We start from the raw sequence: 288,358 nt of genomic DNA on the forward strand, positions 1-288,358 counted from the left end.
GAAATACATGAGGAGCATGAAACGGACTGAAAATTACGAGGAGCATGAAGCTGTGTTCGAAAACATGAAGAGCCTGAAAAGGTGTGAAAAATATGAAGAGCTTCAAAATGTGTCAAATATATGAGGAGCATGAAACGGTCTGAAAAATAGGAGGAGTATGAAGCAGTGTTCAAAAACATGAAGAGCCTGAAAAGGTGTGAAAAATATGAAGAGATTCAAAAGGTGTCAAATATATGAGGAGCATGAAACGGTCTTCTAAATAGCAGCAGCATGAAGCGGTGTTGAAAAACATGAAGAGCCTGAAAAGGTGTGAAAAATATGAAGAGCTTGAAAAGGTGTCAAAAATATGAGGAGCATGAAACGGTCTGAAAAATAGGAGGAGAATGAAATGGTATTCAAAAACATGAAGAGCCTGAAAAGGTGTGAAAATTATGAAGAGCCTCAAAACATGTCAAACATATGAGGAGCATGAAACGGTCTGAAAAATAGGAGGAGCATGAAGCAGTGTTCAAAAACATGAAGAATATGAAAAGGTGTGAAAAATGTGAAGAGCATCTAAAGACGTCAAAAATATGAGGAGCATGAAATGGTCTGAAAAATAGGAGGAGCAGGAAGCGGTGTTGAAAAACATGAAGAGCTTGAAATGGTGTCAAAAATATGAAGAGCTTCAAAAGGTGTCAAAAATATGAGGAGCTTGAAACAGTCTGAAAAATAGGAGGAGCATGAAGCGATGTTGAAAAGCATGAAGAGCGTGAAAACGTGTGATAAATATGCAGAGCTTCAAAAGGTGTGAAAAATAGGAGGAGAATGAAGCATTGTTCAAAAACATGAAGAGCCTGAAAATGTTTGAAAAATATGAAGAGCTTCAGAATGTGTCAAAAATATGAGGAGCATGAAAAGTTCTGAAAAATATGAGGAGCATGAAATGGTATTCAAAACCATAAAGATCCTGAAAAGGTCTGAAAAATATGAAGAGCCTCAAAACGTGTCAAAAATATGAGGAGCATGAAACGGTCTGAAAAATAGGAGGAGAATGAAGAGGTGTGGAAAAACATGAAGAGCCTGAAAACGTGTGAAAAATATGAAGAGCTTCAAAAGGTGTGAAATACATGAGATGCATGAAACGGTCTGAAAAATAGGAGGAGAATGAAGCTGTGTTCAAAAACATGAGAGCCTGAAAATGTGTGAAAAATATGAAGAGCTTCAAAAGGTGTGAAATACATGAGGTGCATGAAAAGATCTGAAAAATAGGAGAAGCATGAATCGGTGTTCAAAAACATGAAGAGCCTGAAAAGGTGTGAAAAATATGAAGACCTTCAAAATGTGTGAAAAATATGATGCATGAAACGGTCAGAAAAATAGGAGGAGCATGAAGCAGTGTTCAAAAACCTGAAGAGCCTGAAAAGGTGTGACATATATGAAATGCGTCAAATTTTTCAAAAATATGAGGAGCATGAAACGGTTTGAAAAACAGGAGGAGTATGAAACGGTGTTTAAAAACATGAAGAGCCTGTAAAGGTGTGAAAAATATGAAGAGCTTCAAAAGGAGTGAAATACATGAGGAGCATGAAATGGTCTAAAAAATAGGAGGAGCATGAAAAGGTCTTCAAAATCATGAAGAGCCTGAAAAGGTGTGAAAAAATATGAAGAGCTTCAAAAGGTGCGAAAAATATGAGGAGCATGAAACGGTCTGAAAAATAGGAGGAGCATGAATCAGTGTTAAAAACATGAAGAGCCTGAAAAGGTGTGAAAAATATGAAGAGCTTCAAAAGGTTTCAAATATATGAGGAGAATGAAACGATCTGAAAAATAGGAGGAGAATGAAGCGGTGTTCAAAAACATGAAGAGCGTGAAAGGGTGTGAAAAAATGAAGAGCTTCAAATGGTGTCACAAATATGAGGAGCATGAAACGGTCTGAACAATAGGAGGAGCATGAAACGGTGTTGAAAAACATGAAGAGCCTGAAAAGATGTGAAAACTATGAAGAGATTCAAAAGGTGTCAAATATATGAGGAGCATGAAATGGTCTGCTAAATAGGAGCAGCATGAAGCGGTGTTCAAAAACATGAGGAGCCTGAAAAGGTGTGAAAAATATGAAGAGCTTGAAAAGATGTCAAAAATATGAGGAGCATGAAACAGTCTGAAAAATATGAGGAGCATGAAGCAATGTTGAAAAACATGAAGAGCGTTAAAACGTGTGATAAATATGCAGAGCTTCAAAAGGTGTGAAATATAGGAAGAGCATGAAGCATTCTTCAAAAACATGAAGAGCCTGAAAATGTGTGAAAAATATGAAGAGCTTCAAAATGTGTCAAAAATATGAGGAGCATGAAACGGTCTCAAAAAAAGGAGGAGCATGAAGCAGTGTTGAAAAACATGAAGAGCCTGAAAAGGTGTGAAAAATATGAAGAGCTTCAAAAGATGTCAAAAATATGAGGAGCATGAAACAGTCTGAAAAATAGGAGGAGCATGAAGCGGTGTTCAAAAACATGAAGAGCCTGAAAAGTTGTGAAAAATATGAAGAGGTTCAAAAGGTGTGAAATACATAAGCAGCATGAAACGGTCTGAAAAATAGGAGGAGCATGATTTGGTGTTCAAAAACAGGAAGAGCCTGACATGGTGTGAAAAATATGAAGAGCTTCAAACGGTGTCAAAAATGAGAGGAGCATGAAATGGTGTGAAAAATAGGAGGAGCATGAAATGATGTTGAAAAACATGAAGAGCCTGAAAAGGTGTGAAAAATATGAAGAGATTCAAAAGTTGTGAAAAATATGAGGAGCATGAAACGGTCTGAAAATTAGGAGGAGCACGAAGCGGTGTTGAATATATGAAGAGCCTGAAAAGGTATGAAGATTATGAAGATCTTCAAAAGATGTGACAAATATGAGAATCATGAAACGGTCCGAAAAATAGGAGGAGCATGAAGCGATGTTCAAAAATATGAAGAGCCTGAAAAGGTGTGAAAAACAGGAAGAGATTCAAAAGGTGTGAAATATATGAGGAGCATGAAACGGTCTGAAAAATAGGAGGAGGATGAAGCTGTGTTCAAAAGCATGAGAGCGTGAAAATGTGTGAAAAATATGAAGAGCTTCAAAAGGTGTGAAAAATATGAGGAGGATGAAAAGGTCTGAAAAGTAGGAGGAGCATGAAGCAGTGTTCAAAAACATGAAGAGCCTGAAAAGGTGTGAAATATATGAAAAGCTTCAAAAGTTTTCAAAAATACGAGGAGCATGAAACGGTCTAAAAATTGGAGGAGTATGAAACGGTGTTTAAAAATATGAAGAGCCTGGAAAGGTGTGAAAAATATGAAGACCTTCAAAAGGAGTGAAATACATGAGGAGCATGAAACGGCCTAAAAACTAGGAGGACCATGAAAAGGTCTTCAAAAACATGAAGAGCCTGAAAAGATGTGAAAACTATGACGAGATTCAAAAGTTCTCAAATATATGAGGAGCATGAAACAGTCTGAAAAATAGGAGGAGCATGAAGCGATGTTGAAAAACAAGAAGAGCGTGAAAACGTGTGATAAATATGAAGAGCTTCAAAAGGTGTCTAAAAGAGATGAGCATGAAACGGTCTGAAAAATAGGAGGAGCATGAAGCTGTGTTCAAAATCATGAGAACCAGAAGAGGTGTGAAAAATATGAAGAGCTTCAAAAGGTGTGAAATATATGCAGAGAATAAAACGGTCTGAAAAATAGGAGGATCATGAAGCGGTGTTCAAAACATGAAGAGACTGAAAAGGTGTGAAAAATATGAAGAGCTTCAAAAGGTGTCAAAAATATTAGGAGCAGGAAACGGTCTGAAAAATAGGAGGAGCATGAAACGGTGTTCAAAAACATGAAGAGCCTGGAAAGATGTGAAAATTATGAAGAGCTTCAAAAGGTGTGTAATATATGAGGAACATGAAACGGTCTAAAAAATAGGAGGAGCATGAAGCGGTGTTGAAAAACATGAAGAGCCTGTAAAGGAGTGAAATAAATGAAGAGCTTCAAAAGGTGTCAAAAATATGAGGAGCAAGAAACGGTCTGAAAAATAGGAAGAGCATGAAGCGGTGTTGAAAAACATGAAGAGCCTGAAAAGGTGTGAAATATATGAAGAGCTTCAAAAGGTGTCAAAAATATGAGGAGCATGAAACGGTCTGAAAAATATGAGGAGCATGAAGCGGTGGTGAAAATCATGAAGAGCTTCAAAAGGTGTCAAAAATATGAAGAGCTTCGAATGGTGTCAAAAATATTATGAGCATGAAACGGTCTGAAAAATAGGAGGAGCATGAAGCGGTGTTGAAAAACATGATGAGCTTGAAAAGGTGTCAAAAATAGGAAGAGCTTGAAAACGTGTCAAAAATATGAGGATCATGAAACGGTCTCAAAAATAGGAGGAGCATGAAGTGGTGTTGAAAATCATGAAGAGCTTCAAAAGGTGTCAAAAATATGAAGAGCTTCGAATGGTGTCAAAAATATTATGAGCATGAAACGGTCTGAAAAATAGGAGGAGGATGAAGCAGTGTTCAAAAACATGAAGAGTTTGAAAAAGTGTGAAAAATATGAAGAGCTTCAAAAGGTGTCAAAAATAGGAGGAGAATGCAACTGTCTGAAAAAAAGAAGGAGCATGAAGCGGTGTTGAAAAACATGAAGAGCCTGAAAAGGTGTGAAAAATATGAAGAGCTTCAAAAGGTGTCAAAAATATGCGGAGCATGAAACGTTCTGAAATATAGGAGGAGCATGAAGCCATGTTCAAAAATATGAACAGCATGAAAAGGTGTGAAAAATATGAAGAGCTTCAAAATGTGTTAAAAAAAGAGGAGCATGAAACGGCCTGAAAAATAGAAGGAGCATGAAACGGTCTGAAAAATAGGAGGAGCAAGAATCGGTGTTGAAAACATGAAGAGCATGAAATGGTGTGAAAAAAATGAAGAACTTCAATAGGTAAAAAAATATGAGGAGCATGAAACGTTCTGAAAAATAGGAGGAGCATAAAGCCGTTTTGAAAAACATGAAGAGCCTGAAAATGTGTGAAATATATGAAGAGATTCAAAACTTGTCAAATATGAGTAGCATGAAACGGTCTGAAAATTAGGAGGAGCATGAAGCGGTGTTGAAAAACATGAAGTGCCTGAAAAGGTTTGAAATATATGAAGAGCTTCAAAACGTGTCAAATATGAGGAGCATGAAACGGTCTGAAAAATAGGAGGAGCATGAAGCCGTGTTCAAAAACATGAAGAGCCTGAAAAGGTGTGAAAAATATGAAGAGCTTCAAAAGCTGTCAAAAATATGAGGAGAATGAAAGGGTCTGAAACCTAGGAGGAGCATGAAGCGGTGTTGAAAAACATGAAGATCCTGAAAACGTGTGAAAAATATGAAAAGCTACAAAAGGTGTCAAAAATATGAGGAGCACGAAACGGTCTAAAAAATAGGAGGAGCATGATGTGCTGTTGAAAAATATGAAGAGCCTGAAAAGGTGAGAAAACAATGAAGATATTCAAAAGGTGTCAAAAATATGAGGAGCATGAAACGGTCTGAAAAATAGGAGGAGCATGCAATGGTGTTCAAAAACATGAAGAGCCTGAAAAGGTGTGAAAAATATGAAGAGCTTCAAAAGGTGTCAAAAATATGAGGAGCATGAAACGGTCTGAAAAATAGGAGGAGCATGAGCCATGTTCAAAAACATGAAGAGCCTGAAAAGGTGTGAAAAATATGAAGAGCTTCAAAAGGTGTCAAAACTATGAGGAGCATGAAACGGTCTGAAAAATAGGAGGAGCATGATGTGCTGTTGAAAAACAGGAAGAGCCTGAAAAGGTCTGAAAAATAGGAAGAGCTTCAAAAGCTGTGAAATATATGAGGAGCATGAAACGGTCTGAAAAATAGGAGAAGCATGAAGCTGTGTTCAAAAACATGAGAACCAGAAAAGGTGTGAAAAATATGAAGAGCTTCAAATGGTGTGAAATATATGAGGAGCATGAAACGGTCTGAAAAATAGGAGGATCATGAAGCGGTGTTCAAAACATGAAGAGACTGAAAAGGTGCGAAAAATATGAAGAGCTTCAAAAGGTGTCAAAATTATGAGGAGCATTAAACGTTCTAAACATAGGAGGAGCATAAAGTGGTGTTGAAAAATATGAAGAGCCAGAAAAAGTGTGAAAAATATGAAGAGCTGCAAAAGGTGTCAAAATTATTAAGAGCATTAAACGTTCTAAACATAGGAGGAGCATTAAGTGGTGTTTAAAAATATGAAGAGCCAGAAAAGGTGTGAAAAATATGAAGAGCTGCAAAAGGTGTCAAAATATGAGGAGCATGAAACGGTCTGAAAAATATGAAGAGTTTCAATAGTTGTCAAAATATGAGGAGCATGAAATGGTATTCAAAAACATGAAGAGCCTGAAAAGGTGTTAAAAATATGAAGAGCTTAAAAAGGTGTCAAAAATATGAGGAGAATGAAACGGTCTGAAAAATAGGAGGAGCATGTAGTGGTGTTCAAAAACATGAAGAGCCTTAAAAGGTTTGAAAAATATGAAGAGCTTTAAAGTTGTGAAAATTATGAGGAGCATGAAACCGTCTGAAAAATAGCAGGAGTATGACACGGTGTTGAAAATATGAAGAGCCTTAAAATGTGTGAAAAATATGAAGAGATTTAAAGGTGTGAAAAATATGAGGAGCATGAAACCGTCTGAAAAATAGGACGAGCATGACACGGTGTAGAAAAACATGAAGATCATGAAAAGATGTGAAAAATATGAAGAGATTCAAAAGCTGTCAAAAATATGAGGTGCCTGAAATGGTCTGAGAAATAGGAGGAGCATGAAGTTGTGTTCAAAAACATGAGAACCAGAAAAGGTGTGAAAAATATGAAGAGCTTCAAAAGGTGTGAAATATATGCGGAGCATGAAACGGTCTGAAAAATAGGAGGATCATGAAGCGGTGTTCAAAACATGAAGAGACTGAAAAGGTGTGAAAAATATGAAGAGCTTCAAAAGGTGTCAAGATTATGAGGAGTATTATACGTTCTAAACATAGGAGGAGCATGAAGTGGTGTTGAAAAATATGAAGAGCCAGAAAAAGTGTGAAAAATATGAAGAGGTTCAAAAGGAGTCAAAAATATGGGGAGCATGAAAAGGTCTAAAAAATGGGAGGAGCATGAAGCGGTGTTGAGAAACATGAAGAGCCTGAAAGGGTGTGAAAAATATGAAGAGTTTCAAAAGGTGTCAAAAATATGAGGAGCATGAAACGTTCTGAAATATAGGAGGAGCATGAAGCCATTTTCAAAAATATGAACAGCATGAAAAGGTGTGAAAAATATGAAGAGCTTCAAAATGTGTTAAAAAAAGAGGAGCATGAAACGGCCTGAAAAATAGAAGGAGCATGAAACGGTCTGAAAAATAGGAGGAGCAAGAATCGGTGTTGAAAACATGAAGAGCATGAAATGGTGTGAAAAAAATGAAGAACTTCAATAGGTAAAAAAATATGAGGAGCATGAAACGTTCTGAAAAATAGGAGGAGCATAAAGCCGTTTTGAAAAACATGAAGAGCCTGAAAATGTGTGAAATATATGAAGAGATTCAAAACTTGTCAAATATGAGTAGCATGAAACGGTCTGAAAATTAGGAGGAGCATGAAGCGGTGTTGAAAAACATGAAGTGCCTGAAAAGGTGTGAAATATATGAAGAGCTTCAAAACGTGTCAAATATGAGGAGCATGAAACGGTCTGAAAAATAGGAGGAGCATGAAGCCGTGTTCAAAAACATGAAGAGCCTGAAAAGGTGTGAAAAATATGAAGAGCTTCAAAAGCTGTCAAAAATATGAGGAGAAAGAAAGGGTCTGAAACCTAGGAGGAGCATGAAGCGGTGTTGAAAAACATGAAGATCCTGAAAACGTGTGAAAAATATGAAAAGCTACAAAAGGTGTCAAAAATATGAGGAGCACGAAACGGTCTAAAAAATAGGAGGAGCATGATGTGCTGTTGAAAAATATGAAGAGCCTGAAAAGGTGAGAAAACAATGAAGATATTCAAAAGGTGTCAAAAATATGAGGAGCATGAAACGGTCTGAAAAATAGGAGGAGCATGAGCCATGTTCAAAAACATGAAGAGCCTGAAAAGGTGTGAAAAATATGAAGAGCTTCAAAAGGTGTCAAAACTATGAGGAGCATGAAACGGTCTGAAAAATAGGAGGAGCATGATGTGCTGTTGAAAAACAGGAAGAGCATGAAAAGGTCTGAAAAATAGGAAGAGCTTCAAAAGCTGTGAAATATATGAGGAGCATGAAACGGTCTGAAAAATAGGAGAAGCATGAAGCTGTGTTCAAAAACATGAGAACCAGAAAAGGTGTGAAAAATATGAAGAGCTTCAAATGGTGTGAAATATATGCGGAGCATGAAACGGTCTGAAAAATAGGAGGATCATGAAGCGGTGTTCAAAACATGAAGAGACTGAAAAGGTGTGAAAAATATGAAGAGCTTCAAAAGGTGTCAAAATTATGAGGAGCATTAAACGTTCTAAACATAGGAGGAGCATAAAGTGGTGTTGAAAAATATGAAGAGCCAGAAAAAGTGTGAAAAATATGAAGAGCTGCAAAAGGTGTCAAAATTATTAAGAGCATTAAACGTTCTAAACATAGGAGGAGCATTAAGTGGTGTTTAAAAATATGAAGAGCCAGAAAAGGTGTGAAAAATATGAAGAGCTGCAAAAGGTGTCAAAATATGAGGAGCATGAAACGGTCTGAAAAATATGAAGAGTTTCAATAGTTGTCAAAATATGAGGAGCATGAAATGGTATTCAAAAACATGAAGAGCCTGAAAAGGTGTTAAAAATATGAAGAGCTTAAAAAGGTGTCAAAAATATGAGGAGAATGAAACGGTCTGAAAAATAGGAGGAGCATGTAGTGGTGTTCAAAAACATGAAGAGCCTTAAAAGGTTTGAAAAATATGAAGAGCTTTAAAGTTGTGAAAATTATGAGGAGCATGAAACCGTCTGAAAAATAGCAGGAGTATGACACGGTGTTGAAAAGTATGAAGAGCCTTAAACTGTGTGAAAAATATGAAGAGATTTAAAGGTGTGAAAAATATGAGGAGCATGAAACCGTCTGAAAAATAGGACGAGCATGACACGGTGTAGAAAAACATGAAGATCATGAAAAGATGTGAAAAATATGAAGAGATTCAAAAGCTGTCAAAAATATGAGGTGCCTGAAATGGTCTGAGAAATAGGAGGAGCATGAAGTTGTGTTCAAAAACATGAGAACCAGAAAAGGTGTGAAAAATATGAAGAGCTTCAAAAGGTGTGAAATATATGCGGAGCATGAAACGGTCTGAAAAATAGGAGGATCATGAAGCGGTGTTCAAAACATGAAGAGACTGAAAAGGTGTGAAAAATATGAAGAGCTTCAAAAGGTGTCAAGATTATGAGGAGTATTATACGTTCTAAACATAGGAGGAGCATGAAGTGGTGTTGAAAAATATGAAGAGCCAGAAAAAGTGTGAAAAATATGAAGAGGTTCAAAAGGAGTCAAAAATATGAGGAGCATGAAAAGGTCTAAAAAATGGGAGGAGCATGAAGCCGTGTTGAGAAACATGAAGAGCCTGAAAGGGTGTGAAAAATATGAAGAGCTTCAAAAGGTATCAAAAATATGAGGAACATGAAATGATCTGAAAAATAGGAGGAATATGAAAAGGTCTGAAAAATAGGAGGAGCATGAAGCGGTGTTCAAAAACTTGAAGAGTCTGAAAAGATGTGAAATATATGAAGAGCTTCAAAAGGTGTCAAAAATATGAGGAGCATGAAACGGTCTGAAATATAGGAGGAGCAACGAGCGGTGTTCAAAAACATGAAGAGCCTGAAAAGGTGTGAAATATGTGAAGAGCTTCAAATGGTGTCAAAATTATGAGGAGCTTGAAACGGTCTGAAAAATAGTAGGAGCATGAAACGTTGTTCAAAAACAGGAAGAGCCTGAAAAGGTGTGAAAAATATGAAGAGCTTCAAAAGGTGTGTAATATGAATGAGGAGCATGAAACGATCTAAAAAATAGGAGGAGGTGAAGCGGTGTTGAAAAACGTGAAGAGCCTGTAAAGGAATGAAATAAATGAAGAGCTTCAAAAGGTGTGAGAAATATGAAGAGCTTCAACAGGTGTCAAAAATGAGATGAGCATGAAATGGTCAGAAAAACAGGAGGAGCATGAAGTGGTGTTGATAAACATGAAGAGACTGAAAAGTTGTGAAATATATGAAGAGCTTGAAAAGGTGTCAAAAATATGAGTAGTATGAAATGGTCTGAAAAAGAAGGGGAGCATGAAGGGGCGTTCAAAAACATGAAGAGCCTGAAAAGGTGTGAAAAATATGAAGAGATTCAAAAGGTGTCAAAAATATGAGAAGTATGTAACCTTCTGAAAAATAGGAGGACCATGAAGCGATTTTGAAAAACATGAAGAACCTGAAAACGTGTGAAAAATATGAAGAGCTACGAAAGGTGTCAAAAATATGAGGAGCATGAAACGGTCTGAAAAATAGGAGGAGCATGAAGTGGTGTTCAAAAACATGAAGAGACTGAAAAGGTGTGAAAAATTTGAAGAGCTTCAAAATGTGTGAAATACATGAGGAGCATGAAACGGTCTGAAAAATAAGAGGAGCATGAAGCTGTGCTGAAAAACGTGAAGAGCCTAAAAGGTGTGAAAAATATGAAAAGTTTCAAAGGTGTCAAAAATATGAGGAGTATGAAACGGTCTGAAAAATAGGAGCAGCATGAAACGCTGTTCAAAAACATGAAGAGCCTGAAAATGTGTGAAAAATATGAAGAGCTTCAAACGGTGTGAAATACATGAGGAGCTTGAAACGGTCTGAAAATAGGAGGACCATGAAGCGTTGTTCAAAAACATGAAGAGCCTGAAAAGTTGTGAAAAATATGAAGAGCTTCAAAAGGTGTGAAAAAGAGGAGGAGCATGAAGTGGTGTTCAAATACATGAAGAGCCTGAAAGGGTGTGAAAAATATGAAGAGCTTCAAAAGGTGTCAAAAATATGAGAAGCATGAAACTGTCTGAAAAATATGAGGAGCATGAAACGGTTTTCAAAAACACCAAGAGCCTGAACAGTTGTGAGAAATATGAAGAGCTTCAAAACGTGTCAAAAATATGAGGAGCATGAAACGTTCTGAAAAACAGGAGGAGGATGAAGTGGTGTTGAAAAACATGAAGAACCTGAAAAGTTGTCAAAAATATGAAGAACTTCAAAAGGTGTCAAAAATATGAGGAGCATGAAACGGTCTGAAAAATAGTAGGAGCATGAAGCGGTGTTGAAAAACATGAAGAGCCTTAAAAGGTGTGAAAATATGAAGAGCTTCAAAACGTGTCAAAAATATGAGGAGCATGAATCGGTCTGAAAAATAGGAGGAGCATGAAACGGTGTTCAAAAACATGAAGAGCCTGAAAAGCTGTGAAAAATATGAAGAGCTTCATGGTTTGAAATACATGAGGGGCATGAATCGGTCTGAAAAATAGGAGGAACATGAAGCGGTGTTGAAAAACATGAAGAGCCTCAAAAGGTGTGAAAAATATGAAGAGCTTCAAAAGGTGTTAAAAATATGAAGAGCTTCAAAAAGTGCCAAAAATGAGATGAGCATGAAATGGTCTGAAAAGAAGGAGGAGCATGAAGTGGTGTTGAAAAACATGTAGAGCCTGAAAAGGTGTAAAATATATGAAGAGATTCAAAAGGTGTCAAAAATATGAGGAGCATAAAACGGTTTGGAAAATAGGACGAGCATGAAGTGATGTTGAAAAACATGAAGAGCCTGAAAAGATGTGAAAAATATGAAGAGCTTCTAAAGGTGTCAACAATATGAGGAGCATGAACCGGTCTGAGAAATAGGAGGAGCATGAAGTGGTGCTGAAAAACATGAAGAGCCTAAAAGTTGTGAAAAATATGAAAAGCTTCAAAAGATGTCACAATGATGAGGAGCATGAAACGGTCTGAAAGATTGGAGGATCATGAAGCGGTGTTGAAAAACATGAAGAGCCTGAAAAGTTGTGAAAATATGAAGAGCTTCAAAAGGTGTCAAATATATAAGGAGCATGAAACGGTCTGAAAAATCGGAGGAGTATGAAGTGGTGTTGAAAAACATGAAGAGCCTGAAAAGGTGTGAAAAATATGAAGAGCTTCAAAAGGTGTCAAAATATGAGGAGCATGAAACGGTCTGAAAAATAGGAGGAGCATGAAGCGGTGTTGAAAAATATGAAGGGCCTGAAAAGGTGTGAAAAATATGAAGAGCTTCAAAAGGTTTCAAAAATATGAGGAGCATAAAACGGTCTGAAAAATAGTAGGAGCATGAAACGGTGTTCAAAAACATGAGGAGCCTGAAAAGGTGTGAACAATATGAAGAGCTTCAAAAGGTGTGAAACACATGAAGAGCATGGAACGGTCTGAAACATAGGAGGAGCATGAAGCGTTGTTTAAAAACCTGAAAAGCATGAAAAGCTGTGAAAAATATGAAGAGCTTCAAAAGGTGTCAAATATATGGGAGCATGAAACGGTCTGAAAAATAGGAGGACCATGAAGCGGTGTTGAAAAACATGAAGAGCCTGAAAAGATGTGAAAAATATGAAGAGCTTCAATAGGTGTCAAAAATATTAGTAGCATGAAACGGTCTGAAAAATAGGAGCAGCATGAAACGGTGTTCAAAAACATGAAGAGCCTGAAAACGTGTGAAAAATTTGAAGAGCCTCAAAAGGTGTGAAAAATATGAAGAGCTTCAAAAGCGGTCAAAAATGAGATGAGCATGAAGCGGTCTGAAAAATAGGAGGAGCATGAAGTCGTGTTGAAAAACATGAAGAGCCTGAAAAGGTGATAAAAATATGAAGAGCTCCAAAAGGTGTCAAAAATATGAGGAGCATGAAACGGTCTGAACCAAAGGAGGAGCATGAAGCGGTGTTGAAGAATATGAAGAGGCTGCAAAGGTGTGAAAAATATGAAGAGCTTCAAAAGGTGTCAAAAATATGAGGAGCATGAAATGGTCTGAAATATAGGAGGAGCATGAAACGGTGTTCAAAAATATGAAGAGCCTGAAAAGGTGTGAAAAATATGAAGAGCTTCAAAATGTGTGAAATACATTAGTAGCATGAAACGGTCTGAAAAATAGGAGAATCATGAAACGGTGTTGAAATACATGAAGAGCCTGAAAAGGTGTGAAATATATGAAGAGCTTCAAAAGGTGTGAAAAATATGAGGAGCATGAAACGGTCTGAAAAATAGGAGAGGCTGAAACGTTGTGGAAATACATGAAGAGCCTAAAAATATGTGAAAAATATGAAGAGCTTCAAAAGGAGTGAAATACATGAGGAGCATGAAACGGTCTGAAAAATAGGAGGAGCATGAAGCGGTGTTGAAAAACATGAAGAGCCTTAAAAGGTGTGAAAAATATGAAGAGCTTCAAAAGGTGTGAAAAATATGAGGAGCATGAAACGGTCTGAAAAATAAGAGGAGCATGAAGCCTGGTTGAAAAACATGTAGAGCCTGAAAAGGTGTAAAAAATATGAAGAGCTTCAAAAGGTGTCAAAAATAAGAGGAGCATGAAACGGTCTGAAAAAGAGGAGGAGCAAGAAGTGGTGCTGAAAAACATGAAGAGCCTAAAAGGTGTGAAAAATATGAAAAGTTTCAAAAGGTGTCAAAAATATGAGGAGTATGAAACGGTCTGAAAAATAGGAGCAGGATGAAACGCTGTTCAAAAACATGAAGAGCCTGAAAATGTGTGAAAAATATGAAGAGCTTCAAACGGTGTGAAATACATGAGGAGCTTGAAACGGTCTGAAAATAGGAGGACCATGAAGCGTTGTTCAAAAACATGAAGAGCCTGAAAAGTTGTGAAAAATATGAAGAGCTTCAAAAGGTGTGAAAAAGAGGAGGAGCATGAAGCGGTGTTCAAAAACATGAAGAGCCTGAAAGGGTGTGAAAAATATGAAGAGCTTCAAAAGGTGTCAAAAATATGAGAAGCATGAAACTGTCTGAAAAATATGAGGAGCATGAAAGGGTTTTCAAAAACACCAAGAGCCTGAACAGTTGTGAAAAATATGAAGAGCTTCAAAACGTGTCAAAAATATGAGGAGCATGAAACGGTCTGAAAAACAGGAGGAGGATGAAGTGGTGTTGAAAAACATGAAGAACCTGAAAAGTTGTCAAAAATATGAAGAACTACAAAAGGTGTCAAATATATGAGGAGCATGAAACGGTCTGAAAAATAGTAGGAGCATGAAGCGGTGTTGAAAAACATGAAGAGCCTGAAAGGGTGTGAAAATATGAAGAGCTTCAAAACGTGTCAAAAATATGAGGAGCATGAATCGGTCTGAAAAATAGGAGGAGCACGAAACGGTGTTCAAAAACATGAAGAGCCTGAAAAGCTGTGAAAAATATGAAGAGCTTCAAGGTGTGAAATACATGAGGGGCATGAATCAGTCTGAAAAATAAGAGGAGCATGAAGCTGTGCTGAAAAACATGAAGAGCGTAAAAGGTGTGAAAAATATGAAGAGCTACAATAGGTGTCAAAAATATGAGTAGCATGAAACGGTCTGAAAAATAGGAGCAGCATGAAACGGTGTTCAAAAACATGAAGAGCCTGAAAACGTGTGAAAAATTTGAAGAGCCTCAAAAGGTGTGAAAAATATGAAGAGCTTCAAAAGCGGTCAAAAATGAGATGAGCATGAAGCGGTCTGAAAAATAGGAGGAGCATGAAGTCGTGTTGAAAAACATGAAGAGCCTGAAAAGGTGTGAAAAATATGAAGAGCTCCAAAAGGTGTCAAAAATATGAGGAGCATGAAACGGTCTGAACAAAAGGAGGAGCATGAAGCGGTGTTGAAGAATATGAAGAGCCTGCAAAGGTGTGAAAAATATGAAGAGCTTCAAAAGGTGTCAAAAATATGAGGAGCATGAAATGGTCTGAAATATAGGAGGAGCATGAAACGGTGTTCAAAAATATGAAGAGCCTGAAAAGGTGTGAAAAATATGAAGAGCTTCAAAATGTGTGAAATACATTAGTAGCATGAAACGGTCTGAAAAATAGGAGAATCATGAAACGGTGTTGAAATACATGAAGAGCCTGAAAAGGTGTGAAATATATGAAGAGCTTCAAAAGGTGTGAAAAATATGAGGAGCATGAAACGGTCTGAAAAATAGGAGAGGCTGAAACGTTGTGGAAATACATGAAGAGCCTAAAAATATGTGAAAAATATGAAGAGCTTCAAAAGGAGTGAAATACATGAGGAGCATGAAACGGTCTGAAAAATAGGAGGAGCATGAAGCGGTGTTGAAAAACATGAAGAGCCTTAAAAGGTGTGAAAAATATGAAGAGCTTCAAAAGGTGTGAAAAATATGAGGAGTATTATACGTTCTAAACATAGGAGGAGCATGAAGTGGTGTTGAAAAATATGAAGAGCCAGAAAAAGTGTGAAAAATATGAAGAGGTTCAAAAGGAGTCAAAAATATGAGGAGCATGAAAAGGTCTAAAAAATGGGAGGAGCATGAAGCCGTGTTGAGAAACATGAAGAGCCTGAAAGGGTGTGAAAAATATGAAGAGCTTCAAAAGGTATCAAAAATATGAGGAACATGAAATGATCTGAAAAATAGGAGGAATATGAAAAGGTCTGAAAAATAGGAGGAGCATGAAGCGGTGTTCAAAAACTTGAAGAGTCTGAAAAGATGTGAAATATATGAAGAGCTTCAAAAGGTGTCAAAAATATGAGGAGCATGAAACGGTCTGAAATATAGGAGGAGCAACGAGCGGTGTTCAAAAACATGAAGAGCCTGAAAAGGTGTGAAATATGTGAAGAGCTTCAAATGGTGTCAAAATTATGAGGAGCTTGAAACGGTCTGAAAAATAGTAGGAGCATGAATCGTTGTTCAAAAACAGGAAGAGCCTGAAAAGGTGTGAAAAATATGAAGAGCTTCAAAAGGTGTGTAATATGAATGAGGAGCATGAAACGATCTAAAAAATAGGAGGAGGTGAAGCGGTGTTGAAAAACGTGAAGAGCCTGTAAAGGAATGAAATAAATGAAGAGCTTCAAAAGGTGTGAGAAATATGAAGAGCTTCAACAGGTGTCAAAAATGAGATGAGCATGAAATGGTCAGAAAAACAGGAGGAGCATGAAGTGGTGTTGATAAACATGAAGAGACTGAAAAGTTGTGAAATATATGAAGAGCTTGAAAAGGTGTCAAAAATATGAGTAGTATGAAATGGTCTGAAAAAGAAGGGGAGCATGAAGGGGCGTTCAAAAACATGAAGAGCCTGAAAAGGTGTGAAAAATATGAAGAGATTCAAAAGGTGTCAAAAATATGAGAAGTATGTAACCTTCTGAAAAATAGGAGGACCATGAAGCGATTTTGAAAAACATGAAGAACCTAAAAACGTGTGAAAAATATGAAGAGCTACGAAAGGTGTCAAAAATATGAGGAGCATGAAACGGTCTGAAAAATAGGAGGAGCATGAAGTGGTGTTCAAAAACATGAAGAGACTGAAAAGGTGTGAAAAATTTGAAGAGCTTCAAAATGTGTGAAATACATGAGGAGCATGAAACGGTCTGAAAAATAAGAGGAGCATGAAGCTGTGCTGAAAAACATGAAGAGCCTAAAAGGTGTGAAAAATATGAAAAGTTTCAAAGGTGTCAAAAATATGAGGAGTATGAAACGGTCTGAAAAATAGGAGCAGCATGAAACGCTGTTCAAAAACATGAAGAGCCTGAAAATGTGTGAAAAATATGAAGAGCTTCAAACGGTGTGAAATACATGAGGAGCTTGAAACGGTCTGAAAATAGGAGGACCATGAAGCGTTGTTCAAAAACATGAAGAGCCTGAAAAGTTGTGAAAAATATGAAGAGCTTCAAAAGGTGTGAAAAAGAGGAGGAGCATGAAGCGGTGTTCAAATACATGAAGAGCCTGAAAGGGTGTGAAAAATATGAAGAGCTTCAAAAGGTGTCAAAAATATGAGAAGCATGAAACTGTCTGAAAAATATGAGGAGCATGAAACGGTTTTCAAAAACACCAAGAGCCTGAACAGTTGTGAAAAATATGAAGAGCTTCAAAACGTGTCAAAAATATGAGGAGCATGAAACGTTCTGAAAAACAGGAGGAGGATGAAGTGGTGTTGAAAAACATGAAGAACCTGAAAAGTTGTCAAAAATATGAAGAACTTCAAAAGGTGTCAAAAATATGAGGAGCATGAAACGGTCTGAAAAATAGTAGGAGCATGAAGCGGTGTTGAAAAACATGAAGAGCCTTAAAAGGTGTGAAAATATGAAGAGCTTCAAAACGTGTCAAAAATATGAGGAGCATGAATCGGTCTGAAAAATAGGAGGAGCATGAAACGGTGTTCAAAAACATGAAGAGCCTGAAAAGCTGTGAAAAATATGAAGAGCTTCATGGTTTGAAATACATGAGGGGCATGAATCGGTCTGAAAAATAGGAGGAACATGAAGCGGTGTTGAAAAACATGAAGAGCCTCAAAAGGTGTGAAAAATATGAAGAGCTTCAAAAGGTGTTAAAAATATGAAGAGCTTCAAAAAGTGCCAAAAATGAGATGAGCATGAAATGGTCTGAAAAGAAGGAGGAGCATGAAGTGGTGTTGAAAAACATGTAGAGCCTGAAAAGGTGTAAAATATATGAAGAGATTCAAAAGGTGTCAAAAATATGAGGAGCATAAAACGGTTTGGAAAATAGGACGAGCATGAAGTGATGTTGAAAAACATGAAGAGCCTGAAAAGATGTGAAAAATATGAAGAGCTTCTAAAGGTGTCAACAATATGAGGAGCATGAACCGGTCTGAGAAATAGGAGGAGCATGAAGTGGTGCTGAAAAACATGAAGAGCCTAAAAGTTGTGAAAAATATGAAAAGCTTCAAAAGATGTCACAATGATGAGGAGCATGAAACGGTCTGAAAGATTGGAGGATCATGAAGCGGTGTTGAAAAACATGAAGAGCCTGAAAAGTTGTGAAAATATGAAGAGCTTCAAAAGGTGTCAAATATATAAGGAGCATGAAACGGTCTGAAAAATCGGAGGAGTATGAAGTGGTGTTGAAAAACATGAAGAGCCTGAAAAGGTGTGAAAAATATGAAGAGCTTCAAAAGGTGTCAAAATATGAGGAGCATGAAACGGTCTGAAAAATAGGAGGAGCATGAAGCGGTGTTGAAAAATATGAAGGGCCTGAAAAGGTGTGAAAAATATGAAGAGCTTCAAAAGGTTTCAAAAATATGAGGAGCATAAAACGGTCTGAAAAATAGTAGGAGCATGAAACGGTGTTCAAAAACATGAGGAGCCTGAAAAGGTGTGAACAATATGAAGAGCTTCAAAAGGTGTGAAACACATGAAGAGCATGGAACGGTCTGAAACATAGGAGGAGCATGAAGCGTTGTTTAAAAACCTGAAAAGCATGAAAAGCTGTGAAAAATATGAAGAGCTTCAAAAGGTGTCAAATATATGGGAGCATGAAACGGTCTGAAAAATAGGAGGACCATGAAGCGGTGTTGAAAAACATGAAGAGCCTGAAAAGATGTGAAAAATATGAAGAGCTTCAATAGGTGTCAAAAATATTAGTAGCATGAAACGGTCTGAAAAATAGGAGCAGCATGAAACGGTGTTCAAAAACATGAAGAGCCTGAAAACGTGTGAAAAATTTGAAGAGCCTCAAAAGGTGTGAAAAATATGAAGAGCTTCAAAAGCGGTCAAAAATGAGATGAGCATGAAGCGGTCTGAAAAATAGGAGGAGCATGAAGTCGTGTTGAAAAACATGAAGAGCCTGAAAAGGTGATAAAAATATGAAGAGCTCCAAAAGGTGTCAAAAATATGAGGAGCATGAAACGGTCTGAACCAAAGGAGGAGCATGAAGCGGTGTTGAAGAATATGAAGAGGCTGCAAAGGTGTGAAAAATATGAAGAGCTTCAAAAGGTGTCAAAAATATGAGGAGCATGAAATGGTCTGAAATATAGGAGGAGCATGAAACGGTGTTCAAAAATATGAAGAGCCTGAAAAGGTGTGAAAAATATGAAGAGCTTCAAAATGTGTGAAATACATTAGTAGCATGAAACGGTCTGAAAAATAGGAGAATCATGAAACGGTGTTGAAATACATGAAGAGCCTGAAAAGGTGTGAAATATATGAAGAGCTTCAAAAGGTGTGAAAAATATGAGGAGCATGAAACGGTCTGAAAAATAGGAGAGGCTGAAACGTTGTGGAAATACATGAAGAGCCTAAAAATATGTGAAAAATATGAAGAGCTTCAAAAGGAGTGAAATACATGAGGAGCATGAAACGGTCTGAAAAATAGGAGGAGCATGAAGCGGTGTTGAAAAACATGAAGAGCCTTAAAAGGTGTGAAAAATATGAAGAGCTTCAAAAGGTGTGAAAAATATGAGGAGCATGAAACGGTCTGAAAAATAAGAGGAGCATGAAGCCTGGTTGAAAAACATGTAGAGCCTGAAAAGGTGTAAAAAATATGAAGAGCTTCAAAAGGTGTCAAAAATAAGAGGAGCATGAAACGGTCTGAAAAAGAGGAGGAGCAAGAAGTGGTGCTGAAAAACATGAAGAGCCTAAAAGGTGTGAAAAATATGAAAAGTTTCACAAGGTGTCAAAAATATGAGGAGTATGAAACGTTCTGAAAAATAGGAGCAGGATGAAACGCTGTTCAAAAACATGAAGAGCCTAAAAATATGTGAAAAATATGAAGAGCTTCAAAAGGAGTGAAATACATGAGGAGCTTGAAATGGTCTGAAAATAGGAGGACCATGAAGCGTTGTTCAAAAACATGAAGAGCCTGAAAAGTTGTGAAAAATATGAAGAGCTTCAAAAGGTGTGAAAAAGAGGAGGAGCATGAAGCGGTGTTCAAAAACATGAAGAGCCTGAAAGGGTGTGAAAAATATGAAGAGCTTCAAAAGGTGTCAAAAATATGAGAAGCATGAAACTGTCTGAAAAATATGAGGAGCATGAAAGGGTTTTCAAAAACACCAAGAGCCTGAACAGTTGTGAAAAATATGAAGAGCTTCAAAACGTGTCAAAAATATGAGGAGCATGAAACGGTCTGAAAAACAGGAGGAGGATGAAGTGGTGTTCAAAAACATGAAGAGCCTGAAAACGTGTGAAAAATTTGAAGAGCCTCAAAAGGTGTGAAAAATATGAAGAGCTTCAAAAGCGGTCAAAAATGAGATGAGCATGAAGCGGTCTGAAAAATAGGAGGAGCATGAAGTCGTGTTGAAAAACATGAAGAGCCTGAAAAGGTGTGAAAAATATGAAGAGCTCCAAAAGGTGTCAAAAATATGAGGAGCATGAAAAGGTCTGAACAAAAGGAGGAGCATGAAGCGGTGTTGAAGAATATGAAGAGCCTGCAAAGGTGTGAAAAATATGAAGAGCTTCAAAAGGTGTCAAAAATATGAGGAGCATGAAACGGTCTGAAATATAGGAGGAGCATGAAACGGTGTTCAAAAATATGAAGAGCCTGAAAAGGTGTGAAAAATATGAAGAGCTTCAAAATGTGTGAAATACATTAGTAGCATGAAACGGTCTGAAAAATAGGAAAATCATGAAACGGTGTTGAAATACATGAAGAGCCTGAAAAGGTGTGAAATATATGAAGAGCTTCAAAAGGTGTGAAAAATATGAGGAGCATGAAACGGTCTGAAAAATAGGAGAGGCTGAAACGTTGTGGAAATACATGAAGAGCCTAAAAATATGTGAAAAATATGAAGAGCTTCAAAAGGAGTGAAATACATGAGGAGCATGAAACGGTCTGAAAAATAGGAGGAGCATGAAGCGGTGTTGAAAAACATGAAGAGCCTTAAAAGGTGTGAAAAATATGAAGAGCTTCAAAAGGTGTGAAAAATATGAGGAGCATGAAACGGTCTGAAAAATAAGAGGAGCATGAAGCCTAGTTGAAAAACATGTAGAGCCTGAAAAGGTGTAAAAAATATGAAGAGCTTCAAAAGGTGTCAAAAATAAGAGGAGCATGAAACGGTCTGAAAAAGAGGAGGAGCAAGAAGTGGTGCTGAAAAACATGAAGAGCCTAAAAGGTGTGAAAAATATGAAAAGCTTCAAAATATGTCACAAATATGAGGAGAATGAAACGGTCTGAAAAATAGGTGGAGCATGAAACAGTGTTCAAAAACATGAAGAGCCTGAAAAGTTGTGAAAAATATGAAGAGCTTCAAAAGGAGTGAAATACATGAGGAGCATGAAACGGCCTGAAAAATAGGAGGAGCATGAAGCGGTGTTCAAAAACATGAAGAGACTGAAAAGGTGTGAAAAATTTGAAGAGCTTCAAAATGTGTGAAATACATGAGGAGCATGAAACGGTCTGAAAAATAAGAGGAGCATGAAGCTGTGCTGAAAAACATGAAGGGCCTAAAAGGTGTGAAAAATATGAAAAGTTTCAAAAGGTGTCAAAAATATGAGGAGTATGAAACGGTCTGAAAAATAGGAGCAGGATGAAACGCTGTTCAAAAACATGAAGAGCCTGAAAATGTGTGAAAAATATGAAGAGCTTCAAACGGTGTGAAATACATGAGGAGCTTGAAACGGTCTGAAAATAGGAGGACCATGAAGCGTTGTTCAAAAACATGAAGAGCCTGAAAAGTTGTGAAAAATATGAAGAGCTTCAAAAGGTGTGAAAAAGAGGAGGAGCATGAAGCAGTATTCAAAAACATGAAGAGCCTGAAAGGGTGTGAAAAATATGAAGAGCTTCAAAAGGTGTCAAAAATATGAGAAGCATGAAACTGTCTGAAAAATATGAGGAGCATGAAACGGTTTTCAAAAACACCAAGAGCCTGAACAGTTGTGAAAAATATGAAGAGCTTCAAAACGTGTCAAAAATATGAGGGGCATGAAACGGTCTGCAAAACAGGAGGAGGATGAAGTGGTGTTGAAAAACATGAAGAACCTGAAAAGTTGTCAATAATATGAAGAACTTCAAAAGGTGTCAAATATATGAGGAGCATGAAACGGTCTGAAAAATAGTAGGAGCATGAAACGGTGTTGAAAAACATGAAGAGCCTGAAAGGGTGTGAAAATATGAAGAGCTTCAAAACGTGTCAAAAATAGAAGGAGCATGAATCGGTCTGAAAAATAGGAGGAGCATGAAACGGTGTTCAAAAACATGAAGAGCCTGAAAAGGTGTGAAAAATATGAAGAGCTTCAAAAGGTGTGAAATACAATAGGAGCATGAAGGGTCTGAAAAGTAGGAGGAGCATGAAGCAGTGTTGAGAAACATGAAGAGCCTGAAAAGGTGTTAAAAATATGAAGAGCTTCAAAAGGTTTGAAAAATATGAGGAGCATGAAACGGTCTGCAGAATATTAGGAGGATTGTAGCGGTGTTCAAAAACATTAAGAGCATGAAAAGGTGTGAAAAATATGAAGAGCTTAAAAAGGTGTGAAAAACATGAGGAGCATGAAACTGTCTGAAAAATAGGAGGAGCATGAAGCAGTGTTGAAGAACATGAAAAGCATGAAAAGCTGTGAAAAATATGAAGAGCTTCAAAAGGTGTCAAATATATGGGAGCATGAAACGGTCTGAAAAATAGGAGGACCATGAAGCGGTGTTGAAAAACATGAAGAGCCTGAAAAGATGTGAAAAATATGAAGAGCTTCAATAGGTGTCAAAAATATGAGTAGCATGAAACGGTCTGAAAATTAGGAGCAGCATGAAACGGTGTTCAAAAACATGAAGACGGAAGTGCTGGCCACAGCAATCAGAGCAGAAAAAGAAGTAAAAGGAATCCAGATAGGAAAAGAAGAAGTAAAACTCTCACTGTTTGCAGATGACATGATCCTCTACATAGAAAACCCTAAAGATTCTACCAGAAAATTACTAGAGCTAATCAATGAATATAGTAAAGTTGCAGGATATAAAATTAACACACAGAAATCCCTTGCATTCCTATATACTAACAATGAAAAAACAGACAGAGAAATTAAGGAAACAATACCATTCACCATTGCAACAAAAAGAATAAAATACTTAGGAGTATATCTACCTAAAGAAACAAAGGACCTATACATAGAAAACTATAAAACACTGATGAAAGAAATCAAAGAGGACACAAACAGATGGAGAAACATACCGTGCTCATGGATTGGAAGAATTAATATTGTCAAAATGGCTATTCTACCCAAAGCAGTCTATAGATTCAATGCAATCCCTATCAAGCTACCAACGGTATTTTTCACAGAACTAGACCAAAGAATTTCACAATTTGTATGGAAATACAAAAAACCTCGAATAGCCAAAGTAATCTTGAGAAAGAAGAATGGAGCTGGAGGAATCAACCTGCCTGACTTCAGACTCTACTACAAAGCCACAGTCATCAAGACAGTATGGTACTGGCACAAAGACAGAAATATAGATCAATGGAACAGAATAGAAAGCCCAGAGATAAATCCACGAACCTATGGACACCTTATCTTCGACAAAGGAGGCAAGGATATACAATGGAAAAAAGACAACCTCTTTAACAAGTGGTGCTGGGAAAACTGGTCAACCACTTGTAAAAGAATGAAACTAGAACACTTTCTAACACCATACACAAAAATAAACTCAAAATGGATTAAAGATCTAAATGTAAGACCAGAAACTATAAAACTCCTAGAGGAGAACATAGGCAAAACACTCTCCGACATAAATCAAAGCAAGATCCTCTATGACCCACCTCCCAGAATATTGGAAATAAAAGCAAAACTAAACAAATGGGACCTAATGAAACTTAAAAGCTTTTGCACTACAAAGGAAACTATAAGTAAGGTGAAAAGACAGCCCTCAGATTGGGAGAAAATAATAGCAAATGAAGAAACAGACAAAGGATTAATCTCAAAAATATACAAGCAACTCCTGCAGCTCAATTCCAGAAAAATAAATGACCCAATCAAAAAATGGGCCAAAGAACTAAACAGACATTTCTCCAAAGAAGACATACAGATGGCTAACAAACACATGAAAAGATGCTCAACATCACTCATTATTAGAGAAATGCAAATCAAAACCACAATGAGGTACCATTACACGCCAGTCAGGATGGCCGCTATCCAAAAGTCTACAAGCAATAAATGCTGGAGAGGGTGTGGAGAAAAGGGAACCCTCTTACACTGTTGGTGGGAATGCAAACTAGTACAGCCGCTATGGAAAACAGTGTGGAGATTTCTTAAAAAACTGGACATAGAACTGCCATATGACCCAGCAATCCCACTTCTGGGCATACACACTGAGGAAACCAGATCTGAAAGAGACACGTGCACCCCAATGTTCATCGCAGCACTGTTTATAATAGCCAGGACATGGAAGCAACCTAGATGCCCATCAGCAGATGAATGGATAAGGAAGCTGTGGTACATATACACCATGGAATATTACTCAGCCATTAAAAAGAATTCATTCGAACCAGTCCTAATGAGATGGATGAAGCTGGAGCCCATTATACAGAGTGAAGTAAGCCAGAAAGATAAAGAACATTACAGCATACTGACACATGTATATGGAATTTAGAAAGGTGATAACGATAACCCTATATGCAGAACAGAAAAAGAGACACAGAAATACAGAACAGACTTTTGAACTTTGTGGGAGAATGTGAGGGTGGGATATTTCAAAAGAACAGCATGTATACTATCTATGGTGAAACAGATCACCAGCCCAGGTGGGATGCACGAGACAAGTGCTCCGGCCTGGTGTACTGGGAAGACCCAGAGGAATCGGGTGGAGAGGGAGGTGGGAGGGGGGATCGGGATTGGGAATACATGTAAATCCATGGCTGATTCATATCAATGTATGACAAAACCCACTGGAAAAAAAAATAATAATAATAATAAAAATTTTAAAAAAAAATAAATAAATAAAAAAAAAAAAAAAAAAAAAAACATGAAGAGCCTGAAAACGTGTGAAAAATTTGAAGAGCCTCAAAAGGTGTGAAAAATATGAAGAGCTTCAAAAGCGGTCAAAAATGAGATGAGCATGAAGCGGTCTGAAAAATAGGAGGAGCATGAAGTCGTGTTGAAAAACATGAAGAGCCTGAAAAGGTGATAAAAATATGAAGAGCTCCAAAAGGTGTCAAAAATATGAGGAGCATGAAACGGTCTGAACAAAAGGAGGAGCATGAAGCGGTGTTGAAGAATATGAAGAGCCTGCAAAGGTGTGAAAAATATGAAGAGCTTCAAAAGGTGTCAAAAATATGAGGAGCATGAAATGGTCTGAAATATAGGAGGAGCATGAAACGGTGTTCAAAAATATGAAGAGCCTGAAAAGGTGTGAAAAATATGAAGAGCTTCAAAATGTGTGAAATACATTAGTAGCATGAAACGGTCTGAAAAATAGGAGAATCATGAAACGGTGTTGAAATACATGAAGAGCCTGAAAAGGTGTGAAATATATGAAGAGCTTCAAAAGGTGTGAAAAATATGAGGAGCATGAAACGGTCTGAAAAATAGGAGAGGCTGAAACGTTGTGGAAATACATGAAGAGCCTAAAAATATGTGAAAAATATGAAGAGCTTCAAAAGGAGTGAAATATATGAGGAGCATGAAACGGTCTGAAAAATAGGAGGAGCATGAAGCGGTGTTGAAAAACATGAAGAGCCTTAAAAGGTGTGAAAAATATGAAGAGCTTCAAAAGGTGTGAAAAATATGAGGAGCATGAAACGGTCTGAAAAATAAGAGGAGCATGAAGCCTAGTTGAAAAACATGTAGAGCCTGAAAAGGTGTAAAAAATATGAAGAGCTTCAAAAGGTGTCAAAAATAAGAGGAGCATGAAACGGTCTGAAAAAGAGGAGGAGCAAGAAGTGGTGCTGAAAAACATGAAGAGCCTAAAAGGTGTGAAAAATATGAAAAGCTTCAAAAGATGTCACAAATATGAGGAGAATGAAACGGTCTGAAAAATAGGTGGAGCATGAAACAGTGTTCAAAAACATGAAGAGCCTGAAAAGTTGTGAAAAATATGAAGAGCTTCAAAAGGAGTGAAATACATGAGGAGCATGAAACGGCCTGAAAAATAGGAGGAGCATGAAGCGGTGTTCAAAAACATGAAGAGACTGAAAAGGTGTGAAAAATTTGAAGAGCTTCAAAATGTGTGAAATACATGAGGAGCATGAAACGGTCTGAAAAATAAGAGGAGCATGAAGCTGTGCTGAAAAACGTGAAGAGCCTAAAAGGTGTAAAAAATATGAAAAGTTTCAAAAGGTGTCAAAAATATGAGGAGTATGAAACGGTCTGAAAAATAGGAGCAGGATGAAACGCTGTTCAAAAACATGAAGAGCCTGACAATGTGTGAAAAATATGAAGAGCTTCAAACGGTGTGAAACACATGAGGAGCTTGAAACGGTCTGAAAATAGGAGGACCATGAAGCGTTGTTCAAAAACATGAAGAGCCTGAAAAGTTGTGAAAAATATGAAGAGCTTCAAAAGGTGTGAAAAAGAGGAGGAGCATGAAGCGGTGTTCAAAAACATGAAGAGCCTGAAAGGGTGTGAAAAATATGAAGAGCTTCAAAAGGTGTCAAAAATATGAGAAGCATGAAACTGTCTGAAAAATATGAGGAGCATGAAAGGGTTTTCAAAAACACCAAGAGCCTGAACAGTTGTGAAAAATATGAAGAGCTTCAAAACGTGTCAAAAATATGAGGAGCATGAAACGGTCTGAAAAACAGGAGGAGGATGAAGTGGTGTTGAAAAACATGAAGAACCTGAAAAGTTGTCAAAAATGTGAAGAACTTCAAAAGGTGTCAAATATATGAGGAGCATGAAACGGTCTGAAAAATAGTAGGAGCATGAAGCGGTGTTGAAAAACATGAAGAGCCTGAAAGGGTGTGAAAATATGAAGAGCTTCAAAACGTGTCAAAAATATGAGGAGCATGAATCGGTCTGAAAAATAGGAGGAGCACGAAACGGTGTTCAAAAACATGAAGAGCCTGAAAAGCTGTGAAAAATATGAAGAGCTTCAAGGTGTGAAATACATGAGGGGCATGAATCAGTCTGAAAAATAAGAGGAGCATGAAGCTGTGCTGAAAAACATGAAGAGCGTAAAAGGTGTGAAAAATATGAAGAGCTACAATAGGTGTCAAAAATATGAGTAGCATGAAACGGTCTGAAAAATAGGAGCAGCATGAAACGGTGTTCAAAAACATGAAGAGCCTGAAAACGTGTGAAAAATTTGAAGAGCCTCAAAAGGTGTGAAAAATATGAAGAGCTTCAAAAGCGGTCAAAAATGAGATGAGCATGAAGCGGTCTGAAAAATAGGAGGAGCATGAAGTCGTGTTGAAAAACATGAAGAGCCTGAAAAGGTGTGAAAAATATGAAGAGCTCCAAAAGGTTTCAAAAATATGAGGAGCATGAAACGGTCTCAACAAAAGGAGGAGCATGAAGCGGTGTTGAAGAATATGAAGAGCCTGCAAAGGTGTGAAAAATATGAAGAGCTTCAAAAGGTGTCAAAAATATGAGGAGCATGAAACGGTCTGAAATATAGGAGGAGCATGAAACGGTGTTCAAAAATATGAAGAGCCTGAAAAGGTGTGAAAAATATGAAGAGCTTCAAAATGTGTGAAATACATTAGTAGCATGAAACGGTCTGAAAAATAGGAGAATCATGAAACGGTGTTGAAATACATGAAGAGCCTGAAAAGGTGTGAAATATATGAAGAGCTTCAAAAGGTGTGAAAAATATGAGGAGCATGAAACGGTCTGAAAAATAGGAGAGGCTGAAACGTTGTGGAAATACATGAAGAGCCTAAAAATATGTGAAAAATATGAAGAGCTTCAAAAGGAGTGAAATACATGAGGAGCATGAAACGGTCTGAAAAATAGGAGGAGCATGAAGCGGTGTTTAAAAACATGAAGAGCCTTAAAAGGTGTGAAAAATATGAACAGCTTCAAAAGGTGTGAAAAATATGAGGAGCATGAAACGGTCTGAAAAATAAGAGGAGCATGAAGCCTAGTTGAAAAACATGTAGAGCCTGAAAAGGTGTAAAAAATATGAAGAGCTTCAAAAGGTGTCAAAAATAAGAGGAGCATGAAACGGTCTGAAAAAGAGGAGGAGCAAGAAGTGGTGCTGAAAAACATGAAGAGCCTAAAAGGTGTGAAAAATATGAAAAGCTTCAAAAGATGTCACAAATATGAGGAGTATGAAACGGTCTGAAAAATAGGAGCAGGATGAAACGCTGTTCAAAAACATGAAGAGCCTGAAAATGTGTGAAAAATATGAAGAGCTTCAAATGGTGTGAAATACATGAGGATCTTGAAATGGTCTGAAAATAGGAGGACCATGAAGCGTTGTTCAAAAACATGAAGAGCCTGAAAAGTTGTGAAAAATATGAAGAGCTTCAAAAGGTGTGAAAAAGAGGAGGAGCATGAAGCGGTGTTCAAAAACATGAAGAGCCTGAAAGGGTGTGAAAAATATGAAGAGCTTCAAAAGGTGTCAAAAATAAGAGGAGCATGAAACGGTCTGAAAAAGAGGAGGAGCAAGAAGTGGTGCTGAAAAACATGAAGAGCCTAAAATGTGTGAAAAATATGAAAAGCTTCAAAAGATGTCACAAATATGAGGAGAATGAAACGGTCTGAAAAATAGGTGGAGCATGAAACAGTGTTCAAAAACATGAAGAGCCTGAAAAGTTGTGAAAAATATGAAGAGCTTCAAAAGGAGTGAAATACATGAGGAGCATGAAACGGCCTGAAAAATAGGAGGAGCATGAAGCGGTGTTCAAAAACATGAAGAGACTGAAAAGGTGTGAAAAATTTGAAGAGCTTCAAAATGTGTGAAATACATGAGGAGCATGAAACGGTCTGAAAAATAAGAGGAGCATGAAGCTGTGCTGAAAAACATGAAGGGCCTAAAAGGTGTGAAAAATATGAAAAGTTTCAAAAGGTGTCAAAAAAATGAGGAGTATGAAACGGTCTGAAAAATAGGAGCAGGATGAAACGCTGTTCAAAAACATGAAGAGCCTGAAAATGTGTGAAAAATATGAAGAGCTTCAAACAGTGTGAAATACATGAGGAGCTTGAAACGGTCTGAAAATAGGAGGACCATGAAGCGTTGTTCAAAAACATGAAGAGCCTGAAAAGTTGTGAAAAATATGAAGAGCTTCAAAAGGTGTGAAAAAGAGGAGGAGCATGAAGCAGTATTCAAAAACATGAAGAGCCTGAAAGGGTGTGAAAAATATGAAGAGCTTCAAAAGGTGTCAAAAATATGAGAAGCATGAAACTGTCTGAAAAATATGAGGAGCATGAAACGGTTTTCAAAAACACCAAGAGCCTGAACAGTTGTGAAAAATATGAAGAGCTTCAAAACGTGTCAAAAATATGAGGGGCATGAAACGGTCTGCAAAACAGGAGGAGGATGAAGTGGTGTTGAAAAACATGAAGAACCTGAAAAGTTGTCAATAATATGAAGAACTTCAAAAGGTGTCAAATATATGAGGAGCATGAAACGGTCTGAAAAATAGTAGGAGCATGAAACGGTGTTGAAAAACATGAAGAGCCTGAAAGGGTGTGAAAATATGAAGAGCTTCAAAACGTGTCAAAAATAGAAGGAGCATGAATCGGTCTGAAAAATAGGAGGAGCATGAAACGGTGTTCAAAAACATGAAGAGCCTGAAAAGGTGTGAAAAATATGAAGAGCTTCAAAAGGTGTGAAATACAATAGGAGCATGAAGGGTCTGAAAAGTAGGAGGAGCATGAAGCAGTGTTGAGAAACATGAAGAGCCTGAAAAGGTGTTAAAAATATGAAGAGCTTCAAAAGGTTTGAAAAATATGAGGAGCATGAAACGGTCTGCAGAATATTAGGAGGATTGTAGCGGTGTTCAAAAACATTAAGAGCATGAAAAGGTGTGAAAAATATGAAGAGCTTAAAAAGGTGTGAAAAACATGAGGAGCATGAAACTGTCTGAAAAATAGGAGGAGCATGAAGCAGTGTTGAAGAACATGAAAAGCATGAAAAGCTGTGAAAAATATGAAGAGCTTCAAAAGGTGTCAAATATATGGGAGCATGAAACGGTCTGAAAAATAGGAGGACCATGAAGCGGTGTTGAAAAACATGAAGAGCCTGAAAAGATGTGAAAAATATGAAGAGCTTCAATAGGTGTCAAAAATATGAGTAGCATGAAACGGTCTGAAAATTAGGAGCAGCATGAAACGGTGTTCAAAAACATGAAGAGCCTGAAAACGTGTGAAAAATTTGAAGAGCCTCAAAAGGTGTGAAAAATATGAAGAGCTTCAAAAGGGGTCAAAAATGAGATGAGCATGAAGCGGTCTGAAAAATAGGAGGAGCATGAAGTCGTGTTGAAAAACATGAAGAGCCTGAAAAGGTGATAAAAATATGAAGAGCTCCAAAAGGTGTCAAAAATATGAGGAGCATGAAACGGTCTGAACAAAAGGAGGAGCATGAAGCGGTGTTGAAGAATATGAAGAGCCTGCAAAGGTGTGAAAAATATGAAGAGCTTCAAAAGGTGTCAAAAATATGAGGAGCATGAAATGGTCTGAAATATAGGAGGAGCATGAAACGGTGTTCAAAAATATGAAGAGCCTGAAAAGGTGTGAAAAATATGAAGAGCTTCAAAATGTGTGAAATACATTAGTAGCATGAAACGGTCTGAAAAATAGGAGAATCATGAAACGGTGTTGAAATACATGAAGAGCCTGAAAAGGTGTGAAATATATGAAGAGCTTCAAAAGGTGTGAAAAATATGAGGAGCATGAAACGGTCTGAAAAATAGGAGAGGCTGAAACGTTGTGGAAATACATGAAGAGCCTAAAAATATGTGAAAAATATGAAGAGCTTCAAAAGGAGTGAAATATATGAGGAGCATGAAACGGTCTGAAAAATAGGAGGAGCATGAAGCGGTGTTGAAAAACATGAAGAGCCTTAAAAGGTGTGAAAAATATGAAGAGCTTCAAAAGGTGTGAAAAATATGAGGAGCATGAAACGGTCTGAAAAATAAGAGGAGCATGAAGCCTAGTTGAAAAACATGTAGAGCCTGAAAAGGTGTAAAAAATATGAAGAGCTTCAAAAGGTGTCAAAAATAAGAGGAGCATGAAACGGTCTGAAAAAGAGGAGGAGCAAGAAGTGGTGCTGAAAAACATGAAGAGCCTAAAAGGTGTGAAAAATATGAAAAGCTTCAAAAGATGTCACAAATATGAGGAGAATGAAACGGTCTGAAAAATAGGTGGAGCATGAAACAGTGTTCAAAAACATGAAGAGCCTGAAAAGTTGTGAAAAATATGAAGAGCTTCAAAAGGAGTGAAATACATGAGGAGCATGAAACGGCCTGAAAAATAGGAGGAGCATGAAGCGGTGTTCAAAAACATGAAGAGACTGAAAAGGTGTGAAAAATTTGAAGAGCTTCAAAATGTGTGAAATACATGAGGAGCATGAAACGGTCTGAAAAATAAGAGGAGCATGAAGCTGTGCTGAAAAACGTGAAGAGCCTAAAAGGTGTGAAAAATATGAAAAGTTTCAAAAGGTGTCAAAAATATGAGGAGTATGAAACGGTCTGAAAAATAGGAGCAGGATGAAACGCTGTTCAAAAACATGAAGAGCCTGAAAATGTGTGAAAAATATGAAGAGCTTCAAACGGTGTGAAACACATGAGGAGCTTGAAACGGTCTGAAAATAGGAGGACCATGAAGCGTTGTTCAAAAACATGAAGAGCCTGAAAAGTTGTGAAAAATATGAAGAGCTTCAAAAGGTGTGAAAAAGAGGAGGAGCATGAAGCGGTGTTCAAAAACATGAAGAGCCTGAAAGGGTGTGAAAAATATGAAGAGCTTCAAAAGGTGTCAAAAATATGAGAAGCATGAAACTGTCTGAAAAATATGAGGAGCATGAAAGGGTTTTCAAAAACACCAAGAGCCTGAACAGTTGTGAAAAATATGAAGAGCTTCAAAACGTGTCAAAAATATGAGGAGCATGAAACGGTCTGAAAAACAGGAGGAGGATGAAGTGGTGTTGAAAAACATGAAGAACCTGAAAAGTTGTCAAAAATGTGAAGAACTTCAAAAGGTGTCAAATATATGAGGAGCATGAAACGGTCTGAAAAATAGTAGGAGCATGAAGCGGTGTTGAAAAACATGAAGAGCCTGAAAGGGTGTGAAAATATGAAGAGCTTCAAAACGTGTCAAAAATATGAGGAGCATGAATCGGTCTGAAAAATAGGAGGAGCACGAAACGGTGTTCAAAAACATGAAGAGCCTGAAAAGCTGTGAAAAATATGAAGAGCTTCAAGGTGTGAAATACATGAGGGGCATGAATCAGTCTGAAAAATAAGAGGAGCATGAAGCTGTGCTGAAAAACATGAAGAGCGTAAAAGGTGTGAAAAATATGAAGAGCTACAATAGGTGTCAAAAATATGAGTAGCATGAAACGGTCTGAAAAATAGGAGCAGCATGAAACAGTGTTCAAAAACATGAAGAGCCTGAAAACGTGTGAAAAATTTGAAGAGCCTCAAAAGGTGTGAAAAATATGAAGAGCTTCAAAAGCGGTCAAAAATGAGATGAGCATGAAGCGGTCTGAAAAATAGGAGGAGCATGAAGTCGTGTTGAAAAACATGAAGAGCCTGAAAAGGTGTGAAAAATATGAAGAGCTCCAAAAGGTTTCAAAAATATGAGGAGCATGAAACGGTCTCAACAAAAGGAGGAGCATGAAGCGGTGTTGAAGAATATGAAGAGCCTGCAAAGGTGTGAAAAATATGAAGAGCTTCAAAAGGTGTCAAAAATATGAGGAGCATGAAACGGTCTGAAATATAGGAGGAGCATGAAACGGTGTTCAAAAATATGAAGAGCCTGAAAAGGTGTGAAAAATATGAAGAGCTTCAAAATGTGTGAAATACATTAGTAGCATGAAACGGTCTGAAAAATAGGAGAATCATGAAACGGTGTTGAAATACATGAAGAGCCTGAAAAGGTGTGAAATATATGAAGAGCTTCAAAAGGTGTGAAAAATATGAGGAGCATGAAACGGTCTGAAAAATAGGAGAGGCTGAAACGTTGTGGAAATACATGAAGAGCCTAAAAATATGTGAAAAATATGAAGAGCTTCAAAAGGAGTGAAATACATGAGGAGCATGAAACGGTCTGAAAAATAGGAGGAGCATGAAGCGGTGTTTAAAAACATGAAGAGCCTTAAAAGGTGTGAAAAATATGAAGAGCTTCAAAAGGTGTGAAAAATATGAGGAGCATGAAACGGTCTGAAAAATAAGAGGAGCATGAAGCCTAGTTGAAAAACATGTAGAGCCTGAAAAGGTGTAAAAAATATGAAGAGCTTCAAAAGGTGTCAAAAATAAGAGGAGCATGAAACGGTCTGAAAAAGAGGAGGAGCAAGAAGTGGTGCTGAAAAACATGAAGAGCCTAAAAGGTGTGAAAAATATGAAAAGTTTCAAAAGGTGTCAAAAATATGAGGAGTATGAAACGGTCTGAAAAATAGGAGCAGGATGAAACGCTGTTCAAAAACATGAAGAGCCTGAAAATGTGTGAAAAATATGAAGAGCTTCAAACGGTGTGAAATACATGAGGAGCTTGAAATGGTCTGAAAATAGGAGGACCATGAAGCGTTGTTCAAAAACATGAAGAGCCTGAAAAGTTGTGAAAAATATGAAGAGCTTCAAAAGGTGTGAAAAAGAGGAGGAGCATGAAGCGGTGTTCAAAAACATGAAGAGCCTGAAAGGGTGTGAAAAATATGAAGAGCTTCAAAAGGTGTCAAAAATAAGAGGAGCATGAAACGGTCTGAAAAAGAGGAGGAGCAAGAAGTGGTGCTGAAAAACATGAAGAGCCTAAAATGTGTGAAAAATATGAAAAGCTTCAAAAGATGTCACAAATATGAGGAGAATGAAACGGTCTGAAAAATAGGTGGAGCATGAAACAGTGTTCAAAAACATGAAGAGCCTGAAAAGTTGTGAAAAATATGAAGAGCTTCAAAAGGAGTGAAATACATGAGGAGCATGAAACGGCCTGAAAAATAGGAGGAGCATGAAGCGGTGTTCAAAAACATGAAGAGACTGAAAAGGTGTGAAAAATTTGAAGAGCTTCAAAATGTGTGAAATACATGAGGAGCATGAAACGGTCTGAAAAATAAGAGGAGCATGAAGCTGTGCTGAAAAACATGAAGGGCCTAAAAGGTGTGAAAAATATGAAAAGTTTCAAAAGGTGTCAAAAATATGAGGAGTATGAAACGGTCTGAAAAATAGGAGCAGGATGAAACGCTGTTCAAAAACATGAAGAGCCTGAAAATGTGTGAAAAATATGAAGAGCTTCAAACAGTGTGAAATACATGAGGAGCTTGAAACGGTCTGAAAATAGGAGGACCATGAAGCGTTGTTCAAAAACATGAAGAGCCTGAAAAGTTGTGAAAAATATGAAGAGCTTCAAAAGGTGTGAAAAAGAGGAGGAGCATGAAGCAGTATTCAAAAACATGAAGAGCCTGAAAGGGTGTGAAAAATATGAAGAGCTTCAAAAGGTGTCAAAAATATGAGAAGCATGAAACTGTCTGAAAAATATGAGGAGCATGAAACGGTTTTCAAAAACACCAAGAGCCTGAACAGTTGTGAAAAATATGAAGAGCTTCAAAACGTGTCAAAAATATGAGGGGCATGAAACGGTCTGCAAAACAGGAGGAGGATGAAGTGGTGTTGAAAAACATGAAGAACCTGAAAAGTTGTCAATAATATGAAGAACTTCAAAAGGTGTCAAATATATGAGGAGCATGAAACGGTCTGAAAAATAGTAGGAGCATGAAACGGTGTTGAAAAACATGAAGAGCCTGAAAGGGTGTGAAAATATGAAGAGCTTCAAAACGTGTCAAAAATAGAAGGAGCATGAATCGGTCTGAAAAATAGGAGGAGCATGAAACGGTGTTCAAAAACATGAAGAGCCTGAAAAGGTGTGAAAAATATGAAGAGCTTCAAAAGGTGTGAAATACAATAGGAGCATGAAGGGTCTGAAAAGTAGGAGGAGCATGAAGCAGTGTTGAGAAACATGAAGAGCCTGAAAAGGTGTTAAAAATATGAAGAGCTTCAAAAGGTTTGAAAAATATGAGGAGCATGAAACGGTCTGCAGAATATTAGGAGGATTGTAGCGGTGTTCAAAAACATTAAGAGCATGAAAAGGTGTGAAAAATATGAAGAGCTTAAAAAGGTGTGAAAAACATGAGGAGCATGAAACTGTCTGAAAAATAGGAGGAGCATGAAGCAGTGTTGAAGAACATGAAAAGCATGAAAAGCTGTGAAAAATATGAAGAGCTTCAAAAGGTGTCAAATATATGGGAGCATGAAACGGTCTGAAAAATAGGAGGACCATGAAGCGGTGTTGAAAAACATGAAGAGCCTGAAAAGATGTGAAAAATATGAAGAGCTTCAATAGGTGTCAAAAATATGAGTAGCATGAAACGGTCTGAAAATTAGGAGCAGCATGAAACGGTGTTCAAAAACATGAAGAGCCTGAAAACGTGTGAAAAATTTGAAGAGCCTCAAAAGGTGTGAAAAATATGAAGAGCTTCAAAAGGGGTCAAAAATGAGATGAGCATGAAGCGGTCTGAAAAATAGGAGGAGCATGAAGTCGTGTTGAAAAACATGAAGAGCCTGAAAAGGTGTGAAAAATATGAAGAGCTCCAAAAGGTGTCAAAAATATGAGGAGCATGAAACGGTCTGAACAAAAGGAGGAGCATGAAGCGGTGTTGAAGAATATGAAGAGCCTGCAAAGGTGTGAAAAATATGAAGAGCTTCAAAAGGTGTCAAAAATATGAGGAGCATGAAATGGTCTGAAATATAGGAGGAGCATGAAACGGTGTTCAAAAATATGAAGAGCCTGAAAAGGTGTGAAAAATATGAAGAGCTTCAAAATGTGTGAAATACATTAGTAGCATGAAACGGTCTGAAAAATAGGAGAATCATGAAACGGTGTTGAAATACATGAAGAGCCTGAAAAGGTGTGAAATATATGAAGAGCTTCAAAAGGTGTGAAAAATATGAGGAGCATGAAACGGTCTGAAAAATAGGAGAGGCTGAAACGTTGTGGAAATACATGAAGAGCCTAAAAATATGTGAAAAATATGAAGAGCTTCAAAAGGAGTGAAATACATGAGGAGCATGAAACGGTCTGAAAAATAGGAGGAGCATGAAGCGGTGTTGAAAAACATGAAGAGCCTTAAAAGGTGTGAAAAATATGAAGAGCTTCAAAAGGTGTGAAAAATATGAGGAGCATGAAACGGTCTGAAAAATAAGAGGAGCATGAAGCCTAGTTGAAAAACATGTAGAGCCTGAAAAGGTGTAAAAAATATGAAGAGCTTCAAAAGGTGTCAAAAATAAGAGGAGCATGAAACGGTCTGAAAAAGAGGAGGAGCAAGAAGTGGTGCTGAAAAACATGAAGAGCCGAAAAGGTGTGAAAAATATGAAAAGCTTCAAAAGATGTCACAAATATGAGGAGAATGAAACGGTCTGAAAAATAGGTGGAGCATGAAACAGTGTTCAAAAACATGAAGAGCCTGAAAAGTTGTGAAAAATATGAAGAGCTTCAAAAGGAGTGAAATACATGAGGAGCATGAAACGGCCTGAAAAATAGGAGGAGCATGAAGCGGTGTTCAAAAACATGAAGAGACTGAAAAGGTGTGAAAAATTTGAAGAGCTTCAAAATGTGTGAAATACATGAGGAGCATGAAACGGTCTGAAAAATAAGAGGAGCATGAAGCTGTGCTGAAAAACGTGAAGAGCCTAAAAGGTGTAAAAAATATGAAAAGTTTCAAAAGGTGTCAAAAATATGAGGAGTATGAAACGGTCTGAAAAATAGGAGCAGGATGAAACGCTGTTCAAAAACATGAAGAGCCTGACAATGTGTGAAAAATATGAAGAGCTTCAAACGGTGTGAAACACATGAGGAGCTTGAAACGGTCTGAAAATAGGAGGACCATGAAGCGTTGTTCAAAAACATGAAGAGCCTGAAAAGTTGTGAAAAATATGAAGAGCTTCAAAAGGTGTGAAAAAGAGGAGGAGCATGAAGCGGTGTTCAAAAACATGAAGAGCCTGAAAGGGTGTGAAAAATATGAAGAGCTTCAAAAGGTGTCAAAAATATGAGAAGCATGAAACTGTCTGAAAAATATGAGGAGCATGAAAGGGTTTTCAAAAACACCAAGAGCCTGAACAGTTGTGAAAAATATGAAGAGCTTCAAAACGTGTCAAAAATATGAGGAGCATGAAACGGTCTGAAAAACAGGAGGAGGATGAAGTGGTGTTGAAAAACATGAAGAACCTGAAAAGTTGTCAAAAATGTGAAGAACTTCAAAAGGTGTCAAATATATGAGGAGCATGAAACGGTCTGAAAAATAGTAGGAGCATGAAGCGGTGTTGAAAAACATGAAGAGCCTGAAAGGGTGTGAAAATATGAAGAGCTTCAAAACGTGTCAAAAATATGAGGAGCATGAATCGGTCTGAAAAATAGGAGGAGCACGAAACGGTGTTCAAAAACATGAAGAGCCTGAAAAGCTGTGAAAAATATGAAGAGCTTCAAGGTGTGAAATACATGAGGGGCATGAATCAGTCTGAAAAATAAGAGGAGCATGAAGCTGTGCTGAAAAACATGAAGAGCGTAAAAGGTGTGAAAAATATGAAGAGCTACAATAGGTGTCAAAAATATGAGTAGCATGAAACGGTCTGAAAAATAGGAGCAGCATGAAACGGTGTTCAAAAACATGAAGAGCCTGAAAACGTGTGAAAAATTTGAAGAGCCTCAAAAGGTGTGAAAAATATGAAGAGCTTCAAAAGCGGTCAAAAATGAGATGAGCATGAAGCGGTCTGAAAAATAGGAGGAGCATGAAGTCGTGTTGAAAAACATGAAGAGCCTGAAAAGGTGTGAAAAATATGAAGAGCTCCAAAAGGTTTCAAAAATATGAGGAGCATGAAACGGTCTCAACAAAAGGAGGAGCATGAAGCGGTGTTGAAGAATATGAAGAGCCTGCAAAGGTGTGAAAAATATGAAGAGCTTCAAAAGGTGTCAAAAATATGAGGAGCATGAAACGGTCTGAAATATAGGAGGAGCATGAAACGGTGTTCAAAAATATGAAGAGCCTGAAAAGGTGTGAAAAATATGAAGAGCTTCAAAATGTGTGAAATACATTAGTAGCATGAAACGGTCTGAAAAATAGGAGAATCATGAAACGGTGTTGAAATACATGAAGAGCCTGAAAAGGTGTGAAATATATGAAGAGCTTCAAAAGGTGTGAAAAATATGAGGAGCATGAAACGGTCTGAAAAATAGGAGAGGCTGAAACGTTGTGGAAATACATGAAGAGCCTAAAAATATGTGAAAAATATGAAGAGCTTCAAAAGGAGTGAAATACATGAGGAGCATGAAACGGTCTCAACAAAAGGAGGAGCATGAAGCGGTGTTGAAGAATATGAAGAGCCTGCAAAGGTGTGAAAAATATGAAGAGCTTCAAAAGGTGTGAAAAATATGAGGAGCATGAAACGGTCTGAAAAATAAGAGGAGCATGAAGCCTAGTTGAAAAACATGTAGAGCCTGAAAAGGTGTAAAAAATATGAAGAGCTTCAAAAGGTGTCAAAAATAAGAGGAGCATGAAACGGTCTGAAAAAGAGGAGGAGCAAGAAGTGGTGCTGAAAAACATGAAGAGCCTAAAAGGTGTGAAAAATATGAAAAGCTTCAAAAGATGTCACAAATATGAGGAGAATGAAACGGTCTGAAAAATAGGTGGAGCATGAAACAGTGTTCAAAAACATGAAGAGCCTGAAAAGTTGTGAAAAATATGAAGAGCTTCAAAAGGAGTGAAATACATGAGGAGCATGAAACGGCCTGAAAAATAGGAGGAGCATGAAGCGGTGTTCAAAAACATGAAGAGACTGAAAAGGTGTGAAAAATTTGAAGAGCTTCAAAATGTGTGAAATACATGAGGAGCATGAAACGGTCTGAAAAATAAGAGGAGCATGAAGCTGTGCTGAAAAACGTGAAGAGCCTAAAAGGTGTAAAAAATATGAAAAGTTTCAAAAGGTGTCAAAAATATGAGGAGTATGAAACGGTCTGAAAAATAGGAGCAGGATGAAACGCTGTTCAAAAACATGAAGAGCCTGAAAATGTGTGAAAAATATGAAGAGCTTCAAACGGTGTGAAATACATGAGGAGCTTGAAACGGTCTGAAAATAGGAGGACCATGAAGCGTTGTTCAAAAACATGAAGAGCCTGAAAAGTTGTGAAAAATATGAAGAGCTTCAAAAGGTGTGAAAAAGAGGAGGAGCATGAAGCGGTGTTCAAAAACATGAAGAGCCTGAAAGGGTGTGAAAAATATGAAGAGCTTCAAAAGGTGTCAAAAATATGAGAAGCATGAAACTGTCTGAAAAATATGAGGAGCATGAAAGGGTTTTCAAAAACACCAAGAGCCTGAACAGTTGTGAAAAATATGAAGAGCTTCAAAACGTGTCAAAAATATGAGGAGCATGAAACGGTCTGAAAAACAGGAGGAGGATGAAGTGGTGTTGAAAAACATGAAGAACCTGAAAAGTTGTCAAAAAAATGAAGAACTACAAAAGGTGTCAAATATATGAGGAGCATGAAACGGTCTGAAAAATAGTAGGAGCATGAAGCGGTGTTGAAAAACATGAAGAGCCTGAAAGGGTGTGAAAATATGAAGAGCTTCAAAACGTGTCAAAAATATGAGGAGCATGAATCGGTCTGAAAAATAGGAGGAGCACGAAACGGTGTTCAAAAACATGAAGAGCCTGAAAAGCTGTGAAAAATATGAAGAGCTTCAAGGTGTGAAATACATGAGGGGCATGAATCAGTCTGAAAAATAAGAGGAGCATGAAGCTGTGCTGAAAAACATGAAGAGCGTAAAAGGTGTGAAAAATATGAAGAGCTACAATAGGTGTCAAAAATATGAGTAGCATGAAACGGTCTGAAAAATAGGAGCAGCATGAAACGGTGTTCAAAAACATGAAGAGCCTGAAAACGTGTGAAAAATTTGAAGAGCCTCAAAAGGTGTGAAAAATATAAAGAGCTTCAAAAGCGGTCAAAAATGAGATGAGCATGAAGCGGTCTGAAAAATAGGAGGAGCATGAAGTCGTGTTGAAAAACATGAAGAGCCTGAAAAGGTGATAAAAATATGAAGAGCTCCAAAAGGTTTCAAAAATATGAGGAGCATGAAACGGTCTGAACAAAAGGAGGAGCATGAAGCGGTGTTGAAGAATATGAAGAGCCTGCAAAGGTGTGAAAAACATGAAGAGCTTCAAAAGGTGTCAAAAATATGAGGAGCATGAAACGGTCTGAAATATAGGAGGAGCATGAAACGGTGTTCAAAAATATGAAGAGCCTGAAAAGGTGTGAAAAATATGAAGAGCTTCAAAATGTGTGAAATACATTAGTAGCATGAAACGGTCTGAAAAATAGGAGAATCATGAAACGGTGTTGAAATACATGAAGAGCCTGAAAAGGTGTGAAATATATGAAGAGCTTCAAAAGGTGTGAAAAATATGAGGAGCATGAAACGGTCTGAAAAATAGGAGAGGCTGAAACGTTGTGGAAATACATGAAGAGCCTAAAAATATGTGAAAAATATGAAGAGCTTCAAAAGGAGTGAAATACATGAGGAGCATGAAACGGTCTGAAAAATAGGAGGAGCATGAAGCGGTGTTGAAAAACATGAAGAGCCTTAAAAGGTGTGAAAAATATGAAGAGCTTCAAAAGGTGTGAAAAATATGAGGAGCATGAAACGGTCTGAAAAATAAGAGGAGCATGAAGCCTAGTTGAAAAACATGTAGAGACTGAAAAGGTGTAAAAAATATGAAGAGCTTCAAAAGGTGTCAAAAATAAGAGGAGCATGAAACGGTCTGAAAAAGAGGAGGAGCAAGAAGTGGTGCTGAAAAACATGAAGAGCCTAAAAGGTGTGAAAAATATGAAAAGCTTCAAAAGATGTCACAAATATGAGGAGAATGAAACGGTCTGAAAAATAGGTGGAGCATGAAACAGTGTTCAAAAACATGAAGAGCCTGAAAAGTTGTGAAAAATATGAAGAGCTTCAAAAGGAGTGAAATACATGAGGAGCATGAAACGGTCTGAAAAACAGGAGGAGGATGAAGTGGTGTTGAAAAACATGAAGGACCTGAAAAGTTGTCAAAAATATGAAGAACTACAAAAGGTGTCAAAAATATGAGAAGCATGAAACGGTCTGAAAAATAGTAGGAGCATGAAGCGGTGTTGAAAAACATGAAGAGCCTGAAAGGGTGTGAAAATATGAAGAGCTTCAAAACGTGTCAAAAATATGAGGAGCATGAATCGGTCTGAAAAATAGGAGGAGCACGAAACGGTGTTCAAAAACATGAAGAGCCTGAAAAGCTGTGAAAAACATGAAGAGCTTCATGGTGTGAAATACATGAGGGGCATGAATCGGTCTGAAAAATAAGAGGAGCATGAAGCTGTGCTGAAAAACATGAAGAGCCTAAAAGGTGTGAAAAATATGAAAAGTTTCTAAAGGTGTCAAAAATATGAGGAGCTTGAAACGGTCTGAAAATAGGAGGACCATGAAGCGTTGTTCAAAAACATGAAGAGCCTGAAAAGTTGTGAAAAATATGAAGAGCTTCAAAAGGTGTGAAAAAGAGGAGGAGCATGAAGCGGTGTTCAAAAACATGAAGAGCCTGAAAGGGTGTGAAAAATATGAAGAGCTTCAAAAGGTGTCAAAAATATGAGAAGCATGAAACTGTCTGAAAAATATGAGGAGCATGAAACGGTTTTCAAAAACACCAAGAGCCTGAACAGTTGTGAAAAATATGAAGAGCTTCAAAACGTGTCAAAAATATGAGGAGCATGAAATGGTCTGCAAAACAGGAGGAGGATGAAGTGGTGTTGAAAAACATGAAGAACCTGAAAAGTTGTCAAAAATATGAAGAACTTCAAAAGGTGTCAAAAATATGAGGAGCATGAAACGGTCTGAAAAGTAGTAGGAGCATGAAGCGGTGTTGAAAAACATGAAGAGCCTGAAAGGGTGTGAAAATATGAAGAGCTTCAAAACGTGTCAAAAATATGAGGAGCATGAATCGGTCTGAAAAATAGGAGGAGCATGAAACGGTGTTCAAAAACATGAAGAACCTGAAAAGGTGTGAAAAATATGAAGAGCTTCAAAAGGTGTGAAATACAATAGGAGCATGAAACGGTCTGAAAAGTAGGAGGAGCATGAAGCAGTGTTGAGAAACATGAAGAGCCTGAAAAGGTGTTAAAAATATGAAGAGCTTCAAAGGGTGTGAAAAATATGAGGAGCATGAAACGGTCTGAAGAATAGGAGGAGGATTGTAGCGGTGTTCAAAAACATTAAGAGCATGAAACGGTGTGAAAAATATGAAGAGCTTCAAAAGGTGTGAAAAACATGAGGAGCATGAAACTGTCTGAAAAATAGGAGGAGCATGAAGCAGTGTTGAAGAACATGAGGAGCATGAAAAGCTGTGAAAAATGTGAAGAGCTTCAAAAGGTGTCAAATATATGGGAGCATGAAACGGTCTGAAAAATAGGAGGACCATGAAGCGGTGTTGAAAAACATGAAGAGCCTGAAAATGTGTGAAAAATATGAAGAGCTTCAATAGGTGTCAAAAATATGAGTAGCATGAAACGGTCTGAAAAATAGGAGCAGCATGAAACGGTGTTCAAAAACATGAGGAGCCTGAAAACGTGTGAAAAATTTGAAGAGCCTCAAAAGGTGTGAAAAATATGAAGAGCTTCAAAAGCGGTCAAAAATGAGATGAGCATGAAGCGGTCTGAAAAATAGGAGGAGCATGAAGTCGTGTTAAAAAACATGAAGAGACTGAAAAGGTGTGAAAAATATGAAGAGCTCTAAAAGGTGTCAAAAATATGAGGAGCATGAAACGGTCTGAAAAAAAGGAGGAGCATGAAGTGGTGTTGAAGAATATGAAGAGCCTGCAAAGGTGTGAAAAATATGAAGAGTTTCAAAAGGTGTCAAAAATATGAGGAGCATGAAACGGTCTGAAATATAGGAGGAGCATGAAACGGTGTTCAAAAATATGAAGAGCCTGAAAAGGTGTGAAAAATATGAAGAGCTTCAAAATGTGTGAAATACATTAGTAGCATGAAACGGTCTGAAAAATAGGAGAATCATGAAACGGTCTGAAAATTAGGAGAATCATGAAACGGTGTTGAAATACATGAAGAGCCTGAAAAGGTGTGAAATATATGAAGAGCTTCAAAAGGTGTGAAAAATATGAGGAGCATGAAACGGTCTGAAAAATAGGAGAGGCTGAAACGTTGTGGAAATACATGAAGAGCCTAAAAATATGTGAAAAATATGAAGAGCTTCAAAAGGAGTGAAATACATGAGGAGCATGAAACGGTCTGAAAAATAGGAGGAGCATGAAGCGGTGTTGAAAAACATGAAGAGCCTTAAAAGGTGTGAAAAATATGAAGAGCTTCAAAAGGTGTGAAAAATATGAGGAGCATGAAACGGTCTGAAAAATAAGAGGAGCATGAAGCCTAGTTGAAAAACATGTAGAGCCTGAAAAGGTGTAAAAAATATGAAGAGCTTCAAAAGGTGTCAAAAATAAGAGGAGCATGAAACGGTCTGAAAAAGAGGAGGAGCAAGAAGTGGTGCTGAAAAACATGAAGAGCCGAAAAGGTGTGAAAAATATGAAGAGCTTCAAAAGGGTTCAAAAATATGAGGAGCATGAAACGGTCTGAAAAATACGAGGAGCATGAAATCCTGTTCAAATACATGAAGAGACTGAAAAGGTGTGAAAAATATGAAGAGCTTCACAAGGTGTGAAATACATGAGGAACATGAAAAGGCCTGAAAATAAGGAGAAGCATGAAGCGGTGTTCAAAATCATGAAGAGCCTTAAAAGGTGTGAAAAATATTAAAAGCTTCAAAAGCTGTCAAAAACATGAGGAGCATGAAACAGTCTGAAAATTAGGAGGGACATGAAACGGTGTTCAAAAACATGAAGAGCATGAAAAGGTGTGAAAAATATGAAGAGCTTCCAAAATTGTCAAAAATATGAGGAGCATGAAACGGTCTGAAAAATAGAAGGAGCATGAAGCGGTCGGAAAAATAGGAGGAGCATGAAGCAGTGTTCAAAAACATGAAGAGCCTGAAAAGCTGTGAAAAATGTGAAGAGTTTAAAAGGTGTCAAAATATGAGGAGCATGAAAAGTTCTGAAAAATAGGAGGAGCATGAAGCTGTGCTCAAAAACATGAATAGCCTGAAAAGGTGTGAAAAGTATGAAGAGCTTAAAAAGGCGTGAAAAAAGTGAGGAGCATGAAATGGTCTGAAAAATAGGAGGAGCATGAAGCGGTGTTCAAAAACTTGAAGAGCCTGAAAAGGTGTGAAAAATATGAAGAGCTTCAAAAATATGAGGAGCATGATACGGACTAAAAAATAGGAGGAGCTTGAAACGGTGTTCAAAATCATGAAGAGCCTGGAAAGGTGTCAAAAATATGAAGAGCCTCAAAACGTGTCAAATATATGAGGAGCATGAAACGGCCTGAAAAATAGGAGAAACATGAAGCGGTGTTGAAAAACATGAAGAGCCTGAAAACGTGTGAAAAATATGAAGAGCTTCAAAAGGTGTGAAAAATAGGAAGAGCTTCAAAAGGTGTAAAAAATGAAATGAGCATGAAACGGTCTGAAAAATAGGAGGAGCAAGAAGTGGTGTTGAAAAATATGAAGAGCCTGAATGGGTGTGAAAAATAGGAGGAGCTTCAAAACCTGTCAAAGTATGAGGAGCCTGAAACGGTCTGAAAAATTGGAGGAGCATGAAGTGGTGTTGAAAAACATGAAGAGCCTAAAAACGTGTGAAAAATATGAAGAGCTTCAAAAGGTGTGAAAAATATGAGGAAAATGAAACGGTCTGAAAAATAGGAGGAGCATGAAACTGTCTGAAAAATAGGAGGAGCATGAAATGGTGCCCAAAAACATGAAGAGCCTGAAAGGTTTGAAAAATATGAAGTTCTTCAAAGGCTGTCAAGTATATGAGGAGCATGAAACGGTCTGAAAAATAGGAGGAGCATGAAACAGTCTGAAAAATAGGAGGAGCATGAAACGGAGTTGAAAAACATGTAGAGCCTTAAAAGGTGTGAAATACACAAGGAGCTTCAAAAGGTGTCAAAAATATGAGGAGCATTAAACGGTCTGAAAAATAGAGGAGCATGAAGCGGTGTTCAAAAACATGAAGAGCCTGAAAAGGGGGGAAAAATATGAAGAGCTTCAAAAGGTGTGAAAAATATGAGGAGCATGAAACGTTCTGAAAAATAGGAGGAGCATGAAGCGGTGTTCAAAAACATGAAGAGCCTGAAAAGTTGTGAAAAATGTGAAGAGCTTCAAAAGGTGTCAAAATATGAGGAGCATGAAACCTTCTGAAAAATAGGAGGAGCATGAAGCTGTGCTCAAAAACATGAAGAGCCTGAAAGGTGTGGAAAATATAAAGAGCTTCAAAAAGTCTGAAAACTATGAGGAGCTTGAAACGGTCTGAAACATAGGAGCGGCATGAAACGGTGTTCAAAAACATGAAGAGCCCGAAAAGGTGTCAACAATATGAAGAGCTTCAAAAGGTATGAAATACATGAGGAGCATGAAACGGTCTGAAATATAGGAGGAGCATGAAGCGGTCTGAAAAATAGGAGGGGCATGAAGCGGTGTTGAAAACATGAAGAGCCTGAGAAGGTGTGAAATATATGAAGAGCTTCAAAAGGTGTCAAAAATATGAGGAGCATGAAACGGTCTGAAAAATAGGAGGAGCAAGAAGCGGTGTTGAAAAACATGAAGAGACTGAAAAGGTGTGAAAAATATGAAGAGCTTCAAAAGGTGTCAAAATTATGAGGAGCATGAAACGGTCTGAAAAATAAGAGGAGCATGAAGTGGTGTTGAAAAACATGAAGAGCCTGAAAAGGTGTGAAAAATATGAAGAGCTTCAAAAGGTGTCAAAAATATGAGGAGAATGAAACGGTCTGAAAAATAGGAGGACCATGAAGCGGTGTTCAAATCATGAAGAGCCTGAAAAGGTGTGAAAAATATGAAGAGTTTCAAGGTGTGAAAAATATGAGGAGCATGAGACGGTCTGAAAAATAAGAGGAGCATGAAGTGGTGTTGAAAAACTTGAAGAGCCTGAAAAGGTGTGAAAAATATGAAGAGCTTCAAAAGCTGTCAAAAATATGAGGAGCATGAAACGGTCTGAAAAATAGGAAGAGCATGAAGCGGTGTTGAAAAACATGAAGAGCCTGAAAAGGTGTGAAAAATATGAAGAACTTCAAAAGGTGTCAAAAATATGAGGAGCATGGAACGGTCTGAAAAGTTGGAGGAGCATGAAGTCGTTGTGAAAAACATGAAGAGCCTGAAAACGTGTGCAAAATATGAAGAGCTTCAAAAGGTGTGAAATTCATGAGGAGATGAAACGGTCTGAAAAATAGGAGGGGCATGAAGCGGTGTTGAAACACATGCAGAGACTGAAAAGGTGCCAAAAATATGAAGAGCTTCAAAAGGTGTCAAAAATATGAAGAGCTTCAAAAGGTGTCAAAAATGAGATGAGAATGAAACGGTCTGAAAAATAGGAGGAGCATGAAGTGGTGTTGAAAAAAATGAAGATCCTGAGAAGTTGTGAAAAATATGAAGAGTTTCAAAAGACGTGAAATATATGAAGAGCTTCAAAGGATATAAAAAATGAGATGAGCATGAAATGGTCTGAAAAATAAGAGGAGCATGAAGCGGTGTTGAAAAACATGAAGAGTCTGAAAAGGTGTGAGAAATATGAAGAGCTTCAAAAGGTGTCAAAATTATTAGGAGCATGAAAGGGTCTGCAAAAAAGGAGAAGCATGAAGTGGTGTTGAAAAACATGAAGAGCCTGAAAAGGTGTGAAAAATATGAAGAGCTTTAAAAGGTGTCAAAATATGAGGAGCATGAAACGTTCTGAAAAATAGGAGGATCAAGAAACGGTGTTCAAAAATATGAAGAGGCTGAAATGGTGTGAAAAATATGAAGAGCCTCAAAAAATGTCATACATATAAAGAGTATGAAATGGTCTCAAAAATAGGAGGAGCATGAAACGGTCTTGAAAACCGTGAAGAGCCTGAAACCGTGAGAAAAATAAGAAGAGCTTCAAAAATGTGAAAAATATGAAGAGCTTCAAAAGGTATGAAAAATATGAAGAGCTTCAAAAGTTGTCAAAAAATTGATGAGCATGAAACAGTCTGAAAAATAGGAGGTACATGAAGCGGTGTTGAAAATCATGAAGAGCCTGAAAAGGTGTGAAAAATATGAAGAGCTTCAAAATCTGTGAAAAATATGAAGAGCTTCAATAGGTGTCAAAAATATGAGGAACATGTAATGGACGGAAAAATAGAAGGAGCATGAAACGGTGTTCAAAAACATGAAGAGTCTGAAAAGGTGTGAAAAATATGAAGAGCTTCAAAAGGTTTGAAAAATAGGAGGAGTATGAAGCGTTGTTGAGAAACATGAAGAGATTGAAAATGTGTGAAAAATATGAAGAGCTTCAAAAAGTGTCAAAAATATGAGGAGCATGAATCGGTCTGAAAAATTGGAGGAGCATGAAGTGGAGTTGAAAAACATGAAGAGCCTGAAAACATGTGAAAAATATGAAGAGCTTCAAAAGGTGTGAAAAATATGAACAGCTTCTATAGGTGTAAAAAATGAGATGAGCATGAAGCGGTCTGAAAAATAGGAGGAGCATGAAGTCGTGTTGAAGAACATGACGTGCCTGAAAATGTGTGAAATATATAATGAGCTTCAAAAGGTGTGAAAAATATGAGGAGCATGAAACGGTCTGAAGAATAGGAGGAGCATGAAGCAGTGTTCAAAAACATGAAGAGCCTGGAAAAGTGTGAAAAATATGAAAAGCTTCAAAATGTGTGAAAAATATTTACAGCTTCTAAAGGTGTGAAATACATGAGGAGCATGAAACGGTCTAAAAAATAGGAGGATAATGAAGCGATGTTCAAAAACATGAAGAGCCTGAAAAGGTGTGAAAAATATGAAGACCTTCAAAAAGTGTGAAAAATATGAGGAGCATGAAAAGGTCTGAAAAATAGGAGGAGCATGAAGCGGTGTTCAAATACATGAAGAGCCTGAAAAGATGTGAAAAATATGAACAGCTTCAAAAGGTGTCAAAAACATGAGGAGCATGAAACGGTCTGAAAAATAGGAGGAGCATGAAGTGGTGTTCAAAAACATGAAGAGCCTGAAAAGATGTGAATAATATGAAGAGCTTCAAAAGATGTCAAAAATATGAGGAGCAGGAAACTGTCTGAAAAATAGGAGGAGCATGAAGCGCTGTTCAAAAACACGTAGAGCCTGTAAAGGTGTTAACAATATGAAGAGCTTCAAAAGGTGTCAAAAATAGGAGGAGCATGAAACGGTCTCAAAAATAGGAGGAACATAAAGCGGTGTTGAAATACATGAAGAGCCTTAAAAGTTGTGAAAAATATGAAGAGCTTCAAAACGTGTCAAAAATATGAGGAGCATGAAACGGTCTAAACAATAGGAGGAGCATGAAGCGGTGTTGAAAAACATGAAGAGCATGAAAAGGTGTGAAAAATATGAAGTGCTTCAAAAGGTGTGAAAAATAGGAGGGTCATGAAATGGAGTTGAATAACATGAACAGCCTGAAAAGATGTGAAAAATATGAAGTGCTTCAAATGTATCAAAAATATGAGGAGCATGAAACGGTCTGAAAATAGTAGGAGCATGAAGCGATGTTCAAAAACATGAAGAGCGTGAAAAAGTGTGAAAAATATGAAGAGCTTCAAAAGTTGTCAAAATTATGAGGAGCATGAAACGATCTGAAAAATATGAGGAGCATGAAGCGGTGTTCAAAAACATGAGGAGACTGAAAAGGTGTGAAAAATATGAAGAGCTTCAAAAGGTGTGAAAAATAGGAGGAGCATGAAGCATTGTTCAAAAACATGAAGAGCCTGAAAAGGTGTGAAAAAAATGAAGAGCTTCAAAAGGTGTCAAAAATATGAGGAGCATGAAAAGGTCTGAAAAATAGGAGGAGCATGAAGCTGTGTGCAAATACATGAGGAGCCTGGAAAGGTGTGAAAAATATGAAGAGCTTCAAAAGGTGTGAAATATATGAGGAGCATGAAACGGTCTGAAAAACAGGAGGAGTATGAAGCGGTGTTCAAAAACAAGAAGAGCCTTAAAAGGTGTGAAAAATATGAAGAGCTTTAAAAGGGGTCAAAAATATGAGGAGCATTAAACTGTCTGAAAAATAGGAGGATAATGAAGCGGTGTTTAAAAACATGAAGAGCCTGAAAAGGTGTGAGAAATATGAAGAGCTTCAAAACGCGGGAAATACATGAGGAGCATTAAACGATATGAAAAATTGGAAGAGCATGCAGCGGTGTTCAAAAACATGCAGAGCCTGAAAAGGTGTGAAAAATATGAAGAGCTTCAAAAGGTGTCGAAAAAGGAGGAGCATGAAGCGTTGTTCAAAAACATGAAGAGCCTGAAAAGGTGTGATAAATATGAAAAGCTTCAAAAGGTGTCAAAAATATGAGGAGCATGAAACGGTCTGAAAAATAAGAGGAGCATGATACGGTGTTCAAAAGCATGAAGAGCCTGAAATGCTGTGAAAGATATGAAGAGCTTCAAAAGTTGTGAAATACATGAGGAGCTTTATACGGTCTGAAAGATAGGAGGAGCATGAAGCGGTGTTCAAAAACATGAAGAGCCTGAAAAGGTGTGAAAGATATGAAGAGCTTCAAAAGGTGTGAAAAATAGGAGGAGCTTGAAACGATATGAAATATAAGAGGAGCATGAAACGGTTTTCAAAAACACGAAGAGCCTTAAAAGGTGTTAAAAATATGAAGAGCTTCAAAACGTGTCAAAAATATGAGGAGCATGAAACGGTCTGAAAAATAGGAAGAGCATGAAGCGGTGCTGAAAAACTTGAAGAGCCTGAAAAGGTGTGAAAAATATGAAGAACTTCAAAAGGTGTCAAAAATATGAGGAGCATGGAACGGTCTGAAAAGTTGGAGGAGCATGAAGTCGTTGTGAAAAACATGAAGAGCCTGAAAAGGTGTGCAAAATATGAAGAGCTCAAAAGGTGTGAAATTCATGAGGAGATGAAACGGTCTGAAAAATAGGAGGGGCATGAAGCGGTGTTGAAACACATGCAGAGACTGAAAAGGTGCCAAAAATATGAAGAGCTTCAGAAGGTGTCAAAAATATGAAGAGCTTCAAAAGGTGTCAAAAATGAGATGAGAATGAAACGGTCTGAAAAATAGGAGGATCATGGGTGGTGTTGAAAAAAATGAAGATCCTGAGAAGTTGTGAAAAATATGAAGAGTTTCAAAAGACGTGAAAAATATGAAGAGCTTCAAAAGATATAAAAAATGAGATGAGCATGAAACGGTCTGAAAAATAAGAGGAGCATGAAGCGGTGTTGAAAAACATGAAGAGTCTGAAAAGGTGTGAGAAATATGAAGAGCTTCAAAAGGTGTCAAAATTATTAGGAGCATGAAAGGGTCTGCAAAAAAGGAGAAGCATGAAGTGGTGTTGAAAAACATGAAGAGCCTGAAAAGGTGTGAAAAATATGAAGAGCTTTAAAAGGTGTCAAAATATGAGGAGCATGAAACGTTCTGAAAAATAGGAGGATCAAGAAACGGTGTTCAAGAATATGAAGAGGCTGAAATGGTGTGAAAAATATGAAGAGCCTCAAAAAATGTCAAACATATAAGGAGTATGAAATGGTCTCAAAAATAGGAGGAGCATGAAACGGTCTTGAAAACCGTGAAGAGCCTGAAACCGTGAGAAAAATAAGAAGAGCTTCAAAAATGTGAAAAATATGAAGAGCTTCAAAAGGTATGAAAAATATGAAGAGCTTCAAAAGTTGTCAAAAATTAGATGAGCATGAAACAGTCTGAAAAATAGGAGGTGCATGAAGCGGTGTTGAAAATCATGAAGAGCCTGAAAAGGTGTGAAAAATATGAAGAGCTTCAAAAGCTGTGAAAAATATGAAGAGCTTCAAAAGGTGTCAAAAATATGAGGAGCATGTAATAGACGGAAAAATAGAAGGAGCATGAAACGGTGTTCAAAAACATGAAGAGCCTGAAAAGGTGTGAAAAATATGAAGAGCTTCAAAAGGTTTGAAAAATAGGAGGAGCATGAAGCGTTGTTGAGAAACATGAAGAGATTGAAAATATGTGAAAAATATGAAGAGCTTCAAAAAGTGTCAAAAATATGAGGAGCATGAATCGGTCTGAAAAATTGGAGGAGCATGAAGTGGAGTTGAAAAACGTGAAGAGCCTAAAAAAGTGTTAAATATATGAAGAGCTTCAAAAGGTGTGAAATATATGAGGAGCTTCAAAAGGTGTCAAAAATAAGAGGAGCATGAAACGGTCTGAAAAATAGCAGGAGCATGAAGCGGTGTTTAAAAACATGAAGAGCCTGAAAAGGTGTGAAGTATATGAAGAGCTTCAAAATGTGTCAAAATTATGAGAAGCATACAACAGTCTAGAAAATGGGACGAGCTTAAAACGGTGTTGAAAAATATGAAGAGCCTGAAAAGGTGTGATATATATGAAGAGCTTCAAAAGGTGTCAAAAATATGAGGAGCATGAAACGGTCTGAAAAATAGGAGGAGCATGAAGCGGTGTTGAAAAACATGAAGAGCCTGAAAAGGGGTGAAAAATATGAAGAGCTTCAAAAGGTGTAAAAAATATGAGGAGTATGAAACGGTCTGAAAAATAAGAGGAGCAAGAAGCGGTGTTCAAAAACATGAAGAGCCTGAAAATGTTTGAAAAATATGAAGAGCTTGAATTGTTGTGAAAAATATGAAGAGCTTCAAAAGGTGTCAGAAATGAGAGAGCATGAAACGGTCTGAAAAATAGGAGGAGCATGAAGCAATGTTCAAAAACATGAAGAGCCTTAAAAGGTCTGCAAAAAATGAAGCGCTTCAAAAGGTGTGAAAAATATGAAAAGCTTCAAAAGCTGTCAAAAAAGAGGTGAGCATGAAACGGTCTTAGAAATTGGAGCAGCATGAAGCGGTGTTGAAAAACATGAAGAGACTGAAAAGGGTTGAAAAATATGAAGAGGTTCAAAAGATGTGAAAAATATGAAGTGCTTTAAAAGCTCACAAAAATTAAATGAGCATGAAACGGTCTGAAAAATAGGAGGAGCATGAAACGTTGTTCAAAAGATGAAGAGCCTGAAGAGGTGTGAAAAGTATGAAGAGCTTCAAAAAGTGTGAAATATATGAGGAGCATGAAACGGTCTGAAAAATAGAAGGAGTATCAAGCTGTGTTGAAAAATATGAAGAGCCTGAATAGGTGTGAAAAATATGAAGAGCTTCAAAACGTGTCAAAAATATGAGGAACATGAAAGAGTCTGAAAAATAGGAGGAGCATGAAACGGTGTTCAACATATGAAGGGCCTGAAAAGTTGTGAAATATATGAAGAGCCTCAAAACGTGTCAAAAATATGAGGAGCATGAAACTGTCTGAAAAATAGGAAGAGCAGGAAGCGGTGTTGAAAAACATGAAGAGACTGAAAACGTGTGAATAATATGAAGAGGTTCAAAAGGTTTGAAAAATATGAAGAGATTCAAAAGGTGTGAAAAATATGAAGAGCTTCAGAAGGTGTCAAAAATTAGATGAGCATGAAACGGTTTGAAAAATAGGAGGAGCATGAAACGTTCTGAAAAATAGGAGGAGCATGAATCGGTGTTGAAAAACATGAAGAGCCTTAAAAGGTGTGAAAAATATGAAGAGCTTCAAAAGGTGTCAAAAATATGAGGAGCATGAGACGGTCTGAAAAATAGGAGGAGCATGACGGGGTTCAAAAACATGAAGAGCCTGAAAAGGTGTGAAAAATATGAAGAGTTTCAAAAGATGTGAAAAATATGAAGAGCTTCAAAAGTTCTCAAAAATTAAATGAGCATGAAACGGTCTGAAAAATAGGAGGAGCATGAAACGGTGTTCAGAAACATGAAGAGCCTGAAAAGGTGTGAAAAATATGAGAGCTTCAAAACGTGTGAAATACATGAGAAGCATGAAACGGTTTGAAAAATAGAAGGAGAATGAAGCTGTGTTGAAAAACATGAAGAGACTGAAAAGGTGTAAAAAATATGAAGAGCTTCAAAAGGTTTCAAAAAAATGAGGAGAATGAAACGGTCTGAAAAACGGGAGGATCATGAAGCGGTGTTGAGAAACATGAAGAGCCTGAAAAGGTGTGAAAAATATGAAGAGCTTCAAAACATGTGAAAAATATGAAGAGCTTCAGAAGGTGTGAAATACATGAGGAGCATGAAACGGTCTGAAATATAGGAGGATCATGAAACAGTGTTCAAAAACATGAAGAGCCTGAAAAGGTGTGAAAAATATGAAGAGCCTCAAAACGTGTCAAAAATATGAGGAGCTTGAAACGGTTTGAAAAATAGGAGGAGCATGAAGCGGTTGTGAAAAACATGAAGAGAATGAAAACGTGTAAAAATATGAAGAGCTTCAAAACGTGTGAAAAATATGAAGAGCTTCAGAAGGTGTGAAATACATGAGGAGCATGAAACGGTCTGAAAAATAGGAGGAGCATGAAACCGTGTTCAAAAACATGAAGAGCCTGAAAAGGTGTGAAATATATGAAGAGATTCAAAAGGTGTCAAAAATATGAGGAGCATGAAAAGGTCTGAAAAATATGAGGATCATGAAGCGGTTGTGAAAAACATGAAGAGCCTGAAAAGGTGTGAAATATATGAAGAGCTTCAAAAGGTGTCAAAAATATGAGGAGCATGAAAGGCTCTGAAAAATACGAGGAGCACGAAGCGGTGTTGAAAAACATGAAGAGCCTGAAAAGGTGTGAAATATATGAAGAGCTTCAAAAGGTGTCAAAAATAGGAGGAGCATGAAACGGTCTGAAAAATAGGAGGAGCATGAAGCGGTGTTGAAAAGCATGAAGAGCCTGAAAAAGTGTGAAAAATATGAAGAGCTTCAAAAGGTGTGAAAAAATGAAGAGCTTCAAAATCTGTCAAAAATATGAGGAGCATGAAACGATTTGAAAAATAGGAACAGCATGAAACGGTGTTCAAAGACATGAAGAGCCTGAAAAGGTGTGAAAAATATAAAGAGCTTCAAAACGTGTCAAAAATATGAGGAGCATGAAACGGTCTGAAAATTAGGAGGGGCAAGAAGTGGTGTTGAAAAACATGAACAGTCTGAAAACGTGTGAGAAATATGAAGAGCTTCAAAAGGTGTGGAAAGTATGATGAGCTTCAAAATGTGTCAAAGGTGAGATGAGTATGAAACGGTCTGAGAAATAGGAGGAGCATGAAGTGGTGTTGAAAAACATGAAGAACCTGAAAATGTGTGAAATATATGAAGAGCTTCAAAAGGTGTCAGAAATGAGAGGAGCATGAAACGGTATTAAAAATAGGAGAAGCATGAAGTAGCTTTGAAAAACATGAAGAGCCTGAAAAGATGTGAAAAATATAAAGAGCTTCAAAAGGTGTCAAAAATATGAGGAGCATGAAAAGGTCTGAAAAATAAGAGGAGCATGAAACGGTGTTCAAAAACATGAAGATCCTGAAAAGGTGTGAAAAATATGAAGAGCTTCAAAAGGTGTCAAAAATATGAGGAGCATGAGACGGTCTGAAAAATTGGAGGAGCAAGAAGCGGTGTTGAAAAAGATTAAGAGCCTGAAAACGTTTGAAAAATATGAAGAGCTTCAAAAGGTGTGGAAAATATGAAGAGCTTCAAAATGTGTCAAAGGTGAGATGAGTATGAAACGGTCTGAAAAATAGGAGGAGCATGAAGTGGTGTTGAAAAACATGAAGAACCTGAAAATGTGTGAAATATATGAAGAGATTCAAAAGGTGTCAAATATATGAGGAGCATGAATCGGTGTTGAAAAACATGAAGAGCCTGAAAATGTGTGAAAAATATGAAGAGCCTCAAAAGGTGTCAAAAATATGAGAAGCATAAAATGGTCTGAAAAATAGGAGAAGCATGAAGCGGTGTTGAAAAACGTGAAGAGACTGAAAAGGTGTGAAAAATATGAAGAGCTTCTAAAGGTGTCAAAAATATGAGGATCTAGAAACGGTGTGAAAAACAGGAGGAGCATGAAGTGCTGTTGAGAAACATGAAGAGGCTGAAAAGGTGTGAAAAATATGAATAGCTTCAAAAGTTTTCAAATAAATGAGGAGCATGAAACTATCTTTAAAATAGGAGGAGCATGAAGCGGTGTTGAAAAACATGAAGAGCCTGAAAAGGTGTGAAATATATGAAGAGCTTCAAAAGGAGTAAAAATATGAGGAGCTTGAAACGGTCTGAAAATTAAGAGGATCTGGTTTCCTCAGTGTGTATGCCCAGAAGTGGGATTGCTGGGTCATATGGCAGTTCTATTTCCAGTTTTTTAAGAAATCTCCACACTGTTTTCCATAGGGGCTGTACTAGTGTGCATTCCCACCAACAGTGTAAGAGGGTTCCCTTTTCTCCACACCATCTCCAGCATTTATTGCTTGTAGACTTTTGGATAGCAGCCATCCTGACTGGCATGTAATGGTACCTCATTGTGTTTTGATTTGCATTTCTCTAATAATGAGTGATGTTGAGCATCTTTTCATGTGTTTGTTATCCATCTGTATGTCTTCTTTGGAGAAATGTCTGTTTAGTTCTTTGGCTCATTTTTTATTGGGTCATTTATTTTTCTGGAATTGAGCTGCAGGATTTGCTTGTATATTTTTGAGATTAATCCTTTGTCTGTTTCTTCATTTGCTATTATTTTCTCCCAATTTGAGGGCTGTCTTTTCACCTTACTTATAGTCCTTTGTAGTGCAAAAGCTTTTAAGTTTCATTAGGTCCCATTTGTTTAGTTTTGCTTTTATTTCCAATATTCTGGGAGGTGGGTCATAGAGGATCTTGCTTTGATTTATGTCGGAGAGTGTTTTGCCTATGTTCTCCTCTAGGAGTTTTATAGTTTCTGGTCTTACATTTAGATCTTTAATCCATTTTGAGTTTATTTTTGTGTATGGTGTTAGAAAGTGTTCTATTTTCATTCTTTTACAAGTGGTTGACCAGTTTTCCCAGCACCACTTGTTAAAGAGGTTGTCTTTTTTCCATTGTATATCCTTGCCTCCTTTGTCAAAGATAAGGTGTCCATAGGTTCGTCTGAAAGAGACACGTGCACCCCAATGTTCATCGCAGCACTGTTTATAATAGCCAGGACATGGAAGCAACCTAGATGCCCATCAGCAGATGAATGGATAAGAAAGCTGTGGTACATATACACCATGGAATATTACTCAGCCATTAAAAAGAATTCATTTGAATCAGTCCTAATGAGATGGATGAAGCTGGAGCCCATTATACAGAGTGAAGTAAGCCAGAAAGATAAAGAACATTAGAGCATGCTGACACATGTATATGGAATTTAGAAAGGTGATAACGATAACCCTATATGCAGAACAGAAAAAGAGACACAGAAATACAGAACAGACATTTGAACTTTGTGGGAGAATGCGAGGTTGAGTTATTTCAAAAGAACAGCATGTATGCTATCTATGGTGAAACAGATCACCAGCCCAGGTAGGATGCACGAGACAAGAGCTCCGGCTTGGTGCACTGGGAAGACCGAGAGGAATCGGGTGGAGAGGGAGGTGGGAGGGGGGATTGTGATTGGGAATACATGTAAATCCATGTCTGATTCATATCAATATATGACAAAACCGACTGGGAAAAAAAAATAAAAATAATAAAAAAAATTTTAAAAAAATAACAATAAAAAAAAAAATAAGAGGAGCATGAAATGGTGTTCAAAAACATGAAGAGCCTGAAAAGGTGTGGAAATTATGAAGAGCTTCAAAAGGTGTCAAATATATGAGGAGCATAAAACGGTCTGAAACATAGGAGGAGCATGAAGCGGTGTTGAAAAACATGAAGAGCCTGAAAAGATGTGAAAAATATGAAGTGCTTCAAAAGGTGCCAAAAATATGAAGAGCATGAAACGGTCTGAAAAATAGGAGGAGCATGAAATGGTGTTCAAAAACATGAAGACCTGAAAAGAAGTGAAAAATATGAAGAGCTTCAAATGGTGCCAAAAATATGAGGAGCATGAAACGGTCTGACAAAGTGGAGGAGCATGAAGCGGTGTTGAAAAATATGAAGAGCCTGAAAAGTTGTGAAAAATATGAAGAGCTTCAAAAGGTGTCAAAATATGCGAAGCATGAAACGGTCTGAAAAATAGGAGGAGCATGAAACGCTCTGAAAAATAGGAGGAGCATGAAGCAGTGTTGAAAAACATGAAGAGTCTGAAAAGGTGTGAAAAATATGAAGAGCTTCAAAGGTGTCAAAAATATGAGGAGCATGAAACGGTCTGAAAAATAGGAGGAGCATGAAGCGGTGTTGAAAAACATGAAGAGCCTGAAAAGGTGTGTAAAATATGAAGAGCTTCAAAATATGTGAAAAATATGAAGAGCTTCAAAAGTTTTAAAAAATGAGATGAGCATGAAATGGTCTGAAAAATAGGAGGAGCAATAAGCGGTGTTGAAAAATATGAAGAGCCTGAAAAGGTGTAAAAAATATGAAGAGCTTCTAAAGGTGTCAAAATATGAAGAGCTACAAAAGGTGTCAAAAATGAGATGAGCATTAAACGGTGTGAAAAAAATGAGGAGCATGAAGCGGTGTTGGAAATCATGAAGAGTCTGAAAAGGTATGAAATATACGAGGAGCTTCAAAAGGTGTCAAAAATATGAGTGTCATGAAACGGTCTGAAAATTAGGGGGAGCATGAAGCGGTGTTGAAAAACACGAAGAGCCTGAAAAGTTGTCAAAAATATGAAGAGCTTCTAAAGGGGTCAAAAGTAGAGGAGCTTCAAAAGGTGTCAAAAATGAGATGAGCATGAAATGGAGTGAAAATATGAGGAGCATGAAGCCGTTTTGAAAATCATGAAGAGTCTGAAAAGGTGTGAAAAATATGAAGAGCATCAAAAGGTGTCAAAAATATGAGGAGCATGAAACGGTCTGAAAAAGAGGAGGAGCATGAAGCGGTGTTGAAAAACATGAAGAGCCTGAAAAGGTGTGAAAAATATGAAGAGCTTCAAAAGGTCTCAAAAATATGAGGAGCATGAAACGGTCTGAAAATTAGGAGGGGCAAGAAGTGGTGTTGAAAAACATGAACAGTCTGAAAACGTGTGAGAAATATGAAGAGCTTCAAAAGCTGTGAAAAATATGAAGTGCTTCAAAAGGTGTCAAAAATGAGATGAGCATGAAACGGTCTGAAAAATAGGAGGAGCATGAAGTTGGGTTGAAAAACATGAAGAGCCTGAAAAGGTGTGAAAAATATGAAGAGCTTCAAAAGGTGTGAAATACATGAGGAGCATGAAACTCTCTGAAATATAGGAGGAGCATGAAGTGGTGTTGAAAAACATGAAGAGGCTGAAAACGTGTGAAAAATATGAGGAGGTTCAAAAGGTGTGAAACCTATGAGGAGCATGATACGGTCTGAAAAATAGGAGGAGCATGAAGCGGTGTTCAAAAACATGAAGAGCCTGAAAAGTTGTGAAAAATATGAAAAGCTTCAAAAGGTGACAAAAATATGAGGAGCATGGAACGGTCTGAAAAATAGGAGGAGCATGAAGCCGTGTTCAAAAACATGAAGAGCCTGAAAAGGTTTGAAAAATATGAAGAGCTTCAAAAGGTGTCAAAAATATGAGGAGCATGAAACGGTCTGAAAAAAGGGAGGAGCATGAAGCGGTGTTCAAAAACATGAAGAGCCTGAAAGGGTGTGAAAAATATGAAGAGCTTCAAAAGGTGTGAAAAATATGAAGACCTTCAGAAGGTGTCAAAAATTAGATTAGGATGAAAGGGTCTGAAAAATAGGAGGAGAATGAAGCGGTGTTCAAAAACATGAAGAGCCTGAAAAGGTGTGAAAAATATGAAGAGCTTCAAAAGGTGTCAAAAATCGATGAGCAGGAAATGGTCTGAAAAATAGGAGAAGCATGAAGTGGTGTGGAAAAATATGAAGAGCCTGAAAAGGTGTGAAATATATGAAGAGCTTCAAAAGGTGTCAAAAATATGAGGAGAATGAAACGGTCTGAAAAATAGGAGGAGCATGAAGTGGTGTTGAAAAACATGAAGATCCTGAAATGGTGTGAAATATATGAAGAGCTTCACAAAGTGTGAAAAATATGAGGAGCTTCAAAAATTTCAGAAATATGAGGAGCATGAAACGGTCTGAAAAATAGGAGGAGCATGAAATGGTGTTGAAAAACATGAGGAGCCTGAAAAGTGTGAAAAATATGAAAAGCTTCAAAAGGTGTCAAAAATATGAGGAGCATGAAACGGTCTGAAAAATAGGAGGAGCATGAAGCGGTGTTGAAAAACATGAAGAGCCTGAAAAGGTGTGAAAATATGAAGAGCTTCAAAAGCTGTCAAGAATAGGAGGAGCACGAAACGGTCTGAAAAATAGGAGGAGCATGAAGCGGTGTTAGAGAACATGAAGAGCTTGAAAAGGTGTGAAAAATATGAAGAGCTTCAAAAGGTGTCAAAAATGAGATGAGCATGAAACGGTCTGAAAAATAGGACGAGCATGAAGTGGTGTTGAAAAAAAAGAAGAGCCTGAAAAGGTGTGAAAAATATGAAGAGCTTCAAAAGGTGTCAAAAATATGAGGAGAATGAAACGGTCTGAAAAATAGGAGGAGCATGAGCGGTGCTGAAAAACATGAGGAGCCTGAAAACGTGTGAAAAATATGAAGAGCTGCAAAAATGTGAAAAATATGAAGAGCTTCAAAATGTGTGAAATATATGAAGAGCCTCCAAACGTGTCAAAAATATGAGGAGTATGAAACGGTTTAAAAAATAGCAGGAGCATGAAGCGGTGTTGAAAAACATGAAGAGCCTGAAAAAGTGTGAAAAATATGAAGAGGTTCAAAAATGTGAAAAATATGAAGAGCTTCAAAAGGTGTGAAATATATGAAGAGCTTCAAAAGGTGTCAAAAATTAGATGAGCATGAAACGGTCTGAAAAATAGGAGGAGCATGAAGCGGTGTTGAAAAACATGAAGAGCCTGAAAAGGTGTGAAATATATGAAGACCTTCAAAAGGTGTCAAAAATATGAAGAGCTTCAAAAAGTGTCAAAAACATGAAGAGCATGAAACGGTCTGAAAAATAGGGGGAGCATGAAACAGTGTTCAAAAACATGAAGAGCCTGAAAAGGTTTGAAAAATATAAAGAGCTTCAAAAGGTGTGAAATACAGGAGGAGCATGAAACGTTCTGAAAAATAGGAGGACCATGAAGCGGTGTTCAAAAACATGAAGAGCCTGAAAAGGTGTGAAAAATATGAAGAGCTTCAAAACTTGTTGAAAAAATGAAGAGCTTCAAAAGGTATCAAAAATGAGATGAGGATGAAATGGTCTGAAAAATAGGGGGAGCATGAAACAGTGTTCAAAAACATGAAGAGCCTGAAAAGGTTTGAAAAATATAAAGAGCTTCAAAAGGTGTGAAAATTATGAGGAGCATGAAACGGCCTGAAAAATAGAAGCAGCATGAAAAGGTGTGGAAAACATGAAGAGCCTGAAAAGGTGTGAAAATATGAAGAGCTTCAAAAGGCGTCAAAAATATGAAGAGCATGAAACTGTCTGAAAAATAGGAGGAGCATTGTAACATTGTTCAAAAACTTGAAGATCCTGAAAAGGTGTGAAAAATATGAAGAGCTTCAAAAGGTGTCAAAAATATGAGGAGCATGAAACTGTCTGAAAAATAGGAGGAGCATTGTAACATTGTTCAAAAACTTGAAGAGCCTGAAAAGGTGTGAAAAATATGAAGAGCTTCAAAAGGTGTCTAAAATATGAGGAGCAGGAAAATTTCTGAAAAATAGGAGCAGCATGAACCGGTGTTGTAAAACATGAAGAGCCTGAAAAGGTGTGAAAAATATGAAGAGCTTCAAAAGGTGTCAAATATATGAGGAGGATGAAACGGTCTGAAAAATAGGAGGAGCATGAAGTGGTGTTGAAAAACATGAAGAGCCTGAGAAGGTGTGAAAAATATGAAGAGCTTCAAAAGGTGTCAAAAATATGAGGTGCATGAAACGGTCTGAAAAATAGGAGGAGCATGAAGTGGTGTTTAAAAAACATGAAGAGCCGGAAAAGGTGTGAAATATATGAAGAGCTTCAAAAGATGTGAAAAATATGAAGAGCCTGGAATGGTGTGCAAAATATGAAGAGCTTCAAAAGGTGTGAAATATATGAAGAGCTTCAAAATGTGTCAAAAATGAGATGAGCATGAAACGGTCTGAAAATAGGAGGAGCATGAAACGGTGATCAAAAACATGAAGAGCCTGAAAAGGTGTGAAAAATATGAAGAGCTTCAAAAGGTGTGAAATAAATGAGGAGCATGAAACGTGCTGAAAAATAGGAGAGGCATGAAGGGGTGTGGAAAAACATGAAGAGCCTGAAAAGGTTTGAAAAATATGAAGAGCTTCAAAAGGTGTGAAATACATGAGGAGCATGAAACACTCTGAAAAATAGAAATAGCATGAGGCGGTGTTGAAAAACATGAAGAGCCTGAAAAAGTGTGAAAATATGAAGAGCTTCAAAAATATGAAACATATGAAGAGCTTCCAAAGGTGTGAAAAATTTGAAGAGCTTCAAAAGGTGTCAAAATGAGATGAGCATGAAACGGTCTGAAAAATAGGAGGAGCATGAAGCGGTGTTGAAAATCATAAAGAGCCTGAAAAGTTGTGAAAAATATGAAGAGTTTCAAAAGATGTGAAAAATTTGAAGAGCTTCAAAAGGTGTCAAAATGAGATGAGCATGAAACGGTCTGAAAAATAGGAGGAGCATGAAGTGGTGTTGAAAAAAATGAAAAGCCTGAAAAGGTGTGAAATATATGAAGAGCTTCAAAAGGTGTCAAAAATATGAGGAGAATGAAACGGAATGTAAAATAGGAGAAGCATGAAATGGTGTTCAAAAACATGAAGAGCCTGAAAAGGTGTGAAAAACATGAAGAGCCTGAAAAGGTGTGAAAATTATGAAGAGCTTCAAAAGGTGTCAAATATATGAGGAGGATGAAACGGTCTGAAAAATAGGAGGAGCATGAAGTGGTGTTGAAAAACATGAAGAGCCTGAGAAGGTGTGAAAAAAAATGAAGAGCTTCAAAAGGTGTCAGAAATATGAGGAGCATGAAACGGCCTGAAAAATAGGAGGAGCATGAAGCAGTGTTGAAAAACTTGAAGAGCCTGAAAACGTGTGAAAAATTTGAAGAGCATCAAAAGGTGAGAAAAATATGAAGAGCTTCAAAAGGTGTAAAAAATGAGATGAGCATGAAACGGTCTGAAAAATAGGAGGAGCAAGAAGTGGTGTTGAAAAAAATGAAGAGCCTGAAAATGTGTGAAACATATGAAGAGCTTCAAAAGGTGTCAAAAATATGAAGAGCATGAAATGGTCTGAAAAATAGGAGGGTCATGAAGCGGTGTTCAAAACGTGAAGAGCCTGAAAAGGTATGAAAAATATGAAGAGCTTCAAAAGGTGTGAAAGATATGAGGAGCATGAAACGGTCTGAAAAATAGAAGCGGCATGAAATGGTGTTCAAAAACATGAAGAGCCTGAAAAGGTGTGAAAATTATGAAGAGCTTCAAAAGGTGTGAAATACATGAGGAGCATGAAACGGTCTGAAAAATAGGAGAAGCATGAAGTGGTGTTGAAAAACATGAAGAGCCTGAAAAGGAGTGAAAAATATGAAGAGCTTCAAAAGGTGTCAAACATATGAAGAACATGAAACGGTCTGAAAAATAGGAGGATCATCAAGCAGTGTTCAAAAAAATGAAGAGCCTGAAAATGTGTGAAAAATATTCAGAGCTTCAAAATATGTCAAATATATGAGGAGCATGAAACGGTCTGAAAAATCGGAGGAGCATGAAACGGTGATTAAAAACATGAAGAGCCTGAAAAGGTGTGAAAAATATGAAAGGTTCAAAAGGTTGAAATATATGAGGAGCATGAAACAGGCCGAAAAATAGGAGAAGCATGAAGTGGTGTGGAAAAATATGAAGAGCCTAAAAAGTTGTGAGAAATATGAAGAGATTCAAAAGATGTGAAATACATGAGGAGCATGAAACTCTCTGAAAAATAAGAGGAGCATGAAGCAGTGTCAAAAACATGAAGAGCCTAAAAAGTTGTGAGAAATATGAAGAGCTTTAAAAGGTGTCAAAAATGAGATGAGCATGAAACGGTCTGAAAAATAGGAGGAACATGAAGCGGTGTTGAAAAACATGAAGAGCCTAAAAAGTTGTGAGAAATATGAAGAGCTTCAAAAGGGGTCAAAAATGAGATGAGCATGAAACGGTCTGAAAAATAGGAGCATGAAACGGTGATAAAAAACATGAAGAGCCTGAAAAGGTGTGAAAAATATGAAGAGCTTCAAAAGGTGTGAAATTCATGAGGAGCATGAAATGGTCTGAAAAATAGGACAAGAATGAAGTGGTGTGGAAAAACATGAAGAGCCTGAAAAGGTGTGAAAAATATGAAGAGCTTCAAGAGGTGTCAAAAATATGAAGAGCATGAAACGGTCTGAAAAATAGGACGATCATAAAGCGGTGATCAAAAACATGAAGAGCGTGAAAAGGTGTGAAAAATATGAAGAGCTTCAAAAGGTGTGAAATTCATGAGGATCATGAAACGGTCTGAAAATAGGAGAAGCATGAAGTGGTGTGGAAAAACATGAAGAGCCTGTAAAGGTGTGAAGAATATGAAGAGCTTCAAAAGGTGTCAAAAATATGAGGAGCATGAAACGGTCCGAAATATAGGAGGAGCATGAAGCAGTGTTCAAAAACATGAAGAGCCTGAAAACGTGTGAAAAATATGAAGAGCTTCAAAAGGTGTGAAATACATGAGGAGCATGAAACGGTCTGAAAAATAGGAGGAGCATGGAGCGGTGTTGAAAAACATGAAGAGCCTGAAAACGTGTGAAAATATGAAGAGCTTCAAAAATATGAAACATATGAAGAGCTTCCAAAGGTGTGAAAAATTTGAAGAGCTTCAAAAGGTGTCAAAATGAGATGAGCATGAAACGGTCTGAAAAATAGGAGGAGCATGAAGCGGTGTTGAAAATCATAAAGAGCCTGAAAAGTTGTGAAAAATATGAAGAGCTTCAAAAGATGTGAAAAATTTGAAGAGCTTCAAAAGGTGTCAAAATGAGATGAGCATGAAACGGTCTGAAAAATAGAAGGAGCATGAAGTGGTGTTGAAAAAAATGAAAAGCCTGAAAAGGTGTGAAATATATGAAGAGCTTCAAAAGGTGTCAAAAATATGAGGAGAATGAAATGGAATGTAAAATAGGAGAAGCATGAAATGGTGTTCAAAAACATGAAGAGCCTGAAAAGGTGTGAAAAACATGAAGAGCCTGAAAAGGTGTGAAAATTATGAAGAGCTTCAAAAGGTGTCAAATATATGAGGAGGATGAAACGGTCTGAAAAATAGGAGGAGCATGAAGTGGTGTTGAAAAACATGAAGAGCCTGAGAAGGTGTGAAAAATATGAAGAGCTTCAAAAGGTGTCAAAAATATGAGGAGCATGAAACGGTCTGAAAAATAGGAGGAGCATGAAGCGGTGTTGAAAAACTTGAAGAGCCTGAACACGTGTGAAAAATTTGAAGAGCATCAAAAGGTGTGAAAAATATGAAGAGCTTCAAAAGGTGTAAAAAATGAGATGAGCATGAAACGGTCTGAAAAATAGGAGGAGCAAGAAGTGGTGTTGAAAAAAATGAAGAGCCTGAAAATGTGTGAAACATATGAAGAGCTTCAAAAGGTGTCAAAAATATGAAGAGCATGAAATGGTCTGAAAAATAGGAGGGTCATGAAGCAGTGTTCAAAACGTGAAGAGCCTGAAAAGGTATGAAAAATATGAAGAGCTTCAAAAGGTGTGAAAGATATGAGGAGCATGAAACGGTCTGAAAAATAGAAGCGGCATGAAATGGTGTTCAAAAACATGAAGAGCCTGAAAAGGTGTGAAAATTATGAAGAGCTTCAAAAGGTGTGAAATACATGAGGAGCATGGAACGGTCTGAAAAATAGGAGAAGCATGAAGTGGTGTTGAAAAACATGAAGAGCATGAAAAGGAGTGAAAAATATGAAGAGCTTCAAAAGGTGTCAAACATATGAAGAACATGAAACGGTCTGAAAAATAGGAGGATCATCAAGCAGTGTTCAAAAAAATGAAGAGCCTGAAAATGTGTGAAAAATATTCAGAGCTTCAAAATATGTCAAATATATGAGGAGCATGAAACGGTCTGAAAAATCGGAGGAGCATGAAACGGTGATTAAAAACATGAAGAGCCTGAAAAGGTGTGAAAAATATGAAAGGTTCAAAAGGTGTGAAATATATGAGGAGCATGAAACAGGCCGAAAAATAGGAGAAGCATGAAGTGGTGTGGAAAAACATAAAGAGCCTAAAAAGTTGTGAGAAATATGAAGAGATTCAAAAGATGTGAAATACATGAGGAGCATGAAACTCTCTGAAAAATAAGAGGAGCATGAAGCAGTGTCAAAAACATGAAGAGCCTAAAAAGTTGTGAGAAATATGAAGAGCTTTAAAAGGTGTCAAAAATGAGATGAGCATGAAACGGTCTGAAAAATAGGAGGAACATGAAGCGGTGTTGAAAAACATGAAGAGCCTAAAAAGTTGTGAGAAATATGAAGAGCTTCAAAAGGGGTCAAAAATGAGATGAGCATGAAACGGTCTGAAAAATAGGAGCATGAAACGGTGATAAAAAACATGAAGAGCCTGAAAAGGTGTGAAAAATATGAAGAGCTTCAAAAGGTGTGAAATTCATGAGGAGCATGAAATGGTCTGAAAAATAGGACAAGAATGAAGAGGTGTGGAAAAACATGAAGAGCCTGAAAAGGTGTGAAAAATATGAAGAGCTTCAAGAGGTGTCAAAATATGAAGAGCATGAAACGGTCTGAAATATAGGAGGATCATGAAGCGGTGATCAAAAACATGAAGAGCGTGAAAAGGTGTGAAAAATATGAAGAGCTTCAAAAGGTGTGAAATTCATGAGGATCATGAAACGGTCTGAAAATAGGAGAAGCATGAAGTGGTGTGGAAAAACATGAAGAGCCTGTAAAGGTGTGAAGAATATGAAGAGCTTCAAAAGGTGTCAAAAATATGAAGAGCATGAAACGGTCCGAAATATAGGAGGAGCATGAAGCAGTGTTCAAAAACATGAAGAGCCTGAAAACGTGTGAAAAATATGAAGAGCTTCAAAGGTGTGAAATACATGAGGAGCATGAAACGGTCTGAAAAATAGGAGGAGCATGAAGCGGTGTTGAAAAACATGAAGAGCCTGAAAACGTGTGAAAAATATGAAGAGCTTCAAAAGGTGTGAAATACATGAGAATCATGAAATGGTCTGAAAAATAGGAGGAGCATGAAACGGTGTTCAAAAAGAGGAAGAGCCTGAAAATTTGTGAAAAATATGACAGCTTCAAAAGGTGTCAAAAATATGAGCAGCATGAAATGGTCTGAAAAATAGGAGGAGCATGAAGCGGTGTTCAAAAACATGAAGAGCCTGAAAAGGTGTGAAAAAAATGAAGAGCTTCAAAACTTGTGAAAAATATGAAGAGCTTCAAAAGGTATCAAAAATGAGATGAGGATGAAACGGTCTGAAAAATAGGGGGAGCATGAAACAGTGTTAAAAAACATGAAGAGCCTGAAAAGGTTTGAAAAATATAAAGAGCTTCAAAAGGTGTGAAAATTATGAGGAGCATGAAACGGCCTGAAAAATAGAAGCAGCATGAAACGGTGTGGAAAACATGAAGAGCCTGAAAAGGTGTGAAAATATGAAGAGCTTCAAAAGGCGTCAAAAATATTAAGAGCATGAAACTGTCTGAAAAATAGGAGGAGCATTGTAACATTGTTCAAAAACTTGAAGAGCCTGAAAAGGTGTGAAAAATATGAAGAGCTTCAAAAGTTGTCAAAAATATGAGGAGCATGAAACTGTCTGAAAAATATGAGGAGCATTGTAACATTGTTCAAAAACTTGAAGAGCCTGAAATGGTGTGAAAAATATGAAGAGCTTCAAAAGCTGTCTAAAATATGAGGAGCATGAAAAGTTCTGAAAAATAGGAGCAGCATGAACCGGTGTTGTAAAACATGAAGAGCCTGAAAAGGTGTGAAAAATATGAAGAGCTTCAAAAGGTGTCAAATATATGAGGAGGATGAAACGGTCTGAAAAATAGGAGGAGCATGAAGTGGTGTTGAAAAACATGAAGAGCCTGAGAAGGTGTGAAAAATATGAAGAGCTTCAAAAGGTGTCAAAAATATGAGGTGCATGAAACCGTCTGAAAAATAGGAGGAGCATGAAGAGGTGTTTAAAAAACATGAAGAGCCGGAAAAGGTGTGAAATATATGAAGAGCTTCAAAAGATGTGAAAAATATGAAGAGCCTGGAATGGTGTGCAAAATATGAAGAGCTTCAAAAGGTGTGAAATATATGAAGAGCTTCAAAATGTGTCAAAAATGAGATGAGCATGAAACGGTCTGAAAAATAGGAGGAGCATGAAACGGTGATCAAAAACATGAAGAGCCTGAAAAGGTGTGAAAAATATGAAGAGCTTCAAAAGGTGTGAAATAAATGAGGAGCATGAAACGTGCTGAAAAATAGGAGAGGCATGAAGGGGTGTGGAAAAACATGAGGAGCCTGAAAAGGTTTGAAAAATATGAAGAGCTTCAAAAGGTGTGAAATACATGAGGAGCATGAAACACTCTGAAAAATAGAAATAGCATGAGGCGGTGTTGAAAAACATGAAGAGCCTGAAAACGTGTGAAAATATGAAGAGCTTCAAAAATATGAAACATATGAAGAGCTTTCAAAGGTGTGAAAAATTTGAAAAGCTTCAAAAGGTGTCAAAATGAGATGAGCATGAAACGGTCTAAAAAATAGGAGGAGCATGAAGAGGTGTTGAAAATCATAAAGAGCCTGAAAAGTTGTGAAAAATATGAAGAGCTTCAAAAGATGTGAAAAATTTGAAGAGCTTCAAAAGGTGTCAAAAATATGGGAGCATGAAACGGTCTGAAAAATAGGAGGAAAATGAAGCGGTGTTGAAAAACATGAAGAGCCTGAACAGGTGAGAAAAATATGAAGAGCTTCAAAATGTGTCAAAAATATGAGAAACATGAAACGGTCTGAAAAATAGGAGCTTCATGAAACGGTGTTCAAAAACCTGAAGAGCCAGAAAAGGTGTGAAAAATATGAAGAGCCTCAAAAGGTTTGAAAAATATGAAGAGCTTCAAAAGCTGTCAAAAATGAGATGAGCATGAAACGGTCTGAAAAATAGGAGGGGCATGAAGTTCTGTTGAAAAACATGAAGAGCCTGAAAAGGGGTGAAAAATATGAAGACCTTCAAAAGGTGTCAAAAATATGTGGAGCATGAAACGGTCTGATATATAGGAGGAGCATGAAACGGTGTTCAAAAAAATGAAGAGCCTGAAAAGGTGTGAAAAATATGAAGAGCTTCAAAAGGTGTCAAAATATGAGGAGCATGAAACGGTCTGAAAAATAGGAGGAGCATGAAGCGGTGTTCAAAAACGTGAAGAGCCTGAAAAGGTGTGAAATATATGAAGAGCCTCAAAACGTGTCAAAAATAAGAGAAGCATGAAACGGTCTGAAAAATAGGAGGAGCATGAAGCTGTGTTGAAAAACATGAAGAGCCTGAAAAAGTGTGAAATATATGAAGAGCTTCAAAAGGTGTGAAGTACATGAGGAGAATGAAACCGACTGAAATATAGGAGGAGCATGAAGCGGTGTTCCAATACATGAAGAGCCTGAAAACGTGTGAAATATATGAAGAGATTCAAAAGGTGTCAAAAATATGAGGAGCATGAAACGGTCTGAAAAAAAGGAGGAGCAGGAAACCGTGTTCAAAAGTATGAAGAGCCTGAAAAGCTGTGAAAAATTTGAAGTGCTTCAAAGGGTGTGAAAATTAGGAGGAGCATGAAGCGGTGTTCCAAAACATGAAGAGCCTGAAAATGTGTGTAAAATATGAAGAGCTTCAAAAAGTGTCACAAATATGAGGAGCATGAAACGGTCTGAAAAATAGGAGGATCAAGAAGCGGTGTTGAAAAACATGAAGATCTGAAAACTTGTGAAAAATATGAAGAGCTTCAAAGGTTGTGAAAAATATGAAGAGCTTCAAAAGGTGTCAAAAATGAGATGAGAATGAAACGGTCTGAAAAATAGGTGGAGCATGAAGTGGTGTTGAAAAACATGAAGAGCCTGAAAAGGTGTGAAATATATGAAGAGATTCAAAAGGTATCAAAAATATGAGGAGCATGTAACGGTTTGGAAAATAGGACGAGCATGAAGTGGTGTTGAAAAACATGAAGAGCCTGAAAAGATGTGAAAAATATGAAGAGCTTCAAAAGGTGTCCACAATATGAGGAGTAAGAAACTGTCTGAGAAATAGGAGGAGCATAAAGTGGTGCTGAAAAACATGAAGAGCCTAAAAGGTGTGAAAAATAAGAAAAGCTTCAAAAGATGTCACAAATATGAGGAGCATGAAACCGTCTGAAAAATGGAGGACCATGAAGCGGTGTTGAAAAACATGAAGAGTCTGAAAAGTTGTGAAAAATATGAAGAGCTTCAAAAGGTGTCAAAAATGTGAGGAGCATGAAACGGTCTGAAAAATAGGAGGAGCATGAAACCGTGTCAAAAACATGAAGAGCCTGAAAAGGTGTGAAATATATGAAGAGATTCAAAAGGTGTGAAATACATGAGGAGCATGAAACGGTCTGAAAAATAGGAGGAGCATGAAGCGGTGTTTAAAAACATGAAGAGCCTGAAAAGGTGTGAAAAATATGAAGAGCTTCAAAACGTGTCAAAACTATGAGGAGTATGAAACGGTCTGAAAATAGGAGCAGCATGAAACAGTGTTCAAAAACATGAAGAGCCTGAAAAGGTGTGAAAAATATGAAGAGCTTCAAAAGGTGTCAAAAATTAGATTAGCATGAAACGGTCTGAAAAATAGGAGGAGCCTGAAGTGGTGTTGAAAAACATGAAGAGCCTGAAAAAGTGTAAAATATATGAAGAGCTTCAAAAGGTGTTAAAAATAGGAGGAGCATGAAGCGGTGTTCAAAAACATGAAGAGCCTGAAAATGTGTGTAAAATATGAAGAGCTTCAAAACGTGTCAAAAATATGAGGAGCATGAAACGGTCTAAAAAATAGGTGGTTCAAGAAGCGGTGTTGAAAAACATGAAGAGCGTGAAAACGTGTGAAAAATATGAAGAGGTTCAAAAGGTGTGAAAAATATGAAGAGCTTAAAATGTGTCAAAAATATGAGAAACATGAAACGGTCTGAAAAATAGGAGCTTCATGAAACGGTGTTCAAAAACCTGAAGAGCCAGAAAAGGTGTGAAAAATATGAAGAGCCTCAAAAGGTTTGAAAAATATGAAGAGCTTCAAAAGCTGTCAAAAATGAGATGAGCATGAAACGGTCTGAAAAATAGGAGGGGCATGAAGTTCTGTTGAAAAACATGAAGAGCCTGAAAAGGGGTGAAAAATATGAAGACCTTCAAAAGGTGTCAAAAATATGTGGAGCATGAAACGGTCTGAAATATAGGAGGAGCATGAAACGGTGTTCAAAAAAATGAAGAGCCTGAAAAGGTGTGAAAAATATGAAGAGCTTCAAAAGGTGTCAAAATATGAGGAGCATGAAACGGTCTGAAAAATAGGAGGAGCATGAAGCGGTGTTCAAAAACGTGAAGAGCCTGAAAAGGTGTGAAATATATGAAGAGCCTCAAAACGTGTCAAAAATAAGAGAAGCATGAAACGGTCTGAAAAATAGGAGGAGCATGAAGCTGTGTTGAAAAACATGAAGAGCCTGAAAAAGTGTGAAATATATGAAGAGCTTCAAAAGGTGTGAAGTACATGAGGAGAATGAAACCGACTGAAATATAAGAGGAGCATGAAGCGGTGTTCCAATACATGAAGAGCCTGAAAACGTGTGAAATATATGAAGAGATTCAAAAGGTGTCAAAAATATGAGGAGCATGAAACGGTCTGAAAAAAAGGAGGAGCAGGAAACCGTGTTCAAAAGTATGAACAGCCTGAAAAGCTGTGAAAAATTTGAAGTGCTTCAAAGGGTGTGAAAATTAGGAGGAGCATGAAGCGGTGTTCCAAAACATGAAGAGCCTGAAAATGTGTGTAAAATATGAAGAGCTTCAAAAAGTGTCACAAATATGAGGAGCATGAAACGGTCTGAAAAATAGGAGGATCAAGAAGCGGTGTTGAAAAACATGAAGATCTGAAAACTTGTGAAAAATATGAAGAGCTTCAAAGGTTGTGAAAAATATGAAGAGCTTCAAAAGGTGTCAAAAATGAGATGAGAATGAAACGGTCTGAAAAATAGGTGGAGCATGAAGTGGTGTTGAAAAACATGAAGAGCCTGAAAAGGTGTGAAATATATGAAGAGATTCAAAAGGTATCAAAAATATGAGGAGCATGTAACGGTTTGGAAAATAGGACGAGCATGAAGTGGTGTTGAAAAACATGAAGAGCCTGAAAAGATGTGAAAAATATGAAGAGCTTCAAAAGGTGTCCACAATATGAGGAGCAAGAAACTGTCTGAGAAATAGGAGGAGCATGAAGTGGTGCTGAAAAACATGAAGAGCCTAAAAGGTGTGAAAAATAAGAAAAGCTTCAAAAGATGTCACAAATATGAGGAGCATGAAACCGTCTGAAAAATGGAGGATCATGAAGCGGTGTTGAAAAACATGAAGAGTCTGAAAAGTTGTGAAAAATATGAAGAGCTTCAAAAGGTGTCAAAAATGTGAGGAGCATGAAACGGTCTGAAAAATAGGAGGAGCATGAAACCGTGTCAAAAACATGAAGAGCCTGAAAAGGTGTGAAATATATGAAGAGATTCAAAAGGTGTGAAATACATGAGGAGCATGAAACGGTCTGAAAAATAGGAGGAGCATGAAGCGGTGTTTAAAAACATGAAGAGCCTGAAAAGGTGTGAAAAATATGAAGAGCTTCAAAACGTGTCAAAACTATGAGGAGTATGAAACGGTCTGAAAATAGGAGCAGCATGAAACAGTGTTCAAAAACATGAAGAGCCTGAAAAGGTGTGAAAAATATGAAGAGCTTCAAAAGGTGTCAAAAATTAGATTAGCATGAAACGGTCTGAAAAATAGGAGGAGCCTGAAGTGGTGTTGAAAAACATGAAGAGCCTGAAAAATTGTAAAATATATGAAGAGCTTCAAAAGGTGTTAAAAATAGGAGGAGCATGAAGCGGTGTTCAAAAACATGAAGAGCCTGAAAATGTGTGTAAAATATGAAGAGCTTCAAAACGTGTCAAAAATATGAGGAGCATGAAACGGTCTAAAAAATAGGTGGTTCAAGAAGCGGTGTTGAAAAACATGAAGAGCGTGAAAACGTGTGAAAAATATGAAGAGGTTCAAAAGGTGTGAAAAATATGAAGAGCTTAAAATGGTGTCAAAAATGAGATGAGCATGAAACGGTCTGAAAAATAGGAGCAGCATGAAATGGTGTTCAAAAACATGAAGAGCCTGAAAAGGTGTGAAAAATATAAAGAGCTTCAAAGGCTGTGAAATACATGCAGAGCATCAAACGGTCTGAAAAATAGGAGGAGCAATAAAAGGTGTTCAAAAACATGAAAGCCTGAAAAGGTGAGAAAAATATGAAGAGCTTCAAAAGGTGTTAAATACATCAGGAGCATGAAACAGTCTGAAAATTAGGAGGAGCATGAAGCCGTGTTGAAAAACATGAAGAGCCTGAAAACGTGTGAAAAATATGAAAAGGTTCAAAATGTGTCAAAAATATGAGGAGCATGAAACGGTCTGAAAAATAGGAGGACCATGAAACGGTCTTCAAGACATAAAGAACCTGAAAAGGTGTGAAAAATATGAAGAGCTTTTAAAGGTGTCAAAAATATGAGGAGCATGAAACGGTCTGAAAAAGGGGAGGAGCATGAAGTGGGGTTGAAAATCATGAAGAGCCTGAAAAGGTTTGTAAAATATGAAGAGCTTCAAAAGGAGTGAAAGACTTGAGGAGCATGAAACCGTCTGAATTATAGGAGGAGCATGAAACGGTGTTGAAAAACATGAAGAGCCTCAAAAGGTGTGAAAAATATGAAGAGCTCAAAAGGTGTCAAAAATATGAAGAGCTTCAAAAAGTGTGACAAATGAGATGAGCATGAAATGGTCTGAAAAAGGAGGAGCATGAAGTGGTGTTGAAAAACATGAAGAGCCTGAAAAGGTGTAAAATATATGAAGAGATTCAAAAGGTGTCAAAAATATGAGGAGCTTGAAACGGTCTGAAAAATTGGAGGATCATGAAGCGTTGTTGAAAAACATGAAGAGCCTGAAAAGTTGTGAAAAATATGAAGAGCTTCAAAAGGTGTCAAAACTATGAGGAGTATGAAACGGTCTGAAAAATAGGAGCAGCATGAAACGGTGTTCAAAAACATGAAGAGCCTAAAAAGGTGTTAAAAATATGAAGAGCTTCAAAAGTTGTCAAAAATATGAGGAGCATGAAACGATCTGAAAAATAGGAGGAGCATGAAGCAGTGTTCACAAACATGACGAGCCAGAAAAGGTGTGAAAAATATGAAGAGCTTCAAAAGTTGTCAAAATATGAGGAGCATGAAACGGTCTGAAAAATAGGAAGAGCATGAAGCCGTGTTCAAAAACATGAAGAGCCTGAAATGGTGTGAAAAACATGAAGAGCCTAAAAGGTGTGAAAAATATGAAAAGCTTCAAAAGATGTCTCAAATATGAGGAGCATGAAACGGTCTGAAAAATTGGAGGATCATGAAGCGGTGTTGAAAAACATGAAGAGCATGAAAAGCTGTGAAAAATATGAAGAGCTTCAAAAGGTGTCAAAAATATGGGAGCATGAAACGGTCTGAAAAATAGGAGGAAAATGAAGCGGTGTTGAAAAACATGAAGAGCCTGAACAGGTGAGAAAAATATGAAGAGCTTCAAAATGTGTCAAAAATATGAGAAACATGAAACGGTCTGAAAAATAGGAGCTTCATGAAACGGTGTTCAAAAACCTGAAGAGCCAGAAAAGGTGTGAAAAATATGAAGAGCCTCAAAAGGTTTGAAAAATATGAAGAGCTTCAAAAGCTGTCAAAAATGAGATGAGCATGAAACGGTCTGAAAAATAGGAGGGGCATGAAGTTGTGTTGAAAAACATGAAGAGCCTGAAAAGGGGTGAAAAATATGAAGACCTTCAAAAGGTGTCAAAAATATGTGGAGCATGAAACGGTCTGAAATATAGGAGGAGCGTGAAACGGTGTTCAAAAAAATGAAGAGCCTGAAAAGGTGTGAAAAATATGAAGAGCTTCAAAATGTGTCAAAAATATGAGGAGCATGAAACGGTCTGAAAAATAGGAGGAGCATGAAGCGGTGTTCAAAAACGTGAAGAGCCTGAAAAGGTGTGAAATATATGAAAAGCCTCAAAACGTGTCAAAAATAAGAGAAGCATGAAACGGTCTGAAAAATAGGAGCATGAAGCGGTGTTGAAAAACATGAAGAGCCTGAAAAAGTGTGAAATATATGAAGAGCTTCAAAAGGTGTGAAGTACATGAGGAGAATGAAACCGACTGAAATATAGGAGGAGCATGAAGCGGTGTTCCAATACATGAAGAGGCTGAAAACGTGTGAAATATATGAAGAGATTCAAAAGGTGTCAAAAATATGAGGAGCATGAAACGGTCTGAAAAAAAGGAGGAGCAGGAAACCGTGTTCAAAAGTATGAACAGCCTGAAAAGCTGTGAAAAATTTGAAGTGCTTCAAAGGGTGTGAAAATTAGGAGGAGCATGAAGCGGTGTTCCAAAACATGAAGAGCCTGAAAATGTGTGTAAAATATGAAGAGCTTCAAAAAGTGTCACAAATATGAGGAGCATGAAACGGTCTGAAAAATAGGAGGATCAAGAAGCGGTGTTGAAAAACATGAAGATCTGAAAACTTGTGAAAAATATGAAGAGCTTCAAAGGTTGTGAAAAATATGAAGAGCTTCAAAAGGTGTCAAAAATGAGATGAGAATGAAATGGTCTAAAAAATAGGTGGAGCATGAAGTGGTGCTGAAAAACATGAAGAGCCTGAAAAGGTGTGAAAAATATGAAGAGCTTCAAAAGGTGTCCACAATATGAGGAGCAAGAAACTGTCTGAGAAATAGGAGGAGCATGAAGTGGTGCTGAAAAACATGAAGAGCCTAAAAGGTGTGAAAAATAAGAAAAGCTTCAAAAGATGTCACAAATATGAGGAGCATGAAACGGTCTGAAAAATGGAGGATCATGAAGCGGTGTTGAAAAACATGAAGAGTCTGAAAAGTTGTGAAAAATATGAAGAGCTTCAAAAGGTGTCAAAAATGTGAGGAGCATGAAACGGTCTAAAAAATAGGTGGATCAAGAAGCGGTGTTGAAAAACATGAAGAGCGTGAAAACGTGTGAAAAATATGAAGAGGTTCAAAAGGTGTGAAAAATATGAAGAGCTTAAAATGGTGTCAAAAATGAGATGAGCATGAAACGGTCTGAAAAATAGGAGCAGCATGAAATGGTGTTCAAAAACATGAAGAGCCTGAAAAGGTGTGAAAAATATAAAGAGCTTCAAAAGCTGTGAAATACATGCAGAGCATCAAACGGTCTGAAAAATAGGAGGAGCAATAAAAGGTGTTCAAAAACATGAAAGCCTGAAAAGGTGAGAAAAATATGAAGAGCTTCAAAAGGTGTTAAATACATCAGGAGCATGAAACAGTCTGAAAATTAGGAGGAGCATGAAGCCGTGTTGAAAAACATGAAGAGCCTGAAAACGTGTGAAAAATATGAAAAGGTTCAAAATGTGTCATAAATATGAGGAGCATGAAACGGTCTGAAAAATAGGAGGACCATAAAACGGTCTTCAAAACATAAAGAACCTGAAAAGGTGTGAAATATATGAAGAGCTTTTAAAGGTGTCAAAAATATGAGGAGCATGAAACGGTCTGAAAAAGAGGAGGAGCATGAAGTGGGGTTGAAAATCAGAAGAGCCTGAAAAGGTTTGTAAAATATGAAGAGCTTCAAAAGGAGTGAGAGACTTGAGGAGCATGAAACCGTCTGAATTATAGGAGGAGCATGAAACGGTGTTGAAAAACATGAAGAGCCTCAAAAGGTGTGAAAAATATGAAGAGCTCAAAAGGTGTCAAAAATATGAAGAGCTTCAAAAAGTGTGACAAATGAGATGAGCATGAAATGGTATGAAAAAGGAGGAGCATGAAGTGGTGTTGAAAAACATGAAGAGCCTGAAAAGGTGTAAAATATATGAAGAGATTCAAAAGGTGTCAAAAATATGAGGAGCTTGAAACGGTCTGAAAAATTGGAGGATCATGAAGCGGTGTTGAAAAACATGAAGAGCCTGAAAAGTTGTGAAAAATATGAAGAGCTTCAAAGGTGTCAAAAATGGGAGGAGCATGAAACGGTCTGAAAAATAGGAGGAGCATGAAATCGTGTTCAAAAACATGAAGAGCCTGAAAAGGTGTGAAAAATATGAAGAGCTTCAAAATGTGTGAAATACATGAGGAGCATGAAACGGTCTGAAAAGAAGGAGGAGCATGAAGCCGTGTTCAAAATCATGAAGAGCCTAAAAACGTGTGAAAAATATGAAGAGCTTCAAAATGTGTGAAAAATATGAAGAGGTTCCAAAGGTGTCAAAAATATGAGGAGCATGAAACGGTCTGAAAAATAGGAGAGGCATGAATTTGTGCTGAAAAACATGAAGAGCCCAAGAAGGTGTGAAAAATATGAAGAGCTTCAAAAGGTGTGAAATACATGAGGAGCATGAAACTGTCTGAAAAATAGGAGGTGCATGAAGTGGTGTTCAAAAACATGAAGAGCCTGAAAAGGTGTGAATAATATGAAGAGGTTCAAAAGGTGTGAAAAATATGAGGAGCATGATACGGTGTGAAAAATAGGAGGAGCATGAAGCGGTGTTCAAAACATGAAGAGCCTGAGAAGGTGTGAAAAATATGAAGAGCTTCAAAAGGTGTGAAATACATGAGGAGCATGAAACTGTCTGAAAAATAGGAGGAGCATAAAAAGGTGTTCAAGAACATGAAGAGCCTGAAAAGGTGTGAAAAATATAAAGAGCATCAAAAGGTGTGAAATACATGCGGAGCATTAAACGGTCTGAAAAATAGGAGGAGCATGAAGTGTTGTTGAAAAACATGAAGAGCCTGAAATCGTGTGAAAAACATGAAGAGCTTCAAAAGGTGTGAAATACATGAGGAGCATTAATCGATCTGAAAAATAGGAGTAGCATGAAGCTGTGTTGAAAAACATGAAGAGCCTGAAAAGGAGTGAAAAACATGAAGAGCTTCAAAAGGTGTGAAATATATGAAGAGCATCAACAGGTTTCAAAAATATGAGGAGCATGAAACGTTCTGAAAAATAGGAGGAGCATGAAGCGGTGTTCAAAACATGAAGAGCCTGAAAAAGTGTGAAAAATATGAAGAGCTTCAAAAGGTTTGAAAAATATGAAGAGCCTGAAAAGGTGTCAAAAATGAGATGAGCATGAAACGGTCTGAAAAATAGGAGGAGCATGAAGCGCTGTTCTAAACATGAAAAGCCTGAAAAAGTGTGAAAAATATGAAGAGCTTCACTGGTTTGAAAAATAAGAAGAGCCTGAAAAGTTGTGAAAGTTGACATGAGCATGAAACTTTCTGAAAAATAGGAAGAGCATGAAGAGGTGTTCAAAAACATGTACAGCCTGACAAGGTGTGAAAAATATGAAGAGCTTCAAAAGGTGTCAAAAATATGAGGAGCATGAAACGGTCTGAAAAATAGGAGGAGCATCAAGTGGTGTTGAAATACATGAAGAGCCTGAAAATGTGTGAAAAATATGAAGAGCTTCAAAACGTGTCAAAAATATTAGAAGCATGAAACGGTCTGAAAAATAGGAGCAGCATGAAGAGCTGTTCAAAAACATGAGGAGCCTGAAAAGGTGTGAAAAATATGAAGAGCTTCAAAAGGTGTGAAAAATAGGAGGAGCATGAGGCGGTGTTGAAAAACATGAAGAGCCTGAAAAAGTGTGAAAAATATGAAGAGCTTCAAAAGGTGTGAAAAATGGTGGAGCATGAAGTGTTGTTGAAAAACATGAAGAGCCTGAAATCGTGTGAAAAATATGAAGAGCTTCAAAAGGTGTGAAATACATGAGGAGCATTAATTGGTCTCAAAAATAGGAGTAGCATGAAGCGGTGTTGAAAAACATGAAGAGCCTGAAAAGGTGTGAAAATTATGAAGAGCTACAAAAGGTGTGAAGTACAGGAGGAGCATTAAACGGTCTGAAAAATAGGAGGAGCATGAAGCGGTGTTGAAAAACATGAAGAGCCTGAAAATGTATGAAAAATATGAAGAGCTTCAAAAGTTGTGAAAAATACGAGGAGCATGAAGAGGTGTTCAAAAACATGAAAAGCCTGAAATGTTGTAAAAAATATGAAAAGCTTCAAAAGGTGCCAAAAATATGAGGAGCAATAAACGGTCTGAAAAACCGGAGGAGCATGAAGCGGTGTTCAAAAACATGAAGAGCCTGAAAAGGTGTGAAAAATTTGAAGAGCTTCAAAAATGTGAAAAATATGAAGAGCTTCAAAAGGTGTGAAAAATATGAAGAGCTTCAAAAAGTGTCAAAAATATGAAGAGCATGAAACGGTCTGAAAAATAGGAGGAGCATGAAGTGGTGTTGAAAAACATGAAGAGCCTAAAAATGTGTGAAATATATGAAGAGCTTCAAAAGGTGTGAAAAATATGAAGAGCCTCAAAAGGTGTCAAAAATATGAAGAGCATGAGACGGTCGCAAAAATAGGAGGAACTTGAAGTCGTTTTCGAAAACATGAAGAGTCTGAAAAGGTGTGAAATAAAAGAAGAGCTTCAAAAGGTGTCAAAATTATGAGGAGCATGAAACGGTCTGAAAAATAGGAGGAGCATGATGCGGTGTTGAAAAATATGAAGAGCTTCAAAAGGTGTCAAAAATGAGATGACCATGAAACGGTCTGAGAAATAGAAGGAGCATGAAATTCTTTTGAAAAAAATGAAGAACCTGAAAAGGTGTGAAGTATATGAAGATTTCAAAAGGTGTCAAAAATATGAGGAGCATGAAACGGTCTGAAAAATAGGAGGAGCATGAAGTCATGTTGAAAAACATGAAGAGCCTGAAAATGTGTGAAAAATACGAAGAGCTTCAAAAGGTGTCACAAATATGAGGAGCATGAAACGGTCTGAAATATATGAGGAGCATGAAGCGGTGTTCAAAAACATGAATAGCCTGAAAAGGTGTGAAAAATATGAAGAGCTACAAAAGGTGTGAAAAATATGAAGAGCTTCAAAAGGTGTGAAAAATATGAAGAGATTCAAAAGGTGTGAAATACATGAGGAGCAGGAAATGGTCAGAAAAATAGGAGGAGCATGAAGCGGTGTTGAAAAACATGAAGAACCTGAAAAGGTGTTAAAAATATGAAGAGCTTCAAAAGGTGTCAAAAATATGAGGAGCATGTAACGGTCTGAAAAATAGGAGGAGCATGAAGTGGTGTTGAAAAACATGAAGAGACTGTAAATTTGTGAAAAATATGAAGAGCTTCAAATCGTTGCAAAAATATGAGAAGCATGAAACGGTCTGAAAAATAGGAGCAGGATGAAGAGGTGTTCAAAAACATGAAGAGCCTGAAAACGTGTGAAAAACATGAAGAGCTTCAAAAGCTGTGAAAAATAGGAGAAGCATGAAGCGGTGTTGAAAAACATGAAGAGCCTGAAAACGTGTGAAAAACATGAAGAGCTTCAAAAGGTGTGAAAAATATGAACAGCTTCAAAAAGTGTCAAAAATGAGATGAGCATGAAGCGGTCTCAAAAATGGTGGAGCATGAAGTGTTGTTGAAAAACATGAAGAGCCTGAAATCGTGTGAAAAATATGAAGAGCTTCAAAGGTGTGAAATACATGAGGAGCATTAATCGGTCTGAAAAATAGGAGTAGCATGAAGCGGTGTTGAAAAACAGGAAGAGCCTGAAAAGGAGTGAAAAATATGAAGAGCTTCAAAAGGTGTGAAATATATGAAGAGTTTCAACAGGTTTCAAAAATATGAGGAGCATGAAACGGTCTGAGAAATTGGAGGAGCATGAAGCGGTGTTCAAAACATGAAGAGCCTGAAAAAGTGTGAAAAATATGAAGAGCTTCAAAAGGTTTGAAAAATATGAAGATCCTGAAAAGGTGTCAAAAATGAGATGAGCATGAAACGGTCTGAAAAATAGGAGGAGCATGAAGCGGTGTTCTAAACATGAAAAGCCTGAAAAAGTGTGAAAAATATGAAGAGCTTCACTGGTTTGAAAAATAAGAAGAGCCTGAAAAGGTGTGAAAATTGACATGAGCATGAAACGGTCTGAAAAATAGGAAGAGCATGAAGAGGTGTTCAAAAACATGTACAGCCTGACAAGGTGTGAAAAATATGAAGAGCTTCAAAAGGTGTCAAAAATATGAGGAGCATGAAACGGTCTGAAAAATAGGAGGAGCATCAAGTGGTGTTGAAATACATGAAGAGCCTGAAAATGTGTGAAAAATATGAAGAGCTTCAAAACGTGTCAAAAATATGAGAAGCATGAAACGGTCTGAAAAATAGGAGCAGCATGAAGAGCTGTTCAAAAACATGAAGAGCCTGAAAAGGTGTGAAAAATATGAAGAGCTTCAAAAGGTGTGAAAAATAGGAGGAGCATGAAGCGGTGTTGAAAAACAAGAAGAGCCTGAAAACGTATGAAAAATATGAAGAGCTTCAAAAGGTGTGAAAAATATGAACACTTTCAAAAAGTGTCAAAAATGAGATGAGCATGAAGCGGTCTGAAAAATGGTGGAGCATGAAGTTTTGTTGAAAAACATGAAGAGCCTGAAATCGTGTGAAAAATATGAAGAGCTTCAAAAGGTGTGAAATACATGAGGAGCATTAATCGGTCTCAAAAATAGGAGTAGCATGAAGCGGTGTTGAAAAACATGAAGAGTCTGAAAAGGTGTGAAAAATATGAAGAGCTACAAAAGGTGTGAAGTACAGGAGGAGCATTAAACGGTCTGAAAAATAGGAGGAGCATGAAGCGGTGTTGAAAAACATGAAGAGCCTGAAAAGGTATGAAAAATATGAAGAGCTTCAAAAGGTGTGAAAAATACGAGGAGCATAAAGAGGTGTTCAAAAACATGAAAAGCCTGAAATGTTGTAAAAAATATGAAAAGCTTCAAAAGGTGTCAAAAATATGAGGAGCATGAAACGGTCTGAAAAACCGGAGGAGCATGAAGCGGTGTTGAAAAATATGAAGAGCTTCAAAAGGTGTCAACAATGAGATGACCATGAAACGGTCTGAGAAATAGAAGGAGCATGAAGTTCTTTTCAAAAAAAATGAAGAACCTGAAAAGGTGTGAAGTATATGAAGATTTCAAAAGGTGTGAAAAATATGAGGAGCATGAAACGGTCTGAAAAATAGGAGGAGCATGAAGTCATGTTGAAAAACATGAAGAGCCTGAAAATGTGTGAAAAATACGAAGAGGTTCAAAAGGTGTCACAAATATGAGGAGCATGAAACGGTCTGAAATATATGAGGAGCATGAGGCGGTGTTCAAAAATATGAAGAGCCTGAAAATTTGTGAAAACTATGAAGAGCTTCAGAAGGTGTCAAAAATTAGATGAGCATGAAACGGTCTGAAAAATAGGAGGGGCATGAAGTGGTGTTGAAAAACATTAAGAGCCTGAAAATGTGTGAAATATATGAAGAGCTTCAAAAGATTTCAGAAATGAGAGGAGCATGAAACGGTCTGAAAAATAGGAGGAGCATGAATCGGTGTTGAAAAACATGAGGAGCCTGAAAAGGTGTGAAAAATATGAAGAGCTTCAAAAGTTGTGAAAAATATGAAGAGCTTCAAATGCTGTCAAAAATGAGATTAGCATGAAACGGTCTGAGAAATAGGAGAAGCATGTAGTGGTGTTGAAAAACATGAAGAGCCTGAAAAAGTGTGAAATGTATGAAGAGCTTCGAAAGATTTCAGAAATGAGAGGAGCATGAAACGGTCTGAAAAATAGGAGGAGCATGAAGCGGTGTTGAAAAACATTAGGAGCCTGAAAATGTGTGAAAAATATGAAGAGCTTCAAAAGGTGTGAAAAATATGAAGAGCTTCAAAAGGTGTCAAAAATATGAGGAGCATGAACGGTGTGAAAAACAGGAGGAGCATGAAGCGGTGTTCAAAAACATGAATAGCCTGAAAATGTGTGACAAATATGAAGAGCTTCAAAGGTGTCATAAATATGAGGAGCATGAACGGTGTGAAAAATAGGAGGAGCATGAAGCAGTGTTAAAGAACATGAAGAGCCTGAAAAGGTGTGAAATATATGAAGAGCTTGAAAAGGTGTCAAAAATATCAGGAGCATGAAACGGTCTGAAACATAGGAGGAACATGAAAGGGTGTTAAAAAACATGAAGAGCTTCAAAAGGTGTGAAACATATAAAGAGCTTCAAAAGGTGTCAAATATATGAGGAGCAGGAAACCGTCTGAAAAATAGGAGGAGCATGAAGTGGTGTAGAAAAACATGAACCCTGAAAAGGTGTGAAAAATATGAAGAGCTTCAAAATGTGTCAAAATATGAGGAGCATGAAACTGTCTGAAATATAGGAGGAGCATGAAAAGGTGTTAAAAAACATGAAGAGCTTCAAAAGGTGTGAAACATATGAGGAGCATGAACCGGTCGGAAAAATAGGAGGAGCATGAAACGGTGTTAAAAAACATGAAGAGCTTCAAAAGGTGTGAAACATATGAAGAGCTTCAATAGGTGTCAAAAATATGAGGAGCATGAAACGGTCTGAAAAATAGGAGAAGAATAAAGCAGTGTTGAAAAACATGAAGAGCCTGAAAATGTGTGACAAATATGAAGAGCTTCAAAAGGTGTCAAAAATATGAGGGGCATGAAACGATATAAAAAATTGGAAGCGCAAGAAACGGAGTTCAAAAACATGAAGAGCCAGAAGATATGTGAAAAATATGAAGAGCTACAAAAGTTCTCAAAAATATGAGGAGCATGAACGGTCTGAAAAATAGGAGGAGCATGAAGTGGTGTTGAAAAATATGAAGAGCCTGAAAAGGTGTGAAAAATATGAAGAGCTTCAAAACGTGTCAAAAATATGAGGAGCATGAAACGGTCTGAAAAACAGTAGGAGCAAGAAATGGTGTTCAAAAACATAAAGAGCCAGAAAAGGTGTGAAAAATATGAAGAGCTTCAAAAGGTGTCAAAAATATGAGGAGCATGAAACGGTCTGAAAAATAGGAGGAGCATGAAGCGGTATTCAAAAACATGAAGAGCCTGAAAAGATTTGAAAAATATGAAGAGCTTCAAAAGGTGTCAAAAATATGACGAGCATGAAACGGTCTGAAAAATAGGAGGAGAATGAAGTGGTGTAATAAAACATGAAGACCCGGGAAATGAGTGAAAAATATGAAGAGCTTCAATAGGTTTCAAAAATATGAGGAGCATGAAACGGTTTGAAAAATAGGAAGAGCATGAAACGGTGTTAAAAAACATGAAGAGCTTCAAAAGGTGTGAAACATATGAAGAGCTTCAAAAGGTGTCAAAAATATGAGGATCATGAAACGGTCTGAAAAATAGGAGGAGCATGAAGTTGTGTTGAAGAACATGTAGAAACTTAAAAGGTGTGAAAAATATGAACAGCTTGAAAAGGTGTCAAATATATGAGGAGCATGAACGGTCTGAAAAATAGGAGGAGCATGAATTGGTGTTGAAAAACATGAAGAGCCTGAAAATGTGTGAAAAATATGAAGAGCTTCAAAAGGTGTGAAAAATATGAGGAGAATGAAACGGTCTGAAATATTGGAGGAGCAAGAAACGGAGTTCAAAAACATGAAGAGCCAGCAAAGGTGTGAAAAATATGAAGAGCTTCAAAAGATGGGAAATACATGAGGAGCATTAAACGGTGTTCAAAAACATGAAGAGCCTGAAAAGGTGTGAAAAATATGAAGAGCTTCTAAATATGTGAAATACATGAGGAGCATTAAATGGTCTGAAAAATATGAGGAGCATGAAGCGCTGTTCAAAAACATGAAGAGCCAGAAAAAGTGTGAAAAATATGAAGAGCTTCAAAAGGTGTGAAATGCATGAGGAGCATGAAACGGTCTGAAAAAAAGGAGGAGCATGAAGTGGTGTTGAAAAACATGAAGAGCCTGAAAAGGTGTGAAAAATATGAAGAGCTTCAAAAAGTGTCAGAAATTTGAGGAGCATGAAACGGTCTGAAAAATAGGAGGAGCATGAAGCGGTGTTCAAAACATGAAGAGCCTTAAAAGGTGTGAAAAATATGAAGAGCGTCAAAAGGTGTCAAATATATGGGGAGCATGAAACGGTCTGAAAAATAGGAGGAGCATGAAACGGTGTTCAAAAACATGAAGAGCCTGAAAATTTCTGAAAAGTATGAAGAGCTTCAAAAGGTGTGAAAAATATAAGGAGCACGAAACGTTCTGAAAAATAGGAGGAGCATGAAGCGCTGTTGAAAAACATGAAGAGCCTGAAAAGGTGTGAAAGATATGAAGAGTTTCAAAAGGTGTCAAAAATATGAGTAGCATGAAACAGTCTGAAAATTAGGAAGAGCATGAGGTGGTGTTCAAAAACATGAAGAGCTTGAAAAGGAGTGAAAAATATGAAGAGCTCCAAAGGTGTCAAAAATATGACGAGCATGAAACAGTCTGAAAATTAGGAAGAGCATGAAGTGGTGTTCAAAAACAGGAAGAGCCTGATAAGGGGTGAAAAATATGAAGAGCTTGAAAAGTTGTCAAAAATATGAGGAGCATGTAACGGTCTGAAAAACAGGGGGAGCATGAAGTGATGTTGAAAAACATGAAGAGACTGAAAACGTGTGAAAAATATGAAGAGCTTCAAAAATATGAAAAATATGAAAAGATTCAAAAGGTGTGAAAAATATGAAGAGCTTCAAAAGATGTCAAAAATGAGATGAGCATGAAACGGTCTGAAAAATAGGAGGAGCATGAAGCGGTGTTGAAAATCATGAAGAGCCTGAAAAGGTGTGAAAAATAGGCAGAGCTTCAAAAGGTGTCAAAAATATGAGGAGAATGAAACGGTCTGAAAAATACGAGGAGGATGAAGTGGTGTTGAAAAACATGAAGAGCCTAAAAGGTGTGAAAAATATGAAGAGCTTCAAAAGGTGTCAACAATATGAGGAGCAAGAAACAGTCTAAAAATAGGAGGAGCATGAAGCGGTGTTGAAAATCATGAAGAGCCTGAAAAGGTGTGAAATATATGAAGAGCTTCAAAAGGTGTGAAATACAAGAGGAGCATGAAACAGCCTGAAAAATAGGAGGAGCATGAAGCGGTGTTGAAAAATATGACGAAACAGAAAATGTGTGAAAAATATGAAGAGCTTCAAAGGTGTCAAAATATGTGAGCATGAAACGGTCTGAAAAATAGGAGGACCAGGAAGCGGTGTTGAAAAACATGAAGAGCCTGAAAAGGTGTGAAAAATATGAAGAGCTTCAAAAGGTGTCAAAAATATGAGGAGCATGAAACGGTCTGAAAATAGGAGGAACATGAAACCGTGTTCAAAAACATTAAGAGCCTCAAAAGGTGTGAAAAATATGAAGAGCTTCAAAAGGTGTCAAAAATATGAGGAGCATGAAACGGTCTGAAAAATAGGAGGAGCATGAAACGGTGTTCAAAAAAATGAAGAGCCTGAAATGGTGTGAAAAATATGAAGAGCTTCAAAAGGTTGGAAATATGGAGGAGCTAGAAACGGTCTGAAAAATAGGAGGAGCATGAAGCGGTGTTCAAAAACATGAAGAGCGTGAAATGGTGTGAAAAATATGAAGAGCTTCAAAAGGTGTCAAAAATATGAGGAACATGAAACGGTGTGAAAAATAGGAGGACCACAGGTGGTGTTCAAAAACATGAAGAGCCTGAAAACGTGTGAAACATATAAAGAGCTTCAAAAGGTGTCCAAAAAATGAGGAGCATGAAACGTTCTGAAAAATAGAAGGAACATGAAGCGGTGTTCAAAAGCATGAAGAGCCTGAAAATGTGTGAAATATATGAAGAGCTTCAAAAGATGTCAAAAATATGAGGAGCATGAAACGTTCTGAAAAATAGAAGGAACATGAAGCGGTGTTCAAAAGCATGAAGAGCCTGAAAAGGTGTGAAAAATATGAAGAGCTTCAAAAGATGTCAAAAATATGAGGAGCATGAAACGGTCTGAAAAATAGGAGGAGCATGAAGTGGTGTTGAAAAACATGAAGAGCCTGAAAATGTGTGAAAAATATAAAGAGCTTCAAAAGGTGTCAAAAATATGAGGTGCATGAAACGGTCTGAAAAATAGGAGGAGCATGAAGCGGATTTCACAAAAATGAAGAGCCTGAAAAGGTGGAAAAAATATAAAGAGCTTCAAAAGGCGTCAAAAATTTGAGGAGCATGAAACGGTCTGAAAAATAGGAGGAGAATGAAACGGTCTGAAAAATGGGAGGAGTATGAAGCGGTGTTGAAAAACTTGAAGAGCCTGAAAAAGTGTGAAAAACATGAAGAGCTTAAAAGTTGTGAGAAATATGAAGAGCTTCAAAAGGTGTCAAAATGAGACGAGCATGAAACGGTCTGGAAAGTAGGACGAGCATGAAGCGGTGTTGAAAAACATGAAGAGCCAGAAAAGGTGTGAAAAATATGAAGAGCTTCAAAATGTGTCAAAAATATGAGGAGCATGAAACGGTCTGAAAAATATGAGGAGCATTAAACGGTGTTCAAAAACATGAAGAGACTGAAATGGTGTGAAAAATATGAAGAGCTTCAAAAGGTGAGAAATATATGAGGACCATGAAACTGTCTAAAAATAGGAAGAGCTTGAAGCTGTGTTCAAAAACATGAAGAGCCTGAAAAGGTGTGAAATATATGAAGAGATTCAAAAGGTGTCAAAAAAATGAGGAGCATGAAACGGTCTGAAAAATAGGAGGAGCATGAAACGGTGTTCAAAACCATGAAGAGCCTGAAAAGGTGTGAAAACTATGAAGAGCTTCAAAAGGTGTCAACAATTTGAGCAGCATGAAACGGTCTGAAAAATAGGAGGAGCATGAAACGGTGTTCATAAACATGAATAGCCTGAAAAAGTGTGAAAAATATGAAGAGCTTCAAAAGCTGTCAATAATATGAGGAGAATGAAACGGTCTGAAAAACAGGACGATCATGAAGCGGTGTTGAAAAATATGAAGAGCCTGAAAAGTTGTGAAAAATATGAAGAGCTTCAAAAGGTGTGAAAAATATGAAGAGCTTCCAGAGGTGTCAAAAATGAGTTGAGCGTGAAACGGTCTGAAAAATAGGAGGAGCATGAAGTGGTGTTGAAAAACATGAAGTGCCTGAAATGGTGTGAAATATATGAAGAGCTTCAAAAGGTGTGAAATATATGAAGAGCTTCAAATGGCGAGAAATATATGAGGAACATGAAACGGTCTGAAAAATAAGAGGAGCATGAAGTGGTTGTGAAAAACATGAAGTGCCTGAAATGGTGGGAAATATATGAAGAGCTTCAAAAGGTGTGAAATATATGAAGAGCTTCAAATGGTGAGAAATATAGGAGGAGCATGAAACGGTCTGAAAAATAGGAGGATCAAGAAGCGGTGTTCAAAAACATGAAGAGCCTGAAAAGCTGTGAAAAATATGAAGAGCCTAAAGATGTGAAATAGTTGAAAAGCATGAAACGGTCTGAAAAATAGGACGAGCATGAAGCGGTGTTCAAAAAAATGAAGAGCCTGAAAAGGTGTGAAAAATATGAAGAGCTTCAAAAAGTGTCAAAAATATGAAGAGCTTCAAAAGATGTGAAACATATGAGGAGCATGAAATGCTCTGAAAAACAGGAGGAGCATGAAGCGGTGTTCAAAAACATGAAGAGCCTGAAAAGGTGTGAAAAATCTGAAGAGATTCAAAAGGTGTCAAATATATGAGGAGCATGAAACGGTCTGAAAAATAGGAGGAGCATGAAGCGGTGTTCAAAAACATGAAGAGACTGAAAAGATGTGAAAAATATGAATAGTTTTAAATGATGTGAAAAATATGAAGAACTTCAAAAGCTGTCAAAAATGAGAAGAGCATGAAACGGTCTGAAAAATAGGTGGAGCATGATGTGGTGTTGAAAAACATGAAGAGCCTGAAAAGGTGTGAAAAATTTGAGGTGCTTCAAAAGGTGTGAAAATTAGGAGGAGCCTGAAGCGGTGTTCAAAAACATGAAAAGCCTGAAAATGTGTGTAAAATATGAAGAGTTTCAAAACGTGTCAAAAATATGAGGAGCATGAAACGGTCTGAAAAATAGGAGGATCAAGAAGCAGTGTTGAAAAACATGAAGATCGGAAAACTTGTGAAAAATATGAAGAGCTTCAAAAGGTGTGAAAAATTTGAAGAGCTTCAAAAGGTGTCAAAAATGAGATGAGCATGAAACGGTCTGAAAAATAGGTGGAGCATGATGTGGTGTTGAAAAACATGAAGAGCCTGAAAAGGTGTGAAATATATGAAGAGATTCAAAAGGTGTCAAAAATATGAGGAGCATGTAACAGTTTGGAAAATAGGACGAGCATGAAGTGGTGTTGAAAAACATGAAGAGCCTGAAAAGATGTGAAAAATATGAAGAGATTCAAAAGGTGTCCACAATATGAGGAGCATGAAACTGTCTGAGAAATAGGAGGAGCATGAAGTGGTGCTTAAAAACATGAAAAGCCTAAAAGGTGTGAAAAATAAGAAAAGCTTCAAAAGATGTCACAAATATGAGGAGCATGAAACGGTCTGAAAAATTGGAGGATCATGAAGCGGTGTTGAAAAACATGAAGAGCCTGAAAAGGTGTGAAAAATATGAATAGTTTCAAAAGATGTGAAAAATATGAAGAACTTCAAAAGCTGTCAAAAATGAGATGAGCATGAAACTGTCTGAGAAATAGGAGAAGCATGAAGTGGTGTTGAACAACATGAAGAGCTTGAAAAAGTGTGAAATATATGAAGAGCTTCAAAAGGTGTGAAAAATATGAAGAGCTTCAAAAGGTGTCAAAAATATGAGGAGCATGAAACGGTCTGAAAAATAGGACGAGCATTGTAACATTGTTGAAAAAATTGAAGAGCCTGAAAAGGTGTGAAAAATATGAAGAGCTTCAAAAGGTGTCAAAAATATGAGGAGCATGAAAAGGTCTGAAAAATAGGAGGAGCTTGAAGCGGTGTTGAAAAACATGAAGAGCCTGATAACGTGTGAAAAATATGAAGAGCTTCAAAAGGTGTGAAAAATATGAGGAGCATGAACCGGTCTGAAAAATAGAAGGAGCCTTGTAACATTGTGGAAAAAATTGAAGACCTGAAAAGGTGTGAAAAATATGAAGAGCTTCAAAAGATGTCAAAAATATGAGAAGCATGAAAAGGTCTGAAAAATAGGAGGAGCATGAAGCGGTGTTGAAAAACATGAAAAGCCTGAAAAGGTGTGAAAAATATAAAGAGCTTCAAAAAGTGTCAACAATATGAGCAGCATGAAATGGTCTGAAAAATAGGAGGAGCATTAAACGGTGTTCATAAACATGAAGAGCCTGAAAAGGTGTGAAAAATATGAAGAGCTTCAAAAGCTGTCAATAATATGAGGAGCATGAAACGGTCTGAAAAACAGGACGATCATGAAGCGGTTTTGAAAAATATGAAGAGCCTGAAAAGTTGTGAAAAATATGAAGAGCTTCAAAAGGTGTGAAAAATATGAAGAGCTTCCAGAGGTGTCAAAAATGAGATGAGCATGAAACGGTCTTAAAAATAGGAGGAGCCTGAAGTGGTGATCAGAAACATGAAGTGCCTAAAATGGTGTGAAATATATGAAGAGCTTCAAAAGGTGTGAAAAATATGAAGAACTTCAAATGGTGAGAAATATATGAGGAGCATGAAACGGTCTGAAAAAAAGGAGGATCAAGAAGCTGTGTTGAAAAACATGAAGAGCCTGAAAAGGTGTGAAAAATTTGAAAAGCTTCCAAAGGTATAAAAATATGAGGAGCATGAAACGTTCTGAAAAATAGGAGGAGCATGAAACCGTGTTCAAAAATATGAAGAGTCTGAAAAGGTCTGAAAAATATGAAGAGCTTCAAAAGGTGTGAAATACATGAGGAGCTTAAAACGGTCTGAAAAATAGGAGGATCATGAAGCGGGGTTGAAAAATATGAAGAGCCTGAAAACGTGTGAAAAATATGAAGATCTGCAAAAAGTGTCAAGAATGAGATGAGCATGAAATGGTCTGAAAAATAGGAGGAGCATGAAGCGGTGTAGAAAAACATGAAGAGCCTGAAAAGGTGTGAAAAATATGAAGAGCTTCAAAAGGTGTCAAAAATATGACGAGCATGAAACGGTCTGAAAAATAGGAGGAGCATGAAGCGGTGTTCAAAAAAATGAAGAGCCTGTAAAGGTGTGAAATATATGAAGAGCTTCAAAAGGTGTTAAAAATAGGAGGAGCATGTAGCAGTGTTCAAAAACATGAAGAGCCTGAAAATGTGTGTAAATTATGAAGAGCTTCAAAACGTGTCAAAAATATGAGGAGCATGAAACGGTCTGAAAAATAGGTCGATCAAGAATCGGTCTTGAAAAACATGAAGAGCGTTAAAACGTGTGAAAAATATGAAGAGCTTCAAAAGGTGTGAAAAATATGAAAATCTTAAAATAGTGTCAAAAAATGAGATGAGCATGAAACGGTCTGAAAAATAGGTGGAGCATGATCTGGTGTTGAAAAACATGAAGAGCCTGAAAAATTGCGAAAAATATGAAGACCTTCAAAAGGTCTCAAAAATATGAGGAGCATGAAAGGATCTGAAAAGTAGGAGGAGCATGAAACGGTGTTCAAATACATGAACAGCCTGAAAAGCTGTGAAAAATATGAAGAGCCTCAAGGTGTGAAATACTTGAGGAGCATGAATCGGTCTGAAAAATAGGAGGAGCATGAAGCGGTGTTGAAAAACCTGAAGAGCCTGAAAATGTGTGAAAAATATGAAGAGCTTCAAAAGGTGTCAAAACTATGAGGAGTATGAAACGGTCTGAAAAATAGGAGCAGCATGAAACGGTGTTCACAAACATGAAGAGCCAGAAAAGGTGTGAAAAATATGAAGAGCTTCAATAGGTGTCAAAAATATGAGGAGCATGAAACGGTCTGAAAAATAGGAGGAGCATGAAGCCGTGTTCAAAAACATGAAGAGCCTGAAATGGCGTGAAAAACATGAAGAGCCTAAAAGGTGTGAAAAATATGAAAAGCTTGAAAAGATGTCACAAAAATGAGGAGCATGAAACGGTCTGAAAAATTGAAGGATCAAGAAGCGGGGTTCAAAAACATGAAGAGCCTGAAAACGTTTGAAAAATATGAAGAGCTTCAAAGGTGTGAAAAACATGAAGAGCTTCAAAAGCTGTCAAAAATGAGATGAGCATGAAACGGTCTGAAAAATAGGAGGAGATTGAAATGGTGATCAAAAACATGAAGCGCCTGAAAAGGTGTGAAAAATATGAAGAGCTTCAAAAGGTGTGAAATACAATAGGAGCATGAAACGGTCTGAAAAATAGGAGGAGCATGAAGCGGTGTTGAAAAACATGAAGAGCCTGAAAAGGTATTAAATATATGAAGAGCTTCAAAAGGTGTGAAAAATATGAGGAGCATGAAACGGTCTGAAGAATAGGAGGAGGATTGTAGCGGTGTTCAAAAACATGAAGAGCATGAAAAGGTGTGAAAAATATGAAGGGCTTCAAAAGGTGTGAAACACATGAGGAGCATGAAACTGTCTGAAAAATAGGAGGATCATGAAGCGGTGTTGAAAAACATGAAGAGCATGAAAAGCTGTGAAAAATATTAAGAGCTTCAAAACGTGTCAAAAATATGAGAAGCATGAAATGGTCTGAAAAATAGGAGCAGCATGAAACGGTGTTCAAAAATATGAAGAGCCTGAAAAGGAGTGAAAAATATGAAGAGCCTCAAAAGGTGTGAAAAATATGAAGAGCTTCAAAAGCTGTCAAAAATGAGATGAGCATGAAACGGTCTGAAAAATAGGAGGGGCATGAAGTTGTGTTGAAAAACATGAAGAGCCTGAAAAGGTGTGAAAAATATGAAGAGCTTCAAAAGTTGTTAAAAATAGGAGGAGCATGAAGCGGTGTTCCAAAATATGAAGAGCATGAAAATGTGTGTAAAATATGAAGAGCTTCAAAACGTGTCAAAAATATGAGGAGGATGAAACGGTCTGAAAAATAGGTGGATCAAGAAGCGGTGTTGAAAAACATGAAGAGCGTGAAAACGTGTGAAAAATATGAAGAGCTTCAAAAGGTGTGAAAAACATGAAGAGCTTAAAATGGTGTCAAAAATGAGATGAGCATGAAAAGTTCTGAAAAATAGGTGGAGCATGATGTGGTGTTGAAAAACATGAAGAGCCTGAAAAGTTGTGAAAAATATGAAGACCTTCAAAATGTGTCAAAAATATGAGGAGCATGAAAGGGTCTGAAAAATAGGAGGAGCATGAAACGGTGTTCAAAAACATGAAGAGCCTGAAAAGCTGTGAAAAATATGAAGAGCCTCAAGGTGTGAAATACTTGAGGAGCATGAATCGCTCTGAAAAATAGGAGGAGCATGAAGCGGTGTTGAAAAACATGAAGAGCCTGAAAAGGTGTGAAAAATATGAAGAGCTTCAAAACGTGTCAAAACTATGAGGAGTATGAAACGGTCTGAAAAATAGGAGCAGCATGAAATGGTGTTCAAAAACATGAAGAGCCTGAAAAGCTGTGAAAAATATGAAGAGCCTCAAGGTGTGAAATACTTGAGGAGCATGAATCGCTCTGAAAAATAGGAGGAGCATGAAGCGGTGTTGAAAAACATGAAGAGCCTGAAAAGGTGTGAAAAATATGAAGAGCTTCAAAACGTGTCAAAACTATGAGGAGTATGAAACGGTCTGAAAAATAGGAGCAGCATGAAACGGTGTTCAAAAACATGAAGAGCCTGAAAAGGTGTTAAAAATATGAAGAGCTTCAAAAGTTGTCAAAAATATGAGGAGCATGAAACGATCTGAAAAATAGGAGGAGCATGAAGAGGTGTTCACAAACATGACGAGCCAGAAAAGGTGTGAAAAATATGAAGAGCTTCAAAAGGTGTCAAAAATATGAGGAGCATGAAACAGTCTGAAAAATAGGAAGAGCATGAAGCCGTGCTCAAAAACATGAAGAGCCTGAAATGGTGTGAAAAACATTAAGATCCTAAAAGGTGTGAAAAATATGAAAAGCTTCAAAAGATGTCTCAAATATGAGGAGCATGAAACGGTCTGAAAAATAGGAAGAAAATGAAGCGGTGTTGAAAAACATGAAGAGCCTGAAAAGGTGAGAAAAATATGAGGAGATTCAAAACGTGACAAAAATATGAGAAGCATGAAACGGTCTGAAAAATAGGAGCTTCATGAAACGGTGTTCAAAAACCTGAAGAGCCAGAAAAGGTGTGAAAAATATGGAGAGCCTCAAAAGGTTTGAAAAATATGAAGAGCTTCAAAAGCTGTGAAAAATGAGATGAGCATGAAACGGTCTGAAAAATAGGAGGGACATGAAGTTGTGTTGAAGAACATGAAGAGCCTGAAAAGGGGTGAAAAATATGAAGAGCTTCAAAAGTTGTCAAAAATATGTGGAGCATGAAACGGTCTGAAATATAGGAGGAGCATGAAACGGTGTTCAAAAAAATGAAGAGCCTGAAAAGGTGTGAAAAATATGAAGAGCTTCAAAAGGTGTCAAAATATGAGGAGCATGAAACGGTCTGAAAAATAGGAGGAGCATGAAGCGGTGTTCAAAAACATGAAGAGCCTGAAAAGGTGTGAAATATATGAAGAGCCTCAAAACGTGTCAAAAATAAGAGAAGCATGTAACGGTCTGAAAAATAGGAGGAGCATGAAGCGGTGTTGAAAAACATGAAGAGACTTGAAACGTGTGAAATATATGAAGAGCTTCAAAAGGTGTGAAAAACATGAAGAGCTTCAAAAGGTGTGAAATACATGAGGAGCATGAAACGGTCTGAAAAATAGGAGGAGCCTAAAGCGGTGTTGAAAATCATGAAGAACCTGAAAAGGTATGAAAAATTTGAAGAGCTTCAAAAGGTGTGAAAAATATCAGGAGCATGAAACGGTCTGAAAAATAGGAGGAGCATGAAGCCGTGTTGAAAAACATGAAGAGCCTGAAAGGGTGTAACAAATATGAAGAGCTTCAGAAGGTGTCAAAAATGAGATGAGCATGAAACGGTCTGAAAAATAGGAGGAGCATGAAGTGGTGTTGAAAAACATGAAGAGCCTGAAAAAGTGTGAAATATATGAAGAGCTTCAAAAGGTGTGAAGTACATGAGGAGAATGAAACCGACTGAAATATAGGAGGAGCATGAAGCGGTGTTCCAATACATGAAGAGGCTGAAAACGTGTGAAATATATGAAGAGATTCAAAAGGTGTCAAAAATATGAGGAGCATGAAACGGTCTGAAAAAAAGGAGGAGCAGGAAACCGTGTTCAAAAGTATGAACAGCCTGAAAAGCTGTGAAAAATTTGAAGTGCTTCAAAGGGTGTGAAAATTAGGAGGAGCATGAAGCGGTGTTCCAAAACATGAAGAGCCTGAAAATGTGTGTAAAATATGAAGAGCTTCAAAACGTGTCAAAAATATGAGGAGCATGAAACGGTCTGAAAAATAGGAGGATCAAGAAGCGGTGTTGAAAAACATGAAGATCTGAAAACTTGTGAAAAATATGAAGAGCTTCAAAGGGTGTGAAAAATATGAAGAGCTTCAAAAGGTGTCAAAAATGAGATGAGCATGAAACGGTCTGAAAAATAGGTGGAGCATGAAGTGGTGTTGAAAAACATGAAGAGCCTGAAAAAGTGTGAAATATATGAAGAGATTCAAAAGGTGTCAAAAATATGAGGAGCATGTAACGGTTTGGAAAATAGGACGAGCATGAAGTGGTGTTGAAAAACATGAAGAGCCTGAAAAGATGTGAAAAATATGAAGAGCTTCAAAAGGTGTCCACAATATGAGGAGCAAGAAACTGTCTGAGAAATAGGAGGAGCATGAAGTGGTGCTGAAAAACATGAAGAGCCTAAAAGGCGTGAAAAATAAGAAAAGCTTCAAAAGATGTCACAAATATGAGGAGCATGAAACGGTCTGAAAAATTGGAGGATCATGAAGCAGTGTTGAAAAACATGAAGAGTCTGAAAAGTTGTGAAAAATATGAAGAGCTTCAAAAGGTGTCAAAAATGTGAGGAGCATGAAACGGTCTGAAAAATAGGAGGAGCATGAAAGAGTTTTCAAAAACATGAAGAGCCTGAAAAGGTGTGAAAAATATGAAGAGCTTCAAAAGGTGTCAAAAATTAGATTAGCATGAAACGGTCTGATAAATAGGAGGAGCCTGAAGTGGTGTTGAAAAATATGAAGAGCCTGAAAACGTGTGAAAAATATGAAGAGCTTCAAAAATATGAAAAATATGAAGAGATTCAAAAGGTGTGAAAAATATGAAGAGCTTCAAAAGATGTCAAAAATGATATGAGCATGAAACGGTCTGAAAAATAGGAGGAGCCTGAAGTGGTGTTGAAAAATATGAAGAGCCTGAAAACGTGTGAAAAATATGAAGAGCTTCAAAAATATGAAAAATATGAAGAGATTCAAAAGGTGTGAAAAATATGAAGAGCTTCAAAAGATGTCAAAAATGAGATGAGCATGAAACGGTCTGAAAAATAGGAGGAGCCTGAAGTGGTGTTGAAAAATATGAAGAGCCTGAAAACGTGTGAAAAATATGAAGAGCTTCAAAAATATGAAAAATATGAAGAGATTCAAAAGGTGTGAAAAATATGAAGAGCTTCAAAAGATGTCAAAAATGAGATGAGCATGAAAAGGTCTGAAGAAAAGGAGGAGCATGAAGCGGAGTTCACAAAAAAGAAGAGCCTGAAAAGGTGGAAAATATATGAAGAGCTTCAAAAGGTGTCAAAAATTTGAGGAGCATGAAACAGTCTGAAAAATAGGAGGAGCATGAATTGGTTTTGAAAAACATGAAGAGCCTGAAAACATGCGAAATATATGAAGCGCTTCAAAAGATGTGAAATACATGAGGAGCATGAAACAGTTGAAAAATAGGAGGAGCATGAAGTGATGTTGAAAAACATGAAGAGCCTGAAAATGTGTGAAATATATGAAGAGCTTCAAAAGGTGTGAAAAATATGATGAGCTTCAAAAGGTGTCAAAAATATGAAGAGCATGAAACGGTCGCAAAAATAGGAGGAACTTGAAGTGGTTTTCGAAAACATGAAGAGTCTGAAAAGGTGTGAAATATAAGAAGAGCTTCAAAAGTGTCAAAATTATGAGGAGCATGAAACGGTCTGAAAAATAGGAGCATCATGAAACAGTGTTGTCAAACATGAAGAGCCTGAAAAGGTGTGAAAAATATGAAGAGCTTGAAAACGTGTCAAAAATATGAGGAGCATGAAACTGTCTGAAAAATAGGAGGAGCATGATGCGGTGTTGAAAAATATGAAGAGCTTCAAAAGGTGTCAAAAATGAGATGACCATGAAACGGTCTGAGAAATAGAAGGAGGATGAAGTTCTTTTCAAAAAAATGAAGAACCTGAAAAGGTGTGAAGTATATGAAGATTTCAAAAGGTGTGAAAAATATGAGGAGCATGAAACGGTCTGAAAAATAGGAGGACCATGAAGTCATGTTGAAAAACATGAAGAGCCTGAAAATGTGTGGAAAATACGAAGAGCTTCAAAAGGTGTCACAAATATGAGGAGCATGAAACGGTCTGAAATATATGAGGAGCATGAAGCGGTGTTCAAAAACATGAAGAGCCTGAAAACGTGTGAAAAATTTGAAGAGCTTCAAAAATGTGAAAAATATGAAGAGCTTCAAAAGGTGTGAAATATATGAAGATCTTCAAAAGGTGTCAAAAATTAGATGAGCATGAAACGGTCTGAAAAATAGGAGGAGCATGAAGTGGTGTTCAAAAATTTGAAGAGCCTGAAATGGTGTGAAATATATGAAGAGCTTCAAAAGGTGTCAAATATATGAGGAGCAAAAACGGTCTGAAAATAGGAGGAGCATGAAGTGGTGTTGAAAGTCATGACGAGCCTGAAAAGGTGCGTAAAATATGAGGAGCTTCAAAATGTGTGAAATACATGAGGAGCATGAAACGGTCTGAAAAATAGGAGGAGCATGAAGCGGTGTTCAAAAATATGAAGAGCCTGAAAATTTGTGAAAACTATGAAGAGCTTCAGAAGGTGTCAAAAATTAGATGAGCATGAAACGGTCTGAAAAATAGGAGGAGCATGAAGTGGTGTTGAAAAACATTAAGAGCCTGAAAATGTGTGAAATATATGAAGAGTTTCAAAAGATTTCAGAAATGAGAGGAGCATGAAACGTTCTGAAAAATAGGAGGAGCATGAAGCGGTGTTGAAAAACATGAGGAGCCTGAAAAGGTGTGAAAAATATGAAGAGCTTCAAAAGTTGTGAAAAATATGAAGAGCTTCAAATGCTGTCAAAAATGAGATGAGCATGAAACGGTCTGAGAAATAGGAGAAGCATGTAGTGGTGTTAAAAAACATGAAGAGCCTGAAAAAGTGTGAAATATATGAAGAGCTTCAAAAGATTTCAGCAATGAGAGGAGCATGAAACGGTCTGAAAAATAGAAGGAGCATGAAGCGGTGTTGAAAAACATGAGGAGCCTGAAAAGGTGTGAAAAATATGAAGAGCTTCAAAAGTTGTGAAAAAAATGAAGAGCTTCAAATGCTGTCAAAAATGAGATGAGCATGAAACGGTCTGAGAACTAGGAGAAGCATGAAGTGGTGTTGAAAAACTTGAAGAGCCTGAAAAAGTGAAATGTATGAAGAGATTCAAAAGATTTCAGAAATGAGAGGAGCATGAAACGGTCTGAAAAATAGGAGGAGCATGAAGCGGTGTTGAAAAACATGAGGAGCCTGAAAAGGTGTGAAAAATATGAAGAGCTTCAAAAGGTGTGAAAAATATGAAGAGCTTCAAAAGGTGTCAAAAATATGAGGAGCACGAAATGCTCTGAAAAATAAGAGGAGCATGAAGCGGTGTTGAAAAATATGAAGAGCCTGAAAAGGTGTACAAAATATGAAGAGCTTCAAAAGGTGTCAAAAATATGAGGAACATGAAACGGTCTGAAAAATAGGAGGAGCATGAAGTGGGGTTGAAAATCATGAAGAGCCTGAAAAGGTGTGTAAAATATGAAGAGCTTCAAAAGGAGTGAAATACATGGGGAGCATGAAACCGTCTGATTTAGGAGGAGCATGAAGCGATGTTCATAAACATGAAGAGCCTGAAAAGTTGTGAAATATATGAAGAGCTTCAAAAGGTGTGAAAAATATGAAGAGCTTCAAAAGCTGTCAAAAATGAGATGAGCATGAAACCGTCTGAAAAATAGGACTAACATGAAGTGGTGTTGAAAAACATGAAGAGCCTGAAAAAGTGTGAAATATATGAAGAGCTTCAAAAGGTGTGAAATATATTAGGAGCTTCAAAAGATGTCAAAAATATGAGGAGCATGAAACGTTCTGAAAAATAGGAGGAGCATGAAGTGGTATTGAAAAACATGTAGAGCGTGAAAACGTGTGAAAAATATGAAGAGCTTCCAGAGGTGTCAAAAATGAGTTGAGCGTGACACGGTCTGAAAAATAGGAGGAGCATGATGCGGTGTTGAAAAACATGAAGAGCCTGAAATGGTGGGTAAAATATGAAGAGCTTCAAAAGGTGTCAAAAATATGAGGAGCATGAAACGGTTTGAAAAATAGGAGGAGCATTAAACGGTGTTCAAAAACATGAAGAGCCTGAAATGGTGTGAAAAATATGAAGAGCTTCAAAAGGTGTCAAAAATAGGAGGAGCATGAAACGGTCTGAAAAATAGGAGGAGCATGAAGCGGTGTAAAAAACATGAAGACCCTGAAAAGGTGTGAAAAATATGAAGAGCTTCAAAAGGTGTAAAAATATGAGGATCATGAAACGGTCTGAAAAATAGGAGGAGCATGAAGTGGTGTTGAAAAACATGAAGAGCCTGAAAAGGTGTGAAAAATATGAACAGCTTCAAAAGGAGTAAAAGACTTGAGGAGCATGAAACCGTCTGAATTATAGGAGGAGCATGAAACGGTGTTGAAAAACATGAAGAGCCTCAAAAGGTGTGAAAAATATGAAGAGCTTCAAAAGGTGTAAAAATATGAGGATCATGAAACGGTCTGAAAAATCGGAGGAGCATGAAATGGGGTTGAAAATCATGAAGAGCCTGAAAAGGTGTGTAAAATATGAAGAGCTTCAAAAGGAGTAAAAGACTTGAGGAGCATGAAACCGTCTGAATTATAGGAGGAGCATGAAACGGTGTTGAAAAACATGAAGAGCCTCAAAAGGTGTGAAAAATATGAAGAGCTCAAAAGGTGTCAAAAATATGAAGAGCTTCAAAAAGTGTGACAAATGAGATGAGCATGAAATGGTCTGAAAAAGGAGGAGCATGAAGTGGTGTTGAAAAACATGAAGAGCCTGAAAAGGTGTAAAATATATGAAGAGATTCAAAAGATGTCAAAAATATGAGGAGCTTGAAACGGTCTGAAAAATTGGAGGATCATGAAGCGGAGTTGAAAAACATGAAGAGCCTGAAAAGTTGTGAAAAATATGAAGAGCTTCAAAGGTGTCAAAAATGGGAGGAGCATGATACGGTCTGAAAAATAGGAGGTGCATGAAGTGGTGTTCAAAAACATGAAGAGCCTGAAAAGGTGTGAATAATATGAAGAGGTTCAAAAGGTGTGAAAAATATGAGGAGCATGATACGGTGTCAAAAATAGGAGGAGCATGAAGCGGTGTTCAAAACATGAAGAGCCTGAAAAGGCGTGAAAAATATGAAGAGCTTCAAAAGGTGTGAAATACATGAGGAGCATGAAACTGTCTGAAAAATAGGAGGAGCATGAAAAGGTGTTCAAGAACATGAAGAGCCTGAAAAGGTGTGAAAAATATAAAGAGCATCAAAAGGTGTGAAATACATGCGGAGCATTAAACGGTCTGAAAAAAAGGAGGAGCATGAAGTGGTGTTGAAAAACATGAAGAGCCTGAAAAGGTGTGAAATAAATGAAGAGCTTCAAAAGGTGTGAAAAATATGAAGAGCTTCTAAAGGTGTCAAAAATATGAGGAGCATGAAACGGTCTGAAAAATAGGAGGAGCATGAAAAGGTGTTCAAGAACATGAAGAGCCTGAAAAGGTGTGAAAAATATAAAGAGCTTCAAAATCTGTGAAATACATGCGGAGCATGAAATGGTCTGAAAAATAGGAGGAGCATGAAAAGGTGTTCAAAAACATGAAGAGCCTGAAAAGGTGTTAAAAATATGAACAGCTTCAAAAGTTGTGAAAAATATAAAGAGCTTCAAAAGGTGTCAAAATTGAGATGAGCATGAAACGGTCTGAAAAATCGGAGGAGCATTAAGTGGGGTTGAAAATCATGAAGAGCCTGAAAAGGTGTGTAAAATATGAAGAGCTTCAAAAGGAGTGAAATACATGAGGAGCATGAAACCGTCTGCATTATAGGAGGAGCATGAAACGGTGTTCAAAAACATGAATAGCCTGAAAAGTTGTGAAAAATATGAAGAGCTACAAAAGGTGTGAAAAATATGAAGAGCTTCAAAAGGTGTGAAAAATATGAAGAGCTTCAAAAGGTGTGAAATACATGAGGAGCATGAAATGGTCAGAAAAATAGGAGGAGCATGAAGCGGTGTTGAAAAACATGAAGAACCTGAAAAGGTGTTAAAAATATGAAGAGCTTCAAAAGGTGTCAAAAATATGAGGAGCATGTAACGGTCTGAAAAATAGGTGGAGCATGAAGTGGTGTTGAAAAACATGAAGAGACTTTAAATTTGTGAAAAATATGAAGAGCTTCAAATCATTGCAAAAATATGAGAAGCGTGAAACGGTCTGAAAAATAGGAGCAGGATGAAGAGGTGTTCAAAAACATGAAGAGCCTGAAAACGTGTAAAAAACATGAAGAGCCTCAAAAGGTGTGAAAAATATGAACAGCTTCAAAAAGTGTCAAAAATGAGATGAGCATGAAGCGGTCTCAAAAATGGTGGAGCATGAAGTGTTGTTGAAAAACATGAAGAGCCTGAAATTGTGTGAAAAATATGAAGAGCTTCAAAAGGTGTGAAATACATGAGGAGCATTAATCGGTCTGTAAAATAGGAGTAGCATGAAGCGGTGTTGAAAAACATGAAGAGCCTGAAAAGGAGTGACAAATATGAAGAGCTTCAAAAGGTGTGAAATATATGAAGAGCTTCAACAGGTTTCAAAAGTATGAGGAGCATGAAACGGTCTGAAAAATAGGAGGAGCATGAAGCGGTGTTCAAAACATGAAGAGCCTGAAAAAGTGTGAAAAATATGAAGAGCTTCAAAAGGTTTGAAAAATATGAAGAGCCTGAAAAGCTGTCAAAAATGAGATGAGCATGAAACGGTCTGAAAAATAGGACTAACATGAAGTGGTGTTGAAAAACATGAAGAGCCTGAAAAAGTGTGAAATATATGAAGAGCTTCAAAAGGTGTGAAAAATATTAGGAGGTTCCACAGAGGTCAAAAATATGAGGAGCATGAAACGGTCTGAAAAATAGGAAGAGCAAGAAACGGGTTTGAAAATCACGAAGAGCCTGAAAAGGTGTGAAAAATATGAGGAGCTTCAAAAGGTGTGAAATACATGAGGATCATGAAACTGTCTGAAAAATAGGAGGTGCATGAAGTGTTGTTCAAAATCATGAAGAGCCTGAAAACGTGTGAAAAATATGAAGAGCTTCAAAAATGTGAAAAATATGAAGAGCTTCAAAAGGTGTGAAACATATGAGGAGCTTCAAAAGGTGTCAAAAATTAGATGAGCATGAAACGGTCTGAAAAATAGGAGGAGCATGAAGTGGTGTTGAAAAACATGAAGAGCCTGAAAAGGTGTGAAATATATGAAGAGCTTCAAAGGTGTGAAAAATATGAGGAGCTTCAAAAGGTGACAAAAAAATGAAGAGCATGAAACGGTCTGAAAAATAGGAGGAGCATGAAGCGGTGTTCAAAAACATGAAGAGCCTGAAAAGGTGTGAAATATATGAAGAGCTTCAAAAGTTGTTAAAAATATGAAGAGCTTCAAAAGGTTTCAAAAAAATGAAGTGCATGAAACGGTCTGAAAATAGGAGGAGCATGAAACGGTGTTCAAAACATGAAGAGCCTTAAAAGGTGTGAAAAATATGAAGAGCTTCAAAAGGTGTCAAATATATGAGGAGTATGAAACGGTCTGAAAAATAGGAGGAGCATGAAGTGGTGTTGAAAAACATGAAGAGCGTGAAAAGGTGTGAAAAATATGAAGAGCTTCAAAAGGTACCAAAAATATGAGGAGCATGAAACGGTCTGCAAAAAGGACGAGCATGAAGCGGTGTTCAAAAACATGAAGAGCCTGAAAAGGTGTGAAAAATATGAAGAGCTTCAAAAGGTGTAAAAAATATGAAGAGCTTCAAAATGTGTCAAAAATGAGATGAGCATGAAACGGTCTAAAAAATAGGAGGAGCATGAAGCGGTTTCAAAAAAATGCAGAGACTAAAAAATTGTGAAAAATATGAAGAGCTTCAAAAGGTGTAAAAAATAGGAGGAGCATGAAACGGGTTGAAAAATAGGAGGAGCATGAACCGGTGTTCAAAAACATAAAGAGCATGAAAAGGTGTGAAAAACATGAAGAGCTTCATAAGGTGTCAAAATTAGTTTAGAATGAAAGGGTGTGAGAAATAGGAGGAGCATGAAGTTGTGTTGAAAACATGAAGAGCCTGAAAAGGTGTGAAATATACGAAGAGCTTCAAAAGGTGTCAAAAATAGGAGGAGCATGAAACGGTCTGAAAAATAGGAGGAGCATGGAGCGGTGTAAAAAACATGAAGACCCTGAAAAGGTGTGAAAAATATGAAGAGCTTCAAAAGGTGTCAAAAATATGAGGAGCATGAACGGTCTGAAAAACAGGAGGAGCATGAAGCGGTGTTCAAAAACATGAATAGCCTGAAAATGTGTGACAAATATGAAGAGCTTCAAAGGTGTCATAAATATGAGGAGCATGATACGGTCTGAAAAATTGGAGGAGCAAGAAACGGAGTTCAAAAACATGAAGAGCCAGAAAAGGTGTGAAAAATATGAAGAGCTACAAAAGTTGTCAAAAATATGAGGAGCATGAACGGTCTGAAAAATAGGAGGAGCTTGAAGTGGTGTTGAAAAACAATAAGAGCCTGAAAAGGTGTGAAAAATATGAAGAGCTTCAAAAGGTGTCAAAAATATGAGGAGCATGAAACGGTCTGAAAAATAGGAGGAGCATGAACAGGTATTCAAAAACATGAAGAGCCTGAAAAGCTCTGAAATTATGTCAAGCTTCAAAACGTGTGAAAAATATGAGGAGCATGAAACGGTCTGAAAAATAGGAGGAGCATGAAGCGGTGTTAAAGAACATGAAGAGCCTGAAAAGGTGTGAAATATATGAAGAGCTTGAAAAGTTGTCAAAAATATGAGGAGCATGAAACGGTCTGAAACATAGGAGGAACATGAAAGGGTGTTAAAAAACATGAAGAGCTTCAAAAGGTTTGAAACATATAAAGAGCTTCAAAAGGTGTCAAATATATGAGGAGCAGGAAACGGTCTGAAAAATAGGAGGAGCATGAAGTGGTGTAGCAAAACATGAAGACCCTGAAAAGGTGTGAAAAATATGAAGAGCTTCAAAATGTGTCAAAATATGAGGAGCATGAAACTGTCTGAAATATAGGAGGAGCATGAAAAGGTGTTAAAAAACATGAAGAGCTTCAAAAGGTGTGAAACATATGAGGAGCATGAAACGGTCAGAAAAATAGGAGGAGCATGAAACAGTGTTAAAAAACATGAAGAGCTTCAAAAGGTGTGAAACATATGAAGAGCTTCAAAAGGTGTCAAAAATTTGAGGAGCATGAAACGGTCTGAAAAATAGGAGAAGAATGAAGCAGTGTTGAAAAACATGAAGAGCCTGAAAATGTGTGACAAATATGAAGAGCTTCAAAAGGTGTCAAAAATATGAGGGGCATGAAACGGTCTAAAAAATTGGAAGAGCAAGAAACGGAGTTCAAAAACATGAAGAGCCAGAAGAGATGTGAAAAATATGAAGAGCTACAAAAGTTCTCAAAAATATGAGGAGCATGAACCGTCTGAAAAATAGGAGGAGCATGAAGCGGTGTTGAAAAACATGAAGAGCCTGAAAAGGTGTGAAAAATATGAAGAGCTTCAAAACGTGTCTAAAATATTAGGAGCATGAAACGGTCTGAAAAATAGTAGGAGCAAGAAATGGTGTTCAAAAACCTAAAGAGCCAGAAAAGGAGTGAAAAATATGAAGAGCTTCAAAAGGTGTCAAAAATATGAGGAGCATGAAACGGTCTGAAAAATAGGAGGAGCATGAAGCGGTATTCAAAAACATATAGAGCCTGAAAAGATTTGAAAAATATGAAGAGCTTCAAAAGGTGTCAAAAATATGACGAGCATGAAAAGGTCTGAAAAATAGGAGGAGAATGAAGTGGTGTAATAAAACATGAAGACCCGGAAAATGAGTGAAAAATATGAAGAGCTTCAATAGGTTTCAAAAATATGAGGAGCATGAAACGGTTTGAAAAATAGGAAGAGCATGAAACGGTGTTAAAAAACATGAAGAGCTTCAAAAGGTGTGAAACATATGAAGAGCTTCAAAAGTTGTCAAAAATATGAGGATCATGAAACGGTCTGAACAATAGGTGGAGCATGAAGTTGTGTTGAAGAACATGTAGAAACGGAAAAGGTGTGAAAAATATGAACAGCTTGAAAAGGTGTCAAAAATATGAGGAGCATGAACGGTCTGAAAAATAGGAGGAGCATGAATCGGTGTTGAAAAACATGAAGAGCCTGAAAATGTGTGAAAAATATGAAGAGCTTCAAAAGGTGTGAAAAATATGAGGAGAATGAAACGGTCTGAAATATTGGAGGAGCAAGAAACGGAGTTCAAAAACATGAAGAGCCAGAAAAGGTGTGAAAAATATGAAGAGCTTCAAAAGATGGGAAATACATGAGGAGCATTAAACGGTGTTCAAAAACATGAAGAGCCTGAAAAGGTGTGAAAAATATGAAGAGCTTCTAAAGATGTGAAATACATGAGGAGCATTAAACGGTCTGAAAAATATGAGGAGCATGAAGCGCTGTTGAAAAACATGAAGAGCCAGAAAAGGTGTGAAAAATATGAAGAGCTTCAAAATGTGTGAAATGCATGAGGAGCATGAAACGGTCTGAAAAAAAGGAGGAGCATGAAGTGGTGTTGAAAAACATGAAGAGCCTGAAAAGGTGTGAAAAATATGAAGAGCTTCAAAAGGTGTCAGAAATGTGAGGAGCATGAAACGGTCTGAAAAATAGGAGGAGCATGAAGCGGTGTTCAAAACATGAAGAGCCTTAAAAGGTGTGAAAAATATGAAGAGCGTGAAAAGGTGTCAAATATATGGGGAGCATGAAACGGTCTGAAAAATAGGAGGAGCATGAAACGGTGTTCAAAAACATGAAGAGCCTGAAAAGTTCTGAAAAGTATGAAGAGCTTCAAAAGGTGTGAAAAATATAAGGAGCATGAAACGTTCTGAAAAATAGGAGGAGCATGAAGCGCTGTTGAAAAACATGAAGAGCCTGAAAAAGTGTGAAAGATATGAAGAGTTTCAAAAGGTGTCAAAAATATGAGTAGCATGAAACAGTCTGAAAATTAGTAAGAGCATGAAGTGGTGAACAAAAACATGAAGAGCCTGAAAAGGAGTGAAAAATATGAAGAGCTCCAAAGGTGTCAAAAATATGACGAGTATGAAACAGTCTGAAAATTAGGAAGAGCATGAAGTGGTGTTCAAAAACAGGAAGAGCCTGAAAAGGAGTGAAAAATATGAAGAGCTTGAAAAGTTGTCAAAAATATGAGGAGCATGTAAAGGTCTGAAAAACAGGGGGAGCATGAAGTGATGTTGAAAAACATGAAGAGCCTGAAAACGTGTGAAAAATATGAAGAGCTTCAAAAATGTGAAAAATATAAAAAGATTCAAAAGGTGTGAAAAATATGAAGAGCTTCAAAAGATGTCAAAAATGAGATGAGCATGAAACGGTCTGAAAAATAGGAGGAGTATGAAGTGGTATTGAAAATCATGAAGAGCCTGAAAAGGTGTGAAAAATAGGCAGAGCTTCAAAAGGTGTCAAAAATATGAGGAGAATGAAACGGTCTGAAAAATATGAGAAGCATGAAGTGGTGTTGAAAAACATGAAGAGCCTAAAAGGTGTGAAAAATATGAAGAGCTTCAAAAGGTGTCAACAATATGAGGAGCATGAAACGGTCTGAAAAATAGGAGGAGCATGAAGCGGTGTTGAAAATCATGAAGAGCCTGAAAAGGTGTGAAATATATGAAGAGCTTCAAAAGGTGTGAAAATTATGAAGAGCTTCAAAAGGTGTCAAAAATATGAGCAGCATGAAACGTTCTGAAAAATAGGAGGAGCATGAAGCCGTGTTGAAAAACATGAAGAGCCTGAAAAAGTGTGAAAAATATGAAGAGCTTCAAAAGGTGTAAAAAATAGGAGGAGCATGAAACGGGTTGAAAAATAGGAGGAGCATAAAGCGGTGTTAAAAAACATGAAGAGCCTGAAAAGGTGTGAAAAATATGAAGAGCTTCAAAAGGTGTAAAAAATATGAAGAGCTTCAAAAGGTGTCAAAATTGAGATGAGCATGAAACGGTTGGAAAAATAGGAGGAGCATGAAGCGGTGTTCAAAATAATGGAGAGACTGAAAAATTGTGAAAAATACGAAGAGCTTCAAAAGGTGTAAAAAATAGGAGGAGCATGAAACGGGTTGAAAAATAGGAGGAGCATGAACCGGTGTTCAAAAACATAAAGAGCATGAAAAGGTGTGAAAAACATGAAGAGCTTCATAAGGTGTCAAAATTAGTTTAGCATGAAAGGGTCTGAAAAATAGGAGGAGCATGAAGTGGTGTTGAAAACATGAAGAGCCTGAAAAGCTGTGAAAAATATGAACAGCTTCTAAAGGTGTGAAATAAATGAGGAGCATGAAACGGTCTGAAAAATAGGAGGAGCATGAAGCAGTGTTCAAAAACATGAAGAACCGGAAAAGATGTGAAAAATATGAAGAGCTTCATAAGGTGTGAAAATTATGAGGAGCATGAAACGGTTTGAAAAATAGGAGGAGCATGAAAGGGTGTTCAAAAACATGAAGAGCCTGAAAAGGTGTGAAAAATATGAAGAGCTTCAAAAGGTTGGAAATACATGAGGAGCATGAAACGGTCTGGAAAATAGGACGACCATGAAGCGGTGTTGAAAAACATGAAGAGCCTGAAAAGATGGGTAAAATATGAAGAGCTTCAAAAGGTGTCAAAAATATGAGGAGCATGAAACGGTCTGAAAAATAGGAGGAGCATTAAACGGTGTTCAAAAACATGAAGAGACTGAAATGGTGTGAAAAATATGAAGAGCTTCAAAAGGTGTCAAAAATAGGAGGAGCATGAAACCGTCTGAAAAATAGGAGGAGCATGAAACGATCTGAAAAATGGGAGGAGCATGAAGCGGTGTTGAAAAACATGAAGAGCCTGAAAACGTGTGAAAAATATGAAGAGCTTCAAAAGGTGTCAAATATATGAGGAGCATGAAACGGTCTGAAAAATAGGAGGATCATGAAACGATCTGAAAATGGGAGGAGCATGAAGCGGTGTTGAAAAACATGAAGAGCCTGAAAAGGTTTGAAAAATATGAAGAGCTTCAAAAGGTGTCAAAAATATGAGGAGCATGAAACGGTCTGAAAATTAGGAGGAGCAAGAAACGGTGATCAAAAACATGAAGAGCCTGAAAAGGTGTGAAAAATATGAAGGGCTTCAAAAGGTGTGACAATTATGAGGAGCATGAAACGTCTGAAAAATAGGAGGAGCATGAAGCGGTGTTCAAAAACATGAAGAGCCTGAAAAGGTGTCAAAAATATGAAGAGCTTCAAAAGGTTGGAAATACATGAGTAGCATGAAACGGTCTGAAAATATGGAGAAGCATGAAGCGGTATTGAAAAACATGAAGAGCCTGAAAATGTGGGTAAAATATGAAGAGCATCAAAAGGTGTCAAAAATATGAGGAGCATGAAACGGTCTGAAAAATAGGAGGAGCATTAAACGGTGTTCAAAAACATGAAGAGCCTGAAATGGTGTGAAAAATATGAAGAGCTTCAAAAGGTTGGAAATACATGAGGAGCATGAAACGGTCTGAAATATAGGAGGAGCATGAAGCTGTGTTGAAAAACATGAACAGCTGAAAAGGTGGGTAAAATATGAAGAGCTTTAAAAGGTGTCAAAAATATGAAGAGCATGAAACGGTCTGAAAAATAGGAGGAGCATTAAATGGTGTTCAAAAAAAAGAAGAGCCTGAGAAGGTGTGAAAAATATGAAGAGCTTCAAAAGGTGTCAGTAATAGGGGGAGCATGAAACGGTCTGAAATATAGGAGGAGCATGAAGCAGTGTTGAAAAACATGAAGAGCCTGAAAAGGTGTGAAAAACATGAAGAGCTTAAAAGTTGTGAGAAATATGAAGAGCTTCAAAAGGTGTCAAAAATGAGATGAGCATGAAACGGTCTGGAAAGTAGGACGAGCATGATGCGGTGTTGAAAAACATGAAGAGCCAGAAAAGGTGTGAAAAATATGAAGAGCTTCAAAAAGTGTCAAAAATATGAAGAGCATGAAACGGTCTGAAAAATAGGAGGAGCATGAAGTGGTGTGAAAAACATGAAGAGCCTAAAAAGGTGTGATAAATATGAAGAGCTTCAAAACGTGTCAAAAATATGAGGAGCATGAAACGGTCTGAAAAACAGGAGGATCATGAAGCCGTGTTGAAAAACATCGGGAGCCGGAAAACGTGTGAAAAATATGAACAGCTTCAAAAGGAGTCAAAAATATGAGGAGCATGAAACGGTATGAAAAATAGGAGGAGCATGAAGCTGTGTAGAAAAACATGAAGAGCCTGAAAAGGTGTGAAAAATATGAAGAGCTTCAAAAGGTGTGAAAAATATGAGGAGCATGAAAAGGTCTGAAAAATAGGAAGAGCATGAAGCGGTTAGAAAACCATGAAGAGCCTTAAATGGTGTGAAAAATATGAAGAGCTTCAAAAGGTGTGAAAAATATGAGGAGAATGAAACGGTCTGAAATATTGGAGGAGCAAGAAACGGAGTTCAAAAACATGAAGAGCCAGAAAAGGTGTGAAAAATATGAAGAGCTTCAAAAGATGGGAAATACATGAGGAGCATTAAACGGTGTTCAAAAACATGAAGAGCCTGAAAAGGTGTGAAAAATATGAAGAGCTTCTAAAGATGTGAAATACATGAGGAGCATTAAACGGTCTGAAAAATATGAGGAGCATGAAGCGCTGTTGAAAAACATGAAGAGCCAGAAAAGGTGTGAAAAATATGAAGAGCTTCAAAATGTGTGAAATGCATGAGGAGCATGAAACGGTCTGAAAAAAAGGAGGAGCATGAAGTGGTGTTGAAAAACATGAAGAGCCTGAAAAGGTGTGAAAAATATGAAGAGCTTCAAAAGGTGTCAGAAATGTGAGGAGCATGAAACGGTCTGAAAAATAGGAGGAGCATGAAGCGGTGTTCAAAACATGAAGAGCCTTAAAAGGTGTGAAAAATATGAAGAGCGTGAAAAGGTGTCAAATATATGGGGAGCATGAAACGGTCTGAAAAATAGGAGGAGCATGAAACGGTGTTCAAAAACATGAAGAGCCTGAAAAGTTCTGAAAAGTATGAAGAGCTTCAAAAGGTGTGAAAAATATAAGGAGCATGAAACGTTCTGAAAAATAGGAGGAGCATGAAGCGCTGTTGAAAAACATGAAGAGCCTGAAAAAGTGTGAAAGATATGAAGAGTTTCAAAAGGTGTCAAAAATATGAGTAGCATGAAACAGTCTGAAAATTAGTAAGAGCATGAAGTGGTGAACAAAAACATGAAGAGCCTGAAAAGGAGTGAAAAATATGAAGAGCTCCAAAGGTGTCAAAAATATGACGAGTATGAAACAGTCTGAAAATTAGGAAGAGCATGAAGTGGTGTTCAAAAACAGGAAGAGCCTGAAAAGGAGTGAAAAATATGAAGAGCTTGAAAAGTTGTCAAAAATATGAGGAGCATGTAAAGGTCTGAAAAACAGGGGGAGCATGAAGTGATGTTGAAAAACATGAAGAGCCTGAAAACGTGTGAAAAATATGAAGAGCTTCAAAAATATGAAAAATATAAAAAGATTCAAAAGGTGTGAAAAATATGAAGAGCTTCAAAAGATGTCAAAAATGAGATGAGCATGAAACGGTCTGAAAAATAGGAGGAGTATGAAGCGGTTTTGAAAATCATGAAGAGCCTGAAAAGGTGTGAAAAATAGGCAGAGCTTCAAAAGGTGTCAAAAATATGAGGAGAATGAAACGGTCTGAAAAATATGAGAAGCATGAAGTGGTGTTGAAAAACATGAAGAGCCTAAAAGGTGTGAAAAATATGAAGAGCTTCAAAAGGTGTCAACAATATGAGGAGCATGAAACGGTCTGAAAAATAGGAGGAGCATGAAGTGGTGTTGAAAATCATGAAGAGCCTGAAAAGGTGTGAAATATATGAAGAGCTTCAAAAGGTGTGAAAATTATGAAGAGCTTCAAAAGGTGTCAAAAATATGAGCAGCATGAAACGTTCTGAAAAATAGGACGAGCATGAAGCCGTGTTGAAAAACATGAAGAGCCTGAAAAAGTGTGAAAAATATGAAGAGCTTCAAAAGGTGTAAAAAATAGGAGGAGCATGAAACGGGTTGAAAAATAGGAGGAGCATAAAGCGGTGTTAAAAAACATGAAGAGCCTGAAAAGGTGTGAAAAATATGAAGAGCTTCAAAAGGTGTAAAAAATATGAAGAGCTTCAAAAGGTGTCAAAATTGAGATGAGCATGAAACGGTTGGAAAAATAGGAGGAGCATGAAGCGGTGTTCAAAATAATGGAGAGACTGAAAAATTGTGAAAAATACGAAGAGCTTCAAAAGGTGTAAAAAATAGGAGGAGCATGAAACGGGTTGAAAAATAGGAGGAGCATGAACCGGTGTTCAAAAACATAAAGAGCATGAAAAGGTGTGAAAAACATGAAGAGCTTCATAAGGTGTCAAAATTAGTTTAGCATGAAAGGGTCTGAAAAATAGGAGGAGCATGAAGTGGTGTTGAAAACATGAAGAGCCTGAAAAGCTGTGAAAAATATGAACAGCTTCTAAAGGTGTGAAATAAATGAGGAGCATGAAACGGTCTGAAAAATAGGAGGAGCATGAAGCAGTGTTCAAAAACATGAAGAACCGGAAAAGATGTGAAAAATATGAAGAGCTTCATAAGGTGTGAAAATTATGAGGAGCATGAAACGGTTTGAAAAATAGGAGGAGCATGAAAGGGTGTTCAAAAACATGAAGAGCCTGAAAAGGTGTGAAAAATATGAAGAGCTTCAAAAGGTTGGAAATACATGAGGAGCATGAAACGGTCTGGAAAATAGGACGACCATGAAGCGGTGTTGAAAAACATGAAGAGCCTGAAAAGATGGGTAAAATATGAAGAGCTTCAAAAGGTGTCAAAAATATGAGGAGCATGAAACGGTCTGAAAAATAGGAGGAGCATTAAACGGTGTTCAAAAACATGAAGAGACTGAAATGGTGTGAAAAATATGAAGAGCTTCAAAAGGTGTCAAAAATAGGAGGAGCATGAAACCGTCTGAAAAATAGGAGGAGCATGAAACGATCTGAAAAATGGGAGGAGCATGAAGCGGTGTTGAAAAACATGAAGAGCCTGAAAACGTGTGAAAAATATGAAGAGCTTCAAAAGGTGTCAAATATATGAGGAGCATGAAACGGTCTGAAAAATAGGAGGATCATGAAACGATCTGAAAATGGGAGGAGCATGAAGCGGTGTTGAAAAACATGAAGAGCCTGAAAAGGTGTGAAAAATATGAAGAGCTTCAAAAGGTGTCAAAAATATGAGGAGCATGAAACGGTCTGAAAATTAGGAGGAGCAAGAAACGGTGATCAAAAACATGAAGAGCCTGAAAAGGTGTGAAAAATATGAAGGGCTTCAAAAGGTGTGAAAATTATGAGGAGCATGAAACGTCTGAAAAATAGGAGGAGCATGAAGCGGTGTTCAAAAACATGAAGAGCCTGAAAAGGTGTCAAAAATATGAAGAGCTTCAAAAGGTTGGAAATACATGAGTAGCATGAAACGGTCTGAAAAAATGGAGAAGCATGAAGCGGTATTGAAAAACATGAAGAGCCTGAAAATGTGGGTAAAATATGAAGAGCATCAAAAGGTGTCAAAAATATGAGGAGCATGAAACGGTCTGAAAAATAGGAGGAGCATTAAACGGTGTTCAAAAACATGAAGAGCCTGAAATGGTGTGAAAAATATGAAGAGCTTCAAAAGGTTGGAAATACATGAGGAGCATGAAACGGTCTGAAATATAGGAGGAGCATGAAGCTGTGTTGAAAAACATGAACAGCTGAAAAGGTGGGTAAAATATGAAGAGCTTTAAAAGGTGTCAAAAATATGAAGAGCATGAAACGGTCTGAAAAATAGGAGGAGCATTAAATGGTGTTCAAAAAAAAGAAGAGCCTGAAAAGGTGTGAAAAATATGAAGAGCTTCAAAAGGTGTCAGTAATAGGAGGAGCATGAAACGGTCTGAAATATAGGAGGAGCATGAAGCGGTGTTGAAAAACATGAAGAGCCTGAAAAGGTGTGAAAAACATGAAGAGCTTAAAAGTTGTGAGAAATATGAAGAGCTTCAAAAGGTGTCAAAAATGAGATGAGCATGAAACGGTCTGGAAAGTAGGACGAGCATGATGCGGTGTTGAAAAACATGAAGAGCCAGAAAAGGTGTGAAAAATATGAAGAGCTTCAAAAAGTGTCAAAAATATGAAGAGCATGAAACGGTCTGAAAAATAGGAGGAGCATGAAGTGGTGTGAAAAACATGAAGAGCCTAAAAAGGTGTGATAAATATGAAGAGCTTCAAAACGTGTCAAAAATATGAGGAGCATGAAACGGTCTGAAAAACAGGAGGATCATGAAGCCGTGTTGAAAAACATCGGGAGCCGGAAAACGTGTGAAAAATATGAACAGCTTCAAAAGGAGTCAAAAATATGAGGAGCATGAAACGGTATGAAAAATAGGAGGAGCATGAAGCTGTGTAGAAAAACATGAAGAGCCTGAAAAGGTGTGAAAAATATGAAGAGCTTCAAAAGGTGTGAAAAATATGAGGAGCATGAAAAGGTCTGAAAAATAGGAAGAGCATGAAGCGGTTAGAAAACCATGAAGAGCCTTAAATGGTGTGAAAAATATGAAGAGCTTCAAAAGGTGTCAAAAATATGAGGAGTATGACACGCTCTGAAAAATAGGAGAAGCATGAAGCGGTGTAGAAAAACATGAAGAGCCTTAAAAGGTGTGAAAAATATGAAGAGCTTCAAAAGGTGTCAAAAATATGAGGAGCATGACACGCTCTGAAAAATAGGAGAAGCATGAAGCGGTGTTGAAAAACATGAAAACCTGAAAAGGTGTGAAAAATATGAAGAGCTTCAAAAGGTGTGAAAAATTAGAGGAGCATATACGGTGTGAAAAATAGGAGGAGCATGAAGCGGTGTTGAAAAACATGAAGAGACTGAAAATGTGTGACAAATATGAAGAGCTTCAAAAGGTGTCAAAAATATGAGGGGCATGAAACGGTCTGAAAAATTGGAGGAGCAAGAAACGGAGTTCAAAAACATGAAGAGCCAGAAATGTTGTGAAAAATATGAAGAGCTTCAAGGTTGTCAAAAATATGAGGAGCATGAATGGTCTGAAAAATAGGAGGAGCATGAAGCGGTGTTCAAAAACATGAAGAGCCTGAATAGGTGTGAAAAATATGAAGAGCTTCAAAAGGTGTCATATAGATGAGGAGCATGAAACGGTCAGAAAAATAGGAGGAGCATGAAGCGGTATTCAAAAACATGAAGAGCCAGAAAAGGTGTGAAAAAAAAAGAGGTTCAAAAGGTGTCAAAAATATAAGGAGCATGAAACGGTCTGAAAAATAGGAGGAGCATGAAGCGGTATTCAAAAACATGAAGAGCCTGAAAAGCTGTGAAATTATGTCAAGCTTCAAAAGATGTGAAAAATATGAGGAGCAGGAAACGGTCTGAAAAATAGTAGGAGCATGAAGCGTTGTTAAAGAACATGAAGAGCCTGAAAAGGTGTGAAATATATGAAGAGCTTCAAAAGGTGTCAAAAATATGAGGGGCATGAAACGATCTGAAAAATAGGAGGAGCATGAAATGGTGTTAAAAAACATGAAGAGCTTCAAAAGGTGTGAAACATATAAAGAGCTTCAAATGGTGTCAAAAGTATGAGGAGCAGGAAACGGTCTGAAAAATAGGAGGAGCATGAAGTGGTGTAGAAAAACATGAAGACCCTGAAAAGGTGTGAAAAATATGAAGAGCTTCAAAAGGTGTCAAAATATGAGGAGCATGAAACTGTCTGAAATATAGGAGGAGCATGAAAAAGTGTTAAAAAACATGAAGAGCTTCAAAAGGTGTGAAACATATGAGGAGCGGGAAACGATCAGAAAAATAGGAGGAGCATGAAACGGTGTTAAAAAACATGAAGAGCTTCAAAAGGTGTGAAACATATGAAGAGCTTCAAAAGGTGTCAAAAATATGAGGAGCAGTAAATGGTATGAAAAATAGGAGGAGCATGAAGCGGTGTTGAAAACAAGAAGAGCCTGAAAAGGTATGAAATATATGAAGAGCTTCAAAAGGTTTCAAAAATATGAGGAGCATGAAACGGTCTGAAAAATAGGAGGAGCATGAAGTTGTGTTGAGAAACATGAAGAACCTGAAAAGGTGTGAAAAATATGAAGAGGATCAAAAGGTGTCAAAAATATGAGGAGCATGATACGGTCTGAAAAATAGGAGGAGCATGAAGCGGTGTAGAAAAACATGAAGAGCCTGAAAATGTGTGAAAAATATGAATAGCTTCAGAGGTGTCAAAAATATGAGGAGCAGGAAACGGTCTGAAAAATAGGAGGAGCATGAAGTGGTGTAGAAAAACATGAAGACAATGAAAAGGTTTGAAAAATATGAAGAGCTTCAAAAGGTGTCAAAATATGAGGAGCATGAAACTGTCTGAAATATACGAGGAGCATGAAAAGGTGTTAAAAAACATGAAGAGCTTCAAAAGGTGTGAAACATATGAGAAGCGGGAAACGATCAGAAAAATAGGAGGAGCATGAAGCCGTGTTGAAAAACATGAAGAGCCTGAAAACGTGTGAAAATTCTGAAGAGCTTCAAAAGGTGTCAAAAATGAGATGAGCATGAAATGGACTGAAAGATAGGAGGAGCATGAAGCGGTGTTGAAAAACATGAAGAGCCTGAAAAGGTGTGAAAAATATGAAGAGCTTCAAATGGTGTGAAATACATGAGGAGCTTGAAACGGTCTGAAAAATAGGAGGAGCATGAAGTGGTGTGGAAAAACGTGAAGAGCCTAAAAATGTGTGAAAAATATGAAGAGTTTCAAAAGGTGTGAAAAATATGAGAAGCAAGAAACGGTCTGAAAAATAGGAGGAGCATGAACCGGTGTTCGAAAACATGAAGAGCATGAAAATTTGTGACAAATATGAAGACCTTCAAAACGTGTCAAAAATGAGATGAGCATGAAACGGTCTGAAAAAAAGGAGGTGCATGAAGTGGTGTTGAAAAACATGAAGAGCCTGAGAACGTGTGAAAAATATGAAGAGCTTCTAAAGGTGTGAAAAATATGAAGAGCTTCAAAAGGTGTCAAAAATGAGATGAGCATGAAACGGCCTGAAAAATAGGAGGAGCATGAAGTGGTGTTGAAAAACATGATGAGCCTGAAAAAGTGGGAAATATATGAAGAGCTTCAAAACGTGTCAAAAATATGAGGAGCATGAAATGGTCTGAAAAATAGGAGAAGAATGAAGTGGTGTTGAAAAACATGAATTGCCTGAAAAGGTGTGAAAAATATGAAGAGCTTCAAAAGGTGTCAAAAATATGAGGAGAATGAAACGGTGTGAAATATTGGAGGAGCAAGAAACGGAGTTCAAAAACATGAAGAGCCAGAAAAGGTCTGAAAAATATGAAGAGCTTTAAAGGTTGTCAAAAATATGAGGAGCATGAATGGTCTGAAAAATAGGAGGAGCATGAAGCGGTGTTCAAAAACATGAAGAGTCTGAAAAGGTGTGAAAAATATGAAGAGCTTCAAAAGGTGTCATATATATGAGGAGCATGAAACGGTCTGAAAAATAGGAGGAGCATGAAGCGGTATTCAAAAACATGAAGAGCCGGAAAAGGTGTGAAAAATATGAAGAGCTTCAAAAGGTGTCAAAAATATAAGGAGCATGAAACGGTCTGAAAAATAGGAGGAGCATGAAGCGGTATTCAAAAACATGAAGAGCCTGAAAAGCTGTGAAATTATGTCAAGCTTCAAAAGATGTGAAAAATATGAGGAGCAGGAAACGGTCTGAAAAATAGTAGGAGCATGAAGCGGTGTTAAAGAACATGAAGAGCCTGAAAAGGTGTGAAATATATGAAGAGCTTCAAAAGGTGTCAAAAATACGAGGGGCATGAAACGGTCTGAAAAATAGGAGGAGCATGAAATGGTGTTAAAAAACATGAAGAGCTTCAAAAGTTGTGAAACATATAAAGAGCTTCAAATGGTGTCAAAAATATGAGGAGCAGGAAACGGTCTGAAAAATAGGAGGAGCATGAAGTGGTGTAGAAAAACATGAAGACCCTGAAAAGGTGTGAAAAATATGAAGATCTTCAAAAGGTGTCAAAATATGAGGAGCATGAAACTGTCTGAATTATACGAGGAGCATGAAAAGGTGTTAAAAAACATGAAGAGCTTCAAAACGTGTGAAACATATGAGGAGCGGGAAACGATCAGAAAAATAGGAGGAGCATGAAACGGTGTTAAAAAAACATGAAGAGCTTCAAAAGGTGTGAAACATATGAAGAGCTTCAAAAGATGTCAATAATATGAGGAGCATGAAACGGTATGAAAAATAGGAGGAGCATGAAGAGGTGTTGAAAAACAAGAAGAGCCTGAAAAGGTGTGAAAAATATGAAGAGCTTCAAAAGGTGGCAAAAATATGAGGAGCATGAAACGGTCTGAAAAAAGGAGGAGCATGAAATTGTGTTGAAAAACATGAAGAGCCTGAAAAGGTGTGAAAAATATGAAGAGCTTCAAAAGGTGTCAAAAATATGAGGAGCATGAAACGGTCTGAAAAATAGGAGTAGCATGAAACGGTGTTGAAATACATGAAGAGCCTGAAGAGGTGTGAAATATATGAAGAGCTTCAAAAGGTTTCAAAAATATGAGGAGCATGAAACGGTCTGAAAATTACGAGGAGGATGAAGTTGTGTTGAAAAACATGAAGAACCTGAAAAGGTGTGAAAAATAGGAAGAGCTTCAAAAGGTGTCAAAAATATGAGGAGCATGAAACGGTCTGAAAAATAGGAGGAGCATGAAGCGGTGTGGAAAAAGATGAAGAGCCTGAAAATGTGTGAAAAATATGAAGTGCTTCAAAATGTGTCAAAAATATGAGGAGAATGAAACGGTCTGAAATAACGGAGGAGCAAGAAAAGGAGTTCAAAAACATGAAGAGCCTGAAAAGGTGTGAAAAATATGAAGAGCCTCAAAATGTGTCATATATATGAGGAGCATGAAACGGTCTGAAAAATAGGAGGAGCATGAAGCGGTATTCAAAAACATGAAGAGCCTGAAAAGCTGTGAAATTATGTCAACCTTCAAAAGGTGTGAAAAATATGAGGAGCAGGAAACGGTCTGAAAAATAGTAGGAGCATGAAGCGGTGTTAAAGAACATGAAGAGCCTGAAAAGGTGTGAAATATATGAAGAGCTTCAAAAGGTGTCAAATATATGAGGGGCATGAAACGGTCTGAAAAATAGGAGGAGCATGAAACGGTGTTAAAAAACATGAAGAGCTTCAAAAGGTGTGAAACATAAAGAGCTTCAAAAGGTGTCAAAAATATGAGGAGCAGGAAACGGTCTGAAAAATAGGAGGAGCATGAAGTGGTGTAGAAAAACAAGAAGACCGTGAAAAGGTGTGAAAAATATGAAGAGCTTCAAAAGGTGTCAAAATATGAGGAGCATGAAACTGTCTGAAATATAGGAGGAGCATGAAAAGGTGTTAAAAAACATGAAGAGCTTCAAAAGGTGTGAAACATATGAGAAGCGGGAAACGATCAGAAAAATAGGAGGAGCATGAAGCCTTGTTGAAAAACATGAAGAGCCTGAAAACGTGTGAAAATTCTGAAGAGCTTCAAAAGGTGGGAAATATATGAAGAGCTTCAAAAGGTGTCAAAAATGAGATGAGCATGAAATGGTCTGAAAGATAGTAGGAGCATGAAGCGGTGTTGAAAAACATGAAGAGCCTGAAAAGGTGTGAAAAATATGAAGAGCTTCAAATGGTGTGAAATACATGAGGAGCTTGAAACGGTCTGAAAAATAGGAGGAGCATGAAATCTTGTTGAAAAATATGAAGAGCCTGAAAACGTGTGAAAATTATGAAGAGCTTCAAAAGGTGTGAAATATATGAAGAGCTTCAAAAGGTGTCAAAAATGAGATGAGCATGAAATGGTCTGAAAGATAGGAGGGGCATGAAGCGGTGTTGAAAAACATGAAGAGCCTGAAAAGGTGTGAGAAATATGAAGATCTTCAAAATGTGTCAAAAATATGAGGAGCATGAAACGGTCTGAAAAAAAGGAGGAGCAAGAAGTGATGTTTAAAAACATGAAGAGCCTGAAAAGGTGTGAAAAATATGAAGAGCATCAAAAGATGTGAAAAATATGAGGAGCATGAACCGGTCTGAAAAATGGGAGGAGCATGAAGCGGTTTGAAAAGCATGAAGAGTCTGAAAAGGTGTGGAAAATATGAAGAGCTTCATAAGGTGTCAAAAATATTAGGAGCATGAAACGGTCTGAAAAATAGGAGAAGAATGAAGTGGTGTTGAAAAACATGAAGTGCCTGAAAAGGTGTGAAAAATATGAAGAGCTTCAAAAGGTGTCAAAACTATGAGGAGTATGAAACGGTCTGAACAAAAGGAGGAGCATGAAGCGGTATTCAAAAACATGAAGAGCCAGAAAAGGTGTGAAAAAAAAAGAGGTTCAAAAGGTGTCAAAAATATAAGGAGCATGAAACGGTCTGAAAAATAGGAGGAGCATGAAGCGGTATTCAAAAACATGAAGAGCCTGAAAAGCTGTGAAATTATGTCAAGCTTCAAAAGATGTGAAAAATATGAGGAGCAGGAAACGGTCGGAAAAATAGTAGGAGCATGAAGCGTTGTTAAAGAACATGAAGAGCCTGAAAATGTGTGAAATATATGAAGAGCTTCAAAAGGTGTCAAAAATATGAGGGGCATGAAACGATCTGAAAAATAGGAGGAGCATGAAATGGTGTTAAAAAACATGAAGAGCTTCAAAAGGTGTGAAACATATAAAGAGCTTCAAATGGTGTCAAAAATATGAGGAGCAGGAAACGGTCTGAAAAATAGGAGGAGCATGAAGTGGTGTAGAAAAACATGAAGACCCTGAAAAGGTGTGAAAAACATGAAGAGCTTCAAAAGGTGTCAAAATATGAGGAGCATGAAACTGTCTGAAATATAGGAGGAGCATGAAAAGGTGTTAAAAAACATGAAGAGCTTCAAAAGGTGTGAAACATATGAGGAGCGGGAAACGATCAGAAACATAGGAGGAGCATGAAACGGTGTTAAAAAACATGAAGAGCTTCAAAAGGTGTGAAACATATGAAGAGCTTCAAAAGGTGTCATATATATGAGGAGCATGAAACGGTATGAAAAATAGGAGGAGCATGAAGTTGTGTTGAGAAACTTGAAGAACCTGAAAAGGTGTGAAAAATATGAAGGGGATCAAAAGGTGTCAAAAATATGAGGAGCATGAAACGGTCTGAAAAATAGGAGGAGAATGAAGCGGTGTAGAAAAACATGAAGAGCCTGAAAATGTGTGAAAAATATGAAGAGCTTCAAAAGGTGTCAAAAATATGAGGAGCAGGAAACGGTCTGAAAAATAGGAGGAGCATGAAGTGGTGTAGAAAAACATGAAGACAATGAAAAGGTTTGAAAAATATGAAGAGCTTCAAAAGGTGTCAAAATATGAGGAGCATGAAACTGTCTGAAATATAGGAGGAGCATGAAAAGGTGTTAAAAAACATGAAGAGCTTCAAAAGGTGTGAAACATATGAGAAGCGGGAAACGATCAGAAAAATAGGAGGAGCATGAAGCCGTGTTGAAAAACATGAAGAGCCTGAAAACGTGTGAAAATTCTGAAGAGCTTCAAAAGGTGTGAAATATATGAAGAGCTTCAAAAGGTGTCAAAAATGAGATGAGCACGAAATGGTCTGAAAGATAAGAGGAGCATGAAGCGGTGTTGAAAAACATGAAGAGCCTGAAAAGGTGTGAAAAATATGAAGAGCTTCAAATGGTGTGAAATACATGAGGAGCTTGAAACGGTCTGAAAAAGAGGAGGAGCATGAAGTGGTGTGGAAAAACGTGAAGAGCCTAAAAATGTGTGAAAAATATGAAGAGCTTCAAAAGGTGTGAAAAATATGAGAAGCATGAAACGGTCTGAAAAATAGGAGGAGCATGAACCGGTGTTCGAAAACATGAAGAGCATGAAAATTTGTGAAAAATATGAAGACCTTCAAAACGTGTCAAAAATGAGATGAGCATGAAACGGTCTGAAAAAAAGGAGGTGCATGAAGTGGTGTTGAAAAACATGAAGAGCCTGAGAACGTGTGAAAAATATGAAGAGCTTCTAAAGGTGTGAAAAATATGAAGAGCTTCAAAAGGTGTCAAAAATGAGATGAGCATGAAACGGCCTGAAAAATAGGAGGAGCATGAAGTGGTGTTGAAAAACATGATGAGCCTGAAAAAGTGGGAAATATATGAAGAGCTTCAAAAGGTGTCAAAAATATGAGGAGCATGAAACGGTCTGAAAAATAGGAGAAGAATGAAGTGGTGTTGAAAAACATGAATTGCCTGAAAAGGTGTGAAAAATATGAAGAGCTTCAAAAGGTGTCAAAAATATGAGGAGAATGAAACGGTCTGAAATATTGGAGGAGCAAGAAACGGAGTTCAAAAACATGAAGAGCCAGAAAAGGTGTGAAAAATATGAAGAGCTTTAAAGGTTGTCAAAAATATGAGGAGCATGAATGGTCTGAAAAATAGGAGGAGCATGAAGTGGTGTTGAAAAACATGATGAGCCTGAAAAAGTGGGAAATATATGAAGAGCTTCAAAAGGTGTCAAAAATATGAGGAGCATGAAACGGTCTGAAAAATAGGAGAAGAATGAAGTGGTGTTGAAAAACATGAAGTGCCTGAAAAGGTGTGAAAAATATGAAGAGCTTCAAAAGGTGTTAAAAATATAAGGAGCATGAAACGGTCTGAAAAATAGGAGGAGCATGAAGCGGTATTCAAAACCATGAAGAGCCTGAAAAGCTGTGCAATTATGTCAAGCTTCAAAAGGTGTGAAAAATATGAGGAGCATAAAACTATCTGAAATAAGGAGGAGCATGAAGCGGTGTTAAAGAACATGAAGAGCCTGAAAAGGTGTGAAATATATGAAGAGCTTCAAAAGGTGTCAAAAATATGAGGAGCATGAAACTGTCTGAAAAATAGGAGGAGTATGAAACGGTGTTCAAAAATATGAAGAGACTGGAATGGTGTGAAAAATATGAAGAGCCCAAAACGTGTCAAAAATATGAGAAGCATGAAACGGTCTGAAAAATAGGAGGAGTATGAAATCGTGTTCAAAAATATGAAGAGCCTGGAATGGTGTGAAAAATATGAAGAGCCCAAAACGAGTCAAAAATATTAGGAGCATGAAACGGTGTGAAAAATAGGAGGAGCATGAAGCGGATTTTAAAAACATGAACAGCCTGAAAGGTATGGAAAATATGAAGAGCTTCAAAAGGTGTGAAATTCATGAGGAGCATGAAACGGTCTGAAAAATAGGAGGAGCATGAAGCGGTGTTGAAAAACATGAAGAGCCTGAAAAGGTGTGAAAAAAATGAAAAGCTTCAAAAGGTGTCAATAATAAGATGTCCATGAAACAGTCTGAAAAATAGGAGGAGCATGAAACGAACTGAAATATAGGAGGAGCATGAAGCGGTGTTCAAAACAAGAAGAGCCTGAAAAGGTTGACAAATATAAAGAGCTTCAAAACGTGTGAAAAATATGAGGAGCATGTAACGGTCTGAAAAATAGGAGGAGCATGAAACGGTGTGGAAAACATAAAGAGCATGAAAAGGTGTGAAAAATATGAAGAGCTTCAAAAGGTGTCAAAAATATGAGGAGCATGAAACGGTCTCAAAAATAGGAGGAGCATGAAGCGGTGTTGAAAAACATGAAGAGCCTGAAAAGGTGTGAAAAAAATGAAGAGCTTCAAAAGGTGTCAAAATATGAGGAGCATGAAACGGTCTGAAAAATAGTAGGAACATGAATCTGTGCTCAAATACATGAAGCGCCTGAGAAGGTGCGAAAGATATGAAGAGCTTCAAAAGGTGTGAAAAATATTAGGACCATGAAACGATCTCAAAAATAGGAGCAGCATGAAGCGGTGTTAAAAAACATGAAGAGCCTGAAAAGGTGTGTCAAATGTAAAGAGCTTCAAGATGTGTGAAAAATATGAGGAGCATGAAACGGTCTGAAAAATAGGAGGAGCATGAAACGGTGTGAAAAACATGAAGAGCATGAAAAGGTGTGAAAAATATGAAGAGCTTCAAAAGGTGTGAAAAATATGAGGAGCATGAAACGGTCTGAAAAATAGGAAGAGCATGAAGTGGTGTTTAAAAACATGAAGAGCCTGAAAAGGTGTGAAAAATATGAGGAACTTCAAAAGGTTTGAAAAATATGAAGAGCATGGAACGGTCTGAAAAATAGGAGGAAGATAAAGCGTTGTTCAAAAACATGAAGAGCCTGAAAAGGGGTGACAAATATGAAGAGCTTCAAAAGGTGTCAAAAATATGAGGAGCATGAAACGGTCTCAAAAATAGGAGGAGCATGAAGCGGTGTTTAAAAACATGAAGAGCCTGAAATGGTGTGAAAAATGTGAAGAGCCCAAAACGTGTCAAAAATATGAGGAGCATGAAACGTTCTGAAAAATAGGAGGAGCATGAAGCGGTGTTCAAAAACATGAAGAGCCTGAAGAGGTGTGAAAAATATGAAGAGCTCCGAAAGTTGTCAGAAATATGTGGAGCGTGAAACGGTCTCAAAAATAGGAGGAGGGTGAAACGGTAATGAAAAACATGAAGAGCCTGAAAACGTGTGAAAAATATGAGGAGCTTGAAAAGGTGTAAAAAATATGAGGAGCATGAAACGGTCTGAAGAATAGGAGGAGCATTAAGCGGTTTGAAAAACATGAAGAGCCTGAAAAGGAGTGAAAAATATGAAGAGCTACAAAACGTGTCAAAATATGAGGAGCATGAAACGGTCTCAAAAATAGGGGGAGCATGAAATGGTCTGAAAAATAGGAGGAGCATGAAACGGTGTTGAAAAAAATCAAGAGCCTGAAAACGTGTGAAAAATAGGAGGAGCTTCAAAAGGTGTGAAATACATGAGGAGCATGAAACGGTCTCAAATATAGTAGGAGTATGAAGCGGTGTTGAAAAACATGAAGAGCCTGAAAAGTTGTGACAAATATAAAGAGCTTCAAAAGGTGTGAAAAATATGAGGAGCAAGAAACGGTCTGAAAAATAGGAGGAGCATGAAACGGTGTGAAAAACATGAAGAGCCTGAAAAGGTGTGAAAAATATGAAGAGCTTCAAAAGGTGTAAAAAATTTAAGCAGCATGAAACGGTCTGAAAAATAGGAGGAGCATGAAGTGGAGATGAAAAACATGAAGTGCCTGAAAAGGTGTGCAAATTATGAAGAGCTTCAAAAGGTGTAAAAAATGAGATGAGCATGAAACGGTCTGAAAAATAGGAGGACCATGGATCGGTGTTCAAAAACATGAAGAGCCTGAAAAGGTGTGAAAAATATGAAGAGCTTCAAAAAGTGTCAAATATATGAGGACAAAGAAACGGTCTGAAAAAAAGGAGGAGCTTGAAGCGGTGTTCAAAAACATGAAGAGCCTGAAAAGTTGTGAAAAACATGAAGAGCTTCAAAAGCTGTAAAAATGAGATGAGCAGGAAACGGTCTGAAAAAAAGCAGGAGCATGAAGTGTTGTTGAAAATCTTGAAGAGCTTGAAAAGGTGTGAAAAATATGAAGAGCTTCAAAAGGTGTCAAAAATATGAGGATCATGAAACGGTCTGAAAAATAGGAGCAACATGAAACGGTCTTAAAAATAAGAGGAGCATGAAATGGTGTTGAAAAACAGGAAGAGCCTGAAAATGTGAGAAAAATATGAAGAGCTTCAAAAGGGTTCAAAAAAATGAGGAGCATGAAACTGTCTGAAAAAGAGGAGGAGCATGAACCGGTGTTGAAAAACATGAAGAGCCTGAAAAGGTGTGAAAAATATGAAGAGGTTTAAAAGGTGTCAAAAATATGAGGAGCATGAAACTTTCTGAAAAATAGGAGGATCATGACACCGTGTTCAAAAACATGAAGAGCCTGAAAAGGTGTGAAAAATATGAAGAGCTTCAAAAGGTGTTAAAAATTTGAGCAGCATGAAACGGTCTGAAAAATAGGAGGAGCATGTAGTGGAGCTGAAAAACATGAAGTGCCTGAAAAGGTGTGCAAAATATGAAGAGCTTCAAAAGGTGTAAAAAATGAGATGAGCATGAAACGGTCTGAAAAATAGGAGGAGCATGAACTGGTGCTGAAAAACATGAAGAGCCTGAAAAGGTGTGAAAAATATGAAGAGCTTCAAAAGGTGTGAAAAATATGAGGAGCATGAAACGTTCTGAAAAATAGGAGGAGCATGGATCAGTGTTCAAAAACATGAAGAGCCTGAAAAGGTGTGAAAAATATGAAGAGCTTCAAAAGGTGTCAAATATATGAGGAGAAAGAAACGGTCTGAAAAAAAGGAGGAGCATGAAGCGGTGTACAAAAACATGAAGAGCCTGAAAAGGTGTGAAAAATATGAAGAGCTTCAAAAGCTGTCAAAAATGAGATGAGCATGAAACGGTCTGAAAAAGAGCAGGAGCATGAAGCGTTGTTGAAAATCTTGAAGAGCTTGAAAATGTGTGAAAAATATGAAGAGCTTCAAAAGGTTTCAAAAATATGAGGATCATGAAACGGTCTGAAAAATAGGAGCAACATGAAACGGTCTTAAAAATAAGAGGAGCATGAAATGGTTTTGAAAAACATGAAGAGCCTGAAAAGGTGTGAAAAATATGAAGACGTTTAAAAGGTGTCAAAAATATGAGGAGCATGAAACTTTCTGAAAAATAGGAGGATCATGAAGCGGTGTTGAAAAACATGAAGAGCCTGAAAAGGTGTGAAAAATATGAAGAGCTTCAAAAGGTGTGAAAAATATGAAGAGCTTCAAAAGGTGTCAAAAATATGAGGAAACTGAAACGGTCTGAAAAATAGGCGGAGCATGAAACGGTGTTCAAAAACATGAAGAGCCTGAAAACGTGTGAAAAAGATGAAGAGCTTCAAAACGTGTCAAAATATGAGGAACATGAAACGGTCTGAAAAATAGGAGGAGCAAGAAGCGGTGTTGAAAAACATGAAGAGCCTGAAAATGTGTGAAAAATATGAAGAGCTTCAGAAGGTGTGAAAAATATGAAGAGCTTCAAAAGCTGTCTAATGAGATGAGCATGAAACGGTCTGAAAAATAGCAGGAGCATGAAGCGGTGTTCAAAAACATGAAGAGCCTGAAAAGGGGTGAAAAATATGAAGAGCTTCAAAAGGTTTGAAAAAGATGAAGAGCAGGGAACGGTCTGAAAAATAGGAGGAAGATAAGGCGGAGTTCAAAAACATGAAGAGCCTGAAAAGGTGTGAAAAATATGAAGAGCTTCAAAAGGTTTGAAAAAGATGAAGAGCAGGGAACGGTCTGAAAAATAGGAGGAGGATAAAGCGGTGTTCAAAAACATGAAGAGCCTGAAAAGGTGTGACAAATATGAAGAGCTTCAATAGGTGTCAAAAATATGAGGAGCATGAAACGGTCTCAAAAATAGGAGGAGCATGAAGCGGTGTTCAAAAATATGGAGAGCCTGAAAAGGTATGAAAAATATGAAGAGCTTCAAAAGGTATCAAAAATATGAGGAGGATGACCGGTCTGAAAAATAGGAGGAGTATGAAACGGTGTTCAAAAATATCAAGGGCCTGGAATGGTGTGAAAAATATGAAGAGCCCAAAACGTGTCAAAAATATGAGGAGCATGAAACGTTCTGAAAAATAGGAGGAGCATGAAACGGTGTTCAAAAATATGAAGAGCCTGGGATGGTGTGAAAAATATGAGAGCCCCAAAACGTGTCAAAAATATGAGGAGCATGAAACGGTCTGAAACATACGAGGAGCATGAAGTGGTGTTCAAAAACATAAAGAGGCTGAAAAGGTGTGAAATATATGAAGAGCTTCAAAAGGTGTAAAAAATTTGAGCAGCAAGAAACGGTCTGAAAAATAGGAGGAGCATGAAGTGGAGCTGAAAAACATGAAGTGCCTGAAAAGGTGTGCAAAATATGAAGAACTTCAAAAGGTGTAAAAAATGAGATGAGCATGAAACGGTCTGAAAAATAGGAGGAGCATGAACTGGTGCTGAAAAATATGAAGAGCCTGAAAAGGTGTGAAAAATATGAAGAGCTTCAAAAGGTGTGAAAAATATGAGGAGCATGAAACGGCCTGAAAAATAGGAGGAGCATGGATCAGTGTTCAAAAACATGAAGAGCCTGAAAAGGTGTGAAAAATATGAAGAGCTTCAAAAAGTGTCAAATATATGAGGAGAAAGTAACGGTCTGAAAAAAAAGAGGAGCATGAAGTGGTGTTGAAAAACATGAAGAGCCTGAAAAGGTGTGAAAAATATGAAGAGTTTCAAAAGGTGTGAAAAATATGAAGAGCTTCAAAAGGTGTCAAAAATATGAGGAGAATGAAACGGTCTGAAAAATAGGCGGAGCATGAAACGGTGTTCAAAAACATGAAGAGCCTGAAAAGGTGTGAAAAACATGAAGAGCTTCAAAACGGGTCAAAATATGAGGAACATGAAACGGTCTGAAAAATAGGAGGAGCAAGAAGCGGTGTTGAAAATCATGAAGAGCCTGAAAATGTGTGAAAAATATGAAGAGCTTCAAAAGGTGTGAAAAATGAGATGAGCAGGAAACGGTCTGAAAAATAGGAGGAGCATGGATCAGTGTTCAAAAACATGAAGAGCCTGAAAAGGTGTGAAAAATATGAAGAGCTTCAAAAGCTGTCAAAAATGAGATGAGCATGAAACGGTCTGAAAAAGAGCAGGAGCATGAAGCGTTGTTGAAAATCTTGAAGAGCTTGAAAATGTGTGAAAAATATGAAGAGCTTCAAAAGGTTTCAAAAATATGAGGATCATGAAACGGTCTGAAAAATAGGAGCAACATGAAACGGTCTTAAAAATAAGAGGAGCATGAAATGTTTTTGAAAAACATGAAGAGCCTGAAAAGGTGTGAAAAATATGAAGACGTTTAAAAGGTGTCAAAAATATGAGGAGCATGAAACTTTCTGAAAAATAGGAGGATCATGAAGCGGTGTTGAAAAACATGAAGAGCCTGAAAAGGTGTGAAAAATATGAAGAGCTTCAAAAAGTGTCAAATATATGAGGACAAAGAAACGGTCTGAAAAAAAGGAGGAGCTTGAAGCGGTGTTCAAAAACATGAAGAGCCTGAAAAGTTGTGAAAAACATGAAGAGCTTCAAAAGCTGTAAAAATGAGATGAGCAGGAAACGGTCTGAAAAAAAGCAGGAGCATGAAGTGTTGTTGAAAATCTTGAAGAGCTTGAAAAGGTGTGAAAAATATGAAGAGCTTCAAAAGGTGTCAAAAATATGAGGATCATGAAACGGTCTGAAAAATAGGAGCAACATGAAACGGTCTTAAAAATAAGAGGAGCATGAAATGGTGTTGAAAAACAGGAAGAGCCTGAAAATGTGAGAAAAATATGAAGAGCTTCAAAAGGGTTCAAAAAAATGAGGAGCATGAAACTGTCTGAAAAAGAGGAGGAGCATGAACCGGTGTTGAAAAACATGAAGAGCCTGAAAAGGTGTGAAAAATATGAAGAGGTTTAAAAGGTGTCAAAAATATGAGGAGCATGAAACTTTCTGAAAAATAGGAGGATCATGACACCGTGTTCAAAAACATGAAGAGCCTGAAAAGGTGTGAAAAATATGAAGAGCTTCAAAAGGTGTTAAAAATTTGAGCAGCATGAAACGGTCTGAAAAATAGGAGGAGCATGTAGTGGAGCTGAAAAACATGAAGTGCCTGAAAAGGTGTGCAAAATATGAAGAGCTTCAAAAGGTGTAAAAAATGAGATGAGCATGAAACGGTCTGAAAAATAGGAGGAGCATGAACTGGTGCTGAAAAACATGAAGAGCCTGAAAAGGTGTGAAAAATATGAAGAGCTTCAAAAGGTGTGAAAAATATGAGGAGCATGAAACGTTCTGAAAAATAGGAGGAGCATGGATCAGTGTTCAAAAACATGAAGAGCCTGAAAAGGTGTGAAAAATATGAAGAGCTTCAAAAGGTGTCAAATATATGAGGAGAAAGAAACGGTCTGAAAAAAAGGAGGAGCATGAAGCGGTGTACAAAAACATGAAGAGCCTGAAAAGGTGTGAAAAATATGAAGAGCTTCAAAAGCTGTCAAAAATGAGATGAGCATGAAACGGTCTGAAAAAGAGCAGGAGCATGAAGCGTTGTTGAAAATCTTGAAGAGCTTGAAAATGTGTGAAAAATATGAAGAGCTTCAAAAGGTTTCAAAAATATGAGGATCATGAAACGGTCTGAAAAATAGGAGCAACATGAAACGGTCTTAAAAATAAGAGGAGCATGAAATGGTTTTGAAAAACATGAAGAGCCTGAAAAGGTGTGAAAAATATGAAGACGTTTAAAAGGTGTCAAAAATATGAGGAGCATGAAACTTTCTGAAAAATAGGAGGATCATGAAGCGGTGTTGAAAAACATGAAGAGCCTGAAAAGGTGTGAAAAATATGAAGAGCTTCAAAAGGTGTGAAAAATATGAAGAGCTTCAAAAGGTGTCAAAAATATGAGGAAACTGAAACGGTCTGAAAAATAGGCGGAGCATGAAACGGTGTTCAAAAACATGAAGAGCCTGAAAACGTGTGAAAAAGATGAAGAGCTTCAAAACGTGTCAAAATATGAGGAACATGAAACGGTCTGAAAAATAGGAGGAGCAAGAAGCGGTGTTGAAAAACATGAAGAGCCTGAAAATGTGTGAAAAATATGAAGAGCTTCAGAAGGTGTGAAAAATATGAAGAGCTTCAAAAGCTGTCTAATGAGATGAGCATGAAACGGTCTGAAAAATAGCAGGAGCATGAAGCGGTGTTCAAAAACATGAAGAGCCTGAAAAGGGGTGAAAAATATGAAGAGCTTCAAAAGGTTTGAAAAAGATGAAGAGCAGGGAACGGTCTGAAAAATAGGAGGAAGATAAGGCGGAGTTCAAAAACATGAAGAGCCTGAAAAGGTGTGAAAAATATGAAGAGCTTCAAAAGGTTTGAAAAAGATGAAGAGCAGGGAACGGTCTGAAAAATAGGAGGAGGATAAAGCGGTGTTCAAAAACATGAAGAGCCTGAAAAGGTGTGACAAATATGAAGAGCTTCAATAGGTGTCAAAAATATGAGGAGCATGAAACGGTCTCAAAAATAGGAGGAGCATGAAGCGGTGTTCAAAAATATGGAGAGCCTGAAAAGGTATGAAAAATATGAAGAGCTTCAAAAGGTATCAAAAATATGAGGAGGATGACCGGTCTGAAAAATAGGAGGAGTATGAAACGGTGTTCAAAAATATCAAGGGCCTGGAATGGTGTGAAAAATATGAAGAGCCCAAAACGTGTCAAAAATATGAGGAGCATGAAACGTTCTGAAAAATAGGAGGAGCATGGATCAGTGTTCAAAAACATGAAGAGCCTGAAAAGGTGTGAAAAATATGAAGAGCTTCAAAAAGTGTCAAATATATGAGGAGAAAGTAACGGTCTGAAAAAAAAGAGGAGCATGAAGTGGTGTTGAAAAACATGAAGAGCCTGAAAAGGTGTGAAAAATATGAAGAGTTTCAAAAGGTGTGAAAAATATGAAGAGCTTCAAAAGGTGTCAAAAATATGAGGAGAATGAAACGGTCTGAAAAATAGGCGGAGCATGAAACGGTGTTCAAAAACATGAAGAGCCTGAAAAGGTGTGAAAAACATGAAGAGCTTCAAAACGGGTCAAAATATGAGGAACATGAAACGGTCTGAAAAATAGGAGGAGCAAGAAGCGGTGTTGAAAATCATGAAGAGCCTGAAAATGTGTGAAAAATATGAAGAGCTTCAAAAGGTGTGAAAAATGAGATGAGCAGGAAACGGTCTGAAAAATAGGAGGAGCATGGATCAGTGTTCAAAAACATGAAGAGCCTGAAAAGGTGTGAAAAATATGAAGAGCTTCAAAAGCTGTCAAAAATGAGATGAGCATGAAACGGTCTGAAAAAGAGCAGGAGCATGAAGCGTTGTTGAAAATCTTGAAGAGCTTGAAAATGTGTGAAAAATATGAAGAGCTTCAAAAGGTTTCAAAAATATGAGGATCATGAAACGGTCTGAAAAATAGGAGCAACATGAAACGGTCTTAAAAATAAGAGGAGCATGAAATGTTTTTGAAAAACATGAAGAGCCTGAAAAGGTGTGAAAAATATGAAGACGTTTAAAAGGTGTCAAAAATATGAGGAGCATGAAACTTTCTGAAAAATAGGAGGATCATGAAGCGGTGTTGAAAAACATGAAGAGCCTGAAAAGGTGTGAAAAATATGAAGAGCTTCAAAAGGTGTGAAAAATATGAAGAGCTTCAAAAGGTGTCAAAAATATGAGGAGACTGAAACAGTCTGAAAAATAGGCGGAGCATGAAACGGTGTTCAAAAACATGAAGAGCCTGAAAACGTGTGAAAAAGATGAAGAGCTTCAAAACGTGTCAAAATATGAGGAACATGAAACGATCTGAAAAATAGGAGGAGCAAGAAGCGGTGTTGAAAAACATGAAGAGCCTGAAAATGTGTGAAAAATATGAAGAGCTTCAAAAGGTGTGAAAAATATGAAGAGCTTCAAAAGCTGTCAAAAGAGATGAGCATGAAACGGTCTGAAAAATAGCAGGAGCATGAAGCGGTGTTCAAAAACATGAAGAGCCTGAAAAGGGGTGAAAAATATGAAGAGCTTCAAAAGGTGTCAATAATAAGACGTGCATGAAACAGTCTGAAAAATAGGAGAAGCATGAAACGGTCTGAAATATAGGAGGAGCAAGAATCTGTCCTCAAGTACATGAAGCGCCTGAGAAGGTGCGAAAAATATGAAGAGCTTCAAAAGGTGTGAAAAATATGAGGAGCATAAAACGATCTCAAAAATAGGAGGAGCATGAAGCGGTGTTAAAAAACATGAAGAGCCTGAAAAGGTGTGACAAATATAAAGAGCTTCAAGATGTGTGAAAAATATGAGGAGCATGAAACGGTCTGAAAAATAGGAGGAGCATGAAACGGTGTGAAAAAAATGAAGAGCATGAAAAGGTGTGAAAAATATGAAGAGCTTCAAAAGGTGTGAAAAATATGAGGAGCATGCAATGGTCTGAAAAATAGGAAGAGCATGAAGCGGTGTTTAAAAACATGAAGAGCCTGAAAAGGTGTGAAAAATATGAAGAGCTTCAAAAGGTTTGAAAAATATGAAGAGCATGGAACGGTCTGAAAAATAGGAGGAAGATAAGGCGGAGTTCAAAAACATGAAGAGCCTGAAAAGGTGTGACAAATATGAAGAGCTTCAAAAGGTGTCAAAAATATGAGGAGCATGAAACGGTCTCAAAAATAGGAGGAGCATGAAGCGGTGTTCAAAAATATGGAGAGCCTGAAAAGGTATGAAAAATATGAAGAGCTTCAAAAGGTGTCAAAAATATGAGGAACATGAAACGGTCTGAAAAACAGAAGGAGCATGAAGCGGTGTTTAAAAACATGAAGAGCCTGAAAAGGTGTGAAAAATATGAAGAGCTTCAAAAGTTTTGAAAAAGATGAAGAGCAGGGAACGGTCTGAAAAATAGGAGGAGGATAAAGCGGTGTTCAAAAACATGAAGAGCCTGAATAGGTGTGACAAATATGAAGAGCTTCAAAAGGTGTCAAAAATATGAGGAGCATGAAACGGTCTCAAAAATAGGAGGAGCATGAAGCGGTGTTCAAAAATATGGAGAGCCTGAAAAGGTATGAAAAATATGAAGAGCTTCAAAAGGTGTCAAAAATATGAGGAGGATGAACCGGTCTGAAAAATAGGAGGAGTATGAAACGGTGTTCAAAAATATGAAGGGCCTGGAATGGTGTGAAAAATATGAAGAGCCCAAAACGTGTCAAAAATATGAGGAGCATGAAACGTTCTGAAAAATAGGAGGAGCATGAAACGGTGTTCAAAAATATGAAGAGCCTGGAATAGTGTGAAAAATATGAGAGCCTCAAAACGTGTCAAAAATATGAGGAGCATGAAACGGTGTGAAACATACGAGGAGCATGAAGTGGTGTTCAAAAACATAAAGAGGCTGAAAAGGTGTGAAATATATGAAGAGCTTCAAAAGGTGTAAAAAATTTGAGCAGCAAGAAACGGTCTGAAAAATAGGAGGAGCATGAAGTGGAGCTGAAAAACATGAAGTGCCTGAAAAGGTGTGCAAAATATGAAGAACTTCAAAAGGTGTAAAAAATGAGATGAGCATGAAACGGTCTGAAAAATAGGAGGAGCATGAACTGGTGCTGAAAAATATGAAGAGCCTGAAAAGGTGTGAAAAATATGAAGAGCTTCAAAAGGTGTGAAAAATATGAGGAGCATGAAACGGCCTGAAAAATAGGAGGAGCATGGATCAGTGTTCAAAAACATGAAGAGCCTGAAAAGGTGTGAAAAATATGAAGAGCTTCAAAAAGTGTCAAATATATGAGGAGAAAGTAACGGTCTGAAAAAAAAGAGGAGCATGAAGTGGTGTTGAAAAACATGAAGAGCCTGAAAAGGTGTGAAAAATATGAAGAGCTTCAAAAGGTGTGAAAAATATGAAGAGCTTCAAAAGGTGTCAAAAATATGAGGAGAATGAAACGGCCTGAAAAATAGGAGGAGCATGGATCAGTGTTCAAAAATATGGAGAGCCAGAAAAGGTATGAAAAATATGAAGAGCTTCAAAAGGTGTCAAAAATGAGATGAGCATGAATCGGTCTGAAAAAAAGCAGGAGCATGAAGCGTTGTTGAAAATCTTGAAGAGCTTGAAAAGGTGTGAAAAATATGAAGAGCTTCAAAAGGTTTCAAAAATATGAGGATCATGAAACGGTCTGAAAAATAGGAGCAACATGAAACGGTCTTAAAAATAAGAGGAGCATGAAATGGTTTTGAAAAACAAGAAGAGCCTGAAAAGGTGTGAAAAATATGAAGACATTTAAAAGGTGTCAAAAATATGAGGAGCATGAAACTTTCAGAAAAATAGGAGGATCATGAAGCGGTGTTGAAAAACATGAAGAGGCTGAAAAGGTGTGAAAAATATGAAGAGCTTCAAAAGGTGTGAAAAATATGAAGAGCTTCAAAAGGTTTCAAAAATATGAGGATCATGAAACGGTCTGAAAAATAGGAGCAACATGAAACGGTCTGAAAAATAAGAGGAGCATGAAATGGTGTTGAAAAACAGGAAGAGCCTGAAAATGTGAGAAAAATATGAGGAGCTTCAAAAGGTTTCAAAAATATGAGGAGCATGAAACTTTCTGAAAAAGAGGAGGAGCATGAACCGGTGTTGAAAAACATGAAGAGCCTAAAAGGTGTGAAAAATATGAAGAGGTTTAAAAGGTATCAAAAATATGAGGAGCATGAAACTTTCTGAAAAATAGGAGGATCATGAAACCGTGTTCAAAAACATGAAGAGACTGAAAAGGTGTGAAAAATATGAAGAGCCTTAAAAAATGTCAAAAATATGAGGAGTATGAAACGGTCTGAAAAATAGCAGGAGCATGAAGCGGTGTTGAAAAACATGAAGAGCCTGAAAAGGTGTGAAAAATATGAAGAGCTTCAAAAGGTGTGAAAAATATGAAGAGCTGCAAAAGGTGTCAAAAATATGAGGAGAATGAAACAGTCTGAAAAATAGGCGGAGCATGAAATGGTGTTCAAAAACATGAAGAGCCTGAAAAGGTGTGAAAAATAGGAAGAGCTTCAAAACGTGTCAAAATATGAGGAGCATGAAACGGTCTGAAAAATAGGAGGAGCAAGAAGCGGTGTTGAAAAACATGAAGAGCCTGAAAATGTGTGAAAAATATGAAGAGCTTCAAAAGGTGTGAAAAATATGAAGAGCTTCAAAAGCTGTCAAATGAGATGAGCACGAAACGGTCTGAAAAATAGCAGGAGCATGAAGAGGTGTTCAAAAACATGAAGAGCCTGAAAAGTGGTGGAATATATGAAGAGCTTCAAAAGGTGTCAAAATTATGAGGAGCATTAAACGGTCTGAAAAATAGGAGGAGCATGAAGCTCTGTTCAACAACATGAAGAGCCTGAAAAGGTGCGAAAAATATGAAGAGCCTGAAAAGGTGTGAAAAATATGAAGAGCTTCAAAAGGTGTCAAAAATGAGATGAGCATGAAACGGTCTGAAAAATAGGAGGAGCATTAAGCGGTGTTGAAAATCATGAAGAGCCTGAAAAGTTGTGGAAAAATAGGAAGAGCTTCAAAATGTGTCAAATATATGAGGAAAATGAAACGGTCTGAAAAATAGGAGGAGCATGAAACGGTCTGAAAAATAGGAGGAGCATTAAACGGTGTGGAAAAACATGAAAAGCCTGAAAAGGTGTGGAAAAATAGGAAGAGCTTCAAAATGTGTCAAATATATGAGGAGAATGAAACGGTCTGAAAAATAGGAAGAGCATGAAACGGTCTGAAAAATAGGAGGATCATGAAGCGGTGTTGAATATCGTGAAGATCCTGAAAAGGTGTGAAAAATGTGCAGAGCTTCAACAGGTGTCAAAACTTGAGGAGAATGAAACGGTCTGAAAAATAGGAGGAGCATGAAGCTGTGTTGAAAAACATGAAGAGCCTGAAAAGGTGTGAAAAATATGAAGAGCTTCAAAAAGTGTAAGAAATGAGAGCAGCATGAAACGGTCTGAAAAATAGGAGGAGCATGAAGCGGTGTTCAAAAACATGAAGAGCCTGAAAAGGTGTGAAAAATATGAAGAGCTTCAAAAGGTGTGAAAAATATGAAGAGCTTCAAAAGCTGTCAAATGAGATGAGCACGAAACGGTCTGAAAAATAGCAGGAGCATGAAGAGGTGTTCAAAAACATGAAGAGCCTGAAAAGTGGTGGAATATATGAAGAGCTTCAAAAGGTGTCAAAATTATGAGGAGCATTAAACGGTCTGAAAAATAGGAGGAGCATGAAGCTCTGTTCAACAACATGAAGAGCCTGAAAAGGTGCGAAAAATATGAAGAGCCTGAAAAGGTGTGAAAAATATGAAGAGCTTCAAAAGGTGTCAAAAATGAGATGAGCATGAAACGGTCTGAAAAATAGGAGGAGCATTAAGCGGTGTTGAAAATCATGAAGAGCCTGAAAAGTTGTGGAAAAATAGGAAGAGCTTCAAAATGTGTCAAATATATGAGGAAAATGAAACGGTCTGAAAAATAGGAGGAGCATGAAACGGTCTGAAAAATAGGAGGAGCATTAAACGGTGTGGAAAAACATGAAGAGCCTGAAAAGGTGTGGAAAAATAGGAAGAGCTTCAAAATGTGTCAAATATATGAGGAGAATGAAACGGTCTGAAAAATAGGAAGAGCATGAAACGGTCTGAAAAATAGGAGGATCATGAAGCGGTGTTGAATATCGTGAAGATCCTGAAAAGGTGTGAAAAATGTGCAGAGCTTCAACAGGTGTCAAAACTTGAGGAGAATGAAACGGTCTGAAAAATAGGAGGAGCATGAAGCTGTGTTGAAAAACATGAAGAGCCTGAAAAGGTGTGAAAAATATGAAGAGCTTCAAAAGGTGTGAAAAGTATGAGGAGCACGAAACGGTCTGAAAAATAGGAGGAGCCTGAAGCGGTGTTCAAAAACATGAAGAGCCTGAAAAGGTGTGAAAAATATGAAGAGCTTCAAATGGTGTCAAAAATATGAGGAGCATGAAATGGTCTGAAAAAGAGGAGGAGCATGGAGCGGTGTTGAAAAACATGAAGAGCCTGAAAACGTGTGAAAAATATGAAGAACTTCAAAAGGTGTGAAAAATGTGAAGAGCTTCAAAAGGTGTCAAAAATGAGATGAGCATGAAACGGTCTGAAATATAGGAGGAGCATGAAGCGGTCGTCAAAAACATGAAGAGCGTGAAAAGGTGTGAAAAATATGACGAGCTTCAAAAGGTGTCAAAATATGAGGAGCAGGAAACGGATGAAAAATAGGAGGAGCATGAAACGGTGTTGAAAACATGAAGAGCCTGAAACGTTGTCAAAAATATGAAGAGCTTCAAAAAGTGTCAAAAATATGAGGAGCATGAAACGGTCTGAGAAATAGGAGGAGCATGAAGCGGTGCTGAAAAATATGAGGAGCCTGAAAAGGTGTGAAAAATATGAAGAGGTTACAAAGGTGTGAAAAATATGAAGAGCTTCAAAAGGTGTGAAGTACATGAGAAGCATGAAACGGTCTGAAAAATAGGAGGAGCATGAAGCGGTGTTCAAAAACATGAAGAGCCTGAAAAGGTGTAAAAAATATGTGGAGCTTCAAAAGGTGTCAAAAATATGAGGAGCATGAAATGGTGTGAAAAATAAGAGGAGCATGAAGCGGTGTTGTAAAACATGAAGAGCCTGAAAACGTGTGAAAAATATGAAGAGCTCAAAAGGTGTGAAATATATGAAGAGCTTCAAAAGGTGTCAAAAATATGAGGAGCATGAAACAGTCGGAAAAATAGGAGGATCATGAAACTGTTTTGCAAAAGATGAGGCGCATGAAAATGTTTGAAAAATATGAAGAGCTTCAAAAGGTGCCAAAAATATGAGAAGCATGAAACGGAATGAAAAATAGGAGGAACATGAAGCGGTGTTGAAAAACATGAAGAGCCTGAAAAGGTGTGAAATATATGAAGAGCTTCAAAAGGTGTCAAAATATGAGAACCAAGAAACGACTGAAAAATAGGAGGAGCATGAAGCGGTGTTGAAAAACATGAAGAGCCTGATAAGGTGTGAAAAATATGAAGAGCTTCAAAGGGTGTGAAATACATGAGGAGCATGAAACGGTCTGAAAAATAGGAGGAGCATGAAGCTGGGCTTAAAAACATGAAGAGCCTTAAAAGGTGTGAAAAATATGAAGAGCTTCAAAACGTGTCAAAAATATGAGGAGCATGAAACGGTCTGAAAAATAGGAGGAGCATGAAACGGAGTTGAAAAACATGAAGAGCCTGAAAAAGTGTGAAAAATATGAAGAGCTCAAAAGGTGTGAAATATATGAAGAGCTTCAAAAGGTGTCAAAAATATGAGGAGCATGAAACAGTCGGAAAAATAGGATGAAAATGAAACTGTTTTGCAAAAGATGAGGCGCATGAAAATGTTTGAAAAATATGAAGAGCTTCAAAAGGTGCCAAAAATTTGAGAAGCATGAAACGGAATGAAAAATAGGAGGAGCATGATGCTGGGCTTAAAAACATGAAGAGCCTGAGAAAGTGTCAAAAATGTGAAGAGCTTCAAAATGTGTGAAAAATATGAAGAGTTTCAAAGCTGTGAAAAATATGAAGAGCTTCAAAAGGTGTCAAAAATGAGATGAGCATGAAACGGTCTGAAAAATCGGAGGAGCATGAAGCAGTGTTGAAAAACATGAAGAGCCTAAAAAGGTGTGAAAAATATGAAGAGCTTATAAAGGTGTGAAAAAATGAGGAGCATTAAACGGTCTGAAAAATAGGAGGAGAATGAAACGGTGTTCAAAAATATGAAGACCCTGAAAAGCTGTGAAAAATATGAAGCGCTTCAAAAGATGTGAAATACATGAGGAGCATTAAACGGTCTGAAAATAGGAAGAGCATGAAACGGTGTTCAAAAACATGCAGAGTCTGAAAAGGTGTGAAAAATATGAAGCGCTTCAAAAGATGTGAAATACATGAAGAGCATTAAAAGGTCTGAAAAACAGGAGGAGCATGAAACGGTGTTCAAAAACATGAAGAGCCTGAAAACGTGTCAAAAATATGAAGAGCTTCAAAATGTGTGAAAAATATGAAGAGCTTCAAAATGTGTGAAAAATATGAAGAGCTTCAAAGGTGTGAAAAATATGAAGAGCTTCAAAAGGTGTCAAAAATGAGATGAGCATGAAACGGTCTGAAAAATCGGAGGAGCATGAAGCAGTGTTGAAAAACATGAAGAGACTAAAAAGGTGTGAAAAATATGAAGAGCTTATAAAGGTGTGAAAAAATGAGGAGCATTAAACGGTCTGAAAAATAGGAGGAGAATGAAACGGTGTTCAAAAACATGAAGACCCTGAAAAGCTGTGAAAAATATGAAGCGCTTCAACAGATGTGAAATACATGAGGAGCATTAAACGGTCTGAAAAATAGGAAGAGCATGAACCGGTGTTCAAAAACATGCAGAGTCTGAAAAGGTGTGAAAAATATGAAGCGCTTCAAAAGATGTGAAATACATGAAGAGCATTAAACGGTCTGAAAAATAGGAGGAGCATGAAACGGTGTTCAAAAACATGAAGAGTCTGAAAACGTGTCAAAAATATGAAGAGCTTCAAAATGTGTGAAAAATATGAAGAGCTTCAAAATGTGTGAAAAATATGAAGAGCTTCAAAAGGTGTGAAAAATATGAGGAGCATGCAACGGTCTGAAAAATAGGAGCAGCATGAACCGGTGTTCAAAAATATGAAGAGCCTGAAAAGGTGTCAAAAATATGAAGAGCTACAAACGTGTGAAAAATATGAAGAGCTTCAAAATGTGTCAAAAATGAGATGAGCATGAAACGATCTGAAAAATAGGAGTAGCATGAAACGGTGTTGAAAAACATGAAGCGCCTGAAAAGGTGTGAGAAATATGAAGAGCTTCAAATGGTGACAAAAATATGAGGAGCATGAAACGGTCTGGAATATCGGAGTAGCATGAAACGGTGATCAAAAACATGAAGAGATGAAAAGGTTGAAAAATATGAAGAGCTTCAAAAGGTGTGAAATACATGAGGAGCATGAAACTATCAGAAAAATAGGAGGAGCATGAAGTGGTGTTCAAAATCATGAAGAACCTGAAAAGATGTGAAAAATATGAAGAGCTTCAAAAGGTGTGAAAAATATGAGGAGCATGATACGGTCTGAAAAGTAGGAGGAGCATGAAGCAGTGTTCAAAAACATGAAGAGCCTGAAAAGGTGTGAAATATATGAAGAGTTTCAAAAGATGTGAAATATATGAAAAGCTTCAAAAGGTGTCTAAAATGAGATGAGCATGAAACGGTCTGAAAAATACTAGGAGCATGAACCGGTGTTCAAAAACATGAAGAGCCTGAAAAGGTGTGAGAAATATGAAGAGCTTCAAAAGGTGTCAATAATATGAGGAGCATGAAACGGTCTGAAAAATAGGAGGAGGATGAAGCGGTGTTCAAAAATATGAAGAGCCTGAAAAGGTGTGAAAAATATGAAGAGCTTTAAAAGGTGTCAAAATATGAGGAACAAGAAACGTTCTGAAAAATAGGAGGATCATGAACAGGTGCTGAAAAACAAGAAGAGCCTGAAACCGTGTGAAAATATGAAGAGCTTCAAAAATGTGAAAAATATGAAGAGCTTCAAAATGTGTGAAAAATATGAAGAGCTTCAAAAGGTGTCAAAATGAGATGAGCATGGAACGGTCTGAAAATTACTTGGAGCATGAACCGGTGTTCAAAAACATGAAGAGCCTGAAAAGGTGTGAAAAATACGAAGAGCCTGAAAAAATGTCAAAAATATAAGGAGTATAAAATGGTCTCAAAAATAGGAGGAGCATGAAGCGGTATTGAAAATCATGAAGAGCCTGAAAATGTGTGAAAAATATGAAGAGGATCAAAAGCTGTGAAATATATGAAGAGCTTCAAAAGCTGTCAAATATATGAGGAGCATGAAACGGTCTGAAAAATAGGAGGAGCATGAAACGGTGTTCAAAAACATGAAGAGACTGAAAAGGTGTGAAAAATATGAAGAGCTTCAAAAGGTGTCAAAATATGAGGAGCATGAAACGGTCTGAAAAATAGGAGGAGCATGAAACGGTGTTCAGAATCATGAAGAGCCTGAAAAGGTGTGAAAAATATGAAGACTCTAAAAAAATATCAAAAATATGAGGAGTATGAAACGGTCTGAAAAATAGGAGGAGCATGAAGCGGTGTTGAAAAACATGAAGAGCCTGAAAATGTGTGAAAAATAAGAAGAGCTTCAAAAATGTGAAAAATATGAAGAGCTTCAAAAGGTGTGAAAAATAGGAAGAGTTTCAAAAGGTGTCAAAAATGAGATTACCATGAAACGGTCTGAAAAATAGGAGGAGCATGAAGCGGTGTTGAAAATCATGAAGAGCCTGAAAAGGTGTGAAAAATATGAAGAGCTTCAAAAGGTGTGAAAATGATGAACAGCTTCAAAAGGTGTCAAAAAGAGATGAGCATGAAACGGTCTAAAAAATAGGAGGAGCATGAAGTGGTGTTGAAAAAAATTAAGAGCCTGAAAAGTGTGAAAAATACGAAGATCTTCAAAAGGTGTCAACAATATGAAGAGCATGAAACAGTCTGAAAAAAAGGAAAATTATGTAGCAGTGTTGAAAAACATGAAGAGACTGAAAAGGTGTGGAAAATATGAAGAGCTTCAAAAGGTTGCAAAAATATGAGGAGCATGAAACGGTTCGAAAAATAGGAGGAGCACGAAACGGTGTTCAAAACATGAAGAGCATGAAAAGGTGTGAAAAACATGAAGAGATTCAAAAGGTGTGAAATACAGGAGGAGCATGATACGGTCTGAAAAGTAGGAGGAGCATGAAGTGGTTGTGAAAAAATTCAAGAGCCTGAAAAGGTGTGCAAAATATGAAGAGCTTCAAAAGGTGTGAAATTCATGAGGAGATGAAACCGTCTGACAAAGAGGAGGGTCATGAAGCGGTGATCAAAAACCTGCAGAGGCTGAAAAGCTGTGAAAAATATGAAGAGCTTCAAAAGGTGTGAAAAATATGAGGAGCATGCAACGGTCTGAAATATAGGAGGAGCATAAAGCAGTGTTGAAAAACATGAAGAGCCTGAAAAGGTGTGAAAAATATGAAGAGCTTCAAAAGGTGTGAAATACATGAGGAGCATGAAACGGTCTGAAAAAGAGGAGGAGCATGAAGGGGCGTTGAAAAACATGAAGAGCCTGAAAACGTGTGAAAAATATGAAGAGCTTCAAAAATGTGAAAAATATGAAGAGCTTCAAAAGGTGTGAAAAATAGGAAGAGCTTCAAAATGTGTCAAAAATGAGATGAACATGAAACGGTCTGAAACATTGGAGGAGCATGAAACGGTGTTCAAAAACATGAAGAGCCTGAAATGCTGTGAAAAATATGAAGAGCTTCAAAAGGTGTGAAAATGATGAACAGCTTCAAAAGGTGTCAAAAAGAGATGAGCATGAAATTGTCTGAAAAATAGGAGGAGCATGAAGGTGTGTTCAAAAATATGAAGACCCTGAAAAGGTGTGAAAAATATGAAGAGCTTCAAAAGGTGTCAAAAATATGAGGAACATTAAAAGGCCTGAAAATTAAGAGAAGCATGAAGCGGTGCTCAAAATCATGAAGAGCCTGAAAAGGTGTGAAAAATATTAAAAGCTTCATAAGCTGTCAAAAACATGAGGAGCATGAAACGATCTGAAAATTAGGAGGGGTATGAAACGGTGTTCAAAAACATGAAGAGCATGAAAAGGTTTGAAAAATATGAAGAGCTTCCAAAATTGTCAAAAATATGAGGAGCATGGAATGGTCTGAAAAATAGAAGGAGCATGAAGCGGTCGGAAAAATAGGAGGAGCATGAAGCGGTGTTCAAAAACATGAAGAGCCTGAAAAGTTGTGAAAAATGTGAAGAGTTTAAAAGGTGTCAAAATATGAGGAGCATGAAACGTTCTGAAAAATAGGAGGAGCATGAAGCTGTGCTCAAAAACATGAATAGCCTGAAAAGCTGTGAAAAATGTGAAGAGCTTCAAAAGGGGTGAAAAATGTGAGGAGCATGAAATGGTCTGAAAAATAGGAGGAGCATGAAGCGGTGTTCAAAAACGTGAAGAGCCTGAAAAGGTGTGAAAAATATGAAGAGCTTCAAAAATTGTCAAAAATATGAGGAGCATGATACGGACAAAAAATAGGAGGAGCTTGACACGGTGTTCAAAAACATGAAGAGCCTGGAAAGGTGTGAAAAATATGAAGAGCCTCAAAACGTGTCAAATATATGAGGAGCATGAACCGGTCTGAAAAATAGGAGGAACATGAAGCGGTGTTGAAAAACATGAAGAGCCTGAAAAAGTGTGAAAAACATGAAGAGCCTGAAAATGTGTGAAAAATATGAAGAGCTTCAAGAGGTGTGAAAAATATGAGGAGCATGAAACGGTCTGAAAAATAGGAGGAGCATGAAGCGGTGTTCAAAAACATGAAGAGCCTGAAAAGGTGTGAATAATATGAAGAGATTCAAAAGGTGTGAAAAATATGAAGAGGTTCCAAAGATGTCAAAAATGAGATGAGAATGAAACGGTCTGAAAAATAGGAGGAGCATGAAGTGGTGTTGAAAAACATGAAGTGCCTGAAAAGGTGTGAAATATATGAAGAGCTTCAAAATGTGTGAAAAATAAGAGGAGCATCAAAAGGTGTCAAAAATATGTGGAGCCTGAAACGGTCTGAAAAAGAGGAGGAGCATGAAACGGTGTTCAAAAACATATAGAGCCTGAAGATGTGTAAAAAATATGAAGAGCTTCAAAAAGACTGAAATACATGAGGAGCATGGAACGTCTGAAAAATACGAGGAACATGAAGCGGTTATCAAAAACATGAAGAACCTGAAAAGGTGTGAAAATTATGAAGAGCTTCAAAAGGTGTCAAAAATATGAGGAGCATGAAACGGTCTGAAAAATAGGAGCAGCATGAAGCGGTGTTGAAAAATAAGAAGAGCATGAAAAGGTGTGAAAAATATGAAGAGTTTCAAAAGGTGTGAAAAATATGAGGAGCATGAAACGGTGTGAAAAACAGGAAGAGCATGAAAAGTTCTGAAAAATAGGAGGAGCATGAAGCGTTGTTCGAAATCATGAAGAGAATGAAAAAGTGTGAAAAATATGCAGAGCTTCAAAAGGTGTCAAATATATGAGGAACATGAAAAGGTCTGAAAAATAGGAGGAGCATGAAGCGGTGTTCAAAAACATGAAGAGCTTGAAAAGAAGTGAAATATATGAAGAGCGTCAAAAGGGGTCAAAAATAGGAGGAGAATGAAACTGTCTGAAAAAAAGGAGGAGCATGAAGCGGTGTTGAAAAACATGAAGAGCCTGAAAAGGTGTGAAAAATATGAAGAGCTTCAAAAGGTGTCAAAATATGAGGAGCATGAAACGGTCTGAAAAATAGGAGGAGCATGAAGCCGTGTTCAAAAACATGAAGAGTATGAAAAGGTGTGAAAAATATGAAGAGTTTCAAAAGGTGTCAAAACTATGAGGAGCATGAAACGGCCTGAAAAATAGGAGGAGCATGAAACGGTCTGAAAAATAGGAGGAGCATGAAGCGGTGTTGAAAAACCTGAAGAGAATGAAAAGTCGTGAAATATATGAAGAGCTTCAAAAGGTGTCAAAAATAGGAGGAGCATGAAACGGTCTGAAAAATAGGAGGAACATGAAACTGTGTTGAAAAACCTGAAGAGCCTGAAAAGGTGTGAAATATATGAAGAGCTTCAAAAGGTCTCAAAAATAGGAGGAGCATCAAACGGTCTGAAAATAAGAGGAGCTTGAAGCGGTGTTCAAAATGATGAAGAACTTGAAAAGGAGTGAAATATATGAAGAGCGTCAAAAGGTGTCAAAAATAGGAGGAGAATGAAACTGTATGAAAAAAAGGAGGAGCATGAAGCGGTGTTGAAAAACATGAAGAGCCTGAAAAGGTGTGAAAAATATGAACAGCTTCAAAAAGTGTCAAAAATATGAGGAGCATGAAACGGTCTGAAAAATAGGAGGAGCATGAAGCCGTGTTCAAAAACATGAAGAGCCTGAAAAGGTGTGAAAAATATGAAGAGCTTCAAAAGGTGTCAAAATATGAAGAGCATGAAACGGTCTGAAAAATAGGAGGAGCATGAATGGGTGTTGAAAAACATGAAGAGCATGAAAAGGTGTGAAAAATATGAAGAGCATCAAAAGGTGTCAAAAATATGATGAGCAAGAAACGGCCTGAAAAATAGGAGGATCATGAAGCCGTGTTCAAAAACATGCAGAGCCTGAAAAGGTGTGAAAAATATGAAGAACTTCAAAAGGTGTCAAAAATATGAGGAGCATGAAACGGTCTGAAAAATAGGAGGAACATGAAGCGGTGTTGAAAAACCTGAAGAGCCTGAAAAGGTGTGAAATATATGAAGAGCTTCAAAAGGTGTCAAAAATAGGAGGAGCATGAAACGGTGTGAAAAATAGGAGGAGCATGACGCAGTGTTGAAAAACATGAATAGCCTGAAAAGGTGTGAAATATATGAAGAGCTACAAAAGGTGTCAAAAATATGAGGAGCATGAAGCAGTCTAAAAAATAGGAGGAGCATGAAGCACTTTTCAAAAACATGAAAGGCCTGAAAAGGTGTGAAAAATATGAAGAGCTTCAAAAGGTGTCAAAAATATGAGGAGCATGAAACGGTCAGAAATATAGGAGGAGCATGAAGCCGTGTTCAAAAACATGAAGAGCCTGAAAAGTTGTGAAAAATATGAAGAGCTTAAAAAGGTGTAAAAATATGAGGAGCATGAAATTCTGAAAAATAGGAGGAGCATGAAACGGTCTGAAAAATAGGAAGAGCATGAATCGGTGTTGAAAACATGAAGAGCATGAAAAGGTGTGAAAAATATGAAGAGCTTCAAAACATGTCAAAAATATGAGGAGCATGAAATTGTCTGAAAAATAGGAGGAGCATGAAGGGGTGTTCAAAAACATGAAGAGACTGAAAAGGTGTGAAAAATATGAAGAGCTTCAAAAGGTATCAAAAATATGAGGAGCATGAAACGTTCTGAAAATTAGGAGGAGCATGAATCGGTGTTGAAAATCATGAAGTGCCTGGAAAGGTGTGAAATATATGAAGAGCTTCAAATCGTGTCAAATATGAGGAGCATGAAACGGATAGAAAAATAGGAGGAGCATGAAGCCATGTTCAAAAACATGAAGAGCCTGAAAAGGTGTGAAAAATATGAAGAGTTTCAAAAGGTGTCAAAATATGAGGAGCATTAAACGGTCTGAAAAATAGGAGGAGCATGTAACGGTCTGAAAAATAGGAGGAGCATGAATCGGTGTTGAAAAACATGAAGATCCTGAAAAGATGTGAAAAATATGAAGAGCTTCAAAAGGTGTCAAAACTATGAGCAGCATGAAACGGTTGAAAAATAGGAGGAGCATGAAGCCGTGTTCAAAAACATGAAGAGCATGAAAAGGTGTGAAAAATATGAAGAGTTTCAAAAGGTGTCAAAACTATGAGGAGCATGAAACGGCCTGAAAAATAGGAGGAGCATGAAACGGTCTGAAAAATAGGAGGAGCATGAAGCGGTGTTGAAAAACCTGAAGAGCCTGAAAAGGCGTGAAATATATGAAGAGCTTCAAAAGGTGTCAAAAATAGGAGGAGCATGAAACGGTCTGAAAAATAGGAGGAACATGAAACTGTGTTGAAAAACCTGAAGAGCCTGAAAAGGTGTGAAATATATGAAGAGCTTCAAAAGGTGTCAAAAATAGGAGGAGCATGAAGCAGTGTTGAAAAACATGAATAGCCTGAAAAGGTGTGAAATGTATGAAGAGCTACAAAAGGTGTCAAAAATATGATGAGCATGAAACGGTCTGAAAAATAGGAGGAGCATGAAGCAGTGTTGAAAAACATGAAGAGCCTGAAAAGGTGTGAAAAATATGAAGAGCTTCAAAAGGTGTCAAAATTATGAAGAGCATGAAACGGTCTGAAAAATAGGAGGAGCATGAAGCGGTGTTGAAAAATGCAGAGCATGAAAAGGTGTGAAAAATATGAAGAGCTTCAAAGGTGTCAAATATATGAGGAGCATGAAACGGTCTAAAAAATAGAGGGGAATGAAGAGCTGTTGAAAAACATGAAGAGCATTAAAAGGTGTGAAAAATATGAATAGTTTCAAAAGGTGTCAAAATATGAGGAGCATTAAACGGTCTGAAAAATAGGAGGAGCATGAAACGGTCTGAAAAATAGGAGGAGTAAGAATCGGTGTTGAAAAACATGAAGATCCTGAAAAGATGTGAAAAATATGAAGAGCTTCAAAAGGTGTCAAAACAATGAGGAGCATGAAACGGTCTGAAAAATAGGAGGAGCATGAAGCGGTGTTGAAAAACCTGAAGAGCCTGAAAAGGCTTGAAATATATGAAGAGCTTCAAAAGGTGTCAAAAATAGGAGGAGCATGAGACGGTATGAAAAATAGGAGGAGCATGAAGCGGTGTTGAAAAACATGAAGAGCATGAAAAGTTGTCAAAAATATGAAGAGATTCAAATGGTGACAAAAATATTAGGAGTATGAAATTGTTTGAAAAATAGGAGGAGCATGAAGCAGTGTTGAAAAACCTGAAGATCCTGAAAAGGAGTGAAATATATGATGAGCTTCAAAAGGTGTCAAAAATAGGAGGAGCATGAGACGGTATGAAAAATAGGAGGAGCATGAAGCGGTGTTGAAAAACCTGAAGAGCCTGAAAATGTGTGAAAAATATGAAGAGATTCAAAAGGTGTCAAAAATATGAGGTGCATTATTCGGTCTGAAAAATAGGAGGAGCAAGAAGCGGTGTTGAAAAACATGAAGAGCCTGAAAAGGTGTGAAAAAATGAAGAGCTTCAAAAGGTGTCAAATCTATGAGGAGCACGAAACGGTCTGAAAAATAGGAGGAGCATGAAGCGGTGTTGAAAAACGTGAAGAGCTTGAAAAGGTGTCAAAAATATGAAGAGCTTCAAAAGGTGTCAAAAATATGAGGAGCAAGAAACGGTCTGAAAAATAGGAGGAGCATGAAGTGCTGTTCAAAAACATGTATAGCCTGAAAAGGTGTGAAATATATGAAGAGCTTCAAAAGGTGTCAAAAATATGAGGAGCATGAAACGGTCTGAAAAATAGGAGGACCATGAAGCGGTGTTGAAAAACATGAAGAGCCTGAAAAGCTGTGAAAAATATGAAAGCTTCAAAATGTGTGAAAAGTATGAGGAGCATGAAACCGTATGAAAAATAGGAGCAGCATGATGCGATGTTGAAAAACATGTATAGCCTGAAAATGTGTGAAATATGTGAAGAGCTTCAAAGGTGTCAAAAATAAGAGGAGCATGAAACTGTCTGAAAAATAGGAGCATGAAGCCGTGATGAAAAATATGACAAGCCTGAAAAGGTGTGAATATATAGGAAGAGCTTCAAATGGTGTCAAAAATTTGAGGAGCATGAAACGGTCTGAAAAAGAGGAGGAGCATGAAGCGGTTTTGAAAAACATGAAGAGCGTGTAAAGGTGCGAAATATATGAAGGGCTTCAAAAGGTGTCAAAAATATGAGGAGCATGAAACGGTCTGAAATATTGGAGTAGAATGAAGTGGTGTTGAGAAACATGAAGAGCCTGAAAAGGTGTGAAAATATGAAGAGCTTCAAAAGGTGTCAAAAATATGAGGAGAATGAAACAGTCTGAAAAATAGGAGGAGCATGAAACGGTGTACAAAAACATGAAGGGCCTGAAAAGCTGTGAAAAATATGAAGAGCTTCAAAAGGTGTCAAAAATATGAGGAGCATGAAACGCTCTGAAAAATAGGAGGAGCATTAAGCGGTGTTGAAAAACATGAAGAACCTGAAAACCTGTGAAAAATATGAAAAGCTTCAAAAGGTGTGAAAAATATGAGCAGCAGGAAACGGTCTTAAAATAGGAGGAGCATGAGGCGGTGTTGAGAAACATGAAGAGGCTGAAAAGGTGTGAAATATATGAAGAGCTTCAAAAGGTGTCAAAAATATGTGGAGCATGAAACGGTCTGAAAAATAGGAGGAGCAAGAAGCGGTGTTGAAAAACATGAAGAGCCTGAAAAGGTGTGAAATATATGAAGAGCTTCAAAAGGAGTCAAAAATATGACGAGCATGAAACGCTCTAAAAAATAGGAGGAGCATGAAGCGGTGTTGAAAAACATGAAGAGGCAGAAAAGGTGTGAAAGACATGAAGAGCTTCAAAAGGTGTCAAAAATATGAGGAGCTTGAAACGGTCTGAAAAATAGGAGGAGCATGAATCTGTGTTAAAGAACATGAAGAGCCTGAAAAGGTGTGAAATATATGAAGAGCTTCAAAAGGTGTCAAAAATATGAGGAGCAGGAAACGATCTGAAAAATAGGAGGAGCATGAAGCGGTGTTGAAAAAAAATGAAGAGCCTGAAAAGGTGTGAAAAATATAAAGAGCTACAAAAGGTGTCAAAAATGAGGAGCATGAAACGGTCTGAAAAATAGGAGGAGCATGAAGTTGTGTTGAAAAATATGAAGAGACTGAAAAGGTGTGAAAAATATGAAGAGCTTCAAAAGGTGTCAAAATATGAGCAGCATGAAACGGTCTGAAAAAGAGGAGGAGCATGAAGCGGTGTTCAAAAACATGAAGAACCAGGAAAGGTGTGAAAAATATGAAGAGCTTCAAAATGTGTCAAACATATGAGGAGCATGAAACGGTCTGAAAAATAAGAGGATCTGGTTTCCTCAGTGTGTATGCCCAGAAGTGGAATTGTTGGGTCATATGGCAGTTCTATTTCCAGTTTTTTAAGAAATCTCTACAGCGTTTTCCATAGCGGCTGTACTAGTGTGCATTCCCACCAACAGTATAAGAGGGTTCCCTTTTCTCCACTCCCTCTCCAGCATTTATTGCTTGTAGACTTTTGGATAGCAGCCATCCTGACTGGCATGTAATGGTACCTCATTGTGGTTTTCATTTGCATTTCTCTAATAATGAGTGATGTTGAGCATCTTTTCATGTGTTTGTTATACATCTGTATGTCTTCTTTGGAGAAATGTCTGTTTAGTTCTTTGGCTCATTTTTTATTGGGTCATTTATTTTTCTGGAATTGAGCTGCAGGATTTGCTTGTATATTTTTGAGATTAATCCTTTGTCTGTTTCTTCATTTGCTATTATTTTCTCCCAATCTGAGGGCTGTCTTTTCACCTTACTTATAGTTTCCTTTGTAGTGCAAAAGCTTTTAAGTTTCATTAGGTCCCATTTGTTTAGTTTTGCTTTTATTTCCAATATTCTGGGAGGTGGGTCATAGAGGATCTTGCTTTGATTTATGTCGGAGAGTGTTTTGCCTATGTTCTCCTCTAGGAGTTTTATAGTTTCTGGTCTTACATTTAGATCTTTAATCCATTTTGAGTTTATTTTTGTGTATGGTGTTAGAAAGTGTTCTATTTTCATTCTTTTACAAGTGGTTGACCAGTTTTCCCAGCACCACTTGTTAAAGAGGTTGTCTTTTTTCCATTGTATATCCTTGCCTCCTTTGTCAAAGATAAGGTGTCCATAGGTTCGTCTGAAAGAGACACGTGCACCCCAATGTTCATCGCAGCACTGTTTATAATAGCCAGGACATGGAAGCAACCTAGATGCCCGTCAGCAGATGAATGGATAAGAAAGCTGTGGTACATATACACCATGGAATATTACTCAGCCATTAAAAAGAATTCATTTGAATCAGTCCTAATGAGATGGATGAAGCTGGAGCCCATTTTACAGAGTGAAGTAAGCCAGAAAGATAAAGAACATTACAGCATACTGACACATGTATATGGAATTTAGAAAGGTGACAACGATAACCCTATATGCAGAACAGAAAAAGAGACACAGAAATACAGAACAGACTTTTAAACTTTATGGGAGAATGTGAGGGTGGGATATTTCAAAAGAACAGCATGTATGCTATCTATGGTGAAACAGATCACGAGCCCAGGTAGGATGCACGAGACAAGTGCTCTGGCTTGGTGCACTGGGAAGACCCAGAGGAATCGGGTGGAGAGGGAGGTGGGAGGGGGAATCGGGACGGTGTCAAAAATGAGATGAGCATGAAACGGTCTGAAAAATAGGAGGATCAGGAAGCGGTATTGAAAATCATGAAGAGCCTGAAAAGGTGTGAAAAATATGAAGAGCTTCAAAAGGGGTCAAAAATATGAGAGGCATGAAACGATCTGAAAAAAAGCAGGAGCATGAAGTCGTGTTCAAAAACATGAAGATCCTGAAAAGGTGTGAAAATTATGAAGAGCTTCAAAAGGTGTGAAATACATGAGGAGCATGAAACGGTCTGAAAAATAGGAGGAGCATGAAGCGGTGTTTAAAAACATGAAGAGCCTGAAAGGTGTGAAAATTATGAAGAGCTTCAAAAGGTGTGAAATACATGAGGAGCATGTAACGTTCAGAAAAAAAGGAAGAGCATGAGGCGCTGTTGAAAAACATGAACAGCCTGAAAAGGTGTGAAAAATATGAAAAGCTTCAAAAGGTGTGAAAATTATGAGGAGCTTGAAACGGTCTGAAAAAGAGGAGGAGCATGAAGCGGGGTTGAAAAACAAGAAGAGCCTGAAAAGGTGTGAACAATATGAAGAGCTTCAAAACGTGTCAAAAATATGAGGAGCATGAAACGGTCTGAAAAATAGGAGGAGCGTGAAGCAGTGTTCAAAAACATGAAGAGCCTGAAAACGTGTTAAAAATATGAAGAGCTTCAAAAGGTTTGAAAAATATGAAGAGCTTGAAAAGGTGTGAAGAATATGAAGAGCTTCAAAAGCTGTGAAAACTATAAGGAGCATGAAACCGTCTGAAAAATAGGAGGAGTAAGAAGCATTGTTGAAATACATGAAGAGCCTGAAAACGTGTGAAGAATATGAAGAGCTCCAAAGGTGTGAAAAAAATGAAGAGTTTCAGAAGGTGTCAAAAATGAGATGAGCATGATACGGTCTCAAAAATAGGAGCATGAAGCGGTGTTCAAAAACATGAAGAGCCTGAAAAAGTGTGAAAAATATGAAGAGCTTATAATATTGTCAAAAATATGAGGAGCATGAAGAGATGTTCAAAAACATGAAGAGGCTGATAAGGTGTGAAAAACATGAAGAGCTTCAAAAGGTTTGAAAAATAGGAGGAGCATGAAGCGCTGTTCAAAAACATGAAGAGCCTGAAAAAGTGTGAAAAAAATGAAGAGCTTATAAAATTGTCAAAAATATGAGGAGCATGAAACGGTCTGAAAAATACGAGCAGCCTGAAACCGTCTGAAAAATAGGAGGAGCATGAAGCGGTGTTCAAAAACATGAAGTGCCGGAAAACGTGTGAAAAATATGAAGAGCTTCAAAAGGAGTCAAAAATATGCGGAGCCTGAAACGGTCTGAAAATAGGGGGATCATGAAGCGGTTTTGAAAAACATGAAGAGCCTGAAAAGGTGTGAAAAATGTGAAGAGCTTAAAAAGGTGTCAAAATATGAGGAGCATGAAACGGTCTGAAAAATAGGAGGAGCATGAAACGGTGATCAAAAATATGAAGAGCCTGAAAAGTTGTGAAAAATATGAAGAGCTTCAAAAGGTGTGAAAAATATGAGGAGCATGAAACGGTCTGAAAAAGCTGAGGAGCATGAAGCGGCGTTGAAAAACATGAAGAGCCTGAACAGGTGTGAAAAATATGAAGAGCTTCAAAAGGTGTCAAAAATATGAGGAACATGAATCGGTCTGAAAAATAAGAGAAGCATGAAGTGGTATTGAAAAACATGTAGAGCCTGAAAAGGTGTGAATATTATGAAGAGCTTCAAAAGGTGTGAAATACATGAGGAGCATGAAACGGTCTGAAATATAGGAGGAGCATGAAACGTTGTTCAAAAACAAGAAGAGCCTGAAAAGGTGTGAAAAATACAAAGAGCTTCAAAAGGTGTCAAAAATATGACGAGCATGAAAGAGTCTGAAAAATAGGAGCAGCATGAAACGGTGTTCAAAAACATGAAGAGCCTGAAAAGGTGTGAAAAATATGAAGAGCTTCAAAAAGTGTGAAAAATAGGAGGAGCATGAAGTGGTGTTCAAAAACATGAAAAGCCTGAAAAGGTGTGAAAAACATGAAGAGTTTCAAAAGGTGTTAAAAATGAGATGAGCATGAAACGGTCTGAAAAATAGGAGGATCATGAAGCGGTATTGAAAATCATGAAGAGCCTGAAAAGGTGTGAAAAATATGAAGAGCTTCAAAAGGGGTCAAAAAATATGAGAGGCATGAAACGATCTAAAAAAAAGCAGGAGCATGAAGCCGTGTTCAAAAACATGAAGAGCCTGAAAAGGTGTGAAAATTATGAAGAGCTTCAAAAGGTGTGAAATACATGGGGAGCATGGAACTGTCTGAAAAATAGGAGGAGCATGAAGCGGTGTTCAAAAACATGAAGAGCCTGAAAAGGTGTGAAAAATATGAAGAGCTTCAAAAGGTGTCAAAAATATGAAGAGCTTCAAAAGGTGTCAAAAATGATATGAGCATGAAACGGTCTGAAAAATAGGAGGAGCATGAAGCGGTGTTCAAAAACATGAAGAGCCTGAAAAGGTGTGAAAAATATGAAGAGCTTCTAAAGGTGTCAAAAATATGAGGACAATGAAACGGTCTGGAAAATAGGAGGAGCATGAAGTGGTGTTGAATATGATGAAGAGCCAGAAAAGGTGTGAAACATATGAGGAGCTTGAAAATGTGTCAAAAATATGAGGAGCATGAAACGAACTGAAAAATAGGAGGTGCATGAAGTGGTGTTGAAAAACATGAAGAGCCTGAAAAAGTGTGAAAAATATGAAGAGCTTCAAAAGGTGTTAAATATATGAGGAGCAAGAAACGGTCTCAAAAATAGGAGGAGCATGAAGCGGTGTTCAAAACCATGAAGAGCCTGAAAAGGTGTGAAAAATATGAAGAGGTTCAAAAATGTGAAAAATATGAAGAGCTTCAAAGGTGTCAAATATATGAAGAGCTTCAAACGGTGTCCAAATTATGAGGAGCATGAAATGGTCTGAAAAATAGGAGGAGCATGAAGCCGGTTTGAAAAACATGAAGAGCCTGAGAACGTGTGAAAAATATGAAGAGCTTCAAAGGTGTCAAATATATGAAGAGCTTCAAACCGTGTCCAAATTATGAGGAGCATGAAACGGTCTGAAAAATAGGAGGAGCATGAAGTGGGGTTGAAAAACATGAAGAGCCTGAGAACGTGTGAAAAACATGAAGAGCTACAAAAGGTGTGAAAAATATGAGGAGCTTCAAAAGGTGTCAAAAATATGAGGAGCATGAAACGGTCTGAAAAATAGGAGGAGCATGATGCAGTGTTAAAAAATATGAAGAGCCTGAAAACGTGTGAAAAATATGAAGATCTTCAAAAGGTATGAAAAATATGAAGAGCTTCAAAAGTTGTCAAAAAAGAGATCAGCATGAAACTGTCTGAAAAATAGGAGGAGCATGAAATTGTGTTCAAAAAAATGAAGAGCCTGAAAAGGTGTATAGTATATGAAGATTTCAGAAGGTGTTAAAATATGAGGAGCATGAAAAGGTCTGAAAAATAGGAGGAGCATGAAGTGATGTTGAAAAACATGAAGAGCCTGAAAAGGTGTGAAAAATACGAAGAGCTTCAAAATGTGTCAAATAATATGAGGAGCATGAAACGGTCTGAAATATATGAGGAGCATGAACCTGTGTGCTAAAACATGAAGGCCTGAAATGGTGTGAAAAATATGAAGAGCTTCAAAAGTTGTCAAAAATGAGATGAGCATGAAAAGGTCTGATAAATAGGAGGAGTATGAAGTTGTGTTGAAAAACATGAAGAGCCTGAAAAGGTGTGAAATATATGAGGAGCTTGAAAAGGTGTCAAAAATATGAGGAGCGTGAATCGATCTGAAAAATAGGAGGTGCATGAAGTGGTGTTGAAAAACATGAAGAGCCTGAAAAGCTGTGAAAAGTATGAAGAGCTTCAAAAGGTGTCAATAATATGAGGAGCATGAAACGGTCTGAAAAATAGGAGGAGCATGAAGCGGTGATGAAAAACATGAAGAGCCTGTAAAGGTGTGAAAAACATGAAGAGCTTCAAAAGGTGTGAAAAATATGAGGTGCATTAAACGGTCTGACAAATAGGAGGAACATAAAGCGGTGTTGAAAAACATGAAGAGCCTGAAAACGTGTGAAAAATATGAAGAGCTTCAAAAGGTGTGAAAAATATGAAGAGCTTCAAAAGGAGTCAAAATGAGATCTGTCTGAAAAGGTTTGAAAAATAGGAGGAGCATGAGGTGGTGTTGAAATACATGAAGAGCCTGAAAAGGTGTGAAAAATATGAAGAGTTTCTAAAGGTGTCAAAAATATGAGGAGCATAAAATGGTCTGAAAAATAGGAGGAGCATGAAGCGGTGTTCAAAAACATGAAGAGCCTGAAAAGGTTTGAAAAATATGAAGAGCTTCAAAAGATTTCAAATATATGAGGAGCATGAAACGGTCTGAAATAAGGTGGAGCATGAAACGGTGATCAACAACATGAAGAGCCTGAAAAGGTGTGAAAAATATGAAGAGCTTCAAAAAGTGTGAAATACATGAAGAGCATGAAACGGGCTGAAAAATAGGAGTAGCATGAAGTGGTGTGGAAAAACATGAAGAGCCTGAAAACGTGTGAAAAATTTGAAGAGCTTCAAAAGATATGAAATACATGAGGAGCATGAAACTCTCTGAAAAATAGAAGGAGCATTAAGTGGTGTTGAAAAACATGAAGAGCCTGAAAACGTGTGAAAAATATGAAGAGCTTCAAAAGGTGTGAAAAATATGAAGAGCTGCAAAAGGTGTCAAAAATATGAGGAGCTTGAAACTGTCTGAACAATAGGAGGATTATGAAACGGTGTTACAAAACATGAAGAGCTTGAAATGGTGTGAAAAATATGAAGAGCTTCAAAAGGTGTGAAAAATATGAAGAGCTTCAAAAAGGGTGAAATACATGAGGAGGATTAAACGGTCTGAAATATAGGAGGAGCATGAAGCGGTGTTGAAAAACATGAAGAGCCTGGAAAGGTGTGAAAAATATGAAGAGCTTCCAAAGTTGTGAAAAATATGAAGAGCTTCAAAAGTTGTCAAAAATTAGATGAGCATGAAACGGTCTGAAAAAGAGGAGGAGCATGAAGCGGTGTTGAGAAACATGAAGAACCTGAAAAGGTGTGAGAAATATGAAGAGCTTCAAATGGTGTCAAAAATATGAGGAGCATGAAACGGTCTGAAAAAGAGGAGGAGCATGAAGTGGTGTTGAAAAACATGAAGAGCCTGAAAAGGTGTGAAAAATATGAAGAGCATAAAAATATTTGAAAATATGAGGAGCATGAAACGGTTTTGAGAAACATGAATAGCCTGAAAATATGTGAAAAATATGAAGAGCATAAAAATATGTGAAAAATATGAGGAGCATGAAACGGTTTTGAGAAACATGAATAGCCTGAAAATATGTGAAAAATATGAAGAGCATAAAAATATGTGAAAAATATGAGGAGCATGAAACTGTGTTCAAAACATGAAGAGCCTGAAAAGGTGTGAAAAATATGAAGATCTTCAGAAACTGTCAAAATTGAAGGCATTTCCCCTGAAATCAGGAACAAGACAAGGATGCCCACTCTCACCACTACTATTCAACATAGTGTTGGAAGTTCTGGCCACAGCAATCAGAGCAGAAAAAGAAGTAAAAGGAATCCAGATAGGAAAAGAAGAAGTAAAACTCTCACTGTTTGCAGATGACATGATCCTCTACATAGAAAAGCCTAAAGACTCTACCAGAAAATTACTAGAACTAATCAATGAATATAGTAAAGTTGCAGGATATAAAATTAACACACAGAAATCCCTTGCATTCCTATATACTAACAATGAAAAAACAGACAGAGAAATTAAGGAAACAATACCATTCACCATTGCAACAAAAAGAATAAAATACTTAGGAGTATATCTACCTAAAGAAACAAAGGACCTATACATAGAAAACTATAAAACACTGATGAAAGAAATCAAAGAGGACACAAACAGATGGAGAAACATACCGTGTTCATGGATTGGAAGAATTAATATTGTCAAAATGGCTATTCTACCCAAAGCAGTCTATAGATTCAATGCAATCCCTATCAAGCTACCAATGGTATTTTTCACAGAACTAGACCAAAGAATTTCACAATTTGTATGGAAATACAAAAAACCTCGAATAGCCAAAGTAATCTTGAGAAAGAAGAATGGAGCTGGAGGAATCAACCTGCCTGACTTCAGACTCTACTACAAAGCCACAGTCATCAAGACAGTATGGTACTGGCACAAAGACAGAAATATAGATCAATGGAACAGAATAGAAAGCCCAGAGATAAATCCACGAACCTACGGACACCTTATCTTTGACAAAGGAGGCAGGATATACAATGGAAAAAAGACAACCTCTTTAACAAGTGGTGCTGGGAAAACTGGTCAACCACTTGTAAAAGAATGAAACTAGAACACTTTCTAACACCATACACAAAAATAAGCTCAAAATGGATTAAAGATCTAAATGTAAGACCAGAAACTATAAAACTCCTAGAGGAGAACATAGGCAAAACACTCTCTGACATAAATCAAAGCAAGATCCTCTATGACCCACCTCCCAGAATATTGGAAATATAAGCAAAACTAAACAAATGGGACCTAATGAAACTTAAAAGCTTTTGCACTACAAAGGAAACTATAAGTAAGGTGAAAAGACAGCCCTCAGATTGGGAGAAAATAATAGCAAATGAAGAAACAGACAAAGGATTAATCTCAAAAATATACAAGCAACTCCTGCAGCTCAATTCCAGAAAAATAAATGACCCAATCAAAAAATGGGCCAAAGAACTAAACAGACATTTCTCCAAAGAAGACATACAGATGGCTAACAAACACATGAAAAGATGCTCAACATCACTCATTATTAGAGAAATACAAATCAAAACCACAATGAGGTACCATTACATGCCAGTCAGGATGGCTGCTATCCAAAAGTCTACAAGCAATAAATGCTGGAGAGGGTGTGGAGAAAAGGGAACCCTCTTACACTGTTGGTGGGAATGCAAACTAGTACAGCCGCTATGGAAAACAGTGTGGAGATTTCTTAAAAAACTGGAAATAGAATTGCCATATGACCCAGCAATCCCACTTCTGGGCATACACACTGAGGAAACCAGAACTGAAAGAGACACGTGCACCCCAATGTTCATCGCAGCACTGTTTATAATAGCCAGGACATGGAAGCAACCTAGATGCCCATCAGCAGATGAATGGATAAGGAAGCTGTGGTACATATACACCATGGACTATTACTCAGCCATTAAAAAGAATTCATTTGAACCAGTCCTAATGAGATGGATGAAGCTGAAGCCCATTATACAGAGTGAAGTAAGCCAGAAAGATAAAGAACATTACAGCATACTGACACATGTATATGGAATTTAGAAAGGTGATAACGATAACCCTATATGCAGAACAGAAAAAGAGACACAGAAATACAGAACAGACTTTTGAACTTTGTGGGAGAATGTGAGGGTGGGATATTTCAAAAGAACAGCATGTATCCTATCTATGGTGAAACAGATCACCAGCCCAGGTGGGATGAACGAGACAAGTGCTCCGGCCTGGTGCACTGGGAAGACCCAGAGGAATCGGGGGGAGAGGGAGGTGGGAGGGGGGATCGGGATTGGGAATACATGTAAATCCATGGCTGATTCATATCAATGTATGACAAAACCCACTGGAAATAAAAAATATGAGGAGCATGAAACAGTCTGAAAAATAGGAGGAGCATGAAACGGTGATCAAAAACATGAAGAGCCTGAAAAGGTGTGAAAAATATGAAGATCTTCAAAAGGTGTGAAAAATATGAGGAGCATGATACGGTCTGAAAAATAGAAGGAGCATGAAGCGGTGTTGAAAAACATGAAGAGCCTGAACACTGTGAAAAATATGAAGAGCTTCAAAAGGTGTCAAAAATATGAGGAGCATGAAATGGTCTGAAAAATAGGAGGAGCATGAAGCCGTGTTCAAAAACATGAAGAGCCTGAAAAGGTGTGAAAAATATGAAGAGCTTCAAAAAGTGTGAAATACATGAGGAGGATTAAACGGTCTGAAAAATAGGAGGAGCATTAAGCGGTGTTGAAAAACATGAAGGCCTGAAAACATGTGAAAAATATGAAGAGCTTCAAAAGGTGTGAAAAATATGAGGAGCTTCAAAAGGTGTCAAAAATATGAGGAGCATGAAACAGTCTGAGAAATAGGAGGAGCATGAAGCGGTGTTCAAAAACATGAAGAGCCTGAAAAGGTGTGAAAAATATGAAGAGCTTCAAAAGGTGTCAAAAATATGAGGAGCATGAAACGACTCATAAATAGGAGGAGCATGAAGCGGTGTTGAAAAAATGAAGAGCATGAAAAGGTGTGAAAAATATGAAGAGCTTCAAACGGTGTGAAATATATGAGGAGCATGAAACGGTCTGAAAAATACGAGGAGCATGAAGCCGTGTTCAAAAAACTGAAGAGCCTGAGAAGTTGTGAAAAATATGAAGAGCTTCAATAGGGTTAAAAATATGAGGAGCATGAAACGGTCTGAAAAATAGGAGGAGCATGAAGCGGTGTTCCAAAACATTAAGAGCCTGAAAAGATATGAAAAATATGAAGAGCTTCAAAAAGTGTCAAAAATATGAGGAGCATGAAACGGTCTGAAAAATACGAGGAGCATGAAGCCGTGTTAAAAAACCTGAAGAGCATGAAATGGTGTTGAGAAACATGAAGAGCATGAAAAGATGTGAAAAATATGAAGAGCATGAAAAAGTGTGAAAAATATAAGGAGCATGAAATGGGCTGAAAAATACGAGGAGTATGAAGCCATGTTCAAAAACCTGAAGAGCCTGAAAAGGTGTGAAAAATATGAAGAGCTTCAAAAGGTGTCAAAATTATGAGGAGCATGAAACAGTCTGAAAAATAGGAGGAGCATGAAACGGTGTTCAAAAACATGAAGAGCCTGAAAGGTGTGAAAAATATGAAGAGCATGAAAATGTGTGAAAAATATGAGGAGCATGAAACTGTGTTCAAAAAAATGCAGAGCCTGAAAAGGTGTGAAAAATATGAATAACTTCAAAACGTGTCAAAAATATGAGGAGCATGAAACTGTCTGAAAATAGGAGGAGCATGAAGCGGTGTTCAAAAACATGAAGTTCCTGAAAAGGTGTAAAATATATGAAGAGCTTCAAAAGGTGTCAAAAATATGAGGAGCATGAAACCTTTTGAAAAATAGGAGGAGCATGAAGCGGTGTTAGAAAACCTAAAGAGCCTGAAAAGGTGTGAAACATATGAAGAGCTTCAAAAGGTGTGTAAAATATGAGGAGCATGAAACGGTCTGAAATATAGGAGGAGCATGAAACGGTGATCAAAAACATGAAGAGGCTGAAAAGGTGTGAAAAATATGAAGAGCTTCAAAACGTTGCAAAAATATGAGGAGCATGAAACAGTTTGAAAAAAAGGAGGAGCATGAAGCGGTGCTCAAAAACATGAAGAGCCTGAAAAGTTCTGTAAAATATGAAGAGCTTCAAAAGGTGTGCAAAATATGAGGAGCATGAAAAGGTCTCAAAAATAGGAGGAGCATGAAGCGGTGCTGAAAAACATGAAGAGCCTGAAAAGGTGTGAAAAATACGAAGAGCTTCAAAATGTATCAAAAATATGAGGAGCATGAAGCGCTCTTTAAAAACATGAAGAGCCTGAAAAAGTGTGAAAAATATGAAGAGCTTAAAACGGTGTCAAATATAGGAGGAACATGAAACAGTGTTCAAAATCATGAAGAGCCTGAAAAGGTGTGAAAAATATGAAGAGCTTCAAAAGGTGCCAAAAATATGTGGAGCATGAAACGGTCTGAAAAATAGGAGGAGCATGAAGCGGTGTTCAAAAACATGAAGAGCCTGAAAAGGTGTGAAAAATATAAAGAGCTTCAAAAGGTGTGAAAAATATGAGGAGCATTAAACGGTCTGAAAAATACGAGGAGCATGAAGCGGTGTTCAAAAACATGAAGAGCCTGAAAAGGTGTGAAAAATATGAGGAGCTTCAAAAGGTGTGAAATACATGTGGAGCATTAAACGGTCTGAAAAATAGGAGGAGCATGAAGCGGTGTTCAAAAACATGAAGAGCCTGAAAAGGTGTGAAAAATATGAAGAGCTTCAAAAGGTGTCAAAAATATGAGGAGCATGAAACGACTCATAAATAGGAGGAGCATGAAGCGGTGTTGAAAAAATGAAGAGCATGAAAAGGTGTGAAAAATATGAAGAGCTTCAAACGGTGTGAAATATATGAGGAGCATGAAACGGTCTGAAAAATACGAGGAGCATGAAGCCGTGTTCAAAAAACTGAAGAGCCTGAGAAGTTGTGAAAAATATGAAGAGCTTCAATAGGGTTAAAAATATGAGGAGCATGAAACGGTCTGAAAAATAGGAGGAGCATGAAGCGGTGTTCCAAAACATTAAGAGCCTGAAAAGATATGAAAAATATGAAGAGCTTCAAAAAGTGTCAAAAATATGAGGAGCATGAAACGGTCTGAAAAATACGAGGAGCATGAAGCCGTGTTAAAAAACCTGAAGAGCATGAAATGGTGTTGAGAAACATGAAGAGCATGAAAAGATGTGAAAAATATGAAGAGCATGAAAAAGTGTGAAAAATATAAGGAGCATGAAATGGGCTGAAAAATACGAGGAGTATGAAGCCATGTTCAAAAACCTGAAGAGCCTGAAAAGGTGTGAAAAATATGAAGAGCTTCAAAAGGTGTCAAAATTATGAGGAGCATGAAACAGTCTGAAAAATAGGAGGAGCATGAAACGGTGTTCAAAAACATGAAGAGCCTGAAAGGTGTGAAAAATATGAAGAGCATGAAAATGTGTGAAAAATATGAGGAGCATGAAACTGTGTTCAAAAAAATGCAGAGCCTGAAAAGGTGTGAAAAATATGAATAACTTCAAAACGTGTCAAAAATATGAGGAGCATGAAACTGTCTGAAAATAGGAGGAGCATGAAGCGGTGTTCAAAAACATGAAGTTCCTGAAAAGGTGTAAAATATATGAAGAGCTTCAAAAGGTGTCAAAAATATGAGGAGCATGAAACCTTTTGAAAAATAGGAGGAGCATGAAGCGGTGTTAGAAAACCTAAAGAGCCTGAAAAGGTGTGAAACATATGAAGAGCTTCAAAAGGTGTGTAAAATATGAGGAGCATGAAACGGTCTGAAATATAGGAGGAGCATGAAACGGTGTTCAAAAACATGAAGAGGCTGAAAAGGTGTGAAAAATATGAAGAGCTTCAAAACGTTGCAAAAATATGAGGAGCATGAAACAGTTTGAAAAAAAGGAGGAGCATGAAGCGGTGCTCAAAAACATGAAGAGCCTGAAAAGTTCTGTAAAATATGAAGAGCTTCAAAAGGTGTGCAAAATATGAGGAGCATGAAAAGGTCTCAAAAATAGGAGGAGCATGAAGCGGTGCTGAAAAACATGAAGAGCCTGAAAAGGTGTGAAAAATACGAAGAGCTTCAAAATGTATCAAAAATATGAGGAGCATGAAGCGCTCTTTAAAAACATGAAGAGCCTGAAAAAGTGTGAAAAATATGAAGAGCTTAAAACGGTGTCAAATATAGGAGGAACATGAAACAGTGTTCAAAATCATGAAGAGCCTGAAAAGGTGTGAAAAATATGAAGAGCTTCAAAAGGTGCCAAAAATATGTGGAGCATGAAACGGTCTGAAAAATAGGAGGAGCATGAAGCGGTGTTCAAAAACATGAAGAGCCTGAAAAGGTGTGAAAAATATAAAGAGCTTCAAAAGGTGTGAAAAATATGAGGAGCATTAAACGGTCTGAAAAATACGAGGAGCATGAAGCGGTGTTGAAAAACATGAAGAGCCTGAAAAGCGGTGAAAAATATGAAGAGCTTCAAAAGGTTTCAAAAAGATGAGGAACATGAAACGGTGTTGAAAAACATGAAGACCCTGAAAAGGTGTGAAAAATATGAGGAGCTTGAAAAAGTGTCAAAAATATGAGGAGCATGAAACGGTCAGAAAAATAGGAGGAGCATGAAGCGGTGTTGAAAAACGGTAGAGCCTGAAAAGGTGTGAAAAATATGAAGACTTCAAAAGTTGTCAAAAATATGAGGAGCATGAAACGGTCTGAAAAATAGGAGGAGCATGAAGCGGTGTTCCAAAACATTAAGAGCCTGAAAAGGTATGAAAAATATGAAGAGCTTCAAAAAGTGTCAAAAATATGAGGAGCATGAAACGGTCTGAAAAATACGAGGAGCATGAAGCCGTGTTCAAAAACCTGAAGAGCATGAAACGGTGTTGAGAAACATGAAGAGCTTCAAAAGGTGTCACAGTTATGAGGAGCATGAAACCGTCTGAAAAATAGGAGGAGCATGAAGCGGTGTTCCAAAACATTAAGAGCCTGAAAAGGTATGAAAAATATGAAGAGCTTCAAAAAGTGTCAAAAATATGAGGAGCATGAAACGGTCTGAAAAATACGAGGAGCATGAAGCCGTGTTCAAAAACCTGAAGAGCATGAAACGGTGTTGAGAAACATGAAGAGCATGAAAAGATGTGAAAAATATGAAGAGCATGAAAAAGTGTGAAAAATATGAGGAGCATGAAACGGTCTGAAAAATACGAGGAGCATGAAGCCGTGTTAAAAAACCTGAAGAAACTGAAAAGGTGTGAAAAATATGAAGAGCTTCAAAAGGTGTCACAGTTATGAGGAGCATGAAACCGTCTGAAAAATAGGAGGAGCATGAAACGGTGTTCAAAAACATGAAGAGCCTGAAAGGTGTGAAAAATATGAAGAGCATGAAAATGTGTGAAAAATATGAGGAGCATGAAACTGTGTTCAAAAAAATGCAGAGCCTGAAAAGGTGTGAAAAATATGAATAACTTCAAAACGTGTCAAAAATATGAGGAGCATGAAACTGACTGAAAAAGGAGGAGCATGAAGCGGTGTTCAAAAACATGCAGAGCCTGAAAAGGTGTAAAATTTATGAAGAGCTTAAAAAAGTGTCAAAAATATGAGGAACATGAAACCTTTTGAAAAATAGGAGGAGCATGAAGCGGTGTTAGAAAACCTAAAGAGCCTGAAAAGGTGTGAAAAATATGAAGAGCTTCAAAAGGTGTGTAAAATATGAGGAGCATGAAACTGTCTCAAAAATAGGAGGACCATGAAGCGGTGTTGAAAAACATGAAGAGCCTGAAAAGGTGTGAAAAATATGAACAGTTTCAAAATGTATCAAAAATATGAGGAGCATGAAGTGCTGTTTAAAAATATGAAGAGCCTGAAAAAGTGTAAAAAATATGAAGAGCTTCAAAAGGTGTCAAATATAGGAGGAGCATGAAACAGTGTTCAAAAACAAGAAGAGCCTGAAAAGGTGTGAAAAATATGAAGAGCTTCAAAAGGTGTCAAAAATATGAGGAGCATGAAACAGTCTGAGAAATAGGAGGAGCATGAAGCGGTGTTCAAAAACATGAAGAGCCTGAAAAGGTGTGAAAAATATGAGGAGCTTCAAAGGTGTGAAATACATGTGGAGCATTAAACGGTCTGAAAAACAGGAGGAGCATGAAGCGGTGTGCAAAGACAAGAAGAGCCTGAAAAGGTGTGAAAAATATGAGGAGCTTCAAAAGGTGTGAAATACATGTGGAGCATTAAACGGTCTGAAAAATAGGAGGAGCATGAAGCGGTGTTCAAAAACATGAAGAGCCTGAAAAGGTGTGAAAAATATGAAGAGCTTCAAAAGGTGTCAAAAATATGAGGAGCATGAAACGACTCATAAATAGGAGGAGCATGAAGCGGTGTTGAAAAAATGAAGAGCATGAAAAGGTGTGAAAAATATGAAGAGCTTCAAACGGTGTGAAATATATGAGGAGCATGAAACGGTCTGAAAAATACGAGGAGCATGAAGCCGTGTTCAAAAAACTGAAGAGCCTGAGAAGTTGTGAAAAATATGAAGAGCTTCAATAGGGTTAAAAATATGAGGAGCATGAAACGGTCTGAAAAATAGGAGGAGCATGAAGCGGTGTTCCAAAACATTAAGAGCCTGAAAAGATATGAAAAATATGAAGAGCTTCAAAAAGTGTCAAAAATATGAGGAGCATGAAACGGTCTGAAAAATACGAGGAGCATGAAGCCGTGTTAAAAAACCTGAAGAGCATGAAATGGTGTTGAGAAACATGAAGAGCATGAAAAGATGTGAAAAATATGAAGAGCATGAAAAAGTGTGAAAAATATAAGGAGCATGAAATGGGCTGAAAAATACGAGGAGTATGAAGCCATGTTCAAAAACCTGAAGAGCCTGAAAAGGTGTGAAAAATATGAAGAGCTTCAAAAGGTGTCAAAATTATGAGGAGCATGAAACAGTCTGAAAAATAGGAGGAGCATGAAACGGTGTTCAAAAACATGAAGAGCCTGAAAGGTGTGAAAAATATGAAGAGCATGAAAATGTGTGAAAAATATGAGGAGCATGAAACTGTGTTCAAAAAAATGCAGAGCCTGAAAAGGTGTGAAAAATATGAATAACTTCAAAACGTGTCAAAAATATGAGGAGCATGAAACTGTCTGAAAATAGGAGGAGCATGAAGCGGTGTTCAAAAACATGAAGTTCCTGAAAAGGTGTAAAATATATGAAGAGCTTCAAAAGGTGTCAAAAATATGAGGAGCATGAAACCTTTTGAAAAATAGGAGGAGCATGAAGCGGTGTTAGAAAACCTAAAGAGCCTGAAAAGGTGTGAAACATATGAAGAGCTTCAAAAGGTGTGTAAAATATGAGGAGCATGAAACGGTCTGAAATATAGGAGGAGCATGAAACGGTGTTCAAAAACATGAAGAGGCTGAAAAGGTGTGAAAAATATGAAGAGCTTCAAAACGTTGCAAAAATATGAGGAGCATGAAACAGTTTGAAAAAAAGGAGGAGCATGAAGCGGTGCTCAAAAACATGAAGAGCCTGAAAAGTTCTGTAAAATATGAAGAGCTTCAAAAGGTGTGCAAAATATGAGGAGCATGAAAAGGTCTCAAAAATAGGAGGAGCATGAAGCGGTGCTGAAAAACATGAAGAGCCTGAAAAGGTGTGAAAAATACGAAGAGCTTCAAAATGTATCAAAAATATGAGGAGCATGAAGCGCTCTTTAAAAACATGAAGAGCCTGAAAAAGTGTGAAAAATATGAAGAGCTTAAAACGGTGTCAAATATAGGAGGAACATGAAACAGTGTTCAAAATCATGAAGAGCCTGAAAAGGTGTGAAAAATATGAAGAGCTTCAAAAGGTGCCAAAAATATGTGGAGCATGAAACGGTCTGAAAAATAGGAGGAGCATGAAGCGGTGTTCAAAAACATGAAGAGCCTGAAAAGGTGTGAAAAATATAAAGAGCTTCAAAAGGTGTGAAAAATATGAGGAGCATTAAACGGTCTGAAAAATACGAGGAGCATGAAGCGGTGTTGAAAAACATGAAGAGCCTGAAAAGCGGTGAAAAATATGAAGAGCTTCAAAAGGTTTCAAAAAGATGAGGAACATGAAACGGTGTTGAAAAACATGAAGACCCTGAAAAGGTGTGAAAAATATGAGGAGCTTGAAAAAGTGTCAAAAATATGAGGAGCATGAAACGGTCAGAAAAATAGGAGGAGCATGAAGCGGTGTTGAAAAACGGTAGAGCCTGAAAAGGTGTGAAAAATATGAAGACTTCAAAAGTTGTCAAAAATATGAGGAGCATGAAACGGTCTGAAAAATAGGAGGAGCATGAAGCGGTGTTCCAAAACATTAAGAGCCTGAAAAGGTATGAAAAATATGAAGAGCTTCAAAAAGTGTCAAAAATATGAGGAGCATGAAACGGTCTGAAAAATACGAGGAGCATGAAGCCGTGTTCAAAAACCTGAAGAGCATGAAACGGTGTTGAGAAACATGAAGAGCATGAAAAGATGTGAAAAATATGAAGAGCATGAAAAAGTGTGAAAAATATGAGGAGCATGAAACGGTCTGAAAAATACGAGGAGCATGAAGCCGTGTTAAAAAACCTGAAGAAACTGAAAAGGTGTGAAAAATATGAAGAGCTTCAAAAGGTGTCACAGTTATGAGGAGCATGAAACCGTCTGAAAAATAGGAGGAGCATGAAACGGTGTTCAAAAACATGAAGAGCCTGAAAGGTGTGAAAAATATGAAGAGCTTCAATAGGGTTAAAAATATGAGGAGCATGAAACGGTCTGAAAAATAGGAGGAGCATGAAGCGGTGTTCCATAACATTAAGAGCCTGAAAAGATATGAAAAATATGAAGAGCTTCAAAAAGTGTCAAAAATATGAGGAGCATGAAACGGTCTGAAAAATACGAGGAGCATGAAGCCGTGTTAAAAAACCTGAAGAGCATGAAATGGTGTTGAGAAACATGAAGAGCATGAAAAGATGTGAAAAATATGAAGAGCATGAAAAAGTGTGAAAAATATAAGGAGCATGAAATGGGCTGAAAAATACGAGGAGTATGAAGCCATGTTCAAAAACCTGAAGAGCCTGAAAAGGTGTGAAAAATATGAAGAGCTTCAAAAGGTGTCAAAATTATGAGGAGCATGAAACAGTCTGAAAAATAGGAGGAGCATGAAACGGTGTTCAAAAACATGAAGAGCCTGAAAGGTGTGAAAAATATGAAGAGCATGAAAATGTGTGAAAAATATGAGGAGCATGAAACTGTGTTCAAAAAAATGCAGAGCCTGAAAAGGTGTGAAAAATATGAATAACTTCAAAACGTGTCAAAAATATGAGGAGCATGAAACTGTCTGAAAATAGGAGGAGCATGAAGCGGTGTTCAAAAACATGAAGTTCCTGAAAAGGTGTAAAATATATGAAGAGCTTCAAAAGGTGTCAAAAATATGAGGAGCATGAAACCTTTTGAAAAATAGGAGGAGCATGAAGCGGTGTTAGAAAACCTAAAGAGCCTGAAAAGGTGTGAAACATATGAAGAGCTTCAAAAGGTGTGTAAAATATGAGGAGCATGAAACGGTCTGAAATATAGGAGGAGCATGAAACGGTGTTCAAAAACATGAAGAGGCTGAAAAGGTGTGAAAAATATGAAGAGCTTCAAAACGTTGCAAAAATATGAGGAGCATGAAACAGTTTGAAAAAAAGGAGGAGCATGAAGCGGTGCTCAAAAACATGAAGAGCCTGAAAAGTTCTGTAAAATATGAAGAGCTTCAAAAGGTGTGCAAAATATGAGGAGCATGAAAATGTCTCAAAAATAGGAGGAGCATGAAGCGGTGCTGAAAAACATGAAGAGCCTGAAAAGGTGTGAAAAATACGAAGAGCTTCAAAATGTATCAAAAATATGAGGAGCATGAAGCGCTCTTTAAAAACATGAAGAGCCTGAAAAAGTGTGAAAAATATGAAGAGCTTAAAACGGTGTCAAATATAGGAGGAACATGAAACAGTGTTCAAAATCATGAAGAGCCTGAAAAGGTGTGAAAAATATGAAGAGCTTCAAAAGGTGCCAAAAATATGTGGAGCATGAAACGGTCTGAAAAATAGGAGGAGCATGAAGCGGTGTTCAAAAACATGAAGAGCCTGAAAAGGTGTGAAAAATATAAAGAGCTTCAAAAGGTGTGAAAAATATGAGGAGCATTAAACGGTCTGAAAAATACGAGGAGCATGAAGCGGTGTTGAAAAACATGAAGAGCCTGAAAAGCGGTGAAAAATATGAAGAGCTTCAAAAGGTTTCAAAAAGATGAGGAACATGAAACGGTGTTGAAAAACATGAAGACCCTGAAAAGGTGTGAAAAATATGAGGAGCTTGAAAAAGTGTCAAAAATATGAGGAGCATGAAACGGTCAGAAAAATAGGAGGAGCATGAAGCGGTGTTGAAAAACGGTAGAGCCTGAAAAGGTGTGAAAAATATGAAGACTTCAAAAGTTGTCAAAAATATGAGGAGCATGAAACGGTCTGAAAAATAGGAGGAGCATGAAGCGGTGTTCCAAAACATTAAGAGCCTGAAAAGGTATGAAAAATATGAAGAGCTTCAAAAAGTGTCAAAAATATGAGGAGCATGAAACGGTCTGAAAAATACGAGGAGCATGAAGCCGTGTTCAAAAACCTGAAGAGCATGAAACGGTGTTGAGAAACATGAAGAGCATGAAAAGATGTGAAAAATATGAAGAGCATGAAAAAGTGTGAAAAATATGAGGAGCATGAAACGGTCTGAAAAATACGAGGAGCATGAAGCCGTGTTAAAAAACCTGAAGAAACTGAAAAGGTGTGAAAAATATGAAGAGCTTCAAAAGGTGTCACAGTTATGAGGAGCATGAAACCGTCTGAAAAATAGGAGGAGCATGAAACGGTGTTCAAAAACATGAAGAGCCTGAAAGGTGTGAAAAATATGAAGAGCATGAAAATGTGTGAAAAATATGAGGAGCATGAAACTGTGTTCAAAAAAATGCAGAGCCTGAAAAGGTGTGAAAAATATGAATAACTTCAAAACGTGTCAAAAATATGAGGAGCATGAAACTGACTGAAAAAGGAGGAGCATGAAGCGGTGTTCAAAAACATGCAGAGCCTGAAAAGGTGTAAAATTTATGAAGAGCTTAAAAAAGTGTCAAAAATATGAGGAACATGAAACCTTTTGAAAAATAGGAGGAGCATGAAGCGGTGTTAGAAAACCTAAAGAGCCTGAAAAGGTGTGAAAAATATGAAGAGCTTCAAAAGGTGTGTAAAATATGAGGAGCATGAAACTGTCTCAAAAATAGGAGGACCATGAAGCGGTGTTGAAAAACATGAAGAGCCTGAAAAGGTGTGAAAAATATGAACAGTTTCAAAATGTATCAAAAATATGAGGAGCATGAAGTGCTGTTTAAAAATATGAAGAGCCTGAAAAAGTGTAAAAAATATGAAGAGCTTCAAAAGGTGTCAAATATAGGAGGAGCATGAAACAGTGTTCAAAAACAAGAAGAGCCTGAAAAGGTGTGAAAAATATGAAGAGCTTCAAAAGGTGTCAAAAATATGAGGAGCATGAAACAGTCTGAGAAATAGGAGGAGCATGAAGCGGTGTTCAAAAACATGAAGAGCCTGAAAAGGTGTGAAAAATATGAGGAGCTTCAAAGGTGTGAAATACATGTGGAGCATTAAACGGTCTGAAAAACAGGAGGAGCATGAAGCGGTGTGCAAAGACAAGAAGAGCCTGAAAAGGTGTGAAAAATATGAGGAGCTTCAAAAGGTGTGAAATACATGTGGAGCATTAAACGGTCTGAAAAATAGGAGGAGCATGAAGCGGTGTTCAAAAACATGAAGAGCCTGAAAAGGTGTGAAAAATATGAAGAGCTTCAAAAGGTGTCAAAAATATGAGGAGCATGAAACGACTCATAAATAGGAGGAGCATGAAGCGGTGTTGAAAAAATGAAGAGCATGAAAAGGTGTGAAAAATATGAAGAGCTTCAAACGGTGTGAAATATATGAGGAGCATGAAACGGTCTGAAAAATACGAGGAGCATGAAGCCGTGTTCAAAAAACTGAAGAGCCTGAGAAGTTGTGAAAAATATGAAGAGCTTCAATAGGGTTAAAAATATGAGGAGCATGAAACGGTCTGAAAAATAGGAGGAGCATGAAGCGGTGTTCCAAAACATTAAGAGCCTGAAAAGATATGAAAAATATGAAGAGCTTCAAAAAGTGTCAAAAATATGAGGAGCATGAAACGGTCTGAAAAATACGAGGAGCATGAAGCCGTGTTAAAAAACCTGAAGAGCATGAAATGGTGTTGAGAAACATGAAGAGCATGAAAAGATGTGAAAAATATGAAGAGCATGAAAAAGTGTGAAAAATATAAGGAGCATGAAATGGGCTGAAAAATACGAGGAGTATGAAGCCATGTTCAAAAACCTGAAGAGCCTGAAAAGGTGTGAAAAATATGAAGAGCTTCAAAAGGTGTCAAAATTATGAGGAGCATGAAACAGTCTGAAAAATAGGAGGAGCATGAAACGGTGTTCAAAAACATGAAGAGCCTGAAAGGTGTGAAAAATATGAAGAGCATGAAAATGTGTGAAAAATATGAGGAGCATGAAACTGTGTTCAAAAAAATGCAGAGCCTGAAAAGGTGTGAAAAATATGAATAACTTCAAAACGTGTCAAAAATATGAGGAGCATGAAACTGTCTGAAAATAGGAGGAGCATGAAGCGGTGTTCAAAAACATGAAGTTCCTGAAAAGGTGTAAAATATATGAAGAGCTTCAAAAGGTGTCAAAAATATGAGGAGCATGAAACCTTTTGAAAAATAGGAGGAGCATGAAGCGGTGTTAGAAAACCTAAAGAGCCTGAAAAGGTGTGAAACATATGAAGAGCTTCAAAAGGTGTGTAAAATATGAGGAGCATGAAACGGTCTGAAATATAGGAGGAGCATGAAACGGTGTTCAAAAACATGAAGAGGCTGAAAAGGTGTGAAAAATATGAAGAGCTTCAAAACGTTGCAAAAATATGAGGAGCATGAAACAGTTTGAAAAAAAGGAGGAGCATGAAGCGGTGCTCAAAAACATGAAGAGCCTGAAAAGTTCTGTAAAATATGAAGAGCTTCAAAAGGTGTGCAAAATATGAGGAGCATGAAAAGGTCTCAAAAATAGGAGGAGCATGAAGCGGTGCTGAAAAACATGAAGAGCCTGAAAAGGTGTGAAAAATACGAAGAGCTTCAAAATGTATCAAAAATATGAGGAGCATGAAGCGCTCTTTAAAAACATGAAGAGCCTGAAAAAGTGTGAAAAATATGAAGAGCTTAAAACGGTGTCAAATATAGGAGGAACATGAAACAGTGTTCAAAATCATGAAGAGCCTGAAAAGGTGTGAAAAATATGAAGAGCTTCAAAAGGTGCCAAAAATATGTGGAGCATGAAACGGTCTGAAAAATAGGAGGAGCATGAAGCGGTGTTCAAAAACATGAAGAGCCTGAAAAGGTGTGAAAAATATAAAGAGCTTCAAAAGGTGTGAAAAATATGAGGAGCATTAAACGGTCTGAAAAATACGAGGAGCATGAAGCGGTGTTGAAAAACATGAAGAGCCTGAAAAGCGGTGAAAAATATGAAGAGCTTCAAAAGGTTTCAAAAAGATGAGGAACATGAAACGGTGTTGAAAAACATGAAGACCCTGAAAAGGTGTGAAAAATATGAGGAGCTTGAAAAAGTGTCAAAAATATGAGGAGCATGAAACGGTCAGAAAAATAGGAGGAGCATGAAGCGGTGTTGAAAAACGGTAGAGCCTGAAAAGGTGTGAAAAATATGAAGAGCTTCAAAAGGTGTCAAAAATATGAGGAGCATGAAACAGTCTGAGAAATAGGAGGAGCATGAAGCGGTGTTCAAAAACATGAAGAGCCTGAAAAGGTGTGAAAAATATGAAGAGCTTCAAAAGCTGTCAAATATATGAGGAGCATGAAACGGTCTGAAAAATAGGAGGAGCATGAAGCGGTGTTGAAAACCATGAAGAGCCTGAGAAGGTGTGAAATATGTGAAGAGCTTTAAAAGGTGTCAAAAATATGAGGAGCATGAAACAGTCTGAAAAATAGGAGGAGTATGAAGTGGTGTTTAAAAACATGAAGAGGCTGAAATGGTGTGAAAAATATGAAGAGCTTCAAAAGGTGTCAAAAATATGAGGAGCATGAAACGACTCATAAATAGGAGGAGCATGAAGCGGTGTTGAAAAACATGAAGAGCCTGAAAAGGTGTGAACAATATGAAGAGCTTCAAACGGTGTGAAATATATGAGGAGCATGAAACGGTCTGAAAAATACGAGGAGCATGAAGCCGTGTTCAAAAAACTGAAGAGCCTGAGAAGTTGTGAAAAATATGAAGAGCTTCAATAGGGTTAAAAATATGAGGAGCATGAAACGGTCTGAAAAATAGGAGGAGCATGAAGCGGTGTTCCAAAACATTAAGAGCCTGAAAAGGTATGAAAAATATGAAGAGCTTCAAAAAGTGTCAAAAATATGAGGAGCATGAAACGGTCTGAAAAATACGAGGAGCATGAAGCCGTGTTCAAAAACCTGAAGAGCATGAAATGGTGTTGAGAAACAAGAAGAGTCTGAAAAAGTGTGAAAAATATGAAGAGCTTCAAAAGGTGTCAAAATTATGAGGAGCATGAAACAGTCTAAAAAATAGGAGGAGCATGAAACGGTGTTCAAAAACATGAAGAGCCTGAAAGGTGTGAAAAATATGAAGAGCATGAAAATGTGTGAAAAATATGAGGAGCATGAAACTGTGTTCAAAAAAATGCAGAGCCTGAAAAGGTGTGAAAAATATGAAGAACTTCAAAACGTGTCAAAAATATGAGGAGCATGAAACTGTCTGAAAATAGGAGTAGCATGAAGCGGTGTTCAAAAACATGAAGATCCTGAAAAGGTGTAAAATATATGAAGAGCTTCAAAAGGTGTCAAAAATATGAGGAGCATGAAACCTTTTGAAAATTAGGAGGAGCATGAAGCGGTGTTAGAAAACCTAAAGAGTCTGAAAAGGTGTGAAACATATGAAGAGCTTCAAAAGGTGTGTAAAATATGAGGAGCATGAAACGGTCTGAAATATAGGAGGAGCATGAAACGGTGTTCAAAAACATGAAGAGGCTGAAAAGGTGTCAAAAATATGAAGAGCTTCAAAACGTGTCAAAAATATGAGGAGCATGAAACAGTTTGAAAAAAAGGAGGAGCATGAAGCGGTGCTCAAAAACATGAAGAGCCTGAAAAGTTCTGTAAAATATGAAGAGCTTCAAAAGGTGTGCAAAATATGAGGAGCATGAAAAGGTCTCAAAAATAGGAGGAGCATGAAGCGGTGCTGAAAAACATGAAGAGCCTGAAAAGGTGTGAAAAATACGAAGAGCTTCAAAATGTATCAAAAATATGAGGAGCATGAAGCGCTCTTTAAAAACATGAAGAGCCTGAAAAAGTGTGAAAAATATGAAGAGCTTCAAAAGGTGTGAAAAATATGAGGTGCATTAAACGGTCTGACAAATAGGAGGAACATAAAGCGGTGTTGAAAAACATGAAGAGCCTGAAAACGTGTGAAAAATATGAAGAGCTTCAAAAGGTGTGAAAAAATTGAAGACCTTCAAAAGGAGTCAAAATGAGATGTGTCTGAAAAGGTTTGAAAAATAGGAGGAGCATGAAGTGGTGTTGAAATACATGAAGAGCCTGAAAAGGTGTGAAAAATATGAAGAGTTTCTAAAGGTGTCAAAAATATGAGGAGCATAAAATGGTCTGAAAAATAGGAGGAGCATGAAGCGGTGTTCAAAAACTTGAAGAGCCTGAAAAGGTTTGAAAAATATGAAGAGCTTCAAAAGATTTCAAATATATGAGGAGCATGAAACGGTCTGAAATAAGGAGGAGCATGAAACGGTGATCAAAAACATGAAGAGCCTGAAAAGGTGTGAAAAATATGAAAAGCTTCAAAAGATATGAAATACATGAGGAGCATGAAACTCTCTGAAAAATAGAAGGAGCATTAAGTGGTGTTGAAAAACATGAAGAGCCTGAAAACGTGTGAAAAATATGAAGAGCTTCAAAAGGTGTGAAAAATATGAAGAGCTGCAAAAGGTGTCAAAAATATGAGGAGCTTGAAACTGTCTGAACAATAGGAGGATTATGAAACGGTGTTACAAAACATGAAGAGCTTGAAAAGGTGTGAAAAATATGAAGAGCTTCAAAAGGTGTGAAAAATATGAAGAGCTTCAAAAAGGGTGAAATACATGAGGAGGATTAAACGGTCTGAAATATAGGAGGAGCATGAAGCGGTGTTGAAAAACATGAAGAGCCTGAAAAGGTGTGAAAAATATGAAGAGCTTCCAAAGTTGTGAAAAATATGAAGAGCTTCAAAAGTTGTCAAAAATTAGATGAGCATGAAACGGTCTGAAAAAGAGGAGGAGCATGAAGCGGTGTTGAGAAACATGAAGAACCTGAAAAGGTGTGAGAAATATGAAGAGCTTCAAATGGTGTCAAAAATATGAGGAGCATGAAACGGTCTGAAAAAGAGGAGGAGCATGAAGCGGTGTTGAAAAACATGAAGAGCCTGAAAAGGTGTGATAAATATGAAGAGCTTCTAAAGGTGTCAAATATATGAGGAGCATGAAACGGTCTGAAAAATAGGAGGAGCAGGAAACGGTGTTCAAAAACATGAAGAGCCTGAAAAGGTGTGAAAAATATGAAGAGCTTCAAAACCTGTCAAAAATATGAGGAGCATGAAACGGTTTTGGGAAACATGAATAGCCTGAAAATATGTGAAAAATATGAAGAGCATAAAAATATGTGAAAAATTGAGGAGCATGAAACGGTTTTGAGAAACATGAATAGCCTGAAAATATGTGAAAAATATGAGGAGCATGAAACTGTGTTCAAAACATGAAGAGCCTGAAAAGGTGTGAAAAATATGAAGATCTTCAGAAAGTGTCAAAATTGAAGGCATTTCCCCTGAAATCAGGAACAAGACAAGGATGCCCACTCTCACCACTACTATTCAACATAGTGTTGGAAGTTCTGGTCACGGCAATCAGAGCAGAAAAAGAAGTAAAAGGAATCCAGATAGGAAAAGAAGAAGTAAAACTCTCACTGTTTGCAGATGACATGATCCTCTACATAGAAAACCCTAAAGACTCTACCAGAAAATTACTAGAACTAATCAATGAATATAGTAAAGTTGCAGGATATAAAATTAACACACAGAAATCCCTTGCATTCCTATATACTAACAATGAAAAACAGACAGAGAAATTAAGGAAACAATACCATTCACCATTGCAACAAAAAGAATAAAATACTTAGGAGTATATCTACCTAAAGAAACAAAGGACCTATACATAGAAAACTATAAAACACTGATGAAAGAAATCAAAGAGGACACAAACAGATGGAGAAACATACCGTGTTCATGGATTGGAAGAATTAATATTGTCAAAATGGCTATTCTACCCAAAGCAGTCTATAGATTCAATGCAATCCCTATCAAGCTACCAATGGTATTTTTCACAGAACTAGACCAAAGAATTTCACAATTTGTATGGAAATACAAAAAAACCTCGAATAGCCAAAGTAATCTTGAGAAAGAAGAATGGAGCTGGAGGAATCAACCTGCCTGACTTCAGACTCTACTACAAAGCCACAGTCATCAAGACAGTATGGTACTGGCACAAAGACAGAAATATAGATCAATGGAACAGAATAGAAAGCCCAGAGATAAATCCACGAACCTACGGACACCTTATCTTTGACAAAGGAGGCAAGGATATACAATGGAAAAAAGACAACCTCTTTAACAAGTGGTGCTGGGAAAACTGGTCAACCACTTGTAAAAGAATGAAACTAGAACACTTTCTAACACCATACACAAAAATAAGCTCAAAATGGATTAAAGATCTAAATGTAAGACTAGAAACTATAAAACTCCTAGAGGAGAACATAGGCAAAACACTCTCTGACATAAATCAAAGCAAGATCCTCTATGACCCACCTCCCAGAATATTGGAAATATAAGCAAAACTAAACAAATGGGACCTAATGAAACTTAAAAGCTTTTGCACTACAAAGGAAACTATAAGTAAGGTGAAAAGACAGCCCTCAGATTGGGAGAAAATAATAGCAAATGAAGAAACAGACAAAGGATTAATCTCAAAAATATACAAGCAACTCCTGCAGCTCAATTCCAGAAAAATAAATGACCCAATCAAAAAATGGGCCAAAGAACTAAACAGACATTTCTCCAAAGAAGACATACAGATGGCTAACAAACACATGAAAAGATGCTCAACATCACTCATTATTAGAGAAATACAAATCAAAACCACAATGAGGTACCATTACACGCCAGTCAGGATGGCTGCTATCCAAAAGTCTACAAGCAATAAATGCTGGAGAGGGTGTGGAGAAAAGGGAACCCTCTTACACTGTTGGTGGGAATGCAAACTAGTACAGCCGCTATGGAAAACAGTGTGGAGATTTCTTAAAAAACTGGAAATAGAACTGCCATATGACCCAGCAATCCCACTTCTGGGCATACACACTGAGGAAACCAGAACTGAAAGAGACACGTGCACCCCAATGTTCATCGCAGCACTGTTTATAATAGCCAGGACATGGAAGCAACCTAGATGCCCATCAGCAGATGAATGGATAAGGAAGCTGTGGTACATATACACCATGGACTATTACTCAGCCATTAAAAAGAATTCATTTGAACCAGTCCTAATGAGATGGATGAAGCTGAAGCCCATTATACAGAGTGAAGTAAGCCAGAAAGATAAAGAACATTACAGCATACTGACACATGTATATGGAATTTAGAAAGGTGATAACGATAACCCTATATGCAGAACAGAAAAAGAGACACAGAAATACAGAACAGACTTTTGAACTTTGTGGGAGAATGTGAGGGTGGGATATTTCAAAAGAACAGCATGTATCCTATCTATGGTGAAACAGATCACCAGCCCAGGTGGGATGAACGAGACAAGTGCTCCGGCCTGGTGCACTGGGAAGACCCAGAGGAATCGGGGGGAGAGGGAGGTGGGAGGGGGGATCGGGATTGGGAATACATGTAAATCCTTGGCTGATTAATATCAATGTATGACAAAACCCACTGGAAAAAAAAATATGAGGAGCATGAAACAGTCTGAAAAATAGGAGGAGCATGAAACGGTGATCAAAAACATGAAGAGCCTGAAAAGGTGTGAAAAATATGAAGAGCTTCAAAAGGTGTGAAATACATGAGGAGCATGAAACTCTGAAAAATAGAAGGAGCATGAAGTGGTGTTCAAAAACATGAAGAGCCTGAAAACGTGTCAAAAATATGAAGAGCTTCAAAAGGTGTCAAAAATATGAGGAGCATGAAACGGTCTGAAAAATAGGAGGAGCATGAAGCCGTGTTCAAAAACATGAAGAGCCTGAAAAGGTGTGAAAAATATGAAGAGCTTCAAAAAGTGTGAAATACATGAGGAGGATTAAACGGTCTGAAAAATAGGAGGAGCATTAAGCGGTGTTGAAAAACATGAAGGCCTGAAAACATGTGAAAAATATGAAGAGCTTCAAAAGGTGTGAAAAATATGAAGAGCTTCAAAAGGTGTGAAATACATGTGGAGGATTAAACGGTCTGAAAAATAGGAGGAGCATGAAGCGGTGTTGAAAAACATGAAGAGCCTGAAAAGGTGTGAAAAATATGAGGAGCTGCAAAAGGTGTGAAATACATGTGGAGCATGAAACAGTTTGAAAAAAAGGAGGAGCATGAAGCGGTGTTCAAAAACATGAAGAGCCTGAAAAGTTCTGTAAAATATGAAGAGCTTCAAAAGGTGTGCAAAATATGAGGAGCATGAAATGGTCTCAAAAATAGGAGGAGCATGAAGCGGTGCTGAAAAACATGAAGAGCCTGAAAAGGTGTGAAAAATACGAAGAGCTTCAAAATGTATCAAAAATATGAGGAGCATGAAGCGCTGTTTAAAAACATGAAGAGCCTGAAAAAGTGTGAAAAATATGAAGAGCTTAAAACGGTGTCAAATATAGGAGGAACATGAAACAGTGTTCAAAATCTTGAAGAGCCTGAAAAGGTGTGAAAAATATGAAGAGCTTCAAAAGGTGCCAAAAATATGTGGAGCATGAAACGGTCTGAAAAATAGGAGGAGCATGAAACGGTTTTCAAAAACATGAAGAGCCTGAAAAGGTGTGAAAAATATAAAGAGCTTCAAAAGGTGTGAAAAATATGAGGAGCATTAAACGGTCTGAAAAATACGAGGAGCATGAAGCGTTGTTGAAAAACATGAAGAGCCTGAAAAGCGGTGAAAAATATGAAGAGCTTCAAAAGGTTTCAAAAAGATGAGGAACATGAAACGGTGTTGAAAAACATGAAGACCCTGAAAAGGTTTGAAAAATATGAGGAGCTTGAAAAAGTGTCAAAAATATGAGGAGCATGAAACGGTCAGAAAAATAGGAGGAGCATGAAGCGGTGTTGAAAAACGGTAGAGCCTGAAAAGGTGTGAAAAATATGAAGACTTCAAAAGTTGTCAAAAATATGAGGAGCATGAAACGGTCTGAAAAATAGGAGGAGCATGAAGCGGTGTTGAAAAATATTAAGAGCCTGAAAAGGTGTGAAAAATATGAAGAGCTTCAAAATGTGTTCAAAAATATGAGGAGCATGAAACGGTCTAAAAAATTGGAGGAGCAAAAAGCGGTGTTGAAAAAAAAGAAAAGCCTGAAAAGGTGTGAAAAATATGAAGACTTTCAAAAGGTGTGAAAAATATGAAGATCATGAAACGGTCTGAAAAATAGGAGGAGCATGAAACGGTGATCAAAAACATGAAGAGGCTGAAAATGTGTGAATAATATTAAGAGCTTCAAAAGGTGTGAAATATACGACGAGCTTCAAAAGGTGTCAAAAATATGAGGAGCATGAAACGGTCTGAAAAATAGGAGGAGCATGAAGGGGTGTTGAAAAACATGAAGAGCCTGAAAAGGTGTGAAAAACATGAAGAGATCGAAAACGTGTGAAGTATATGAAGAGCTTCAAAAGGTGTCAAAAATATGAGGAGCATGAAACGGTCTGAAAAATAGGAGGTGCATGAAGCGTTGTTGAAAAGCATGAAGAGCCTGAAAAGGTGTGAAATATATGAAAAGCTTCAAAAGGTGTCAAAAATATTAGGAGCATGAAACGGTCTAAAAAATAAGAGGATCATGAAGCAGTGTTGAAAAACTTGAAGAGCCTGAAAAGGTGTGAAAAATACGAGGAGCTTCAAAAGGTGTCACATATATGAAGAGCATGAAACAGTCTGAAAGAAAGGAGGAGCATGAAGCGGGGTTCAAAACAAAAAAGAAGCTGAAAAGGAGTGAAAAATATGAAGAGCTTCAAAAGTTGTCAAAAATATGAGGAGCATGAAACGGTCTGAAAAATAGGAGGTGCATGAAGCGTTGTTGAAAAACTTGAAGAGCCTGAAAAGGTGTGAAAAATATGAAAAGCTTAAAAAGGTGTCAAAAATGAGATGAGCATGAAACGGTCTGAAAAATAGGAGGAGCATGAAACGGTGATGAAAAACATGAAGAGCCTGAAAAGGTGTGAAAAATATGGAGAGCTTCAAATGGTGTGAAATACATGAGGAGCATGAAACGGGCTGAAAATAGGAGAAGCATGGAGTGGTGTGGAAAAACATGAAGAGCCTGAAAAGGTGTGAAAAATATGAAGAGCTTCAAAAGGTGTGAAAAATATGAAGAGCTTCAAAAGGTGTCAAAAATGAGATGAGCATGACACGGTCTGAAAAATAGGAGGAGCATGAAGTGGTGTTGAAAAAAATGAAGAGCCTGAATAGGTGTGAAATATATGAAGAGCTTCAAAAGGTGTCTAAAATATGAGGAGAACGAGACGGTCTGAAAAATAGGAGGAGCATGAAGCGGTGTTGAAAAACATGAAGAGCCTGAAAAGATGTTAGAAATATGAAGAGCTTCAAAAGGTTTCAAAAATATGAGGAGCATGAAACGGTCTAAAAAATAAGAGGAGCATGAGGCGGTGTTCAAAAACATGAAGATCCTGAAAAGGTGTGAAAAATATGAAGAGCTTCAAAAGGTTTCAAAAATATGAGGAGCATGAAAAGGTCTGAAAAATAGGAGGAGCATGAAACGGTGATGAAAACCATGAAGAGCCTGAAAAGGTGTGAGAAATAAGGAGAGCTTCAAATGGTGTGAAATACATGAGGAGCATGAAACGGGCTGAAAATAGGAGAAGCATGGAGTGGTGTGGAAAAACATGAAGAGCCTGAAAAGGTGTGAAAAATATGAAGAGCTTCAAAACGTGTGAAATACATAAGGTGCATGAAACTCTCTGAAAAACAGAAGGAGCATGAGGTGCCGTTCAAAAACATGAAGAGCCTGAATATGTGTGAAAAATATGAAGAGCTTCAAAAGGTGTGCAAAATATGAGGAGCATGAAAAGGTCTCAAAAATAGGAGGAGCATGAAGCGGTGCTGAAAAACATGAAGAGCCTGAAAAGGTGTGAAAAATACGAAGAGCTTCAAAATGTATCAAAAATATGAGGAGCATGAAGCGCTCTTTAAAAACATGAAGAGCCTGAAAAAGTGTGAAAAATATGAAGAGCTTAAAACGGTGTCAAATATAGGAGGAACATGAAACAGTGTTCAAAATCATGAAGAGCCTGAAAAGGTGTGAAAAATATGAAGAGCTTCAAAAGGTGCCAAAAATATGTGGAGCATGAAACGGTCTGAAAAATAGGAGGAGCATGAAGCGGTGTTCAAAAACATGAAGAGCCTGAAAAGGTGTGAAAAATATAAAGAGCTTCAAAAGGTGTGAAAAATATGAGGAGCATTAAACGGTCTGAAAAATACGAGGAGCATGAAGCGGTGTTGAAAAACATGAAGAGCCTGAAAAGCGGTGAAAAATATGAAGAGCTTCAAAAGGTTTCAAAAAGATGAGGAACATGAAACGGTGTTGAAAAACATGAAGACCCTGAAAAGGTGTGAAAAATATGAGGAGCTTGAAAAAGTGTCAAAAATATGAGGAGCATGAAACGGTCAGAAAAATAGGAGGAGCATGAAGCGGTGTTGAAAAACGGTAGAGCCTGAAAAGGTGTGAAAAATATGAAGACTTCAAAAGTTGTCAAAAATATGAGGAGCATGAAACGGTCTGAAAAATAGGAGGAGCATGAAGCGGTGTTCCAAAACATTAAGAGCCTGAAAAGGTATGAAAAATATGAAGAGCTTCAAAAAGTGTCAAATTTATGAGGAGAATGAAACGGTCTGAAAAATACGAGGAGCATGAAGCCGTGTTCAAAAACCTGAAGAGCATGAAACGGTGTTGAGAAACATGAAGAGCATGAAAAGATGTGAAAAATATGAAGAGCATGAAAAAGTGTGAAAAATATGAGGAGCATGAAACGGTCTGAAAAATACGAGGAGCATGAAGCCGTGTTAAAAAACCTGAAGAAACTGAAAAGGTGTGAAAAATATGAAGAGCTTCAAAAGGTGTCACAGTTATGAGGAGCATGAAACCGTCTGAAAAATAGGAGGAGCATGAAACGGTGTTCAAAAACATGAAGAGCCTGAAAGGTGTGAAAAATATGAAGAGCATGAAAATGTGTGAAAAATATGAGGAGCATGAAACTGTGTTCAAAAAAATGCAGAGCCTGAAAAGGTGTGAAAAATATGAATAACTTCAAAACGTGTCAAAAATATGAGGAGCATGAAACTGACTGAAAAAGGAGGAGCATGAAGCGGTGTTCAAAAACATGCAGAGCCTGAAAAGGTGTAAAATTTATGAAGAGCTTAAAAAAGTGTCAAAAATATGAGGAACATGAAACCTTTTGAAAAATAGGAGGAGCATGAAGCGGTGTTAGAAAACCTAAAGAGCCTGAAAAGGTGTGAAAAATATGAAGAGCTTCAAAAGGTGTGTAAAATATGAGGAGCATGAAACTGTCTCAAAAATAGGAGGACCATGAAGCGGTGTTGAAAAACATGAAGAGCCTGAAAAGGTGTGAAAAATATGAACAGTTTCAAAATGTATCAAAAATATGAGGAGCATGAAGTGCTGTTTAAAAATATGAAGAGCCTGAAAAAGTGTAAAAAATATGAAGAGCTTCAAAAGGTGTCAAATATAGGAAGAGCATGAAACAGGGTTCAAAAACAAGAAGAGCCTGAAAAGGTGTGAAAAATATGAAGAGCTTCAAAAGGTGTCAAAAATATGAGGAGCATGAAACAGTCTGAGAAATAGGAGGAGCATGAAGCGGTGTTCAAAAACATGAAGAGCCTGAAAAGGTGTGAAAAATATGAAGAGCTTCAAAAGCTGTCAAATATATGAGGAGCATGAAACGGTCTGAAAAATAGGAGGAGCATGAAGCGGTGTTGAAAACCATGAAGAGCCTGAGAAGGTGTGAAATATGTGAAGAGCTTTAAAAGGTGTCAAAAATATGAGGAGCATGAAACAGTCTGAAAAATAGGAGGAGTATGAAGTGGTGTTTAAAAACATGAAGAGGCTGAAATGGTGTGAAAAATATGAAGAGCTTCAAAAGGTGTCAAAAATATGAGGAGCATGAAACGACTCATAAATAGGAGGAGCATGAAGCGGTGTTGAAAAACATGAAGAGCCTGAAAAGGTGTGAACAATATGAAGAGCTTCAAACGGTGTGAAATATATGAGGAGCATGAAACGGTCTGAAAAATACGAGGAGCATGAAGCCGTGTTCAAAAAACTGAAGAGCCTGAGAAGTTGTGAAAAATATGAAGAGCTTCAATAGGGTTAAAAATATGAGGAGCATGAAACGGTCTGAAAAATAGGAGGAGCATGAAGCGGTGTTGAAAAACATGAAGAGCCTGAAAAGGTGTGAAAAATATGAGGAGCTTGAAAAAGTGTCAAAAATATGAGGAGCATGAAACGGTCAGAAAAATAGGAGGAGCATGAAGCGGTGTTGAAAAACGGTAGAGCCTGAAAAGGTGTGAAAAATATGAAGACTTCAAAAGTTGTCAAAAATATGAGGAGCATGAAACGGTCTGAAAAATAGGAGGAGCATGAAGCGGTGTTCCAAAACATTAAGAGCCTGAAAAGGTATGAAAAATATGAAGAGCTTCAAAAAGTGTCAAAAATATGAGGAGAATGAAACGGTCTGAAAAATACGAGGAGCATGAAGCCGTGTTCAAAAACCTGAAGAGCATGAAACGGTGTTGAGAAACATGAAGAGCATGAAAAGATGTGAAAAATATGAAGAGCATGAAAAAGTGTGAAAAATATGAGGAGCATGAAACGGTCTGAAAAATACGAGGAGCATGAAGCCGTGTTAAAAAACCTGAAGAAACTGAAAAGGTGTGAAAAATATGAAGAGCTTCAAAAGGTGTCACAGTTATGAGGAGCATGAAACCGTCTGAAAAATAGGAGGAGCATGAAACGGTGTTCAAAAACATGAAGAGCCTGAAAGGTGTGAAAAATATGAAGAGCATGAAAATGTGTGAAAAATATGAGGAGCATGAAACTGTGTTCAAAAAAATGCAGAGCCTGAAAAGGTGTGAAAAATATGAATAACTTCAAAACGTGTCAAAAATATGAGGAGCATGAAACTGACTGAAAAAGGAGGAGCATGAAGCGGTGTTCAAAAACATGCAGAGCCTGAAAAGGTGTAAAATTTATGAAGAGCTTAAAAAAGTGTCAAAAATATGAGGAACATGAAACCTTTTGAAAAATAGGAGGAGCATGAAGCGGTGTTAGAAAACCTAAAGAGCCTGAAAAGGTGTGAAAAATATGAAGAGCTTCAAAAGGTGTGTAAAATATGAGGAGCATGAAACTGTCTCAAAAATAGGAGGACCATGAAGCGGTGTTGAAAAACATGAAGAGCCTGAAAAGGTGTGAAAAATATGAACAGTTTCAAAATGTATCAAAAATATGAGGAGCATGAAGTGCTGTTTAAAAATATGAAGAGCCTGAAAAAGTGTAAAAAATATGAAGAGCTTCAAAAGGTGTCAAATATAGGAAGAGCATGAAACAGGGTTCAAAAACAAGAAGAGCCTGAAAAGGTGTGAAAAATATGAAGAGCTTCAAAAGGTGTCAAAAATATGAGGAGCATGAAACAGTCTGAGAAATAGGAGGAGCATGAAGCGGTGTTCAAAAACATGAAGAGCCTGAAAAGGTGTGAAAAATATGAAGAGCTTCAAAAGCTGTCAAATATATGAGGAGCATGAAACGGTCTGAAAAATAGGAGGAGCATGAAGCGGTGTTGAAAACCATGAAGAGCCTGAGAAGGTGTGAAATATGTGAAGAGCTTTAAAAGGTGTCAAAAATATGAGGAGCATGAAACAGTCTGAAAAATAGGAGGAGTATGAAGTGGTGTTTAAAAACATGAAGAGGCTGAAATGGTGTGAAAAATATGAAGAGCTTCAAAAGGTGTCAAAAATATGAGGAGCATGAAACGACTCATAAATAGGAGGAGCATGAAGCGGTGTTGAAAAACATGAAGAGCCTGAAAAGGTGTGAACAATATGAAGAGCTTCAAACGGTGTGAAATATATGAGGAGCATGAAACGGTCTGAAAAATACGAGGAGCATGAAGCCGTGTTCAAAAAACTGAAGAGCCTGAGAAGTTGTGAAAAATATGAAGAGCTTCAATAGGGTTAAAAATATGAGGAGCATGAAACGGTCTGAAAAATAGGAGGAGCATGAAGCGGTGTTCCAAAACATTAAGAGCCTGAAAAGGTATGAAAAATATGAAGAGCTTCAAAAAGTGTCAAAAATATGAGGAGCATGAAACGGTCTGAAAAATACGAGGAGCATGAAGCCGTGTTCAAAAACCTGAAGAGCATGAAATGGTGTTGAGAAACAAGAAGAGTCTGAAAAAGTGTGAAAAATATGAAGAGCTTCAAAAGGTGTCAAAATTATGAGGAGCATGAAACAGTCTAAAAAATAGGAGGAGCATGAAACGGTGTTCAAAAACATGAAGAGCCTGAAAGGTGTGAAAAATATGAAGAGCATGAAAATGTGTGAAAAATATGAGGAGCATGAAACTGTGTTCAAAAAAATGCAGAGCCTGAAAAGGTGTGAAAAATATGAAGAACTTCAAAACGTGTCAAAAATATGAGGAGCATGAAACTGTCTGAAAATAGGAGTAGCATGAAGCGGTGTTCAAAAACATGAAGATCCTGAAAAGGTGTAAAATATATGAAGAGCTTCAAAAGGTGTCAAAAATATGAGGAGCATGAAACCTTTTGAAAATTAGGAGGAGCATGAAGCGGTGTTAGAAAACCTAAAGAGTCTGAAAAGGTGTGAAACATATGAAGAGCTTCAAAAGGTGTGTAAAATATGAGGAGCATGAAACGGTCTGAAATATAGGAGGAGCATGAAACGGTGTTCAAAAACATGAAGAGGCTGAAAAGGTGTGAAAAATATGAAGAGCTTCAAAACGTTGCAAAAATATGAGGAGCATGAAACAGTTTGAAAAAAAGGAGGAGCATGAAGCGGTGCTCAAAAACATGAAGAGCCTGAAAAGTTCTGTAAAATATGAAGAGCTTCAAAAGGTGTGCAAAATATGAGGAGCATGAAAAGGTCTCAAAAATAGGAGGAGCATGAAGCGGTGCTGAAAAACATGAAGAGCCTGAAAAGGTGTGAAAAATACGAAGAGCTTCAAAATGTATCAAAAATATGAGGAGCATGAAGCGCTCTTTAAAAACATGAAGAGCCTGAAAAAGTGTGAAAAATATGAAGAGCTTCAAAAGGTGTGAAAAATATGAGGTGCATTAAACGGTCTGACAAATAGGAGGAACATAAAGCGGTGTTGAAAAACATGAAGAGCCTGAAAACGTGTGAAAAATATGAAGAGCTTCAAAAGGTGTGAAAAAAATGAAGACCTTCAAAAGGAGTCAAAATGAGATGTGTCTGAAAAGGTTTGAAAAATAGGAGGAGCATGAAGTGGTGTTGAAATACATGAAGAGCCTGGAAAGGTGTGAAAAATATGAAGAGTTTCTAAAGGTGTCAAAAATATGAGGAGCATAAAATGGTCTGAAAAATAGGAGGAGCATGAAGCGGTGTTCAAAAACTTGAAGAGCCTGAAAAGGTTTGAAAAATATGAAGAGCTTCAAAAGATTTCAAATATATGAGGAGCATGAAACGGTCTGAAATAAGGAGGAGCATGAAACGGTGATCAAAAACATGAAGAGCCTGAAAAGGTGTGAAAAATATGAAAAGCTTCAAAAGATATGAAATACATGAGGAGCATGAAACTCTCTGAAAAATAGAAGGAGCATTAAGTGGTGTTGAAAAACATGAAGAGCCTGAAAACGTGTGAAAAATATGAAGAGCTTCAAAAGGTGTGAAAAATATGAAGAGCTGCAAAAGGTGTCAAAAATATGAGGAGCTTGAAACTGTCTGAACAATAGGAGGATTATGAAACGGTGTTACAAAACATGAAGAGCTTGAAAAGGTGTGAAAAATATGAAGAGCTTCAAAAGGTGTGAAAAATATGAAGAGCTTCAAAAAGGGTGAAATACATGAGGAGGATTAAACGGTCTGAAATATAGGAGGAGCATGAAGCGGTGTTGAAAAACATGAAGAGCCTGAAAAGGTGTGAAAAATATGAAGAGCTTCCAAAGTTGTGAAAAATATGAAGAGCTTCAAAAGTTGTCAAAAATTAGATGAGCATGAAACGGTCTGAAAAAGAGGAGGAGCATGAAGCGGTGTTGAGAAACATGAAGAACCTGAAAAGGTGTGAGAAATATGAAGAGCTTCAAATGGTGTCAAAAATATGAGGAGCATGAAACGGTCTGAAAAAGAGGAGGAGCATGAAGCGGTGTTGAAAAACATGAAGAGCCTGAAAAGGTGTGATAAATATGAAGAGCTTCTAAAGGTGTCAAATATATGAGGAGCATGAAACGGTCTGAAAAATAGGAGGAGCAGGAAACGGTGTTCAAAAACATGAAGAGCCTGAAAAGGTGTGAAAAATATGAAGAGCTTCAAAACCTGTCAAAAATATGAGGAGCATGAAACGGTTTTGGGAAACATGAATAGCCTGAAAATATGTGAAAAATATGAAGAGCATAAAAATATGTGAAAAATTGAGGAGCATGAAACGGTTTTGAGAAACATGAATAGCCTGAAAATATGTGAAAAATATGAGGAGCATGAAACTGTGTTCAAAACATGAAGAGCCTGAAAAGGTGTGAAAAATATGAAGATCTTCAGAAAGTGTCAAAATTGAAGGCATTTCCCCTGAAATCAGGAACAAGACAAGGATGCCCACTCTCACCACTACTATTCAACATAGTGTTGGAAGTTCTGGTCACGGCAATCAGAGCAGAAAAAGAAGTAAAAGGAATCCAGATAGGAAAAGAAGAAGTAAAACTCTCACTGTTTGCAGATGACATGATCCTCTACATAGAAAACCCTAAAGACTCTACCAGAAAATTACTAGAACTAATCAATGAATATAGTAAAGTTGCAGGATATAAAATTAACACACAGAAATCCCTTGCATTCCTATATACTAACAATGAAAAACAGACAGAGAAATTAAGGAAACAATACCATTCACCATTGCAACAAAAAGAATAAAATACTTAGGAGTATATCTACCTAAAGAAACAAAGGACCTATACATAGAAAACTATAAAACACTGATGAAAGAAATCAAAGAGGACACAAACAGATGGAGAAACATACCGTGTTCATGGATTGGAAGAATTAATATTGTCAAAATGGCTATTCTACCCAAAGCAGTCTATAGATTCAATGCAATCCCTATCAAGCTACCAATGGTATTTTTCACAGAACTAGACCAAAGAATTTCACAATTTGTATGGAAATACAAAAAAACCTCGAATAGCCAAAGTAATCTTGAGAAAGAAGAATGGAGCTGGAGGAATCAACCTGCCTGACTTCAGACTCTACTACAAAGCCACAGTCATCAAGACAGTATGGTACTGGCACAAAGACAGAAATATAGATCAATGGAACAGAATAGAAAGCCCAGAGATAAATCCACGAACCTACGGACACCTTATCTTTGACAAAGGAGACAAGGATATACAATGGAAAAAAGACAACCTCTTTAACAAGTGGTGCTGGGAAAACTGGTCAACCACTTGTAAAAGAATGAAACTAGAACACTTTCTAACACCATACACAAAAATAAGCTCAAAATGGATTAAAGATCTAAATGTAAGACTAGAAACTATAAAACTCCTAGAGGAGAACATAGGCAAAACACTCTCTGACATAAATCAAAGCAAGATCCTCTATGACCCACCTCCCAGAATATTGGAAATATAAGCAAAACTAAACAAATGGGACCTAATGAAACTTAAAAGCTTTTGCACTACAAAGGAAACTATAAGTAAGGTGAAAAGACAGCCCTCAGATTGGGAGAAAATAATAGCAAATGAAGAAACAGACAAAGGATTAATCTCAAAAATATACAAGCAACTCCTGCAGCTCAATTCCAGAAAAATAAATGACCCAATCAAAAAATGGGCCAAAGAACTAAACAGACATTTCTCCAAAGAAGACATACAGATGGCTAACAAACACATGAAAAGATGCTCAACATCACTCATTATTAGAGAAATACAAATCAAAACCACAATGAGGTACCATTACACGCCAGTCAGGATGGCTGCTATCCAAAAGTCTACAAGCAATAAATGCTGGAGAGGGTGTGGAGAAAAGGGAACCCTCTTACACTGTTGGTGGGAATGCAAACTAGTACAGCCGCTATGGAAAACAGTGTGGAGATTTCTTAAAAAACTGGAAATAGAACTGCCATATGACCCAGCAATCCCACTTCTGGGCATACACACTGAGGAAACCAGAACTGAAAGAGACACGTGCACCCCAATGTTCATCGCAGCACTGTTTATAATAGCCAGGACATGGAAGCAACCTAGATGCCCATCAGCAGATGAATGGATAAGGAAGCTGTGGTACATATACACCATGGACTATTACTCAGCCATTAAAAAGAATTCATTTGAACCAGTCCTAATGAGATGGATGAAGCTGAAGCCCATTATACAGAGTGAAGTAAGCCAGAAAGATAAAGAACATTACAGCATACTGACACATGTATATGGAATTTAGAAAGGTGATAACGATAACCCTATATGCAGAACAGAAAAAGAGACACAGAAATACAGAACAGACTTTTGAACTTTGTGGGAGAATGTGAGGGTGGGATATTTCAAAAGAACAGCATGTATCCTATCTATGGTGAAACAGATCACCAGCCCAGGTGGGATGAACGAGACAAGTGCTCCGGCCTGGTGCACTGGGAAGACCCAGAGGAATCGGGGGGAGAGGGAGGTGGGAGGGGGGATCGGGATTGGGAATACATGTAAATCCTTGGCTGATTAATATCAATGTATGACAAAACCCACTGGAAAAAAAATATGAGGAGCATGAAACAGTCTGAAAAATAGGAGGAGCATGAAACGGTGATCAAAAACATGAAGACCCTGAAAAGGTGTGAAAAATATGAAGAGCTTCAAAAGGTGTGAAATACATGAGGAGCATGAAACTCTGAAAAATAGAAGGAGCATGAAGTGGTGTTCAAAAACATGAAGAGCCTGAAAAGATGTCAAAAATATGAAGAGCTTCAAAAGGTGTCAAAAATATGAGGAGCATGAAACGGTCTGAAAAATAGGAGGAGCATGAAGCCGTGTTCAAAAACATGAAGAGCCTGAAAAGGTGTGAAAAATATGAAGAGCTTCAAAAGGTGTGAAATACATAAGGTGCATGAAACTCTCTGAAAAACAGAAGGAGCATGAGGTGCTGTTCAAAAACATGAAGAGCCTGAAAATGTGTGAAAAATATGAAGAGCTTCAAAAGGTGTGAAAAATATGAGGAGCATGATACTGTCTGAAAAATAGGAGGAGCATGAGGTGCTGTTCAAAAACATGAAGAGCCTGAAAATGTGTGAAAAATATGAAGAACTTCTAAAGGTTTCAAAAATATGAGGAGCATGAAACGGTCTGAAAAATAGGAGGAGGATGAAGCGGTGTTGAAAAACATGAAGAGCCTGAAAACGTGTGAAAAATATGAAGAGCTTCAGAAGCTGTCAAATATATGACGAGCATGAAACGGTCTGAATGATCGGAGGAGCATGAAACGGTCTGAAAAATAGGAGGAACATGAAACGATGTTGAAAAACATGAAGATCCTGAAAAGGGGTGAAAAATAGGAGGAGCTTCAATAGGTGTCAAAAATATGAGGAGCATGAAAATGTCCTAAAAATAGGAGGAGCATGAAGCGGTGTTCAAAAACATGAAGAGCCTGAAAAGTTGTGAGAAATATGAAGAGCTTCAAAAGGTGTGAAAAATATGAGGAGCATGAAACGGTCTGAAAAATAGGAGGAGAATGAAGCGGTGTTCAAAGACATGAAGAGCCTGAAAAGGTGTGAAAAATATGAAGAGCTTCAAAAGGTGTCAAAAATATGAGGAACATGAAACGGTCTGAAAAATAGGAGGAGCATGAAGTGGTGTTCAAAACATGGAGAGCCTGAAAAGCTGTGAAAAATATGAAGAGCTTCAAAAGGTGTCAAAAATATGAGGAGCATGATAAGGTTTGAAAAAAAAGAGGAGCATGAAACGGTGTTCAAAAACATGAAGAGCCTGAAAAGGTGTGAAAAATATGAAGAGCCTCAAAACGTGTCAAAAATATGAGGAACATGAATCGGTCTGAAAAATAGGAGGAGCTAGAAGTTGTGTTGAAAAACATGAAGAGCGTGAAAACATGTGAAAAATATGAAGAGCTTCATAAGGTGTCAAAAATATGAGGAGCATGATACGGTCTGAAAAATAGGAGGAGCATGAAGTGGTGTTGAAAAACTTGAAGAGCCTGAAAAGGAGAGAAAAATATGAAGAGCTTCAAAAGGTGTCAAAAATATGAGGAGCATGAAACGGTCTAAAAAATAGGAGCGACATCAAACGGAGTTCAAAAACATGAAGAGCCTGAAAATGTGTGAAAAATATGAAGAGCTTCAAAAGGTGTGAAATACATGAGGAGCATGAAACGGTCTGAAAAATAGGAGGAGCATGAAGCGGTGTTCAAAAACATGAAGAGCATGAAAAGGAGAGAAAAATATGAAGAGCTTCAAAAGGTGTCAAATATATGAAGAGCATGAAACAGTCTGAAAAATAGGAGGAGCATGAAGCGGGGTTCAAAACCATGGAGAAGCTGAAAAGGAGTGAAAAATATGAAGAGCTTCAAAAGGTGTAAAAAATATGAGGAGCAAGAAAGGGTCTGAAAAATAGGAGGAGCATGAAACGTTGTTCAAAAACCTGAAGAACCTGAAAAGGTGTGAAAAATATGAAGAGCTTCAAAAGGTGTAAAAAATATGAGGAACATGAAACTGTCTGAAAAATAGGAGGAGCATGAAGCGGTGTTGAAAAACATGAAGAGCCTGAAAATGTTTGAAAAATATGAAGAGCTTCAAAAGGTGTCAAAAATATGAGGAGCAGGAAATGGTCTGAATAATAGGAGGAATATGAAACGGTCTCAAAAATAGGAGGAGCAGGAAACGGTGTTGAACATCATGAACATTCTGAAAAGGTGTGAAAAATAGGAGGAGCTTCAAAATGTTTCACATATATGAGGAGCATGAAACGGTCTGAAAAATAGGAGGAGAATGAAGCAGTGTTCAAAAACATGAAGAGCCTGAATATGTGTGAATAATATGAAGAGCTTCAAAAGCTGTGAAAAATATGAAGAACATCAACAGTTGTAAAAAATGAGAAGAGCATGAAACGGTGTGAAAAATAGGAGGAGCATGAAGCAGTGTTGAAAAACATGAAGAGCCTAAAAAGTTGTGAATAATATGAAGAGCTTCAAAAGGTGTCAAAAATATGAGAAACATGAAACGGTCTGGAAAATAGGAGGAGCATGAAACGGTGTGGAAAAACATAAAGAGCCTGAAAAGGTGTGAAAAATAGGAAGATCTTCAAAAGGTGTGAAAAATATGAGGAGCAGGAAACGGTCTGAAAAATAGGAGGAGCATAAAGCGGTGTTGAAAAACATGAAAAGCCTGAAAATGTGTGACAAATATGAAGAGCTTCAAAAGGTGTCAAAAATATGAGGAGCAGGAAACGGTCGGAAAAATAGGAGAAGCATGAAGCGGTGTTGAAACACATGAAGAACCTGAAAAGGTGTGAAAAATATGAAGAGCTTCAAAATGTGTCAAATATATGAGGAGCATTTAACGATCTGAAAAATAGGAGGAGCATGAAGAGGTGTTGAAAAACATGAAGAGCCTGAAAAGGTGTGAGAAATACGAAGAGCTTCAAAAGGTATCAAAAATATGAGGAGCATGAAACGGTCTGCAAAAAAGGAGGAGCATGAAGTGGTGTTGAAAAACATGAAGAGCCTGAAAAGGTGTGAAAAACATGAAAAGCTTCAAAAGGTGTCAAAAATATGAGGAGCATGAAACGGTCTGAAAAATAGGAGGAGCATGAAGCGGTGTTCAAAAACATGAAGAGCCTGAAAAGGTGTGAAAAATATGAAGAGCTTCAAAAGGTGTCAAATATATTAGGAGCCTGATACGGTCTGAAATTAAGAGGAGCATGAAGCGGTGTTCAAAAACATGAAGAGCCTGAAAAGGTGTGAAAAATATGAAGAGCTTCAAAAGGTGTCAAAATTATGAGGAGCATGAAATGGTCTGAAAAATAGGAGGATTATGAAACGGTGTTCAAAAACATGAAGAGCCTGAAAAGGTGTGAAAAATATGAAAAGCTTCAAAACGTGTCAAAATTATGAGGAGCATGAAACGGTCTGAAAAATAGGAGGATCATGAAACGGTGTTGAAACACATGAAGAGCCTGAAAAAGTGTGAAAAATATGAAGAGCTTCCAAAGGTGTCAAAATTTTGAGGAGCATGAAACAGTCTGAAAAATAGGAGGAGCATGAAGCGGTGTTCAAAAACATGAAGAGCCTGAAAAGGTGTGAAAAATATGAAAAGCCTCAAAACCTGTCAAAAATGTGAGGAGCATGAAACGGTCTGAAAAATAGCAGGATCATGAAGCGGTGTTGAAAAACATGAAGAGTATGAAAACGTGTGAAAATATAAAGAGCTTCAAAAATATGAAAAATATGGAGAGTTTCAAAAGGTGTGAAAAATATGAAGAGCTTCAAAAGGTGTCAAAAATGAGATGAGCATGAAACGGTCTGAAAAATACGAGGAGCATGAAGCGGTGTTGAAAATCATGAAGAGCCTGAAAAGGCGTGAAAAATATGAAGAGCTTCAAAAGGGGTCAAAAATATGAGGAGCATGTACGGTCAGAAAAATAGGAGGAGCATGAAGCGGTGTTCAAAAACATGAAGAGCCTGAAAAGATGTGAAAAATATGAAGAGCTTCAAAAGGTGTCAAACATAAGAGGAGCTTGAAACAGTCTAAGAAATAGGAGGAGCATGAAGTGTTGTTGAAAAACATGAACAGCCTGAAAAAGTGTGAAAAATATGAAGAGCTTCAAAAGGTGTCAAATATATGAAGAGCTTCAAAATGTGTAAAAAATGAGATGAGCATGAAACGGTCTGAAAAAGATGAGGAGCATGAAGTGGTTTTGAAACACATGAAGAGCCTGAAAAGGTGTGAAAAATATGAAGAGGTTCAAAGATGTGAAATACATGAGGATCATGAAACGGTTTGAAAAACATGAAGAGCTTGAAAAATTGTGAAAAATATGAAGAGCTTCAAAAGGGGTCATAAAAAAGAGGAGCATGAAACGACCTGAAAAGTAGGAGGAGTATGAAGCAGTGTTCAAAAACATGAAGAGTCTGAAAAGGTGTGAAAAATATGAAGAGCTTCAATAGGTGTGAAAAATATGAGGAGCAGTATACGGTGTGAAAAATACGAGAAGCATGAAGCGGTGTTCAAAAACATGAAGAGCCTGAAAAGGTGTGAAAAATATGAAAAGTTTGAAAAGGTGTCAAAAATGAGATGAGAATGAAACGGTCTGAAAAATAGGAGGAGCATGAAGCGGTGTTGAAAAACATAAAGAGCCTGAAAAGGTGTGAAAAATATGAAGAGATTCTAAAGGTTTCAAAAATGAGATGAGCATGAAACGGTCTGAAAAATAGTAGGAGCATGAAACGGTGATCAAAAACATGAAGAGTTTGAAAAGGTGTGAAAAATATGAAGAGCTTCAAAAGGTGTCAAAAATATGAGGAGCATGAAAGGTCTGAAAAATAGGACGAGCATGAAGCGGTGCTAAAACACATGAAGAGCCTGAAAAGTTGTGAAATAATGAAGAGCTTCTAAAGGTGTCAAAACTATTAGGGGCAAGAAACGGTCTGAAAATTACGAGGAGCATGAAGTGGTGTTGAAAAACATGAAGAGGCTGAAAAGGTGTGAAAATTATGAAGAGCTTCAAAAGGTGTCAAAAATATGAGGAGCATGAAACGGTCTGAAAAATAGGAGAAGCGTGAAGCTGTGTTCAAAAACATGAAGAGCCTGAAAAGGTGTGAAAAATATGAAGAGCTTCAAAAGGTGTGAAAAATATGAGGAGCATGAAACGGTCTGAAAAATAGGAGAAGCGTGAAGCTGTGTTCAAAAACATGAAGAGCCTGAAAAGGTGTGAAAAATATGAAAAGCTTCAAAAGGTGTGAAAAATATGAGGAGCATGAAACGGTCTGAAAAATAGAAGCAGCATGAAATGGTGTTGAAAAACATGAAGAGCCTGAAAAGATGTGAAAAATATGAAGAGCTTCAAAAATGTGAAAAATATGGAGAGCTTCAAAAGTTGTGAAATATATGAAGAGTTTCAAAAGGTGTTAAAAATTAGATGAGCATGAAACGGTCTGAAAAATAGGAGGAGCATGAAGTGGCGTTGAAAAACATGAGGAGCCTGAAAAGGAGTGAAACATATGAGGAGCATGAAATTGTCTGAAAAATAGGAGGAGCATGAAGTGGTGTTCAAAAACATGAAGAGCCTGAAAAGGAGTGAAAAATATGAGGAGCATGAAACGGTCTGAAAAATGGGAGGAGCATGAAGCTGTGTTCAAAAACATGAAGAGCCTGAAAAGGAGTGAAATATATGAGGAGCATGAAATTGTCTGAAAAATAGGAGGAGCATGAAGTGGTGTTCAAAAACATGAAGAGCCTGAAAAGTTGTGAAAAATATGAAGAGCTTCAAAAGGTGTCAAAAATACGAGGAGCATGAAACGGTCTGAAAAATAGGAGGAGCATGAAGCGTTGTTCAAAAACGAGAAGAGCCTGAAAAGGTGTGAAAAATATGAAGAGCTTCAAAACGTGTCAAAAATATGAGGAGCATGAAACGGTCTGAAAAATAGAAGCAGCATGAAGCGGTGTTCAAAAACATGAACAGCCTGAAAACGTGTGAAAAATATGAAGAGCTTCAGAAGGTGTGAAAAATATGAAGAGCTCAAAAGGTGTCAAAAATGAGATGAGCATGAAACGGTCTGAAAAATAGGAAGAGCATGAAGCGGTGTTGAAAAACATGAAGAGCCTGAAAAGGTGTGAAAAATATGAAGAGCCTCAAAAGGTGTAAAAAATATGAGGAAAATGAAACGGTGTGAAAAATAGGAGGAGCATGAAGTGGTGTTGAAAAACATGAAGAGCCTGAAAAGGTGTGAAAATTATGAAGAGCTTCAAAAGGTGTCAAAAATACGAGGAGCATGAAACGGTCTGAAAAATAGGAGGAGCATGAAGCAGTGTTCAAAAACATGAAGAGCCTGAAAAGGTGTGAAAAATATGAAGAGCTTCAAAAGGTGTGAAAAATATGAGGTGCATGAAAAGTTCTTAAAAATAGGAGGAGCATGCAGCGGTGTTGAAAAACATGAAGAGCCTGAAAAGGTGTGAAAAATATGAAGAGCTTCACAAGGTGTCAAAAATATGAGGAGTCTGAAACGGTCTGAAATATAAGAGTAGCATGAAGCGGTGTTGAAAAACATGAAGAGCCTGAAAAGTTGTCCAAAATATGAAGAGCTTCAAAATGTGTGAAAAATATGAGGAGCAAGAAACGGTCTGAAATATATGAGGAGCATGATGCGGTGTTGGATAACATGAAGAGCCTGAAAACGTGTGAAAAATTTGAAGAGCTTCAAAAGGAGTGAAAAATATGAAGAGCTTCAAAAGGTGTCAAAAATGAGATGAGCATGAAACGGTCTGAAAAAAAGGAGGAGGATGAAGTGGTGTTGAAAAAAAAGAAGAGCCTGAAAAGGTGTGAAATATATGAAGAGCTTCAAAAGGTGTGAAACACATGAGGAGCATTAAACGGTCTGAAAATTAGGAGGAGCATGAAGCGTTGTTCAGAAACATGAAGAGCCTGAAAAGGTGTGAAAAATATGAAGAGCTTCAAAAGGTGTGAAAATTATGAGGATCATGAAACGGTCTGAAAAATAGGAGGAGCATGAAGCAGTGTTCAAAAACATGAAGAGCCTGAAAAGGTGTGAAAAATATGAAGAGCTTCATAAGGTGTCAAAATTAGTTTAGCATGAAAGGGTCTGAACAATAGGAGGCGCATGAAGTGATGTTGAAAACATGAAGAGCCTGAAATGGTGTGAAATATATAAAGAGCTTCAAAAGGTGTGAAAAATATGAAGAGCATGAAAAGCTGTCAAAAATATGAAGAGCTTCAAAAGATGTCAAAAATATAAAGAGCATGCAACGGTCTGAAATTTTGGAGGATCATGAGCGGTGTTCAAAAACGTGAAGTGCCTGAAAATGTGTGAAAAATATGAAGAGCTTCAAATGGTGTCAAAAATATGAGAAGCATGAAACGGTCTGAAAGATAGGAGGAGCATGAAACGGTGATCAGAAACATGAAGAGCCTGAAAAGTTGTGAAAAATATGAATAGCTTCAAAAGGTGTGAAATTCATGAGGGACATGAAACCTTTCTGAAAAATAGGAGAAGCATGAAGTGGTCTGGAAAAACATGAAGAGCCTGAAAAGGTGTGAAAAATATGAAGAGCTTCAAAAGGTGTTAAAAATATGAAGAGCATGAAACGGTCTGAAAATTTGGAGGATCATGAGCGGTGTTCAAAAACATGAAGAGCCTTAAAAGGTGTGAAAAATATGAAGAGCTTCAAATGGTGTCAAAAATATGAGAAGAATGAAACGGTCTGAAAGATAGATGCGGCATGAAATGGTGTTGAAAAACATGAAGAGCCTGAAAAGGTGTGAAAAATATGAAGAGCTTCAAAAGGTGTGAAATACATGAGGACGATGAAACGGGCTGAAAAATAAAAGCATGAAGTGGTGTGGAAAAACATGAAGAGCCTGAAAAGGTGTGAAAAATATAAAGAGCTTCAAAAGGTGTGAATTACATGAGGAGCATGAAACAGTCTCAAAAAAAGGAGGAGCATAAGGCGGTGTTCAAAAACATGAAGAGCCTGAAAAGGTGTGAAAAATATGAGGAAAATGAAATTGTCTGAAAAATAGGAGGAGCATAAAGTGGTGTTCAAAAACATGAAGAGCCTGAAAAGTTGTGAAAAATATGAAGAGCTTCAAAAGGTGTCAAAAATACGAGGAGCATGAAACGGTCTGAAAAATAGGAGGAGAATGAAGCGTTGTTCAAAAACGTGAAGAGCCTGAAAAGGTGTGAAAAGTATGAAGAGCTTCAAAAGGTGTCAAAAACATGAGGAGAATGAAACGGTCTGAAAAATAGAAACAGCATGAAGCGGTGTTCAAAAATATGAAGAGCCTGAAAACGTGTGAAAAATATGAAGAGCTTCAGAAGGTGTGAAAAATATGAAGAGCTCAAAAGGTGTCAAAAATGAGATGAGCATGAAACGGTCTGAAAAATAGGAAGAGCATGAAGCGGTGTTGAAAAACATGAAGAGCCTGAAAAGGTGTGAAAAATATGAAGAGCTTCAAAAGGTGTAAAAAATATGAGGAGAATGAAACGGTGTGAAAAATAGGAGGAGCATGAAGTGGTGTTGAAAAACATGAAGAGTCTGAAAAGGTGTGAAAAATATGAAGAGCTTCAAAAGGTGTCAAAAATATGAGGAGCATGAAACGGTCTGAAAAATAGGAGGAGCATGAAGCGGTGTTGAAAAACATGAAGAACATTAAAACGTGTGAAAAATATGACGAGCTTCAAAAGGTGTGAAAAATATGAAGAGCAAGAAACGGTCAGAAATATATGAGGAGCATGATGCGGTGTTGGAAAATATGAAGAGCCTGAAAACGTGTGAAAAATTTGAAGAGCTTCAAAAGGAGTGAAAAATATGAAGAGCTTCAAAAGGTGTCCAAAATGAGATGAGCATGAAACGGTCTGAAAAAAAGGAGGAGCATGAAGTGGTGTTGAAAAACATGCAGAGCCTGAAAAGGTGAGAAAAATATGAAGAGCTTCAAAAGGTGTTAAAAATATGAGGCGAATGAAACGGTCTGAAAAATAGGAGGAGCATGAAGCGGTCTTGAAAAACATGCAGAGCCTGAAAAGGTGAGAAAAATATGAAGAGCTTCAAAAGGTGTGAAATACATGAGGAGCATGAAGCCGTCTGAAAAATAGGAGGAGCATGAAGCGGTGTTGAAAAACATGAAGAGCCTGAAAAGGTGTGAAAAATATAAAGAGCCTCAAAACGTGTCAAATATATGAGGAGCATGAAATGGTCTGAAAAATAGGAGGAGCAGGAAGTGGTGTTGAAAAACATGAAGTGCCTGAAAAGTTGTGAAAAATATGAAGAGCTTCAAAAGTTGTGAAAAATATGAGGAGCATGAAACGGTCTGAAAAATAGGAGGAGCGTGAAGCGGTGTTCAAAAACATGAAGAGCCTGAAAAGGTGTGAAAAATATGAAGAACTTCAAAAAGTGTCAAAAATATGAGGAGCATGAAACGGTCTGAAAAATAGGAGGAGCATGAAGTGGTTGTGAAAAACATGAAGAGCCTGAAAATGTGTGCAAAATATGAAGAGCTTCAAAAGGTGTGAAATACATGTGGAGCATGAAACGGTCTGAAAAATAGGAGGATCATGAAGCGGTTTTCAAAAAAATGCAGAGACTGAAAAGGGGTGAAAAATATGAAGAGCTTCAAAAGGTGTCAAATTATGATGAGCATGAAACGGTCTGCAAATAGGACCAGCATGAAGCGGTGTTCAAAAACATGAAGAGCCTGAAAAGGTGTGAAAATTATGGAGAGCTTCATAAGGTGTCAAAATTAGTTTAGCATGAAAGGGTTTGAACAATAGGAGGCGCATGAAGTGATGTTGAAAACATGAAGAGCCTGAAATGGTGTGAAATATATAAAGAGCTTCAAAAGGTGTGAAAAATATGAAGAGCATCAAAAGGTGTCAAAAATATGAGGAGCCTGAAACGGTCTGAAAAATAGGAGGAGCATGAAGCGGTGTTCAAAAACATGAAGAGCCTGAAAAGGTGTGAAAAATATGAATAGCTTTAAAAGGTGTCAAAATTATGAGGAACATGAAACTTTCTGAAAAATACGAGGATCAAGAAACGTTGTTCAAAATCATGAAGAGCCTGAAAAGGTGTGAAAAATATGAAGAGCCTCAAAACGTGTCAAAAATATGAGGAGTAAGAAACTGTCTGAAAAATAGGAGGAGAATGAAACGGTGTTCAAAAACATGAAGAGCCTGAAAGGTGTGAAAAATGTGAAGAGCTTCAAAAGGTGTCAAAAATATGAAGAGCTTCAAAAGTGTCAAATATTAAATGAGCATGAAACGGTCTGAAAAATAGGAGAAGCATGAAGTGGTGATGAAAAACATGAAGAGCCTGAAAAGGTGTGAGAAATATGAAGAGCTTCAAAAGGTGTGAAAATTATGAGGAGTCTGAAACGGTCTGAAAAATAGGAGGAGCATGAAGCGGTGTTCAAAAACATGAAGAGCCTGAAAAGGTGTGAAAAATATGAAGAGCTTCAAAAGGTGTCAAAAATATGAGGAGCATGAAACATCCCAAAAATAAGAGGAGCATGAAGCGGTGTTCAAAAATATGAAGAACCTGAAAAGGTGTGAAATATATGAACAGATTCAAAAGGTGTCAAAAATATGAGGAGCATGAAACGGTCTGAAAAATAAGAGGAACATGAAGCGGTGTTCAAAAACATGAAAAGCCTGAAAAGGTGTGAAAAATATGAAGAGCTTCAAAAGGTGTCAAAAATATGAGGAGCATGAAACGTTCTAAAAAATAGGAGAAGGATGAAGCGGTGTTGAAAAACATGAAGAGCCTGAAAAGGTGTGAAATATATGAAGAGCTTGAAAAGGTGTCAAATATATGAGGAGCATGAAACGGTCTGAAAAATAGGAGGAGCATGAAGCGGTGTTTAAAAACATGAAGAGCCTGAAAGCTGAGAGAAATATGAAGAGCTTCAAAAGGTGTCAAAAATATCAGGAGCATGAAACGGTCTGAAAAATAGCAGGAGCATGACGCCGTGCTCAAAAACATGAAGAGCCTGAAAAGGTGTGAAAAATATGAGGAACTTCAAACGGTGTGAAATACATGAGGAGCATTAAACGTTCTGAAAAATAGGAGGAGTATGAAGCGGTGTTGAAAAACATGAAGAGCCTGAAAACTTGTGAAAAATATGAAGAGCTTCAAAAGGTGTGAAAAATATGAAGAGCTTCAAAAGGTGTCAAAATGAGATGAGAATGAAACGGTCTGAAAAACAGGAGGAGCATGAAGTGGTGTTGAAAAAATGAAGAGCCTGAAAAGGTGTGAAATATACGAAGAGCTTCAAAAGGTGTGAAAAATATGAGGAGAACGAAACGGTGTGAAAAATAGGAGGAGCATGGAGTGGTGTTGAAAAATATGAAGAGCCTGAAAACGTGTGAAAAATATGAAGAGCTTCAAAATGTGTGAAAAATATGAAGAGCTTCAAAAGGTGTCAAAATGAGATGAGCATGAAACAGTCTGAAAAATAGGAGGAGAATGAAGCGGAATTGAAAAACATGAAGAGCCTGAAAACGTGTGAAAATTATGAAGAGCTTCAAAAGGTGTGAAAAATATGAAGAGCTTCAAATGGTGTCAAATATTAGATGAGCCTGAAACGGTCTGAAAAATAGGAGGAGCATGAAGTGGTGTTGAAAAAAATGAAGAGCCTGAAGAGTTGTGAAAAATATGAAAAGCTTCAAAAGGTGTCAAAAATATGAGGAGCATGGAATGGTCTGAAAAATAGGAGGAGCATGAAGCGGTGTTCAAAAACATGAAGAGCCTGAAAAGGTGTGAAAAATATGAAGAGCTTCAAAAGGTGTGAAATACATGAGGAGCATGAAAAGGTCTGAAAAATAGGAGGAGCATGAAGCGGTGTTGAAAAACATGAAGAGCCTGAAAAGGTGTGAAAAATATGAACAGCTTCAAAATGTGTGAAAATTATGAGGAGCATGAAACGGTGAAAAATAGGAGGAGCATGAAGCGGTGTTGAAAAACATGAACAGTCTGAAAAGGTGTGGAAAATATGTATAGCTTCAAAAGGTGTTAAATACATGAGGAGCATGAAACGGTCTGAAAAATAAGAGGAGCATGAAGGGTTTTCAAAAACATGAAGAGCCTGAAAAGGTGTGAAAAATATGCAGAGCTTCAAAAGGAGTAAAAAATATGAGGAGCATGATATGGTTTGAAAAATAGGATTAGCATGAAGCGGTGTTCAAAACATGAAGAGCCTGAAAAGTTGTGAAAAATATGAAAAGCTTCAAAAGGTGTCAAAAATGAGATGAGCATGAAACGGTCTGAAAAATACGAGGAGCATGAAGCGGTGTTGAAAAACATGAAGAGCCTGAAAAGGTGTGAAATATACGAAGAGCTTCAAAATGTGTCAAAAATATGAGGAGCATGAAACGGTCTGAAAAATAGGAGGAGCATGAAGCGGTGTTGAAAAACATGAAGAGCCTGAAAAGGTGTGAAATATACGAAGAGCTTCAAAAGGTGTCAAAAATATGAGGAGCATGAAACGGTCTGAAAAATACGAGGAGCATGAAGCGGTGTTGAAAAACATGAAGAGCCTGAAAAGGTGTGAAAAATATGAAGAGCTTCAAAAGGTGTGAAATACATGATGAGCATGAAACGGTCTGAAAAATAGGAGGAGCAGGAAGTGGTGTTGAAAAACATGAAGAGCCTGAAAAGGTGTGAAAATTATGAAGAGCTTCAAAAGGTGTCAAAAATATGAGGAGCATGAAACGGTCTTAAAAATAGGAGGAGGATGAAGCGGTGTTCAAAAACTTGAAGAGGATGAAAAGGTGTGACAAATATGAAGAGCTTTAAAAGGTGTCAAAAATATGAGGAGCATGAAACGGTCTGAAAAATAGGAGGATTATGAAACGGTGTTCAAAAGTATGAAGAGCCTGAAAAGGTGTGAAAATATGAAGAGTCTCAAAACGTGTCAAAAATATGAGGAATATGAAACGGTATGATAAATACCAGGAGCATGAACCGGTGTTGAAAAACATGAAGAGTCTGAAATCGTGTGAAAAATATGAAGAGCTTCAAAAATGTGAAAAATATGAAGAGCTTCAAAAGATGTGAATAATATGCAAAGCTTCAAAAATGTCAAAAATGAGATGAGCATGAAACGGTCTGAAAAATAAGAGGGGCAGGAAGTCGTGTTCAAAACTATGAAGAGCCTGAAAAGGTGTGAAAAATATGAAGTGCTTCAAAAGGTGTGAAAAATATGAGGAGCATGATACGGTCTGAAAAATAGGAGGAGCATGAAGCGGTGTTCAAAAACATGAAGACCCTGAAAAGGTGTGAGAAATATGAAGAGCTTCAAAAGGTGTGAAAATTATGAGGAGCCTGAAACGGTCTGAAAAATAGGAGGAGCATGAAGCGGTGTTCAAAAACATGAAGAGCCTGAAAAGCTGTGAAAAATATGCAAAGCTTCAAAAGGTGTCAAGAATATGAGGAGCATGAAACGGTCTGAAAAATAGGAGGAACATGAAGCTGTGTTCAAAAACATGAAAAGCCTGAAAAGGTGTGAAATATATGAAGAGCTTCAAAAGGTGTCAAAAATATGAGGAGAATGAAACGGTCTGCATAATAGGAGGAGCATGAAACGGTGTTCAAAAACATGAATAGCCTGAAAAGGTGTAACAAATATGAAGAGCTTCAAAAGGTGTGAAATACATGAGGAGGATTAAACGGTCTGAAAAATAGGAGGAGCATGAAGCGTTGTTGAAAAACATGAACAGCCTGAAAAAGTTGAAAAATATGAAGAGCTTCTAAAGGTGTAAAAAATATGAGGAGCAAGAAACGGTCTTAAAAATATGAGGAACATGAAGTGGTGTTGAAAAACATGAAGAGCCTGAAAAGGTGTGAAATATATGAAGAGCTTCAAAAGGTGTCAAATATATGAGGAGCATGAAACGGTCTGAAAAATAGGAGGATCATGAAATGGTGTTGAAAAACATGAAGAGCCGGAAAAGGTGTGAAAAATATGAAGAGCCTCAAAACTTGTCAAAAATATGAGGAGCATGAAACGGTATGATAAATAAGAGGAGCATGAACCGGTGTTGAAAAACATGAAGAGTCTGAAATCGTGTGAAAAATATGAAGAGCTTAAAAATGTGAAAAATATGAAGAGCTTCAAAAGATGTGAAAAATATGCAAAGCTTCAAAAGGTGTCAAAAATGAGATGAGCATGAAACGGTCTGAAAAATAAGAGGAGCATGAAGTCATGTTCAAAAATATGAAGAGCCTGAAAAGGTGTGAAAAATATGAAGAGCTTCAAAACGTGTGAAAAATATGAAGACCTTGAAAAGTTGTGAAAAAAGAAATGAGCATGAAAAGGTCTGAAAAATAGGAGGAGCATGAAGCGGTGTTGAAAATCATGAAGAGCCTGAAAAGGTGTGAAAAATATGAAGAGCTTCTAAAGGTGTGAAAAAGAGATGAGCATGAAAAGGTCTGAAAAATAGGAGGAGCATGAAGCGGTGTTGAAAATCATGAAGAGCCTGAAAAGGTGTGAAAAATATGAAGAGCTTCTAAAGGTGTGAAAAAGAAATGAGCATGAAAAGGTCTGAACAATAGGAGGAGCATGAAGCGGTGTTCAAAATCATGAAGAGCCTGAAAAGGTGTGAAAAATATGAAGAGCTTCAAAAGGTGTAAAAAATATGAGGAGCATGATATGGTTTGAAACATAGGATTAGCATGAAGCGGTGTTCAAAACATGAAGAGCCTGAAAAGTTGTGAAAAATATGAAAAGCTTCAAAAGGTGTCAAAAATGAGATGAGCATGAAACGTTCTGAAAAATAGGAGGTGCATGAAGCGGTGTTGAAAAACATGAAGACCCTGAAAAGGTGTGAAAAATATGAAGAGCTTCAAAAGATGTCAAAAATATGAGAAGTATGAAACGGTCTGAAAAATAGGAGGAGCATGAAGCGATGTTGAAGAACATGAAGAGTCTGAAAAGGTGTGAAACATATGAAGAGCTTCAAAATGTGTGTAATACATGAGGAGCGTGAAACGATTTGAAAAATAGGATGATCATGAACTGGTGTTGAAAAAAATGAAGAGCCTGAAAAGGTGTGAAATATCTGAAGTGCTTCAAAAGGTGTGAAAAATATGAGGAGCATGATACGGTCTGAAAAATAGGAGGAGCATGAAGCAGTGTTCAAAAACATGAAGAGCCTGAAAAGGTGTGAGAAATATGAAGAGTTTCAAAAGGTGTGAAAATTATGAGGAGCCTGAAACGGTCTGAAAAATAGGAGGAGCATGAAGCGGTGTTCAAAAACATGAAGAGCCTGAAAATGTGTGAAAAATATGAAGAGCTTCAAAAGGTGTCAAAAATATGAGGAGCATGAAACGGTCTGAAAAATACGAGGAGCATGAAGTGGTGTTGAAAAACATGAAGAGCCTGAAAAGGTGTGAAAAATATGAAGAGCATCAAAAGGTGTGAAATACATGAGGAGCATGAAACGGTCTGAAAAATAGGAGGAGCATGAAGTGGTGTTGAAAAACATGAAGAGCCTGAAAAGGTGTGAAAATTATGAAGAGCTTCAAAAGGTGTCAAAAATATGAGGGGCATGAAACGGTCTTAAAAATAGGAGGAGGATGAAGCGGTGTTCAAAAACTTGAAGAGGATGAAAAGGTGTGAAAAATATGAAGAGCTTTAAAAGGTGTCAAAAATATGAGGAGCATGAAACGGTCTGAAAAATAGGAGGATTATGAAACGATGTTCAAAAACATGAAGAGCCTGAAAAGGTGTGAAAAATATGAAGAGTCTCAAAACGTGTCAAAAATATGAGGAGTATGAAACGGTATGATAAATACCAGGAGCATGAACCGGTGTTGAAAAACATGAAGAGTCTGAAATCGTGTGAAAAATATGAAGAGCTTCAAAAATGTGAAAAATATGAAGAGCTTCAAAAGATGTGAATAATATGCAAAGCTTCAAAAGATGTCAAAAATGAGATGAGCATGAAACGGTCTGAAAAATAAGAGGGGCATGAAGTCGTGTTCAAAACTATGAAGAGCCTGAAAAGGTGTGAAAAATATGAAGTGCTTCAAAAGGTGTGAAAAATATGAGGAGCATGATACGGTCTGAAAAATAGGAGGAGCATGAAGCAGTGTTCAAAAACATGAAGAGCCTGAAAAGGTGTGAGAAATATGAAGAGCTTCAAAAGGTGTGAAAATTATGAGGAGCCTGAAACGGTCTGAAAAATAGGAGGAGCATGAAGCGGTGTTCAAAAACATGAAGAGCCTGAAAAGCTGTGAAAAATATGCAAAGCTTCAAAAGTTGTCAAACCTGAGATGATCATGAAAAGGTCTGAAAAATAGGAGGAGCATGAAGCGGTGTTGAAAAACCTGAAGAGCCTGAAAAGGTGTGAGAAATATGAAGAGCTTCAAAAGGTGTTAAAATTATGAGGAGCCTGAAACGGTCTGAAAAATAAGAGGAGCATGAAGCGGTATTCAAAAACATGAAGAGCATGAAAAGGTGTGAAAAATATGAAGAGCTTCAAAAGGTGTCAAGAATATGAGGAGCATGAAACGGTCTGAAAAATAGGAGGAACATGAAGCTGTGTTCAAAAACATGAAAAGCCTGAAAAGGTGTGAAAATTATGAAGAGCTTCAAAAGGTGTCAAAAATATGAGGCGCATGAAACGTTCTGAAAAATAGGAGGAGGATAAAGCGGTGTTGAAAAATATGAAGAGTCTGAAAAGGTGTGAAAATATGAAGACCTTCAAAAATATGAAAAATATGAAGAGCTTCAAAAGGTGTGAAAAACTTGAAGAGCTTCAAAAGGTGTCAAAAATGAGATGAGAATGAAACGGTCTGAAAAATAGGAGGAGCATGAAGCGATGTTGTATCACATGAAGAGCCTGAAACGGTGTGAAAAATATGAAGAGTTTCAAAAGGTGTCAAAATCAGATGAGCATGAAACGCTCTGAAAAATAGGAGAAGCATGAAGTGGTGTTGGAAAAATTAAAAGCCTTAAAAGGTGTGAAATATATGAAGAGCTTCAAAAGGTGTCAAAAATATGAGGAGAATGAAACGGTCTGCATAATAGGAGGAGCATGAAACGGTGTTCAAAAACATGAATAGCCTGAAAAGGTGTAACAAATATGAAGAGCTTCAAAAGGTGTGAAATACATGAGGAGGATTAAACGGTCTGAAAAATAGGAGGAGCATGAAGCGTTGTTGAAAAACATGAACAGCCTGAAAAGGTGTGAAAAATATGAAGAGCTTCTAAAGGTGTAAAAAATATGAGGAGCAACAAACGGTCTTAAAAATATGAGGAACATGAAGTGGTGTTGAAAAACATGAAGAGCCTGAAAAGGTGTGAAATATATGAAGACCTTCAAAAGGTGTCAAATATATGAGGAGCATGAAACGGTCTGAAAAATAGGAGGATCATGAAATGGTGTTGAAAAACATGAAGAGCCGGAAAAGGTGTGAAAAATATGAAGAGCCTCAAAACGTGTCAAAAATATGAGGAGCATGAAACGGTATGATAAATAACAGGAGCATGAACCGGTGTTGAAAAACATGAAGAGTCTGAAATCGTGTGAAAAATATGAAGAGCTTAAAAATGTGAAAAATATGAAGAGCTTCAAAAGATGTGAAAAATATGCAAAGCTTAAAAAGGTGTCAAAAATGAGATGAGCATGAAACGGTCTGAAAAATAAGAGGAGCATGAAGTCGTGTTCAAAAATATGAAGAGCCTGAAAATGTGTGAAAAATATGAAGAGCTTCAGAAGGTGTGAAAAATATGAAGACCTTGAAAAGTTGTGAAAAAAGAAATGAGCATGAAAAAGTCTGAAAAATAGGAGGAGCATGAAGCGGTGTTGAAAATCATGAAGAGCCTGAAAAGCTGTGAAAAATATGAAGAGCTTCTAAAGGTGTGAAAAAGAGATGAGCATGAAAAGGTCTGAAAAATAGGAGGAGCATGAAGCGGTGTTGAAAATCATGAAGAGCCTGAAAAGGTGTGAAAAATATGAAGAGTTTCTAAAGGTGTGAAAAAGAAATGAGCATGAAAAGGTCTGAAAAATAGGAGGAGCATGAAGCGGTGTTGAAAATCATGAAGAGCCTGAAATGGTGTGAAAAATATGAAGAGCTTCAAAAGGTGTGAAATACATGAAGAGCATGAAACTCTCTGAAAAATAGAAGGAGCATGAAGTGGTGTTGAAAAACATGAAGAGCCTGAAAAGGTGTGAAAAATATGAAGAGCTTCAAAAGGTGTCCAAAATATGAGGAGCATGAAACGGTCTGAAAAATAGGAGGAGCATGAAGCGGTGTTGAAAAACATGAAGAGCCTGAAAAGGTGTGAAAAATATGAAGAGCTTCAAAATTGTCCAAAATATGAGGAGCATGAATCGGTCTGCAAAATAGGAGGAGCAAGAAAAAGTGTTCAAAACATGAAGAGCCTGAAAATGTGTGAAAAATATGAAGAGCTTCTAAAGGTGTCAAAAATATGAGGAGCATAAAACGGTCTGAAAAATACGAGGAGCATGAAGTGGTGTTGAAAAACATGAAGAGCCTGAAAAGGTGTGAAATATACGAAGAGCTTCAAAAGGTGTCAAATATATGAGGCGCATGAAACGGTCTGAAAAATAGGAGGATCATGAAATGGTGTTGAAAAACATGAAGAGCCTGAAAAGGTGTGAAAAATATGAAGAGCTACAAAAGGTGTCAAAAATATGAGGAGCATGAAACTGTCTGAAAAATAGGAGGAGCATGAAGCTATTTACAAAAACATGAAGAGCGTGAAAGGTGTGAAAAATATGAAGAGCTTCAAAAGGTGTGAAAAATATGAGGAGCATGAAACGGTCTGAAAATTAGGAGGAGCATGAAGTGGTGTACAAAAACATGAAGAGCCTGAAAAGGTGTGAAAAATATGAAGAGCTTAAAAAGGTGTCAAATATATGAGGAGCATGAAACGGTCTGAAAAATAGGAGAAGCATGAAACGGTGTTCAAAAACATGAAGAGCCTGAAAAGGTGTGAAAAATATGAAGAGATTCAAAAGGTGTGAAATACATGAGGAGGATTAAACCGTCTGAAAAATAGGAGGAGCATGAAGCGGTGTTGAAAAATATGAAGAGCCTGAAAAGGTGTGAAAATATGAAGAGCTTCAAAAATATGAAAAATATGAAGAGCTTCAAAAGGTGTGACAAATATGAAGAGCTTCAAAAGGTATCAAAAATGAGATGAGCATGAAAAGGTCTGAAAAATAGGAGGAGCATGAAGTGGTGTTGAAAAACATGAAGAGCCCGAAAAGGTGTGAAATATATGAAGAGCTTCAAAAGGTGTGAAAAATATGAAGAGCTTCAAAAGGTGTCACAATGAGATGAGAATGAAATGGTCTGAAAAACAGGAGGAGCATGAAGTGGTGTTGAAAAAAATGAAGAGCCTGAAAAGGTGTGAAATATATGAAGAGCTTCAAAAGGTGTGAAAAATATGAGGAGAACGAAACGGTGTGAAAAATAGGAGGAGCATGGAGTGGTGTTGAAAAACATGAAGAGCCTGAAAAGCTGTGAGAAATATGAAGAGCTTCAAAAGGTGTGAAAAATATGAACAGCTTCAAAAGTTGTCAAAAATATGAGGAGAATGAAACGGTCTGCAAAATAGGAGGGGCATGAAATGGTGTTCAAAAACATGAAGAGCCTGAAAAGGTGTGAAAAATATGAAGTGATTCAAAAGGTGTGAAATACATGAGGAGGATTAAACGGTCTGAAATATAGGAGGAGCATGAAGCGGTGTTGTAAAACATGAAGAGCCTGACAAAGTGTGAAAAAATATGAAGAGCTTCAAAAGGTGTGAAAAATATGAAGAGCTTCAAAAAGTGTCAAAAATTAGATGAGCATGAAACGGTCTGAAAAATAGGAGTAGCATGAAACGGTGTTCAAAAACATGAAGAGCCTGAAAAGGTGTGAAATATACGAAGAGCTTCAAAAGGTGTCAAAAATATGAGGAGCATGAAAAGGTCTGAAAAATAGGAGGAGCATGAAACGGTGTTCAAAAACATGAAGAGCCTGAAAAGGTGTGAAAAATATGAGGAGCTTAAAAAGTGTGAAATACATGAGGAGCATTAAACGGTCTGAAAAATATGAGGAGCATGAAGCGGTGTTCTAAAACATGAAGAGCCTGAAAAGGTGTGAAATATACGAAGAGCTTCAAAAGGTGTCAAAAATATGAGGAGCATGAAAAGGTCTGAAAAATAGGAGGAGCATGAAACGGTGTTCAAAAACATGAAGAGCCTGAAAAGGTGTGAAAAATATGAAGAGCTTCAAAAGGTGTGAAATACATGAGGAGTATTAAACGGTCTGAAAAATATGAGGAGCATGAAGCGGTGTTCTAAAACATGAAGAGCCTGAAATGGTGTGAAATATATGAAGAGCTTCAAAAGATGTCAAACATATGAGGAGCATGAAAAGGTGTGAAAATATGAAGAGCTTCAAAAATATGAAAAATATGAAGAGCTTCAAAAGGTATCAAAAATGAGATGAGCATGAAAAGGTCTGAAAAATAGGAGGAGCATGAAGTGGTGTTGAAAAACATGAAGAGCCCAAAAAGGTGTGAAAAATATGAAAAGCTTCAAAAGGTGTCAAAAATATGAGGAGCATGAAACGGTCTCAAAAATAGGAGGAGCATGAAGCGGTGTTCAAAAACATGAAGAGCCTGAAAAGGTGTGAAAAATATGAGGAGCTTAAAAAGTGTGAAATACATGAGGAGCATTAAACGGTCTGAAAAATAGGAGGAGCATGAAGTGGTGCTGAGAAACATGAAGAGCCTGAAAAGGTGTGAAAATATGAAGAGCTTCAAAAATATGAAAAATATGAAGAGCTTCAAAAGGTGTGACAAATATGAAGAGCTTCAAAAGGTATCAAAAATGAGATGAGCATGAAAAGGTCTGAAAAATAGGAGGAGCATGAAGCGATGTGGAAAATCATGAAGAGCCTGAAAAGGTGTGAAAAATATAAAGAGCTTCAAAAGGTGTGAAAAATAGGAAGAGCTTCAAAAGGTGTCAAAATGAGATGAGCATGAAACGGTCTGAAAAATAGGAAAAGCATGAAGCGGTGTTGAAAAACATGAAGAGCCTGAAAAGGTGTGAAAATATGAAGAGATTCAAAAACATGAAAAATATGAAGAGCTTCAAAAGGTGTGACAAATATGAAGAGCTTCAAAAGGTATCAAAAATGAGATGAACATGAAACGGTCTGAAAAATAGGAGGAGCATGAAGCAGTGTTGAAAATCATGAAGAGCCTGAAAAGGTGTGAAAAATATGAAGAGCTTCAAAAGGTGTGAAAAATATGAAGAGCTTCAAAAGGTGTGAAAAATATGAAGAGCTTCAAAAGGTGTCAAAATGAGATGAGAATGAAACGGTCTGAAAAACAGGAGGAGAATGAAGCGCTGTTGAAAATCATCAAGAGCCTGAAAAGGTGTGAAAAATATGAAGAACTTCAAAAGGTGTCAAAAATATGAGGAGCATGAAACGGTCTGAAAAATAGGAGGAGCATGAAACGGTGTTCAAAAACATGAAGAGCCTGAAAAGGTGTGAAAAATATGAAGAGCTTCAAACGGTGTGAAATACATGAGGAGCATTAAACGGTCTGAAAAATAGGAGGAGCATGAAGCGGTGTTCTAAAACATGAAGAGACTGAAAAGGTGTGAAATATATGAAGAGCTTCAAAAGGTGTCAAAAATATGTGGAGCATGAAAAGGTGTGAAAATATGAAGAGCTTCAAAAATATGAAAAATATGAAGAGCTTCAAAAGGTTTGACAAATATGAAGAGCTTCAAAAGGTATCAAAATTGAGATGAGCATGAAAAGGTCTGAAAAATAGGAGGAGCTAGAAGTGTTGTTGAAAAACATGAAGAGCCCAAAAAGGTGTGAAAAATATGAAAAGCTTCAAAAGGTGTCAAAAATATGAGGAGCATGAAACGGTCTCAAAAATAGGAGGAGCATGATGCGGTGTTCAAAAACATGAAGAGCCCAAAAAGGTGTGAAAAATATGAAAAGCTTCAAAAGGTGTCAAAAATATGAGGAGCATGAAACGGTCTCAAAAATAGGAGGAGCATGAAGCGGTGTTCAAAAACATGAAGAGCCTGAAAAGGTGTGAAAAATATGAGGAGCTTAAAAAGTGTGAAATACATGAGGAGCATTAAACGGTCTGAAAAATAGGAGGAGCATGAAGCAGTGTTGAAAAACATGAAGAGCCTGAAAAGGTGCGAAAATATGAAGAGCTTCAAAAATATGAAAAATATGAAGAGCTTCAAAAGGTGTGACAAATATGAAGAGCTTCAAAAGGTATCAAAAATGAGATGAGCATGAAACGGTCTGAAAAACAGGAGGAGCATGAAGCGGATTTGAAAATCATGAAGAGCCTGAAAAGGTGTGAAAAATATGAAGAGCTTCAAAAGGTGTGAAAAATACGAAGAGCTTCAAAAGGTGTGAAAAATATGAAGAGCTTCAAAAGGTGTGAAATACATGAGGAGCATTAAATGGTCTGAAAAATAGGAGGAGGATGAAGCGGTGTTGAAAAACATGAAGAGTCTGAAAAGGTGTGAAAATATGAAGACCTTCAAAAATATGAAAAATATGAAGAGCTTCCAAAGGTGTGAAAAACATGAAGAGCTTCAAAAGGTGTCAAAATCAGATAAGCATGAAACGCTCTGAAAAATAGGAGAAGCATGAAGTGGTGTTGAAAAAAATGAAAAGCCTGAAAAGGTGTGAAATATATGAAGAGCTTCAAAAGGTGTCAAAAATATGAGGAGAATGAAACATTCTGCAAATTAGGAGGAGCATGAAACTGTGTTCAAAAACATGAGTAGCCTGAAAATGTGTAACAAATATGAAGAGCTTCAAAAGGTGTGAAATACATGAGGAGGATTAAACGGTCTGAAAAATACGAGGAGCATGAAGCGGTGTTGAAAAATATGAAGAGCCTGAAAAGGTGTGAAAATATGAAGAGCTTTAAAAATATGAAAATATGAAGAGCTTCAAAAGGTGTGACAAATGTGAAGAGCTTCAAAAGGTATCAAAAATGAGATGAGCATGAAACGGTCTGAAAAAGAGGAGGAGAATGAAGCGGTGTTGAAAATCATCAAGAGCCTGAAAAGGTGTGAAAAATATGAAGAGCTTCAAAATGTGTCTAAAATATGAGGAGCATGAAACGGTCTCAAAAATAGAAGCAGCATGAAGCGGTGTTCAAAAACATGAAGAGCCTGAATAGTTGTGAAAAATATGAAGAGCTTCTAAAGGTGTGAAAAAGAGATGAGCATGAAAAGGTCTGAAAAATAGGAGGAGCATGAAGCGGTGTTGAAAATCATGAAGAGCCTGAAAAGGTGTGAAAAATATGAAGAGCTTCTAAAGGTGTGAAAAAGAAATGAGCATGAAAAGGTCTGAAAAATAGGAGGAGCATGAAGCGGTGTTAAAAATCATGAAGAGCCTGAAATGATGTGAAAAATATGAAGAGCTTCAAAATGTGTGAAATACATGAAGAGCATGAAACTCTCTGAAAAATAGAAGGAGCATGAAGTGGTGTTGAAAAACATGAAGAGCCTGAAAAGGTGTGAAAAATATGAAGAGCTTCAAAATGTGTCTAAAATATGAGGAGCATGAAACAATATGAAAAATAGGAGGAGCATGATGCGGTGTTGAAAAACATGAAGAGCCTGAAAAGGTGTGAAAAATTTGAAGAGCTTCAAAAGGTGTGAAAAATATGAGGAGTATGAAACGGTCTGAAATATACGAGGAGCATGAAACCGTGTTCAAAAACATGAAGAGCCTGAAAAGGTGTGAAAAATATGAAGAGCTTCAAAAGGTGTCAAAAATATGAAGAGCTTCAAAAGGTGTCAAAAATGAGAGGAGTATGAAGCGGTCTGAAAAATAGGAGGAGCATGAAGCGGTGTTCAAAAACATGAAGAGCCTGAAAAGGCATGAAAAATATGAAGAGCTTCAAAAGGTGTGAAAAATATGAGGAGTATGAAACGGTCTGAAAAAGAGGAGGAGCATGAATCGGTGTTGAAAATCATGAAGAGCCTGAAAACGTGTGAGAAATATGAAGAGCTTCAAAAGGGGTCAAAAATATGAAGAGCTTCAAAAGGTGTCAAAAATGAGAGGAGTATGAAGCGGTCTGAAAAATAGGAGGAGCATGAAGCGGTGTTCAAAAACATGAAGAGCCTGAAAAGGTGTGAAAAATATGAAGAGCTTCAAAAGGTGTCAAAAATGAGATGAGCATGAAACGGTCTGAAAAATAGGAGGAGCATGAAGTGGTGTTGAAAAAAAAGAAGAGACGGAAAAGGTGTGAAATATATGAAGGGCTTCAAAAGGTGTCAAAAATATGAGGAGAATGACGCGGTCTGAAAAATAGGAGGAGCATGAAGCGGTGTTCAAAAACATGAAGAGCCTGAAAAGGTGTGAAAAATATGAAGAGCTTCAAAAGGTATGAAATACATGAGGAGTATGAAACTGGCTTGAAAATAGGAGGAGCATGAAGCAGTGTTAAAAAACATGAAGAGGCTTAAAAGTTGTGAAAAATATGAAGAGCTTCAAAAGGTGTGAAAAATATGAGGAGCATGAAACGGTCTGAAAAATAAGAGGAGCAAGAAGCCGTGTTGACAAACATGAAGAGCCTGAAAAAGTGTGAAATATATGAAGAGCTTCAAAAGGTGTAAAAAATATGAGGAGATTCAAAAGGTGTCAAAAATATGAGGAGCATGAAACGGTCTGAAAAAAAGGAGGAGCATGAATCGGTGTTGAAAATCATGAAGAGCCTGAAAACGTGTGAGAAATATGAAGAGCTTCAAAAGGTGTCAAAAATATGAAGAGCTTCAAAAGGTGTCAAAAATGAGAGGAGTATGAAGCGGTCTGAAAAATAGGAGGAGCATGAAGCGGCGTTCAAAAACATGAACATCCTGAAAAGCTGTGAAATATATGAAGAGCTTCAAAAGGTGTCAAAAATGAGATGAGCATGAAACGGTCTGAAAAATAGGAGGAGCATGAAGTGGTGTTGAAAAAAAAGAAGAGACGGAAAAGGTGTGAAATATATGAAGGGCTTCAAAAGGTGTCAAAAATATGAGGAGCATGAAAAGCTCTGAAAAATAGAAGGAGCATGAAGCGGTGTTCAAAACATGAAGAGTCTGAAAAGGTGTGAAAAATATGAAGAGCTTCAAAATGTGTCAAATATGAGGAGCATGAAACGGTCTGAAAAATAGGAGGAGCATGAAACGGTGTTCCAAAACATGAAAGCTTGAAAGGTGTGGAAAATATGAAGAGTTTAAAACGTGTCAAAAATATTAGAAGCATGAAACGGTCTCAAAAATAGGAGGAGCATGAAGCGGTGTTGAAAAACATGAAGAGCCTGAAAACTTGTGAAAAATATGAAGAGCTTCAAAAGGTGTGAACAATATGAAAACGTCAAAATGTATCAAAAATGACATGAGCCTGAAACGGTCTGAAAAATAGCAGGAGAATGTAGTGGTGTGGAAAATCATGAACAGCCTAAAAATGTGTGAAATATATGAGCAGCTTCAAAAGGTGTCAAAAATATGAGGAGCATGAAACCGCCTGAAAAATAGGAGGAGTATGAAGCGGTGTTCAAAAACATGAAGAGACTGAAAAGGTGTGAAAAATATGAAGAGCTTCAAAATGTGTCAAAAATATGAGGAGCATGAAACGGTCTGAAAAAAAGGAGGAGCATGAAACGGTGTTCAAAACCATGAAGCCTGAAAAGGTGTGAAAAATATGAAGAGCTTCAAAAGGTGTGAAAATTATGAACAGCTTCAAAAGCTGTCAAAATTGAGATGAGCATGAAACGGTCTGAAAAATAGGAGGAGAATGAAGTGGTGTTCAAAAACATGAAGAGCATGAAAAGGTGTGAAAATATAAAGAGCTTCAAAAGGTGTGAAAAATATGAGGAGCATGAAACGCTCTGAAAAATAGGAGGAGCATGAGCGGTGTTCAAAACATGAAGAGTTTGAAAAGGTGTGAAAAATATGAAGAGATTCAAAATGAGTCAAAAATATGAGGAGCATGAAATGATCTGAAAATTAGGAGGAACATGAAACGGTCTGAAAAATAGGAGGAGAATGAAGCGGTCTCCAAAAACCTGAAGAGCCTTAAAGGTGTGAAATACATGAAGAGTTTCAAAAGGTGTCAAAAATGAGATGAGCATGAAACGGTCTGAAAAATAGGAGGAGCATGAAATGGTGATCAAGAACATGAAGAGCCTGAAAAGGTGTGAAAAATATGAAGAGTTCAAAAGGTGTCAAAATATGAGGAGTGTGAAACTGTGTTGAAAAACATGACAAGAATGAAAAGGTGTGAAAAATATGAAGATCTTCAAAACGTGTCAAAATTTGAGAAGCATGAAATGGTCTCAAATATATGAGGAGCATGAAACGGTGTTGAAAAAACATGAAGAGCATGAAAAGTTGTGAAAAATATGAAGAGTTTCAAAATGTACCAAAAATATGAAGAGCATGTAACGGTCGAAAAAGAGGAGGATCATGAAGCAGTTTTGAAAAATATGAAGAGCCTGAAAAGTTATGAAATATATGAAGAGCTTCAAAAGGTGTCAAAATATGAGGAGCATGAAACGGTCTGAAAAATAGGAGGAGCATGAAGCGGTGTTGAAAAACATGAAGAGCCTGAAAAGTTGTGAAAAATATTAAAAGCTTCAAAAGGTGTCAAAAATATGAGGAGCATGAAACTGTCTCAAAAATAGGAGGAGCATGAAGCGGAGTTCAAAAACAAGAAGAGCTTGAAAATGTGTGAAAAATATGAAGAGATTCAAAAGGTGTCAAAAATATGAGGACATGAAACGGTCTGAAAAATAGGAGGAGCATGAAGCTGTGTTCAAAAACTTGAAGAGCCTGAAAAGGCGTGAAAAATATGAGGAGCTTCAAAAGGTGTGAAATACATGAGGAGCATTAAACGGTCTGAAAAATAGGAGGAGCATGAAGCGGTGTTCAAAAACATGAAGAGCCTGAAAAGGTGTGAAAAATATGAAGAGCTTCAAAAGGTGTCAAAATTATGAGGAGTATGAAACGGTCTGAAAAATAGGAGGATCATGAAGCGGTGTTGAGAAACATGAAGAGCCTGAAAAAATGTGAAAAATATGAAGAGCTTCAAAAGGTGTGAAAAATATGAGGTGCATGAAATGGTCTGAAAAATAGGAGGAGCATGAAACGGTGATCAAAAACATGGAGAGCCGGAAAAGGTGGGAAAAATATGAAGAGCTTCAAAAGGCGTGAAATACATGAGGAGCATGAAACGGTCTGCAAAAAAGGAGAAGCATGAAGTGGTGTGGAAAAACATGAAGAGCCTGAAAAGGTGTGAAAAATATGAAGAGCTTCAAAAGGTGTCAAAAATATGAGGAGCATGAAATGATCTGAAAAATAGGAGGAACATGAAACGGTCTGAAAAATATGAGGAGCATGAAGCGGTCTCCAAAAACATAAAGAGCCTTAAAGGTGTGAAATATATGAAGAGTTTCAAAAGGTGTCAAAAATGAGATGAGCATCAAACGGTCTGAAAAATAGGAGGAGCATGAAATGGTGATCAAAAACATGAAGAGCCTGAAAAGGTGTGAAAAATATGACGAGTTCAAAAGGTGTCAAAAATATGAGGAGTGTGAAACTGTGTTGAAAAACATGACAAGAATGAAAAGGTGTGAAAAATATGAAGATCTTCAAAACGTGTCAAAATTTGAGAAGCATGAAATGGTCTCAAATATATGAGGAGCATGAAACGGTGTTGAAAAAACATGAAGAGCATGAAAAGTTGTGAAAAATATGAAGAGCTTCAAAATGTACCAAAAATATGAAGAGCATGAAACGGTCTGAAAAAGAGGAGGATCATGAAGCAGTTTTGAAAAATATGAAGAGCCTGAAAAGTTATGAAATATATGAAGAGCTTCAAAAGGTGTCAAAATATGAGGAGCATGAAACGGTCTGAAAAATAGGAGGAGCATGAAGCGGTGTTGAAAAACATGAAGAGCCTGAAATGGTGTGAAAAATATGCAGAGCTTCAAAACGTGTCAAAAATAAAAGGAGTGTGAAACTGTGTTGAAAAACATGATGAGCATGAAAAGGTGTGAAAAATATGAAGATTTTCAAACGGTGTCAAAATTTGAGAAGCATGAAATGGTCTGAAAAATAGGAGGAGCATGAAACGGTGTTGAAAAAACATGAAGAGCATGAAAAGGTGTGAAAAATATGAAGACCTTCACAAGGTGTCAAAAATATGAGGAGCATGAAACGGTCTGAAAAATAGGAGGAGCATGAAGCGGTGTTGAAAAAATGGAAGAGCCTGAAAAGGTGTGAAAAATATGAAGAGCTTCAAAAGGTGTCAAATATATGAGGAGCATGAAACGGTCTGAAAAATCGGAGGAGCAAGAAACGGTGTTCCAAAACATGAAGAGCCTGAAAAGGTGTGAAAAATATGAAGAGCTTCAAAAGGTGTGAAATACATGAGGAGCATTAAACGGTCTGAAAAATAGGAGGAGCATGAAGCGGTGTTCTAAAACATGAAGAGCCTGAAAAGGTGAGAAAAATATGAAGAGCTTCAAAAGGTGCGAAAAATATGAGGAGAATGAAACGGTCTGAAAAATAGGAGGAGCATGAAGCGGTGTTCAAAAACATGAAGAGCCTGAAAAGGTGTGAAAAATATGAAAACCTTCAAAAGGTGTCAACAATGAGATGAGCATAAAATGGTCTGAAAAATACGAGGAGCATGAAGTGATGTTGAATAACATCAAGAGCCTGAAAAGGTGTGAGAAATATGAAGAGCTTCAAAAGGTGTCAAAAATATGAGGAGCATGAAACGGTCTGAAAAATTTCAGGAGCATGAAGCGGTGTTGAAAAACATGAAGAGTCTGAAAACGTGTGAAAATATGAAGAGCTTCAAAAATATGAAAAATATGAAGAACTTCAAATTGTGAAAAATATGAAGAGCTTCAAAAGGTGTGAAATACATGAGGAGCATGAAACAGTCTGAAATTTAGTAGGAGCATATAGCGGTGTTGAAAAACATGAAGAGCCTGAAAAGGTGTGAAAAATATGAAGAGCTTCCAAAATTGTCAAAAATATGAGGAGCATGAAACGGTCAGAAAAATAGGAGGAGCATGAAACGGTATTGAAAAACATGAGAGCCTGAAAAGGTGTGGAAAAATATGAAGAGCTTCAAAAGGTGTCAAAAATATGAGGAGCATGAAACGGTCAGAAAAATAGGAGGAGCATGAAGCGGTGTTCAAAAACATGAAGAGCCTGAAAAGGTGTGAAAAACATGAAGAGCCTGAAAAGGTGTGACAAATACAAAGAGATTCAAAAGGTGTGAAAAATATGAGGAGCATTAAATGGTCTGAAAAATAGGAAAAGCATGAAACGGTTTTAGAAACATGAAGAGCATGAAAAGGTGTGAATAATATGAAGAGCTTCAAAATGTGTCATAAATATGAGGAGCATGAAACCGTCTCAAAATTAGGAGGAGCACGAAGCGGTGTTCAAAAATATGGAGAGCCTGAAAAGGTATGAAAAATATGAAGAGCCTCAAAAGGTGTCTAAAATATGAAGAGCATGAAACGGTCTGAAAAATAGGAGGAGCATGAAACAGTGTTCAAAAACATGAAGTGCCTGAAAAGGAGTGAAAAATATGAACAGCCTCAAAAGATGTCAAAAATATGAGGAGCATGAAATGGTCTGAAAAACACGAGGAGCATGAGGCAGTGTTGAAAAACATGAAGAGCCTGAAAAGATGTTAAAAACATGAAGAGCCTCAAAAGGTGTCTAAAATATGAAGAGCATGAAACGGTCTGAAAAATAGGAGGAGCATGAAATGGTGTTCAAAAACATGAAGTGCCTGAAAAGGAGTGAAAAATATGAACAGCCTCAAAAGATGTCAAAAATTTGAGGAGCATGAAACGGTCTGAAAAATAGGAGGAGCATGAAGTGGTGTTGAAAAACATGAATAGCCTGAAAAGATGTGAAAAATATGAAGAGCTTCAAAAGGTGTCAAAAATATGAGGAGCATAAAACGGTCTGAAAAATAGGAGGAGCATGAAACGGTCTGAAAAGTAGGAGGAGCATGAAGCAGTGTTGAAAAACATGAAGAGCCTGAAAAGGTGTGAAAAATATGAAGAGCTTCAAAAGGTGTCAAAAATATGAGGGGCATGAAACAGTCTGAAAAATAAGAGGAGCATGAAGCTGTGTTCTAAAACATGAAGAGGCTGAAAAGGTGTGGAAAATAGGAAGAGCTTCAAAAGGTGTCAAAAATATGAGGAGCATGAAACGGTCTGAAAAATACGAGGAGCATGAAACGGTGTTGAAAAACTTGAAGAACCTGAAAAGGTTTGAAAAATATGAAGAGCTTCAAAAGGTGTCAAAAATATGAGGAGCATGAAACGGTCTGAAAAATAGAAGCAGCATGAAAAGGTGTTGAAAAACATGAAGAGCTTGAAAAGGTGTGAAAAATATGAAGAGCTTCAAAAGGTGTGAAAAATATGAGGAGCATGAAACGGTCTGAAAAATAGAAGTAGCATGAAACTGTGTTGAAAAACATGAAGAGCATGAAAAGGTGTGAAAAATATGAAGAGCTTCAAAAGGTGTGAAATACATGAGGAGCATGAAAGGTCTGAAAATTAAGAGAAGCATGAGGTGGTGTGAAAAACATGAAGAGCCTGAAAAGGTGTGAAAAATATGAAGAGCTTCAAAAGGTGTAAAAAATGTGAAGAGCATGAAATGATCAGAAAAATAAGAGGATCATGAAGCGTTGTTCAAAAACATGAAGCGCCTGAAAAGGTGTAAAAAATATGACGAGCTTCAAAAGGTGTGAAATACATGAGGAGCATTAAACGGCCTGAAATATAGGAGGAACATGAACCGGTGTTCAAATACAAGAAGAGCCTGAAAAGTTGTGAAAAATATGAAGAGCTTCAAAAGGTATGAAAATATGAAGAGCTTCAAAACGTTTCAAACTGAGATGAGCATGAAACGGTCTGAAAAATAGGAAGAGCATGAAGTGGTGTTGAAAAATGAAGAGCCTGAAAAGGTGTGAAAAATATGAATATCTTCTAAATGTTTCAAAAATATGAGGAGCATGATACGGTCTGAAAAATTGGAGGAGCATGAAGTAGTGTTGAAAAACTAGAAGAGCATGAAAAGGTGTGAAAAATATGAAGAGCTTCTAAAGGTATCAAAAATATGAGGTGCCTGAAACAGTCTGAAAAATAGGAGGAGCATTATATTGTGTTGAAAAACATTAAGAGCCTGAAAAGTGTGATAAATATGAAGAGCTTCAAAAGGTGTCAAAAATATGAGGGGCATGAAACGGTCTGAAAAATAGGAGGAGCATGAAGTGGTGTTGAAAAAAAAAGAAGAGACTGAAAAGGTGTGAAATATATGAAGAGCTTCAAAAGCTGTCAAATATATGAGCAGAATGAAACGGTCTGAAAAATAGGATGTTCATGAAGCTGAGTGGAAAAACATGAAGATTCTGAAAAGGTTTGAAAAATATGAAGAGCTTCTAAAGGTGTCAAAAATATGAGGAGCATGAAACGGTTTAAAAAATAGGAGGAGCATGAAGGGGTGTTGAAAAACATGAAGAGCCTGAAAAGGAGTGAAAAATATGAAGAGCTTCAAAAGGTGTGAAATACATGAGGAGCATGAAACGGTCTGAAAAATAGGAGGATCATGAAACGGTGTGCAAAACATGAAGAGCCTGAAAAGGTGTGAAAAATATGAAGAGCTTCAAAAGGTGTGAAATACATGAGGAGCATGAAACTGGCTGGAAAATAGGAGAAGTATGAAGTGGTGTATAAAAATATGAAGAGCCTGAAAAAGTGTGAAAAATATGAAGAGCTTCAAAAGGTGTGAAATACATGAGGAGCATTAAACGGCCTGAAATATAGGAGCAACATGAACCGGTGTTCAAATACAAGAAGAGCCTGAAAAGTTGTGAAAAATATGAAGAGCTTCAAAAGGTGTGAAAATATGAAGAGCTTCAAAACGTTTCAAAACTGAGATGAGCATGAAACGGTCTGAAAAATAGGAGGAGCATGAAGTGGTGTTGAAAAATGAAGAGCCTGAAAAGGTGTGAAAAATATGAATACCTTCTAAATGTTTCAAAAATATGAGGAGCATGAAACGGTCTGAGAAATTGGAGGAGCATGAAGTGGTGTTGAAAAACTAGAAGAGTCTGAAAAGGTGTGAAAAATATGAAGAGCTTCTAAAGGTATCAAAAATATGAGGTGCATGAAACAGTCTGAAAAATAGGAGGAGCATTATGTTGTGTTGAAAAACATTAAGAGCCTGAAAAGTGTGAAAAATATGAAGAGCTTCAAAAGGTGTCAAAAATATGAGGAGCATGAAACGGTCTGAAAAATAGAAGCAGCATGAAACGGTGTTGAAAAACATGAAGAGCTTGAAAAGGTGTGAAAAATATGAAGAGCTTCAAAAGGTTTGAAAAATATGAGGAGCATGAAACGGTCTGAAAAACAGAAGCAGCATGAAACGGTGATGAAAAACATGAGAGCCTGAAAAGGTGTGAAAAATATGAAGAGCTTCAAAAGGTGTGAAAAACATGAAGAGCTTCAAAAGATGTGAAAAATATGAGGAGCATGAAACGGTCTGAAAAATAGAAGCAGCATGAACTGGTGTTGAAAAACATGAAGAACCTGAAAAGCTGTGAGAAATATGAAGAGCTTCAAAAGGTGTCAAAAATATGAGGAGCATGAAACGGTCTGAAAAAGAGGAGGAGCATGAAGCGGTGTTGAAAAACATGAAGAGCCTGAACACGTGTGAAAAATATGAAGAGCTTCAAAAATGTGCAAAATTTGAAGAGCTTCAAAAGGTGTGAAATATATGAAGAGCTTCAAAAGGTGTCAAAAATTAGATCAGCATGAAACGGTCTGAAAAATAGGAGGAGCATGAAGTGGTGTTGAAAAACCTGAAGAGCCTGAAAAGGTGTGAAAAATATGAAGAGCTTCTAAAGGTGTCAAAAATATGAGGAGGATTAAACGGTCTGAACAATAGGAGGAGCATGAAGCGGTGTTAAAAAACATGAAGAGCCTGAAAAGGTGTGAAAAATATGAAGAGCTTCTAAAGGTGTCAAAAATATGAGGAGCATGAAACGATCTGAAAAATAGGAAGAACATGAAGTGGTGTTGAAAAACATGAAGATCCTGAAAAGGTGTGAAAAATATGAAGAGCTTCAAAACGTGTCAAATATATGAGGAGCATGGAACGGTCAGAAAAATAGGAGGAGCATGAAGCGGTGTTGAAAAACGTGAAGAGCCTGAAAACGTGTGAAAAATATTAAGAGCTTCAAAAGGTGTGAAAAATATGAAGAGCTTCAAAAGGTGTCAAAATTCGATGAGCAGGAAATGGTCTGAAAAATAGGAGGAGCATGAAGTGGTGTTAAAATCATGAAGAGCCTGAAAAGGTGTGAAATATATGAAGACTTTCTAAAGGTGTCAAAAATATGAGGAGTATTTAACTGTCTGAAAAATAGGAGGAGCATGAAGAGGTGTTCAAAAACATGAAGAGCCTGAAAGGTGTGAAATATATGAAGACTTTCTAAAGGTGTCAAAAATATGAGGAGCATGTAACGGTCTGAAAAATAGGAGGAGCATGAAGTGGTGTTCAAAAACATGAAGAACCTGAAAGGTGTGAAATATATGAAGACTTTCTAAAGGTGTCAAAATTATGAGGAACATGTAACGGTCTGAAAAATAGGAGGAGCATGAAGCGGTGTTCAAAATCATGAAGAGCCTGAAAAGGTGTGAAAATCAGGAAGAGCTTCAAAAGGTGTCAAAAATATGAGGAGCATGAAACGGTCTGAAATATAGGAGGAGCATGAAGTGGTGTTGAAAAATATGAAGAGCCTTTAAAGGTGTGAAAATCATGAAGAGCTTCAAAAGGTGTCAAAATATGAGGAGCATGAAACGGTCTGACAAATAGGAAGAGCATGAAGAAGTGTTCAAAAACATGAAGAGCATGAAAATGTGTGAAAAATATGAAGAGCTTCAAAAGGTGTCAAAAATATGAGGAGGATTAAACGGTCTGAACAATAGGAGGAGCATGAAGCGGTGTTAAAAAACATGAAGAGCCTGAAAACGTGTGAAAAATATGAAGAGCTTCAAAAATGTGCAAAATTTGAAGAGCTTCAAAAGGTGTGAAATATATGAAGAGCTTCAAAAGGTGTCAAAAATTAGATCAGCATGAAACGGTCTGAAAAATCGGAGGAGCATGAAGTGGTGTTGAAAAACCTGAAGAGCCTGAAAAGGTGTGAAAAATATGAAGAGCTTCTAAAGGTGTCAAAAATATGAGGAGGATTAAACGGTCTGAACAATAGGAGGAGCATGAAGCGGTGTTAAAAAACATGAAGAGCCTGAAAAGGTGTGAAAAATATGAAGAGCTTCTAAAGGTATCAAAAATATGAGGAGCATGAAACGATCTGAAAAATAGGAAGAACATGAAGTGGTGTTGAAAAACATGAAGATCCTGAAAAGGTGTGAAAAATATGAAGAGCTTCAAAACGTATCAAATATATGAGAAGCATGGAACGGTCTGAAAAATAGGAGGAGCATGAAGCGGTGTTGAAAAACGTGAAGAGCCTGAAAACGTGTGAAAAATATTAAGAGCTTCAAAAGGTGTTAAAAATATGAAGAGCTTCAAAAGGTGTCAAAAATCGATGAGCAGGAAATGGTCTGAAAAATAGGAGGAGCATGAAGTGGTGTTCAAAAACATGAAGAGCCTGAAAGGTGTGAAATATATGAAGACTTTCTAAAGGTGTCAAAAATATGAGGAGTATTTAACTGTCTGAAAAATAGGAGGAGCATGAAGAGGTGTTCAAAAACATGAAGAGCCTGAAAGATGTGAAATATATGAAGACTTTCTAAAGGTGTCAAAAATATGAGGAGCATGTAACGGTCTGAAAAATAGGAGAAGCATGAAGTGGTGTTCAAAAACATGAAGAGCCTGAAAGGTGTGAAATATATGAACACTTTCTAAAGGTGTCAAAATTATGAGGAACATGTAACGGTCTGAAAAATAGGAGGAGCATGAAGCGGTGTTCAAAAACATGAAGAGCCTGAAAAGGTGTGAAAATCAGGAAGAGCTTCAAAAGGTGTCAAAAATATGAGGAGCATGAAACGGTCTGAAATATAGGAGGAGCATGAAGTGGTGTTGAAAAACATGAAGAGCCTGAAAAGGTGTGAAAATCATGAAGAGCTTCAAAAGGTGTCAAAATATGAGGAGCATGAAACGGTCTGAGAAATAGGAAGAGCATGAAGAAGTGTTCAAAAACATGAAGAGCATGAAAAGGTGTGAAAAATATGAAGAGCTTCAAAAGGTGTCAAAAATATGAGGAATCTGAAACGGTGTGAAAAATAGGAGGTGCATGAAGCAGTGTTCAAAAATATGAAGAGCCTGAAAAATTGAGAAAAATAGGAAGAGCTTAAAAAAGTGTCAAAAATGGGAGGAGAATGAAAAGCTCTGAAAAATAGGAAGAGCATGAAGCGGTGTTTAAAAACATGAAGATCCTGAAAAGGTGTGAAAAATATGAAGAGCTTCAAAAGATGTCAAAAATATGTGGAGCATGAAACGGTCTGAAAAATAGGAGGAGAATGAAACGGTTGTGAAAAAGATGAAGATCCTGAAATTGTTTGAAATATATGAAGAGCTTCAAATGGTGTCAAAAATATGAGGCGCATGAAAAGGTCGGAAAAATAGGAGGAGCATGAAGCGGTGGTTAAAAGATGAATACTTTAAAAGGTGTAAATAATATGAAGAGATTCAAAAGTTGTCAAAAATATGAGGAGCAAGAAACATTCTGAAAAATAGGATGAGAATGAAACGGTTCTGAAAAACAGGAAGAGCATAAAAAGGTGTGAAAAATATGAAGAGCTTCAAAAGTTGTCAAAAATATGAGGAGCATGAAACAGTCTGAAAAATAGGAGGAGCATGAAACTGTGTTCAAAAACATGAAGAGCCTGAAAAGGTGTGAAAAATATGAAGAACTTCAAAAGGTGTCAAATCTATGATTAGCATGAAACAGTCTGAAAAATAGGATGAGTATGAAATTGTTTTGAAGAATATGAAGAGCATGAAAAGGTGTGAAAAATATGAAGAGCTTCAAAAGGTGTCAAAAATATGAGAAGCATGAAATGAGTGAAAAAAAGGAGGAGCATGAAGCGGTGTTGAAAAACATGAAGAGCATGAAAAGGTGTGAAAAATATGAAGAGATTCAAAAGGTGTAAAATACATGAGGAGCATGAAACGGTCTGAAAAATATGAGGAGCATGAAGCGTTGTTCAAAAATATGAAGAGCCTCAAAACTTGTCAATAATATGAGGAGCATGAAACGGTCTGAAAAATAGGAGGAACATGAACTGGTGTTGAAAAACATGAAGAGGCTGAAAAGGTGTGAAATACATGAAGAGCTTCAAAAAATGTCAAAAATATGAGGAGCAAGAAACGGTCTGAAAAATAGGAGGAGCATGAAGCTGTGTTCAAAAACATGAAGAGACTGAAAAGGTGTGAAAAATATGAAGAGCTTCAAAAGGTGTGAAAAATTTGAAGAGATTCAAAAGGTGTTAAAAATGAGATGAGCATGAAACGGTCTGAATGATAGGAGGAACATGAAGTGGTGTTGAAAATCATGAACAGCCTGAAAAGGTGTGAAATATATGAGGAGCTTCAAAAGGTTTCAAAAATGAGATGAGCATGAAACGGTCTGAATAATAGGAGGAACATGAAGTGGTGTTGAAAATCATGAACAGCCTGAAAAGGTGTGAAATATATGAGGAGCTTCAAAAGGTTTCAAAAATGAGATGAGCATGAAACGGTCTGAATAATAGGAGGAACATGAAGCGGTGTTGAAAAATATGAAGAGCCTGTAAAGGTGTGAAAAATATGAAGAGCATCAACAGGTGTCAAAATTATGAGGAGCATGAAACGGTCTGAAAATTAGGAGAAGCATGAAACGGTGTTCAAAAACATGAAGAGCCTGAAAAGGTGTGAAAAATATGAAGAGCTTCAAAGGGTTTGAAATACATGAGGAGAAGGAAACGGTCTGAAAAATAGATGGAGCTTGAAGCTGGGCTCAAAAACATGAAGAGCCTGAAAAGGTGTGAAAAATATGAAGAGCTTCAAAATGTGTCAAAAATATGAGGAGCATGAAACGGTCTGAAAACTAGGAGGAGCATGAAACCGTGTTCAAAAACATGAAGAGCCTGAAAAAGTGTGAAAATCATGAAGAGCCTGAAAAGGTGTGAAATATATGAAGAGCTTCAAAAGGTGTCAAAAATATGAGGAGCATGAAACAGTCTGAAAAATACCATGAGCAAGATACGGTTTTGAAAAAAATGAACAGCATAAAAAGGTGTGAAAAATTTGAAGAGCTTCAAAAGGTGTCACATATATGTGGAGCATGTAACGGTCTGAAAAATAGGAGGAGCATGAAGCATTGTTTAAAAACATGAAGATCCTGAAAAGGTGTGAAAAATATGAAGAGCTTCAAAAGGTGTCAAAAATATGAGGAGCATGAAACAGTCTGAAAAATAGGATGAGCATGATACGGTTTTGAAAAAGATGAAGAGCATGAAAAGGTGTGAAAAATATGAAGAGCTTCAAAAGGTGTCAAAAATATGAGCATGAAACGGTCTGAAAAATACGAGGAGCCTGAAGCTTTGATGAGAAACATGAAGAGCCTGAAACGGTGTGAAAAATATGAAGAGCTTCAAAAAATGTCAAAAATATGAGGAGCATGAAACAGTCTGAAAAATAAGATGAGCATGAAATGGTTTTGAAGAAGATGAAGAGCATGAGAAGGTGTGAAAAATATGAAGAGATTCAAATGTGCCAAAAATATGAGGAGCATGAAACAGTCTGCAAAATAGGATGAGCATGAAATGGCTTTGAAGAAGATGAAGAGAATGAAAATGTGTGAAAAATATGAAGAGCTTCAAAAGGTGTCAAAAATATGAGAAGCATGAAATAACTGATAAATAGGAGGAGCACAAAGCGGTGTTGAAAAACATGAAGAGCCTGACAAGGTGTGAAAAATATGAAGAGCTTCAAAAGGTGTCAAAAATATGAGGAATCTGAAAGGGTCTGAAAAATAGGAGGTGCATGAAGCGGTGTTCAAAAACATGAAGAGCCTGAAAAATTGTGAAAAATATGAAGAGCTTCAAAAAGTGTCAAAAATATAAGGAGAATGAAAAGCTTTGAAAAATAGGAAGAGCATGATGCGGTGTTTATTTATTTATTTTTTTTTTTACCGGCAATAGATGTACTTTATTTTTTATTTTTTTTTTTTTAATTTTTATTATTTTTTTTTCCAGTGGGTTTTGTCATACATTGCTATGAATCAGCCATGGATTTACATGTATTCCCAATCCCGATCCCCCCTCCCACCTCCCTCTCCACCCGATTCCTCTGGGTCTTCCCAGTGCACCAGGCAGGAGCACTTGTCTCGTGCATCCCACCTGGGCTGGTGATCTGTTTCACCATAGATAGTATACATGCTGTTCTTTTGAAATATCCCACCCTCACATTCTCCCAGAGAGTTCAAAAGTCTGTTCTGTATTTCTGTTTCTCTTTTTCTGTTCTGCATATAGGGTTATCGTTATCACCTTTCTAAATTCCATATACATGTGTCAGTATGCTATAATGTTCTTTATCTTTCTGGCTTACTTCACTCTGTATAATGGGCTCCAGCTTCATCCATCTCATTAGGACTGGTTCAAATGAATTCTTTTTAACGGCTGAGTAATATTCCATGGTGTATATGTACCACAGCTTCCTTATCCATTCATCTGCTGATGGGCATCTAGGTTGCTTCCATGTCCTGGCTATTATAAACAGTGCTGCGATGAACATTGGGGTGCACGTGTCTCTTTCAGATCTGGTTTCCTCAGTGTGTATGCCCAGAAGTGGGATTGCTGGGTCATATGGCAGTTCTATGTCCAGTTTTTTAAGAAATCTCCACACTGTTTTCCATAGCGGCTGTACTAGTTTGCATTCCCACCAACAGTGTAAGAGGGTTCCCTTTTCTCCACACCCTCTCCAGCATTTATTGCTTGTAGACTTTTGGATAGCAGCCATCCTGACTGGCGTGTAATGGTACCTCATTGTGGTTTTGATTTGCATTTCTCTAATAATGAGTGATGTTGAGCATCTTTTCATGTGTTTGTTAGCCATCTGTATGTCTTCTTTGGAGAAATGTCTGTTTAGTTCTTTGGCCCATTTTTTGATTGGGTCATTTATTTTTCTGGAATTGAGCTGCAGGAGTTGCTTGTATATTTTTGAGATTAATCCTTTGTCTGTTTCTTCATTTGCTATTATTTTCTCCCAATCTGAGGGCTGTCTTTTCACCTTACTTATAGTTTCCTTTGTAGTGCAAAAGCTTTTAAGTTTCATTAGGTCCCATTTGTTTAGTTTTGCTTTTATTTCCAATATTCTGGGAGGTGGGTCATAGAAGATCTTGCTGTGATTTATGTCGGAGAGTGTTTTGCCTATGTTCTCCTCTAGGAGTTTTATAGTTTCTGGTCTTACATTTAGATCTTTAATCCATTTTGAGTTTATTTTTGTGTATGGTGTTAGAAAGTGTTCTAGTTTCATTCTTTTACAAGTGGTTGACCAGTTTTCCCAGCACCACTTGTTAAAGAGGTTGTCTTTTTTCCATTGTATATCCTTGCCTCCTTTGTCAAAGATAAGGTGTCCATAGGTTCGTGGATTTATCTCTGGGCTTTCTATTCTGTTCCATTGATCTATATTTCTGTCTTTGTGCCAATACCATACTGTCTTGATGACTGTGGCTTTGTAGTAGAGTCTGAAGTCAGGCAGGTTGATTCCTCCAGTTCCATTCTTCTTTCTCAAGATTACTTTGGCTATTCGAGGTTTTTTGTATTTCCATACAAATTGTGAAATTCGTTGGTCTAGTTCTGTGAAAAATACCGTTGGTAGCTTGATAGGGATTGCATTGAATCTATAGACTGCTTTGGGTAGAATAGCCATTTTGACAATATTAATTCTTCCAATCCATGAACACGGTATGTTTCTCCATCTGTTTGTGTCCTCTTTGATTTCTTTCATCAGTGTTTTATAGAAAGAGAATAACTTACAACCTAGATTACTGTATCCAGCAAGGATCTCATTCAGATATGAAGGAGAATTCAAAAGCTTTACAGATAAGCAAAAGCTGAGAGAATTCAGCACCACCAAACCAGCTCTTCAACAAATGCTAAAGGATCTTCTCTAGACAGGAAATGCAGAAAGGTTTTATAAATGTGAACCCAAAACAACAAAGTAAATGGCAACGGGACCACACCTATCAATAATTACCCTAAATGTAAATGGGTTGAATGCCCCAACCAAAAGACAAAGATTGGCTGAATGGATACAAAAACAAGACCCCTATATATGCTGTCTACAAGAGACCCACCTCAAAACAAGAGACACATACAGACTAAAAGTGAAGGGCTGGAAAAAAATATTTCATGCAAACGGAGACCAAAAGAAAGCAGGAGTCGCAATACTCATATCAGATAAAATAGACTTTCAAATAAAGGAAGTGAAAAGAGACAAAGAAGGACACTACATAATGATCAAAGGATCAATCAAAAAAGAAGATATAACAATTATAAATATATATGCACCCAACATAGGAGCACCGCAATATGTACGGCAAACGCTAACAAGTATGAAAGAGGAAATTAATAGTAACACAATAATAGTGGGAGACTTTAATACCCCACTCACAACTATGGATAGATCAACTAAACAGAAAATTAACAAGGAAACACAAACCTTAAATGACACAATGGACCAGCTAGACCTAATTGATATCTATAGGACATTTCACCCCAAAACAATCAACTTCACCTTTTTCTCAAGTGCACACGGAACATTCTCCAGAATAGATCACATCCTGGGCCATAAATCTGGTCTTGGAAAATTCAAAAAAATTGAAATCATTCCAGTCATCTTTTCTGACCACAGTGCAGTAAGATTAGATCTCAATTACAGGGAAAAAATTGTTAAAACTTCAAACATATGGAGGCTAAATAACACGCTTCTGAATAACCAACAAATCATAGAAGAAATCAAAAAAGAAATCAAAATATGTATAGAAATGAATGAAAATGAAAACACAACAACCCAAAACCTATGGGACGCTGTAAAAGCAGTGCTAAGGGGAAGGTTCATAGCATTACAGGCTTACATCAAGAAACAGGAAAAAAACCAATTAAATAACCTAACTCTACACCTAAAGCAATTAGAGAAGGAAGAAATGAAGAACCCCAGAGTTAGCAGAAGGAAAGAAATCTTAAAAATCAGGGCAGAAATAAATGCAAAAGAAACTAAAGAGACCATAGCAAAAATCAACAAAGCTAAAAGCTGGTTTTTGAAAAAATAAACAAAATTGACAAACCATTAGCAAGACTCATTAAGAAACAAAGAGAGAAGAACCAAATTAACAAAATTAGAAATGAAAATGGAGAGATCACAACAGACAACACTGAAATACAAAGGATCATAAGAGACTACTACCAGCAGCTCTATGCCAATAAAATGGACAACTTGGATGAAATGGACAAATTCTTAGAAAAGTATAACTTTCCAAAACTGAACCAGGAAGAAATAGAAGATCTTAACAGACCCATCACAAGCAAGGAAATCGAAACTGTCATCAAAAATCTTCCAGCAAACAAAAGCCCAGGACCAGATGGCTTCACAGCTGAATTCTACCAAAAATTTAGAGAAGAGCTAACACCTATCTTACTCAAACTCTTCCAGAAAATTGCAGAAGAAGGTAAGCTTCCAAACTCATTCTATGAGGCCACCATCACCCTAATTCCAAAACCAGACAAAGATGCCACAAAAAAAGAAAACTACAGGCCAATATCACTGATGAACATAGATGCAAAAATCCTTAACAAAATTCTAGCAAACAGAATCCAACAACATATTAAAAAAATCATACACCATGACCAAGTGGGCTTTATCCCAGGAATGCAAGGATTCTTTAATATCCGCAAATCAATCAATGTAATACACCACATTAACAAATTGAAAGATAAAAACCATATGATTATCTCAATAGATGCAGAGAAAGCCTTTGACAAAATTCAACACTCATTTATGATTAAAACTCTCCAAAAAGCAGGAATAGAAGGAACATACCTCAACATAATAAAAGCTATATATGACAAACCCACAGCAAGCATCACCCTCAATGGTGAAAAATTGAAGGCATTTCCCCTGAAATCAGGAACAAGACAAGGGTGCCCACTCTCACCACTACTATTCAACATAGTGTTGGAAGTGCTGGCCACAGCAATCAGAGCAGAAAAAGAAGTAAAAGGAATCCAGATAGGAAAAGAAGAAGTAAAACTCTCACTGTTTGCAGATGACATGATCCTCTACATAGAAAACCCTAAAGATTCTACCAGAAAATTACTAGAGCTAATCAATGAATATAGTAAAGTTGCAGGATATAAAATTAACACACAGAAATCCCTTGCATTCCTATATACTAACAATGAAAAAACAGAAAGAGAAATTAAGGAAACAATACCATTCACCATTGCAACAAAAAGAATAAAATACTTAGGAGTATATCTACCTAAAGAAACAAAGGACCTATACATAGATAACTCTAAAACTATTAAACACTGATGCGGTGTTTAAAAACATGAAGATCCTGAAAAGGTGTGAAAAATATGAAGATCTTCAAAATGTGACAAAAATATGTGGAGCATGAAACGGTCTGAAAAATAGGAGGAGAATGAAATGGTTTTGAAAAAGATGAAGATCCTGAAATTGTTTGAAATATGTGAAGAGCTTCAAAAGGTGTCAAATATATGAGGAGCATAAAACAGTCTGAAAAATAGGATAAGCATGAAGTGGTGTTGAAAAACATGAAGAACCTGAAAACTTGTGAAAAATACGAAGAGCTTCAAAAGGTGTCAAAAATAGGAGGAGCATGAAACGGTCTGAAAAATAGGAGGAGCATGAAGCGGTGGTCAAATACATGAAGAGCACGAAAAGGTGTGAAAAATATGAAGAGCTTCAAAAGGTGTCATATATATGAAAAGCATGAAACGACTGAAAAATAGGTGGAGCATGAAGCGGTCATCAAAAACAGAAAGAGCCTGAAAAGTTGTTAAAAATATGAAGAGCTTCAAAAGGTGTCAAAAATATGAGGAGCATGAAACCGTCTGAAAAATAGGAGGAGCATGAAGCGGTTTTGAAAAACATGAAGAGCCTGAAAAGGTGTGAAATATATGAAGAGCTTCAAAAGGTGTCAAAAATATGAGGAGCATGAAACAGTCTGAAAAATACCATGAGCAAGATTCGGTTTTGAAAAAGATGAACAGCATAAAAAGGTGTGAAAAATATGAAGAGCTTCAAAAGGTGTCAAAAATATGAGAACCATGAAATGACTGAAAAAAAGGAGGAGCATGAAGCAGTGTTGAAAAACATGAGGCGCCTGAAAAGGTGTGAAAATATGAAGAGCTTCAAAAGGTGTCAAAAATATGAGGAGCATGAAACAGTCTGAAAAATAGGATGAGCATGAAATGGTTTTGAAGAATATGAAGAGCATGAAAAGGTGTGAAAAATATGAAGAGCTTCAAAAGGTGTCAAAAATATGAGAAGAATGAAATTAGTGAAAAAAAGGAGGAGCATGAAGCGGTGTTGAAAAACATGAAGAGCATGAAAAGGTGTGAAAAATATGAAGAGCTTCAAAAGGTGTCACATATATGAGGAGCATATAACGGTCTGAAAAATAGGAGGAGCATGAAGCGGTGTTTAAAAACATGATTTCCTGAAAAGGTGTGAAAAATATGAAGAGCTTCAAAAGGTGTCAAAAATATGAGGAGCATGAAACAGTCTGAAAAACACCATGAGCATGATACGGTTTTGAAAAAGATGAAGAGCATGAAAAGGTGTGAAAAATATGAAGAGCTTCAAAAGGTGCCAAAATTTGAGGAGCATGAAACAGTCTAAAAAATAGGAGGAGCATGAAGCGGTGTTGAAAAACATGAAGAGCCTGACAAGGTGTGAAAAATATGAAGAGCTTCAAAAGGTGTCACGTATATGAGGAGCATGTAACGGTCTGAAAAATAGGAGGAACATGAAGCATTGTTTAAAGACATGAAGATCCTGAAAAGGTGTGAAAAATATGAAGAGCTTCAAAAGGTGTCAAAAATATGAGGAGCATGAAACAGTCTGAAAAATAGGATGAGCATGATACCGTTTTGAAAAAGATGAAGAGCATGAAAAGGTGTGAAAAATATGAAGAGCTTCAAAAGGTGTCAAAAATATGAGCATGAAACGGTCAGAAAAATAGGAGGAGCATGAAGCGGTGTTGAAAAACATGAAGAGCCTGACAAGGTGTGAAATATATGAAGCGCTTCAAAAGGTGTCAAAATTATGAATAGCCTGAAACGGTCTGAAAAATATGAGGTGCATGAAGCGGTGTTCAAAAACATGAAGAGCCTGAAAAGGTGTGAAAAATATGTAGAGGTTCAAAAGGTGTCAAAGATATTAGAAGCATGAAACAGTCTGAAAAATAAGATGAGCATGAAACGGTTTTGAAAAAGATGAAGAGCATGAAAAGGTGTGAAAAATATGAAGAGCTTCATAAGGTGTCAAAAATATGAGGAGCATGAAACGGTCTGAAAAATAGGATGACCATGATACGGTTTTGAAAAAGATGAAGAGCATGAAAAGGTGTGAAAAATATGAAGAGCTTCAAAAGGTGTAAAAAATATGAGAAGCATGAAATGACTGAAAAAAAGGAGGAGCATGAAGCGGTGTTGAAAAACATGAAGAGCATGAAAAGGTGTGAAAAATATGAAGAGCTTCAAAAGGTGTCACATAAATGAGGAGAATGTAACGGTCTGAAAAATAGGAGGAGCATGAAGCGGTGTTTAAAAACATGAAGATCCTGAAAAGGTGTGTAAAATATGAAGAGCTTCAAAAGGTGTCAAAAATATGAGGAGCATGAAACAGTCTGAAAAAGAGCATGAGATTGATACGGTTTTGAAAAAGATGAAAAGCATGAAAAGGTGTGAAAAAGATGAAGAGCTTCAAAAGGTGTCAAAAATATGAGGAGCATGAATCAGTCTAAAAAATAGGAGGAGCATGAACCGGTGTTGCACAACATGAAGAGCCGAAAAAGTTGTGAAAAATAGGAAGAGTTTCAAAAGGTGTGAAATACATGAGGAGAATGAAAAGGTCTGTAAAATAGGAGGAGCATGAAGCTATATTCAAAAACATGAAGAGCCTGGAAATGTGTGAAAAATATGAAGAGCTTCAAAAGATGTGAAATATGTGAGGAGCATGAGTGGTCTGAAAAATAGGAGGAGCATGAAGCGGTGTTGAAGAACATGAAGAGCTTCAAAAGGTGTGAAAAATAAGAAGAGCTTCAAAAGGTGTCAAAAAAGAGATGAGTATGAAACGGTCTGAAATATACGAGGAGCATGTAGTGGTGTTGACAAGCATGAAGAGCCTGAAATGGTGTGAAACATATGAAGAGCTTTAAAAGGTGTCAAAAATATGAGGAGCATGAAACAGTCTGAAAAATAGTAGGAGCATGAAGCGGTGTTGAAAAACAAGAAGAGGCTGAAAAGGTGTGAAAAATATGAAGAGCTTCAAAAGGTGTGAAAAATACGAAGAGCTTCAAACGGTGTGAAAATTATGAGGAGCAAGAAACGGTCTGAAAAACAGGAGGAGCATGAAGCGGTGTTGAAAAACATGAAGAATCTGAAAAGGTGTGAAATATATCAAGAGCTTCAAACGGTGTGAAAAATATGAAGAGCTTCTAAACGTGTCAAAATTATGAGGAGCATGAAACGGTCTTAAAAATATGAGGAGCATGAGGTCTTGTTGAAAACCATGAAGAGCCTGAAAAGGCGTGAAATATATGAAGAGCTTCAAAAGGTGTCAAATATATGAGGAGCATGAAATGGTCCGAAAAATAGGAGGATCATGAAACGGGGTTGAAAAACATGAAGAGCCTGAAATGGTGTGAAAAATAGGAAGAGCTTCAAAAGGTGTGAAAAATACGAAGAGCTTCAAACGGTGTGAAAATTATGAGGAGCAAGAAACGGTCTGAAAAACAGGAGGAGCATGAAGCGGTGTTGAAAAACATGAAGAGGGTGAAAAGGTCTGAAATATATCAAGAGCTTCAAAAGGTGTGAAAAATATGAAGAGCTTCTAAACGTGTCAAAATTATGAGGAGCATGAAACGGTCTTAAAAATATGAGGAGCATGAGGTCGTGTTGAAAACCATGAAGAGCCTGAAAAGGCGTGAAATATATGAAGAGCTTCAAAAGGTGTCAAATATATGAGGAGCATGAAATGGTCCGAAATATAGGAGGATCATGAAACGGTGTTGAAAAACATGAAGAGCCTGAAAAGTTGTGAAAAATATGAAGAGCTTCAAAAGGTGTCATATATATGAGGAGCATGAAACGGTCTGAAAAATAGCAGGAGCATGAAGCGGTGTTGAAAAACATGAAGAGCATGAAAAGGTGTGAAAAATATGAAGAGCTTCAAAAGGTGTGAAAAATATGAGGAGCATGAAACGGTCTGAAAAATAGGTGGAGCATCAAGCGGTGTTCAACAAAATGAAGAGCCTGAAAAGGTGTGAAAAATATGAAGAGCTTCAAAAGTTGTCAAATATATGAGGAGCATCAAACGGTCTGAAAAATGGGAGGAGCATGAAACAGTGATCAAAAATATGAAGAGCCTGAAAAGGTGTGAAAAATATGAAGAGCTTCAAGAAGTGTGAAATACATGAGGAGCATGAAATGGGCTGAAAAATAGGAGAAGCATGAAGTGGTGTGGAAAAACATGAAGAGCCTGAAAAGGTGTGAAAAATATGAAGAACTTCAAAAGGTGTGAAATACATGAGGAGCATGAAACGGTCTGAAAAATAGGTGGAGCATCAAGCGGTGTTCAAAAACATGAAGAGCTTGAAAAGGTGTGAAAAATATGAAAAGCTTCAAAAGGTGTCAAAAATGAGGTGAGCATGAAACGATCTGAAAATTAGGAGGGGCATGAAGCGGTGTTGAAAACATTAAGAGCCTGAAAAGGTGTGAGAAATATGAAGAGCTTCAAACATGTGAGAAATATGAAGAGCTTCAAAAGGTGTGAAAAATATGAAGAGCTTCAAAAGGTGTCAAAAAAGAGATGAGCATGAAACGGACTTAAAAATAGGAGGAGCATGAAGCGGTGTTGAAAATCATGAAGAGCCTGAAAAGGTGTGAAAAATACGAAGAGCTTCAAAAGGTGTGAAAAATATGAAGAGCTTCAAAAGGTGTCAAAAATATGAGGAGCATCAAAGGGTTTGAAAAATAGGAGGAACATGAAGTGGTGTTGAAAAACATGAAGAGCCTGAAAAGGTGTGAAAAATATGAAGAGCTTCAAAATGTGTGAAATACATGAGGAGCATGAAACGGTCTGAAAAATAGGAGGACCATGAAGCCATGTTGAAAAACATGAAGAGCCTGAAAAGGTGTGAAAAATATGAAGAACTTCAAAAGGTGTGAAAAATATGAGGAGCATGAAACGGTCTGAAAAATAGGAGGAGCATGAACCGGTGTTAAAAAACATGAAGAGCCTGAAAACGTGTGAAAAATATGAAGAGCTTCAATAGGTGTCAAAATATGAGGAGCATGAAACGCTCTGAAAAATAGGAGGAGCATGAAGCGGTGTTCAAAACATGAAGAGCCTGAAACACTGTGAAAAATATGAAGAGCTTCAAAAGGTGTGAAAAATATGAAGAGCTTCAAAAGGTGTCAAATAGGAGTAGCATGAAACGGTGTTCAAAAACATGAAGAGCCTGAAAAAGTGTGAAAAACACGAAGAGCTTCAAAAGGTGTCAAAAATATGAGGAGCATGAAACAGTCTGAAAAATAGGTGGAGCATGAAGAGTTGTTCAAATAGATGAACAGCCTGATAAGGTGTGAAATATATGAAGAGCTTCAAAAGGTGTCAAATATTTGAGTGCATGAAACGGTCTGAAATATAGGAGGAGCATGAAGCGGTGTTGAAAAGCATGAAGAGCCTGAAAAGGTGTAAAAAATATGAAGAGCTTCAAAAGGTGTCAAAAATATGAAGAGCATGAAACGGTCTGAAAAATAGGAGGAGCATGAACCAGTGTTGAAAAACAGGAAGAGCCTGAAAAGATGTGAAATATATAAAGAGCTTCAAAAGGTGTCAAACATATGAGGAGCATGAAACGGTCTGAAATAAGAGGAGCATGAAGCGGTGTTGAAAAACTTGAAGAGCCTGAAAAGAGGGAAATATATGAAGATCTTCAAAAGGTGTCAAAAATATGAGGAGCATGAAACGGTCTGAAAAATAGGAGTAGCATGAAGCGATGTTCAAAAACTTGAAGAGCCTGAAAATCTGTGAAAAATATGAAGAGCTTAAAAGGTGTCAAAAATATGAAGAGCATGAAATGGTCTGAAAAATAGGAGGAGCATGAAATGGTGTTCAAAAACATGAAGAACCTGAAAGGTGTGAAAAACATGAAAGGCTTCAAAACGTGTCAAAATTATGAGGAGCATGAAACAGTCTGAAAAATAGGAGGAGCATGAAATGGTGTTCAAAAACATGAAGAACCTGAAAGGTGTGAAAAACATGAAAGGCTTCAAAACGTGTCAAAATTATGAGGAGCATGAAACAGTCTGAAAAATAGGAGGAGCATGAAACGGTTTTTAAAAACATGAAGAGCCTGAATAGGTGTGAAAAATATAAAGAGCTTCAAAAGTTGTCAAAAATATGAGGAGAATGAAACGGTCTGAAATATAGGAGAAGAATGAAGCGGTGCTGAAAAACATGAAGAGCCTGAAAAGGTGTGAAAAATATGAAGAGCTTCAAAAGGTGTCAAAAATATGAGGAGCATGAAACGGTCTGAAAAATAGGAGGAGCATGAAACGGTGTTGAAAAACATGAAGAGCATGAAACGGCTTGAAAAATATGAAGAGCTTGAAAACGTGTGAAAATTAGCAGTAGCATGAAACGGTGTTCAAAAACTTGAAGATCCTGAAAAGGTGTGAAAAATATGAAGAGATTAAAAGGTGTCAAAAATATGAGAAGCATGAAACGTTATGAAAAATAGGAGGAGCATGAAGCGGTGTTTAAAAACATGAAGAGCCTGAAAATGTGTGAAAAATATGAAGAGCTTCAAAGGTGTGAAAAATATGAAGAGCTTCAAAAGGTGTCAAATAGGAGTAGCATGAAACGGTGTTCAAAAACATGAAGAGCCTGAAAAGGTGTGCAAAATTTGAAGAGCTTCAAAACGTGTGAAAAATATGAGGAGCATGAAACGGTCTGAAAAATAGGAGGAGCATGAAACGGTCTTGAAAAACATGAAGAGCATGAAACGGTCTGAACAATAGGAGGAGCATGAAACGGTGTTCAAAAACATGAAGATCCTGAAAACATGTGAAAAATATGAAGCGCATCAAAAGGTGTCAAAAATATGAGGAGCATGAAACGGTCTGAAAAATAGGAGGAAAATGAAATGGTGTTCAAAATCATTAAGAGCCTGAAAAGGTGTGAAAAATATGAAGAGCTTCAGAAGGTGTGAAAAATATGAAGAGCATGAAGCGGTGTTCAAAAGCTTGAAGATACTGAAAAGATGTGAAAAATATGAATAGCTTCAAAAGGTGTCTAATATATGAGGAGCATGAAACGGTCTGAAAAATAGGAGGAAAATGAAACGGTGTTCAAAATCATTAAGAGCCTGAAAAGGTGTGAAAAATATGAAGAGCTTCAAAAGGTGTCAAAATATGAGGAGCATGAAACGGTCTGAAAAATATTAGGAGCATGAAACGGTGTTGAAAAACACGAAGAGCCTTAAAAGGAGTGAAAAATATGAAGAGCTTCAAAAGGTGTCAAATATATAAGGAGCATGAAACGGTCTGAAAAATAGGAGCAGCCTGAAACGGTGTGGAAAAACATGAAGAGACTGTAAATGTGTGAAAAATATGAAGAGCTTCAAAAGGTTTCAAAATTATGATGCGCATGAAACTGTCTTAAAAATAGGAAGAGCATGAAGCGGTGTTGAAAAAGATGAAGAGCCTGAAAAGGTGTGAAATATATGAAGAACTACAAAATGTGTCAAAAATATGAGGAGCATGAAGCGTTCTGAAAAATAGGAGGAGCATGAAACGGTGTTGAAAAACATGAAGAGCCTAAAAAGGAGTGAAATATATGAAGAGCTTCAAAAGAAGTCAAAAATATAAGAAGCATGAAACGGTCTGAAAAATAGGAGGAGCATGAAGCGGTGTTGAAAAATATGAAGAGCCTGAAAAGGTGTGAAAAATATGAAGAGTTTCAAAACATGTAAAAATATGAGGAGCATGAAGCATTCTGAAAAATAAGAGGAACATGAAACGGTGTTGAATAAGACGAAGAGCCTAAAAAGGAGTGAAAAATATGAAGAGCTTCAAAAGGTGTCAAATATATAAGGAGCATGAAACAGTCTGAAAAATAGGAGCAGCCAGAAACGGTGTGGAAAAACATGAAGAGACTGAAAATGTGTGAAAAATATGAAGAGCTACAAAATGTGTCAAAAATATGAGGAGCATGAAGCGTTCTGCAAAATAGGAGGAGCATGAAACGGTGTTGAAAAACACGAAGAGCCTAAAAAGGAGTGAAATATATGAAGAGCTTCAAAAGAAGTCAAAAATATAAGGAGCATGAAACGGTCTGAAAAATAGCAGGAGCATGAAACGGTGTTGCAAAACATGAAGAGCCTGAAAAGGTGTGAAATATATGAAGAGCTTCAAAAGTTTTCAAAAGTATGAGGAGCATGATACGATCTGAAAAATAGGAGGAGCATGAAGCGGTGTTGAAAAGTGAAGAGCCTGAAAAGTTGTGAAAAACATGAAGAACTTCAAAAGTTGTCAAAAATATGAGGAACATGAAACGGTCTGAAAAATAGGAGGAGCAAGAATCGGTGTTGAAAAAAAGAAGAGCCTGAAAAGTTGTGAAATTTATGAAGAACTTCAAAACGTGTCAAATATATGAGGAGAATGAAACGGTCTGAAAAATAGGAGCAGCATGAAGCGGTGTTAAAAAACATAAACAGCCTGAAAAGGTGTGAAATATATGAAGAGCTTCAAAAGGTGTCAAAAATATGAGGAGCATAAAACGCTCTGAATATTAGGGGGAGCATGAAACGGACTTCAAAAACATGAAGAGCCTGAAAAGGTGTTAAAAATATGAAGAGCTTCAAAACTTGTCAATAATATAATGAGAATGAAACGGTCTGAAAAATAGGAGGAGCATGAAGCGGTGTTGAAAAACATGAAAAGCCTGAAAAGGTGTGAAAAATAAGAAGAGCTTCAAAAGGTGTCAAAAATATGAGGAGCATGAAACGGTCTGAAAAACAGGAGGAGCATGACGCGGTGTTGAAAAACATGAGGAGCCTGAAAAGGTGTGAAATATATGAAGAGCTTCAAAAGGTGTCAAAAATATGAGGAGCATGAAAAGGTCTGAAGAATAGGAGGAGTAAGAAGCGGTGTTGAAAAACATGAAGACCCTGAAAAGGTGTGAAATACATGAAGAGTTTCAAAATTGTCAAAAATATGAGGAGCATGAAACGGTCTGAAAAATAGGAGGAGCATGAAGCGGTGTTGCAAAACATGAAGAGCCTGAAAAGGTGTGAAAAACATGAAGAGCCTGAAAATGTGTGAAATATATGAAGAGCTTCAAATGGTGTCAAAAATATGAGGAGCATGAAACTGCGTTCAAAAACATGAAGAACCTGAAATGGTGTGAAAAATATGAAGAACTTAAAAACGTGTCAAAAATAGGAAAAGTTTCAAAGGGTCCGAAAAATAGGAAGAGCATGAAGGGGTGTTGCAAAACATGAAGAGCCTGAAAAGGTGTGAAATATATGAAGAGCTTCAAAAGGTGTCAAAAATATAAGATGCATGAAATGGTGTTCAAAAAAATGAAGAGCCTGAAAATGTGTGAAAAATATGAGGAGCTTCAAAAGGTGTCAAATATATGAGGAGCATGAAATGATCTGAAAAATAGGAGGAGCATCAAGCGGTGTTCAAAAACTTGAAGAGCCTGCAAAGGTGTGAAAAACATGAAGAGTTTCAAAAGGTTTTAAAAATATGAGGAGCATGAAACGGTCTGAAAAATAGGACGAGCATTAAACGGTGTTCAAAAGCCTGAAGAGTCTGAAAATGTGTTAAAAATATGAAGAGCTTAAAAGGTGTCAAAAATATGAGGAACATGAAATGGTCTGAAAATTAGGAGGAGCATGAAGCGGTGTTCAAAAACATGAAGACCCTGAAAAGGTGTGAAAAATATGAAGAGCTTCAAAAGGTGTGAAAAATATGAAGAGCTTCAAAAGGTGTGAAAAATATGAGGAGCATGAAGCGGTCTGAAAAATAGGAGGAGCATGAAGTGGTGTTCAAACCTTGAAGAGCCTGAAAAGCTGTGAAAAATATGAAGAGCTTCAAAAGGTGTCAAAAATATGAGGAGCATGAAATGATCTGAAAAATAGGAGGAGCATGAAGCGGTGTTCAAAAACATGAAGACCCTGAAATGGTGTGAAAAATATGAAGAGCTTCAAAAGGTGTGAAAAATATGAAGAGCTTCAAAAGGTGTGAAAAATATGAAGAGCTTCAAAAGGTGTGAAAAATATGAGGAGCATGAAACGGTCTGAAAATAGGAGGAGCATGAAACGGTGTTGAAAAACATGAAGAGCCTGAAAATGTGTTAAAAATATGAAGAGCTTAAAAGGTGTCAAAAATATGAGGAACATGAAATGGTCTGAAAATTAGGAGGAGCATGAAGCGATATTCAAAAACATGAAGACCCTGAAAAGGTGTGAAAAATATGAAGAGCTTCAAAAGGTGTCAAAAATATGAAGAGCATGAAACGGGCTGAAAAATAGGAGGAGCATGAAGCGGTGTTGAAAAACATGAAGAGCCTGAAAAGGTGTGAAAAAATATGAAGACCTTCAAAAGGTGTCAAAATATGAGGATCATGAAACGATCTGAAAAATAGGAGGAGCATGAAACGGTGTTCTAAAACATGAAGAGCCTGAAAAGGTGTGAAATATATGAAGAGCTTCAAAAGGTGTGAAATATATGAGGAGCTTGAAACGGTGTGAAAAATAGGAGGAGCACGAAATGGTGTTCAGAAACATGAAGAGCCTGAAAAGGTGTGAAAAATATGAAGAGCTTCACAAGGTGTGAAAAATATGAGGAGCATGAAACGATCTGAAAAATAGGAGGAGCATGAAACGGTGTTGAAAACATGAAGAGCATGAAAAGGTGTGAAAAATATGTAGGGCTTCAAAAGGTGTCAAAAATATGAGGAGCATGAAACGATCTGAAATATAGGAGTAGCATGAAGTGGTGTTGAAAACCATGAAGAGACTGAAAATGTTTGAAAAATATGTAGGGCTTCAAAAGGTGTCAAAAATATGAGGAGCATGAAACGGTCTGAAATATAGGAGGAGCATGAAAGGTGTTGACAAACATGAAGAGCCTGAAAAGGTGTGAAATATGTGAAGAGCTTCAAAAGGTGTCAAAAATATGAGGAGCATGAAAAGGTCTGAAGAATAGGAGGAGTAAGAAGCGGTGTTGAAAAACATGAAGAGCCTGAAAAGGTGTGAAAAACATGAAGAGCCTGAAAATGTGTGAAATATATGAAAAGCTTCAAATGGTGTCAAAAATATAAGGATCATGAAACAGTCTGAAAAATATGAGGAGCATGAAACGGCGTTCAAAAACATGAAGAACCTGAAATGGTGTGAAAAATATGAAGAACTTAAAAACGTGTCAAAAATAGGAGTAGTTTCAAACGGTGCGAAAAACAGGAGGAGCATGAAGGGGTGTTGCAAAACATGAAGAGCCTGAAAAGGTTTGAAAAACATGAAGAGCCTGAAAAGGTGTAAAAAATATGAAGAGCTTCAAAAAGTGTCAAAAATATGAGGAGCATGAAACGATCTGAAACATAGTAGGAGCATGAAGCATTGTTCAAAAACATGAAGAGCCTGAAAAGGTGTGAAATATATGAAGAGCTTCAAAAGGTGTCAAAAATATGAGGAGCATGACATGGTCTGAAAAATAGGAGGAGCATGAAGCGGTGTTGAAAAACATGAAGAGCCTGAAAACGTGTGAAATATATGAAGAGCTTCAAAAGGTGTCAAAAATATGAGAAGCATGAAATGGTGTTCAAAAACATGAAGAGCCTGAATGTGTGAAAAATATGAGGAGCATGAAACGGTCTTAAAAATATGTGGAGCATGAAGCGGTGTTCAAAAATATCAAGAGCCTGACAAGGTGTGAAACATATGAAGAGCTCCAAAGGTTGTCAAAAATATGAGGAGCAGGAAACTGTTCTAAAAATAGGTGCAGCATAAAGCGGAGTTGAAAAACATGAAGGGTCTGAAAATGTGTGAAACATATGAAGAACTTCAAAAGGTGAAAAAATATGAGGAGCATGAAACGGTCTGAAACATAGGAGGAGCATGAAGGAGTGTTCAAAATATGCAGAGCCTGAAAAGGTGTGAAAAATATGAAGAGCTCCAAAGGTTGTCAAAAATATGAGGAGCAGGAAACGGTCTGAAAAATAGGAGGAGCATGAAACGGTGTTGAACAACATGAAGAGCATGAAAAGGTGTGAAAAATATGAAGAGATTAAAAAGGTGTCAAAATATGAGGAGCATGAAACGGTCTGAAAAATAGGAGGCGCATGAAGTGGTGTTCAAAAACATGAAGAGCCCGAAAAGGTGTGAAAAATATGAAGAGCTTCAAAAGGTGTCAAAATATGAGGAGCACGAAACATTCTGAAAAATAAGAGGAGTATGAAACGGTGTTGAACAACATGAAGAGCATGAAAAGTTGTGAAAAATATGAAGAGATTAAAAAGGTGTCAAAATATGAGGAGCATGAAACGGTCTGAAAAATAGGAGGCGCATGAAGTGGTGTTCAAAAACATGAAGAGCCCGAAAAGGTGTGAAAAATATGAAGAGCTTCAAAAGGTGTCAAATATATGAGGAGCATGAAACTGTCTGAAAAATAAGAGGAGTATGAAACGGTGTTCAAAATCATTAAGAGCCTTAAAAGGTGTCAAAAATATGAGGAGCATGAAACAGTCTGAAAAGATGAGGAGCATGAAACGGTGTTGGAAAACACGAAGAGCATGAAAAGGTGTGAAAAATATGAAGAGCTTCAAAAGGTGTCAAATAGGAGTAGCATGAAACGGTGTGCAAAAACATGAAGAGCCTGAAAAGGATGTGCAAAATTTGAAGAGCTTCAAAACGTGTGAAAAATAGGAGGAGCATGAAACGGTCTTGAAAAACATGAAGATCCTGAAAACATGTGAAAAATATGAAGCGCTTCAAAAGGTGTGAAGAATATGAGAAGCATAAAGCGATTATCAAAAACTTGAAGACACTGAACAGGGGTGAAAAATATGAAGAGCTTCAAAAAGTGGCAAAAATATGAGGAGCATGAAACGGTATGAAAAATAGGAGGAGCATGAAACGGTGTTCAAAAACATGAAGAGCCTGAAAAGTTGTGAAAAATATGAAGAGCTTCAGAAGGTGTGAAAAATATGAGGAGCATGAAGCGGTGTTCAAAAACTTGAAGATACTGAAAAGGTGTGAAAAATATGAAGAGCTTCAAAAGGTGTCAAAAATATGAGGAGCATGAAACGGTCTGAAAAATAGGAGGAAAATGAAACGGTGTTCAAAATCCTTAAGAGCCTGAAAAGGTGTGAAAAATATGAAGAGCTTCAAAAGGTGTCAAAAATATGAGGAGCATGAAACGATCTGAAAAATATTAGGAGCATGAAACGGTGTTGAAAAACACGAAAAGCCTAAAAAGGAGTGAAAAATATGAAGAGCTTCAAAAGGTGTCAAATATATAAGGAGCATGAAACGGTCTGAAAAATAGGAGCAGCCTGAAACGGTGTGGAAAAACATGAAGAGACTGAAAATGTGTGAAAAATATGAGGAGCATGAAACGGTCTTAAAAATATGTGGAGCATGAAGCGGTGTTCAAAAACATGAAGAGCCTGACAAGGTGTGAAAAATATGAAGAGGTTCAAAAAGTGTCAAAAATATGAGGAGCATGAAACTGTTTTGAAAAATAGGTGCAGCATAAAGCGGAGTTGAAAAACATGAAGGGTCTGAAAATGTGTGAAACATATGAAGAGCTTCAAAAGGTGAAAAAATATGAGGAGCATGAAACGGTCTGAAACATAGGAGGAGCATGAAGGAGTGTTCAAATCATGCAGAGCCTGAAAAGGTGTGAAAAATATGAAGAGCTCCAAAGGTTGTCAAAAATATGAGGAGCAGGAAACGGTCTGAAAAATAGGAGGAGCATGAAACGGTGTTCAAAAACTTGAAGATACTGAAAAGATGTGAAAAATATGAAGAGCTTCAAAAGGTGTCAAAATATGAGGAGCACGAAACATTCTGAAAAATAAGAGGAGTATGAAACGGTGTTGAACAACATGAAGAGCATGAAACGGTGTGAAAAATATGAAGAGATTAAAAAGGTGTCAAAATATGAGGAGCATGAAACGGTCTGAAAAATAGGAGGTGCATGAAGTGGTGTTCAAAAACATGAAGAGCCCGAAAAGGTGTGAAAAATATGAAGAGCTTCAAAAGGTGTCAAATATATGAGGAGCATGAAACTGTCTGAAAAATAAGAGGAGTATGAAACGGTGTTCAAAATCATTAAGAGCCTTAAAAGGTGTCAAAAATATGAGGAGCATGAAACAGTCTGAAAATAGGAGGAGCATGAAACGGTGTTGGAAAACACGAAGAGCATGAAAAGGTGTGAAAAATATGAAGAGCTTCAAAAGGTGTCAAATAGGAGTAGCATGAAACGGTGTTCAAAAACATGAAGAGCCTGAAAAGGTGTGCAAAATTTGAAGAGCTTCAAAACGTGTGAAAAATATGAGGAGCATGAAACGGTCTGAAAAATAGGAGGAGCATGAAACGGTCTTGAAAAACATGAAGAGCATGAAACGGTCTGAAAAATAGGAGGAGCAAGAATCGGTGTTGAAAAAAAGAAGAGCCTGAAAAGTTGTGAAATATATGAAGAACTTCAAAACGTGTCAAATATATGAGGAGCATGAAACGGTCTGAAAAATAGGAGGCGCATGAAGTGGTGTTCAAAAACATGAAGAGCCTGAAAAGGTGTTAAAAATATGAAGAGCTTCAAAACTTGTCAATAATATAATGAGAATGAAACGGTCTAAAAAATAGGAGGAGCATGACGCGGTGTTGAAAATCATGAGGAGCCTGAAAAGGTGTGAAATATATGAAGAGCTTCAAAAGTGTCAAAAATATGAGGAGCATGAAACGGTCTGAAAAATAGGAGGAGCATGAAGCGGTGTTGCAAAACATGAAGAGCCTGAAAAGGTGTGAAACACATGAAGAGCCTGATAATGTGTGAAATATATGAAGAGCATCAAATGGTGTCAAAAATATGAGGATCATGAAACGGTCTGAAAAATATGAGGAGCATGAAACGGTGTTCAAAAACATGAAGAAGCTAAAATGGTGTGAAAAATATGAAGAACTTAAAAACGTGTCAAAAATAGGAGGAGTTTCAAAGGGTCCAAAAAATAGGAAGAGCATGAAAAGGTGTGAAAAACATGAAGAACCTTAAAAGGTGTGAAATATATGAAGAGGTTCAAAGGTGTCAAAAATTGGAGAAGCATGTATCTGTGTGAAAAACAGGAGGAGCATGAAGCGGTGTTCAAAAACCTGAGGAGCCTGAAAAGGTGTGAAATATATGAAGAGCTTCAAAAGGTGTCAAAATTAAGAGGAGCCCGAAACGGTCTGAAAATTATGAGGAGCACGAAACTGTCTGAAAAATATGAGGAGCATGATACGGTGTTGAAAAATATGAAGAGCCTGAAAAGCTGTGAAAAATATGAAGAGCTTCAAAAGCTGTCAAAACTATGAGGAGCATGAAACGGTCTGAAATTTATGAGGACCACGAAACGGTCTGACAAATATGAGGAGCATGAAACGGTTTTGAAAAATATGAAGAGCATGAAAAGGTGTGAAAAATATGAAGAGTTTGAAAAGTTGTCAAAAATATGAGGAGCATGAAACGGTCTGAAATTTATGAGGAGCAAGAAACGGTGTTCAAAAACATGATGAGCATGAAAAGTTGTGAAAAATAGGAACAGCTTCAAAAGGTGTCAAAAATATGAGGAGCATGAAAGAATTTGAAAAATATGAGGAACATGAAGTGGCGTTCAAAACCAAGAAGAGCCTGAAAAGGTTTGAAATATATGAAGAGCTTCAAAAGGTGTCAAAAATATGAGGAGCAGGAATCGGTCTGAAAAATAGGAGCAGCATGAAGTGGTGTTGAAAAACATGAAGTGCCTGAAAACGTGTGAAAAATATGAAGAGCTTCAAAAGGTGTCAAAAATATGAGGAGCATGAAACGGTCTGAAAAATATGCGGAACATGAAACTGTCTGAAAAATAGGAGGAGCATGAAACGGTGTTGAAAAACATGAAGAGCAGGAATGAGTGTGAAAAATATGAAGAGCGTCAAAAGGTGTTAAAAATATGAGGAGCATGAAACGGTCTGAAAACTAGGAGGAGCAATAAACGGTGTTGAAAAACATGAAGAGCCTGAAAAGGTGTGAAAAATATTAAGAGCTTCAAAATGTGTCAAAAATACGTGGAGCATCAAGCGGTCTGAAAATTAGGAGGAGCATGAAACGGTGTTGAAAAACCTGAAGTGCCTTAAAAGGTGTGAAGAATATGAAGAGAGTCAAAAGGTGTCAAAAATATGAGGAGAGAGAAATGGACTGAAAAATATGGGGTGCATGAAACGGTCTGAACAATCGGAGAAGCATGAAACGGAGTTGAAAAACATGAAGAGCTGTGAAAGTTTTGAAAAATATGAAGAGCTTCAAAAGGTGTCAAAAATATGAGGAGCATGAAACGGTCTCAAAAGTAGGAGGAGCAGAAACGGTCTGAAAAATAAATAGAACATGAAACGGTGTTTAAAATCATGAAGAGGTTCAAAAGGTGACAAAAATATGAGGAGCATGAAACGGTCTGAAAACACTGAGGAGCATGAAACGGTCTACAAAATAGGAGGAGCATGAAACGGTGTTGAAAAACAAGAAGAGCTTCAAAAGGTGTCAAAAATATGAGGATCATGAAATGATCTGAAAAATAGGAGGAGCATGAAACAGTGTTAAAACACATGAAGAGCCTGAAAACGTGTGAAAAATATGAACAGCTTCAAAAGGTGTCAAAAATATGAGGAGCATGAAATGAACTGAAAGATAGGAGGAGCATGAAGTGGTGTTGAAAACAATGAAGAGCCTGAAAAGGTATGAAAAATATGAAGAGCTTCAAAAGTTTTGAAAAATATGAAGAGCTTCAAAAGGTGTCAAAAATATGAGGAGCATGAAACGGTCTGAAAAATAGGAGTAGCATGAAACGGTGTTGAAAGATGTGAAGAGCCTGAAAAGGTGTGAAAAATATCAAGAGCTTAAAAGGTTTCAAAAATATGAGGACCATGCAACAGTCTGAAAAATAGGAGGAGCATGAAACGGTGTTGAAAAACATGAAGAGTCTGAAAAGGAGTGAAAAATATGAAGAGCTTCAAAAGGTGTCTAAAATAGGTGTAGCATGAAGCGGTGTTCCAAAACTTGAAGAGCCTGAAAATGTGTTAAAAATATGAAGAGCTTAAAAGGTGTCAAAAATATGAAGAGCAGGAAATGGTGTGAAAAATAGGAGGAGCATGAAACGCTGTTCAAAAACATGAAGAGCCTGAAAAGGTGTGAAAAATATGAAGAGCTTAAAAGGTGTCAAAAATATGAGGAGCATGAAATTGTCTGAAAAATAGGAGGAGCATGAAAAGGTGTTCAAAAACATGAAGAGCTGAAAGTTGTGAAAATCATGAAAGGCTTCAAAACGTGTCAAAAATATGAGGAGCATGAAACAGTCTGAAAAATAGGAGGAGCATGAAGCGGTGTTGAAAAACATGAAGAGCCTGAAAAGGTGTTAAAAATATGATGAGCTTCAAAAGGTGTCAAAAATATGAGGAGCATGAAACGGTCTGAAAAATAGGAGGAGAATGAAGCGGTCTTGAAAAACATGAAGAGCCTGAAAAGGTGTGAAAAATATGAAGAGATTCAAAAGGTGTCAAAAATATGAGGAGCATGAAACGGTCTGAAAAATAGGAAAGCATGAAGCGGTGTTGAAAAACAAGAAGAGCCTTAAAAGGCGTTAAAAATATGAAGAGCTTCAAAAGGTTTCAAAAATATGAGGAGCATGAAACAGTCTGAAAAATAGGAGGAGCATGAGGAGGTGTTGAAAAACATGAAGAGCATGAAACGGTTTGAAAAACATGAAGAGCTTCAAAACGTATCAAAAACAGGAGTAGCATGAAAGGTTCTGAAAAATAAGAGGAGCATGAAACGCTGTTCAAAATCATGAAGAGCCTGAAAAGGTGTAAAAAATATGAAGAGCTTAAAAGGTGTCTGCAATATGAGAAGCATGAAATGGTCTGAAAAATATGAGGGGCATGAAGCCGTGTTTAGAAACATGAAGCCTGAAAAGGTGTGAAAAATATGAAGAGCTTCAAAAGGTGTGAAAAATATGAGGAGCATGAATCGGTCTGAAAAATAGGAGGAGCATGAGGCGGTGTTGAAAAACATGAAGAGCCTGAAAAGGTGTTAAAAATATGAAAAGCCTGAAAAGGTGTGAAAAATATGAAGAGCTTCAAAAGGTGTCAAAAATATGAGGAGCATGAAACAGTCTGAAAATCGGAAGAGCATGAAACAGTGTTGAAAAACATGAAGAGCATGAAATGTTTGAAAAATATGAAGAGCTTCAAAAGGTGTCAAAAATATGAGGAACATGAAACGGTCTGAAAAAAAAGAGAAGCATGAAACGTTGTTGAAAAACATGAAGAGCATGAACATTGTGAATAACCTAAAGAGCTTCAAAAGGTGTCAAAAATATGAGGAACATGAAACGGTCTGAAAAATAGGACGAGCATGAAACGGTGTTGAAAAACATGAAGAGCATTAAAAGTGTGAAAAATAAAAAGAGCTTCAAAAGCTGTCAAAACTATGAGGAGCAAGAAACGGTCTGAAAAATAAGAGGAGCATGAAGCGGTGTTCAAAAACATGAAGAGCCTGAAAAGGTGTGAAAAATATGAACAGATTCAAAAGGTGTCAAAATTATGAGGAGCATGAAACAGTCTGAATAATAGGAGGAGCATGAAGCGGTTTTGAACATCATGAAGAGCCTGAAAAGCTGCGAAAAATATGAAGAGCTTCAAAAGGTGTCAAAAATAGGAGGAGCATGAAACAGTCTGAAAAATAGGAGGAGCATGAACCGGTGTTGAAAAAGATGAAGAGTCTGAAATGGTGTGATATATATGAAGAGCTTCCAAAGGTATCAAAAATATGAGGAGCATGAAACAGTCTGAAAAATAGCAGGAGCATGACATGGTGTTGAAAAATTTGAAGAGCATGAAGAGGTGTGAAAAATATGAAGAGCTTCAAAAGGTGTCAAAAATATGAGGAGCATGAAACGGTCCGAAAAATAGGAGGAGCAAGAAGCGGTGTTGAAAAACATGAAGAGCCTGAAAAGGTGTGAAATATATGAAGACCTTCAAAAGGTGTCAAAAATATGAGGAGCATGAAACGGTGTTAAAATCATGAAAAGCCTGAAAAGTTACGATAAATGTATAGAGCTTCAAAATGTGTGAAAAATATGAGGAGCAATAAAAGGTCTGAAAAATAGGAGGAGAATGAAGCGATGTTGAAAAACATGAAGAGCCTGAAAATGTGTGAAATATATGAAGAGCTTCAAAAGTTTTCAAAAAATGAGGAGCATGAAACGTTCTAAAAAATAGGAGGAGCATGAAGCGGTGTGGAAAACATGAAGAGCCTGAAAAGGTGTGCAAAATATGAAGAGCTTAAAAAGGTGTGAAAAATATGAGGAGCATGAAACGATCTGAAAAATAGGAGGAGCATAAAGCGGTGTTTAAAAACATGAAGAGCCTGAAAATGTGTGAAAAATATGAAGAGCTTCAAAATGTGTATAATATATGAGGAGCATGAAACTGTCTGAATAATGGGAGGAGCATGAAACGGTGTTCAAAAAGTTGAAGAGCCTGAAAAGCTGTGAATAATATGAAGAGCTTCAAAGGTGTCAAAAATATGAGGAGCATGAAATGGTCTGAAAAATAGGACGAGCATGAAAAGGTGTTGAAAAACATGAAGAGCATTAAAAGTGTGAAAAATAAAAAGGGCTTCAAAAGCTGTGAAAAATATGAGGAGCAAGAAACGGTCTGAAAAATAAGAGGAGGATGAAGCGGTGTTCAAAAACATGAAGAGCCTAAAAAGGTGTGAAAAATATGAAGAGATTCAAAAGGTGTCAAAATTATGAGGAGCATGAGACAGTCTGAATAATAGAAGGAGCATGAAGCGGTTTTGAACATCATGAAGAGCCTGAAAAAGTGCGAAAAATATGAAGAGCTTCAAAAGGTGTCAAAAATATGAGGAGCATGAAACAGTCTGAAAAATAGGAGGAGCATGAACTGGTGTTGAAAAAGATGAAGAGTCTGAAAAGGTGTGATATATATGAAGAGCTTCAAAAGGTGTCAAAAATATGAGGAGCATGAAACATTCTGAAAAATAGGAGAAGCATGAAACGGTGTTGAAAAACATGAAGAGCCTGAAAAGAGTGAAAAATATGAAGAGATTCAAAAGGTGTGAAATACATGAGGAGCATGAAACGGTCTGAAAAATAGGAGGAGCATGAAGCGGTGTTGAAAAACATGAAGAGCCTGAAAAGGTGTGAAATATATGAAGACCTTCAAAAGGTGTCAAAAATATGAGGAGCATGAAACGGTGTTAAAATCATGAAAAGCCTGAAAAGTTGCGATAAATATATAGAGCTTCATAAGGTGTGAAAAATATGAGGAGCAATAAACGGTCTGAAAAATAGGAGGAGAATGAAGTGGTGTTGAAAAACATGAAGAGCCTGAAAAGGTGTGAAACATATGAAGAGCTTCAAAAGGTGTGAAAAACATGAAGAGCTTCAAAAGGTGTGAAATATATGAGGAGCTTCAAAAGGTGTGAAAAACATGAGGAGCATGGAACGGTCTGAAAAATTGGAGGAGCATGAAGCGGTGTTGAAAAACATGAAGAGCCTGAAAAGTTGTGAAAAACATGAAGAGCTTCAAAAGGTGTGAAAAATATGAAGAGTATGAAACAATCTGAAAAATAGGAGGAGCATGAAACGATGTTGAAAAACATGAAGAGCTTCAAAAGGTGTCAAAATATGAGGAGCATGAAACTGACCGAAAAATAGGATTAGCATGAAACGGCCTTAAAAAATATGAAGAGACCGAAAACGTGTGAAAAATAAGAAGAGCTTCAAAACGTGTCAAAAATATGAGGAGCATGAAACGGTATGAAAAAAAGGAGAAGCATGAAACGTTGTTGAAAAACATGAAGAGCATGAAAATTGTGAATAACCTAAAGATCTTCAAATGGTGTCAAAAATATGAGGAACATGAAACGGTCTGAAAAATAGGACGAGCATGAAACGGTGTTGAAAAACATGAAGAGCATTAAAAGTGTGAAAAATAAAAAGAGCTTCAAAAGCTGTCAAAAATATGGGGAGCAAGAAACGGTCTGAAAAATAAGAGGAGCATGAAGCGGTGTTCAAAAACATGAAGAGCCTGAAAAGGTGTGAAAAATATGAACAGATTCAAAAGGTGTCAAAATTATGAGGAGCATGAAACAGTCTGAATAATAGGAGGAGCATGAAGTGTTGTTGTAAAACATGAAGAGCCTGAAAAGGTGTGAAAAATATGAAGAGATTCAAAAGGAGTGAAAAATATGAGGAGCATGAAACGATCTGAAAAATAGGAGGAGCATGAAGCGGTGTTTAAAAACATGAAGAGCCTGAAAATGTGTGAAAAATATGAAGAGCTTCAAAATGTGTATAATATATGAGGAGCATGAAACTGTCTGAATAATGGGAGGAGCATGAAACGGTGTTCAAAAAGTTGAAGAGCCTGAAAAGCTGTGAATAATATGAAGAGATTCAAAGGTGTCAAAAATATGAGGAGCATGAAATGGTCTGAAAAATAGGGGGAGCATTAAGCGGTGTACAAAACCATGAAGAGCCTGAAAAGATGTGAAAAACATGAAGAGCTTCAAAAGGTGTCAAAAATATGAGGAACATGTAATGGACTGAAAAATAGGAGGAGCATGAAGCAGTGTTGAAAAACATGAAGAGCCTGAAAAGGTGTGAAAAATATGAAGAGCTTCAAAAGGTGTGAAAAATATGAAGAGCTTCAAAAGGTGTCAAAAATGAGAGGAGAAAGAAACGGTCAGAAAAATAGGAGGAGCATGAAGCAGTCTTGAAAATCATGAAGAGCCTGAAAAGGTGTGAAATATATGAAGACCATCAAAAGGTGTCAAAAATATGAGGAGCATGAAACGGTGTTAAAATCATGAAAAGCCTGAAAAACTGTGAAGAATTTAAAGAGCTTCAAAGGTGTGAAACAGATGAGGAGCATGAAATGGTCGGAAATATAGTAGGAGCATGAAGCGGTGTTCAAAAACATGAAGAGCCTGAAAAGGTGTGATATATAAGAAGTGCTTCAAAAGGTGTGAAAAAAATTAGTCGCATGAACGGTCTGAAAAATAGGAGGAGCATGAAATGGTGTTGAAAAACATGAAGAGCCTGAAAAGGTGTGAAATATATGAAGAGCTTAAAAAGGTGTCAAAAATGAGAGGAGAAAGAAACGGTCAGAAAAATAGGAGGAGTATGAAGTGGTGTTGAAAAACATGAAGAGCCTGAAAAGGTGTGAAAATTATGAAGAGAATCAAAAGGTGTCAAAAATATGCGGAGCATGAAACGGTCTGAAAAATAGGAGGAGCATGAAGCGGTGTTTAAAAACATGAAGAGCCTGAAAATTTGTGAAAAATATGAAGAGCTTCAAAAGGTGTCAAAAATATGAGGAGCATGAAACGGTCTGAAAAATAGGAGGAGCATGAAAAGGTGTTGAAAAAAATGAAAAGCCTGAAAAGTTGTGAAAAATAAGAAGAACTTCAAAAGGTGTGAAAAATATTAGGAGCATGAAACGCTCTGAAAAATAGGAGGAGCATGAAGCGGTGTTGAAAAACATGAAGAGCCTGAAAACGTGTGAAAAATATGAAGAGCTTCAAAAGTTGTCAAAATTATGAGGAGCATGAACCGGTCTGAAAAATAGGAGGAGCATGAAGCGGTGTTGAAAAACTTGAAGAGCCTGAAAATGTGTGAAAAATATGAAGAGCCTCAAAATGTGTCAAAAATATGAGGAGCATTAAAAGGTCTGAAAAATAGGAGGAGCATGAAACAGTGTTGAAAAACATGAAGAGCCTAAAAGGTGTGAAAAAGATGAAGAGCTTCAAAAGGTGTCAAAAATATGAGGATCATGAAACTGTCTAAAAACTAGGAGGAGCATGAAGCAGTGTTGAAAAATATGAAGAGCATGAAAAGGTGTGAATAATATGAAGAGCTTCAATATGTGTCAAAAATATGAGGAGCATAAAAAGGTCTGAAATATAGGAGGAGCATGAAATGGTGTTCAAAAACATGAAGAGAATGAAAAGGTGGGAAAAATATGAAGATCTTCAAAAGGTGTGAAATACATGAGGAGCATGAAATGGTCTGAAAAATTGGACGAGCATGATACGGTGTTGACAAACATGAAGAGCATTAAAAGTGTGAAAAATAAAAAGAGCTTCAAAATCTGTCAAAAATATGAGGAGCAAGAAACGGTAGGAAAAATATGAGGAGCATGAAACGGTCTGAAAAATAGGAGGAGCATGAAACGGTATTCAAAAACATGAAGAGCCTGAAAATTTGTGAAAAATATGAAAAGCCTCAAAACGTGTCAAAAATATGAGGAGCATGAAACGGTCTGAAAAATAGGAGAAGCATGAAGTGTTCTTCAAAACAATGAAGAGCCTGAAAAGGTGTGAAAAATATGAAGAGCTTCAAAAGGTGTCAAATATATGAGGAGCATGAAACGATCTGAAAAATAGAAGGAGCATGAAGCGGTGTTCAAAATCATGAAGAGCCTGAAAAGGTGTAAGAAATATGAAGAGCTTCAAAAGGTGTCAAAAATATGAGGAGTATGAAATGGTATGAAAAATAGGAGCAGCATGAAATGGTGTTCAAAAACATGAAGAGCCTGAAAAGGTGTGAAAAATATGAAGAACTTCAAAAGGTGTCAAATATATGAGGAGCATGAAACGGTCTGAAAAATAGGAGGAGCACCAAGTGGTGTTGAAAAACATGAAGAGCATGAAAAGGTGTGAAAAGTATGATCGCTTCAAAAGGTCACAAAAATATGAGGAGCATGAAACGGTGTTCAAAAAAATGAAGAGCCTGAAAAGATGTGAAAAATATGAAGAGCTGCAAATGCTGTCAAAAATATGAGGAGGTTGAAACGGTCTGAAAAATAGGAGGAGAATAAAGAGGTGTTGAAAAACATGAAGAGCCTGTAAAGGTGTGAAAAATATGAAGAGCTTCAAAAGCTGTCAAAAATATGAGGAGCATGAAATATCTCAAAAATAGGAGGAGCATGAAGCGGTGTTCAAAAACATGAATAGCCTGAAAAGGTGTGAAAAATATGAAGAGCTTCAAAAGGTTTCAAAAATACGAGGAGCATGAAACGGTCTGAAAAATAGAAGGAGCATGAAGCGGTGTTGAAAAACATGAAGAGCCTGAAAAGGTGTGAGAAATATGAAGAGCTTCAAAAGGCGTCAAACATATGAGGAGTATAAAACAGTCTGAAAATTAGGAGGAGCATGTAACTGTTTTGAAAAAGATGAAGAGCATGAAAGTTGTGAAAAATGTGAAGAGCTTCAAAACGTGTCAAAAATATGAGAAGCATGAAACGGTCTGTAAAATAGGAGAGCATGAAACGGTTTTGAAAAACATGAAGAGCCTTAAAAGGTGTGAAAAATATGAAGAGCTTCAAAAGGTGTCAAAAATGTGAGGAGAATGTAACGGTCTGAAAAATAGGAGGAGGATGAAGTGTTCGTCAAAAACATGAAGAACCTGAAAAGGTGTCAAATATATGAAGAGCTTCAAAAGGTGTCAAAAAGATAAGGAGCATGAAACCGTCTGAAAAATAAGAGGAGCATGAAGCGGTTTAGAAAAAGATGAAGGCCTGCAAATGTGTAAAAAATATGAAGAGCACAAAAAGGTGTCAAAAATATGTGGAGCATGAAACACCCTTAAAAATAGGATGAGCATGAAATGGTTTTGAAAAAGATGAAGAGCATGAAAATGTGTGAAAAATATGAAGAGCTTCAAACCGTGTCAAAAATGAGAAGAGCATGTAACGGTCTGAAAAAAAAGAGGAGCATGAAGTGGTGTTGAAAAACATGAAGAGCCTGAAAAGGTGTGAAATATATGAAGAGCTTCCAAAGGTGTCAAAAATATGAGGAGCATTAAACGGTCTGAAAAATAGGAGGAGCATGAAGTCGTGTTGAAAAACATGAAGAGCCTGAAAAGGTGTGAAAAATATGAAGAGCTTCAAAAGGGGTCAAAAAAATGAGGAGCATGAAACGATCTGAAAAATTGGAGGAGCATGAAGCGGTGTTCAAAAACATGAAGATCCTGATAAGGTGTGAAATATATGAAGAGCTTCAAAATGTTTCAAAAATATGAGGAGCATGAAACGGTCTGAAAAATAGGAGGAGCATGAAGCGTTGTTGAAAAACCTGAAGAGCCTGAAAATGTCTGAAAATATGAAGAGATTCAAAACGAGTAAAAAACATGAGGAGCATGAAACCGTGTGAAAAATAGGAGGAGCATGGAACGGTGTTCAAAAAAACGAAGAGCCTGAAACGTTGTTGAAAATATGAAGAGCTTCAAAAGGTTTGAAAAACATGACGAGCATGAAACGGTGTGAAAAATATGAGGAGCTTGAATCGGTGTTCAAAAACATAAAAAGGCTGAAAAGGTTTGAAAAATATGAAGACCTTGAAAAGGTGTGAAAAATATGAGGAGCAAGAAACGGTCTGAAAAATAGGAGTAGCATGAAGTGGTGTACAAAAATATGAAGAGCCTGAAAAGGTGTGAAAAATATTAAGAATTTCAAAAGGTGTGAAAATTATGAGGAGCATGAAACAGTCTGGAAAATAGGAGGAACATGAAGCGGTGTTCAAAAACATGAAGATCCTGGAAAGTGTGAAAAATAAGAAGAGCTTCAAAAGGTGTCAAAAATATGAGGAGCATGAAACAGTCTCAAAAATAGGAGGAGCATGAAACGGTGTTCAAAAACATATAGACTCTGAAAAGGTGTGAAAAATATGAAGAACTTCAAAAGGTATTAAAAATATGAAGAGCTTGAAATGGTGTCAAAAATGAGAGGAGCATGAAACGGGGTTCAAAAACATGAAGAGCCTGAAAATGAGTGAAAAATATGAAGAGCTTCATAATGTGTGAAAAAGATGAGGAGCACGAAATGGTCTAAAAATAGGAGGAGCATGAAGCGGTGTTGAAAAACATTAAGACCCTGAAGAGGTGTGAAAATTATGAAGAACTTCAAAAGGTGTCAAAAATAAGAGAAACATGAAACAGTCTGAAAAATAGGAGGAGCATGAAACGGTGTTTAAAAGCATGAAGAGCCTGAAAAGATGTGAACAATATGAAGAGCTTCAAACGGTCTCAAAAATATGAGGAGCATGAAACGGTATGAAAAATAGGAGGAGCATGAAGCGGTGTTGAAAAACATGAAGAGCCTCAAAAGGTGTGAAAAATATGAAGAGCTTCAAAAAGTGTCAAAAATATGAGGAGCATGAAACGGTCTGAAAAATAGGAGGAGCCTGAAGCGATGTGAAAAAGATGAAGAGCCTGAAAAGCTGTGAAATATAAGAAGAGCTTCAAAAGGTGTCAACAATATGAGGAGCATGAAACGGTCTGAAAAATAGGAGGAGCATGAAACGGTGTTGAAAAACATGAAGAGCATGAAAAGGTGTGAAAAATATGAAGAGCTTCAAAAAGTGTCAAAAATATGAGGAGCATGAAACGGTCTGAAAAATAGGGGGAGCATGAAACGGTGTTGAAAAACATGAAGAGCATGAAAAGGTGTGAAAAATATGAAGAGCTTCAAAAAGTGTCAAAAATATGAGGAGCATGAAACGGTCTGTAAAATAGGAGGAGCATGAAATGGTGTTGAAAAACATGAAGAGCATGAAAAGGTGTGAAAAATATGAAGAGCTTCAAAAAGTGTCAAAAATATGAGGAGCATGAAACGGTCTGAAAAATAGGAGGAGCCTGAAGCGATGTGAAAAAGATGAAGAGCCTGAAAAGCTGTGAAATATAAGAAGAGCTTCAAAAGGTGTCAACAATATGAGGAGCATGAAACGGTCTGAAAAATAGCAGGAGCCTGAAGCATTGCTGAAAAACAAGAAGAGCCTGAAAAGATGTGAAAAACATGAAAAGCTTCAAAAGTTGTCAAAATTATGAGGAGCATGAAACGGTCTGAAAAATATGAAGGAACATGAAACGGTTTGAAAAATAGGAGGAGCATGAAACGTGGTGAAAAACATGAAGAGCTTCAAAAGTTGTCAAAAATAGGAAGAGCACGATACTGTCTGAAAAATAAGAGGAGCATGAAACAGTCTGAAAAATAGGAGGAGCATGATACTGTCTGAAAAATAAGAAGAGCACAAAAAGGTCTGAAAAATAGGAGGAGCACGAAACTGTTTGAAAAATAGGAGGAGCATGAAAAGGTGTTGAAAAACATAAAGAGCATGAAAAGGTGTGAAGAATATGAAGAGCTTCAAAAGGTGTCAAAAATATGAGGAGAAAGAAACGGTCAGAAAAATAGGAGGAGCATGAAACGGTGTTGAAAACATGAAGAGCATGAAAAGGTGTGAGAAATATGAAGAGCTTCAAAATGTGTCAAAAATATGAGGAGCATGAAACGGTCTGAAAAATAGGAGGAGCATGAAAAGGTGTTGAGAACATAAAGAGCCTGAAAAGGTGTGAATAATATGAAGAGCTTCAAAAGGTGTCAAAAATATGAGGAGGATGAAACGGTTTTAAATATAGGAGGAGCATGAAATGGTCTGAAAAATAGGAGGAGCATGAAACAGTCTGAAAAATAGGAGGAGCATGAAATTGTGTTGAAAAACATGAAGGGCCTAAGAGGTGTGTAAAATATGAAGAGCTTCAAAAGGTTTCAATTATACGAGGAGCATGAAACGGTCTGAAAAATATGAGGAGCACGAAACTGTCTGAAAAATAGGAGGAGCATGAAACGGTCTGAAAAATAGGAGGCTCATGAAACGGTGTTGAAAAACATGAAAAGCCTGAAAACGTGTCAAAAATATGATGAGTTTCAGGCTGGCGGGTAAAGCTAGGCGGTCCCGGTCGGGGGCGCCGGTTGGAGACATGATTGCAATGTGGGCCTTAGGATTTGAGCCAAAGAAAGAAGAAATTAAAAAGATGATAGCTGAAACTGACCAAGAAGGAATTTGCACCATTAATTTTGAAGAATTTTTTGCCATAATGAGTGTAAAAATGAGTGAAAAGGATGAAAAAGAAGAAATATTGAAGGCTTTCAAACTATTTGATGATGATGATACAGGAAGAATATCATTGAACAATATCAAGAGGGTTGCTAAGGAGCTAGGGGAAAATTTAACAGATGATGAACTTCAGGAAATGCTTGATGAGGCTGATCATGATGGGGATGGAGAAATAAACAAGGAAGAATTTTTGAAAATGATGCAAAAGACCACTCTTTATTAACACTGTCTTTTGTGCCTTTTGGAAAGTTGTTAACAAGTTTGTATTTGCTATAAGTTCCATAATAGCTGAATATATTCATTTTCAGTGTTTAAGTTTATATACATAAACTGGTCTCTGGATGTCTAACCCATGTGAGAAGTTACACGTTGCTACCAATATGTTGTTAAATCTATAACATCAAGAAATAAAATGTAGTGACTTCCTTAAACTATGAATCTGAAGAACAGTACTAATTACAAGTGCTATTTTTAGAGCCCCAGGTTCTAAAACTTAGATTTTTTATTTAACTTATGTAAATTGGCCCCACATCATAAGCCAGCCATCACTTTCCCTATTATTTTCCTTTTGTGCAACGCTAAAAATGAACATTTGCTTTTTAACTGATTATTCAGATATGTAAAGTCTTAAATAAAACTGGCAGCATCAAAAGGTGTGAAAAATATGAAGAGCTTCAAAAGGTGTCAAAAATGAGATGAGCATGAAATTGTCTGAAAAATAGGAGGAGCATGAAATGGTGTTCAAAAACATGAAGAGTCTGAAAAGTTGTGAAATACATGGAGAGCTTCAAAAGGTGTGAAAAATATGAGGAGCATTAAACGGTCTGAAAAATAGGAGGAGCAAGAAGTGGTGTTGAAAAACATGAAGAGCCTGAAAAGGTGTGAAAAATATGAAGAGCTTCAAAAGGTGTGAAAAATATGAGGAGCATGAAACGGTCTGACAAATAGGAGTAGCATGAAGCGGTGTTAAAAAACATGAAGAGCCTGAAAAGGTGTGAATAATATGAAGAGCTTGAAAAGATGTGAAATACATGAGGAGCATTAAACGGTCTGAAAAATAGGAGGAGCATGAAACGGTGTTCAAAAACACGAAGAGCCTGAAAAGGTGTGAATATTATGAAGAGCTTCAAAAGGTGTGAAAAATATGAGGAGCATGAAACGGTCTGAAAAATAGGAGGATCATGAAGCGGTGTTGAAAAACATGAAGAGCCTGAAAACGTGTGAAAAATATGAAGAACATCAAAATGTGTCAAAAATATTAGGAGCATGAAACGGTGGGCAAAAACATGAAGAGCCTGAAAACGTGTGCAAAATATGAAGAGCCTGAATAGGTGTGAAAATAATTAAGAGCTTCAAAAGTTGTTAAAAATATGAGGAGCATGAAACGGTCTGAAAAATAGGAGGAGCACGAAGTGGTGTTGAAAACATGAAGAGCCTGAAAAGGTGTGAGAAATAAGAAGAGCTTCAAAAGGTGTCAAAAATATAAGCTGCATGAAACGGTCTGCAAAAAAGGAGGAGCATGAAGTGGTGTTGAAAAACATGAAGAGCTTCAAAAGCTGTGAAAAATATGAAGAGCTTCAAAAGGTGTCAAAAATATGAGGAGCATGAAACGGTCTGAAAAATAGGAGAAGCATGAAGCGGTGTTCAAAAACATGAAGAGCCTGAAGAGGTGTGAAAAATATGAAGAGCTTCAAAAGGTGTCAAAAAAATGAGGAGCATTAAACGGTCTGAAAAATAGGAGGAGCATGAAACGGTGTTCAAAAATATGAAGGGCCTGAAAAGGTGTGTAAAATATGAACAGCCTCAAAAAGTGTCAAAAATATGAGGAGTATGAAACGTTCTGAAAAATAGCAGGAGCATGAAGCGGTGCTGAAAAACATGAAGAGCCGGAAAAAGTGTGAAAAATAAGAAGAGCTTCAAAAACGTAAAAAACATGAAGAGCTTCAAAAGGTGTGAAAAATATGAAGAGCTTCAAAAGGTGTAAAAAATGAGATGAGCATGAAACGGTCTGAAAAATAGGAGGATCATGAAACGATCTCAAAAATAGGAGGAGCATGAAGCGGTGTTCAAAAACATGAAGAGCCTGAAAAGGTGTGAAATACATGAAGACCTTCAAAGGTGTGAAAAATATGAAGAGCTTCAAAAGTTGTGAAAAATTAGATGAGCATGAAACGGTCTGAAAAATAGGAGGAGCATGAAACGGTGTTCAAAAACATGAAGAGCCTGAAAAGGTGTGAAAAACATGAAGACCTCCAAAGGTGTGAAAAATATGAAGAGCTTCAAAAGTTGTGAAAAATCAGATGAGCATGAAACGGTCTGAAAAATAGGAGGAGCATGAAACGGTGTTCAAAAACATGAAGAGCCTGAAAAGGTGTGAAATACATGAAGACCTTCAAGGTGTGAAATATATGAAGAGCTTCAAAAGGTGTGAAAAATATGAAGAGTTTCAAAATGTGTCAAAAATATGAGGAGCATGAAGCGGTCTGAAAAATAGGAGGAGCAAGTTGTGGTGTTGAAAAACATGAAGAGCCTGAAAAGGTGTGAACAATATGAAGAGCTTCAAAAGGTGTCAAAAATATGAGGAACATCAAACGGTCCGAAAAATAGGAAGAGCATGAAATGCTGTTCAAAAACATGAAGAGCCTAAAATGTGTGAAAAATATGAAGAGCTTCAAAATGTGGGAAATACATGAGGACCATGAAACGGTCTGAAAAATAGGAGGAGCATGAAGCGGTGTTGAAAATCATGAAGAGCCTGAAAAGATGTGAAAAATATGAAGAGCTTCGAAAAGTGTCAAAAATATGAGGAGCATGAAATGGTCTGAAAAATAGGAGGAGCATGAAACGTTGTTCAAAAACATGAAGAGCCTGAAAAGGTGTGAAAAATATGAAGAGCTTCAAAAGGTGTCAAAAATATGAGGAGCATGAAGCGTTCCGAAAAATAGGAGGAGCATGAAGCGGTTTTGAAAAACATGAAAAGCCTGAAAAGGTGTGAAAAACATGAAGAGCCAGAAAACGTGTGAAAAATATGAAGAGCTTCAAAAGGTGTCAAAAATGAGATGAGCATGAAACGGTCTGAAAAATAGGAGGAGCATGAAGCGGTGTTGAAAAACATGAAGAGCCTGAAAAGGTGTGAAAATATGAAGAGCTTCAAAAGGTGTCAAAAATATGAGGAGCATGAAACGGTCTGAAAAATAGGAGGATCATGAAGCTGTGTTTCATAACATGAAGAGGCTGAAAAGGTGTGAAAAACATGAAGACCTTCAAAGGTGTGAAAAATATGAAGAGCTTCAAAAGTTTTCAAAAATTATATATGCGTGAAACGGTCTGAAAAATAGGAGGAGCATGAGGTTGTTTTCAAAAACATGAAGAGCCTGAAAAGGTGTGAAAAATATGAAGAGCTTCAAAAGTTGTCAAAAATAGGATGAGCGTGAAACGGTCTGAAAAATAGGAGGAGCATGAGGTTGTTTTGAAAAACATGAAGAGCCTGAAAAGGTGTGAAATATATGAAGAGATTCAAAAGGTGTGAAAAATATGAAGAGCTTCATGATGTGTCAAAAATATGAGGAGCATGAAGCGGTCCGAAAAATAGGAGGAGCATGAAGCGGTTTTGAAAAACATGAAGAGCCTGAAAAGATGTTAAATATATGAAGAGCTTCAAAAGGTGTGAAAAATATGAAGAGTTTCAAAATGTGTTAAAAATATGAGGAGCATGAAGCAATCTGAAAAATAGGAGGAGCATGAAGTGGTGTTGAAAAACATTAAGAGCCTGAAAAGGTGTGAAATATATGAAGAGCTTTAAAAGGTGTCAAAAATATGAGGGTATGAAACGGTCTGAAAAATAGTAGGAGCATGAAGCGGTGTTGAAAAACTTGAAGAGCCTGAAAAGGTATGAAAAATATGAAGAGCTTCAAAATGTGTGAAATACATGAGTAGCATGAAACGATCTGAAAACTAGGAGGAGCATGAAGCGGTGTTGAAATACATGAAGAGGCTGAAAAGGTGTGAAAAATATGAAGAGCTTCAAAAGGTTTGAAATACATGAGGAGGTTGAAACGGTCTGAAAACTGGAGGAGCATGAAGCGGTGTTGAAAAACAAGAAGAGCCTGAAAAGGTGTGAAAAATATGAAGAGCTTCAAAAGGTGAGAAAAACATGAAGAGCTTCAAAAGGTGTGAAAAATGAGATGAGCATGAAACAGTCTGAAAAATAGGAGGAGCATGAAGTGGTGTTGAAAAAAATCAAGAGTCTGAAAAGGTGTGAAAAATATGAAGAGCTTCAAAAGGTGTGAAAAATGAGATGAGCATGAAACAGTCTGAAAAATAGAAGGAGCATGAAGCGGTGTTCAAAAACATGAAGAGCCTGAAAAGGTGTGAAAAACATGAAGAGCTTCAAAAGGTGTCAAAAATATGAGGAGCATGAAACGGTCGAAAAATAGGAGGAGCATGAAGCGGTGTTCAAAAACATGAAGAGCCTGAGAAGGTGTGAAAAATATGAAGAGCTTCAAAACGTGTCAAAACATGAGGAGCATGAAACGGTCTGAAAAATAGGAGGAGCATGAAGCGGTGTTCAAAAACTTGAAGAGCCTCAAAAGGTGTGAAAAATATGAAGAGCTTCAAAAGGTGTCAAAAATATGAGGAGCATGAAACGGTCTCAAAAATAGGAGGAGCATGAAGCGGTGTTCAAAAACATGAAGAGTCTGAAATGGTTTAAAAAATATGAAGACCTTTAAAAGGTGTCAAAAATATGAGGATCATGAAACGTTCTGAATAATAGGAGGATGATGAAACGGTGTTCAAAAACATGAAGAGACTGAAAAGTTGTGAACAATATGAAGAGCTGCAAAAGGTGTCAAATATATGAGTAGCATAAAATGGTCTGAAAAATAGGAGGAGCATGAAACGGTGTTCAAAAATATGAAGAGCCTGAAAAGGTGTGAACAATATGAAGAGCTTCAAAACTGTGTAAAATATGAAGAGCTTCAAAAGGTGTGAAAAATATGAAGAGCTTCCAAAAGTGTGAAATACATGAGGAGCATGAAACGGTCTGTAAAATAGGAGGAGCATGAAACGGTGTTGAAAAATATGAAGAGTCTGAAAAGGTGTGAAAAATATGAAGACCTTCAAAAGGTTTGAAATACATGAGGAGCATGAAACGGTCTGTAAAATAGGAGGAGCATGAAACGGTGTTGAAATACATGAAGAGCCTGAGAAGGTGTGAAAAATATGAAGAGCTTCAAAACGTGTCAAAATATGAGGAGCATGAACCGGTCTGAAAAATAGGAGGAGCATGAAGCAGTGTTGAAAAACATGAAGAGCCTGAAAAGGTGTGAAATACATGAAGAGCTTTAAAAGGTGTCAAAAATATGAGGAAGATGAAACGGTCTGAAATATAGGAGGAGCATGAAGCCGTGTTGAAAAACATGAAGAGCATGAAAAGGTGTGAAAATCATGAAGAGCCAGAAAACGTGTGAAAAATATGAAGAGCTTCAAAAGGTGTCAAAAATGAGATGAGCATGAAACGGTCTGAAAAATAGGAGGAGCATGAAGTGGTGTTGAAAAACCCGAAGCGCCTGAAAAGGTGTGAGAAATATGAAGAGCTTCAAACGGTGTGAAAAATATGAGGAGCATGAAACGGTCTGCAAAAAGAAGGAGAATGAAGTGGTGTTGAAAAACATGAAGAGCCTGAAAACGTGAGAAAAATATGAAAAGCTTCAAAAGGTGTCAAAAATATGAGGAGCATGAAACGGTCAGAAAAATAGAAGGAGCATGAAGCGGTGTTCAAAAACATGAAGAGCCTGAAAAGGTGTGAAAAAATTGAACAGCCTCTAAAGGTGTCAAATATATGAGGAGCATGAAACGGTCTGAAAAATAGGAGGAGCATGAAACGGTGTTCAAAAACATGAAGAGTGTTTTGCCTATGTTCTCCTCTAGGAGTTTTATAGTTTAGTGTTACATTTAGATCTTTAATCGATTTTGAGTTTATTTTTGTGTATGGTGTTAGAAAGTGTTCTAGTTTCATTCTTTTACAAGTGGTTGACCAGTTTTCCCAGCACCACTTGTTAAAGAGGTTGTCTTTTTTCCATTGTATATCCTTGCCTCCTTTGTCAAAGATAAGGTTTCCATAGGTTCGTGGATTTATCTCTGGGCTTTCTATTCTGTTCCATTGATGTACATTTCTGTCTTTGTGCCAGTACCATACTGTCTTGATGACTGTGGGTTTGTAGTAGAGTCTGAAGTCAGGGAGGTTGATTCCTCCAGTTCCATTCTTCTTTCTCAAGATTACTTTGGCTATTCGAGGTTTTTTTTATTTCCATACAAATTGTGAAATTCTTTGGTCTAGTTCTGTGAAAAATACCGTTGGTAGCTTGATAGGGATTGCATTGAATCTATAGACTGCTTTGGGTAGAATAGCCATTTTGACAATATTAATTCTTCCAATCCACGAACACGGTATGTTTCTCCATCTGTTTGTGTCCTCTTTGATTTCTTTCATCAGTGTTTTATAGTTTTCTATGTATAGGTCCTTTGTTTCTTTAGGTAGATATACTCCTAAGTATTTTATTCTTTTTGTTGCAATGGTGAATGATATTGTTTCCTTAATTTCTCTGTCTGTTTTTTCATTGTTAGTATATAGGAATGCAAGGGATTTCTGTGTGTTAATTTTATATCCTGCAACTTTACTATATTCATTGATTAGCTCTAGTAATTTTCTGGTAGAGTCTTTAGGGTTTTCTATGTAGAGGATCATGTCATCTGCAACCAGTGAGAGTTTTACTTCTTCTTTTCCTATCTGGATTCCATTTACTTCTTTTTCTGCTCTGATTGCCGTGGCCAGAACTTCCAACACTATGTTGAATAGTAGTGGTGAGAGTGGGCACCCTTGTCTTGTTCCTGATTTCAGGGGAAATGCCTTCAATTTTTCACCATTGAGGGTGATGCTTGCTGTGGGTTTGTCATATATAGCTTTGATTATTTTGAGGTATGTTCCTTCTATTCCTGCTTTTTGGAGAGTTTTAATCATAAATGAGTGTTGAATTTTGTCAAAGGCTTTCTCTGCATCTATTGAGATAATCATATGGTTTTTATCTTTCAATTTGTTAATGTGGTGTATTACATTGATTGATTTGCGGATATTAAAGAATCCTTGCATTCCTGGGATAAAGCCCACTTGGTCATGGTGTATGATTTTTTTAATATGTTGTTGGATTCTGTTTGCTAGAATTTTGTTAAGGATTTTTGCATCTATGTTCATCAGTGATATTGGCCTGGAGTTTTCTTTTTTTGTGGCATCTTTGTCTGGTTTTGGAATTAGGGTGATGGTGGCCTCATAGAATGAGTTTGGAAGCTTACCTTCTTCTGCAATTTTCTGGAAGAGTTTGAGTAAGATAGGTGTTAGCTCTTCTCTAAATTTTTGGTAGAATTCAGCTGTGAAGCCATCTGGTCCTGGGCTTTTGTTTGCTGGAAGATTTTTGATGACAGTTTCGATTTCCTTGCTTGTGATGGGTCTGTTAAGATCTTCTATTTCTTCCTGGTTCAGTTTTGGAAAGTTATACTTTTCTAAGAATTTGTCCATTTCATCCAAGTTGTCCATTTTATTGGCATAGAGCTGCTGGTAGTAGTCTCTTATGATCCTTTGTATTTCAGTGTTGTCTGTTGTGATCTCTCCATTTTCATTTCTAATTTTGTTAATTTGGTTTTTCTCTCTTTGTTTCTTAATGAGTCTTGCTAATGGTTTGTCAATTTTGTTTATTTTTTCAAAAAACCAGCTTTTAGCTTTGTTGATTTTTGCTATGGTCTCTTTAGTTTCTTTTGCATTTATTTCTGCCCTGATTTTTAAGATTTCTTTCCTTCTGCTAACTCTGGGGTTCTTCATTTCTTCCTTCTCTAATTGCTTTAGGTGTAGAGTTAGGTTATTTAATTGTTTTTTTCCTGTTTCTTGATGTAAGCCTGTAATGCTATGAACCTTCCCCTTAGCACTGCTTAAAGATCTAAATGTAAGACCAGAAACTATAAAACTCCTAGAGGAGAACATAGGCAAAACACTCTCCGACATAAATCACAGCAAGATCCTCTATGACCCACCTCCCAGAATATTGGAAATAAAAGCAAAACTAAAAAATGGGACCTAATGAAACTTAAAAGCTTTTGCACTACAAAGGAAACTATAAGTAAGGTGAAAAGACAGCCCTCAGATTGGGAGAAAATAATAGCAAATGAAGAAACAGACAAAGGATTAATCTCAAAAATATACAAGCAACTCCTGCAGCTCAATTCCCGAAAAATAAATGACCCAATCAAAAAATGGGCCAAAGAACTAAACAGACATTTCTCCAAAGAAGACATACAGATGGCTAACAAACACATGAAAAGATGCTCAACATCACTCATTATTAGAGAAATGCAAATCAAAACCACAATGAGGTACCATTATACGCCAGTCAGGATGGCTGCTATCCAAAAGTCTACAAGCAATAAATGCTGGAGAGGGTGTGGAGAAAAGGGAACCCTCTTACACTGTTGGTGGGAATGCAAACTAGTCCAGCCGCTATGGAAAACAGTGTGGAGATTTCTTAAAAACTGGAAATAGAATTGCCATATGACCCAGCAATCCCACTTCTGGGCATACACACTGAGGAAACCAGATCTGAAAGAGACACGTGTACCCCAATGTTCATCGCAGCACTGTTTATAATAGCCAGGACATGGAAGCAACCTAGATGCCCATCAGCAGATGAATGGATAAGGAAGCTGTGGTACATATACACCATGGAATATTACTCAGCCATGAAAAAGAATTCATTTGAACCAGTCCTAATGAGATGGATGAAGCTGGAGCCCATTATACAGAGTAAAGTAAGCCAGAAAGATAAAGAACATTACAGCATACTGACACATGTATATGGAATTTAGAAAGGTGATAACGATAACCCTATATGCAGAACAGAAAAAGAGACACAGAAATACAGAACAGACTTTTGAACTTTGTGGGAGAATGTGAGGGTGGGATTTTTCAAAATAACAGCATGTATACTATCTATGGTGAAACAGATCACCAGCCCAGGTGGGATGCACGAGACAAGTGCTCCGGCCTGGTGCACTGGGAAGACCCAGAGGAATCGGGTGGAGAGGGAGGTGGGAGGGGGGATCGGGACAGGGAATACATGTAAATCCATGGCTGATTCATATCAATGTATGACAAAACCCACTGGAAAAAAAATAATAATAATAAAAATTAAAAAAAAAAACAAACAAACAAAAAAAAAAAAACATGAAGAGCCTGAAAAGTAGTGAAAAATATGAAGAGCTTCAAAAGGTGTCAAAAATATGAGGAGCATGAAACGTTCTGAAAAATAGGAGGATCATGAACTTGTGTTGAAAAACATGAAGAGCATGAAAAGGTGTGAAAATTATGAAGAGCTTCAAAATTTCTAAAAATATGAGGAGCATGAAACAGTCTGATAAATAGGAGGAGCATGAAGCGGAGTTGAAAAACATGAAGAGCCTGAAAAGGTGTGAAATATATGAAGAGCTTCAAAAGGTGTCAAAAATATGAGGAGCATGAAACGGTCTGAAAAATTGGAGGAGTATGAAGCGGTGTTGAGAAAATGAAGAGCCTGAAAAGGTGTGAAAAATATGAAGAGCTTCAAAAGGTGTGAAAAATATGAGGAGCATGAAACGGTCTGAAAAAGTGGAGGAGCATGAAGCGGTGTTCAAAAACATGAAGAGCCTGAAAATGTGTGAAAATTATGAAGAGCTTCAAAAGGTGTCAAAAATATGAGGCCCATTAAATGGTCTGAAAATGGAGGAGCATGAAGCAGTGTTGAAAACATGAAGAGCCAGAAAAGGTGTGAAATATATGAAGAGCTTCAAAAGGTGTTAAAAATATGAAGAGCTTCAAAAGTTGTCAAAAATATGAGGATCAAGTAACGGTCTGAAAAATAGGTGGAGCGGAAAGTGGTGTTGAAAAACATGAAGAGCCTGAAAAGTTGTGAAAAATATGAAGAGCTTCAAAAGGTGTCAACCATATGAGGAGCATGAAACAGTCTGAAAAATAGGAGGAGCATGAAACGGTGTTGAAAAACATGAAGTAATTAAAAGGTGTGAAAAATATGAAGAGCTTCAAAAGGTGTCAAAAATATGAGGAGCATGAAACGGTCTGAAAAATAGGTGGAACATGAAGTGGTGTTGAAAACCATGAAGAGCCTGAAAAGGTGTGAGATATATGAAGAGATTCAAAACGTGTCAAAAATAGAAGTAGCAGGAAACGGTGTTCAAAAACATGAAGAGCCTGAATATGTGTGAAAAATATGAAGAGCTTCAAAAGGTGTGAAAAATATGAGGAGCATGAAACGGTCTGAAAAAATAGGTGGAACATGAAGCAGTGTTAAAAAACATGAAGAGCCTGAAAAAGTGAGAAAAATATGAAGAGCTTCAAAAGGTGTTAAAAATATGAAGAGCTTCAAAAGTTGTCAAAAATATGAGGATCAAGTAAAGGTCTGAAAAATAGGTGGAGCAGGAAGTGGTGTTGAAAATCATGAAGAGCCTTAAAAGGTGTGAAAAATATGAAGAGCTTCAAAAGGTGTCAAAAATATGAGGAACATGAAACGGTCTAAAAATAGGAGGAGAATCAAGCGGTATTGACAAACATGAAGAGCCTGAAAAGGTGTGACCAACATAAAGAGCTTTAAAAGGTGTCAAAAACATGAGGAGAATGAAACGGTCTGAAAAAAAGGAGGAGCATGAAACGACGTTGAAATACATGAAGAGCCTGAAAAATGTGAGAAATATATGAGGAGCTTCAAAAGGTGTCAAAAATATGAGGGGCAAGAAACTGTCTGAAAAATAAGGTGGAGCATGAAGTGGTGTGAAAAACATGAAGAGACTGAAAAGGTGTGAAAAACATGAAGAGCTTCAAAACATGTCAAAAATATGAGGAGCATGAAACGGTCTGAAAAATAGGAGGAGCATGAAGTGCTGATGAAAAACATGAAGAGCCAGAAAAGGCGTGAGATATATGAAGAGCTTCAAAACGTGTCAAAAATATGAGGAGCATGAAACAGTCTGAAAAATAGGAGGAGCATGAAACGGTGTTGAAAAACATGAAGTGCATGAAAAGGTGTGAAAAATATGAAGAGCTTCAAAAGGTGTCAAAAATATGAGGAGCATGAAACGGAGAGAAAAATAGGAGGATCATGAACTTGTGTTGAAAAACATGAAGAGCATGAAAAGGTGTGAAAATTATGAAGAGCTTCAAAATTTCTAAAAAATGTGAGGAGCATGAAACAGTCTGATAAATAGGAGGAGCATGAAGCGGAGTTGAAAAACATGAAGAGCCTGAAAAGGTGTGAAATATATGAAGAGCTTCAAAAGGTGTCAAAAATATGAGGAGCATGAAACGGTCTGAAAAATTGGAGGAGTATGAAGCGGTGTTGAGAAAATGAAGAGCCTGAAAAGGTGTGAAAAATATGAAGAGCTTCAAAAGGTGTGAAAAATATGAGGAGCATGAAACGGTCTGAAAAAGTGGAGGAGCATGAAGCGGTGTTCAAAAACATGAAGAGCCTGAAAATGTGTGAAAATTATGAAGAGCTTCAAAAGGTGTCAAAAATATGAGGGCCATTAAATGGTCTGAAAATGGAGGAGCATGAAGCAGTGTTGAAAACATGAAGAGCCAGAAAAGGTGTGAAATATATGAAGAGCTTCAAAAGTTGTCAAAAATATGAGGATCAAGTAACGGTCTGAAAAACAGGTGGAGCAGAAAGTGGTGTTGAAAAACATGAAGAGCCTGAAAAGTTGTGAAAAATATGAAGAGCTTCAAAAGGTGTCAACCATATGAGGAGCATGAAACAGTCTGAAAAATAGGAGGAGCATGAAACGGTGTTGAAAAACATGAAGTAATTAAAAGGTGTGAAAAATATGAAGAGCTTCAAAAGGTGTCAAAAATATGAGGAGCATGAAACGGTCTGAAAAATAGGTGGAACATGAAGTGGTGTTGAAAAACATGAAGAGCCTGAAAAGGTGTGAGATATATGAAGAGATTCAAAAGGTGTTAAAAATATGAAGAGCTTCAAAAGTTGTCAAAAATATGAGGATCAAGTAACGGTCTGAAAAATATGTGGAGCAGGAAGTGGTGTTGAAAATCATGAAGAGCCTTAAAAGGTGTGAAAAATATGAAGAGCTTCAAAAGGTGTCAAAAATATGAGGAACATGAAACGGTCTAAAAATAGGAGGAGAATCAAGCGGTATTGACAAACATGAAGAGCCTGAAAAGGTGTGACCAACATAAAGAGCTTTAAAAGGTGTCAAAAACATGAGGAGAATGAAACGGTCTGAAAAAAAGGAGGAGCATGAAACGACGTTGAAATACATGAAGAGCCTGAAAAATGTGTGAAATATATGAGGAGCTTCAAAAGGTGTCAAAAATATGAGGGGCAAGAAACTGTCTGAAAAATAAGGTGGAGCATGAAGTGGTGTGAAAAACATGAAGAGACTGAAAAGGTGTGAAAAACATGAAGAGCTTCAAAACATGTCAAAAATATGAGGAGCATGAAACGGTCTGAAAAATAGGAGGAGCATGAAGTGCTGATGAAAAACATGAAGAGCCAGAAAAGGCGTGAGATATATGAAGAGCTTCAAAACGTGTCAAAAATATGAGGAGCATGAAACAGTCTGAAAAATAGGAGGAGCATGAAACGGTGTTGAAAAACATGAAGTGCATGAAAAGGTGTGAAAAATATGAAGAGCTTCAAAAGGTGTCAAAAATATGAGGAGCATGAAACGGAGAGAAAAATAGGAGGATCATGAACTTGTGTTGAAAAACATGAAGAGCCTGAAAAGGCGTGAAAAATATGAAGAGGTTCAAAAGGTGTGAAAAATACCAGGAGCATGAAACGGTCTGAAAAAGAGGAGGAGCATGAAGCAGTGTTCAAAAACATGAAGAGCCTGAAAAGGTGTGAAATATATGAAGAGTTTCAAAAGGTGTCAAAATAGGAGTAGCATGAAACGGTGTTCAAAAACACGAAGAGCCTGAAAAGGTGTGAAATATATGAAGAGCTTCAAAAGGTGTCAAAAATAGGAGTAGCATGAAACGGTGTTCAAACACAGGAAGAGCCTGAATATGTGGGAAAAATATTAAGATCTTCAAAAGCTGTCAAAAATATGAGGAGCATGAAACAGTCTGAAATATAGGAGGATCATGAAATGGTGTTGAAAAACATGAAGTGCTTGGAAAGGTGTGAAAAATATGAAGAGCTTCAAAAGTTTCAAAAATATGATGAGCATGAAAAGGTCTGAAAAATAGAAGTAGCAAGAAGTGTTGTTGAAAAACATGAAGAGCCTGAAAAGGTGTGAAAAATATGCAGAGCTTCAAAATGTGTCAAAAATATGAGGAGCATGAAACGGTCTGAAAAACAGGAGGAGCATGAAATGGTGTTCAAAAAACATGAAGAGCCTGAAAAGTAGTGAAAAATATGAAAGCTTCAAAAGGGGTCAAAAACATGAGGAACATGAAACGTTGTAAAAAATAGGAGGAGCATGAAGTTGTGTTGAAAAACATGAAGAGCCTGAAAAGGTGTGAAAATTATGAAGAGCTTCAAAATTTCTCAAAAATATGAGGAGCATGAAACAGTCTGATAAATAGGAGGTGCATGAAGCGGAGTTGAAAAACATGAAGAGCCGGAAAAAATGTGAAAAATATGAAGAGCTTCAAAATTTCTCAAAATTATGAGGAGCATGAAACAGTCTGATAAATAGGAGGAGCATGATCGGTGTTCAAAAACATGAAGAACCTGAAAAGGTGTGAAAAATATGAAGGGTTTCAAAAATGTCAAAAATATGAGGAGCATGAAATGGTCTGAAAAATAGGAGGAGCAAGAAGTGGTGTTCAAAAACATGAAGAGCCTGAAAAGAAGTGAAAAATATGAAGAGCTTCAAAAGGAGTCAAAAATATGAGGATCATGAAACGTTCTGAAATATAGGAGGAGCATGAAGTTGTGTTGAAAAACATGAAGTGCCTGAAAATGTGTGAAAATTATGAAGAGCTTCAAAATTTTTCTAAAATATGAGGAGCATGAAACAGTCTGATAAATAGGAGGACAATTAAGCGGAGTTGAAAAACATGAAGAGCCTGAAAAGGTGTGAAATATTTGAAGAGCTTCAAAAGTTGTCAAAAATATGAGGTGGATGAAACAGTCTATAAAATTGGAGGAGCGTGAAACGGTCTTGAAAAACATGAAGTGCATGAAAAGGTGTGAAAAATATGAAGAGCTTCAAAAGGTGTCAAAAATATGAGGAACTTGAAAAGTCTGAAGAATCGGAGGAGCATGAAGTGGTGTTGAAAACAAGAAGAGCATGAAAAGGTTTGAAAAATATGAAGAGCTTCAAAAATTGTGAAAAATATGAGGAGCATGAAACGGTCTAAAAATTAGGAAGAGCATGAAGTGGTGATGAAAAACTGAAGAGCCTGAAAAGGTGTGAAAAATATGAGGAGCATGAAACGGTCTGAAAAATAGCAGGAGCATGAAACGGTATTGAAAAACATGAAGAGCATGAAAATGTGTGAAAAATATGAAGAGCTTCAAAAGGTGTCAAAAATATGAGGTGCATGAAACAGTCTGAAATCTAGGAGGAACATGAAGTGTTGTTGAAAAACATGAAGAGCCTGAAAATGTGTGAAAAATATCAAGAGCTTCAAAAGGTGTCAATAATATGAGGAGCATGAAATGGTCTGAAAAGTAGGAGGAGCATGAAGCGGTGTTGAAAAACATGAAGAGCCTGAAAGGTGTGAAATATATGAAGAGCTTCAAAAGGTGTCAAAAAATGAGGAGAATGAAACGGTCTGAAAAATAGGAGGAGCATGAAGCGGTGTAGAAAAACATGAGTAGCCTGAAAACGTGTGAAATATATGAAGAGCTTCAAAAGGTGTGAAAATATGAAGAGCTTCAAAAGGTGTCAAATATGAGATGAGCATGAAACGGTCTGAAAAATAGGAGGAGCATGAAACGGTGTTCAAAAACATGAAGAACCTGAAAAGGTGTGAAACATATGAAGAGCTTCAAAAGGTGTAAAAAATATGAGGAGCATGAAACGGTCTGAAAAATAGGAGGAGCATGAAGCGGTGTTGAAAAACATGATGAGCGTGAAAAGGTGTGAAAAATATGAAGAGCTATAAAAGGTGTGAAAAATATTTGGAGCATGAAACGATCTGAAGAATATGAGGATCATGAAAGGGTGTTGAAAAACATGAAGAGCCTGAAAAGGTGTGAAAAATATGAAGAGCTTCAAAATGTGTCAAAAATATGAGGAGCATGACACGGTCTGAAAAATAGGAGGGGCATGAAGCGGTGTTGAAAAACATGAAGAGCCTGAAAAGGTGTGAAAAATATGAAGAGCTTCAAAGGGTGTGAAATACATGAGGAGCATGAAACGGTCTGAAAAATATGACGAGCATGAAGCTGGGCTCAAAAACACCAAGAGCCTTAAAAGGTGTGAAAAATATGCAGAGCTTCAAAAGGTGTCAAAATTATGAGGAGCATGAAACGGTCTGAAAAATAAGAGGAGCATGAAGTGGTGATGAAAAATATGAAGAGTCTGAAAAGGCATGAAAAATATGAAGAGGTTCAAAAGGTGTGAAAAATACCAGGAGCATGAAACGGTCTGAAAAAGAGGAGGAGCATGAAGCAGTGTTCAAAAACATGAAGAGCCTGAAAAGGTGTGAAATATATGAAGAGTTTCAAAAGGTGTCAAAATAGGAGTAGCATGAAACGGTGTTCAAAAACATGAAGAGCCTGAAAAGGTGTGAAATATATGAAGAGCTTCAAAAGGTGTCAAAAATAGGAGTAGCATGAAACGGTGTTCAAACACATGAAGAGCCTGAATATGTGGGAAAAATATTAAGAGCTTCAAAAGCTGTCAAAAATATGAGGAGCATGAAACAGTCTGAAATATAGGAGGATCATGAAATGGTGTTGAAAAACATGAAGTGCCTGGAAAGGTGTGAAAAATATGAAGAGCTTCAAACGGTGTCAAAAATATGAGGAGCATGAAACGGTCTGAAAAAGAGGAGGAGCATGAAGCGCTGTTCAAAAACATGAACAGCCTGAGAAGGTGTGAAAAATATGAAGAGCTTCAAACGTTTCAAAAATATGATGAGCATGAAAAGGTCTGAAAAATAGAAGTAGCAAGAAGTGTTGTTGAAAAACATGAAGAGCCTGAAAAGGTGTGAAAAATATGCAGAGCTTCAAAAGGTGTCAAAAATATGAGGAGCATGAAACGGTCTGAAAAACAGGAGGAGCATGAAATGGTGTTCAAAAACATGAAGAGCGTGAAAAGTAGTGAAAAATATGAAAGCTTCAAAAGGGGTCAAAAATATGAGGAACATGAAACGTTGTAAAAAATAGGAGGAGCATGAAGTTGTGTTGAAAAACATGAAGAGCCTGAAAAGGTGTGAAAATTATGAAGAGCTTCAAAATTTCTCAAAAATATGAGGAGCATGAAACAGTCTGATAAAGAGGAGGTGCATGAAGCGGAGTTGAAAAACATGAAGAGCCGGAAAAAATGTGAAAAATATGAAAAGCTTCAAAATTTCTCAAAAATATGAGGAGCATGAAACAGTCTGATAAATAGGAGGAGCATGATCGGTGTTCAAAAACATGAAGAACCTGAAAAGGTGTGAAAAATATGAAGGGCTTCAAAAATGTCAAAAATATGAGGAGCATGAAATGGTCTGAAAAATAGGAGGAGCAAGAAGTGGTGTTGAAAAACATGAAGAACCTGAAAAGGTGTGAAAAATATGAAGGGCTTCAAAAATGTCAAAAATATGAGGAGCATGAAACGGTCTGAAAAATAGGAGGAGCATGAAACGGTGTTCAAAAACATGAAGAGACTGAAAAGAAGTGAAAAATATGAAGAGCTTCAAAAGGAGTCAAAAATATGAGGATCATGAAACGTTCTGAAATATAGGAGGAGCATGAAGTTGTGTTGAAAAACATGAAGTGCCTGAAAATGTGTGAAAATTATGAAGAGCTTCAAAATTTTTCTAAAATATGAGGAGCATGAAACAGTCTGATAAATAGGAGGACAATTAAGCGGAGTTGAAAAACATGAAGAGCCTGAAAAGGTGTGAAATATTTGAAGAGCTTCAAAAGTTGTCAAAAATATGAGGTGGATGAAACAGTCTATAAAATTGGAGGAGCGTGAAACGGTCTTGAAAAACATGAAGTGCATGAAAAGGTGTGAAAAATATGAAGAGCTTCAAAAGGTGTCAAAAATATGAGGAACTTGAAAAGTCTGAAAAATAGGAGGAGCATGAAGTGGTGTTGAAAAACCCGAAGCGCCTGAAAAGGTGTGAGAAATATGAAGAGCTTCAAACGGTGTGAAAAATATGAGGAGCATGAAACGGTCTGCAAAAAGAAGGAGAATGAAGTGGTGTTGAAAAACATGAAGAGCCTGAAAACGTGAGAAAAATATGAAGAGCTTCAAAAGGTGTCAAAAATATGAGGAGCATGAAACGGTCAGAAAAATAGAAGGAGCATGAAGCGGTGTTCAAAAACATGAAGAGCCTGAAAAGGTGTGAAAAAATTGAACAGCCTCTAAAGGTGTCAAATATATGAGGAGCATGAAACGGTCTGAAAAATAGGAGGAGCATGAAACGGTGTTCAAAAACATGAAGAGTGTTTTGCCTATGTTCTCCTCTAGGAGTTTTATAGTTTAGTGTTACATTTAGATCTTTAATCGATTTTGAGTTTATTTTTGTGTATGGTGTTAGAAAGTGTTCTAGTTTCATTCTTTTACAAGTGGTTGACCAGTTTTCCCAGCACCACTTGTTAAAGAGGTTGTCTTTTTTCCATTGTATATCCTTGCCTCCTTTGTCAAAGATAAGGTTTCCATAGGTTCGTGGATTTATCTCTGGGCTTTCTATTCTGTTCCATTGATGTACATTTCTGTCTTTGTGCCAGTACCATACTGTCTTGATGACTGTGGGTTTGTAGTAGAGTCTGAAGTCAGGGAGGTTGATTCCTCCAGTTCCATTCTTCTTTCTCAAGATTACTTTGGCTATTCGAGGTTTTTTTTATTTCCATACAAATTGTGAAATTCTTTGGTCTAGTTCTGTGAAAAATACCGTTGGTAGCTTGATAGGGATTGCATTGAATCTATAGACTGCTTTGGGTAGAATAGCCATTTTGACAATATTAATTCTTCCAATCCACGAACACGGTATGTTTCTCCATCTGTTTGTGTCCTCTTTGATTTCTTTCATCAGTGTTTTATAGTTTTCTATGTATAGGTCCTTTGTTTCTTTAGGTAGATATACTCCTAAGTATTTTATTCTTTTTGTTGCAATGGTGAATGATATTGTTTCCTTAATTTCTCTGTCTGTTTTTTCATTGTTAGTATATAGGAATGCAAGGGATTTCTGTGTGTTAATTTTATATCCTGCAACTTTACTATATTCATTGATTAGCTCTAGTAATTTTCTGGTAGAGTCTTTAGGGTTTTCTATGTAGAGGATCATGTCATCTGCAACCAGTGAGAGTTTTACTTCTTCTTTTCCTATCTGGATTCCATTTACTTCTTTTTCTGCTCTGATTGCCGTGGCCAGAACTTCCAACACTATGTTGAATAGTAGTGGTGAGAGTGGGCACCCTTGTCTTGTTCCTGATTTCAGGGGAAATGCCTTCAATTTTTCACCATTGAGGGTGATGCTTGCTGTGGGTTTGTCATATATAGCTTTGATTATTTTGAGGTATGTTCCTTCTATTCCTGCTTTTTGGAGAGTTTTAATCATAAATGAGTGTTGAATTTTGTCAAAGGCTTTCTCTGCATCTATTGAGATAATCATATGGTTTTTATCTTTCAATTTGTTAATGTGGTGTATTACATTGATTGATTTGCGGATATTAAAGAATCCTTGCATTCCTGGGATAAAGCCCACTTGGTCATGGTGTATGATTTTTTTAATATGTTGTTGGATTCTGTTTGCTAGAATTTTGTTAAGGATTTTTGCATCTATGTTCATCAGTGATATTGGCCTGGAGTTTTCTTTTTTTGTGGCATCTTTGTCTGGTTTTGGAATTAGGGTGATGGTGGCCTCATAGAATGAGTTTGGAAGCTTACCTTCTTCTGCAATTTTCTGGAAGAGTTTGAGTAAGATAGGTGTTAGCTCTTCTCTAAATTTTTGGTAGAATTCAGCTGTGAAGCCATCTGGTCCTGGGCTTTTGTTTGCTGGAAGATTTTTGATGACAGTTTCGATTTCCTTGCTTGTGATGGGTCTGTTAAGATCTTCTATTTCTTCCTGGTTCAGTTTTGGAAAGTTATACTTTTCTAAGAATTTGTCCATTTCATCCAAGTTGTCCATTTTATTGGCATAGAGCTGCTGGTAGTAGTCTCTTATGATCCTTTGTATTTCAGTGTTGTCTGTTGTGATCTCTCCATTTTCATTTCTAATTTTGTTAATTTGGTTTTTCTCTCTTTGTTTCTTAATGAGTCTTGCTAATGGTTTGTCAATTTTGTTTATTTTTTCAAAAAACCAGCTTTTAGCTTTGTTGATTTTTGCTATGGTCTCTTTAGTTTCTTTTGCATTTATTTCTGCCCTGATTTTTAAGATTTCTTTCCTTCTGCTAACTCTGGGGTTCTTCATTTCTTCCTTCTCTAATTGCTTTAGGTGTAGAGTTAGGTTATTTAATTGTTTTTTTCCTGTTTCTTGATGTAAGCCTGTAATGCTATGAACCTTCCCCTTAGCACTGCTTAAAGATCTAAATGTAAGACCAGAAACTATAAAACTCCTAGAGGAGAACATAGGCAAAACACTCTCCGACATAAATCACAGCAAGATCCTCTATGACCCACCTCCCAGAATATTGGAAATAAAAGCAAAACTAAAAAATGGGACCTAATGAAACTTAAAAGCTTTTGCACTACAAAGGAAACTATAAGTAAGGTGAAAAGACAGCCCTCAGATTGGGAGAAAATAATAGCAAATGAAGAAACAGACAAAGGATTAATCTCAAAAATATACAAGCAACTCCTGCAGCTCAATTCCCGAAAAATAAATGACCCAATCAAAAAATGGGCCAAAGAACTAAACAGACATTTCTCCAAAGAAGACATACAGATGGCTAACAAACACATGAAAAGATGCTCAACATCACTCATTATTAGAGAAATGCAAATCAAAACCACAATGAGGTACCATTATACGCCAGTCAGGATGGCTGCTATCCAAAAGTCTACAAGCAATAAATGCTGGAGAGGGTGTGGAGAAAAGGGAACCCTCTTACACTGTTGGTGGGAATGCAAACTAGTCCAGCCGCTATGGAAAACAGTGTGGAGATTTCTTAAAAACTGGAAATAGAATTGCCATATGACCCAGCAATCCCACTTCTGGGCATACACACTGAGGAAACCAGATCTGAAAGAGACAGGTGTACCCCAATGTTCATCGCAGCACTGTTTATAATAGCCAGGACATGGAAGCAACCTAGATGCCCATCAGCAGATGAATGGATAAGGAAGCTGTGGTACATATACACCATGGAATATTACTCAGCCATGAAAAAGAATTCATTTGAACCAGTCCTAATGAGATGGATGAAGCTGGAGCCCATTATACAGAGTAAAGTAAGCCAGAAAGATAAAGAACATTACAGCATACTGACACATGTATATGGAATTTAGAAAGGTGATAACGATAACCCTATATGCAGAACAGAAAAAGAGACACAGAAATACAGAACAGACTTTTGAACTTTGTGGGAGAATGTGAGGGTGGGATTTTTCAAAATAACAGCATGTATACTATCTATGGTGAAACAGATCACCAGCCCAGGTGGGATGCACGAGACAAGTGCTCCGGCCTGGTGCACTGGGAAGACCCAGAGGAATCGGGTGGAGAGGGAGGTGGGAGGGGGGATCGGGACAGGGAATACATGTAAATCCATGGCTGATTCATATCAATGTATGACAAAACCCACTGGAAAAAAAATAATAATAATAAAAATTAAAAAAAAAAACAAACAAACAAAAAAAAAAAAACATGAAGAGCCTGAAAAGTAGTGAAAAATATGAAGAGCTTCAAAAGGTGTCAAAAATATGAGGAGCATGAAACGTTCTGAAAAATAGGAGGATCATGAACTTGTGTTGAAAAACATGAAGAGCATGAAAAGGTGTGAAAATTATGAAGAGCTTCAAAATTTCTAAAAATATGAGGAGCATGAAACAGTCTGATAAATAGGAGGAGCATGAAGCGGAGTTGAAAAACATGAAGAGCCTGAAAAGGTGTGAAATATATGAAGAGCTTCAAAAGGTGTCAAAAATATGAGGAGCATGAAACGGTCTGAAAAATTGGAGGAGTATGAAGCGGTGTTGAGAAAATGAAGAGCCTGAAAAGGTGTGAAAAATATGAAGAGCTTCAAAAGGTGTGAAAAATATGAGGAGCATGAAACGGTCTGAAAAAGTGGAGGAGCATGAAGCGGTGTTCAAAAACATGAAGAGCCTGAAAATGTGTGAAAATTATGAAGAGCTTCAAAAGGTGTCAAAAATATGAGGCCCATTAAATGGTCTGAAAATGGAGGAGCATGAAGCAGTGTTGAAAACATGAAGAGCCAGAAAAGGTGTGAAATATATGAAGAGCTTCAAAAGGTGTTAAAAATATGAAGAGCTTCAAAAGTTGTCAAAAATATGAGGATCAAGTAACGGTCTGAAAAATAGGTGGAGCGGAAAGTGGTGTTGAAAAACATGAAGAGCCTGAAAAGTTGTGAAAAATATGAAGAGCTTCAAAAGGTGTCAACCATATGAGGAGCATGAAACAGTCTGAAAAATAGGAGGAGCATGAAACGGTGTTGAAAAACATGAAGTAATTAAAAGGTGTGAAAAATATGAAGAGCTTCAAAAGGTGTCAAAAATATGAGGAGCATGAAACGGTCTGAAAAATAGGTGGAACATGAAGTGGTGTTGAAAACCATGAAGAGCCTGAAAAGGTGTGAGATATATGAAGAGATTCAAAACGTGTCAAAAATAGAAGTAGCAGGAAACGGTGTTCAAAAACATGAAGAGCCTGAATATGTGTGAAAAATATGAAGAGCTTCAAAAGGTGTGAAAAATATGAGGAGCATGAAACGGTCTGAAAAAATAGGTGGAACATGAAGCAGTGTTAAAAAACATGAAGAGCCTGAAAAAGTGAGAAAAATATGAAGAGCTTCAAAAGGTGTTAAAAATATGAAGAGCTTCAAAAGTTGTCAAAAATATGAGGATCAAGTAAAGGTCTGAAAAATAGGTGGAGCAGGAAGTGGTGTTGAAAATCATGAAGAGCCTTAAAAGGTGTGAAAAATATGAAGAGCTTCAAAAGGTGTCAAAAATATGAGGAACATGAAACGGTCTAAAAATAGGAGGAGAATCAAGCGGTATTGACAAACATGAAGAGCCTGAAAAGGTGTGACCAACATAAAGAGCTTTAAAAGGTGTCAAAAACATGAGGAGAATGAAACGGTCTGAAAAAAAGGAGGAGCATGAAACGACGTTGAAATACATGAAGAGCCTGAAAAATGTGAGAAATATATGAGGAGCTTCAAAAGGTGTCAAAAATATGAGGGGCAAGAAACTGTCTGAAAAATAAGGTGGAGCATGAAGTGGTGTGAAAAACATGAAGAGACTGAAAAGGTGTGAAAAACATGAAGAGCTTCAAAACATGTCAAAAATATGAGGAGCATGAAACGGTCTGAAAAATAGGAGGAGCATGAAGTGCTGATGAAAAACATGAAGAGCCAGAAAAGGCGTGAGATATATGAAGAGCTTCAAAACGTGTCAAAAATATGAGGAGCATGAAACAGTCTGAAAAATAGGAGGAGCATGAAACGGTGTTGAAAAACATGAAGTGCATGAAAAGGTGTGAAAAATATGAAGAGCTTCAAAAGGTGTCAAAAATATGAGGAGCATGAAACGGAGAGAAAAATAGGAGGATCATGAACTTGTGTTGAAAAACATGAAGAGCATGAAAAGGTGTGAAAATTATGAAGAGCTTCAAAATTTCTAAAAAATGTGAGGAGCATGAAACAGTCTGATAAATAGGAGGAGCATGAAGCGGAGTTGAAAAACATGAAGAGCCTGAAAAGGTGTGAAATATATGAAGAGCTTCAAAAGGTGTCAAAAATATGAGGAGCATGAAACGGTCTGAAAAATTGGAGGAGTATGAAGCGGTGTTGAGAAAATGAAGAGCCTGAAAAGGTGTGAAAAATATGAAGAGCTTCAAAAGGTGTGAAAAATATGAGGAGCATGAAACGGTCTGAAAAAGTGGAGGAGCATGAAGCGGTGTTCAAAAACATGAAGAGCCTGAAAATGTGTGAAAATTATGAAGAGCTTCAAAAGGTGTCAAAAATATGAGGGCCATTAAATGGTCTGAAAATGGAGGAGCATGAAGCAGTGTTGAAAACATGAAGAGCCAGAAAAGGTGTGAAATATATGAAGAGCTTCAAAAGTTGTCAAAAATATGAGGATCAAGTAACGGTCTGAAAAACAGGTGGAGCAGAAAGTGGTGTTGAAAAACATGAAGAGCCTGAAAAGTTGTGAAAAATATGAAGAGCTTCAAAAGGTGTCAACCATATGAGGAGCATGAAACAGTCTGAAAAATAGGAGGAGCATGAAACGGTGTTGAAAAACATGAAGTAATTAAAAGGTGTGAAAAATATGAAGAGCTTCAAAAGGTGTCAAAAATATGAGGAGCATGAAACGGTCTGAAAAATAGGTGGAACATGAAGTGGTGTTGAAAAACATGAAGAGCCTGAAAAGGTGTGAGATATATGAAGAGATTCAAAAGGTGTTAAAAATATGAAGAGCTTCAAAAGTTGTCAAAAATATGAGGATCAAGTAACGGTCTGAAAAATATGTGGAGCAGGAAGTGGTGTTGAAAATCATGAAGAGCCTTAAAAGGTGTGAAAAATATGAAGAGCTTCAAAAGGTGTCAAAAATATGAGGAACATGAAACGGTCTAAAAATAGGAGGAGAATCAAGCGGTATTGACAAACATGAAGAGCCTGAAAAGGTGTGACCAACATAAAGAGCTTTAAAAGGTGTCAAAAACATGAGGAGAATGAAACGGTCTGAAAAAAAGGAGGAGCATGAAACGACGTTGAAATACATGAAGAGCCTGAAAAATGTGTGAAATATATGAGGAGCTTCAAAAGGTGTCAAAAATATGAGGGGCAAGAAACTGTCTGAAAAATAAGGTGGAGCATGAAGTGGTGTGAAAAACATGAAGAGACTGAAAAGGTGTGAAAAACATGAAGAGCTTCAAAACATGTCAAAAATATGAGGAGCATGAAACGGTCTGAAAAATAGGAGGAGCATGAAGTGCTGATGAAAAACATGAAGAGCCAGAAAAGGCGTGAGATATATGAAGAGCTTCAAAACGTGTCAAAAATATGAGGAGCATGAAACAGTCTGAAAAATAGGAGGAGCATGAAACGGTGTTGAAAAACATGAAGTGCATGAAAAGGTGTGAAAAATATGAAGAGCTTCAAAAGGTGTCAAAAATATGAGGAGCATGAAACGGAGAGAAAAATAGGAGGATCATGAACTTGTGTTGAAAAACATGAAGAGCCTGAAAAGGCGTGAAAAATATGAAGAGGTTCAAAAGGTGTGAAAAATACCAGGAGCATGAAACGGTCTGAAAAAGAGGAGGAGCATGAAGCCGTGTTCAAAAACATGAAGAGCCTGAAAAGGTGTGAAATATATGAAGAGTTTCAAAAGGTGTCAAAATAGGAGTAGCATGAAACGGTGTTCAAAAACACGAAGAGCCTGAAAAGGTGTGAAATATATGAAGAGCTTCAAAAGGTGTCAAAAATAGGAGTAGCATGAAACGGTGTTCAAACACAGGAAGAGCCTGAATATGTGGGAAAAATATTAAGATCTTCAAAAGCTGTCAAAAATATGAGGAGCATGAAACAGTCTGAAATATAGGAGGATCATGAAATGGTGTTGAAAAACATGAAGTGCTTGGAAAGGTGTGAAAAATATGAAGAGCTTCAAAAGTTTCAAAAATATGATGAGCATGAAAAGGTCTGAAAAATAGAAGTAGCAAGAAGTGTTGTTGAAAAACATGAAGAGCCTGAAAAGGTGTGAAAAATATGCAGAGCTTCAAAATGTGTCAAAAATATGAGGAGCATGAAACGGTCTGAAAAACAGGAGGAGCATGAAATGGTGTTCAAAAAACATGAAGAGCCTGAAAAGTAGTGAAAAATATGAAAGCTTCAAAAGGGGTCAAAAACATGAGGAACATGAAACGTTGTAAAAAATAGGAGGAGCATGAAGTTGTGTTGAAAAACATGAAGAGCCTGAAAAGGTGTGAAAATTATGAAGAGCTTCAAAATTTCTCAAAAATATGAGGAGCATGAAACAGTCTGATAAATAGGAGGTGCATGAAGCGGAGTTGAAAAACATGAAGAGCCGGAAAAAATGTGAAAAATATGAAGAGCTTCAAAATTTCTCAAAATTATGAGGAGCATGAAACAGTCTGATAAATAGGAGGAGCATGATCGGTGTTCAAAAACATGAAGAACCTGAAAAGGTGTGAAAAATATGAAGGGTTTCAAAAATGTCAAAAATATGAGGAGCATGAAATGGTCTGAAAAATAGGAGGAGCAAGAAGTGGTGTTCAAAAACATGAAGAGCCTGAAAAGAAGTGAAAAATATGAAGAGCTTCAAAAGGAGTCAAAAATATGAGGATCATGAAACGTTCTGAAATATAGGAGGAGCATGAAGTTGTGTTGAAAAACATGAAGTGCCTGAAAATGTGTGAAAATTATGAAGAGCTTCAAAATTTTTCTAAAATATGAGGAGCATGAAACAGTCTGATAAATAGGAGGACAATTAAGCGGAGTTGAAAAACATGAAGAGCCTGAAAAGGTGTGAAATATTTGAAGAGCTTCAAAAGTTGTCAAAAATATGAGGTGGATGAAACAGTCTATAAAATTGGAGGAGCGTGAAACGGTCTTGAAAAACATGAAGTGCATGAAAAGGTGTGAAAAATATGAAGAGCTTCAAAAGGTGTCAAAAATATGAGGAACTTGAAAAGTCTGAAGAATCGGAGGAGCATGAAGTGGTGTTGAAAACAAGAAGAGCATGAAAAGGTTTGAAAAATATGAAGAGCTTCAAAAATTGTGAAAAATATGAGGAGCATGAAACGGTCTAAAAATTAGGAAGAGCATGAAGTGGTGATGAAAAACTGAAGAGCCTGAAAAGGTGTGAAAAATATGAGGAGCATGAAACGGTCTGAAAAATAGCAGGAGCATGAAACGGTATTGAAAAACATGAAGAGCATGAAAATGTGTGAAAAATATGAAGAGCTTCAAAAGGTGTCAAAAATATGAGGTGCATGAAACAGTCTGAAATCTAGGAGGAACATGAAGTGTTGTTGAAAAACATGAAGAGCCTGAAAATGTGTGAAAAATATCAAGAGCTTCAAAAGGTGTCAATAATATGAGGAGCATGAAATGGTCTGAAAAGTAGGAGGAGCATGAAGCGGTGTTGAAAAACATGAAGAGCCTGAAAGGTGTGAAATATATGAAGAGCTTCAAAAGGTGTCAAAAAATGAGGAGAATGAAACGGTCTGAAAAATAGGAGGAGCATGAAGCGGTGTAGAAAAACATGAGTAGCCTGAAAACGTGTGAAATATATGAAGAGCTTCAAAAGGTGTGAAAATATGAAGAGCTTCAAAAGGTGTCAAATATGAGATGAGCATGAAACGGTCTGAAAAATAGGAGGAGCATGAAACGGTGTTCAAAAACATGAAGAACCTGAAAAGGTGTGAAACATATGAAGAGCTTCAAAAGGTGTAAAAAATATGAGGAGCATGAAACGGTCTGAAAAATAGGAGGAGCATGAAGCGGTGTTGAAAAACATGATGAGCGTGAAAAGGTGTGAAAAATATGAAGAGCTATAAAAGGTGTGAAAAATATTTGGAGCATGAAACGATCTGAAGAATATGAGGATCATGAAAGGGTGTTGAAAAACATGAAGAGCCTGAAAAGGTGTGAAAAATATGAAGAGCTTCAAAATGTGTCAAAAATATGAGGAGCATGACACGGTCTGAAAAATAGGAGGGGCATGAAGCGGTGTTGAAAAACATGAAGAGCCTGAAAAGGTGTGAAAAATATGAAGAGCTTCAAAGGGTGTGAAATACATGAGGAGCATGAAACGGTCTGAAAAATATGACGAGCATGAAGCTGGGCTCAAAAACACCAAGAGCCTTAAAAGGTGTGAAAAATATGCAGAGCTTCAAAAGGTGTCAAAATTATGAGGAGCATGAAACGGTCTGAAAAATAAGAGGAGCATGAAGTGGTGATGAAAAATATGAAGAGTCTGAAAAGGCATGAAAAATATGAAGAGGTTCAAAAGGTGTGAAAAATACCAGGAGCATGAAACGGTCTGAAAAAGAGGAGGAGCATGAAGCAGTGTTCAAAAACATGAAGAGCCTGAAAAGGTGTGAAATATATGAAGAGTTTCAAAAGGTGTCAAAATAGGAGTAGCATGAAACGGTGTTCAAAAACATGAAGAGCCTGAAAAGGTGTGAAATATATGAAGAGCTTCAAAAGGTGTCAAAAATAGGAGTAGCATGAAACGGTGTTCAAACACATGAAGAGCCTGAATATGTGGGAAAAATATTAAGAGCTTCAAAAGCTGTCAAAAATATGAGGAGCATGAAACAGTCTGAAATATAGGAGGATCATGAAATGGTGTTGAAAAACATGAAGTGCCTGGAAAGGTGTGAAAAATATGAAGAGCTTCAAACGGTGTCAAAAATATGAGGAGCATGAAACGGTCTGAAAAAGAGGAGGAGCATGAAGCGCTGTTCAAAAACATGAACAGCCTGAGAAGGTGTGAAAAATATGAAGAGCTTCAAACGTTTCAAAAATATGATGAGCATGAAAAGGTCTGAAAAATAGAAGTAGCAAGAAGTGTTGTTGAAAAACATGAAGAGCCTGAAAAGGTGTGAAAAATATGCAGAGCTTCAAAAGGTGTCAAAAATATGAGGAGCATGAAACGGTCTGAAAAACAGGAGGAGCATGAAATGGTGTTCAAAAACATGAAGAGCGTGAAAAGTAGTGAAAAATATGAAAGCTTCAAAAGGGGTCAAAAATATGAGGAACATGAAACGTTGTAAAAAATAGGAGGAGCATGAAGTTGTGTTGAAAAACATGAAGAGCCTGAAAAGGTGTGAAAATTATGAAGAGCTTCAAAATTTCTCAAAAATATGAGGAGCATGAAACAGTCTGATAAAGAGGAGGTGCATGAAGCGGAGTTGAAAAACATGAAGAGCCGGAAAAAATGTGAAAAATATGAAAAGCTTCAAAATTTCTCAAAAATATGAGGAGCATGAAACAGTCTGATAAATAGGAGGAGCATGATCGGTGTTCAAAAACATGAAGAACCTGAAAAGGTGTGAAAAATATGAAGGGCTTCAAAAATGTCAAAAATATGAGGAGCATGAAATGGTCTGAAAAATAGGAGGAGCAAGAAGTGGTGTTGAAAAACATGAAGAACCTGAAAAGGTGTGAAAAATATGAAGGGCTTCAAAAATGTCAAAAATATGAGGAGCATGAAACGGTCTGAAAAATAGGAGGAGCATGAAACGGTGTTCAAAAACATGAAGAGACTGAAAAGAAGTGAAAAATATGAAGAGCTT

This window comes from Dama dama, unplaced genomic scaffold, assembly GCF_033118175.1.
Source record: "Dama dama isolate Ldn47 unplaced genomic scaffold, ASM3311817v1 ptg000057l, whole genome shotgun sequence".
NCBI lineage: Eukaryota > Metazoa > Chordata > Mammalia > Artiodactyla > Cervidae > Dama > Dama dama.